The sequence below is a fragment of the Carcharodon carcharias genome, chromosome 6, assembly GCF_017639515.1.
Source record: "Carcharodon carcharias isolate sCarCar2 chromosome 6, sCarCar2.pri, whole genome shotgun sequence".
NCBI lineage: Eukaryota > Metazoa > Chordata > Chondrichthyes > Lamniformes > Lamnidae > Carcharodon > Carcharodon carcharias.
In genome coordinates, this window is record NC_054472.1 from 184,057,282 (window position 1) to 184,269,629 (window position 212,348).

At 42.5% G+C, this 212,348-nt stretch overlaps 1 protein-coding gene across 3 annotated transcripts; it reads left to right on the top strand.

The window, feature by feature from the left end:
• Window positions 1-26,607: 26,607 nt before the first annotated feature.
• On the top strand, window positions 26,608-177,954 carry trappc8 (trafficking protein particle complex subunit 8). 3 transcript variants are annotated; one of them, XM_041190147.1, is made up of 31 exons: window positions 26,608-26,930; window positions 33,595-33,789; window positions 55,924-56,007; window positions 74,557-74,646; window positions 77,864-78,038; window positions 79,753-79,906; window positions 80,651-80,747; window positions 85,396-85,649; window positions 94,020-94,135; window positions 94,914-95,064; window positions 103,858-103,958; window positions 107,227-107,332; window positions 109,224-109,355; window positions 114,217-114,441; window positions 119,015-119,123; window positions 120,456-120,650; window positions 122,863-123,023; window positions 125,007-125,072; window positions 130,847-130,976; window positions 132,780-132,911; window positions 135,242-135,396; window positions 147,955-148,397; window positions 151,177-151,327; window positions 153,206-153,302; window positions 155,242-155,310; window positions 155,418-155,476; window positions 159,229-159,405; window positions 162,539-162,640; window positions 168,319-168,464; window positions 172,890-172,979; window positions 176,794-177,954. In XM_041190147.1, exons 1-31 carry the CDS (start codon window positions 26,774-26,776, stop codon window positions 177,026-177,028), a joined length of 4,554 nt encoding a protein of 1,517 aa, XP_041046081.1. In that variant the 5' UTR covers window positions 26,608-26,773; the 3' UTR covers window positions 177,029-177,954. The 3 variants fall into 3 exon arrangements, with proteins under 3 accessions (XP_041046081.1, XP_041046082.1, XP_041046083.1); XM_041190148.1 differs by lacking the exon at window positions 55,924-56,007; XM_041190149.1 differs by lacking the exons at window positions 26,608-26,930; window positions 33,595-33,789; window positions 55,924-56,007 and adding an exon at window positions 68,500-68,527.
• The last annotated feature ends 34,394 nt before the right edge of the window (window positions 177,955-212,348 follow it).

Below are 212,348 nucleotides of genomic sequence, written 5' to 3' on the forward strand. Positions count from 1 at the left end.
CATATCATCTTTGCAGCATTCGAGAGCTGGGAGCACCGAGAGGTGTGTGTGTGGCTGGACTTGAAATGTGGTGCCTGGCGTGATGAAGCGGTGAGGTGATGGCTTGGCAGGCGAATGAGAGCCCGCCCGCCATGGAAATGGCGTATTTCCCGGGAATGCGTAAGTAATGCGGCGGGATTGGGATGAGATGGCGTGAGAAGCCGCCATTGCGGTCAACCAGTGAAACATCATTTTCCCGCCCGCTACCAGACTTAGTGCAAATCTGGGGCGATTCCACCCCTAGTCTGCGTATGTGCAGAAGCTCAGGTTTTCAGGACTTGCCGTGCTCGACCACCTCTCTCAACTTCAAGGTAAATTTGGCGCTCAGATCAATTTTTGAGCAGAGAACGGTGCACAGGATGAGAGGGCTCACTCCCTTTTAGTTTCAGCCTGTTCATCAAATTATTGCGTAACTACAATCTGCATGACGACAAATCAAGTTTGCCATATTTCCTAGTCTAAGTTACTACAGTATAGAGGAAATGGATTCATGGGTTGAACTCAATCTGTACAATATTAGCGATAAGCATTTTAAACAAGAGCGCCTTGGGGTGCAAGGCAACGACATAGGAGCATTGTGAAATAAAATTTGACACAGCCACATAAGGAGATATTAGGACGGATGAAAAGCATGATCAAAGAGGTAGGTTATAAGTAGTGTCTTAAAAGAGGGGAGAGAGGAAGAGAGGAGGGGAGATGTAGGGAGGGAATTGCAGCGCCAACAGGCTATGTTTTATGTTTACTGTCAGATTGGCACATAAACTGGCTCACATTATCAACAGCGTTTAGGTGAAAGTGACAAGCTTCAATGCAGTCACAATCCAGCAGCACAATAATACAAAATAACCAAGCCCGCAAGGGAACAGGCTCCCAGCCACCAGAGCGCGATAACATATAATGGCTTAGGGCTAAGGCAATTGAAAACTATTTATTGTGAGGGGAATTGAACACAGAAGTAGGGAGGTTATGCTCCAGTTGTACAGGCATTGGTAAGACCACATCTGGTGTACTACGTACAGTATTGGTCTCCTTATTTAAGGAAGGATGTAAGTGTGTTGGAAGCAGTTCAGAGAAGGCTTACCAGACTAATACCTGGAATGGGCGGGTTGGACAGGTTGGACTCTGCTGGAGTTTTGAAAAGTAAGAGGTGACTTGATTGAAACATATAAGATCCCGAGGGGCCTTGACAGGGTGGATGTGGAGAGGATTTTTCCCCTTGTGGGAGAATCTAGTACGAGGGGCCACTGTTTAAAAATAAGGAACCGCCCAGTTAGGACAGAGCTGAGGAGAATTTTTTTCTCTCAGAGGGTAGTGAGTCTTTGGAACTCTCTTTCTCAAAAGGCAGCGGAAGCAGAGTCTTTAAATATTTTTAAGGCAGAACTAGATAGATTCTTGACAAGCAAGGGGGTGGGCACGAATGTGGAGTTGAGGTTACATTCAGATCAGCCATGATCACATTGAATGGTGGAGCAGACTCGAAGGGCCAAGTATTCTACTACTGCTCTTAATCCATATGTTCGTAAGACATGGCCACCAGTGGTGGAGCAATTAAAATTGAGAACGTTCAAGAAGCGAAAATTGGAGGAACAACTCGGAGGGTTGTGGGGCTGGAGGAGATAACAGAGATCGGGAGGGATTGGAAATAAAGGGATGAGAATTTTAAAATCGAGGTGTTGCTCAACTGGAAACCAGTGTAGACCCATGAGCACAGGAATGATGGGTGAACTGCACTTGGTGCAAGTTAGGAAATGGGCAGCAGAGTTTTGGATGAGCTTGTGTGTATAGAGTGTGGGAAGATAAGCCAGTTGGGAACTTGGAATAGTCAAGTGTAGAGGGTAGCGTCATGGATAAGGGTTCCAACCCTGTGCTAGCTGTCCTTAATTGGATGGTGGGCCCACATGCGCCGATTAGAAGACATCGGTTAAATGGCTGAGTTGGTCTCACTGGTGATAACTGCGAGCTCAGAATCTGCTGTTTGGCCTGAATTTGGGGTTCTAAGGTCTTTGGTAAAATTACTGACTGCAACTTCTAGATTTCCAACCTGTTAAGGAATGTGAACTTCCCTTGCTCCAGGTGGAGGCTGAAGACTCCATTTCCTGGCAGGCCCAAGAGTTCTGGCACATGCGCAGACTGCGGCAGCATGACAGGCTGTGCATCCTCCATTCTAGTTGGTTTTTTTTGGTTAAAGGGCTCGGCCATGGGGGATTCGGAATGCGCCTGTGTGGCATGAAACAACGATCACGGGACCCAGTTTGGTGCCATAACGAGGGGAATCCTGGGACAGACAGATAGAACCCAGAGGGAGAGAGAGACCACCAGAGGAGGCACCACTGGGGAGAGAAACAACTGCGAGGTTGATGAAGAGGCTCTAGGGAGCAGAAGTGCTTCTGTTGTCAGGCTTCAGGTGCTGATATCTCGGGGGAAGCCCCAGAGAGCTCAAAAGGCAGCAGAAGGATAGTGACTCCGTGCTGCAGGCCGTTGGGGCAAAGATAGCCTTTTGGAGCAGTAGTGTTCTGCTTGGTGTGGCTGAAGAGTTGGAGTTGTGCCTTTGAGTCAGTGCTGGAGTGCAGCCTTTGGAAGCCAGTGGAATGCAGTCTCAGGAGAAGAGATTAAACAATTAGGAGATGAGCAGTCATTGAGGCAGTCTGAGTTGGTGCGACTCTTGAAGGGAATTCAGAGACCAGGGGCAGAATTTTCCATTCCAGAGACGTAGGGTGGAGGGCAGGAAAGTTGGAGTGAATCCCGCTGTGCGGTGGGGTGGATTCTTGTGTCAAGTCATCCACTTTGCAGCTCCTTATTTATGCATCAGCGAGCAATTCGTCAAATCTCATGGCGGGGTGGGCAGGGATTCGTCTGCCCTGCTGTTACCTCATGGGATCAAAGGTCCCGGCACCATATTTCAATGGCACCCACATGCACATTTACTATCTGCAGGACAGGTGTGTGAGGAGCCTAAAAGAAATAGCGACCAGAAGATCCAAACTCTCTGCCCCAAAGTTCACTGACAGCTCCCTGGAGGGACTCCTCCAGGCAGTCCATGCACGGAGGGAGCTCCTCTTTCCAAGGGATGGGAGCTGGAGGTCCACCAACCTGACCAGGCCCACCTGGGAGGAGGTCGCCAAGGAGGTCAGCGCCTGTGGACCACAAAAAAAGACCATGATGCAGTGCAGGAAGAGGATGAATGATCTCATCCGCACCACCAGGGTAAGTGAACCTTCCCCTCGCTCCAAACTCACATTCTCATAAGGGCATCAGGCATTCTAAGGGTTTCAGTCCACAGGGATCTCACACACTACCAGCAGAAGAGACATCAGCACTGAATGTCTGACACCCACCTTAACATCACCTTCTCCTGGAACGTCCTGCACAAACGGCTTTAATATCCCTCACTGGGGAGCACTCAGCATACACAGGAGGCATGCATGCCTCGGATCTGTCCTTTCATCCGTGGTGCTCACAGTCAATTCACCTCTCTTTATGCAGGATAAGAACTCCTTCGACAGGGAGAGATCGCAGAATGGAAGGTTTTTGCCAGAGGTCAGGAAACTCATCCCCTGCAAGGAACGGGGAAAGGGATCACTCCTGTGTGGAAGGTGAAATCGGCATCTCCCAACAAACCAGTGAGGATCCATCCAAATCTATTACAAATTGGCCACACGTAGACAATGATTGTGAGTGATCTATAATATAGGTGCCTGTGTAGACAATCACTAATTATCTCTTTTTTCTCTTCCAGCCACCAGCAAGAAAAGGCAGAGAGAGACTAAAAGAGCCCCAATCAGCACATCCACCCCAGCCACTAGACCAACTCAGGTAGTGTCCTCAGCCCTTCCATCATAAGGATAGAAGTGGGGATGTTCGCTGATGATTGCACAATGTTCAGCACCATTTGCGACTCCTCAGATACTGAAGCAGTCCATGTCCAAATGCAGCAAGACCTGGACAATATATAGGCTTGGGCTGACAAGTGGCAAGTAACATTCATGCCACACAAGTGCCAGGCAATGACACCTCCAACAAGAGAGAATCTAACCATCGCCCCTTGACATTCAATAGCATTACCATCACTTAATCTCCCACTATCTACATCCCGGGGGTTGCCATTGACCAGAAATTGAACTGGACTAGCCATATAAACACTGTGTCTACAAAAGCAGGTCAGCGGTTGGGAATCCTGTGGTGAGTAACTCACCTCTTGACTCCCCAAAGCCTGTCCACTATCTACAAGGCACAAGTCAGGAGTGTGATGGAACACTCTTCACTTGCCTCGATGAGTGCAGCACCATCAATACACAAGAAGCTTGACACCATCCAGGACAAAGCAACCGCTTGCTTGGTACCCCATCCACACCGTCGAACAGTGGCAGCAGTGTGTACCATCTACAAGATACACAGCAGAAACTCATCAAGGCTCCTTAGATAGCACCTTCCAAACCCATGACTGCCACCATCTAGAAGGACAAGGGCAGCAGATACATGGTAACACCACCACCTGGAGGTTCCCCTCCAAGCCACTCACCATCCTGAATTGGAAAAATCACTGTTCCTTCACTTTTGCTGGGTCAAAATCCTGGAACTCCCATCTCTAACAGCACTTTCGGTGTACCTACACCACAGACTGCAGCAGTTCAAGAAGACAGCTTACCACCACCTTTATTTTAATTCATTCATGAGATGTGGGCTTCACTGGCTGGGCCAGCATTTATTGCCCATCCCTAGTTACCCTTGAGAAGGTAGTGGTGAGCTGCCTTCTTGAACCGCTGCAGTCCATGTGGTGTAGGTGCACCCTCAGTGCTGATAGGAAGGGACTTCCAGGATTTTGACCCAGCGACAGTGAAGGAACGGCGATATATTTCCAAGACAGGATGGTGAGTGACTTGGAGGGGAACTTCCAGGTAGTGCTGTTCCCATCTATCTGCTGCCCTTGTCCTTTTAGGTGGTGGTGGTCGTGGGTTTGGAAGGTGCTGTCTAAGGAGCCTTGGTGAATTCCTGCAGTGCATCTTGTAGATGGTACAAGCTGCTGCCACTGTGCGTCGGTAGTGGAGGGAGTGAATGTTTGTGGATGTGGTGCCAATCAAGTGGACTGCTTTGTCCTGGATGATGTCCAGCTTCTTCAGTGTTGTAGGAGCTGCACTCATCCAGGCAAGTGGGGAGTATTCCATCACATTCCTGACTTCTCAAGTTCTCACCTTCTCGAGGAAAATTAGGTATGGGCAATAAATGCTGTTCTCACCCACAACATCCACATCCCATGAATGAATAAAATAGAATCAAAGTCTCAGATACTGAATGGCTTTTCCATTTGATGCAATGTTCCGCCATCTTCCAAGACTAACAGATGCTCCTCCTCCCCAAGTATCTCCCATCATGTCCCTCAGCTCCATGTTGTCTCACTCAATCTCAGCTCAATCGGTCACCTTTAATTTACACACGCAACATAAAGAAAGGCATGAACATTGTGGTTGGACAATCAGAGGATCATATTATGTGGCCTCATGACTGTAGTTCTTGGGAGGTTATTGATTATCCTGAGGCAGCTGCACTGAAGTCTGTTCTCTATGTATGTTATAGGTCTTTATCGTGACCCACCTTCCATCCAAATGCACTTTGCAATGGCCTCCATGACCTGACTGTCAGGTTGGGGTTACAGTTTAACTAATCATTGAGGATCTGAGCCTTTCATGCCTGCCTGCAGCATGAATTCGATACTGCATTTACAGCTGAACGTTGCCTCTTTATTAGTTCCCACTCTCCACATGTATGATGCAGAGCAGTGGAAGTGGTTTGCACTTGGCAACATTTGAAATATCTGCTAGGCGGCAGTGAATCTGCGAAGGTATAGGTGTGTCCCTGGCCTGACAATGCTGGCCTATTACATGTGAGAACGCTAGTTTGCACCTGCAGGTCTGGCAAGCATGGCTTGACAGCGTCCCTGTGTTAGGTCTCTCAAGGGCACTCAACAAAGATCTCTGAATGTCACAGTGCAATCAGCGTTTTAGGCTTCCCCATATGTATTGAACTCTGTTGGAATGAAAGTGTGGAGGATCGCAATGGGATGAGAGCGAAGCTCCTGGACATCTCCTGTGTGGTCTTTAGTATTTACACGGGTACTAAGTTATCCTTAAATGCTGCCTTGATAGTGATTAGGCCACGTCTCTTCCAGATGCCAAGGCAATGCTGGATGTGAACTTAGGAAGCTTCCGATGAAGGCAGGCTCATGAGTGCTTATCAATGATCACAAGATAGACCTGCTGAAGCATTCTCTAAGCTCACCTTACTTGCAGGCTTGCATTCATGCTGTTGAGTGGCAGATCACAGTGTCCTGGGAGCTCAGTATCAAGATAAGGCCTCACCATTAATCATGCATGAGAAACACCAATTGAAGAGATGCTTCAGACAGTCAAGCAAGAACCAGTGACTGATGATTTTCCTCCTTGAGCTGCCTTGCTACACTCCAGGCATACTGCCATGAATGCATTGATGTTCGCAGTGGCATTCCTGCCTCTTGAAGGCTGCCATAGCCAGTGAAATGTTGGTGCAATGCTTGAAAGGGCAGCACCATGTCTACTAGCTTCAGATTGAGTGCTGGCGGAGTTCTTATCCAATTACGAAATGGCCACATGCTCCATAGGGTGCTTAGCCTTTCAAGGATGAGGCCATCGTTACACAATTGTGACTATTAATTCTGCGATCGGTGTTCTTCATTGAGATGTTGAGGATTACAAATAACATCCAAGTTGTCAATAGGAGGTAAAGAGTCTGCAAAGGGCTATATAGGTGAATGGGAAAAAATTTGGTAGATGGACTATAATGTGGGTAAATGTGAACTTGTTCACTTTGGCAGGAAGAATAGAAAGCCAACATACTATTTGAATGGAGAGAAGTTGCAGAATTTGGTGGTTCAAAGGGATCTGGGTATCCTGTTACATGAATCACAAAATGTTTGTCTGCAGGTACAGCAAGCGATTGGGAAGGCAAATGGAATGTCAGTATTTATTGCAAGAGGAATGGAATATAAAAGTAGGGCAGTTTTGTTGCAAGTGTACAGGGCCTTGGTGAGGCTGCATGTGGCGTACTGTGTGCAATTTTGGTCTTTTATTTTCAGAAAAGATATAGCTGCTTTAGAAGCAGTTTAGAGAAGGTTTACTGGTCTCATTCCTGGGATGAAGGGGCTGTCTTATGAAGAAAGGTTGAACAAGTTGGGCCTATACCCATTAGAATTTAGAAGAATGAGAGGTGACCTTATTGCAACATACAAGATTCTGAGGGTACTTTATCGGGTGGATACCCAGAGGATGCTCCTTCTTGTGAGGGAGACTAAAACTAGGGGACACAGTTTAAAAATAAGATGTCTCCCTTTTAAGACAGAGATGAGGAGAAACCTTTTCTCCCAAAGGGTTGTTGGGGTGTGCATTTATCTTCCTCAGAAAGTAGTGGAGGCAGGGTCTGAATTTATAAAAGGCAGATTTGGAGAGATTTTTGTTAGGCAAGGGAGTCAAGGGTTACTGGGGAACACACAGGAAAGTGGAGCTGAGACCACAACCAGATCAGCCATGACCTTATTGAATGGTAGAGCTGTTTCAAAGGGCCAAATGGCCTACTCCAGCTCCTATGTTCCTATGTCTTGTTTCCTTATTAATGCATAACCTATATTAAAGGAGCAAGAGAATTGTGCTCGTATGAACTAGTCTTAACCTTAATCATCCTGGAACATTGTCGCTATGAGGTTCTCATGGGCACATCTCCCACATCGTGCCAAGCAATGGCCTCTTCCTGTGGGCTGGTAGCATCCTCGCCCTCTTTAACTTCATCTCTTTCCATGTCCTCCTCATCCGAGGAGACGTGCACCTCCTCCATCTCTCTACGTGGCAACTCGCCCAGCTGCACCACACCCCACCCCCGACAACCCCCCACCCCCACCCCCCCCGCCCCCCCCCCCCCCCCCCCCCCCCCCCCCAACCCCACCACTTTGCAGCACCAGGTTGTGTAGGGGGCAGCAAACAGCAAACCACAATCATGCAGGCCACCCTCTGTGGAGAGTACAAGAGAGCAGCCCCCCCCGACACATCTTCAACATGCTAACGATCTGCTCAATTCAGGACTGTGTTACAGAATGTGCCGCATTGTACCACTCCTCTGATGCGCTCAGACCAACTCCTTTAGCCTAGATACTAGCCCAGCCTCGGTCCAATTTTATAACTCCAAGCATTGTGGCCTGAAAGATATGACCATTGAAATGATAATGTGGAGCCTCGTGCTGAACTTGTTGCTTATGTGCAGCAGCCGTGGCCCCTTAATTGTTTGCAACCCCTTCCCTCGTTACCTGCCTCCTTCACTGACGTGTGGGCAATCAGATCAAAACAAAATGTTTCCCAGTCATTAACAGATTCTCACATCAATGCTCTTCATCAGTTAAGTTGCCAAACCGCTTCAACTAGCAATTGACACATGTTAACGGAACTCAGCTGAGCCATGACCTGCAGGGCTTGAGCTGAAAATTGGGGAACCCCTTCAATCGGCCCAAAATTGCAGTAGTCGACTCCGCTCACACACCCTCAGATCCCCTCCCGGGGCAATTTTTTCAACTTCATCGCTCAACTGCTCCAAGTCGAGATGGTGGTGCTGCAATATACTTTCCAGATCAGCTTCCACCCTCCCCCTCTTTCCTTCCAAGTCCCTCCTATCCTCCTCCATCCTCACCACATCCAAATTTTCCTTCCTCCGATCTCTCTCCTGCCTCTTCCTCTAACCCTGGAGCCAATCGTGATTGTGACTGATATCCCTAAGCTCCCACCCGAACCCTTTTCTGTGGATGTGCCAATGGCTTATGTCAGCCTGGCCCCTCTCGATCCCCAGGCTTCATGTACCACGACTTTCGGGGACTCCCTCCCCATGAGAGCTTCCAATACCTTCCCATGATTTACCAGTTCCCACTTTACCAGATGCAGATGCCTCCCCTGACTATGTCTGTGCCCCAGTACGAATCCTCCAACCCCTAGCGCCAAAATCTGTAACTGACTGACCATGCCCTGCATACCGCACTGTGCCCAACCGTCACTGCCCTGACAGGCCTTCCCCCCTCCCAGGACCGGACCATACAGAGCCCTCTAGCATGGCCCGCACATCCCCAGGACTGTCTCCTCATTCTGACCCCGACAGTCATGCATCTATGATCCCCCCCTTGACCCCTGTTCTCTAGTCACCCTACCTCAGTCATGCCTTTGTCTTCCCCCTTGCCTCCCCCACTCCACTCAGCTCCCCCCCCCCGCCAGTCTTGCCTCTGCCTTCCCACTTCCTGCTGGTATTGTCTCCCGCACAGTAGCCTTGACACAGCTTCGTAGAAGCACCAAGATCTCGCGGCAGCGCTGTGGAAGGTAGGCGACAGAAGCATCTACCTACCTCAAAGTTGTTGGTGAAGTGAAGATGGCCAGGTGCATGCCGCTTGTATATGGTGATGAAACAGAGGCCATCCTAACTATCTGCTGGTGGGGCCTTTAAATTTGGAGGGAGAACATGATTCTGGCGCATTAGATTTTTAATGAACATTCATGAGGTGCAAAGGGATGCAAATGTGGTTCCCGACATGGAGGAGCGGAAACTCGACCCACTATGAAGGTCGGGAGAGCCATATTCCAAACTAATTTCCCATTGGTAGGAAACTGAATTTTGCCATCACTCCAAATGTTGTGCCCCGCCACAGCCATGAATTCCACTGCTGGCGAGAGCGGAAAGTTTTACTGTAGATCTTTAAAAGTGAAGACTTGAAATCCCTCCTGAGCGAGGCAGAGTTTTAACAAGATTGTGTAACTCACAGTGGACACTGAAGTCTGGGTGGGTTGCTGAGAAATCCATGAAATCTGTCTTGGTCGCATCTGCCAGTTATCGCACAGCCTAGTATGTTCAACCACCGTTTGCCTGTTAATTCACACGTACCTCATGTTAATTCTGAATGTTAGAGTATAAGATAGATATTGTAAATTGTTTTACTTTTCTGACTTTGAATAGTGAAGTTTATTTTGGTTGTTTAAAAGCTGTGCAATCATGTGGTCTTACACACGCGAGAAAGCAGCATTTCAAACGTTGTCGACTTTAAATAAAAAAATTACCGGTCCTTAATCGGGTAGAGGCAAGGTTTCACTTTCTACCACATAATCAGAAGCCACATCACTGGACCCATGATCCTCCTCTGTACTGAATATTTTATCTGAACTTTATAACATCTTTGTGCGTTTGTTGTTTCCGACATTACACCACTTCAAAAGTACTCCGTTGGCAATATTGTGCTTTGGGACATTCTAAGGAGGGTGCTATATAAATACAAGTTCTTTCCTTAAAGTGGTAAGATGAAAAGCAGAGTGTGTGACTGTTATTTGATTGTGGTGAATGCTTTTACTTCCTTGGTTACTGAATGCTTTGCTAAGTAAACAGACACAGGAAGTGAGTTTATGCAAGTCATTTTTTTCATCAAGCTGAGCATATGCAGCTAAGATAGCGTCGTCATAGCAATGCCTGTGGCTAGTCAGCAATTTTTATCAGACGATGCTGATTTAGGAAGAGTTCGTGAGTGGAGGGCAAAGATGGCTAAACACTGTAGCACCCAAGGGTACAGCAGATAGGACAGAGACTGAGTTTGGAAAGTAGGCTGTGGGATGTAGGATCTGTACGGTGTTGTAGAGATAAAGTGTGCTGAGGCTGCTGAGAGATTTGTGAACAAGGATAAGGGTTTTGATTTAGATATGGTGTGGGGTGGGTGTCACTGAAGACTGGTAAAGACAGCAGAGTGAAAGAGAAGGTGTTGGAATGAGATAAGTGTGGGTGGTGGAATTTTGGACTGGTTTGAATTTGTGAATGGTTCAGTTTGCGAGGTTAGTCGGGGTGGGGTAGGGTTTAAGTGTTGACGGTTGTGGCTGCACTGGGGGTGACATAAAGGAGGAGACAAGATGGAAATACACAGCCTGGGAGATGAGGGTAGGGGGTTTAAGGCTTGTATGTCAGCAATGGCTGGTTTGGTAGCACCCTCACCTCTGAGTTATAAGGTTTGATTTTTAGATTTGATAGAGGTATTCAAAATCATGAGGGGTCTGGACAGAGCAGACAGAGAGAAGCTGTTCTGAAGAATCGAGAACCGGAGGACACTGATTTAATGTTATTAGTCAAAGAAGTAAAAGTGATATGAGGGAAAGCATTATTTCGCAGTGAGCGGTTAGGGTCTGGAATGTTCTGCCTGAGCGTGTGCTGGAGGCAGGTTCAACTGAGGCATTCAAAAGGGAACTAGACTGTTATCTTAAAAGGAAGAATATGCAGGGTAACGAAGAGAAGGCAAGGGAATGGCAGTGGGTGGGTTGCTCACTCGGAGGTGTGGGCACGATGGGCCAAATGGCCCCCTTCTGCACCTTAAAAATTCTGTGATTCTGTGAAGTTCCAGGTTCAAGTCCCACTCCAGAGTTTGATACTCCATTGCAGTACTGAGGGAGTGCTGCGCTGTTGGAGATACTGGCCAGAATTTTCCCCCCGCCTTGGCGGCTGGCATGTTTGGTGGCATGAGTGGACAATATGGCGAGAAGTCCAAAAATTGGTTTTCCACCATCGTGAAACCCACTTGCAGTTGTCCGCTCCACATGCCGGGAACCTAGTTTCAATACTTTAGTATTTCATTATAAGCCCCGCTCACCAGAATCGTCCCCAACGCTGGATCATCCAGGAATGTCAGTGTGATTGCACGCCGGCATGTTTCACAACTGAACATAAGCAATGAGCACCTGGCGAACTGCACTTCACTTGGACTTCGAGGTTTGTTTGCCTATCTTGCTTCAGGCAGCACTCGCAGTCAACAGTGCCAGGCCTCACAGAAAGCACCACATCACTTTTAGGGGGGGCTCACTGGCAGGTCTCTACCAACCAGACTGGCCGTTAGGCGGGGGTGGCCTTTCTAGCTTCAGGGCTAGAGGTTGCTTTGGGAGGGGGTAGAAGCGGCCTCAGGCATGGGAAGAGACTGAGGGTGAGGGCTGTACTGGGGAAGGGGAGTATCCCTGGGTGTGTGTGGGGGAGCACATCTTGATCTGTGCAAGATGGTGGGGGCTGAGGAGGCAGTCTCCAGAGGAGATGAGGCCAGATGGAGATGTGAGGGTTTGTGTGTGAGAGGGTGAGAGGTGATGTCCCTTGAGCTGGCAGTGAGTGAGATGACAGTGAATGTGTGATGGGCTTGTGAGTGTGTGAGTTTAGGGTGATGAGATAGTTGCCTTACCCTGGTGGCACGAATGAGATCATTCATCCTCCTTCTGCACTGGATGGCTGACCTCTTCTGTGCAGCATTGGCACTGGCCACTATTGGCACACCTCCCAAGCTGGAGCGGTGAGATTGTTGGACCTTCTGTGGCCAGAGTGGGGATGGAGAACATCAGGGCTGGCTTCCAAAAGGCATTCCATTGATGGGTCATTGAACTCTTCTTGGCTTTCAGGGCCATGTCTTCGCTGGAACAGTCCTGGGCTGCAAGTGTTGAGAACTGTGTGCGCGGCTACAGTTTAGATATGGCACCCGGAGTGAGAAAACAATGAACCAGAGGCCACCCGCCAATGAGATGATGTGTTTCCTGTGGCTGCATAATTATTAAGGTGGGAAGCAGACAAAATGGCCCAAAAACCTGCCATTGCCATGTCAGTTTTCACACTCACTACCGCACTTAGTGCAAATCTAGGACAATTCTGCCCACTGTCTTTTGGATGAGACATCAGATTAAGGCCCCATCTGCCTGTTTTGGAGAAGACCAAGGGACTTATTCCTGGTATTTGATCGATCAATCTATCTATCAATATATCTATCTATCTCTCTATCTCCTCTCTTTTTCTCTCTCTCCTCCCTTTCTCTCTCTTTCTCTCTCATGGTTACAAGCTGGGAACTAAATATTCAGGGGTATGTGACTTTTTGAAAGGACAGGCAGGCAGGAAAGGGTGGTGGGGTAGCTTTGTTAGTACAAGATGGAATAAGTACGATAGCAAGAAATGATCTTGGATCAGAAGATGTAAAACCCATGTGGGTGGAGGTAAGAAATAACAAGGGGAAGAAGACGCTGTTGGGAGTAGTTAAGAGGCCCCCTAATAGTAGCTATAATGAGGGCATGTAAAAAAGGCAGTACATTAATCATGGGTGTCTTTAATCTTCATGTAGATTGGGAAAATCAAATTTTCAGAGGGAGCCATGAGCAAGAATTCATAGAGTGTATTCAGGACAGTTTCCTAGAACAATATGTTGTGGATCCAACCAAGGATCAGGCTATTTTGAATCTGGTAATGTGTAATGAGGCAGGTTTAATAAATGATTTCAGAGTAAAAGATCCCCTAGCAAACAGTAACCATAACATGGCAGAATTCAGGATTCAGTTTGAGAGTGAGAAACTTGGGTCAGAAACAACTGTGCTAAACTTAAATAAGGATAGTTACAAAGGAATGAGGGCAGAGTTGGCTGGAGTGGACTGGGAAAGGAGTTTATCAGATGAACAATGGCAAACTTTTAAGAAAATGGTTCATGACTCACAATGAATAAATATTCCAGGGAGGAAGAAGAATTCCAGGAAGGGGATAAACCAACCATTGTTAACCGAGAAAGTTAATTATCAAATTTAAAGAAAAACAGACAATGTGGCAAAGATTAGTGGTAAGCCAGAGGATTTGGAATGTTTTAAAAAAACAATAAAAGATGCCCAAAAAAAAAATGAGGGAGTAAATAAGCATTGAGGGTAAACTAGCAAGTAATATAAAAATGGACAGTAAGAGCTTGTTTAAATATATAAAAAGGAAGAGAGAGGCCAAAGTGAACGTAGGGCCCTTCGAGAATGAAGCTGGGGAAATAATTATGAGGAACCAGGAGTTGAATAAATACTTTGCTTCAGTCTTCATGGTAGAAGACACTAATAGCATTCCAAAAATACTAAATAACCAAGAGACATTTGGGGAGGGTGGGGGGGTGGTGAGGAGGAAATAAATGCAATAATTACCACTAGAGAAAAAGTACTAGGGAAACTAATGGGGCTAAAGGCCAATAAGTCCCCTGGACCTGATGGGTTGTATCCTTGGATATTAAAGGAAGTAACTACAGAGATAGTGGATGCGATGGTAGTAATCTTGCAAGAATTCTTAGATCCTGGAAAAGTCCCAGAGGATTGGAAAACTGCCAATGTAACACCCTTATTCAAAAAGGGAGGGAAACAAAAAACAGGTAACTATAGGCCAGTTAGCTTAACATCTGTCATTGGGAAAATGTTAGAGTCTATAATAAAGGATGTAACAGCAGAGCATTTAGAAATACATAATATAATCAAACAGAGTCAGCATGGCTTCATGAAGGGGAAATCAGGCCTGACAAATTTATTAGAGTTCTTTGAGGAGTTAACAAGCAGGATAAATAAAGGGGAACCAGTAGATGTAATATATTTGGATTTCCAAAAGACGATCCATAAGGTACTGAACATAAGGCCACTAAATGAGATAAGAGCCCATGATGTTGGCAGTAGTATATTAGCATGGATAGAGGATTGACTAACTAATAGGAGACAGGGAGTTGGGATAAGGGGGGCATTTTCAGGATGGCAACCTGTAACTAGTGGAGCACCACAGGGATCAGCACTGGGGTCCCAATTATTTACAATATATGTTAATGACTTAGATGAGGGAAGTGAATGTACTATCGCCAAGTTTGCAGAAGATACAAAAATAGGTGGGAAGGCAAGTGGTGAGGATGTCACAAAAAATCTACAGAGAGATATAGACAGGTTAAGTGAGTGGGCAAAAACTTGGCAGATGAAATATAATGTGGGAAAGTGTGAGGTTATGTACTTTGGCAGGCAGAATACAGAAGCTGAATATTATTCAAATGGAGAAAGACTGCAGAAAGCTGTGCAGGGACATGATGTACAAGCCTTTAGATAAAGGGGGAAAAAATGTGCCCAACATCACCCTCATACTGATGGCCACCTTTGTGTGTGGCTGCATCAAGCAGTGCTAGACCCTCAGTACGCAAACACCAAGTGTCACTACATGCTGAGGTTCTACCTGTCCCCGGTGTTGCAAAGGTGGGGTCTGGCCACACTGCCGTGGAACGCTCCAAGTCCCTCGTGGAAAAATTTATGCAGAGAAACACCTTTGACCACAAGTCCATCAGGCAGTAGTCGGCACGTAACATCTTAGAGGCCCTGCGGGAAAAGGAGAGGGTAGATCCTGTGGGATGGTTCCCCGAGCAGACTGTCAAAGTCGTTTGGCAGAATGCCTCATTGCCAGAACTTTCCAACAAGCACCAAGACGTAGCTTGTCAGATCCTTCCAACACACCAGGAGTCTCACCCCTTTGTCACATTGCCCTCGAGGTGGTTGTGGTGGGGACGAGACCGTAGTTCACCTCCTTGTAGATTGTGCCTTTGCAAAGAAGGTCTGGAGAGAGATGCAGTGGTTTCCGTCGAGGTTCATCCCGAGCAGTTCTGTGACACAGTACTCTGTGCTCTACAGGTTGTTCCCAGGGACACACACTGAGACAAACATCAACTGCAGCTGGAGGATCATCAACTCGGTGAAAGACGCTCTTTGGTCTGCCCAAAACCTGTTGGTCTTCCAGCGCAAAGAGTTGTCCCTGACCGAGTGTTGCAGAATGGCATATTCCAAAATCTAGGACTATGTGCTGAGGGATGCACTAGAGCTTGGGGCAGCTGCCGCAAAGGCACAATGGGGAAGGGTCGCTGTCTAAGACCTTTCTGCCACAGTGCACCGAGGGGCTGGGAACTGTGTAGAACCCCTTGGGCTGTACAGCTCAAAATGAAAGTCTGCAAATGATTGTAATATTCATTGTTTGTACTGATGCACCTCATGATACATGTTGTAAAAGTTGAACCTGATTGTACTTTTGTGATGGTGATTTTGAAATGGTTTGGAATGTTCTTGAAGATATTTTATGAATAAAGTATATTTTTGCAAAAAAAATGCTGCAGCACAGAGAGATTTGGGGGTCCTTGTGCATGAATCACAAAAAGCTAGCATACAAGTTCAGCAGGTAATAGGGGAGGCAAATGGAATGTTGGCCTTTATTTCAGAGGGATTGCAGTATAAAAATAGGGAAGTCTTGCTAAAACTATACACAGCACTAGTTAGACCTCACCTAGAATACTGTGAATAGTTTTGGTCCCCTTATCTAAGGAAAGATATACTGGCATTGGAGGCAGTCCAGAGAAGATTCACTAAATTGATCCCAGGTATGAAGGGATTTTCTTATGAGGAGAGGTTGAGTAGGTTGGGCCTGTACTCATTGGAGTTTAGAAGAATGAGAGGCGACCTTATTGAAACATATAAGATTCTTAGGGGGCTTGACAGGGTGGATGCTGAGAGGTTGTGGGACAGTCTAGCAACAAAGGGCATAATCTCAGATTAAAGGGGCACCCATTTAAGACAGAGATGAGGAGGAATTTCTGCTCTCAGAGGGTAGTGAATCTGTGGAATTCTTTACCACAGAGGGCTGTAGAGGAGGAACGTTAAGTATATTTAAAGCTGAAATAGACATATTTTTAATCAGTAGGGGAATCAAGGGTTATGGGGAAATGCAGGAAAGTGGAGTTAAGGATTATCAGATCACCCATGATCTCATTGAATGGCAGAGCAGACTAGATGGGCTGAATGGCCTACTTCTACTCTTACATCTAATGGTCTTATGGCCTCTCTCTTTTTCTTTGTCTCCTCTCTTTTTCTCTCTTGCTTTCTCTCTCTTTCTTTCGATCTCTCTCCTCTCTTTCACTTTCTCTGTTTCTCTTTCTTTCTCTCTTTTTCTCTTTCTGACTCTCTCCTCTCTTTCTTTCTCCATCTTTCTTTGTTTCTCTCCTCTCTTTCTCTCTCTCTTTATCTTTCTCTCATTCTTGCTCTCTCTCTCTCACTTTCTCTCGCTCTATCTCTCTCTTTCTTTCGCTCTCTCTCGTTCTCTCTCTTTCTTTCTGTCTCTCTCCAGTCTTTCTTGCTTTCTCTCTGTCTCTCTTTCTCTCTCTCTGTCTCTTTCTTTCTGTCTCACGCTCTTTCTGTCTCTCTCCTCTCCTCTCTTTTTCTCTCTTGCTCTCTCTCTCTTTCCCTGTCTCAATCTTTCTCTTTCTCTCAGATGGAACACTGAAGTTGTGTATTGCTGTGTTCAGCTTAATTAAGCAGACAAGAGGGTTATGGATTTAGGAACTAGCATCCTGAAATATTTGGAAATCAATAGATACTTTGGTCTTACTGATGTTAAAGTGGAGAAAGTTTTGACTCATCCATGAATTGATGTCAGATACAATCTAACAATCACAACTTCTTTCATCCGTTTAGCACCTATAAGGGAATACCTAACAGGATTTGAAACACAATGCTAACTGAGGAACCGATGATTGTGACCTGATGGTGGAGATGACTTGCTGTCAGCATGGTGTTCCCAATCTTGGCATCCAATTTGAGATTTTGACCACATATCCATTCCATTACTAAAACTGCCTACTTCTATCTCGGTAACATAACCCATCTCCATCTTTCCTCAGCTCATTTGCTGCTGAAACCCTCATCCATGCATTTGTTACCTCTAGATTTGACTATTCCAATGTTCTCCTGGCTGGCCTCCTTTCTTGCAGCCTCCATAAACTTCAGTCATTTAAAACTCTGCTGCTGGCATTTTAACCCTGACCAAGTTGCATTCAAGCAAAACTCCTGTGCCTGCTGACCAAAGTTTATGCTTGAAATGGCAATGCCTTGATTTTAAAATTCTCATCCTTGTTTATAAATCACTCAGTACCGTTCCCCACATTTGTAATCTCACCCAGCCCCACAGTCAATATCTTTGCTTTCCCCCAATTCTGGTCTCTTAAGCAGCCCCGATTTTAATCATTCCATCATTGGCAGCCATGCTTTCAGCTGCCTGGGCCCTAAGCTCTGGAATTCCCTCCCTCCATCTCCGCCTCTCTCTTTTCCTTTAAGACACTCCTTAAAGCCTACCTCTTTGACCAAGCTTTTGGTCATCTGCCCTAATATTGTGACGTGTAGCTAAGCATCAAATTTTGCTTAATAACGCTCCAGTGAAATGCCCTGGGAGATGACACTATGTTAAAGGCACTATATCAATGTGTGGTATTGTGGTAAATACAGAGGCCAACCCCATAATTACGGATGATATTTACAAATTGGGGCCAGAATAAAATTTTAATTGTTCTGTTTGAAACTTTAAAATGTTAGATTATTGCCTGGCTGACTAATTTTATGTGAGAGGAATTATGAAATGTTCTCTCTGATTAATCCTACTAAATAATGCAATTATTCTGTTTGGGTATTCAGGTACAGGTGGGTGAGACCTTTTACAAGGCTCTGCATTCTTTGATGAGCAACTTGAACTTTGGCAATAACGAATGGAGGCTGAAAAGGAAACTCTACGTCAGAGGTATATACGTTTCCAGGAATCAAAACTAAACAGTGATGACAAGACTTCTGTCGAGGAAATTGTCATCCGTTCCCTTGTGACTGAATGGCTGAAGGCCTATAGAGAAACCAGTAAACGGTTCGAAATACATTTTCACCAGATAATTAGCAACGCATTTAGCAGGGAAAAATCAACCAGCTTCGATTCTCTTCAAAAAGCTTTCGGAGTCTTTGAAAAGATTTGTGTCAACCTTCTGATTTTTCCATGGTGGAAAGAATTTAAAAGAATTAAGGTAAATTCAGTTTCCCGAATATCCATGACTTGAATGTATTTAAAGGCTGAGCATCCATAGCTCTTTAGAGACTTTCCAGCCAAGACAAACAGCCTCTCAGTATCTAAAACAAAAAGAGAATTACCTGGAACAACTCAGCAGGTCTGGCAGCATCGGCAGAGAAGAAAAGAGTTGATGTTTCGAGTCCTCATGACCCTTCAACCAAACTGATTTTTCTTTACAAGGAGAGGGGTGAAATATAAGCTGGTTTAAGGTGAGGGGAGGGAAAGGGGGTGCTGGCGGGGGAGGTCAACCAGGTGTGTGTTAGAATAGTCAAGTCAAGAGGTTAAAAAAAGGCATGAATGAAGGTTTTAACAGTATCTCTCAGTATCTACCCTATTAAACTTTTAAGAATTTTACACATTTCAGTGAGGTAACCTCTCATTCTTCTAAACTCCAATTTACTCAACCTAAGTTTTATTTTATGTGTAAGAATTCTTCAAATTCTATATTCTCCTCCTCCTGTGTTATAACAGAGACAACAACAACTTATATTTACATAGCACCTTTCAAGCAACGAAGCAGTCCAAGGCCCTTCACAGGGGCATTATAAAACAAAAGAAGATGCCAAGCCACATAAGGACTATTGGATGAGATGACCATTGGTGGTGCAATTAAAATTGGGAATGCTCAAGAGACCAGAATTTGAGAGGCGAAGACATCTTGGAGGAACGTAGGGTTGGAGGAAATTACATAGGTAGGGAGCGGCAAGGCCATAGAGGAATTTGAGAACAAGGAAGAGAATTTTACAATCAAGATGTTGTTTGACCTGGAGCCAATGAGAGCCCAGGAGAGATCGGGGAATGGGACTTGCTGCAAGTTAAGACAAGCGGCAGCAGCATTTTGGATGACGTCAAGTTTACAGAGGGTAGGATGTGGGAGATCAACCAGGAGTGTGTTGGAATAGTTAAGTCTAGAGGTTAAAAAAAGGCATGAATGAAGGTTTCAACAGCAGCCGAGCTGGGAAAGGAGCGAAGTTGGGCAATGTTTCTGAAGTGGAAATAGGTAGTCTTACTGATGCATGAATATGTGGTTGGAAGATCATCTTGGGGTCAAGTACGGTACCAAGGCTGCAAACAATCTGACTTAATCTTAGATAGTTACCAGAGAGAGGGATGAAGTTCGCAGCGAGGGGATGGAATTTGCAGTTGGGGGGGGTTGGGGGGGGGGGGGGGGGTGGTGGTGGGGGGCTGTGTGTGGTGCAGGGGTGGATACCGGAAACAATGGCTTCTATCTTCCAATATTTAATTGGGGGAGATTTTTGCTCATACAATTCTGGATGCTGAATTAAAATTCTGATAACTTAGCAACAGTGGAAAAGTTGAGAGAGGTGGTAGTGAGGTATATCTCGGTGTCATCAGCGTAAATGTGAAAGCTAACGCTGTGCTTTCAGATTATATCACTGAGGGGCAGCATGTAGGAGGCAGCCAAGGGTCAATCCTTGGGCGACACCAGAGGTGACAGTGAGGGAGCAGGAAGGGAAACCATTGCAAGTGATACCCTGGCAGCAATTAGATAGATAAAAATGTAACCAGGTGAGAGCAGTCCCAACCAGCTGGACAACAGTAGAGAGATGTTGGAGGAGGATGTTGTGGTCAACCAAGTCAAAGGCTGCAGACAGGGTGAGAAGGACGAGGAAGGAAAGTTTACCTTTATCACAGTCACATAGGATGCCAATTGTGACTTTGATAAGAGTTATTTCGGCACTGTGGTTGGCGAGGAAACCTGATTAGAGGGATTCAAACGTGCAGTTCTGGGGAAGTCGGGCACATTGTTTAACATTGAGGTGTGCAGCAGAAGTATTGTGATGTACTACACGAGGTACAGCTCATTATCAAAACTTGTGTACAATGTATTTGATTGTGTTTTCCAGGTTTTTTTACCTGCCTTTGTACACTATGTTTGGCCAGCAATGGGCAAAGTGAACTTCCAACAATTGTTGATGACTGTGGGTTATGATCAGGAGCAGGAGACAGACATTTACTGCTACAGGTGCCCTGACGAACCTCAGCGCCTGAAAACGTTGGCTTTTGAGTTCCTGCTTGCCCAACTGGAATGGGAACGGTTAATGAAGATGGGTTGCAATGAGCTAGAGATGGTAAAGGAAATAAAACAAAGGTCTGAAGGAACAATGGGCTGCCCCAGAGCCTTGGAAGAAAGGAAAAATGAGAAACTTGTTTTAAAACCGATAGAAATGAAATGGAACAGGACAGAACAGAACTGCAAACGTAACTCGAGAAAACCAAATAAACAAGAGGCACTCACTTGAAGAAAAGTTTACAGACATAACACTTGCTTTTTATCAAACTCAGCGAGCCCTGAGATTGAAGAAGGACATCCTCTGAAATCCTCACTCCTTACTGCATCGAAGTTGCCTGCCGATGCTGTCTCTGGGTTCCATGATGGTTTGAATTGATGTAAAGGTACTCCCTTAGAAGCAAAATCAGTAAACATTTGCAAGGATGCGTTACTGAAAATGAAGAAAGATAATCTTCCTGCTCACCTGTTTTATATTGAAGAGAATAACTTAGCTGCCAGCTTTCCCCCTTGTAAGTGCCAAATTTGTCGAGCCTCTCGTGGGACATTTGTTTGCATAAGATGTGGTTTAGCGGCATGCACTCCCTGCTCTTCACAGACTGTCATTCGTGTATCCTACCATTGTGAACATGAGTTTCAGTCCTTCAGTCAAACACTTTGAACAGACACTTGTTAGTTGAAAGAAATAAATCCAGTAAATGCAAGTAGTGAAGGATATACTTGTAACAAAGGTTCACTAGACTAATTGAACTGTGCTACGAGGAGAGATTGAGTAGGTGAGGTCATTATTTCCAGGAGTTTAGAAGAATGAGTGTGGGGAGGTTTAATTCCTCTTTCACTGGCAGGAACAAACTTGGCAACAAGTTCAGTTTCTACCTATGTGGTTGGTATTGATATGGACCATGACTGTTGGCTGTTCACCCTACCTCAGAGTGCTCAGCAGCCATTCGGTGACATCCTTCTGGAGTTAGTTCCGCGGCCACAGAAACATTGGTCTGGTCCCCCAACTAATGCATTCCCTATCACTAATGCTTTCTCAAGCTTCCTCCTGTTCCCGCTCTCCGGTCCCCATCCTCCACTCCCTGCGTCCAGCTGAAGCAGCCATGGTGCTGTGGACTCCGCTCTGGCTTCACTAAGTAGTGGTTGGAGAGCAAGATGCATTCAGAAGACTCCTGCACCAGCTGTCTGATCCTCTTGCGCGGCCTGGCGGTCACCATTCGCCCTCTCCCTGCAGACCCATAATTTGCGGGGTGACCACATCCAGAAATGTGTCATCTATGAAACTCTCAAGCTCATGGGCGCCCAGCAGTGATGCCAGCTGCTGTTCAAGCTCCAAAAACCATAGCTCAAGCTGCCACAGCTGATGACACTCGCTGCACATGTGGTTATCCAGGTCATGAGAAGCAGCCTGGAATTTCCACATGGAACAGGATGTGCTCTCCACAGATCTGAGATGTGATGCCATATCTCATTTTGTTAGACTGTTAACTAACTTAACATCAATGAATAAATAAATAAAAGCACATCAGCTGCTCACCAATCAGACTCTTCTCTTGTATTGATATCACTTTATTTTATAATGTGTTAACTTAAAATATTTTTACATAACTCTTCTTGTTTATATAGCTCGGATTTTATTGTATGGAACAAGTATGACTCCTTTAGTGTTATTCTCCCTTGCTATTTAATTTTAACTTTATCCCCTTGACCTGATTAATTAATTGAACATTGATTGTAAATATATGATAAATTATGAAATTGGCTTTAGTTTTTATACTAATTAATTGATCTAGTTTTATATTATGGTTGTTTAATTTGAATTAAATTATAATTAAATTGAAATGAAAAACTTACCAAAAAATACTCACCCTGTGTGACTCCTTGTTACTTTGTAGTATTTGTTTCCTCCTGTTTGGTTCAGACATATAGTTTGACCACAGATCACTCAGAAGCTCCTGGCTTCTCGTTTCATGCCATATTCATGTTCGGGTCAATGGTAAGCCTCAGGATGCAGATGGTGGGGGATTCTGCAATGTTAATGCCATTGAATGTTAAGGGCAGATGGTTACATTCTCTTTTATTGGAGATGCTCATTGCCTGGCACCTGTGTGGTGCAAATGTTACTTATAACTTATCATCCCAAGCCTAAATGGTGTCCAAGTCTTGTTATATATGGGCACAGACTGCTTCAGTGTGCGATGAATTGTGAATGTTACTGAACATTGTGCAATCAGTGAACACCCCCACTTCTTGGGGGTTACAATTGACCAGAAACTGAACTTGACCGGCCATATAAATACTGAGCAGATCAGAGGCTGGGAATTCTGAAGTGAGTAACACACCTTCTGACTTTCCAAAGCCTGTCCACCATCTACAAGGCACAAGCCAGGAGTGTGATGGAATACTCTCCACTTACCTGGATGAGTGCAGCTCCAACAACACTCAAGAAGCTTGACACCATCATGGACAAAGCAGCCCATTTGATTGACACCCCATCCACAAACATTCACTCCCTCCACCACAAATGCACAGTGGCAGTAGTGTGTAACATCTATAAGATGCACTGCAGCAACTCACCAAGGCTCCTTCAACAGCACCTTCCAAACCCGTGACCTCGACCACCAAGAACATAGGAACATAAGAGGAGTAGGCTATTTGGCCCATACAGCCTGCTCCACCATTCAACAGATCTTGGTTGATCATCTACCTCTACACCATTTTTCCCGACTGTCTCATATCCCCTAATGTCATTATATCCAGAAATCGATTGATTTCTGACTTGAACATATTTAATAACTGAGCCTTTTCAGCCCTCTGGGGTAGAAAAATCCAAAGATTTATCAACCTCTGAGTAAAGAAATTCCTCCTCATCTCAGTTTTAATGACCTGCCAAGGAAGACCAGGGCAGTAGATGCATGCGAATGCCACCACCTGCAAGTTCCCCTCCAAACCACACACCACCCTGACTTGGAACTATATCACTGTTCTTTCACTGTTGCTTGGTCAAAATTCAGGAACTCCCTGCCTAACAGCACTGTGGGTGTACCGACATCACATGGCCTGCAGTGGTTCAAGAAGGCAGCTCACCACCACCTTCTCAAGGGCAACTAGGGATGGGCAATAAATGCGATGCCCACATTCCATGAATCAATAAATAAAAAGGGAAGATCATTGATGAAGCTGTTGGAAGTTGTTGGGCCTGGGACACTATCCTGTGGAACTCCTCCACTGATGTATTAGTGTTGAGATGATTGGCCTCCAGTAGCTACAACAGTCTTCCTTTGTGCTAGGTATGACACCAAGTAATGGCAAGTTTTCCCTCTGATTCTCATTGACTTAAATTTTGCTGGGACTCCTTGATGCTACACTTGGTTTAGTGCTGCCTTCATGTCAAAGGCAATTAATCTATTGGTCACTGACATGGTCAGAAGCCATATGGTTCGAATACCATGTAATCAAAGCCGGAGGAATGCCTTCAACCAGAGTTGACAATCCAAATGGACACACGGATTCGAACTCAAGTTCTGTCGAAGGGTCATGAGGACTCGAAACGTCAACTCTTTTCTTCTCCGCCGATGCTGCCAGACCTGCTGAGTTTTTCCAGGTAATTCTGTTTTTGACACGGATTGTCAGTTGTTCACTAGAGTCGTTAGGATCCTCACTCATTGTGCTTATGATGTGGGACATTTCATTTCCTTAGGTTGCCAGCTCCGTTTATGATGATTGACAGGTTGATGATTGGCAAAAGAACTAGAGGGGAGAGAGGAGATATTTCTTCCACAGTGAGTTGTTGTGCTCTGGAATGCTCTGCATGAAAGCATACATTTTCCACAGCTGTCATGATGCCAGCTTTTGTAGGCAAATTAAGTAAGAATTCAGGTAACGTAGGAGTGCAGGTAAGCAGATGTCAAAAGTAATTTTCAAATGGAAATTGGATAAACAAAGAAAGAACTTGAATTTAAATAGCACCTTTCATGACCTCAGTGCTTTACAACAAATCAAGTCCTTTCAAAGTGTAGGGACAGTTGCAATGTAGAAAAATAAAGCATACAATATCCTAGGCTTCATTGATAGGGGCATGGAGTACAGGAGCAGGGAGGTTATGATGAACTTATATGAGACACTGCTTAAAACCCAGATGGATTATTGTGTACAATTCTGGGCGCCACACTATAGGAAGGGTGCGAACACATTGGAGATTGCAGAGGAGGTTTATGATAATGGTTCCAGGGATGAGACGCTTCAGTTATGAGGAAAGACTAGAGAAGCTGGGACTGTTTTCCTTGGAGAGGAGAAGGCTAAGGGGAGACTTAAAATCATGAGGGGTCTGGGCAGAGTAGATTGGGAACACAATTTTAAAGTGTTTTGCAAAAGAAGCAAATGTGAAGTGAGAAAAATCTTTTTCACACAGCGAGTAGTTAGGGTTTGGAATGCACTGCCTGGAAGTGTGGTGGAGGCATTCAAGAGGGCATTGGGTGACTACTTAAATAGAAACAATGCTGGTTATGGGGGAAGGCAGGAGATTGGCACAAAGTCAAAATTCACAGACACAATGGGCCAAATGGCCTTGTTTTACACCATAACAATTCTGTGATTCATGGGATATGGCTACTTGTTGCCCATCCTTAATTGTTCTTGTTCAGAGGGCATTTAAGAGTCATGTCACCAGCAGATTTCCTTACAGGACATTAGGTGGGTTTTTAACAACAACTGGCAATGGTTTCACAGTCATCATCAGACTTTTAATTCCAGATTTTTATTGAATTCAAATTTCACCATCTGCTATGACAGGATTTGAACCCAGGTTGCTGGAATACTAGTCAGTGACAATACCACTATGCCACTGCCTCCCCAATGATCCTGCTTGCGACTCTTTTAAAAAAAAGTAATGCAGATTCATTTGTTTCCTTAGCTGCTGTCACTGGGGCAAAATTGGTGCATCCTTAGCCGTTTCGTTTGAAAAGAAGACAATGGGCAGCTCCATTCAGGATGACTGACAAGAGCTGCCATGACAGCTGGAACCCAGGCAAAAAAAAAAAATACCTGGAAAAACTCAGCAGGTCTGGCAGCATCTGCAGAGAGGAGCACGGTAAACGTTTCGAGTCCGTATGACTCTTCAGCAGAACTAAGGAGAAATAGAAAAGGGGTGAAATATAAGCTGGTTTAAGTGGGGGGGGGGGGGGGGGGGTGGTGTTGGGACAGGTAGAGCTGGATAGAGGGCCAGTGATAGGTGGAGGTGGCCAAAAGATGTCATAGACAAAAGGACAAAGAGGTGTTGAAGGTGGTGATATTATCTAAAAGAATGTGCTAACTAAGGGTAGAAAGGACAAGCAAGGTACAGATAGCCCTAGTGGGGGGTGGGGTGGGGGGAAGGGATTGAAATAGGCTAAAAAGGTAGAGATAAAACAATGGATGGAAATACATTTAAAAATAATGGAAATAGGTGGGAAAAGAAAAATCTATATAAATTATTGGAAAAGGTGGGTATGGGAAAGGGGGTGGGGATGGAGGAGGGAGTTCATGGTCTAAAATTGTTGAACTCAATATTCAGTCCAGAAGGCTGTAAAGTGCCTAGTCGCAAAGTGAGGTGCTCCTGGCTTTGGGCGCAGGGCCCAGTGCGCAGGCGCGCGGACTGGAGGCGGGGCTAGGAGACGCCGCGCAAGGTGGGGCGGGTTGCGACGCCCCGTGACGTCACTGCGATCACGGAGCGCAGTGAGCGGCGCGGCGCGGCGGGGCGGGCCGGGCACCGGGCGAGCGAGGGGCGGGGCTAGATCGCGGTCGCCTGACGCGACGCGCTGCGTCAGCCAGGCCGTCACGTGATGCAGGGCCGGGGCGGCTGGAAGATTGTGACCAACATGGCGGCGCTCGGCCTCTCCTCCTCTTGAAGGAAGCTGCTTGTTGTCTCATCAATAAAGAAGGAGACCGTCCCCGGCGAGCGTTTGCGTGCGTGTGTGTGTCCAAGCCCCGGGGATGGCTCAGTGCGTGCAGAGCGTCCAGGAGTTCATCCAGGACACCTTCGTGCCCATGGTGGCCGTGCTGTGCAGCGAGGCCGCCGAGAGCTCGACACGGAAAAACAACCTGAGCTTCGCCGAGCTGGTCCGGCCTTTCTGCCGCCTCACCTCCGAAGGTTGGTACCGGGCGGGAGGTGGGGAGGGAGAAGCCGCTAGGGCCTGGTCCCCGGGCCCAGTGGGTGTCCACATATTCCCTCCTCCCTTGTCACTGGAGGCCGGGCTCGATGGGAGGTCAGCTCCCCTCTCCCCTCCCCTCTCCCCTCCCCTCCCTGGCCTGTCAGCTGGCTCTGAGCTCCCGGCTTTAATGGGCTCAACAGCAGGCAAGTGGCAGAGCTGGGGTTTATTTATCTTCCAGTGACTAACGTGGATTTCATAGACTGTTTGGGCCGAATGGCCAGTTCCTGTGCTGTCTGCCTTCCCCAGCCATATCTGAAACCTGACATCAAAGATGCGGCTTGAAATGTGTTCTTAGTTTACATTGAGGTGCCCACGGTTTTGTTGGGAGGGAGGGGGGTGCTGTGGGGAAGCGCAAAATCTTGAAATGTCCCCAGAAAATGCTGGAGATACTCAACAAGTCTGGGAGCATCTGTGGAGAGAGAAATAGAGTTAACATTTCAGGTCAACTACATGTTGTCAAAGCGGGAAGAAGTTAGAGATGTCATGTTTTAAGCAGGGAATACGGGATTTCCAGTATTTGCACTACTTTGTTATGTTAGTGACAAAGTATCGAGGCCCTGCTGAATAAACTCAACGTGTTGGCTTTTTAGGTAACTCGAATAAGTTTTGTTCCAGACAGAGGTCCAGTGAGGCTTATTTGTTCTCCTTGAAATGTAATCTCCCGATCAACAAACAGCAGCGCCCTGTAGTTGCCCAGGTCCGCTTGTTGCCTGTAACATGAAATGGGGGTGTACACTTTCATCTAATGTTCAACTGAATATATCCCAAGAGAGTGCAGAGCATTTGGAATTGTATAACTAAGAGAGAGTTAATGGTGTTTACAGGTGTGTCATTGCTGATGATTTCAGAGAAACAAACCATGGAAGGATTTTTTTAATGTAATAGTACATTGGCACTTAAGTAAAAATCATGCAAAATTTAAACATCTCTCAAGGAAGTAGCTGTTCTGTGCATAAATAATACATTTCAAACTACTGTGGATGCTGGAAATATGAAATAAAAACAAAATGCTGGAAAGGCTCAACGGGCCTGGCCGCATCCTTGGAGGGTGAAACAGTTGACATCTCAGGTCTGTATGACACTTCTTCAGAGCTGAAGAGAGGTGTGATGGATTTTATACTGTGGAAGAAGTGGAGCAAAATCGGAGGTCAGGGATAGGTGGGAGCTCAGGAGAGATTTTATGTTTGCTTTTGTTAATAGGAATGTAGCACTGTGCAGAATCTTAATTTCTGCAGAAATAATCCAATTGAGCTGAGAAAAGGATGGAATCCATTATTTTTAATTTTGTTTTTAAGTAAGACTGGTCTGTTATGTTGAGTTCAGCAGATTTACCAGTCGACCAGTGATCTGTTCAATTATGGAATTATCCTTGCTGGTATTTTGAGTTTCATGTTATAACTTTGATTTGGTAAAAAAAAAAACTGCGGATGCTGGAAATCCAAAACAAAAACAGAATTACCTGGAAAAACTCAACAGGTTTGGCAGCATCGGCGGAGAAGAAAAGAGTTGACGTTTCGAGTCCTCATGACCCTGTCGAAGGGTCATGAGGACTCGAAACGTCAACTCTTTTCTTCTCCGCCGATGCTGCCAGACCTGCTGAGTTTTTCCAGGTAATTCTGTTTTTGACTTTGATTTGGTGTTTACCTTGATGTCCAAGTGTAGCATAGATCAGCTAAATGTGTGGTGACATTGAAATTTGTGTTAATGCATCCAGTAGGACATGGCATCACTAGGAATATGTATCAGTGGTATACTGGTATTTGCAAGTGTGGGGCACACCACCACCTCCAATTCCCCCCTCCAACTCTCCCAAGTATCTTGACTTGAAGATGTTTTTTTCAGTTTGTTCATGGGATCTGAGCATTGCTGCAAGGCTAGTATTTATGGTTTGTCCCTAATTGCCCTTGAGAAGATGAGTACTGAGGTGCCTTCTAATTGAGTGCCTTGCTGGGGCTTTTGATAGGTCAGTTAAGGATCAGCCACATTGCTGTGGGCCTGGAAACACCAGTAGGCTAGAATGGGCACGCACAGCAGTAAACCAGATGCATTTTTTTATGACAATCCAGTAGTTTCATGCTCACTATTATTGAGCCTGCCTTTTTATTCCAGATTTATTAATTAATTGAATTTAAATTCCATCATCTACCCTAGTGGGATTTGAACTCGTGTCTCGAGAACATTCGTCCTGGTCTCCGGACTACAAGTACAATAGTACAATGTTACTGTTCCCTATTGCCGTGCTTTCATCATTGCTGGGTCACAATCCTGGAATTCCCTCACTAACGCCAGGGTGGGTGTTCCTACGCCAGGGTGGGTGTTCCTACACCAGTTGGACTGCAGTGGGTAACTCACCACCACCTCCTCGAGGACAGTTAGGGGGATGCTGGCCAAGCCTGCGGCATCCTGTGAATGAATAAAAATTGCGGACAGTGCTCAATCTTGTAAATTATGAACAGATTTAATGAATCAATGCATAAACCTTGCATAATAATTTCCTATTTTTATTACTTTGCTCTTTTATTTGTTCCCTTTTAGCATTCCAATGGTCTAATGCGCAATTGTAGTGCATTTTCAAAACCAGGATGCAATTTAGAGCTCGAAGAACACCTGATATCTTCCAATTGAATTGTCACTAAATTTGCTTAGTCTCCACCTGCATTGCAAGAACAGAATCATTCAATATAAGCCGTGGTGGTTTGTGCCATTGTTTGTCCTTAGATATTTAAGGCAATAGATAACCTGGTGAATCTGTGTGCTCTGCATTATATGGTAGGCACCCCTTTCTGTAATGTGCATTCTAGTTTCAGTGCCCTCCAGGATTAAGTCTGAGGTTTTACCACTCCCTAAGCACCAAATTTGAATTTTTAAACAAGGAAGCAATAAAATGTTTAACCTAGTACAGCACAGGGGGATGCCGTCAGCCCTTTGAGTTTGCACGGACTCTTTCGAAGAGCAGCTCAGTTAGTCCCATAACCCTGCTGTCTCCTTATATCTCTATTTTTTTTCTCCTTCAAATGTTTATCTAATTCCCTTTTGAAGAAAGAAAGACTTCCATTTGTATCATGCTTTTCACGACCACGGGATGTCTCAAACAGCTTTCCAGCCAGTAAAGTATTTTTGAAGTGTAGTCACTATTGTAACGTAGGAAATGTGGGAGCCGTTTTGTACACAGCAAGCTCCCACAAACAACAATGTGATACTAACAGTGTTTTAGTGATGTTGATTGTGAGGTAAATTTTGATCAGGGCACTGGGGATAACTCCACTGCTATTATTTGAAATAGTGCCATGGGATCTTTTACGTCAACCTGTGAGGGCAGATGGAGCTTCAGTTTAACACCTTATTCAAAAGACGGCACCTCGGACAGTGCTGCAGTCCCTCAGTACATTGAAGTGTCAGCCCTGAAGGTTGAACCTGCTTGCACCCTGCATTCCAAATCCATCCACTTTTTGCTGTTTTTAAAAAAAAAGAAATTCTCATGTCGCCTCTGGTATTTTCCCAGTCAACTTAAGCCTGTGCCCTCTTGTCATCAATCTTTTGCTGTTGGAAATAGTTTTTTCTTTACTCCATTTTAACCCATTATGATTTTATGCACCTATGAAATCTCTTCTCCTCCTCTGCTCAAAAGGATAGCAAACCCAGCTTCTCTAGTGTATTTACATACTTTACAGTATCATCCATGGAACCATTGTAGTAAATCTCTTTTGTACCCTGTCCAAAGCCTCATGCCCTTCCTGAAGTGTGGTGGCCAGAATATCCATTTGGGACTATGCTAGTTTTATAACATAGGTTTAGCATTGCTTCCTGGCTGTACTCTATGCCTTTATTTATAAAACACAGGATCCCTACTGCTCTCTTGTTAGCCGTTCCATCCATTGAAGATTTGTGCACAATCGCTCCCAGGTTTCTGTTTTTGCACTCCCTCTAAAATTGTATTTCCTCTCCTCATTCTCCCTCCCAAAATGTAGCAACTGTGTACGAAATGTGGAAAGCGAAATGGTGATCTATGACTGTAGGTGTATATTTTAATTTGGCACAGTCCAAATATTTCCCGCAATGTGTTGACTATCCTTCACATAATTACATGTTTTTTACAATACTAAACTTTCAGTTTTGAATGTATGGCTGCCCATTCCACTCTTAAAGATAAATTGGCAGTCTGTTAGGGTGTGAAAATTCTTTTTCTTTTTGCATTTAGATAATTTCTGTTCAAATTTTAACTGTAACAATCCATGCTGTGTTTTCTTAGTGGCACTTAATTTTCCTCCATACAATGATTCATTCAAATGTTTTTTTTTTAATCATTTTTCTCATTTTAATCATTTTTAATCATGTTCTCCAGTTCCTTCCTATCTGTCTTAATGGTTGGAATTTATTTCCACTTGCACTTAGTAGAGGTTGCTGGGTTTAATTTATACAGATTTCCTACACACTTAAAAAGCATGAGTATAAAATACCACCATTTATACATTGCAATGATTTTTTTAGCTATTTGCTTTGTGCGGGATATTAAACCCAATGCCATCTCTGCCCCCTCAGGTGAATGCAGAAGATCTTATGGCCCTATTTTGAAGAAGGGAAGTTCTCCCTGGTGTCCTGGCAGATATTTAACCTTCAACCAACATTGTAAAAGAGATTGTCTAGTCATTATAACATTGTTTTTTTGTAGGAGTTTGCTGTGTGCGAATTGATCACTGTGTGTCCTGCATTTCAACAGTGCCTTTTAATATCACTTGGTCGGCAGTAAATTGCTTCAGGTCCTGATGTCATGAAAAGTGCAATATAAAGATGCCAGACCCTGTATCCGGGAAGCTCGGGATCGGACGTGTACCGGACATGGGGATTTTCTGTATTTTTGGGCCCTGGGATGGGGATAATAGGATAACTTAAAACCGGGCTGATTTCATCACTGGGCTGGGAAAGGAAGGGATGAGGGGCAGACCAGGCCGGCTTCCGCTGTTAATCCTGGACCCAAAGAGCAGGGGATAGATTCTTGGTAAGCAAGGGGGTGGGTGGGGGGGTGCTGATAGGTTATCGGGGGTGGGGGGGATGCATATTTCAGGTTACTATCAGATTAGCCATGATCTTATTAAATTGCAGAGCAGGCTAGGAGGACTGAATGGCCTACTCCGACTCCTTGTTCATATGTTTGTCTGTTCATAAGTAGAGGTATGGAGTACAAAAGCCAGGAAGCCGTGCTAGTTTGGTATAAACCCTTAGACCTCAGCTGGAATATTTTCTAGTTCTGGGCTCCATACTTTAAGAAGAATGTAAAGGCCTTGAGTAATACCAGGGATGAGGAGCGTCAAGTGTAAAGGCTGGAGAAGTGAGGATTGGTCTCCTTAGAGTATCACAGAATTGTTATACTACAGAAGGAGGCCATTCAGCCCATCGTGTTTGCCCCAGCTCTCCAAATGAGCATTGACTTAGTGTTATTCTTCTGCCTTTTTCCTGTAACCCTGCACATTGTTTTTGTTTGAATAATCATCTACTGCCCTCTTGAATGCCTCGATTGAGCCCGCCTCCACCACACTTCCAGGTAGTGATTCCAGGTCCGAACCACTTGCTGTGTGAAAAGGATTTTTTTCTCACCTCACATTTTCTTCTTTTGCATATCATGTTCAATCTGTGCCCCCTCGTTTTCGATCCTTTTTACGAGCAGGAACAGTTCCTCCCTATCTACTCTGTCCAGCCCCCTCATGATTTTGAACACCTCTATCAAATCTCCTCTTAGTCTTCTCCTCTCCAAGGAGAACAGTCCCAGCTTCTCCAATCTGTCTTCATAACTGAAGTTTCTCATCCCTGGAACTATTTTTGGAAAGCTCTTCTGCATTCTCTACAATGAGTTCTCATCCTTCCTAAAGTGTGGCACCCAGAACTGTACGCAATACTCCAGCTGATGTCTAACTAGTGTCCTGTACAAGTTCAACATAACCTTGCTCTTGAACTTTCTGCCCCTATTAGTAAAGACTAGGATATTGTCTGCTTTATTAACTGCTCTCTCCATCTGTCCTGTTACCTTCAGTGACTTATAGGTCCCTCTGATCATGCACACCCTTTAGAGTTGTACCCCTTATTATCTATTGTCTCTCCATATTCTTCTTAGCAAAATGAGTAGGGAATACAGTGGCAAGATTTAATAAATATTCAAAATTATGAAGCATTTTGTCTGAGTAAGTAAGGGGAAACTGTTTCTGCTGGCAGGAAGGTAACCAGAGGACACATTTAAGATAATTGGCAAAAGAAGCATGGAAGATCATATTTGATGCAACAAGTTTTTACCTGGAATGTGCTGCTTGGAAGGGTGGCGATGGCCATGATTATGGGGGAAAGAACAGGGGAGTGGGACTTAAGGCATAGCTCATTCAAAGAACTCACAGGCATGATGGACTGAATGGCCTCAAGGGAGCTGAGGGGGAGGGGGTGGGGTGGTGGTGGGGGGTCTCTTGTGGCCACCTACCCAGTGTATTACTGTGCATTCTCATGCACTCCAGGTAGCTTTTTAATCAGTATGGAATTGGAGCTTGCAATGTCAGGCTGCTACAATGAGTCATAACATTTGTTTAATCTGAGTGAATTTTTGCTACTTTTTTTTTTGTCTAGTTCATATGCGAGATCCTAACAACCAGAGCCATGTCATTAAAAACCTGAGGATCAATGTTACTGGAATTGTTACCCAGCCACCACAACAGACTGCCATTCGGAAGCTGTTAAGTGAGGTGGTTTCTGCCAGTCAGCCTGCTGAAGGATTGGTTGCTAATGTGATTACAGCAGGAGATTATGATCTCAATATCAGTGGTAAGCTCTCAGTTTCATGTTTATTAATTACTTTTGCTATGAAAGGCACCTCAACATGTGAAAGCTGTTTGAAGTTTATATTTGATTCTAAGAGTTGGAAATTTAAACAAAAAGCTTGTTTAACCAACACTTCCTGAAAGTTTTGTCTCCCAGCATATGCATTCAGGTGCTTTAATTACAATTATAGCATAATTTTGCAGTCTCTAGATCAAGAAAATTTGGGGTTCTCTGTATCCTGTCGATGTCCAGTGCTTAGCAGTAACTTCACATAAATGCATATTGTATAATTACTTCTGGCTAAACAGTTTTTAAGTTACCAATGTTTCCTCTTTGACAAGGTTATTGTTTTGAAATGTTTGGCGCAAAGTGGATAATTCATTGAAACTTGCCCAATACATCCTGTTTGTGGTTGATTTGAAATAGCCATAAAATAATTTTGGTATTTTGCTTCAGGTAAATAGTGGGGGAGGAAACCTGCATGAGAAGGGGGGATTTGGGTAGATGTAACTCCTGGTGATGGTTTGGAGCAGGTTCAAAGACCTCTTCAACTATCCCTTAGGCATTCTCGCGCCTTAAGGAGCTCGGGATCTTTGGCTGCCTGGTGAGGAAGGTGGCAAGGCGTCAGAGGACCTTCTCGTATGCCTCCTTCCAGGCCCAGCCAAGATGGCTATCCGCAGATCCAGGTTGGAAGTGGCTGTGAAGGGGTAGTCACAATGGTTGCCTGTCTCTCCCCTGTGGTCTTGGCCACACTAGGGTGGCAGGCAGCCATGAGAGAAGGAGCATTTTGTATGCTTGAGGCTGTCCCTGATTGTTTAGGCATTGCCAGACTAGTGTGTTTGGATGCTGAGGACATCATTAGTTCTTTCTCCGTTTCCTTTTCTCTTAAGCTTAAGTTCTGTTATTAGTTGCCCTGACATTTTTTGGTTATTAGTTGATATCACTGTAGTGGCCCAGTGCATCTTTACTGGTGATACCATAAAAGGCATGAAGAGAGAATTGGAAAAAAGCCTTGAACCAATGTCCATACAGGAAGAGTTAGGAAAGAACAAGGCTCATTTGAGGGATGAGTTTTATTCACCTAAGAGCCATGGCACAGGAGAACTTGTATGGGATTTAACACAATACGACAGGAGCTTCATGCAATATGTACTGAGAAAAATCATACTAGTAGCTGCAAAATTAACCCATTAATATCCAATTTGAAGCAAATTTTTCACTGCAATGCATAAAGATTGCCTGGATCACAGATTCTTCATTTGTAAATTCATCGTACGTCACTTGTTAACTTTTGAGACAATTCACAGGCTGCAAGGTAATTCTCAGTTGTCAACCTCTGTACTTCCTTTAAGTTGTGAAATTTTGTGGTCTTGTATGCAGTAATAACTTCTTGTGACGTTACACTTCGAGGCAGAAATATCTCTCTTTAAAATGTTAGTGCATTTTTTTTCTCTTACCAACTAAGTTGCATCAAAAGGTGACTTATTTTCTTGCTGGTTGCAATGTGCTTGTCCAGGCTAATTGAGAAATCCAATGGTGTCACCTGGAAAATGATGCCACAAACCTTTGCAATTTAAATGTTAACATGAGTGCATTTCAGGTGAGTTTGTATTTGAATTTTTGTACCTGTTAGGGGTTTTCTGATTCGGTAGCATGCATGTCGTTCATGCATTTCTGCAGTGCTGATGGTTCTGCGCTGAGCCCACACTCTTTGAGCTAGATTAAATGAGCAGTGCAAAGTTTGTAGTAGTTCACTTTCTAGTGCAAGTTAGGAAGCTTTATATTCTATTTTGATTCAGAACATTGTGTTCAATGTTTACACTTTGGTGGAGTTACTCTGTTTTTAGACTGCAGCCTCTCTCAGAAATATTGAAATGCAAAGCAGTTTTTAACCATTGTCTTTTTGAAATGCTGTGTAGAAAATCTTACAAGCCGATCAACGTCTGGTGAGCTAATATGGTTGAGTAATTTAAAGCTGCTGAAAGATTTGAGGGTGACATAAAATGTCCGTGTGATACGTAGTGATTGGGAAGATATACTTTTTTAAAAAAAAATTATTAAATCTTGGGATGTGGGCATCACTAGTGAGGCCAACATTTGTTGGCCATCCTTAATTTCCCTTGAATTAATTGACTTGCTCAGCCATTTCAGAGGACATTTAAGAGCCAAATCCATTGCTGTGGGTCTGGAGTCACATGTAGGTCAGGTAAGGATAGCAGATTTCCTTCCCTAAAGAATATTAGTGAACCAGATGGGTTTTTATGACAATCAGTGATAATTTCATGCTCACTATTGCTGAGACTAGCTTTCAGTTTCAGATTTTATTCAAATTCCACCAGCTGCTGTGAGGTCTGAAGGTGGATAAATCACCTGGACCAGATGGATTACACCCCAGAGTTCTGAAGGAGATAGCTGAAGAGATAGTGGAGGCGTTAGTGGTGATCTTTCAGGAATCACTGGAGTCAGGGAGGGCCCCAGAGGACTGGAAAATTGCTAATGTAACCCCCCTGTTTAAGAAGGGAGTGAGGCAAAAGATGGGAAATTACAGGCCAATTAGCCTGACCTTGGTTGTTGGTAAGACTTTAGAGTCCATTATTAAGGATGAGATTTCAGAATACTTGGAAGTGCATGGTAAAATAGGGCAAAGTCAGCATGGTTTCATCAAGGGGAGGTCATGCCTGACAAATCTGTTAGAATTCTTCGAGGAGGTAACGAGTAGGTTAGACAAAGGAGAGCCAGTGGATGTTATCTACTTAGACTTCCAGAAGGCCTTTGACAAAATGCCACACAGGAGGCTGCTCAGTAAGATAAGAGCCCATGGTGTTAGAGGCAAGGTACTAGCATGGATAGAAGTTTGGCTGTCTGGCAGGAGGCAGAGAGTGGGGATAAGTGGGTCCTTCTCAGGTGACTAGTGGAGTTCCACAGGGGTCAGTGTTGGGGCCACAACTTTTCACTTTATACATTAATGATCTAGATGAAGGAACTGAGGGCATCCTGGCTAAGTTTGCAGATGATACAAATATAGGTGGAGGGACAGGTAGTATTGAGGCGGGGAGGCTGCAGAAGGTTTTGGACAGGTTAGGAGATTGGGCAAAGACGTGGCAGATGGAATACAATGTGGGGAAGTGTGAGGTCATGCACTTTGGTAGGAGGAATAGAGGCATAGACTATTTTCTAAATGGGGAGAGAATTCAGAAATCTGGAGTGCAAAGGGACTTGAGAGTCCTAGTCCAGGATTCTCTTAAGGTTAACTTGCAGGTTGAGTCGGTAGTTAGGAAAGCAAATGCAATGTTGGCATTTATTTCGAGAGGACTAGAATATAAAAACAGGGATGTGCTGCTGAGGCTTTATAAGGCTCTGGTCAGACTACATTTAGAATATTGTGAGCAATTTTGGGCCCCGTATCTCAGGAAGGATGTGCTGGCCCTGGAGCGGGTCCAGAGGAGGTTCACGAGAGCGATCCCAGGAATGAAAGGCTTAACATATGAGGAACGTTTGAGGACTCTGGGTCTATATTCGATGGAGTTTAGAAGGATGAGGGGGGATCTGATTGAAACTTCCAGAATACTGAAAGGCCTGGATAGAGTGGACGTGGGGAAGATGTTTCCATTAGTAGGAGAGACTAGGACCCGAGGGCACAGCCTCAGAGTAAAGGGAAGACCTTTTAGAACAGAGATGAGGAGAAACTTCTTTAGCCAGAGAGTGGTGAATCTATGGAATTTGTTGCCGCAGAAGGCTGTGGAGGCCAGGTCATTGAATGTATTTGAGAGCGAGATAGATAGGTTCTTGATTGGTAAGGGTATCAAAGGTTACAGGGAGAAGGCGGGAGAATGGGGTTTAGAAACTTATCAGCCATGATTGAATGGCGGAGCAGACTCGATGGGCCGAATGACCTAATTTCTGCTCCTATTTCTTATAGTCTTGTGGGATTTGAACCCGTGACCCCTGGGGATTAATTTGGGCACCTGGATTACTAGTCCAGTGACGTAAGCACGATGCCACTGTCTCCCCCGTGGTTGATAAACGCATTCTTCTACTGGATGTGATTTTATTTTTGCTAGTGTGTTTGAGAGCATGACCATATGCTGTAATATAGATCAGTCAATAGACATCAGCCCTGGCATGGGCTTCAGAAATTAGCAGGCATCCCTCAGGCTGGACTAGCCTACGCAAAAAAAATTCACTGCAGCACATAGCCATCAGTAGGAAAGGCATTCCATTTTAGGGGATCAACAGCTTTGTTTTGCATCCTCCAACCTAAGATCTATGCTTTTGAAATTCCTTCACTCTGAAGTGACCCTGAAATTAGCCAAATTTATCAATATCTAAGACCTGAAGAGCTGGGGAGAGAATCTGGAAAGGAACAAAGAGCCTGGCTTCTACAGAGGAAATATCTGTGATGACCCCTTCAGTATTGGCATAGAGATCAACACCTATTTTTAATTAATTGAGCAATATAGGTTGCAAGAAAAGGCAAATGTGTTACTTGCCTAATTACATAATTCTGTTCTTTGGTCATATAGCTGAGTAGGAGCATTATTGTAATATTTTTACTCAATAATGCCACACCCCTCTTTCAAAATCTTATGCTTCTCCCATGCTGTTATATTATTGGCGCCTGTCTTGCTCAGCATAGTTTCTATAGTATCTAGTCAAGTTTAAACCTGCCAACACCTCCAATACCGTGTTACTCCCTATCTCAAGATTATGAGGGGCATGGACAGGGTGGATAGGGAGCAGCTGTTCCCCTTAGTTGATGGGTCAGTCACCAGGGGACATAAGTTCAAGGTGAGGGGCAGGAGGTTTGGGGGGATGTGAGGAAAAACCTTTTTACCCAGAGGGTGGTGACGGTCTGGAATGCGCTGCCTGGGAGGGTGGTGGAGGCGGGTTACCTCACATCCTTTAAAAAGTACCTGGATGAGCACTTGGCACGTCATAACATTCAAGGCTATGGACCAAATGCTGGTAAATGGGGTTAGGTAGGTCAGGTGTTTCTCACGTGTCGGTGCAGACTCGATGGGCTGAAGGGCCCCTTCTACATTCTGTGATTCTGTAATGATGTCTGAGCTATAGATAGACAATATCAGCATATATCCAGAATAATGCTGGTGAACTTGGAAGTGGGTCTTCTCATCCTGGTAGCTTTGATTTTTTTTGAAGCTTTGTGGGATTTTATGCCCTGAATACAGAAACTTTTAAGTGAGGAAACTTCATGTGTTCACATTTAGACTAGTAGTGGTAGAGGTGTGAAAGTTAGGTTTGGCCTTGATCCCTTCATGATCAACTAAAATAAAAATGTGCATATGCATAAAAATATTTGCATTTCTTGTCCACAAACCTTTTAGTTGTCACAAAATTTATCGACTTTGCTATTCTAAATCCTTGTGTCTACTTTTCCCATTCAATTTTATGTTGGCTTTAGTAGGTCCCAGCGTAAAATAACCCAATGCTTTCTGGAAAAAAATTGCTTGCAAACATGTTTCTCAATAAACTGAGAATTCCCAGTCTCAAAAATAAGGTTTCATCAAAAAAAATTTGCAAGTCTACTTCACAAACCCATTGAATTGTCTTGTTTTGACTTGAAATAACTTGTTAGTTTTCAGCTTCCCTGAAAAGCCTGGCCTTCTAGTGGACGGCCTGGATTTAGCGGTCAGTGATGAAGCAATGGTGCCCCCCATTCACCTCTAGGAAAGCTGCCTACAAAGACCTGCCCTTTCCCGACAGAAGTTTACATCTGGTACATGGGATGCGCAGCAGTAATGATGACGGTTTAAGCAACCGATCATGGTGAATTTTTCACATGGACAGCAAACCAGGAAGTTAAAAGAACTGAATTATTTTGCTTTTAATTTAGAATTTCAGGTAACAAAATATATTGTAATTGGATTAAGGTAGAAGCTAAGCTTAAAAAAAAACTTTTTATCACAATGGAGAAACATGACATTTCACACATGAAATTAGCTTTTCAAGATCCAGTGAGGGTGTGTAGCGGTCATTATGAACTTAGACCGCAGTTCAAAAACTCAGTTACACCTCATTCAGCAAAGTGTAACGTTTTCAAGGGTTTCAACAGCAAGATTAACTGACAAGTGTGGGTGTCTACATCGGCTAAGAGATTTCTGATTGAATGTGGTTTGGGTTGTATGGGGGAGGGACCCTTAATGCACTTGCGTGAGAAACACAAAATTACTTGATAGCAACTTCTCGATCTCCGCCTTACTCTGTGCAAAGTTGTCGTCAGTTTCAGTGGAGTAATGATGGTGACCACTGACAGCTTCACCATCTTCGCCGCCACAAAATATGGGCCAATGCTGTGCTATGCTACTGGCCCAGTAATCCAGGGCCTGGATGAATGATCGACAGACATGAACACAGACCCCACCGTTACAGCTGTAGAATTTAAATTCAATTAATTAATAAAAATGGAATTTTTTTAAAAAATAACAATAATGGTGACTTTGGGATTTTTATGACAATCCAGTAGCTCCATCTGGTTCACTAATGTCATTTTAGGAAGCTCTTAAACCTGTCTGGCTGATGTGAGGCTCCAGACCCACAGCACAATAGTTGATGCTTAACCTCTAGCAAGACATTCAGTTACATAGGGATGGGCCTAGCAGCAACAGCCACATCCTGTGAGTGAAATATAACAAATATTTCAATGCAAATAAATGCACAAATGAAAGCTGTCCAAGTCAGGGTAAGATGCACTCTCCTGTTCTGTGGAAACAGTGGGAAGCATAATGAACATAAAGCAGAAAATTCTGGAAATGCTTGGGTCACGGGGCATTTGTGGGAAAACGTTTGTTGTTTTAGGTTGGTGACCTTTCATTAGAACTGGAAGATTTTTTTAGAGATTTCATCTCTTGCTTGTCTTTGCATGGTCTATCTCCTCCCTTGAGTGCTCTTTCAACATTTCTGATGTAAGACCTGTTAAGTCTCTAACTTCTTTCAATTCTGATCAAAGGTCAGCAACTTGAAACGTGAACTTTCTGAACAGATGCTACATGATTTGCTGACTTCCACCATTTTCTGTTTTATGACCGATTTCTGATTTCCAGTATCCACTTGGCTTTTGGTAGAATGAACATTTTGTGTTTTTTCACAAGTGTGGGTGTCCAATAAAAATGCAGAAACTTGTATTTTGGCGTAGCATGTTGTTGAAACCTAGCCAGAATGGGCCCATTATATCCTTGACTGATTTTTTGTTTGTGTCCAAGTTATATTATGTATCGCACAACAATGAGCACTGCTTCTGACATCTGTGTTAATTATGGTGATAATTTAATTAGCTAAACACTGAGATTGCCTTAATTAATCCCTTGGTCTGCCTTCCTGGCTGTAACTCTTTCGAGTACAAACACGTTTCCATCTGTTCCTATTCAGATGAAGTTACATTGTTTCATAGTTTGCCATTGTGAGATTTGAACTCTTGATCTCGGGGTTACAAGCCCAGTACCATAACCACTTGGCTATTTAGGCCAAGCGCCTTCCTGGCTGTAACTCTTTCGAGTACAAACCCGTTTCCATCTGTTTCAGATGAAGTTACATTGGTTTCATAGTTTGCCATTGTGAGATTTGAACTCTTGATCTTGGGGTTATAAACCCAGTACCATAACCACTTGGCTATTTAGGCCAAGCTTCCTTCCTGGCTGTACTTGAATTAGAAAATGTGGTTGTTTAACAAGTGGGGTGAGTCCTAACGTGTTCTGTAGGACTGTTCCATTAAATCTTTGGGAGAGGGTGGAAAGCGGATAGGAACATAGGAGCTAGGAGTAGGTCATATGGCCCATTTGAGTCTGTTCTGCTATCTGATGTGATCTGGTTGTGATCTCAACTCCACTTTCCTGTCCACAGCCCAGAACTCTTGACTCCCTTGTTGGTTCAGAATTTATTTAACTCTGCCAATGACCCAACCTCTATTCATTCCTCTCTGGGGAAAAGAATTCCATGGCCGAACGACCCTGTGAGAGAGAATTTTCCTCAGCTCCGTCTTAATAGGGAGACCCCTATCTTCCTGGCATCCACCTTGTCAAGCCCCCTCGGAATCTTATGTGTTTCAATGAGCTCACCTCTTATCCTTCTGATTCCAAGTGCTATTGTCCTGATGAGTGCAAGATGAAAAGCTTCAGCAATACTCAAGTTCTGTACTACCAAACGAGCATTTGACCTAATAGTCTTCTTCCTCCCCATTCTTTTAATATTCCTCCTTTTTCAATCCACTATCAGATTCCTATTTAAAGTAATTCATAGACTTTGCTTCAACGACCGTGTGGAAGAGAACTTGACATTCTGACCACTGAAATGTGCAAATGAATTATATCTAACCTCTCCTTCAATACTTTTGTGATTTTAAAAAAAATGATGGTTGACTTAAATTTATGCCCTCTTGGCCATATCACCTACCAGATGGAATAACATTATGACTATTTAACATTTGATAGTATTAAAGACATTTATCAGGGCAATCTTCAAATTTTCTCAGTTCGTTTCTCGGCCAACATTCCGCCTTCGATCAATATTACTAAAAAAAATTACCAGAGGATCAATATTGTGTGTGCCTGTGTAGTTTCCCTACGTTGCAGCAGTGCCTGTACTTCAGAAATTCTTCACTGGCTGTCAAGAATTTTAGGACATCCTATTGTTGTGCAAGATATTATATGAGTAAATTTGTTCCTTTATTCACAGGGGAAAAATCCCTAATGCATATAACAGCGGCCTTACTATGAATTTACACCTCCAGTGAGGTGTCCAAAACAGTGCACAGTAGTCCAGCTGAGGCCTAATTTAAGACTTCGCGCGAGTTCAACATTATCATTCTTGCTGATGAACGTGTTTGAAATTTAGGCTCCCATTTGCCTTTTCGATGGCATATGTATTTGCGTTGCCACTTTTAATGAACTGTGTAACTACACTTATGCTTCATATTTTATTCATTCATGGGATGTGGGTGTCACTGGCTAGGCCAGCATTTAGAGTCATTGCATTGTAAAGGTCTGCAGCACAGAAAAAGACCCTTCGGCCCATCGAGTCTGCGCCGGTTAAACAAGTGCCTAACTAGTCTAATCCCACTTTCCAGCACTAGGCTCATAGCCTTGTATGCCATGGCATCGCAAGTGCACATCCAAATACGTCTTAAATGTTATGAGGATTTCTGCCTCTATCACCCTTTCGGGCAGTGAGTTCCAGATTCCCACCACCCTCTGGGTGAAAAAATTCTTCCTCATATCCCTTCTAAACCTCCTGTCCCTTACCTTAAATCTATGCCCCCTGGTTATTGATCCCTCTCTACCAAGGGGAAAAGTCCCTTCCTGTCTACCCTATCTATGTGCCTCATAATTTTATACACCTCAATCATGTCCCCCCTCAATCTCCTCTGCTCCAGGGAAAATAACCCCAGTCTATCCAATCTCTCCTCATAACTAAAACTCTCCAGCCTAGGCAACATCCTGGTAAATCCCCTGTGCACTCTCTCTAGTGCAATCACATCCTTCCTATAATGCAGATTCCAGAACTGCATGCAATATTCTAGCTGTGGCCTAACCAGCATTTTATACAGTTTCAGCATAACCTCCCTGCCTCAGCCAATAAAGGCAAATATCCCATATGCCCTTTTAACCATCTTATCTACCTATCCCGCTACCTTAAGGGACTGGTGGACATGGACACTGAGGTCCCTCTGATCCTCGATACTTCCCAGGGTCCTATCATTTATTGTATATTCCTGTGCCTTGTTTGTCCTGCCCAAGTGCATCACCTCACACTTATCTGGATTAAATTCCATTTGCCACTGATCAGCCCATTTGACCAGCCCGTCTATATCCTCCTGTACTCTAAAGCTATCCCCCTCACTATTTACCACCCTACAAATTTTCGTGTCATCCGCGAACTTACCGATCAACCCTCCTATATTCAAGTCTAAATTGCTTATATATACAACAAACAGCAAGGGACCCTACATCGATCCCTCTGGAACCCCACTGGACACAGGCATCCAGTCACAAAAACGCCCCTTGATCATCACCCTCTGCTTTCTGCCACTCAGCCAATTCTGGATCCAATTTACCAAATTGCCTTGGATCCCATGGGCTCTTACCTTCGTTAGCAGTCTCCCTTCCTGAAGTCTAAGCACACTATGTCAAATGCATTGCCCTCATCCACACACCTGGTCACCTCTTTGAAAAATTCAATCAAATTGGTCAGACATGGCCTCCCTTTAATAAAACCATGCTGACTGTCCTTGATTAATCCCTGCCTCTCCAAGTGTAGATTAATTCTGTCCCTCAGAATTGCTTCCAATAGTTTCCCCACCACTGAGCTTAGACTGACTGGCCTGTAGTTCCCTGGTTTATCCCTTCCTCCCTTCTTGAGTAACGGTACCACATTGGCTATCCTCCAGTCCTCTGGCACCTCTTCTGTGGCCAGAGAGGTATTGAAAATTATTACCAGGCCCCTGCTATCTCCTCCCTTACCTCACTCAACAGCCTGGGATACATTTCATCTGGGCCTGGAGATTTATCTACTTTTAAGCCTGCCAGACCACTTAGAACCTCCTCCCTTTCTATGCTAATTTCTATAATTATATCACAGTCCATCTGCCTGATTTCCAAACCCACGTTGTCCCTCTCACTTGTGAACACCGACACAAAGTATTCATTTAGAACCTCACCTACATCTTCCAGCTCCGCACACACATTACCACTATAGTCCTTAATGGACCCTACTCTTTCCATACATACCCTCTTACTCTTAATGTACTTGTAAAATAACTTTGGATTTTCCTTTTTTATCTGCCAATGTTTTTTCATGCTCCATTTTTGCTCTCCTAATTTCCTTTTTAAATCCCCCCCCTATATATTCTATACTCCTAGGGCTTCCGCTGATTTGAGCCCTTGGTATCTGCCATAAGCCTCCCTTTTTCACAGAATCACAAAGTGTGGAAGAGGCCCTTCGGCCCATTTTCTCTTTATCCAATCCTGTATATCCCTTGACATCCAGGGGTTCCCAGGATTTGTTGGTCCCATCCTTTGTCTTTGCTGGAATACGTTGGCCCTGTACTCTCCCTATTTCCTTCTTGAATGAGTCCCACTGCTCTGATGCAGATTTAACTAAAAGTTGCTGCTCCCAATCCACTCTGGCCAAATCATATCTGATCTTATTAAAATTGGCCTTCCCCCAATTTTGAACCCTTGATTTCTGGCCCATCCTTGTCCTTTTCCATAATAATCTTGAATCTCATGGAGTTATGATCACTATCTGCAAAATACTCCCCCGCTGATACCCCTACCACTTACTCGGCTTCATTTTCTAAAATTAAGTCCAGGACCGCCCCCTCTCTTGTAGGGCCTTCTACGTCCTGGCTTAAAAAGCTTTGCTGGATGCATTTTAAGAATTCAACTGCATCTAAACCTATCACCCTATGACTAACCCAGTTAATGTTGGGGAAGTTGAAATCCCCCACTATTACTACCCTATTATTTTACACTTCTTTTTATTGCCCATCGCTAATTGTCCTTGTTCAGAAGGCATTTAGGGGTCAACCACATTGCTGTTGGTCTCGAGTCACATATAGGCCTGGGCAGGTAAGGACGGCAGATTTCCTTCCCTAGAGGGTATTAGTGAACCAGATGGTTTTTTTCTGACAATCTGTAATGGTTTCATGGCTTTTAATTCCAGATTTTTATTGATCTTCTGTGGTGAGATTCGAACCCGAGTCCCCAGAGCATTATTCTGGGTTTTTGGAATACTAGTTCAGTGACAAGTGACAAGACCATTATGCTACCATCAACCACCACCCCCCCCCCATTCCTTTTATTATATGCAAAGCACAACATCTTCATATATTGCTCCTTACAGTATTTTATGATTCTGTCAGATTTGTTGTCACTCCTGTTTGATATGAGTAAGTTCTGACATCAGTCCTCTATTGTTCTAAGTCCTTTAAATTATGCATTTAACAAATAAGAATGACATCTATATTGGCTCCTGTGGAGCACCACAATAACAATTATACTTTTATACAACTTCTGTAATGCAATAAAATATCCCAGGATGCTTGCTACGATAATTATAAAGCAAAATTAGACACTGAGCTGTGCAAGGCAATAGTAGGGCAATACGGCCAAAAGCTTGGTTAAAGAAGGTTTTAAGGAATGTCTTAAAGGAGGAAGGCGAGGTGTCAGGAGCGTATTCTTGTGCTTAGGGGCCTAGGCAACTGAAGAAACAGCCACCAACGGTAAAGCGGTTAAAATTGGAGATGCTCCAAGAGGCTAGAATTAGATGAGCGCTGATATCTTGAGAGTTGTAACGCTGAAGGAGGTTAGAGATCTGGAAGATTGAGGATGAATCATCCCTAGGTTGGGGATTGCTATTGTCCAAAATCTTAACCAGACAAGCCATGTAAGCATCATAGCTACAAGAGGAGCATGAAGGTTCGGTCCAATGACGAATGGCCCACCTCCTGACCCCCCATCACTTATGAGACTCCAGTCAGGAGGATGGTTCAATATTCATCTCGCATTCTCTTGGATGCATCCACAACATTACAAGCTTCATAACATCCAGAACACAGCAGTTCACTTGATCAGCACCACTGCCACTGGACATTGTGCCCATGTCAGAGAATGTGAGTGCGATGTGGTTGCGGTGTGTGCACTCTACAGGGTGTATTGCTGCAACTTCCCAATATATTAGAACAGCATCTCCCTTCCCTGTGACCTTGACTAGTGAGAAGCTGCAATTTCATAGGAAGATTGTTGCACACGAGACACAAGCAATTCTGGCTTGGATATGTTGTCACTCCATTGTTACTAGGCCAGTAGTATGGAATTCCTGACCCAGCACCTTCCCTCAAGGACTGCAGAAGTTCAAACAGAAGGCCCACCACCACCACCTCAGGTCAATTAATGGATTGGCAATGAATGAAGCCTTGAGTGTGCTGACTACATCTTGAGAACAAATTTTTAAAAATATTCAAACTTCAAGCCAAGATGGTGATGCTGTCTCAATGTCCTGCATAACCACAGTGTGCAAGATTTTGTTACGATCTCTGAAACTACTTGTGCATTGAAACTGTTCCTTCATTGGAACCTGCTAAGATTAAAGGGACAGTGATGGTGTAATTATAATATTGGCTAAGGGACAGAAAGCAGAGCAGAGTGGTGAATACTGTTTTTCAGACTAGAGAGGAATGTTGGTATTAGGACCATTGCGGTTTTTGATATTTATTGATGTCCTGGATTTGGGTAGGGGACAAAATTTCAAAGCTTGCAGATGACCAGCTCGAATCTAGTAAGTTACGAGGAGGATAATAATGGACTTGAACAGGGTGTAGAGTGGTGAAATGAGCAGTCATGCAGCAGATATTTAATGTAGAGAATGTCAAGTGAAATGTCTTGGTAAATGGAATGAGGAAAGGCAATATAAAATAAATACTATTTTAAGGGGGTTGCAAGAACAAAGACTTGAGGGTGGCACTACAAGTTGAGAAGGCTGTTGAAGCTTATTGGATCCATGGCTTGAGGATTCTTGGTATTATTAATAGGGGCATAATGTATAAAAGTAAGCAAGTTATGCAAAAACTCTATTACACTGATTAGGCCTCAACCAGAGTATTGAGTTCAGTTTTGCCCGGCACACTTTAGAAAGGATGTCAAGGCCTTGGAAGGGTGCAGAGATTTACCAGAGTGGTACCAGGGACGTGTGACTTCAGTTAATGAGGAGGTTTGAAGGTCGTTGACAATTTTGGGTGATTAAATAATAAACTGTTTCTGGCAGCAAAAATGTTGATAGCCAGAGGACACTGATTTATGGTGATTTGCAAAAGAAGCAGAGATGATCAAACGTGGCAACTTGTGGCCTGGAATGCACTGCCTGGAAGGTCGGTGGAAACATTCGGGAGTAACTTTCAAAAGGGAATTGGATAAGTATTTGCAGGGAAAATTTGCAGGGCTATGGGGGGGAAAGTAGGGGTGTGGCTGGCTGGATCATTTTCAAAGAGCCAGCACAGTCACAATGAGCCAAATAGCCTCATTCTATGCTTGTTTTAAGATATTTTAATGTGAGGGAGCTAGTCCAGATCTTCATCCATGTGGTTAGATATTCTTATAAACTCAGCAGCATTGTGGGATTGGCTCTCCTAGCTCTCTTTTCCTTTCAAGAGAATGTACACGCCTTCAAATTCACCCTTCAAATGGCTAGTGCACATGAAACCAGTTAGTGCTCCTGTCATCTGCATGAGATCGACAACTAAGAGCAGACCAGTGATTCAATGTATTCATTTGTGCAAGTCAGTACAGCATGTTATATGACATGACAGGGTCACGTGATGAAATGAGGGAGGTAGTGGTATCAGATGTTGGAAGATTTGAAGTTAGAAATGGTGTTTGGTCATTAGGCAAAACCTCTCGATCAGATTTTGGCAGCTGGGCTTGCTGGGAAAATCTTATGCTTAAGGTTGTTTCTCTGTATGAAGTAACTTCCCTTTGAAAATGACAAGGGGAAGAGAAATTACCACACACTACAGAATGCCAAAGGAAAAATTTCCAAACATTAATTTTTAAATAAGTTGCTGTGAACAAAAATCCCAAGACCGTGCAGATAGGAGTAGGCCATTCAGCCCCTTGAATCTGTTCAGCCATTTTATTAGATCATGGTTGATCTGTACTTCAACTCTGTTTACTTGTCTTTACCGACATCCCTCGATACCCTTCTGGAACAAAATTGCTTCCATCTCTTTCATGAAAATTTTCAATCGATGCAGTATCCATGGCCTTTTTGGTGCTCGAGGAGAAAATGTTCCAGATTTCCACTATCCTTTGTGTGGAAAAAGATGTAACTATTTTCATTTAATTGGCCGAACTGTAATTTTAACTTTCTCCCCGACATTCACAAATAGGAATTGATTGGGTATTGGCACTGAGCCATGGATAGAGATGCTGGATTGCAGAACAGAAGTTTTGGAAAATGTAGCTGAGGCAGCCGAGGATTCTGCAGTGAGGGGAGGGAATGCACAAAAGGCTGGAATCAAAGGGCAGCTAGGGTATGCTGGTGCTGCAGAGGGAGCTGAAGATAAGGGCAAGCGCTTAAAATTAAATATGTGGAACACGAGCTGACCCAGGTCAGAGAGGTTTGGAATGTTAGGACAGATTGCTGTGCTTTGGACAAAGAAGATGGGATGCCGCACTGAAAGGATTGAAAATAACTAGGTTTTGAGGTATTGGGTTTCATTGTTGGCGTGGTGACTGTGGAGCAGAAAGTGAAAAGAAATGAATAGTCCGATTGGGATGTGGCATTTAAAGCTCTGCTCTGGGTTAAGCTAGATGCCAAGCACTTGCAAGTTGAAGCTTACTTTAAAAGGGGTTTGTTTCTCAATGTTTGGGTTCTGCTAGGGCCACTCAGCTCCTGACCTCACTACAGCCTTGGCCCAAACACAGACAAAAGAGCTGAACTCGTGAGGTGAGAGTCCTAGACACCAAGGCAGCATTTGACTGAGTGTGGCATCAAGGACCCCTAGCAAAACTCAAGTCAATGGGAATCTGGGGGGAAAACTCTCCACTGTTTGTAGCATAAAGAAAGTTTGATGTGGTTGTTGGAGGTCAGTTATCTCAGCCCCAGGACATCAATGTAGGAGTTCCTCCAGGGTAGTGTCCTCTGCTCAACCATCATCAGCTGCTTCATGAATGACCGATCTTCCATCACAAGGTCAGAAATGGGGATGTTCATGAATGATTGCAGAATGTTCACCGTTTGCGGTGACTCAGGTTCTGAAGCAGTCCATGTCCAACATTCAGGCTTGGGCTGTTAAGTAGCAAGTAACATTCATGCCACACAAGTGCCAGGCAATGACCATCTCCAGCAAGAATCTAACCATCTCCCTTTGGCCTTCAAAGGCATTACCTCCACTATCAACATCCTGGGGGTTACCTTTGATCAGAAACTAAACTGGAACAGTCATAAATACTGTGGCTACAAGAGCAGGTCAGAGGCTGCTGTGGAGAGTAACTCATCCTCTGACTCCCCAAATCCTGTCGTCCAGCTACAAGTCACAAGTGTGATGGAATACACTTGCCTGGATGAGTGCTACTCTGACAGCACTCCAGAGGTTCAAGCAGTCCACTTGATTGGCAGCCCATCCATGAACATCCACTCCCACCACAACCAGCGCACGGTTGCAGCAGTGTATACCATTTACAAGATGCATTGCAGCACTCACCGAGGCTCCTTCGACAGCACCTTCCACACCGCGACCTCTACTATCTAGAAGGACAAGGGCAGAAGATGCATGGGAACAACACCACCTTCAAGTTCCCCTCCAAGTCACCCACCATCCTGACTTGGAAATATATTGCTGTTCCTTTACTGTCATTGGGTCAAAATCCAGGAAGTCCCTTCCGAACAGCTCTGTAGGTACCTACAACACAGCAGCAGTTCAAGAAGGCAGCTCAAGACCCCCACCTCGAGGGAAGTTGGTCTTACTGGTAATGTCCACATCCATGACCAAATAAAAATAAAAGTTGTGCGGGCAGTAAAGTGCCTAATCAAAAGATGAGGTGTTGTTCCTTGAGCTTTCTTTGAACTACATTGCGGCAGCTTAGGAGGCTGAGCATCTAGAGGGCAGTGCAGGAGTGGGGCAGGAATTAAAATAAGTGATCGTCAGTCGGGGCCATGCTTGTGGAACACTATGTAGAGGAGCCCACATTGTTAACAGGGAATGCAATATATTAAATTGAAAGAAGTACAAGTAAATTGATATCTCCCCCGGAAGGAATATTTGGGACCCTGGATGGTGAGAAGGGAGGAGGTAAAAGGGTAGGCATTGAAATCTCCTGCATTTGCGTGGAAAGGTGCCATGGGAAGAGGTGGGGTGTTGGGCTCAATTAGGAATGGACCAGGGTGTCGGAATTCAAGGACATCCAATCGCTCTTTATCTTCATCCCCCACCAGGACAACCTTCAAACTCTCCGATTCTTCTTCAAATGGAGACCGAACCAGTCCCCATCCACCAACCTCCTCTGCCAGGCTGAACTTGCTCTGAACAACTTCTCCTTCAACTCCACTCACTTCCTCCCAATTGCTGCTAAGGGTACTTGCATGGGTCCCAGTCATGCCTGCCTTTTTGTGGGATATGTAGAACATGCATTATTCCAGTTCTACTCGAGCCCCCTCCCTCATCTGTCTGGTATATTGATGACTGTTGATGCCATCTCCTGCTCTGGCCTTGAACCAGAACATTTCATTGACTTTGTTTCCAGTTTCCACCCTTCCCTCACCTTCACTTGGTCCATCTAACTCTTCCCTTCCTTGATTTCTCTATCTCCATTTCTTGATTTAGACCATCTACTCATGTTCACTACAAACCCATGAACCCCTACAGTTACTTCAACTACATTTCCTCACACCCTACTTCCTGTAAGGACTCCATTCCATTCTCCCAGTTTATTCGTCAAATCTGTTCTGATGATGCAAACTTCACACCAGTGTTTCCGATATATCTTCCTTTTTCCTCAGCTGAGGATTCTCACCCAGTGTGTTTGACAGGGCCCTCTGCCATGTCTGATTCATTCCCTGCACTTTGGTTCTTGCCCCTCCCTGTGTCTCTCCTAGAATCATGATAGTGATCCTCTTGTCCTCACCTTCTAACCCATTAGCCTCCATATTCAACAGATCTTCCTCTGCCATCTCCAGCCAGATGCCATCACCAAACACATTTCCCTCTGCCCACCCCTTTCAACATTTCAAAGGGACCGTACCATCTGTGACATCTTAGTTCACTCCTCAGTTCCCCTAAGACCCATTTCCTTTGCTATGGCACCTTTTTGTGCAAGCACAGCAGATGCAACACCTGTCCTTTCATCTTTTCACCGTTCAAGGCCTCAAATGCTCTTTCCAAGTGAAACAGTTATTTACTTGTACTTCTATGAATTTAGTACACTGTGTTCTCTGTTCACAATATGGTCCCCTCTACATTGGGGAGATCAAACACAGACTGGGTGATTGCTTTACAAAACACCTCCACACAGTCTGCAAGCATGACCCTGAGCTTCTGGTTACTTGTCATTTTAATTCTTCACTTTGCTCCCATGCTGACCTTTCTGTCCTTGGCTTGCTGCAGTGTTCTAGTGAAGCCTAACGCATGCACAAGGAACAGCACCATATCTTTCGACTTGGTATCTACAGCCTACTGGACTCAGTTGAGTTCAACAGCTTTGGATCATAACCTCTGCCTCCATCTTGTTCAATGTGTTTTTCCATTTTTTTGTTTTGCTGAGTTGGTTTTCATCTAGAAACATAGAAAAATAGGAATAGGTCATTCGGCCCTTCCAGCCTGCTCTGTCATTCAATACGATCATGGCTGATACTGTACCTCAATGCCACACTCCCGCCCTCTCCCCATACCCCTTAATGCTTTTAGACTCTAGAAATCTATCTATTACCACCTTAAATATATTCAGTGACTTGGTCTCCACAGCCTTCTGTGGTAGAGAATTCCATAAATTCACCACCCTCTGAGTGAAGATGTTTCTCCTCATCTCAGCCCTAAATGGCCTACCCCACATCCTGAGATTGTTACCCCTTTCCTTCAACCCCCAGCCATAGGAAACGTCATCCCTGCATCCAGTCTGTCCAGCCCCGTCAGAATACTATACGTTTCAATGAGATCTTGTTTCTTTATCTCATGTTGCATTCAGATGGCTTTTTGCAGCCATTCACCCTTCCTTTGGACTCTTATTACACCATTGCCACTCTCTCTGGCTGTTGCATCTTGAAATCCTTTGTCATTTAATTTCCCTTGGTCTCCACCCTATCATAGACCTACCCTTTTGTTCCTCCTTCCCCTCCCCTCTTCCACTGACTTAAAAGCTCTTGCATTTCTACCTTTCACTTCTGATGAAAGGTCACTCGACCTTTCATGTTAACTCTGTTCCTCTTCCTAGATGCTGTCTGATCTTTTTTTATATTTGCTTATGAGATGTGGGTGTCACCAGGCCAGCATTTATTACCCATCCCTAGTTCAGAGGGCATTTAAGAGCCAACCACATTGCTGTGGGTCTGGAGTCACATGACGTCAGACCAGGATGGCAGATTTCCTTCCCTAAAGGACATTAGTGAACCAGATGGTTTTTTTTTTAACAACAATTGATAATGGTTTCATGGTCATCATTAGACTTTTGATTCCAGATTTTCATTGAATTCAAATTCCACCATCTGTCATGGCGGGATTCGAATCTGGATTCCCAGAACATTACCCTGGGACTCTGGATTATTAGCCCAGCGACAGTACCACTCTGTCATCCCCTGAGTTTTTCCAGCATTTATTGTTTTATTCCAGATTTCCAGCATCTGGAGTATTTTGCTTTTCTATTAGAGAAGTTGAGACTGTGTTCCTTGGAGAAGAAAATGTTGGGAGGAGATTTGATCGCGTGATCTGGGTAGAGTAGATAGGGAAAAATTTGATGTATCGAAAATGAGAGGGCACAGGTTTTATGCAGTTGGCAAAAGAAACAATGAAGACATGAGGGAAAAACTTTTACACGCAATGAGTGGTTAAGATCTGGCATTTGCTGTTTGAGAATGTGGTGAGGTGGGATCAATTGAGACATTCAAGACATCTGCAGACTCTCCAAAGAAACTTCTTTCTAGTAACTCCTTTGCAGAGGCACATTTATATTTCACTATATACCTGTTTTGATTCTTTTCTTTTTAAGTTATATTCTACCTTGTGCTCAGCAACTTATATGCAAAGTATTTCTGAATCTATGACCATTAGATCAGAGATTTTTAAAAATAAATGTTCAGTACTCCCTGCAGGTACTATATTTCTTAAAGTTATTAATGTAAATGTGTGAAATTTAAATGCACCATTCTTTTTAAGGTAAACTAAAGCCAAGACCTGATATACTTTGCAATTGTTGACTAGAGGGTGACCAATTGTTCAGACCAGTCAGTTTCAATGCTAAGTATATTGTGGCAAAGCATTGGATTAACTGAAAAGGAAGAATGTGCAGGGTTACAGGGAAAAGAGGGGGAGTGGGACTAGGTGCATTGCTGTAGGTGCAGCCTCAACTGGCCGAATGACTTTCTTCTGTGCTGTAATGATTCTGTGACTCGACTCACATCCTCCAAATAAAACCTTGCCTAGTCTCTTTCCTCTGACCTCCGCGACTCTTCCGATGCCCTTTGCCACTTTAGCAGTTTCTAGTTTTCTGGCTCTGAAGTCTGTCACCATTGGACGTCCAGTGTCTACATTTCCGCCCCTCGATGGACATCCTGAGAGCCTTCCACTTTGTTGGGTGGATGCTCAACCACTCCCCATCCAGCACCTCCCTCCTCTGCCTGGGTGAACTTGTCCTCGCATGGAACAGCTTCTCCCTTGACTCCATTTGCTTTCTCCAAATAAAATTTGTTACTGCAAATTGGGATGTTATGGACTGAAGCCAATGTCTTCAGTTTTTGTTGTAAATGGGTTACCACAGGAAGGTTTAATAATTAACCCAAAAATAAGGTAGGCTACTTGGTGAAGAAAACACAAAATAAGCAAGTATTTTTCTCACTTCGAAATTGCAGAATTACGCATTGTCTGCAGTAGTGAATATAGACTGAAACTACTTGAGCAAATATATCTAGTAAGTAAATAGTTTATGATCTAATGGTTAGCCTGAACAATCCTTATAGAAGAGAATTGTACTTAGCAGAAAATATTCCTGCTTTTGCTGTTATTTCCTGGGTCAAGAAAATCTTTTAAGTACATTTACTGAATTTTTCTCAGTTCTGTTTTCTATATTGTTAAACCTCTGGAAGTTCTGCTTTTACATGTGCTGCAAATGGTTAATGTTGTTTGAAGATTTCCTGTCCCCTGAGTGAAGGAACTGGAGGTGGTCATTGCAAGTGTCATATCTTGGACATGGGAGGCATTGTGGCTTCATCCATGGTAAATGCCTTTTGTGACTTAACCAGTGCAATCTCAGCTGGTGCACTTGTGTGAACGTGATTTTTCTGCTGTATGTGAGAGCCACAATAATGGTAGTCAGGGTAGTCCCAGCCTGATTGCTATACTGGGACTAGTATAGCTCCTTGTGAAACACTTTTCCACAAAGAAGTACAACAGTAGACTTGCATAGTGTCAGTTGTGACTCAGTTAGTAGCACTATCTTGCCAGAGTCAGAAGATTCAAGTCCCACTCCAGAACTTGAGCACAAAAATCTAGGTTGGCACTTGACTGTTTTTGGATGAGACACTGAACTGGGGCTGTGTCTGCCCCCTTAGTTGGACTTAAAAGATGCCATGGAACTATTTTGAAGAAGAGCAGATTTATGCCACGTATCCTGGCCAATATTTATTCCTCAATCATCATCACTAAAAGCAGATTATTTGGTCATTATACATTGCTTTTTCTGAGAGCTTGCTGTGAGCAAATTGGCTGCTGCATTTTCTACATTAAAACATTTGAATATTCTTTGAAAAAATATTTCATTCGTTGTGAAGTGCTTTGGGATGTCCAGCACTCATGAAAAACTTGGACTTATAGAACACTTTTAAGTCTGTCTTCTGTTTTGTAAATCTCAAGGAAGCCAGCAGTGTGAAGTTAAATGGGCACCAAACTTCATTTTGAATAAAGACTGGACAAATGTAAACTTGCTAAAAGGCAGCTTTTGCTACCAGAGGACGAGATGTTAAACCGCAGTGCCAATGACCCTCTCAAACATGCACCATGAAACATTACTAATTTGTGAAAAGAAACAACTGTTTCTCCTTCTAGCAGTCAGTAGCACTTGCAGTTTTCACATTACACATAACATTTGAAAGCATGTCTCAACTTCTGTGTTGTGTGGTTTAACTGTGAGCAGCTGCTTGAACTAACCAAAATAGTTGCCACACTTAGACGGTTTAAATGGTGCCTTTGTAATTGCCTATGGCAAATGGTCAGCACCTCTGGGGCTAGCAGGGATTGTATAATGTAAGACATGTATTTTGTGAGTCATTGTGCAGGGAGGGGAAAATACTTCAAGTCCAAATCTTTTTCTGTAAAAATCGTGATATTGTTTGAGGAACCTGTTTGGTTTTGGACATTTCTATACAAATACAAGTAGATCTTAACTCCATGATGGGTCATTAATACCATGTTCTGTTTTCCATCAGATCGCTCAGTTAAAGCTAGTGTTCCATGGTACAATAATTGGAAAGACACTTTGATGCAGCTGAGTTCGTCCAAGTTCCATGCAGGTATTTTCTTAAGTTGGTGTGGGCTTAGCAGTTACTACTTTTTTCCTCTTCCCATCTCTTAGCCTTTTTTAAAAAAGACTCTCGCTTATTAAGGTTGTTTGACTTTCTCAATCCCCAGTACTGCCAATGATTGTTTTTGATGTTGGTGTTAATCTATTCCGGGCAAACGAGATTTTTGAGTGAATGTTTTGAAAAGTTCAACTTGGTAATTGATTTGTCAGTTTGTACCTGGTTCAGCTACTCGTGTTTAAAGCTGGAGTAATTGTATTTTTGAAGCGCCTGTTAAAATCTAAAGTTTAAACAAATAACGTTATTTAAAATCAGAAATGTGTTCTTCTCAGAGCAGACTTGTTTCAATGACATTTGTCCTTTCCTTGCTTTGGTTCTTTGGCTGTCTCGTAATAATTTTAACCTGCTCTGTGCACTCAGTGTTGACTTGTATTTTTTGTACTAAAAGCTTAGCCCAATATGACTGCAAAATCAGTTTGTTTCCAAATTGCTTGAATTTTATTTGGAGATGAGCTTTTAATGTAAAATTAAACCATTCCCTGGAGTGGTGTATCTGAAAATGTAAACAAACTCCAAATTAATTCTTTTGCTACAAATATGGATACTTGCTCATACATGGGAAGAACTTGTATTGAGATAGCATCCTTCACAAACTCAGGATGTCCCAAAGTGTTTAGAATTGTAGAATGCTTATAGCACAGAAGGTCGTCATTTGACCCATCTTGCCCATGCTAGCTGTCTGCAGAAGCAACTCGGCTGGTCCACACCCTCATCATTTCCCTGTAGCTCTGCAAATTTTTCTTCAGCTGATTATCCAGTTCCCGTTTGATGGCCAGTGAAGTACTTTCAAGTTATTGCTGTAATAACTTGATTTCAACTCCCTCCATCATCTTGCCCCCCCCCCGAGATTTCTGTGCTCCTCCAATATTGGAGGTCTTGCATATCTCCGATTTTAATTGCTTCATCATTGATGGCCGTGCCATCAGCTACCGAGGTCCTAAGCTCTGGAATTCCGCCCCCAAACCTCTGAGCCTTTTAAAACATCATTTGAAACTTACTACTATGACCAAGTTCTGCTCACCTGTCCTAATCAAATTTATTTGGCTTAATGTCAAATTTTGTTTGATAAAACCCCTGTGAAATGCCTTGAGACATCCTATTTTAAAAAGGGTGCTATATAAATGCACAATGTTGTAACATTTGGGGGAGATGGTGGCATAATGGTAATGTCACTGGACTAGTGATCCAGAACCCAGGCTAATGCTCTGTGGACATGGGTTTAAATCCCACTGCACCAGCTGGTGGAATTTAAAATCTGTTAATAAAAACAAAATATCTGGAATTGAAAGCTAGTCTCAATACTGGTGACCATGAAACTATCTTTGATTGTCATAAAAACCCATTTGGTTCACTAATGCCCTTTAGGAAAGGAAATCTGCCGTCCTTACCCGGTCTGGCCTACATGTGACTCCAGACTCTCAGAAATGTGGTTGACTCTAAATGTGGCCTTGCAAGCCACTCAGTTCCAGGACAGTTAACAACAAATGCTGACTTTGCAAGTGACACCCAGATCCCATGAAAGAAATTAAAACTTGTTTCTCAATTTCCCACAAACAGCAATGAGATGACCACCAGATAACCATGGTGATTTTAGTGATGTAATTGAAGGAAAATTATTGGCCAGGAGACCAGTGAGAATGCCTCTGCTGTTCAAATAGAATCGAGGGATCGTTTATGCCCACCTGAAAGGGCAGATGGGACCTTTTTAAAATCTCACCTGAAAAACTACATCTCTGCCAGTGTAGTAGTCCCGCTGCAGCACTTAGTACTGGCACTGGCATGTCAGGCTAGATTGTGTTGTCATGATATTTGTTGCACTGGATATGAAGTATATTAAATGGACTATTATTCCTGACTAGTGTGATGTGCATGGTAAAATCGGGCAAAGTCAGCTTGGTTTCATCAAGGGGAGGTCATGCCTGACAAATCTGTTAGAATTCTTTGAGGAGGTAACGAGTAGGTTAGACGAAGGAGAGCCAATGGATGTTATCTACTTGGACTTCCAGAAGGCCTTTGACAAGGCACCGCACAGGAGGCTCTCAGTAAGATAAGAGCCCATGGTGTTAGAGGCAAGGTATTAGCATGGATAGAAGATTGGCTGTCTGGCAGGAGGCAAAGAATGGGGATAAAGGAGTCCTTCTCAGGATGGCGGCCAGTGACTAGTGGAGTTCCGCAGGGGTCAGTGTTGGGACCACAACTTTTCACTTTATACATTAATGATCTAGATGAAGGAACTGAGGGCATCCTGGCTAAGTTTGCAGATGATACAAAGACAGGTGGAGGGACAGATAGTATTGAGGAGGCTGCAGAAGGATTTGGACAGGTTCGGAGAATGGGCAAAGAAGTGGCAGATGGAATACAGCGTGGGCAAATGTGAGGTCATGCACTTTGGTAGGAAGAATAGAGGCATGGACTATTTTCTAAATGGGGAGAGAATTCAGAAATCTGGAGTGCAAAGGGACTTGAGAGTCCTAGTCCAGGATTCTCTTAAGGTTAACTTGCAGGTTGAATTGGTAGTTAGGAAAGCAAATGCAATGTTGGCATTTATTTAGAGAGGACTAGAATATAAAAGCAGGGATGTGTTGCTGAGGCTTTATACGGTTCTGGTCAGACCACATGTGGAATTTTGTGAGCAATTTTGGGCCCCGTATCTCAGGAAGGATGTGCTGGCCCTGAGAGGGTCCAGAGGAGGTTCACAAAAATGATCCCAGGAATGAAAGTCTTAACATATGAGGAACGTTTGAGGACTCTGGGTCTATACTCGATGGAGTTTAGAAGGATGAGGGGGGAACTGATTGAAACTTCCAGAATACTGAAAGGCCTGGATAGAGTGGACGTGGGGAAGATGTTTCCATTAGTAGGAGAGACTAGGACTCGAGGGCACAGCCTCAGAGTAAAGGGAAGACCTTTTAGAACAGAGATGAGGAGAAACTTCTTTAGCCAGAGAGTGGTGAATCTATGGAATTCATTGCCACAGAAGGCTGTGGAGGCCAGGTCATTGAGTGTATTTAAGACCGAGATAGATAGGTTCTTGATTGGTAATGGGATCAAAGGTTACAGGGAGAAGGCGGGAGAATGTGGTTTAGAAACTTATCAGCCATGATTGAATGGCGGAGCAGACTCAATGGGCCTATCGGACTAATTTCCGCTCCTATGTCTTATGATCTTATGTCTGTGTGTGAGGTGCATTTCTAGTGCTAAAACCTTGTGTTTCTAACCACATAAACCCGTTAGCTTTAGTGTGGTTACTTCTGCATTCTGTTGCTTAGTAAACAGCAGATTGATTCTTGCATGTTTCCTTTGCTTAAAAAACATTGAGAGGCTAATGAGTGGAATTGCACATTGTGCAGTTGTTTTCAGAACATCTTAGCAAGGCATTGTAGAGTTTGTGTGCTATTGACCCAGTGAAGCAAATGACCTGTTACAATGTTGAAAACTAGTTAACCCTGGTGTTTGTGCTTCCAAATTCTGACCTTGAGCTCGTAGAGTATCACAGAGCCTCTGTCATTTGTGTGTGGTTCCTTCGGGTTTTATTCCTTCAGATTTTGACTTTCTTTGGCTGCATGTTAGATACAATTTCTGACTTTGAGAAAAACGCAGGCTTATATCCAGGCTTTTGGACAACTCCCGCTTGTTGGAAAGCTTGTTTCAGCAACCTATGATGTCCTTGTGCATTTTTAAATTTGTTACTTCCTCTTGTGTAATGTTCATCGGGGACTGGGGGCAGAACCAGAAGTTCTTCTATCAAACATAAAGAACACCAGCTCCTTGATGCTGATTAATCTTTTAAGTCCACACTGATGGTGTTACTTTCTGCAGGGCAGATATCTTGACATTTTACTAATTCTTTGAGGGGCTTGTCTTATGAGGAAGGGTGAACAGGTTAGGCTGATACCCATTGGACTTGAGAAGAATGAGAGGAGACCCATTGAAACATATACGGTCCTGAGGGGATTTGATAGGGTAGATACCTGGAGGATGTTTCTACTTGAGGAAATCTAGAACCAGGGTCGCAGTTTAAGAATAAGAGGTCCAACATTTAAGATGGAGTTGAGAAATTCTTTCTCTTGGGGTTATTAGTATATGGAGTTCTCTTCCAGAGAAGCAGTGGAGGCTGGGTCATTGAATTTATTCAAGGCAGCGTTAGACAAATTTTTGATAGACAAGGGAGTTGACGGTAAAGGGGGCAGACGGCAAAGTAGAGTTGAGACACAACCAGATCAATAGTGATCATATTGAATGGTGGAGCAGGCTCAAAGGGCTGAATGACCTACTCCTCCTAAATCCTATGTTCCTACATGACTGCAATACAAGCCCAGCTTTTCCTTTTGAGATGGAGAGTAGCTGCTTGGCCATTTAGACATTCAACTCAGTCCTTTTTCTCTTTGTTTTCTTAACCCCTTCCCTTCTCAGTTAACTCAGAACCTATCCTAAAAAAATGGATGTTTCTCATCCTGTGTAACAGACCAGTATTAGAAATTATTATTTAGTTAGGTGTGGCATATGTTGGGGAATGCCAAGTTGTGGAAGGAGGGCGAAAAGCATAATTTTCCTCTCTAATATACACACTTATTTTTTTCTCAATTTCAATCTTTGAAAGATGTATTTGGAATAGTGTGCTTAGATCTTAAGTCCTTGCTTAGTTCACTTGGTCTTGCTGTTTTCACCTTCAGCTGCAATTATAGTGGTTATTTTTGGATTCTAGCCACTTGGTGCCAGCAGCACTGTTTGTTTGCCATATGTTCAATAATTATCATCCAACCTGTGGTGTTCTTTTCTGTCTGATGCTCTCATTGTACATTGCATGATTGCAGTAAACTCAAAAATAAAAAGACAGAGAAAACAAGATAATTTGGCTTCATTTTCCCCTCCTTTCTGCCAAAAGCAGCTGAAATTGCATTAATTTTTGGATTGTAAATTATTGGCTGATCTTCAATTGTGCTTAACTTTGAAGATGGATGGAATTGAGGAGAAACTTCTTCACCCAGAGAATAACTAATATGTGCGACTTTGCTATCACAAGGAGTAGTTGAGGCGAATAGTATAAATATATCTTGGGGCAAGCTAGATAAGTGGATGAGGGAGAAAGTAATAGAAAGATGTGCTGACTGGGCGAGACAAAGGGAGGTGGGAGGAGGCTTGTTTGGAGCATAAACAATGACATAGACCAAGATAAAAGCAAAATACTGTGGATGCTGGAAATCTAGAACAAAAACAAAAATACCTGGAAAAATTCAGCAGGTCTGACAGCATCTGCGGAGAGGGATACTGTTGACGTTTCGAGTCCGTATGACTCTTCATCAGAACTAAAAAATATAGAAATGAGATTAAATGTAAGCTGGTAGAGGGGGCTTGGAGGGACAGGTAGAGCTCGATAAGGGGTCAGTGATAGGTGGAGGCTAAGAAGAGACTGCCAAAGATGTCATAGACAAAAGGACAAAGGGGTGTTGACGGTGGTGATATTATCTAAAGGATGTGCTAATGGGGACATCGAGGGTACCAAGCAAAAAAAGAAAATATATTTGTTAAAAAAAAATTATAAATTATTGGAGAAGGGGATCGGAAAGTGGGTGGGGCTGGAGGAGAGAGTTCATGATCTGAAATTGTTGAACTCAATATTAAATCTGGAAGGCTGTAAAGTGCCTAGTTGGAAGATGAGGTGCTGTTCTTCCAGTTTGCGTTGAGCTTCACTGTTCCGATCCCCCCTTTTCCAATAATTTATAATTTTTTTACAAATATATTTTCTTTTCCCACCTGTTTTCAAATTTATTTCGATCTATTGTTTCATCTCCACCTTTTAGCACATTTCAATCCCTTCTCCCCACCCCACCCCCACTAGGGCCATCTGCCACTAGCTTGTCCTGCTTGTTACCCTTCATGTCCCCATTAGCACATCCTTTAGATAATATCACCACTGTCAACACCCCCTTGTCCTTTTGTCTATGACATCTTTTGCAGTCTCTTCTTGACCTCCACCTATCACTGGCCCCCGATTGAGCTCTACCTGTCCCTCCCACCCTCTTCTACCGGCTTATATTTCATCTCATTTCTATATTTTTTAGTTCTGATGAAGGGCCATACGGACTCGAAACGTCAACTGTATCCCTCACTGACATAGACCAGTTGGGCCAAAAGACCTATTTTTGTGTTGGAATTCTGTATAAACTCCCTATAGTCTGCATTTTCTGTGACCTTTTTTTCTAATACTATAATGCTTTTAAACATGGCCTTGCATTCATGTGTACAGTTGTAGTTTACAGCTTTTTAAGTGTGCAAAGTTTATTGTTTTGGGATGGCAGAACCTTGCAGAAAGTTCCCTTGCACATTGAAACGCGCAACGCGCAAATGCTTTTTTTCCCTCTGGGACTTTTTTTTTCTCTACCTTTTTGTTTCATGAAGTTGAAAATAACTGTAGTGAAGTGAAGGGGACAAGCTGTAACTTTCAATCTCTCTGCAGTGTCTGTGTACACTTCAGAGACCGGTTAAAGGTCAAGGAAAGCCTGGGGGCACATTAGTTTACAAGGTACTGTGCTGATGTCAGAAGCTGTTTTATTCTAAACCAGCCTAATGCAATGTCGTAGTTCAGTCCTGATGGTTGTGGGGGAGGAGGGTGGTGGGGGAGCTTTTTTTGTTTCTTACAAGGGATGTGGGCATTGCTGGTCAAGCCAGCAATTGTTGGCTGTCCGTAATTGCCCTTGAATTGAGTAGACTGTTGCACCATTTCAGAGGGCAGTTTAAGAGTCTGTGTAGCCAAGACCAGGTAAGGACGGCAGATTTCCTTCCCTAAAGGACATCGGTGAACCAAATGGGTTTTCACGACAATTGATCATGTCACCATTACTGAGGCCAGCTTTATATTACAGATTTTTTATTAATTGGATTTAATTTCCACCAGCTTCCATGGTTCCCACAGCATTAGCCTGGGCCTCTGGATTTCTAGGCCAGTGACATTAATATGATGACACCATCTCCCCAAGCTGTGCTATTGAAAGAGTTGCTGCTGAACCTTGGGAGCAAAAACAGAATTAATTCCCAGTTCTTAATGTGGAGCCATTCAAAAAGCCATTATGTACATGCAGGATTTTGCCTTCCTGTTGTGGAGATAGTAACTTTTTTTTTAGAAGTTTTATATAGTTTCACAATAGCTACAAATGAGGAAGGAGAAGGTGAAGTAGGCTTCATAATCTCAAATTTCTTTCAAGCGTTCAATTCCTACTTCTGTTTAGGAATGATCCAGTACATCAAACTAATTTAGTATAAAATTAACAGGTCTAGCTTATGATATTCGCTTAAGTTCAGCAACACTAGAAGAGTTCTTAAGATGAATGTCTACGATGATATCTAATACTGTTAACACTTTGGAACAATTCCTGTTGTAAATTAAATGGCCCCTGCCTTGAGGATTGTGAAAAGGATACCGTAGGGGTGTTGTGCAATATTTAAACTGTTTCCATAATGTAACAAATATATTGCTCTGTAATGTTGATGTAGAGGTTTCCAAACTAAAGGTGAAGGGGTTAGGGCAGGGGGGAGGTGTTTGCACGATTAGGTTTCCAGGGACAAAGAGAAGGAAAATTTGTTCTTGTTTTAGTGAATTTTGTGTGACCAGAAGTAGGCTAGAAATCCTTCTTTGCATGTGTGAGCAGGATTTCTGGTGAGATAATGCCTGGCAAAGCAGGAACAAATCCTGAAGAATTTCCCAACCAGTGTGTTGTAATCCTAAAGTTATTAACTCCTTCAGTATCTGGCTCCTCCAAGCCCCTTGCACAAAGATTTCTGAATAGACGCTGGAGGTTTAACTGGGTCAGGAATGGGCTTTATTTTTGGAAAGATACTGGTGGCGAGATAACCAAGTTGTTGTTTGGTTGCTTGATTACCAAAAAAAAAATTCAAATTTACTGGGAGCATTTAGAAATTCCCCATTTAAAAAAAAAAACTTGTCTTGGTTACAAGTTTGAGTAAAGTGCTGAAATATACTGTTAATGTCATGTGAATATGATATTTGGCGTTCAAGAATTGCGAAGGAGCAGTTTTAGGAGCTTAAAATAGATGGTGTTGACCCCGGGAAGTAAAGCCAGTTTTTAAAAAAGTGAACAGGAAGTATCCTTATTTGGGATTGACATTTCCATGTTCTGGTGAAAACACTTGAAGGTCAGAATAGCATGAGACCCAAGCAAAGATCGCTAGAACAACAAACCTCCTGCCTCAAAAGTAAACCATGCAAGGTTTTCAAATGATAAGACAGGTGAAGGTAATGGGCGACTGAAGTAGCCGCCTTCTTCGGCAGTCCTTGCTTCCACTCTGGTTCAATGCACCCTGAGATGACAAGTTCAGTGCAGGCTCTGCCACATGTCGGGCAGGTGGTGCTTGAAGGGTCAAGTAGATGGTTTGTTTGGCGTTTGTTTGTGCTGTCCCTCCCCGATGCCTCAGCTTTGCCTTTGCATGTCCCTGATGAAGTCTCTGGATGTGTTCAGTGCCTTCCTGGATGAGCCTTCTCCATTTTGGTCAGTCACAAGCCACAGTCTCCCATGAGTTGGTGGAGATGTTGGACCTCTTCAGGGATGTTTTGAGGACCGCCCAAAGCATTTCCACTATCTTCCTGGGAGTCTCCTGCTGCAACCAAGTTCCGAGTAGTAGCCTCTGCTAATACTCTTGAGGCAAACTGTACTGTCTCGTACCAAATAGCAATAAATCGAAAATCTTTCACAATTGGTGAAAGACTTGCAATTGCCAGGAATGATGGGAATGATGTCAATGCTATGTGGCAGGGAAATGCTGGGCAGCTGAGCCTCATGTCGCTATCTGACAACATAGGAGATCTAGAATTGCTGGTATGACAGAGGATGTCCAGAGATGGCAAGGCAAAGCCCTTCTCTCTCACTATAAACTGTCGAGTGTACAGAATGCACCACCAGTGCACCACAACTGTTGGTTTTCATTTGCTGCATCAACTCATCTCAGATCCCAGAATACTTTTGATTTTTTTGTCCGTCTTTCCCAGCAAGAACTACAATTGAATTGTTCAAAAATTTGCATTGGTACATGAGAAATAGAAACATCGAATAGAATTGTTGTCGATGAGTTTTTAAAATTCTAAAAGAAATGAATTAACAAACAAATTGGGTGTGTTGAGACTGTGGAACTTGTTACCTCAGGAAGTGGTTGTGGCAAGTAGTATAGATGTGTTTAAGGGGAGGCTAGATATTTTATATGTATCAGTGATTTAGACTTTAATGTAGGAGGCATGATTACAAAGTTTGTAATGGTTCAAAAATTGGTTATAGATTGCAGGAAGAAAGCAGTGGATCGGTTAGCTGGGCAGAAACATGTCTATTGGAATCCAAAACAGAAACAGAATTACCTGGAAAAACTCAGCAGGTCTGGCAGCATCGGTGGAGAAGAAAAGAGTTGACTTTTCGAGTCCTCATGACCCTTCCACAGAAGTGTCTTCAGTTCTGTGGAAGGGTCATGAGGACTCGAAACGTCAACTCTTTTCTTCTCCGCCGAAGCTGCCAGACCTGCTGAGTTTTTCCAGGTAATTCTGTTTTTGTTTTGGATTTCCAGCATCCGCAGTTTTTTGTTTTTATCTATTGGAATACAGTTCAAAGAATTGGGAGGTGATGAATTTTGGGAGGGTAAGCGGGAACAGAATAAAAGGTCGAGTACTGAAATGTAGAAAGGCAGAGGGATTTGGAGTACATTCCTACAGATCCCTGAAGGTAGCAGGATAGGGAGATAAGGTAGTTAAGAATTATGGAATGCTTTCTTTGTCGAGGCATAGGATATAAGATCAGGAAGTTTTTTTTTGAGTGCGCAGTTTTAAGTACATGGCTTCTTAAAAAATTTTTCCATAGCCGCACATGCAGCAACTCAAAGGGCTAATTTGTGTGGCACGCTCCACGCAGCTTCCAGAGAACATTGAAAGTGGGATTATGTTAGAACTGTGTAAAACACTAGGTGTGCCACAGCTGATAGTACTGTTACAGTTCTGGTTACTGCATTACAGCAAGGATGTGATTGCACTAGGGATGAGACAGAGGCAATCACAATGTTGTCAGAACTGGAAAATTTTAGCTTTGAGGAAATATTGGTAGCAGGGGTTGGAACGGAGGAGGCTGAAGGGAGATTGAATACGGGTGTATAAAATTGAGACTAGCTAGTGGATAGGAAGGAAGTGCTATGGCCCGAGAGCTGGAAAGCGGGGTTGAACACAGGATGGGTCAAATGCCTGTCTCCTGTACTGTAAGTTCTACAATTTTATAAGCATGTGAAAAAGAAGTAAATTAGAGGGTTATGCTGATAGGGTGAAATGAGGAAGGCTGGGAGGAGGCTTGAGTGGAGCACAAATGCCAGTATGGACTAATTGGGTCAAATGACCTGTTTCCGTGCTGTGCAATATGTACTTCTAATACCTTTCTTTGGAGGCTAAGAGCAGTAACTTTTTCATTATGTACTTTTCCCAAAAAAATGTCCTCGAGTAGCTGTACGCTGTAAGACCGGACTAGATGTTGCAGTGGCACTAATGGTGAAGCTATCTGTGTTCGCCATCGTTGCTGCACTGAAACTAACTTCTGGATTCCACGCGTAATAACACCAAAGTCCAGAAGTGCCAGGCAGTGATTCAGTGCTTATCCGGAGGGTGCTCGGTTGAGGTCTTCCCAGACTGCAATCAATGAGAAACCTACGAATCAATGAGAGCTCCACTCTCACACTGTTAATCTTGCTGTAAAAGTCCCTGAAAGATTACACCTTGGTTGGATGAGATGTAACTGGGTTTTTAATGCTGTTCAAAGTTCATAATTACTGCTAAACTCTCTGATTGACAATGAAAGGCTAATTTTATATTTATTGAATGTTGAAGTTCTCTTATGATTCCACATTTTTGTTTAGGTTATTTGAGCTTCAGTCTAAATCCAATCACCAATTTATTTCACCATTTGCAAACAGAAATTAGAAGTGAAAGATAAGTCTTTTTAGCTTCTTGGTTTGATTTTTTTTTTGCAACTAGGTCGATATGATTTGACTGATAATTCTGCTGCTGGATGCCTGGTGATAACTTTGTTTTGGTGCCAGATTTTAAACTGCTGTCAAGAAAAAGGAAAACAGTGCCCCACAGATTGTCACATCTCTGCTGACCGCTTTTTTAGAAGTCAGCGGCGAGCACCTTTGCATCACCGCTGACTGCAAAACCCAGATCTATGTAACTATGTTGCCCACATTGTTTTCCAACATTATGGACTGAAATGTTACTCCCAGATGTTAAAGGATGGAATGCTGGAGCATTTGTTTGTAATGCACAAAATTCAGTAACTATTCTCTGGCAAACGACGCCGATGGATTGCAGGAATTTGCTTGGGTTTGAAATTTATTTTTCGGAGGACTTTGCAGGTTTTCTGCGAGTCTGAAGAGGATTTGATTGTTGCTGGTGACTCTGTTCAGAGACAATTTCAAAGTCGTGGCTCCCGATTTGAAAAGAGTTCTCTGGATTGTACCAAAGAGCTGGCAAAATACTTGGCATCATCGAATCTGTGTGACATGGGGTTTTTCTTGACTCACTCCCGTTTAAAAACGAGTTACAGAAGCTGCTCAACTGTGGCCACTGACATGGTTGATGTGCTCCAAAATGCTCCCGTAAATAGTTCATCATCACACAGGCTCATCCCACTCTGAGATGAGACTGAAGCCACTGCGTGCTCCATGTTCAGTGGTGGTATTGTGCAATTTGTGTTGCTTTGTGTGTTGAGCAATATTTGTCAGTTGATAAAATAAAATCCGTTTCCATGAAAAGCTACTGCTTTTTGGAGAGCGATGCACGTGGCACGTGACTCACAGAGTGGGTTTGGGGAATGCAGGGTGTCTCGGCAAAAAAGTTTTCAAATCTTTGAATTAATGGTGTGTTTTTCCTGCAAGTTTAATATCTGTTTGCGCTGATGTTAAACGTGCATTGTACATCTGGAGTGAAGGCCTCAACCCTCTCCGGAGAGAAGCATTTTGACAGTTTAATATAGATGGAGCATGAATCCACTGTAGTGTTAAACTAGTTTACAAAATGCTCAAAATCACCTGAGGAAATGCTGAAAGATTGGGGAATTTACTTCAATATTAACGGCTGGGAGATCAGCTGCACACGTGCAAAGCTCTCTCCTGGGCAGGAGCTTTCAAGTTCCCACTCTGTTAAACAGAGTTTGTGCTTGGCTGGCTCCAGGTGGCAGTTAGCACTCAAAGATCAATAGCTGCAGTATAAATATGGCCAATGATGTTAAAGAACAAAGACATTAATTATAATAGACATTTTAAATTTGCAGAGGATGAGACACCCAGGACTGTGGGAAAGGAGTTCAGCAGAAAAGACGGTTGATGAACAATGGCAGGCGTTAAGAAAATAGCTCATGACTCAACAAAGACCTATCCCAGTGACGAAGGATTCTAGGAAGGGGATAAACCAACCAAGGTTAACCAAGGAAGTTTAAAGATGGTATCAAATTGAAAGAAAAAACATACACAATGTGGCAAAGATTAGTGGCAATCCAGAGGGTTGGGGAAAGTTTTAAAAACCAACAAAAGGTTGCCCAAAAAAAGAGAAAATAAACTTTGAGGGTAAACTAGCAAGCAAAATAAAAATGGACAATAAGAGCTTCTTGAAACAAAAAAAAGGAAGAGAGGGGCCAAAGTGAACGTAGGCTCCTTGGAGAATGAGGCTGGGGAAATAATGGGGAACCAGGAAATGGCAGGAGAGTTGAATAAATACTTTGCATCAGTCTTCACGGTAGAAGACACAAACTGCATTTCAAAAGTACTAAATAATCAAGGGGCAAAAGCGGGGGAGGAAATAAATATAGCAATTATTCACTTGAGAAAAAGTATTAGGGAAGCTAATGGGGCTAAAGGCCGATAAGTCCCCTGGACTTGACGGGTTGCATCCTAGGATCTTAAAGCAAGTAGCTACAGAGATAGTAGATGCACTTGCAAGAATCCTTAGATTCTGGAAAAGTCCCAAAAGATTGGAAAACTGTCGACGTAACACGCTTATTCAAAAGGGAGACAAAAAAAAAGGTAACTATAAGCCAGTTAGCTTAACATCCGTCATTGGGCAAATGTTATTATAAAGGATGTAAGGAATTATAAAGGATGTAAGGAATTATAAAGGATCTAGAAATGCATAATGTAATCAAGCAGAATCAGCATGGCTTCATGAAGGGGAAATCATGCCTGACAAATTTATTAGAATTCTTTGAGGAGGTAACAAGCAGAACAGATAAAGGGGAACCAGTAGATGTAATATATTTGGATTTCCAAAAGGCGTTCGATAATGTAACACACATACGGCTACTTAGTAAGAGAAGAGCCCATGGTGTTTGGAGTAGTATATTAGCATGGATAAAGGACTGGCCAACTAATAGAAGACAGAGTTGGGATAAGGAGGGCATTTTCAGGATGGCAACCTGTAAGTAGTGGAGTGCCACATGGATCAGTGCTGGGGCCACAATTATTTACAATATAGATATATATATTAATGACTTAGATGAGGGAAGTAATGGTACTATCACCAAGTTTGCAGATGACACAAAAATAAGTGGGAAGGCAAGTAAGGATGATGTCAGGAGTTTACAGAGGGATATAGACAGGTTAAGTGAGTGGGCAAAAACTTGGCAGATGGAATATATTGGGGGGAAATGTGAGGTTATGCACTTTGGCAGGAAGAATAAAAGAGCTGAATATTATTTAAATGGAGAATGTGCTGCCGCTTTCTGCAGTCTGAGGGATTTAGTAGTCCTCATGCATGAATGCCGAAAAGCTAGCATACGAGTTCAGTTAATAGGGAAGGCAAATGGAATGTTGGCCTTTATTTTAAAGGGAATGGTGTATAAAAATGGGCAAGTTTTGCTAAAATTACACGAGGAACTAGTTAGACAACACTGAGAATAGTGTGTTGATTTTTGTCCCCTTACCTAAGGAAAGATGTACTGGTATTGGAGGCAGCCCAGGGAAGATTCACTAGGTTGATCCTGGGAATGGAGGGATTTTCTTATGAGGCAAGGTTGAGTAAGTTGGGCCTGTATTCATTGGAGTTTAGAAGAATGTGAGGCAACCTTGTTGAAACATAAGATTCTTGGGTCTTGACAGGGTAGATGCTGAGTGGTTGTTTCCCCTTGCGGGAGAGTCTCGGACCAGAGGGCATAATCTCCGAGTAAGGTGTTGCCCATTCAAAGTGGAGGTGAGGAGGAATTTCTTCTGAGGGGGTAGTGAATCTGGAATTCTTTACAGCAGAGGGCTGTAGGGGCTGAGTGGTTAAGTATATTCAAGGCTGAGATGGATTTTTAATCAGTAAGGAAATCAAAGGTTATGGGGAAAAGGCAGGAAAGTGGATTTGAGGATTATCAGGTCAGCCATGACCTCACTGAATGGCAGAGCAGACTCAATGGGCCGAATGGTCTACTACTTCTATGTCTTATGGTGCCAGTTTGCAGCCTGACCTTTTGTGAATTTATTTAATAACTGAACCATGTGAGACTGGGTTTGATATATGTTCTGTGGCGTGTTATGTCCTTGCATCTGTAATCCCTCTTCTCTGTACCCTACTTGTAAGTACAAGTCTTTGAATATTGGATAAAAAAAACAGTTGTACCTAGCTGTGATGCTGTGTGATTGCATAGCTTGCCAGCACATTGCTACTGAAGCGTATACATGAATAATGGACTTGGGCAACTCGCTTGAGATTGCCTAACACCTGTGGAACTGTACCTCCATTTGGCAGTCCTTGAACAGTGTTGGTTTTTTAGTGCCCTGATTCAGTGATGCCACAATTGGTTTTTTTTAAAGTCATAATCATAGAGGCTTACAGCACAGAAAAAGGCCCTTCGGCCCATCAAGTTGGCACTTGGTCAAACAAGTACTTAACTATTCTAATCCCAATTTCCAGCACTAGGCCCATGGCCTTATATGACATGGCGTCGCAAGTGCACATCCAAATACTTCTTAAATGTTATGAGGGTTTCTGCCTGTTCCACCCTTTCAGGCAGAGTGTTCCAGATTCCCACCACCCTCTGGGTGAAATAATTCTTTCTCACATCCCCTCTGAACCTCCTGCCCCTTACCTTAAATTTATACCCCTGGTTATTGATCCTCCCACCAAGGGGAAAGGCTCCTTCCTGTCTATGCCCCTCATAATTATATACACCTCAATCATGTCCCCCCCTCAATCTCCTCTGCTCCAGGGAAAATAACCCCAGTCTATCTATCTCTCCTCATAACTAAAACCCTCCAACCCAGGCAACATTCTGGTAAATTTCCTCTGCACTCTCGTGCAATCACATCCATCCTTTAAAGCGGATTCCAGATCCTCTAGATGCGGCCTAATCAGTGTTTTATACAGTTCCAGCATAATCTCCCTGCTCTTATATTCTGTGCCTCGGCTAATAATGGCAAGTATCCTATATGCCTTTTTAACCATCTTATCTACCTGTCCTGCAACTTAAGGGACCGGTGGACATGCACACCAAGGTCCCTCTGATTCTTTGTACTTCCCAGGGTCCTACCATTCATCATGTATTCCCATGCCTTGTTTGTCCTGCCCAAGTGCATCACCTCACACTTATCCGGATTAAATTCCATTTGCCATGGATCAGCCTATTTGACCAGCCCATCTATATCCTCCTGTAATCTTAGACTATCCTCCTCACTATTTATCACCCCACCAATTTTTGTGTCATCTGCGAACTTACTGATCAACCCTCCTACATTCAAGTCTAAATCATTTATATATACCACAAACAGCAAGAGACCCAACACCGATCCCTGTGGAACCCCACTGAACACAGCCATCCAGTCACAAAAACACCCCTCGACCATGACACTCTGCTTCCTGTCACTCAGCCAATTCTAGATCCAATTTGCCAAATTGCTTTGGATCCCATGGGCTCTTACCTTCATTATCAATCTCCCATGTGGGACCTTACCAAAGTTTTGCTGAAGTTCAAGTAAACTACGTCAAATGCATAGCCCTCATCTACGCACCTGGTCACCTCTTCAAAAAATTCAATCAAATTGGTCAGACATTTCCTCCCCTTAACACAACTATGCTGACTGCCCTTGATTAATCCCTGCCTCTCCATGTGTAGATTAATTCTGTCCCTGAAGAATTGCTTCCAGTAGTTCCCCCACCACTGAGGTTAGACTGACTAGCCTTGCTCAAAACTCTTGTTGTGACTATTATGGTGAGATTTTCTTGTAATCTAATCCTGTGTATCTTATGATAATCTTTTGCAGGTGTTGGAGTGAAAAAGTAGACAAAATATTAACATTTATTTTGCATAGTTGAGATACAGCAGAAATTTTCTGCTTTAGTCTTAATGGGGCCTTGGAACACTTGCCTGAATGCAGATTAGTTTCAGCTCCTGATTAGATGCAGCATTGAAGCTGTGAGAATTGAAGTGTAGGTTGCTAAGTTCCCAAGTTAAGGTTTTATTGACATAGTGAATTAAACTCATCTCTGAACCATATGATGTGTCAAAAATGCACTTTCCTGAAAATTTTAATTAATCAAAATTTACAAGTGTTGATATTGCAGTTCCAGTACAGGTACAACACTGGAATATACCCAGCAATGTGGAAAATTGCCAAGTATGTCCTCTCCGCCAGAAGCAGGACAAATCCAACCTGGTCAATTACATCCCCATCAGTCTGCTGTCAATCATCAGCAAAGTGATGGAAAGTATTGATGACAGTGCTATCAAGCAGCACTTACTCAACAATAACCTGCCCACTGATGCTCAGTTTGGGTTCCACCAGGGCCACTTAGCTCCTGATTTCATTACAACCTTGGTCCAAACATGGACAGAAGAGCTGAACTCAAGAGGTGGGGTGAGAGTGACTGCCCTTGACATCAATGCAGCATTTGACTGAGTATGACATCAAGGAGCGCCAGGAAAACTGAAGTCATTGGGAGCCTTTGAGAAAACTCTGCACTGGTTAGACTCACACCTGACACAAAGGAAAATGGTTGTGGTTTTTCTGCTGAGTTTTTCCAGGTAATTCTGTTTTTGTTTTGGATTTCCAGCATCCGCAGTTTTTTTGTTTTTATATTATTAAAATGGTTGTGGTTGTTGGAGGTCAATTATCTCAGTCCCTGGACATCACTGCAGGAGTTCCTCAGAGTAGTGTCCTGGACCCAACCATCTTCATTTGTTTCATCAATGGCCTTCCCTCCTTCATAAGGTCAGAAGTGGGGATGTTCACTGATGATTGCACAATGGTCAGCACCATTCATGACTCCTTGTATACTGAAGCAGTTCATGTCCAAATGCTGCAAGATCTGGGCAATATTCAGGCTTGAGTGGATAAGTGGCAAGTATTATTCGTGCCATACATGTGTCAGGCAATGACCGTCTCTAATAAGAGAGGATCTAACCATCGCCCTTGACATTCAATGGCGTTACCATCGCTGAATCTCCACTACCAACATCCTGGAGTTACTATTGACTAGAGTGAATTGGATCAGCCATATAAATACTTTGGCTATAAGAGCAGGTCAGAGGCAGGAATTCTGTGGAGCATAACTCATCTCCTCCCTGAAGCATGTCCATCATCTACAAGGTGCAAATCGGGAGTGTATTGGCATACTCTCCACTTACCTGGATGAGTGCAGCTCCAACCACACTTGACACCTTCCAGGACAAAGCAGCCCACTTTATTTTTTTCTTTATTCTTTCATGGGATGTGGGTGTTGCTGACAAGGTCAGCATTTGTTGCTCATTCCTAATTGCCCTTGAACTGAGTGGCTTGCTAGGCCACTTCAGAGGGCAGTTAAGAGTCAACCACATTACTGAGAGTCTGGAATCACATGTCGGCCAGACCAGGTAAGGATGGCAGATTTCCTTCCTCAAAAGGGCATTAGTGAACCAGATGGGTTATTTACAATAATCGATGATAGTTGTCATGATCACCATTGCTGAACTAGTTTTCAATTCCAGATTTTTATTTAATTTGAATTTAAATTCTACTGGCTGCCTTCGTGGAATTTGTCCCCATGTCCCCTGAGCATTAGCCTGGGCCCCTGGATTACTAGTCCAATGACATTACCACTACGCCACCGTTTGTTGATTGGCAACCCATCCACCTGCTTCAGCATTCACCCCTTCCACCATCGATGCATAATGGCAGCAGTGTGTGCCATTCAGACGGTAAATCATTCAGCCCCAGCCCATGGGGTTAAGGCTTGAAGTGATTGTAAGCACCTGTATGTTTTATGAAACGTAAGGCAATTGTCGTATTTTCATCTGTGAAGCAGCAGTTGACAATTATGTCAAAATATCAATGATATGCCGCACTTAAAAGTAAACACAAATAGGAGGAGTTGGCCAGTAAAGTTCAGCTAATGTCCATTAGCATGAGTTATCATTTTTAGTAATTACCCTTTTTTGTTAACATTTATTATAGTTCATTAGTATTAATAGTTTTCTTCTAATTTCTGTACTCTTCTAGCTACCACTCCCTGGTTTGAGGCCTACAGAGAATGCTTCTTCCAATCCATGTCACCATCAGACCACGAGTTTCTACACCACTATTTGGCATGTATCCTTTTTCTGGTTTATAGATAGATATGCATATTTTGACAAGTTAAAATGTATTGTTGCCATGAATCAAGGTTCTTAGAAATTTTGTCGAGTGCATCAAGTGTAGATGCATCCATTTGTGTATATAACTGAGAGCAACTGACCAAGAGGGCTGCATATTTACAGTGAAGAAATAAATTAAATTCAACAGTGTCTTGCATTTATATGATGCCTTTTAATCTGGTAAAATATCCTAAGGCACTTCACTGGAGCATTAACAAACAAAAATTGACACCAAGCCATCCAAGGGGATATGGGGTGGATGACTGAAAGTTTGATTAAAAAGAGAGGTTTTAAGGAGTACCTTAGAACATGAGAGCGAGGCAGAGAGGTTTAGGGAGGGAATTCCAGAACTTTGTGGCTAAGCTAATGAAAGCACAGCCACCAATGGCAGAGCGCTTAAAATTGGGATGCACAAGAGGCCAGAATTAGAGGAGCAGAGAGATCTTTGTAGGGTTGTAGAGCTGGAGGAGGCTACATAGAGAGAGGGGGGGGGACAAGGCATGGAGACATGAAAAGGATGAGAATTTTAAAATTGAGGTGTTGTTGGACCAGCAGCTAATGTAGATCAGGGAGCACATGAATGGGTGAGTGGGGTTTTATTGAGTTAGACAAGGGCAGCAGAGTTTTGGATGAGCTAAAGTTTACTGAGGTTGGAGATGGAAAGTGTAAGAATAATCAAGCCTATATGTAACAAAAGCATGGTGGTGGTTTCAACAGCAGATGAGGTGAGGGTAGGATTGGATAATGTGGATTCAGAAGTAGGCAGTCTTAGCGATGGCACAGATAGCTGGCTGAAAGATCATCTGGCTGGAAGCTTATTACACAGTTAAAGAGGACACTCAAGTTATTTACATGGACTTAACTAGTGTTTCGGAGATTATATTCCACGATTCTGTCTTTCTAATTCGAGCCACTGCACCAACTACTACTTGTATTTGTAAAACACCTTGCAGCATAAAATGTCCCAAGGTGCTTCACAGGAGTGTTACAAAACAAACTCAGTTATTGGCACAAGGAGATTTAGGACAGAAGGCCAACTATCACATGGTAGCCACCTCATCTCTCCTCTCCTCAGCTTTGTGGCTTTTCTGTGGCTGAGATTCAGACCTTCTCTGTTCACATGTAAGTCCCAAATCCAAGAGATGTGGAGCGAGTATAATGAAAGAAAGCACTTGAAGAGCTGTTTGTGCTTCATTTGAAAGTATCTTGGCCTTACTTAGAATAAATGTTGAAAACGGTTCAAGCCTTTTTACTATAAAATTGCTGATATTTTCAAATTAGGTATCTGCTTTGACTCAATGTTGGCACATTCACCTTAGTCAGAAGGTCGAGGATTCAGGCCCTATTCCAGTAATTTAAGTGCAAATCCAGGCTGGCAGTTTTGTGTAGGGTTGAGAGAGTACTGCACTGTTGGGTGAATGCAAAAGATCTTATTGCACTATCAGAACGTATATTGTACCTGACAGTCAAATTCTGTTTATATCACATAGGATTTTGGGATCTTCACAGGAGTTCTGGCATCAGCCTCTGCATATTAAGGGCGGTAGAATGGTGGTTATGTTACTGGACTAGTAACCCAAGCCTGTGGACTAATGATCCGGCGACATGAGTTTGAATTCCACCACAGCAGCTGGTGGAATTTAAATTCAGTTTAAATAAATTTGGAATAAAATGCTAAATCAGTAATGGTGGTACTGAAACTGCGGGATTATTGTCAAAATGATCTGGTACACCTTCGGAAAGAAAATCTTCCATCCTTACCTGATTTGTCTTCTGTGTGACTCCAGACTCGTGATTGACTCTTGATTATCCTCTGAAATGTCCTAGCAAGCCATGCAGTTATCCAGAAGGCAGCTCACCAACACATTCTCAAGGGATGGGCAATAAATGCCAGCAATGTCAGTGGCGCCCAGATCCCATGAATGAATTGAAAAAAAAAATTCCATATACACTGAATCACTTGTAAAGCTAGTTGATACTTGACGATTTATGAAAATTAGTTATCTGCATATTTTGGAATTGTGTCCTGGTCTTAAAGTCTATAGTGAGTGATTATTATTAATTAATACCAAAATGGTTCACTGTAAGGCCAGAAGTTTTATTTCAACATTTGATTTAATTTTAGTTTATATAACCCATGCTTGCAATCCAGAATTGGAAAGGCTCCTATTTATGGAGAGTGGGTAAGAAAGATGAAGCACTCCTTCATATTCCTATTAATTCAATTTCAAGGAAAAGTATTAATAGATTTAACATATACATTCAAAATATATTGCTTCCATAAAATTGATTTAGATTTCATATTTTGTTTTGGGCCATGCATCTGCTGTGGAATTCCAGCATAAATACCTAAATGAAACAACTTTGTTATCTATATACCTAGACGTTTAATTTGATTTGTGTATTGGCTCGAGGTGAGATTTTGTGACTTGTGTGTATAGATAGCCATCTTGATGCAAATGGAGCTCAAATCCCATATTGGGTATCACATTTGCTCATCATCACTAAGATCTTAAGCCAAGTCCTTCATGTAGGAGACTTTAAATAGGGGAGAGAAAAAAGGACTTGCAGTTATATACCATTTTTCATTTAAGTTAGAAAATCATAAAGTGCGTTACAGTTTATGAAATACCCTTGAGCGTAGACACTTATAATGTAGGAGATGCAGCAGCAAGCCTAGGTTTTGTGCTCAAGTCTTTGATGTGGGACTTTAACCCACAACCTTGTGAATTAGACATGAGTGGTACAACTCAGCCACAGCTGACAACAGATCTCTTTTAATGAAGGGATCTGCCCCCTGTGGGGCTGATACTTCGGTTGCTTTCAGCAGCTTCCTCTTTTTGTCTCAAATTCATTCTAGATCTCTTGCACTTTGGCTGAATTAAGTCCTTCTGCATGCCTGAGAACTGCGCAGGACCCATCTTCTGCATGCTGCTAGCTTGACCTGCATTGGGACTTTGGCATAAGTGCATCTGCCTTAGCAGCGATAGTTTCTGAGCTCAACCCTTGGATGTTGTTGAAGAGCGACAGTCAGTGATTGGTGTATCACTGAATTACCAGAAATTATTTCACTTGTTTCCACCAAGAGAGGAGTCAAAGGCGGCTAATTTTATTACACTTAAAATTCAGTTTAAACTGTTTGTGAAGTGTTTTCCTTAACAGTGTTCCTTAAGGCATGCTTGTGGCCTCATCGAAGGACCCAGACCCAGTGGACCAGTTTCTGAAGTTATCACAAGAGCAACATCGTATTCAACATAGTAGTGACTACTCCTACCCAAAGTGGTTTATTCCAAATACATTAAAATATTATGTTTTACTACATGATGTTAGTGAAGGGGAGGAGCAAAGGTAAGGGTTTTTTTTCATGTGATCTTGGGGCAGTTCTGCAAATGTTCCCTTCAAACTCTAGAATCAGTGAACATGGGTTCAAGCTTGAAAGAGATGTGCAGTCAGTTTCTACTTTACTTCATCTGGAGGGTGGTCCACTTGTGGAACTGGACTTGATACACTGTCTGGGAAAATTGCACCCAGTGACTAAATATTTAACACTCAGCTGTAGAAAAGACAATAGTGACCATATTAGCATTGTTCTGAAGACCAACGCTTAGTACAACAGATTGGTATCCCTAACCCAAAGGTCCTTTTCCACAGTAGTTTATGTCAGCCCAAGTCAGAAAATAACAATGCTATCGCAACTTAAGCCATTTCAGCCTTTCTGTAATGGCAGTCTTACAGGATGCTATCTTTCATCATTGAAATAACACTGGTTGGGGTGAGTGGATAGTGTGGAAGAGGTGTACATCTAGTTACATAATTGCATGTGCTGGAAGACTAATGAAAGAATTCCAAGGATGGTTGTCCATTGGCAGTTCTTCGTTACTTTTCTTTTTAAAAGTACACTCCAGGACTGCCAAAGCCCCACACCAACCAATGTTTCTGTGTGGGAACTCTAATCTAATGAAATGAATTATTTTCTTCCTTTTTCTCTCCCTGGTCTTATTTTGTGACTAACCTGTGATGTGGTGTCCGATGTCTTTGGTGTCTGAAAGAGGATAGGAACCTTAGACATTGACTACTCCTATATGAAGACCAATAATGGATCCTTATGCTCTACACTTATTTAAGTGGCTGCTGACTTGGTTTTTCTTCATGCATATTGGGCATTAGTAGAACTACCATGCCAAGTATTTCTTCTAGAGAAGGAAGGCATAAGGTCGCAAGCACTGTGGGCAAATTGCTAATAAAGCACTTTAAACCAAATACCAGAGAGTTGGCATTTAAAAATAAATGAGTAAAATATTATGTTTCCAATTTTAATTGATCTCTCATTTGAAGAAACTAGATTGGAGGTGTTGAAAGTGAAATGTCATATTGATGAATTATTACTGTTGGACATCTGTATGATCAGAACAAGTTTGAGGGGTTGACTGGATTAATCCTGTTCCGATGAACAGCTTTATCCATTATGTGTAGGAGGAATTCATTTGAAAAATTAATATTGTAATATGAACCATTCTGATGTAAGGTCGCAGACCTGAAACGTTAATTCTGTTTTGCTCTCCACAGACATTGCCTGATCTACTGAGTGTTTCCAGCATTTTCTGTTATTTCAGTTTTCCAGCATCTGCAGTATTTTGCTTTTGTGTTTTTTTTTTGTGAACGTTTTTGCACAATGGCATTGGAAGGCTTTACTCTGCAATATTTTAAGATGTGTGAAAATATACCAAATGTCAGGTTTGCATTCCTCTTGTTGATGTGGCAGTGTCTCTTGGAGAATGGATATCTCAATAATGATGACCAATTATGAAGTTATTTTTGCATTAGATTTCTTCCTGTTAATTGCTTGTGCTTGTATAGAACAATTTGGTATGGAAATGTAACCTTTCACATCTATAAATGTTCTACTTTGTCCTTTATTTATATGTTTGAAAGCTGGCCTAATTATCCTCTAGTATAGCTGGGCAACATTTCATTTCACCTGTTTCATTTTTTTTACTTCACTGTCAGATTAATACCTTTGACTTGAACCACATTTATCTCCGGCTTCTAACTTACTCTGCAGAGCTGAATCAGTTTATGAAGAAATGAAACAGAGATATGGGACACAGGGATGTTATTTGCTTAAGTTTAACTCTCGAATACCTTCAAGTGGAGCAGATGAGCAGATCCCCGACCCTTGGAGTCAGTATTTGAATCGAAATAATTTGCAAAACCAGGTATGCATCTTTTGAAAGACCAACCTAGGGAACATCCCAAAGTGCTTTGCAAGTAATGAAGTAATTTTGAAGTATAGTCTTTTTTTTTTTGGCAAATAGGGCAGTCAATTTACTTAATGGTAAATTCCCATGACCATCAATATAATTCACCAGCTAATCTGTAGTTGGAGGGTTAAATGTTACTGAGAGCAATGGAAGAACTTTCATGCTGTGTAGATCGTGTGAAAGAAGAGGTTTAACATCTCATCTTAAAGGTAACAGTTCAGTGCTCCGCCTTTGTGGCAGTGAAGTTAGTTTTAAAAAAATAAATAGCTTGAGTTGTCAGCTTTGTTTCTAACGCGTTAATGCTGATTTGCTTCTTTGAACTTTAGCAAGTATACAATAAAGTTGGAAAAGTTTATACTTAAGTGTATGTTGGTGCAGAAGTTGGGTGCAATATGACCTGCCACAGTAAAACCCCACTACCTTAAGCGAATCCCTTAATTTGTACCATTGCCCTTGTGGCCCCAAGTGGAATTGCCATTTTGCCCTGCAGACTCCAAACCACTTAAAATTAGCATGAAGATGTAATGTCATTGTATTCAATCGAGAGGAGACCTTCATCCCATCGGGCTAGAGCCAGATCTTAACTAGTATCCTTATTTGTATATTTCTAAGAATATGTGACTTGTACCCAGTTTTTAAAATGTTAGATCTTAATTAGCCTGCGAACTATGTTGAACTTGTCTCGTTTCTTTCTTGAAGGAAATCTGTGAAGATGGCCTTGTTCCATTTCTCAACAAGAATAAAGAAAACAGTACAAATGCACTGGAGCTGGATGGTTTGAACAATTCAATCAATGGTAAAGTCATACCAGACAAATGTCTGTTTTTGGACTGTTTTTTGAGAAGAAGTGATGGTTAAAGTTGATAGCACATTTTCCACCCCTCAACAAATTAATTTTGTATACCCCTTTTACAGTGGCAAACTGAGATTGAATTTCATTTTGCAACCATAACTTGCGCATGCAGAAGCCCATCATAAAGCCAAGAGTGGATAATGCTGGAAATACATTTTAGGCCAGTCACCCTATGTGAGCATAAAAGACAGTTCATGTTTGGGTGGATACTCTTATCAGACCTGAAAGAGATTTGCAAAACTTTAAGTTGTGAAAAGAGATCGGTAGGGAGTGGTGCAAAAACAGATTCTCCATTCACGGAATGATTAGCTTGCAAACATCACTTATGTTATTTGAGTTTTTAAACTGGTGAGGCAGTAGAAAGGCCAGCGGACAACTTGCAATTAGTTGCCAGGGAGAAGCCCATAGTAATGAAAAGGCAACAAAGTGGGAAAAACTGGTGCAAGGTAAAAATGTAAATGCAGGAGGTCGGAGATGAAAAGAAAGTACTTTGCAACATGTAGGGTCTGCCAATCCAAAAAGGAAGCAAGTTTAACCCCTCGATGCAAACCCTTCCCCTAGTTAGATTGCCTACTTGCAGACAATAAACCCAAACTATTGCAGGCTGTCCCAGCAGTTGTTTGCATCTTGTTAAAGGGCTGCTGCATACTATCTCCTGTTGGTGAAACTGGTCAGACCTCTCTTAACCCCTGGGTGTGTTACTGGTGTCCACAGGTTTGTTTGGAGAAAATGTCAAGGGAATGGCATGAGTACAGGAGAAATTTATTCAGATGGTGCCAGGCTGTGACACTTCATTTATGAGGAGTGGTTGGAAAAAACTATTTGCAGTTTCTCCCATCAGACCAGAGAAAAATGAGGAAATATGATTTAAGCACATTCAAAATTATCTGGAATTTTGTTAAAGTAAATAGCGGGAGGAGGCACGTGTGCAACATAAACACTGGCATGGGCCTGTTAGACCAAATGACCATTTCTATGCTGAAAGTACTGTAACCATGTAAATAAGGAGAAACCATTTCCACTGGTCAGTGTATTGATAACGAAAGGGCTTAAATTTAAGATTGTCAAAAGATGAAGAGCATAGGATTTTATTTCATTTAGAACATAGAATATCCCTCCAAAAACATTGTGACAGCAGTATCAATAGTTAGGAAGTGGATAAGTATTGACAAAAGAAAAGTTGAGAGGGGCAGGGGAATGGCACTAAGTGAATCGGGCTTTTAATAGAGTAAGCTTCTGAGGTGGGAGTCATTTTAGGTGATGAATTAAGAGCAGTACATATCCATTAACATAATGTAAATGTAACACAAACAATGTTGATTAAGTCAAATAATAACTTTGACATAACCATGAATACTTGGTCCAGATTTGGAAAGAATCTGATTTCAGAGCTCAGCTGACAACCATAAACTGCAACACACACTGCTGTTATTTTAACCCATTGATTAGATTATGGTGTAGCTTACTGGCGACCATCCAGCATCTTATACTCCTTCGGGAAAGCCTTTTCAAAGAAAAATGCAAGAAAATAGAGGTGCAAACAAAAGGACAGTGTTAACCCAAAATATGGTTGCAGACAATTGCTTTTAAGTGGAATATCTTGGTAAATGGTGGCCAATGTCAAAGCCAGATTTAGTTTCTCAATGGCTGTAACTATGTACTACCGAAATAAAAAAAAATTAAGAGCTTATTCCCATTCTTTAGTTGAGAAATAAAATGTGTGTAGGTGTATATTATTGGCTTGTAGCTAACAGAATTTGGTAGTCTTAAACTGTTCACAATTTGGACATCAGAACCCCATCCTACCTGTTTTATAATTTAGTTGTATTAAAACATGAACCTCTTCAGTATATTTTTTGTTGCTGAATTCCCTTACAACTGCTGAATGTCCTATTTATCAAAAAGAGATTTTATAAGCAGCGTCAGTCATCGTTATCCTATCTTTTTATTATCTTATCCTGAGCTATTGTGGCTGTTTATTGAAGCAAACTACTTACAGGGCTAAAGTCTTCAAAATTATAAATCATGGGATGAATGACTTAGAGTTAGGCCTGAAGTAATTTGTGGTGGATATGTTTTTGTCACCCATGCAATAACAATGCTTTTATATGGTATCTTGGATGTAGAAAAACATCTCGAGGCACTTTCCTTCTATGATGCCTCTATAACTTGCAAAGAATCATTTAAATGTGAGCTATTGATGAATTAAACTATTAAAATTCTTTCAAGGGGTAACGGAGACTGTAGATGAGGGTAATGCAGTAAACGTAATTTATCTAGTTCCCAAAAGGCCTCATTAAGGTTCCACATAATAGAATAACGAGTGAGATCAGGATATGCGGAGGCAGGGTACAAGTAGCTGAATAGAAATTTAGCTGGCTGCAAGACAAAACAGAGTAGGGAAAAAAGGGAGGGTTCAGTTCAGGCAAAGGCAGAAAGTGGGGCTGCACAAGGATCACTCGTTCACAATTTATATTAACAATTTAAACTTCTGAATCAAACACACAATTTTTAAATTTGCAGATGACACCAAATTTGGGGGGATAGTCAATATGGAGGAGGACTGCAGTATGTCACCAGAAGCCACAAATTTTACAGAATGGGCAAACGATTGGCAAATGAATTGAAGCACAGATATGTATGAGGTAGTATATTTTGGTAAGAAAAATAAGGGGGCACAAATTACTCAAATAATCACAATGGGGTAAAGAGGCAAAGGGATTGGAGTAGAAATACACGCCACTCAAAGTAGTGACAAGTTAATAAAGCCATTACAAAAGACAACAAAGCACTAGGGTTTATTTCATGAGATAGAATTGAAGAGTCAAAGTTATCTTGAACTTGTGTTGAACTTTGTTCGGACCACATTTGGAGTATTCTGTACGGTTCTGGTTGCCATTTTACAAAAGGAGTAAAGAGGTACTGGAGAGAATGCAAAAAAAATTGATGGGGATGATACCAGAAATGTGAAATTATACCTGTCAGGACAGGATGAATGGATTGGGTCTGTTTTTCTCTTGAATAGAAAAGGCTAAAGTGTGATCTAATCAAGGTCTTCAGAATTATGAAAAGGTTTTGATAAAGTAGACGTAGAGAATATTTCACAGGTTTGGAAGAGCAAAACTAGGGACCTTCAATATATAATCGTCACCAAGAAATCAACAAGGAATTTGGAAGAAACTTCTTCACCCAGAGAATACTACCAGAGCGCACAGTTGAGGTGACTAGTACAGAGGCATTCAAGGGGAAGCTGGATAAGCATGAGGGAATAGACGATTATGTTGATAAGAGTCGGATGAGAAAGGATGGGAGGAAGCTGAAGTGGAATATTACAGCTGGAATGGATTGGTTGGGCTGAATGGCCGATGTAATTCTCTTTAGATAACCTTTTTTAATATATTCATTCCCATTTTTAATCCAAACACACAGCACACTTTCCTATAGCTTGCTTGAGATACTGCCCCTTTCCTCTACAGGGACATTAAAGTAAAAACGGAGATTGGTGAAAGTCAGTTGGCAAGAGACAGCAATGGCAGAGTTAGGAAGGGGATAATATTTCAATGGCATCTGCCGCTCCTTTAATTTATTAATTGGTATCCCTGTTGGCCTGTTGGTTGATGAATTCACTTCTATCTATTCTATATATCTCTTAATTCACTGGTGCTTGTTGTTGTTTTTATTGGGCAAAGGTGGGAGTATATGGATTTAGTTTGCAGATCAGCCATGATTTCATTGAATGGCAGAACAGGCTCGAGGGGCTAAATTGCCTGTTCTTGTTTCTATCTTTATATATCCACTCCTGTGCCCCGCTGTTCAGAGATACTAGCAGTTCAATTTATTTATCGACTGGCTGCCTCAGCCTTCATTTTTTTTGTTAGCAGTGATGTATGTAGTTTGGACTGGTTTCTGTAGATGCAGTTTTCCTGTTGATTGTCAAAAATACCAAATCATGAATACATTGACATTCTCCAGGTTATTGCATTAACTTTTAATGTCCCTGTTATATCAACAGGCCTTTTCATTCACTGTTTCAATTTGTATTGTTAGTCAAACTCCTTGAAAACATCGGGTACAACTTTTTAATACTGTATAGGCCTTGACTCTCTGACCAGCAGTTAGAGATTCATAAAATGGTTAGAGCCCAAAAAGAGACCCATTCAGCCCTTGGTGGTCTATGCTGGCTCTCAAAAAAAAGCAACTCCGGTTGCCCTTGCTCCCATAGCCCTTCAAATTTCCTCCCTCCAGGTGACTTATCCAATCTCCTTTTGAAAGCCCAATTGAACCTCCCTCCTCCACACTCTTATCCCAGATCCTAACCACTCCATGCGTTTAAGAAAAAAAATCCTCAAGTTGCCTCTGGTATGTTTGCCAAATCACCTTAAATTGGTGTTCCCTGGTTTGGTTCTCGACCTTTCTGCCAATGGGAACAGTTTCTCCCTATCTATTTTGTCCTCATGATGTTCAACACCCCCATTAAATCTCCTCTCGACCTTCTCTCGTCCAAGGAGGACAACCCCAGTTTCTCTAATCTGCCCATAATGTTTTATTGTCCATATATTATGCCTAACCATTCTCCCTTTGTTTTTAACAGATGAAATTCCAAACAACTTTAAATCCCATCCGTTTCAGGAAGATGTTCTTGTGAAGTCAGGGGCACTTGATGGACCTCACCGACCAAAGCCTGTGGAGACAATGAACAATTCAATCAAACAAAACAGCTCAAGTGCCCGTGGACTCAGTTTAACACTGACCGATCATGATCGAATTAGACAGTTCATTCAGGAGTTCACGTTTCGGGGGTTACTGCCACACATCGAAAAGACTATCCGGCAATTGAATGATCAGGTGTGGTTATTTTATTTGCATTAAAGGACATTTTGCTACCAACCATATAGATGGCCAGATACCCATACCATGAAACAATGATTAAATATTGCAACATTACAACAGTGACTACACTCCAAAAGTACTTTGTCACCTGTAAAGTACTATATGATGTCCTAAGGTCATGTAAAGCATTATACAAATGCAAGTTCATTCTTTAAAAGGAAAAATTCCAGATGCTATAATTTGGAGGTGGGGGAGAAGGATATGCACAGATCCGTCGACACCTGGGGAAAAAGAAAAGATAGGACTAATATTTCATGTGGAGATGGAGTATGCATCTTATCATAGTGGATTACAAGACCAGATATGCTGTTTGTTTCTCCCGGTTAAAAAATAATCACGATGTAACCACAATACAATAAAGATGAAACTGAATTTTAGGAATGTTTATAAATCACACTTTATTCGCTGAGTCTTGCCACTAAATGCAAGCATTGCTCTACTTTTGTGTTTACTGTAACCCATGCCACATTCTAGTTTGATCACTGAGTTTCTCCTGTTTTCAGGAACAAAGAATTCTCTTCCGGTTGAGATTATTAATTCCTCATATTAACAACCTCAAAACTTCACCCATGTACGAACATTTATTTAATATATTTGCTGCCTTTTATTCATTTAAAGATGTTTCATCTATTTAAAGAAACCACATGGATTCTATAAGGTGCATGTCTTTGCAATTTCTACATTCAGCCTGTTGATGCTGCAATTAAAATTAATTGTATTCCAAGCTCCTGCATAAGAATTGAAGGTAGTATTTCATTGAAGCCTGTTGCCTATTCAAGTTGCTTCCTTTTGGAGTGAGGTTTGATTAGAAAATCTTTTCGGCAATGGACATTCTGTTTATCACTTAAGATGCCTTTCCATTGACAGAATTTGTTTGGCTGCATCCCCACTTCTGCATTAGGGCCTTACAGTGGTCACAGCAGGCCGAAGGCAATTAAGACGCAGCCAAGTAGGCCATATTTTCCTCCTGGTGGGAGGAACTCCTGGGTAATCAGACAACTGGTGTGCCTTTTAGATGTGCTGCTATCTGTAGATGTATTGACTAGTCAGCAAGGCAGCAGCTGTGGGGGCTACAGACTAGGGGTTGGACAGTGTGTAAGAAGCTTCCACTTTAACTTGAACCTCTTTGCTGGCTCTTTCTGGAAGAGAAGACGATGGTCACTGAACTGCTTGGTCTGTTCAACCCTTGGTGTAACTTGCTTCCTTATGATTGGAGCAATACCAGCAAGCAGATACAGTTTAGTAGGTTTCAGGCAGCCAGTAATAGTTCTGCAAGCTTCTTTGAGGATGATATCCAACTTCTTCGCAAAGGGAGAGTGTTTGCAGACATATTCAGCTGATGAGTAATTGTTTTATGTTGTCGAGTCAGTTCCCCATTTAAAGTTGGCTAACTTCCTTAAGATGGTTGCCGCTTTCGCCTTTTGACATGATCTTTGAAGCTTCAGGTGTGCCCTAACATTACTCCAAGGTATACTAGCTTAAAATTTTGTGCCAGGGCTCTCCCATATCAATGTATGTTAAGTTCTCTCTATGCATCTTTCTTTCTCAGATGAAAAGAACTGATCTGTGTCATTTCAGGCCCTCGGCTGATTAATTGCATAGAGTTGGTTAGCTCAGCTGGTGCACCAGCAAGGGACTTCTCAGCCATGTCGAAGGATTGGTCCTGAGATGCTATGCATAGGTCATCAGCTATCAAATCTGTTTCCTTAAAATAATAATTTGATTGTTTTGATGCTGTGTGGGAAGAAGCCTTTCTGACACAATTTGCAATGGCATTGTTTCTGGGGCTTAGATTTTGTTATGCGCCCTCTATTTCCTGAAGGTGTTAATTCCTTGCTGAGTTGCATTTCAGCGCCTTGCTGTAGTGGTCATTCTTCACATGCTAGCTTAGACAGTGAGTATTGACAAACTGCTCATTTTGTATCAAGTCCGCAGATGCTTATCACTTACTTGTATTATTATATGATAGTTAGGAGCAAGAACCCAACTCCTTCTGCCTGGCAGTGTAACCCTGAGTCCTAGACTTGGTGAATGGCTGTGCGATTCACAAGATGCCTGAAACATAAGGCAGTTGGTTATCCCAGACAGTGACCGTTGTAAGCTACTTTTGCTCTTTGAGTTCAAAGATCTCTTCAGCTGGAGAGGAAAGCACTCATTTGTATAACACAGACATTTCTTTAATATATTTGTCTTTTATCCATTTAATCGATTATGAATCCAGGAGTTCTGAATGCTGGCAGTCTGACATCTAAACTCTAAATCTAAATTGGCATTACCACATCCCTTGACATCAAGGTTGCATTTGACCAAGCGTGGCATCAAGGAGCCCCAGCAAAACAAGTCAATGGGAATCTGGGAAAATTACTCTACTTGTTGGAGTTGTACCAGCACAAAGTAAGATAGTTGTGGTTGTTGGAGGCCAGTCATCTCAGCTCCAGGACATCACTGCAGGAGTTCCTCAGGGTAGTGTCCTCGGCCCAACCATTTTCAGCTGCTTCGGCTTGGGCTGACAATTGGCAAGTAACATTCACACCACTCGTGCCAGGTAATGACCACCTCCAATAAGAGAGAATCTAACCATCACCCCTTGATCTTCAATGGCATTACCATCACTGAATCCCCCACTATCAACATCCTTGGGGAGTGGGGGGTGGATTTTCCCATTGACCAGAAACTGAACTGGACTAGCCATATAAATACTGTGGCTACAAGAGCAGGTCAGAGGCTAGGAATCCTGTGACGAGTAACTCATCTCCTGACTCTCCAAAGCTTGTCCACCATCTACAAGGCACAAGTCAGGATTGTGATAGAATACTCCCCACTTACCTGGACGAGTGCAGCTTCCAAAACACTCAAGAAGCTTCTCACCATCCAGGACAAAACAGTCCGCTTGATTGGCACCATGCCCACAAACATTCACTCCCTCCACTGTAGCAGTGGAGTTCCACCCTGAGGAACTCCTGCAGTGATGTCCTGGAGCTGAGATGACTGGCCTCTAACAACCACAACTATCTTACTTTGTGCTGGTATAACTCCAACAAGTGGAGTAATTTTCCCGGATTCCCATTGACTCGTTTTGCTGGGGCTCCTTGATGCCACGCTTGGTCAAATGCAGCCTTGATGTCAAGGGATGTGGTAATGCCAATTTAGATTTAGAGTTTAGAGGTCAGACTGCACAGTAGCAGCAGTGTGTACCATCTACAAGATGTAATGCAGGAATTCACCAAGGCTCCTTAAATAGCACCTTCCAAACCCACGACCACTACCATCTAGAAGGACAAGGGCAGCAGATAGTTGAGAACACCACCACCTGGAAGTTCCCCTCCAAGTCACTCACCATCCTGACTTGGAAATATATCACCGTTCCTTCACTGTCGCTGGGTTGAAATCCTGGAATTCCCTTCCTAACAGCGCTGTGGGTGTACCTACACCACATGGACTGCAGCAGTTCAAGAAGGCAGCTCACCACCACCACCTTCTCAAGGGCAACTAGAGATGGGCAATAAATGCTGGCCCAGCCAGCGAAGCCCACATCCTGTGAATGAATAAAAATAATAACATATGCCTCAGACTGAGCAAGTCATGATGGGACTTCTGAATGTGGAACCGAAAGGGATGTGTACTTTCAAAGTGAGATTGGAGAGACCAGCAGCAGCTTGATTTTATCTTAATATTGACTGTCCTCAGGGCAGGTGATGCAGTGAGTTTTCAGCAGTCTTTTGTAACTTGATTTTGAATCCATTCCTCAATGCAGGAATTTTGAGATTATCATTTTTGATTCAGTGTAATGCAGAGGGAGGGGTGAAAGATAAGAATCTAGATTATGATTAATTTGAACAGGTCTGCCTTGTGGATCAAATAATTGCTTTATTAAAACTGCAGTGTTGCAAATCTTTATGCAACAGGAACTATCCACTTAACAGGATTGACTATTTCTTTCCGCTTCATTTACACAGTTATCTGCGCCAATTTAATACTTTTAATGCCAGAGAAATCCTCTATTTAAGGTCTTGCAGTAATAATTTCTTGTCACTGGGTGGTGCCAAACACCCTGTGCTCTTCAGGATGTTATATCCCCTCTGTGTTTGACCACTTCATGATGCTCGGAGTCCAATGGCTAAGCTGGAAACAATTACAAGATACCACATTCAAGCAATAGGTTTGCTGAAGACAACATGGTGATTAGTTGTTGTCCCCTAGGGATCTTGCGCATCTCTGTCCATTACAGAGGATGAGACAATTGGTTATATTGCTTGAGGGGCACTACTCCACATCAGGCAAGTTGAGGAGGTGAGCCTCCATGAACTGCTGAAAATTAAACCGAGAGCCCTTACTTGTTAACAGGAACAAACCTGGAACACAGGCTATTCAACCCCTTGAGTCTGTTCCACATTCAATTCAGTCAGGGCTGATCTGTTTCTTAACTCTGTCTACACATCCCTGACCACTCCAACCATATTTGTATTTATTCTTCCATGGGATGTGGGTGTTGCTGGCAAGGCCAGCGTTTGTTGCCCATCCTTAACTGCCCTTGAACTGAATGGCTTGCTGGACCATTTCGGAGTCAGCCACATCGCTGTGGGTCTGGAGTCGCATGTAGGCCAGACCAGGTAAGGATGGGCAGATTTCCTTCCGTAAAGGACATTAGTGAACCAGATGGGTTTTGACGACAATCAGTGATAATTTCATATGCACCATTACTGAGACTAGTTTTCAGTTGCCGATTTTATTAATTGAATTTAAATTCCATCAGCTGCTGTGTTGGGATTTGAACCTCTGTCCCCAGAGAATTAGCCTGGGCCTCTGGATTACTAGTCTGGTGACATTGCCACTATCTCCTCCTGAATTTACCTGCATCAGTTTTGTGTTATGAAAAGATGCTTCTAACCTCCGATTTAAATGTCAGATTATATTGTAGCGATAAAATCTCGTCTAGCAGTTCAGTACCAGTGTGGGGATGCGAGGCTGTAACGATTCAGTTTCAATTTGCATGTGTGTGATGGAGCGTTTGTAAGCTTCTATTTTTACGTTCCCCGTTTGTCCCATTAAATGTTACATTACTGGTCTTTTGAAAAAGAGCTGCTGCTCCAATAGTGCAAAGCATTAAATCCACCCATGATGACTTGGCCTTCTCCTAAACTGCTAGGCTGGTGAAATTGAAACAGTTCAGACTATTGGCATGAGAAATGTGTGCATCTCTAAGACATCATCACAGTTATGTGGGTGGGATCACCAGCGCTGGCAGCTGAATCTGGCCTCGAGGGCATAATTTGTGCATCTTGAGCATAGTGAACTCCAAGTACACCATCCTCCCTTTTGGACCAGTATAAAGGTGCTGCAACTGATGGGTCCAATGCTTGGTTAGATGTTTTTGTCCACTGGTTCTTCTTTCTGCTCCAGTACAAATGGTTACTTCTTGGCAAATTATTCACAATTCCAGTATTGCTGAAATAAGCGACATGGTGTCAAAGCTTTTCATCTTGCACTCATCAGGACAGCTGCAAGATTGCCAAATTTTAAAGGCAGCAACAGTTTATACTGCATGAGAAAAGGGTGCTGATTGGTTGGCAAGTCAGCTTTGGTTGAGGCGTTGCATTGGAGAGTGCACCAGGGAACTGTTATCCCTTACAATTTACAATTCTTTCTCTGCAATTTAACCCACTGCTAAATTAGCCTGGAGTTTTTCTTGTCTGTCCCAACTGGGCTACTGGAAAGTGAGATTAGGTTGGATAACTATTTCGGCTCGTACAGACCCGATGAGCTGAATGACTTCCTTTTGATGTTTCATTGTTACATGGCTATTGTTGAGTGGGGACATGGGGGAAAGTTGCTCTCTGATGAATTGGGACAGATTCTTTTCCCGTTTGTAATTGTTGGTTTTGTCCAGAATGCAAGTGTACCCATTACTTATATGAACACATCAGGTGTCAAATAATTGTGTGCTGTTCCTGTGTCTTTATCCACTCTGTTTTGGATGAAAGTGTAGTTTACTGTGATCTACCTGTCAGATTTATGTGCTGCTACTGTCTTGTGACCATTCACCTTAAATTGTAGAAGTGAATTTGTGAGAGTTTTCAGTTTGACTCTGTTGGAAAGTGGTTGGTTCAAGTCCTTTTGCAGAGACTTGAGTGCATAGTCAAGGCTGTTACTCACTGCTGCACTGAAGGAGTGCTGCACAGTCAGAGATGCTGTCTGTCAGATAAAACGTTAAACCAAGGCCCTGTCTGCCTTTTCAAATAAATGTAAAAGATCCTAAAACACACTCATAAAGAGCAGAGGAGTTCTCCCCCGTTGTCCTGGTTAGTATTTATCCTTCAGCAAACAACAAGAAACCACCTGATCATCATTTCTTTATGGTTTGTGGGAGCTTGCTGTGCTCAAGTTGGCTGCCTTACTCCCTACATAACAGTGGTAACTAGACTCAAAAACACTTATTTGGCCATAAAGCATTTTGGGATTCCCTCACATTGAAATGTACTACATAAAATATGGATCTTGTTAGTCTCGTCCCAAATCCCATGCCATGGAAAAGGAACAAAATTAATAAATGGGCTGAAATGGATATTCCTCCCTTTGCATCCTGGAGTTTTTAACCATGTCATTCCATTAAGGCTTCCTCATGGAGAGCTGGAGATGATACAGTCAGGCTTGGGAGAAGGTTATTTGTTGAGTTGATGCTAGCAATGGAAGACTTGGAAGTGAGGTGTTGACCATTTGGAAATCTCTTGAGTTAGCTGTGTTTGAAACTCGGCATGCTGAATTGCTGCATAAATCTGTCATATTTGATGCCATATTATAACATACCAATGTGATGTATTACCATAATAAACAACAGGTGACTGCTGCATGTTAAATTTTCTAAAAGTAAAAAATCTTGTTAAGTTGATTGCATTTTTCTAGTTACGTTTGTTGGCTTTTTCATTTTTTTATGGGCAGTTGAATTAAAGCACTGCAATTATTTGTTTTAAATCTCCATTTTTGAGAAGGAAAAGTTAGATGTGGAGGGAAGAGGCTGTATAATATGTAGAACGAGTATCAATTTTTTTTTTGTCATTTGATCGTTTTGAAAGGAGGCCTAAAAATACAATGTTCCTATGCCTTTAAACCAGCCCTCTGCATTCTGTGATAAAGGCAAAATACTGCGGATGCTGGAAATCTGAAACGAAATCAAAGAATGCTGGAAAAACTCAGCAGGTCTGACAGCAACTGTGGAGGGACAGAGATGACGTTTAGAGTCTGTGTGGCTCTTGTACAGATCTTCTACAATATCCTCATGATTGCACAGCCACTTGTGCACACAAGTTTAGAGGATTCATCACTTCAAGGGGATACTTATGTATTTACTTTTGCATCATCTTGCAATGAGTTTGTGTATAAAAAATTTTTGCCTTTTTGAATGGTGCTGTGGAGGTCTAAACTGATGCGTTATTCATGTTGTAGATTTTATTTAACCTCTGATCTCTAGACGAGTCATATGGACTCAACATTATCTGTGTGTGTCTCTCTCTCTCGCTTGCTCGCTTTCACGTTCGCTCGCTCTCTCGCGCGCTCTTGCTCGCTCGCTCTCCCTCCACAGATGCTGTCAGACCTGCTGAGTTTTTCCAGCATTCTTTGTTTTTGTTCCTGTGTATTGAGATTTGGTCTTCATACATATATTTCTGTAATTAATTGTGGCATATGTTCTGTTTGTGGAACTACAGTTATCCAGTAATAGAAGTGGAAAAGGGCAAGATGGGATTCATTTCTTTGAAAGAACAAGGCTTCAGCCTCCTCTTCCCAGTGGGCCATTCAATTCATTGATTTTAAAGTTGCTTTTAGTTTATTTGATAATATTTAACATTGGTATATTGTCCATCACATTGCTTGAAATGTGCTGCATTTGTTAAACATTCCGGGAGAGCCCGAAATCTGTGAAAGGTTCCTGCTTGAAACAAATATGCAAATGGCTGCCAGCAGCAGTCACAATTGTTGAAAGTACTTGGGTTGTAACAAACGTTCAAGACAATGATCCCTCCAAATCTTCTTGTACAGAACCCATTTATTTCAACATGTGGTACCTTTTTAAGTTTTTTTGTCACTGCACGCACACAGTCTACTAAAGGATAGTTGATAAATGTTCTGCGCTATACTTTCATGTGTACAGCCACATGTGCCTACAGTTTAGAGGATTCATCAGTTCAAGGGGATACTTGTGTATTTACTTTTGCATCATCTTGCAATGAGTTTGTGTATAAAAATTTTTTTGCCTTTTGAATGGTGCTGTGGAGGCATTATTCATGTTGTAGATTTTAGTTAACTTCTGATATACCACTTTTGTTTCTGCAGCTGGTGTCTAGAAAAGGTCTAAGTCGTTCTTTATTCACGGCTACTAAAAAATGGTTCAGTGGGAGTAAAGTGCCGGAGAAAACCATAAATGAACTTAAAAATGCCAGCAGCTTATTGTAAGTATTTGCGGCAAAACGCTGTTGGTTCAGATTGATTCAAAAAGACTGAATTAATTAATTACAAATGTTTAAATTCAAAGCTCCATAGTGAAAGGACGAATTTACTGTTGGCTGTGTATGACTTTGTTTTGGGGACTACTCTGGAGAAATTATGACAAACACTGAAATATTGAAAGATGAGGGAAATCAGATAGACGAGCTGTGGAACAATTCCACCATGAAGAATCAAACATTAGTGGAAGAAATTCAAGGGCCATAACCTTGAATGTTGGGGGGAGGGTGTTGTGGAAGTAATAAAGGTGGAAAGGTTAGAAAGACTTTTTATATATTTGAAAATAAATGAAGTACCAAGCCAGGTTTACTCAGGTTGCGTTAACTTCTGGGTGGAAGGTTTTCATAGTCCTGTTCAAAAACCAAATATTTATTGTAGGGCAGGAAGATAAATAGGAACAATTTTTATAGGCTTGAATTCATTGCATTTGAAAAGGAGAATAATATTCAGAGCCAACCATGTAATATCCCTTTTGGATATGTTTTTGAGTGTGCAGCGATAGGTTCTGAATTGCAAAACTTTGACACTTTCCTGAAAGATGAGGTGGCTCTGTATTGTAAGAGAGAACAAGAAATGCTTTAGATGTGTATGCCTGTGGGTCAATATAAATTGGCATGGCCGAGTCTGGGACTTCTAACAATCTGGGGGGAATGGGTTTTCACCATTGACTTTACATACTGCATTGGTCTGATTGCATTTATTTCGCTGCTTCATTTTAATCAGGTATCCACCGGAAGCTCCAGAGTTGCAGATAAGAAAAATGGCCGATCTGTGTTTCTTAGTTCAACATTATGACCTGGCTTACAACTGCTACCATACGGCAAAGAAAGATTTCCTCAATGATCAAGCAATGCTATATGCAGCAGGGGCTTTGGTTAGTGCTTAACTACCCAAATTATTAAACTGATAAATTGGGAGAGGACATCAAAAAGCCTGGGTGTTATGGATGTGTACAATATTTTGAAAATTATGTATTGATTTATCTCCACACTGAGATTCATATTGATTTTAAGGAGCAGTGCATGATACGTTCAAGGTGTGTGTCTGTGCCTTGCTTGTTTCCCCAGCTTCTCTCAGTCCCAGCCCTGCCCCCACCATGGGAAAAGAAATGACTGTGGTGGCAAATGTGCTCCCGTGTGCCTCATAAAATAGTGTTGCCAAACTCAGTGAAATTCCTCTCTTTTAACAAAGTCACTTTTAACAAAAAAGGTCACTGCTAAAGTTGCTCAGTGATTGGAGTTAAACCATAGCGCAATGTTAGTCATTGGCACAACTCTCATTCATCTCAGTGGCATTGAGCATATAATTGAATGTTTACAACTTTAATTGCCTTCCTCAGCTTGAAGCCATGAACAAACAATGATCCAATGAGTGAATATGCCAAAACAAGGTCAAAGCCATGGCTACGAATGTGTCTTGATGCATGTAACTTGCCCCCTTAAATATTTAAGTGTATATAAGTAATTTGCCAACTTAGTTGATGGCACTTTGAAAGTACTTCATTGTAACATACATAGAATCTTGGAATAGTACTGCACAGCCAAGGTCAGTTGACATATTCAGTCTGTGCCAGCTCTTTCAAAGTCTCTACAATCCTTTCAAATATTTTTCCAATTTCCTTTTGAAAACTACTATTGAAACAGTTTCTACATATGGGAAAGTACATCCAAGTTGTAACATCTGGGACAAAAGATTATTGTTCTAGCTTTTGCTTCCAAACCTTTTGTGGGTTGTTTAATGGGAATTTAGAAGTAGCAAGAAATCATCCAGTCCTTTTTTTTAAAAAAAATGTATAAACCTGCCCTGGATGAACAGTTTGTCCATTTCACAATCATCTTACCCTCTTTAAAACATTCTGCTATTCTTTTGACACCTTTAATTCTAACCTCTGAAGCTTGTTCTGGAATATTGTGTTCAGAAGTGTTTCTTGGATCAGAATTTTCTGTTCCTGTTGAACTTATTATCTCTTATCCGTTCAGCTTGATTATCTTCCTGCTCTCCTGAGAATCAAAAACCCCTAACTGATCTTTTTTGTTCAGAAATTAGCCTCTGATCTCTTAGTAATCCTATGTTATTTATAGTGTGGGAACTAAAGTAGAGGTAACATTTCAAATGTGGCTTCACTTACCCGAGTTAGCAGGAAATCACCGTTTTGATTTATGTTAAGGCTATAGCTATAGATCCTCAATTTTATTTGCTACAAATGGTGAACCAAAGTTTCAACAAAACCTTCAGTCTTCTTGTTGCCTCAAGCATGTTAGCATTCACTGTATAAACCACAATGTTCTTTCTCCCTATTCTCTATTTTTCATTTTAGTGTTTAGTCTCACCTGCTACCTCTTCATTGACCTAGCCTACTGACGATTATTTAGCATTATTGACCAAGTTTCCAATTTGACTTGAATTGCTTTGGTATGTTGTTTTTTGGCTTATTTCTGTTAATCCACTCTGCTCCCCCATCACCATCTTTCGAGGAGGGAGGGGGGAAAAAAACACCCAACTCATCTGACATCACTCACCACTGTCCCATCTTCAAACTCTCTTTCAGTCTTGGGTGCAGTGATCACATTACGATGAGGTTTGACAGCCCTTTAGAAAGTGGAAAAAGGTCAGTACAAAAACTAAAATGCCAGATTGGATTAGGGCGTGTTTTAGTGAAACCAGGAGCCAGTCTGTGAATTAGGTGAAAGGAGTAGTTGGCACACAGGACTGAAGATTGACACTGAGATTGCAAGGGGACACATGGGTTTCAGACTAATTTTAGGATGCCATAGATAAGCTGAGGTTAGAAACCAACTAAAATTGAAGACGAGGACTAACAGAATAATGAAAGAAACCTAAATGATTAAAGAAAGAAGTGGAGAAACCTTAAAAGGAACTATGAGGGGGGGAAACAAAATCAAAACACATCAAAAGGAACAGTAAGTATTCTGCAGATACTTCAGTAAAAACAGAATTGTTAAAGATTGTAAAATAATCAGAAAATAACAAGGCATTAAAAAAGGATTCCATTGACCTTTGCTCCAGAGAAGAATGTTGGGCAGGTGCTGAATCCATAAATAGTTGAGAATGGCATGAATGACCAGAGTGATCGATTTGAAAGTTTAGGCAAATTAACTAGGCTAAGGGGGAAAACAAAATGCCAGGACCTAATGGGGATACATCCTGGGACCATGAAGCAGTTGAAGGAGGTAACTCCAATAGGCCTCAACAAAATTTCTTTGCTTTACTGAATATGGATGTGTGCTGACGAACTGGAGTGTGGCCAATGCAATGCCCATTTTTAAAAAGGGAGACTGTGCTAATTACCAGTCAGTAAACTTGAAGACTGTTTAGAATCTTCAATTGAGGTTGCAATTGCTGTGAAGAAATAATGAATTAGAACTAACTGACATGGAATTTGAAAGGGGCAGTCATGTTTGCCAAACTTCGTGGAATTCTTTGAGGAGGTAACTAACGTTTTAGATGGCAGGAGGTAGGGGGGAACACGACAGGAGCTCTTGTGGTAAATGAATTTCAGGAAATAGTTGACAGTGTGCCACACGAGCTTACACAAGCAGGTTGATAGGTATGGAACTAATGAGGAAGAAATCAAATTGGATTTGAAGTTGATTAGAAGAGAAAACAATAGGAGTTAACACAAGTTTTTCCAGGGTAGTTGGAAGAGTATTGTGGTGTCCCCCAGGGTCCAGTTTTGGGTCACCCCTGAAACAGTGTGTCAACGATTTAGGTACAGGCCCAGAGAGAGCGCTGTTGAAATTTGCAGATGATGCTGAAATAGGAGAGATGATTAATTCTGTAGAAGGCCAAAGGAAACTAAAAAAGTGGCAGATAGATAGAATTGTGTGTGTAAGTTTCATTTTTATTTTAAAAAAAATAATGGAACGGAAGTGAGCTTGAAACTGTGGAGCAGCAGAGGCACTTGGAGTTAAAAGTTCAAAGAATATTAAAGGCAGCAGCTTGGGTTGATAAAGCTGAATAATTAAAAAGTTAATGGAATTCTAGGTTTTACCTCAAGCATTGTAAAATACGAAGCATAGGGGGGTGATGAGCTGAGTTAAAAAAAACATCTTTAAGACCTCCTGTTGGAGCATTGTATATAGTATTGGACTGGACTAAAGGAAGAACATTGAGGTTTCAAATATGTCACGGCAAATTTCAGTAGGATGCTACCTGTTATGAGGACTTGAAAGACTTGTAAAATTATTTTTTTTCATTTAAGAGCACAGCAGCTTATAGAAAGATATAATGGAAGTGTTTAAAGTTATGAAAGAATGGAACAGGATTGCTAGGAGCAGGCTGTCTCCACTAGTTAGAGTCAAGTGTGAGGGCCCATAGATACAAGATGAAGTGTAAGAGGTTTAGAACAGAGGACAGGTGAGAAGTTGAGGTTGAAACTATCACCATTAAATGTTAGTTTGGATAGGTAGTTGAAGGGATGTAGGAACAGGTTGCTGAAATGTGGTTAAAACTGTTTGCATCGGCTAACTTGGTACAATCTGACCCTGTTTCCATACTGTAATTTCTGCATATTTCATCATTAGGGTCCTTTGATGTCCTGTCTCCTGTGCCCACCCTGCCCTTCAATCAGAAATCCTTTCCTACCATAGCACTGAAGTAACCCGAATCAAAATTATGAACGACATTCTCACCACAGTGCATTAGTCCTGTTTGACTATTCTGCATTCGACCACTCCATCCTCTCCATGTCGCCACCTCTTTTCCAGCTCTGTGTTGCTGCTTGCTTGCTGCTGCTTTTGCATGTCCAAACTTCTCATGGGTAATTAGGGACGGGTAACAAATGCTGGCCTTGCCAGTGACACTCTCATCCCATGAAAGAATTAAAAAAGCAAATTGTCTCCAGCAGTGGATTTTCATCCCAGGCCAACAATGTCGCTTTGGCAGTCCCTGAGGGTGGGGTGTAATTGTACATGTACGCTGATGTCCCTTCTACCTCTCCAGCATTTTTCTTGACTCCACCACTGCTTCTTTGTTAACCTGACATTCGTGCTGAGGCATTAGCAATGGGGAACTGATGCTTAACGGTAACTGTAGACATGGGAAGAAATGTCCAAGGATTGAAAAATTAAATAATTATTAGTTTAAACATCCATAAAGTACGAGTGACCAGAGGTAGAAAACAGAACCAGAAAGACTAGAAGAAAGACAAACCTCTTTATTTAAAAAAAACTTCCAAAAATGAACATAAATTAAAATAAACATAATCTCAATTTAACTTAGCTCATGGGATTCTGGACTGGGCAAATCTGTTCTATAAATGTTGATTGATTTTTTTTTTTAACTGTGTACAGCTACACTCTGTACATGTGTAATAATCAAATGAGAATGCTTTTCAACCACACTCTTGTAGAAAACATAATAGGTGTGTCAGTAGGCGAGGGTTGCCTGCAAGATTAATGACCCTAATCCAAATCAGCCTATTGCGTGTTATTCTGGTGTGTCATGTATGTAGCCGTCTTCCATATCTTTCAGATCCAAAATTTTTTTTGCACTTTTTTGCCAGATTCCTTTTCTCCCTGCCTTTCTTGGCATGAATTCCTTGAAGTATGAACAGAGGTGCTGGTGTCCCTCTGGTGATTTGCTTAGATGGCTATTATTTGTCAATATTGATGACATCCATAAGCTGTTTGATCATGGGAGGCATCATACGAACATACGAAATAGGATTAGAAGTAGGCCCTTCAGCCCTTCGAGCCTGCTCCACCATTCAATAAGATTATAGCTAATCGAATTCCAAATTCCCATCTACCTTGAATAGCCTTAGATTCTCATTAGACAAGGGATTCAATCCAACTCCGTCTTTAAAAATATTTGATGACCCCACCTCCACTGCCTTCTCAGACGGAGTTTGAGGCAGTGTTCCAAAGTTGCACAACCCTCGGAGAAAAAAATCCTCCCTATATCTGTCCTAAAAGAGCAACCTCTAACTTTAAAACAGTGACCCCCTAATTCTGGACTCACCCACAAGATGAAATATCATTTCCACAACCACCTTGTCAATACTGTTCAGGATCTTATATACTTAAATCAAATCTCTTCTACACTTCAATGGAAATGAGCCCAGTCTCTCTAACTTTTCCTCATAAGACAAACTGCTCATTCCAGGTATCAATCTAATAAACGTCCTCTGAACTGCCTCCAAAGCATTTACATTTTTCCTTAAATAAGGAGACCAAAACTGCTCACACTATTTGAGATGTGGTCTCACCAATGCCCTGAATAACTGAAGTATAACACCCTTACTTTTATGTTCAATCCCTCTTGTAATAAAGGATAGCATTCCATTAGCCTTATTAATTACTTGCTGCACCTGCATACTAACTTTTTTTTGCCTCATGCACTAGAACACCTAGATCCCTCTGCACCTCAGAATTCTGCAACCGCCCTCTGTTTAAGTAATACTCTGCTTTTTTATTCCTACTGCCAGAGCGAATAACTTCACATTTTCTCACATTATATCTGCCTGATTTTTGCCCACTCAACCTATCTATATCCATCTGCAATCTCCTTATGTCCTCTTCACAACATATGTTCCTGCCTATCTTTGTCATCTGCAAATTTAGCTACCATTCCTTCACTCCCCTCATTTATGTCATTGATGTAAATTGTAAGAACTTGAGGCCCCAGCACAACCTCCCTGCAGGACTCCACTCTTCACATCCTGCCAATCAGAAAAAGACCCATTTATGCATACTCTGTTTTCTGCCAGCCAACCAATCTTCTATCTATGCTATTATGTTACCCCCTAATGCCTTTGGGAAGTACAAGTCACGTCTACAGGCTCCCCTTTATCTATGGCGCATGTTACTCCTTCAAAGAACTCCAATAAATTGGTTAAACATGATTTCCCTTTCATAAAACCATGCTGACTCTTCCCAATTACCTTGAGCCTTTCTAAGTGCCCAGCTATAACATCCTTAATGATCGATTCTAACCCCTTCTCCACGGCAGACGTCAAGCTAACTGCCTCCCTCCCTTCTTGAACAGCGGGGTTATATTTGCTACTTTCTAGTCTGATGGAACCTTTCCAGAATCTAGTTAATTCTGTAAAATTAACACCAACCCATCAACTACCTCAACCACCTTTTTAAGACTTGAAGTCCACTAGGACCCAGACTTGTCAGTCCACAGCTCCACCAGTTTGCTCAGTACCCCGCTTCCCTAGTGATTGTAATTTCACCAAGTTCTCCTCCCTTTCACCTCCTGATTTACAGCAATTACTGGAATTTTTTTTTGTTTCCTCTAGTGAAGGCAGAAGCAAAATATTTGTTCATTTTATCCGCCATTTCCTTATTACCTACTATTAGCTCCCATTGTCGATCTGTAGATGACCAACACTCACTTTACTTTTTTCCTTTTTAAGTACCTGTAAAAATTCTTGCTTTCCATTTTTACACTTCTAGCTAGCTTCCTCTCATACTCTAATTTTTTTTCTCCTAATTAAGCTTTTAGTCATTCCCTGCTGATCTTTATATTCTGACCGCTCATCTTTGCGCAGTTTATATACTTTTTCCTTAAGTCTGATGCTTTCTTTAACTCCTTTAGTTAACCACGGGCAGCGAGTCCTCCCTTTAGAATTTTTCTTTTTAGTAGGGATATACTTATTCTGAATATTCTGAAATATCCCCTCAAATGTTTGCCACTGCTTCTCTATTGATAAAAACAAAAAAACTGCGGATGCTGGAAATTCAAAACAAAAACAGAATTACCTGGAAAAACTCAGCAGGTCTGGCAGCATCGATGCTGCCAGACCTGCTGAGTTTTTCCAGGTAATTCTGCTTCTCTATTGATCTTTCCCTCTTGTATCCCAGTTCACTTCAGCCAGCTCAGCTTTCATGCCCATTCAGCTGCCCTTATTTAAATTTAAAATGCTAGTCCTAAGCCCGCTCTTCTCCATTTCAAACTGGAGGTAAAATTCAGTCACAGTTGAGCCAATCTGTGCAATTTCAGCAGGGGTTACTGGTTAAGGACGAAGGAAGGGAGCCTGGTTTCATTATTTTTTGCTTTCCCTACCCCACACAACCTTTACCTCTGGCCTAGGCTGTAATCAAAATCAGATTTCAGAGCTTCCTGGCCTGTGAGATTCATTATTTAATCTTTTCCATCTTTGGAGGCGAGTATGGCCATTTTTGTCACCTAGGGTGTTTGGTAGGGTTCTGGTGGGTACGTAGCCGACTGCTAAGGCCGAACTGCATCTGGAAGGTTCTGCTGAAGATAGGACAGGATACTACAGACAGTTGAATTTTGGCCAAGTTGCTTTCTGGTGTTTTCCTCTGCTTGTGTGTTTTCTCTGCCTCTCATATGTGCTTTCAAGGGAGTCTGCACCTTTTTATTTGGTTGAACCAGGTACAATGATTCTGGGTGTGCTTCTCCCAGTGTAAATGGATACCAAAACTCCTAAGTGAAGCCTCCAGAGTATCCTTGTAGCAACATGACGGCACATCCTAGACTCAAACTCTCCATAGAAGATTTGCTTTGGTAAAAAAACGTTCTGTCTCTATGACCAGTCCAACTCAGTTGTGATTGTCTCAATACGATGTGGATGCTTGGCATGCCAGCTCAGGTGAGCACCTCCGTGCCTGGTATTTTGTCCTGCCATCTTTCGCATGCTAAGATAGTCGAATCCCTAAGTCGCTGAGGGTAGGAGACCTGATGGCTACCCTCCCTGGTTTGACCCACCTGTTGAAACCAGGTGTCACATGCTAAAAGCTACTTGGAGCCACAGGTGAAGACCAATACAGGATGGGCCACTCCTGTATGTGTGAGATGAACCTGCTTCTGAGAGGTGCTACCCTTCCCTTACACCCTGCTGTTTAATATATTATTTACTAAGCCATTTTTTGTAGATTCTCTTTCTAAGATGTTGAACAACTAAACCATTGGCATTAAAATTCACTGCAGATTTAAGATAATTGCCAAGAGAACCAGAGACTATAGGAGGAAATATTTTAAATAGCAAGTTATTACCTGGAATGCGCAGTTTGTAAGTCTTGTGGAAGCAGATTCAATGGTAACTTTCAAAGAGAAATTGAATAAATATTTGACCTGAGAGAATTTGTTGGGCGATGGAGAAAGAGCTGTGGGTGTGGAACTCATTGAATAGCTCTTTCAAAGAGCTGGCACAGACACAACGGGCCAAATGGCCGCCTCCTTTGCTGCATTGTTCTATGAGGAAGTTGGCACTTGCTTATGTGGACCAGGATGGCATTGAACCTGTTGTGCCTTGCATGGGATACCTTTACAATATCCACTTTAATCTTGTACCTTGCTAAATCTACTTTTTCTCAGACTGGTATCCAGTCATTAATTTCACTTTGCCTTTCATTTGAGGAAGAGTTGAATAGAGTGGATATCTTGAGTAATGTTGAGAGATTTAAATACTGCATGGAGGTGCAATTGAACATAACTTTCACCCTTGATTTCCTAATCCGCTGGACCTGACTGTTAACTGTTATTGATGCATGTGATATTCAGCTTTTTTATTAAGGTTTTTACTCTTGATCCGTTTAATAATGTTGCATATCAGACACCTTTTTAAAAACTAACTCTTAAGAAAAATATATTGTAAAGTTACGTTGTAGAAATGTTGGATATTAACACTTGAGAGTAATGCTTCCTTTTTTAAAAAAATTTTAACATATCGAAGGAAATGGCAGCAGCGTCAGTTTTTCTTCAGCCTGGAGCACAGAGACAATATCCCACCCATTACATGGAGACAGCTATTCAGACATACAAGGACCTCTGCAAGTATGTGACATCTTGGTCAAGACACTTGGGAATTAACAGTCAGTGGGGAGGTGGAAAAGCTAACTCTGTGCTGGCTTGAAGCTCTTTTCAGGTTAGGAACCAGCTTTGAGTTTACTGTGATGGCCTTGCATCAGGAGAGTAAAAGCAGGAGTTGGTAACTTAATCGAGCAAAGGTTAAAGAGGATTGACCGTGTAGAAAAGAAATGAAATTCATAGCAACGGAGTACTTGTTGAGCCACATGTAAAGGGACAAATGAAGGTGATTTTTAATTTAGGATTCCCTTTGAGGTTTGTGACGTATTTTACACACTGAAAAATGATATAATTGTGGGGGACTTTGTTCAAGTGCATGAAAGATTGAAAAGTTAGTAAAGGGGGTGTGGATTTTGCAGGTAGTGATGAATTGCTGCTGATAGTATCTATATAACCTCGGATTCTAATGCAGAAAAGATAATGATGAGCCTATGTAGACAAGATTTCAGAGCATCCATGTAGGATTAGTGTCATCTGAAGGATATTGAAGTTTGAAGCATGTAGAAACAGGAAAGCCAGCTTCCTCCTTTATGTAGAGAAACATAAAAAATAATCATCACGAGCTTGCACTTTTTTTGATGCATCTTATCCTGAATCAACGATATTTCTCCTCGGGCTTTATTTGTCCACAGCCCATTGTGGAACTGAGAGGCTGAGATCAGAAGGAGCCCAAGTTTAATTGATAATCTTTGGTTGAGTTCGCCACTCAGAGCTAGATTAATAGAAGGATGTTGCAGTGACTTCTGTGCTCCTGAGCTAATAAGAGAAGGTCAGCTGGGGTTCCCACTCGATAACTCTCCATTTGACCCTCACTGAAAAATTTAAGTGTGTACATGTTAGATTAATATGGGCTTGGCTGACATCCCTATGTCCCCCCCACCCCCTCCTCCCCGGAGAGTTAACATTTCGAGTCTGTATGACTCTTCGAAGCTGAGTGGTCCACAGAGGCTTGTGTAGGGAATGGTTGATTGTATTGAAGTACTGGGGAAAAGAATGGCTTGGGGTGATTTGAGTTGTACCCTAGCATCAGTCAGTGGAGTGAAGAGAGAAACTTTGGGTGCATTTCTTTAAGAAAAAACCCTGTTTGTTGTTTGGAGGAGTACTTCTTAAATTTATGTCTAAATTTTTGAGAGAGAGAAATCGTAAAAGTTACAGTATCATTTGTTCATGTGAACCCAAAATGGAATAATTTGTTTATTTGCTTACATCAATGCAAGGAATATGTCTGTGTTATCAATAGATTGAATAACCCTTACATTTAAATTTGCATGAAAACCAAAGACGAATACTCAGGCATTACAAGGTTAATAAGGTTTTGGATGGAGTGCGAATGCAGAGTTTTATCTGTTTGATTGCATAAAATTTTATTGAGTCTGCAGCATGGAAATGGGCTATTTAACTGAACCGGTCTGTGGTACGGTTTATATTCTGAGTTTCCACCCACTTTAAACACATGCCCCCAGACACTCCTACCTCTTGCATATTCCAAGCCCCCTGTTAAAGGTATGGTTGCTCTCTATTTCAACTATTTCATGTGTCAGCGAGTCCCACTGAATCACCACTTGTATTTAAAAAAAAATTGTTCTGCTGGTGGCTATCTCTCCCATTTATGCCCCTTCTTCTGGACTTAGCTGCAAGTGGGAGCTGTTTCTCCACATCAATCCTGTTTAACCCCTCCCACAATTTTAAAATCCTCTTTTGCGTCTCTTCTTAGTCATTGTCCCCTCCCCTGAGTAATGAACCTCATCCTGTTCAATCTTTCTTGATTCTTACATCCTCGCAATTCCAGTCATGTCCTTTTAGATATTTTCTACACTTTTCCCAGTGCTTCAGCATCCTTTCTGTAGTATAGAGACCAGAACTATGTTGTATGGCAAGTCTAATCTACCAAGTTTCTATTCCATTTTAACATTGCCTGCTTTTGTATTCTGCCCCTCTAGAAATGAGCCCCAGTAACTTTGTTTGCATTCATATCAACTTATGTTGCTACTTTTAATAATTTATAGATCTGTTTTCAGATTGTTTGCTCTTCTACTTCATTTCATTCCATACCTTCCAAGGTGTAAGTAACCTCTGTTCCTCCTACCAGAATGAGCCACCTCACTTCACTCACTTAGTTTCATTTGCCTGCCTGCTTTGCAAGCCTGTTTGTCTTCGTGTATTTTGATATTGTCTTTAGATTATTAGCTGTACCTCCCCCTCCCCCAACCAATTTGGTATCATCTGCAAATTTCAATGCTTCATCCAAGTGCTGAGTTCAAATCATTAACGTAATGGTAAACCACAGTGTTTCCATTACAGATCCCTGCAGCATACCACTTCCCACTTTCTACCAGTCTGCAATCACCCTTAATTCCTACCCCTCATTTTTCTGTTTTGTAATCATCTTTCAATTCACTTTGCTACCTTCCTTCTGACTCCACATGCCTTGACCTTTGTCTTGAGTTCCTGTGAAATACTTGAAGGAAATTAATGTGAGCGGGCCTCATCTAAGCAAGTCTCACATTGAGATGTATTGGAAGGAGTCATTTAAATAAAGTCTAAGCAAGATTTGTAGCTCTAACTGATAAACCCACTGTATCCCATCTTGCCTTTGTCCAAATGTTCTCTGAAGGCTTTTGCTGAGGCAAAGAGGGTGCAGAGAAGATTCTTGGAATCATTTACCATGAGGGTAGACTTCAGCTCTTCACTATGAAGGTTCGAGAGAGTTTGAGATGTGATTTCATGTCCTTTAAGTTAGTGTTTATATGGAAGCCATTATGTTTGATTTTAATGCTGGAAGAAGAGTGCAAGTTGTATACCGTTTTAAACCTAATAAAATTGGAGCTGAATTGGAACACAATGGTACATTTTGTCTGTAAAGATTGCTTTTTCAATGCAAGTAAATGCTAGTCTCGCACTTAGTGTAGCCTAGTTGGATGCACTTATGGTCCAAGAGTGGTTGCTGGAATTGGTTTTGCAGTAGATTTGATAGACAGGGATGGGCTCAGCAGCTTTTTTTCATTGTCTCAGTTGTGTGGGGGATGGGGGGCGCAGGGGTGGGGGGGTGCTTTTCAAGAACAATTTGGGCAAGAGTTTTTCCACCTGATTCCTAAGTTAATTATTAAGTTAATTCCACTTGGTGGAATTAGCAGTTGTTATCAGCCTAAAATACTACAAGGAATTTAATATGATTTTAGTTTGGTTAACTAGATGCAACTTGGAATTTTAAATTTTTAAAATTGCTCCATCCTAGGAACCTGGTACTCGCTGAACGGTGTACTTTACTAAGTGCTGAAATTTTAAAAAGCCAAGCCAAATATTCGGAGGCTGCAACTCTTCTTATCCGGATGACAAGTGAGGTAGGAAAAGTTGGAAATTCCTTTCCATTAGAGTTTGATAATTCACTGGTGGTGTACTTCAGTGTTGCATAAACTGTAATTGGAGTATTTTTGTGGTTTGGACATTTTTTGTCCATGCTGCACAGGCATGATTATACTGTTGCTTTTAACATCGTCCAATGGAATATCTATGTATGTAATAGATACCAGTGAGGTAAAATATCTGCCTATGGCTCACTTGAGACAATTCTGAGATTACTCTGATAACCCTATGAGGATGGATCTCTTCCAACTATATCTTAACCTTTTGGCTTCTATATAAGGAAAAATATTCCTGAATCTAACAAGCCAAACAATTAAAACAACAATTTTTTTTCTTTTGAAGTCTGTTCACGGAGAAGCGATTGTGTTCTCACTAATGGGTTGGTTAATAACTTGCCATTTGAATTGTGATCATCTCAAATAGTGAAATGATATTGTTATATTTCCATCAATTTATTGCGGCTGGCCTTAATGAGATAGGGTAATGTTAATGCAATAGTAAGCGAGCGAATTGGAAAATAAGCCAAATTAATTATTCGACAGTGGTAATGTGATGTATCAGTTCTTTGTTATTGAAATATTCCAATATAATGCAACATAAGGCAGTTAGTTTATTGAATTTTAACGTAAAGAATTCTGATTAAAAATTTATGTTCAGCATCTATATGCTTTGATCACACAGGGAAAATCAGTCAGGATGCTTTTCCTTAGTGGCTGGTGCCTGCAGTCACCTGAAGCTTTGATTTGTGAACCATATCGAATGCTCAGATTGTTGTGTGGTTACTTCTTGTTTATTCCAAAGCCTGTCTTGTGGTTTAGTTTAGTCATGCAGCAAAGGTTTTCCCAATTTGTTTTTCCATGTTGCACAAAAGTTTCTCCATGCCCTAGGAACCTGCATATTAACGATCCACTGCAGACTACTTGGGTTATTTTGGCTGATATCTGCTGCCTAAGGCTTCAGTCAATGGAAAGAGGTTTGAAAGCTGTGAATATTGAATGCCCTTCTCCATGCAGCCTTAGAAACATAGAATATTATAGCCAGAAGGAGGCCATTCAGCCCATCAAATCCACATCAGTTCTTTAAAGAGTAATCCAGTTAGTTCCACTGCCCCATTCTTTGCCTTTATCATATTCTTTTTCATTGTGTCTCATCATTGTATGAACATTGTTAAAATGAAATGTGAACCAGATATAATTGACTCACTGGAAGGCTATCCTGGCTTCAAGAGTGTCAGAGCTCTGCTTGTGACAGTGAATGGAGGCTTTGCATTCTGATTCAGCACAGAGGTGCTTCTGCACTCCAAGGCCAGGGAGGGAATTGATTGCAGGGAGCTGGAATGTAACCATGAGTAACCCAAAAAGGAAGTTTTAGCTCAGCCATGTTTCAGATCAACTTATGTGACCAAGCATTGGAGGTACTTGGATCCAGAGAAGCTTCATCAGATAAGGCCACTGAAACCTTCAGGTTTGCCTTCCAATCTGTCAGAGTCTGTAGCTGGTTTATCAACTCCAATGGTGAAAACTTTGATACCAAAGTAGTTGGTTGAGATTAACAGACAGCAAGAGTAGGTAAGGGGCTGCTTCGAGCGTTAGATTGACAACGAGCACAAGTTTTGCAAAAGAGAAAAGAATGTTGATTTAAGGAGCTCCTAGGGGATCTTTTCTTCAATGTAATGTTATTTTCATTTTACAGCGCAAGTTTAAAATGGGCTTGTGTTGGTTGGTGTAATGAATTATTTATTTCTCAGCCTTTGCTTACTTCTAAGCTGGATACTAATTGAAAAGAAAAGTCTTCAAATATATCAATTTAGACTTGTGTTGAAATCAACTTGCAATGATATGAAAGACCCATGTCTTTTTTTAAATGCAGGATTCTGACCTCCGAAGTGCACTTTTACTAGAACAAGCTGCTCACTGTTTCATCAACATGCGTTCTCCTATGGTACGCAAATTCGCTTTTCATATGATTCTAGCTGGGCATCGATTTGGCAAAGCAGATCAGGTAAGCATGGTGTTCGAATAGTATATTTAATGGATTTTTTTTTTGCTATGTAGGGATGCATTTGGATGGTTAATTCTGCTTGTGCGTGTGTGTATATGGTAGACGGTTTTGTCATGCATTATTTGGATAAAGTCTTTCAGTTATTCATGTTTCGAGGATTCGGTTGTTGCATTTTTGATGCTAAATATTTTCTTGCATTAAAAATATGCTCCAGGTAAATTGACTGCCTTGTAAGATTTCAGAATAACTTGTTCTCTTGACTGTTACTTAATTGGTATCCAGTTATATCGTCCCTTGTGAATTAACGCAAAATGACATTAACTTGAGAAAGGATCTTTTTTGTAGAAGGCAGAGCTTTCCCGTAACCATTGTAAATCTGATGTAATGTCTTTGAAGAATAGGGCCTTGGATTGCTTAGACTGTGCAGTCATAATGCCTTGGGCTAGTAATAAAATGGTATTGACATACGACTGGGAGAATGGCAATGGATAGGATCTAGAACTGGAAACTTCTGTTCATAAAATTAATACAGAAACATGGGGACACATGTTTCATTGTTGTTGTGTTTTGACATTAGTTCCTTTTCCTGTGTTCTGAAAAATGTTCCCCAGATGTGTCATCAGTTGTTTTCCTGCAAGTTTTATTGTAGCGTTAGTGCTTGATGGAACGCATGGAGTTGATGCAGCAGCCCATGACCTAATATGTTACAGTATACATAAGCCACTGTTTATGCTCATGGCCTATTGGTACAAGTACTACTTGTGTTTATACAGCCATTGATTTAATAAAACGTTACAAGTTGCTTCACAGGAGCATTAAAAGCAAAATTCGATACCAAACCATGTAAGGCAATAATAGGACAGACAGCCAAAAGCTTGGTCAAAGAGGCAGGCTTGTATTTTAATGAGCACCTTAAAGGAAGAATGAGTGGTGGAGAGATACAAAAGTTATTAAGGAAAGAATCCTGGAGCTTGGGGTCTAGGCAGCTGAATGCACAGTCACCAATTGTGGAGCAATTAAAATTGGGGATTCTCAAGGTCAGAATTAGATGAGTTCAGATATGGGGGAGATTTGAAAATAAGAATAGTGATTGGGACACAGGCAACAGAGTTTCCGTTAACCTCATGTCTACAGAAGGTGGGAGGCCGGCCAGGAGTGCATTGGACTAGTCAGGTCTAGAGTAATGAAGGCATGGGCGAGTAAGCAGGTTCTGTAATGGATGCTCCCCAATATTTAGTAGTTGAGCATTAGGTTTTGAGCTAACTCTGAAACACAGCACCGATGAATAAATATGTATACAATGAATGACAGTTTGTAAAACTACAGAGGTGCTCCAAGCTTTGCTGTGGATTCTTAGTCATTGTGTGTTTGAGACGGCGATTGATAAGATTTTGGATACTAAGGGCATCAAGGAAAGCAGTGTTACAACATTATTTAAGTCAACTCAAACCATTGCACAACAATTTTTATCTTGCACATTGATAAATATGTGCAATAAGAAAAAGTTACACTACTGCTGACATGGTCACACTATCATTTTTCAAGCTTAGCATTTTTGGAATCTAGACAATTGCTGAGGTAGCTTTATCTGGATGTGACTCGGGTTTGTGAGCAATAGGAAAAAACAATGGTACAGGCATTTTTAAAATACTCATTCATGGGATGTGGGCTTCTCTGGCTGGGCCAGCACTTATTGCCCACCCCGAGTTCCACTTTTGAAGAAGGCCCTCTTGAACCACTGTAGTCCATGTGGTGTAGGTACACCCACAGTGCTGTTAGGGAGGGAGTTCCAGGATTTTGACCCAGTGACAGTGAAGGAACGGCAGTATATTTCCAAGTCAGGTTGGTGAGTGGCTTGGAGGGGAACTTCCAAGTCGTAGTGTTCCCATCTATCAACTGCCCTTGTCCTTCTGGATGGTAGTGGCCATGGATTTGGAAGGCGCTGTCCAAGGAGCCTTGGTGAATTCCTGCAGTGTATCATGAGAGACGAGAGTAGGTCATTTCTGTCTTAATTTCTCATAGCAGAAACCATTTAATGTAAGCATGGGAAACAGAATCGGTTGTATCCTGATCGTGGGCTGGAAAAAGGAATTATTTGGCATTTTAGTAATAACTGGAGGATAAATATTTGCTGAGGACTTTTAACAATACTTTACAAGCGAGAAGGATGTTGGGGAGCAGTTAGAAGTGAGATGAGAAATATTTCATTGAAGGAAGCTAAAGGAGGACAAAGATTTGCTGGGATACATCTGACGATCCTGAGAAAAATGGCTAAGTATTGGAGTCTCTAGGAATATTACTTCAGGATCCTGATGAGAGAGGATTTGTGTCAGTGAATGGACAGTGACCATTCTAATTATCCATTTTCAAAGAGAAATAAGCTGGTTGGTTTAAATCTGTGGTGGGGAAAATTTAGGAACCTTTAAATGCAAAATTGTTAAATTTCTCTATTTTTAAAAAAAGTAATTAGAAGTAGCCAGAGTTTTCTGAAATGTAGATTGTGCTTGACAGATCTGATTGAGTGCTTTGAAGAGGTGACATATTATAGGAGAAATATAATGGATGTGAAATGCATAGAGCTTCAGAAAGCTTTTGGGGGAAAAACTGGTATACAAGATTTTTGGAGAAAGTTAGATTGTGTGTAATTAAAGGAAAGTTGGAAAATTGGATTCCAAACTGGAGAGAAGGGAGGGAACAATGGGACCAGTTAAGAGCAGTTTTAATTGGGTAATGGTGTGTCCCACAGCTCTGTTCTGGGGCTGCTTTTTACTGTATCCATCAATGATTTGGATATTGGGTTCAAGAGACTAAAATAGGAACCACAGTAAGTCATCCTAACACCAAAGCAAGCTGCAAGGGATAAGATGTTGCAGTGTGTGAAAAGGATGACAAGGATTCAAGTCCACTCCAGATCCTTGTGCACTGAAAATGCACTGTCTACTTTACGGGGGAGGCCCAGACTCCTTTGGTAATCTTGTGCACAATGTGATCTGGGTAGCAGGAAGCAGCGCAAATAGCAAACACTTTTTATAACCATTTAAGACACGCGCTAGTGTTTTGGCATGGCAGGTGGTAAATGTCGAGCTGCTCAAATCCCAGAGGGAACTTGAAACATCTACCAAAACGGTTTTTGCAATTTGTATAATATAAGGAGCGGTTCTGAAATCGGGAAATGATTTCCCCGACTACTTGTGGTGATTTTATAATAAAGTAAAAATTTATTAAGATAGTAAAGGAAAATAATAAAACAATTACATTTAAACACAAGAATGGCTTCATACAGTAAGCAGTACTTTAAAACAATTCCACAAATCTTAACTACTCTCAGAGCTAAACTTCCCCTTTTCTGTTCAGCAACTATCCTTATAGATTTTAAAATCTATAGAATTCCAGTAATTTTACCACACTACTTTTTCCTCAGGGTGTCCTCTGAGGCTGGCAGCAACTGCTTCTTTCAGTCTGGCCTTGTTCACACTGTCTTCTGGGAGTCCTGACCGGCTACCCTGCTGTCTTCTGGGAGATCTAAGCAGCTACCCCCTCACATAGGCTTCATTATTTCCTTAAATGTGTTCCTTCCCTTTTGATCTCCCTCTTGTTTCAACCAGTCTCTTCAGAAATGCTTTCTTCCCAGAGTTGATTAAATCGTTCTTTACTTTAGCTCTTCGACTTGTGAAAACAAGCTTACCCTATCTTTACCTCACTTCCTTGCACCTTTTTACAATCTGCATATATCCCCCCTTTGAACTAAAGCAACTCAATTCAAACTATTTGCTTTATTGTATTGCTTTATGTAAAACTGATTGAAGTTCCTCTTGGTTCATTAACATATCAAAGCAACTTTTACTGTTGACTTTAGACCCTTGCCGTCACTCTAGCTCTTAACCCACTTACAGCCTGACTTCCAGTACATAAAATACGCCAGGGTTATCGCCAGAAGAAAAATATTACATTCCCTTGTTTTCTTGACACTAGAGATATAATGAACAAACAACAGAGACTATACCATGGCAAATCAATATATTAAAAATTCAAACTAAAAAGAAAGCACAGATTATACTTAACAATAGAACTTTACTTAACAAGAAGTCTGTTAGATAAATATTGCAAACCAAGTTTTAGAAGTCATTCTTCACATGGACCAAGTATTGGTGATGTGAAGTTTATATTTTGAACATCAAATGAGTAATTTATCTTTAACAAACCCAGTTTGTTAGCTGTCATGAACTGAAGGATCCAAGTCGGCCAGTAGACTTTCTGCTCAATTGAAAATACAGCTATCCTTGACCATGGCCATCTCCACTAAAGACCAGTGTGGGTAAAGTAAACTTTGCCTCCAAAATGAGCTCTGATGAAGAGTAAATACTGGATCCACTTGGGGAAGGAGTGAAATGAAGAGTGCTTGTAACCAAATTCTGAGTAAATCCATTCCACTGACCTTTGGTAATAGGCGCAATTGTAAAGGTGCTTTCAACTTGCCACAAAGTATGAGCCTAGGATTCTTCAGCGAAGAGAACTCCCATCAGTGACTCTTTGTGATCCAAGTATAAAAGTGTCTTATTGGAATTCCTTTGGTTTGGCTAATCACCATGAATGCATTTGTCGAGAATTGAAATGGAGAACATAAAAGGAGAAACTCCGTAGGTAAGTGACAAGCCGAGTAAATATTTGGGATAAGTGTACACAATTTAACCAAAAAAAAATCTCTAGGTAAGTGCTTAATGCGTGGAGCACCCATATACTTAAAACTCTTAACATTTACGCATTGGATACCCCATGCTTCAATTAAATCCTCAGTATATGACTTAGACTGCTTTCTCAAATCCGAGAATCTTGGTCAAATTGGTTATATGCTTTATTACAGCGCAAACATGCCTTGCGGTGTTACAGTCAAGCCATGCAAGTTTACAAAGGCAAAGGATGGAGTCTGGCAGAGGATCATATTAACTTCACAATTGGTCGCCAGTCCTTTACCTTGCGACAGCTGGACAACGCAGTGTCAGCCTTCAGGCATATTCTGATCAATGACAGTAAGCAAACAGCTGCTCAGCAGGAAGCTTTCCTTAGGGAGTACCTGTATGTTTATAAGGTAAGAAAAATCAGCAAGTTGTAGTGGACCTGGTTTTCCTGATTACCTTTTTGGTTGCCTGTGTTGGTAGGCAGTAATTGGGTTGCTGACCTGCGATGCTGCTTTTAATGATGTATTCACCTGTATCTCTAGCTGTCTTTATTCTTCAACACCATTCAGTTTTTTCTCTCCTAAGGTGTAGGTGATTGTCTTAATTTTTCCTTCAGTGCATCACCACACATTGGTGTCTGCAAGTTGTTTAATGTTCTTTTATATTGTTGCTTTCTTCTTCAATATTAGTTCTACCCCCTCAATTCCTGTAACCTTGGTCTTGCAGTGACCTAAGCCATATAATTTTATATTCCTATTCTCTATCTGCCTTTAATATGTAGTCTTTTTATGGGCTGTACCAAAATTGGTAGGCTGTTGCCTGTACTCTCTGCTTAATTTGTTCTTCGGGCAGGAAAATGCAATCTTTACTTAGAATGGTTATCAATGTATTTATTGGATGCCCTGTAGTTATGAAGGATTATTTGTATTCATATCTGTGCTAAGGAAGTGCTCACTGTTGGGGAACTGTCATTTGGATGAGACATTAAACTGAGGCCCCTGTGCCCCCTCAAGTTGATGTAAAAGATCCAATGAAACTATTCAAGGAAGAGCAGGGAAGTTCTCCTCAGTATCCTGATCAATATTTATCCCACATCCAATGTCACTTAAACAGATAATGACTAGGTAATCGTAATGTGACACAATTTCACATTCAGCTTGGAGTTGAGAGGTTTGGGCCTGAAACTACTGTCTTAAACTCAAAAGTAGTTACAAGGATATGAAGATAGTTGGCTAAAGCGGAATGCAAGACCGTAGAGCAGCAGTGGCCGACGTTTAAGGAGAAATTTCATAACTAGCAACAGATATATTCCATTGAGAAAGAAAGACACTGAGAAGAACGCACCATCTGTGACGAACTAAGGAAGGTTAAGGATGGTGTCAAATTGAAAGATAAGTTGTACAATGCTGCAAAGATATTAGCGGTAGCCCAAAGAATTGGGAAAACTTTAGATAAAACAACAGATGACCAAAAATGGAGATAGAAATTAAAATATGGGAGAAAACTAGCAAGAAATATAAAACACAACAATAAAAGCATCTACAAGTCTATAAAAAGGAAGAGAGTAGTTAAAGTAAGCATTGGACCCATGGGTGAGACTGGGGAGTTAATGAGATATGGACATGCTAGAGACATTGATCAAGTGTTTTTCATCTGTCTTCACAGTAGAAGCCACAGAAAGCATCAAGTATTATAGAAAATCAAGAGGGATAGGGAAAACGGAACTTGAAAACAATCACTATAGCTAGAGAAAAAGCCCTAGGAATACTAATGGCACTAAAGGTTATCAAGTCTCTTGGACCTGATGGCCTGCAGCTTTGGGTCTTAAAGGAAGTGGCTGCGGTGGATACATTGGTTGTAATATTCCAAAATTCCCTAGATTCTGGAAAGGGCCCAGCAGATCAGAAAACTGCAAATGTAACACTCTTCAAGAAAGGAGGGAGACAAAACAGGAAACGATAGGTCAGTTGGCCTAACATCTGTCATTGGGAAAATTCTCGAATCCGTTATTAGACATAGTAGCAGGACACTTAGAAAATCATAATACAATCAGACAGAGTCAACATGGTTTTGTGAAAGGGAAATGGTCTTTGACAGTTTATTAGAGCTCTTGGAGATGTAACAAGCAGGGTGGATAAAGGGGAACCAGTAGATGTAGTGGATTTACAAAAGACATTCAATTAAGACGCCACATAAAAGATTACGACAGAAGAGCTCATGATGTTGGGGGTGATATATTGGCATGGATAGAGGATTGGCTAACTATCGGAAAACAGATGAGAATAAAGGGATCATTTTCGGGTTGGCAAACCAGTGGAGTGCCACAGGCATCAGTGCTGGGGTGTCAACTATTTACGATCTATATAAATGACTTGGATGAATGGACCAACTGTTGTGGCCAAATTTGCTGCTGATACAACTGTAGCAAAGCAATTTGAAGAGGATTGAAAAAGTCTGCTAAGGAATATAGGTAGGTTAAGTGGACTTAAAAATTGGCAGGTGGAATATAATCTGGGAATTGCAAGGTTGTCTAGTTTAGCAGGAAGAATAGAGCAGCAGAATATTTAAATAGAGACTGCAGAATGCTGCAGGACAGAGGGATGTGGGTGCCCTTGTAAATGAATCACAAAAGTTCAGAAGCTTAAAATTTTAATGGCTCAGAAGGAGGCCGTTCAGTCCATTGTGTCTGCAACAAATGAGCATTACGGCCTAGTGCCATTGCCCTGCCTTTATCCTGTTAGCATGCAGGTACAGCACGTACTTAGAAAGGCAAATGGAATGTTGAACTTTATTGAGAAGGTGTTGGAATATAAAAATAGGTAAGTCGTGCTGCAGCTGTACAGGGCATAAGCAAGACCGCAGCTGGAGTACTGTGTACAGTTTTGGTCTCCTTTCAGGAGGGCTATACCTGCATTAGATGCAGTTCAGAGAAGGTTCACTTGGCTGATTCCTGGGATGAAGGGGTTGTCAGAGGAGGAAAGGTTGAGCAGGTTAGGCCTATACCCATAGAAGTTCAGTAGAATGAAAGGTACCTTATTGAAACATACAAGATCCTGAGGGGACTTGACAGGCTAGATGCTGAGAGGTTGTTTCCTGTTGTGTTGGAATCTAGAGCTAGAGGGCACAATTTAAAAATAAGGGGTCTCCCACTTAAGATGGAGCTGAGGAATTTATTTTTTGAGTCGTTACACTTTGAAATTTTCTTCCATAGAGGACGGGAGGTTGGGTCATTGAATTTATTTGAGGCTGAGTTAGAGTTTTGACCAACAAGGGAGTTAAGCTTTTAGCTCTGAAGAAGATTCATACAGACTCAATGTTAGCTCTGTTTCTCTCTCCACAGATGCTGTCACACCTGAGTTTTTGCAGTAATTTCTGTTTTTATTTCTGATTTCCAGCATCCGCAGTATTTTGCTTTTATCTATAGGGAGTTGAGTGTTATGGGGGACAGGAAGGAATGTGGATTTGAGGCCACAGTCTGATCAACCATGATCTTATTGAATGGTGGAGAAAGCTCCATAGGTTGAATGGTCTACTCCTTCTAATTGCTATGATCTTATGATCTAGTCATCATCCTGTTGTTTGTGGGAGCTTGTGTGCAAATTTGCTGCTGTTTCCTACGTTCCAACAGTGATGACACTGCAGAAATACTTCACTGACTGAAAAGCACTTTGGGATTCCCTGAGGTGTGAAAGATGCTATGTAAATACAATTCATTCTTTTTCTTTTGCGCAGTGAAGACAATGCACTACTTCAATGGGTTTCATTCATTTAAATTATGGTGAGGGAAATTCCTAACTTGTTAGGAAATAGAGGTCATTTCACTTTGAAAAATGCTGTGTCTCTGTCAAAGTTTTAAATGAATATCAAATATATATCCACATTGAATCATTATCTAGTAAGCATTACTAAAGCTTCATATAATTAAGGAGATGACTTAAAGCTGGATCTGAGTTTTGTGAAATTATGGTAAGTTTTGAACCAAATTAAAGATACAGTCTGTGTTCCAAAATACAACTTTAATCTCAGAACATGTCTTTTGCAGTAGTATAGATATTTTCATTTCCTAAGAACATGCAACAATGTAAGAAATAGAAGTAGTGTAACCCATACAGACTGTCGAGCCTACTTCACCATTCAGTAAGATCATGGCTGATCCCCGACCTTCATTCCCCCTTTTGAACCTGATCCCCATATTACTTGATTCTCCAGAGTTCAAAAATCTATCTCAGTCTTGAATATATTGAGCATCCACAGTTTTTGGAGGGAAGACATTCCCTCCTTATCTTAGTCTTAAGTGATTGACCCCAAAGCCTGAGGCTGTGCTGGCTAGTTCAAGACTCTCCAGGAAACAACCTCCCAGCGTTCAACCTGTCCAGCCCCCTCAATCTTATGTTTCAATGAGATCACCTCTCATCCTTTTAAATCCCAGAGAATATAGACCCATTCTACTCAACCTTTCATCATACATAGAACAACACAGCAATCAATGTGGCTAGCCTTTGTACCAGCTCCAAGGCTTTTAACTTGTAAGAAGAGTTGCTTGAAGTAAAGATGAAAGGAAAAACTTGCTTTTATATAGCACTGTTCATGACCTCAGGACATTCTAAAGCACTTCACAGCCAGTGGAGCACTTGTGGAAAGATAGTCACTGTTGTAAATTGAGTAACGTGAAGAATGAAAGTTAATGGTATAAAAATAGAACTAAAGTGTAGGTGAAGGAGAGGAAGTGAAAGAATAGCTGAACATTATCGCTGTTACCACCAATCATGACCACAAAGCTACTGAATTGTTGTTAAAACAACATCTGATTCACAAACAGTCTTTAGGGAAAGAAACCTGCTGTCCTCATGTGGTCTGACAAAAATATGACCCCAGCCCCACACCAGAGTGGCTGCCTCTTTGCTGCCCCTGGCTTGTTTCATTAATTTTGGTTTCTTTTAATGGATTTTCATCAAACTGTATTAACTTCTCTTTCTGCTTCAGAGTGTAAATCAGCTCTCACCTGATGGACCTTTACCCCAGCTTCCACTACCCTGCATCAACAGCTCAGCAACGCGGGTATTTTTTGGACATGACAGACGACCTTCTGAAGGTTAGTTTGTTTAAGTTTATTCTTTTAAATATAGATAAGAGATATAAGCCGGATTTTCTTTAATGCAGTATTGGAATGTGTGGGGCACGGGCAAGGTTGTTTATTGCCTAACTTGTTGCCCTGATTTTATATAACTGATTGGCTAGGCCAAGCCAGGGACTGTAAAGAGGCAGCCACTCTGGTGTGGGGCTGGGGTCATATTTTTGCCAGACCAGATAAGGACAGCAGGTTTCTTTCCCTAAAGACTATTTGTGAAGCAGATGATGTTTTAACAACAACTCAGTAGCTTTGTGGTCACTATTGGTGGTAAACAGCTTTTTATTATGCTTTAAAACAAAATTGAATTCAAATTCAAAAATGATCACTCTGATTTGAACTTGAATGCCCTGTATTAATAGCCCAGTCCTCTGATTTAATGGTCCAGTAATATAACAGATTTAATAACCAAAGTTTTAAGTTTAACTCCCATTTCCAACTTAGGGCTGGAAATCAACTTGAGTGACTGGGGTTGTGATTTTTTTGACAAGGTACTAAGAAATCCAGATTCTTAGATTGCAGAAGTATCAGTACTGTCTTCAGCATATTTTGCCCCAAATCACATCTTGTATTTTTATTGCTAATTCCTGATATGTCACAAAACTCTGTACAGAGGAGAGTAGGAAAGTGTTGAAATATCATGCATTTCATTGACAAGTTGTGCCTGCTTAATGTTTTCACTCCACTTGTTATTGGACTATCGAGTGCAATTATTTGGGATAGGTCTGAGCCGATCTATTATTGGGGCGCAAACTGTAGTAAGACCTTTTTGCTACACTATATTGTTTGTCTCAAAATCCAGATCTACGTAAGATGTATGAAAAAAAAATTATGGGCAGCTGTGAAGTGAACCCTTGTAAAAGGAGTTCAGCAGAATCAGTGACCTACGTACATTTAATCAGCTTCTTTGTTCGATAATAAAACTACTTCCTGTAATTTGATGGCTAAACTCAACAGCCACCGCCATACTGCTGTAAATCTTCCAAATCTGTTTTGCTTGTACCATTTTCACTGAATTCTAGTGTTTGAATGGAGGGAGAGATTTTTTTGGCCAGTTACAAACTCTCTTGCTATTTTGACTGGGAGATGCAATGCCAGACAAAATTGAACCATGCCATGCCACATATTTTTAGTTTACAGGCAGAACAAACCTGATGACGGGCATGTTTCATAGGGATTTTACCTTTTCAGTTTGTCGTTTCTTTTATCCCAGCTGCGGATTTACAAGGGACGACACCACAAAAGAGCCCTGTTAATTAATTGTGTTTGTTAAATACTCTTTCTTACTCCTGTTAGGAGAAAAGCAAGCAGCCACCCACGTCAGTTTGGACCAGGAATATGAACGTGAAGCCTCACAGCAATGGAAAGAGCTTGAGGAGCAGGTAGCAGCTGTGGTGAATAAAGGAGCTGTACCACTAAATTTTCAGCCAACTCAGTACTGTCTAAACAGCCAGACTGACAACTTGCGATTTCCTGTGGCCGTAGTAGAAGGTAAATCAGTCAGAATAAATTCTCCTGTAAGGATGCTTATGCACTGAATGTAAATTCTTGACCAAGTAAAGCAAGATTTAAAATTTCTCAGCTGGAGGATCTTGTATTAAACCCTATTGCAAAAATCTTGAACCCTTTTCCGATGAACTAGAGGCCCTGTCGTCTTGGGTCGATGGCAAAGGTCCCATGACGATATTTGAAGGAGAGCAGGGGAATACTCCCAGTGTCCTGGCCCGCATTTATCTCTCAAACAACATGACTAAAAATGAATTATTTTGTTTATTTCATTGCTGCTTGTAGGAGCTTGCTGTGTGCAGATTGCCTGCCATGTTTTCTATATTACAACAACGCTTACACTTCAAAAGCACTTCGTTAGTTGTAAAGCATTTTGGAACACCTGAGGTCATAGAAGTCACTATGTAAATGCATGTTTTTCATTCTTGTTAAAATGCATGAGTACATTCTCCTTCCCCTGTGGTTATGACCACTTTTGGGAGGACAGTTTAAAGTTGTAGAATGTCTGGACTTTCGAGGGGATTAAAAACTTGCAGTTACTGGGGTTAGATTTTCAACTGTCGATTATTGACCCTTCATTGGAGTGCACCTTTAACTGCTATACACTTCTGACCGATTCAAACAATGAATTACTCCAAGTCTACTCTCATAAACCCATAAGATTCAGTTTCCTAAGAAAATGATCATAAGTTTGTTAATAAGTCAAATCATCGGCTTTTGAGCAACTTTTCACTTGTAGTTAAGTCATGTTACCATTCCTTTTTGCTCCAAGTACTTTTTTCCTCTCGTGCAATTTGCATTTAAGTTACCCGTTACAAATGAAAAGCAGACTAAGTTGTATATATTGAAGGAGCAGGATCAGTTTTGGCTGTGGAAGTGGAGCAATGCTTTTGGGGCATACCCAGTCTTTGCACTAGAGGCTGTCTGGGCAAAGGCCTCCCAGTTCACACAGTATTGATAGCTTAGTAATGTTCCTCAAAGTTAGGGTGACCAGAGGTCCTGTTTTGGCCTGGACAGTCTGGGTTTTTGCTGAGCGTCCAATGTCCCGACAGTTTTCTCCAAATTGCTCCACTGAGGCCCTCCACTTTAACACACCCTTCATGTTCCATTTATATATGAACATACGAATTAGGAGCAGGGGTAGGCCTTTGCCCCCTTGAGCCTGCTCCGCCATTCAGTAACATCATGGCTGATCTGATTGTGGCCTCAACTCCATTTTCCTTCCGACACCTAATACCTGCCCAGGCAATTCCGACCAGATTCTCCTGCTCCAGAAGTTCCCTTGGTGTCACCTGTGTGGCTGTGAGGAGCTGTCAGTCACTTGCAGGTTAGGATAATCCTGTCACACTGGCCCGGTTGGCTCGAGCAGCATGTTCATAGCAGACAACTCAATTGCACGATTAATCTTCTATCAAAATTCAGAACTATTTGATTGATTAGGCAAATCATCAGTAAAGGCAGACCCGGGGTATAAATTGTAACCTAAGTATCTAATATTTAAAATTAGGTACGCACGGATATATTTGTGGAAATGATATTCAAGGATAGTTGATAAATGCTTGTAAATGCAGTCCTCCTGCTGCATGCTAACAATCTGCTCACATGTTAATTGTAACTAATGGACTAGATTGCTGAAGATGCTATTCTGAATTACTCGTTCATAATTACTGTACTTTCACTATACATTGTTTCTGCAGAAGTAGAGTAGCAATATGTAAAATTGCAGCACATTGAAATAGTATTGAAATAGTTTCTTGAAAGCTTGAAGAGCGATTGGGTTAAAATTAAATTGGTTGGGCACTTCTCAGTGACTCAAGATCTAAGGAATAGGATTCCCAACTCTGGCTGGGCATATTCCGGAAAATGTCACCACCTAACTTCAACTGCCCTTCCCCAGACTCCTGCCATTAGTCACCCAATATGTCAATCATTATCATGCTTTCCAAGGCTTTTCAGTGTGCCCTGCTTTTGTCTTTTGAAAATCTGGTCACCCTGCTCATAGTGGTTCCACAATTTCAGTAATGGGAAAGTTTGTTTTAAACTCTACTTTCTTTTTATGCTCAACAGAATTTATTGGTTTCTGTAGAATACAATACACTGTTTTCTATAACCTTACACAAGTGTATTTTTTGGTAATCTGCCATCGTGCTGTGCTTTACCATCACTCTTACTGGGCTTTTCTTTCTGTTGTTTGTAGAACCAGTCACAGTCGAAGTAGTATTCAAAAATCCTTTGAAGGTCCCTTTGCTGTTGAAAGATCTCTCGTTGTTGTGGAAATTTAATTTTAGAGACTTCAATAAAAGTCTAGAGGGAGATACAAAGGAGTCAATCAGCAATGAAAAGGAGGCACATCCAAAGGTAACAAAGCATTTCTCAAATACTTCCAACTTTTTGCTCATGATTGATGTACAGGAATGGTTCTGTAACTGTTGGATTAGCTTGATAAGTTTCTGCTTTCATCATGTGCTAATTCTCACTGGCTATATCACTAAGGTTTTTAAATCTGTTTATATGTTTTTAAGTTACTTACCCGATGGTTTACACATTGAAGTGTCTGGCGCAGTGTTTGTGCCATATGCCTTTCACCTCTGGGATGCTTCACAGTCTGGCTTGGCTGCAGTTTAGATTAATTGGGGTCCACTATCCTATGTGGAAGTCCATTCCACATGTTCTCCACTCTAGAGAGCTTACTGGTGTTGATCCTTAATTTGTCTTTTGCCATTTGGATCGAAGTGTGCTGTTCCTACTGTTGCGGTTTGATTTGATATGCTGTTACAGATCCACCATTTCTCCATTTAATGTTGTCTCTATATCTGAGCCTAAAGGAGCTCGCAAAGACTGTCTGGAGCAAAGGCAAACTGGGCCGCAAACAATGTCTACTTTGGTATTCAACCAGAGATCCAAACAGTTCAACTGCAAATAAATGATTGGGGTTCCTCCCTGAGGTTCATTGCGTTGGATTTATTCTTCCTACACTGTTAACAGCGCCTCCCCACCTGCATAGGTTGTTGGCAATAACCAACAATCCAAGAGAACAAATGTTAAGGAGCAAAAGGACTTTTTCAGCTTTTTCCCATGAAGCATTTAATTTCAGCCCCCCCCGCCAATGCATGAAGCAAAAGGAAAACTATATCTAAGCACAGATGAATTATTACTGAGAAATCAACCCTTTTGTCACAGAGAAGATAGCTTGTTATAAGTATAAAACCAAACCTTTGTACAGTATCTGACAGGTGTGACAGCTGCTTTAGGTCAAAGAAATTGTCATGCATTCATGAGAAAATAAGAAATGGGAGCAGGAGTCGGCCATGAAGCCCCTGGAGCCTGCTCCGCAATTCGATAAGATCATGGCTGATCTTCTATATCAACTCCACTTTCCCATCCTATTCCTTGATTTTCCCCTTGTGCCAAAGAATCTTACCAATCTTAGTCTTAAATATGCTCAACCCTCTGGGGTGGGGAATTTCACATCCCTTTTAGTGGAGAGATTTCCCCTCATCTCAGCCCTTAACAACCTGTATCATGAGTATGTGACCCCCAATTAGTAGACTCCCCAGCCAGAGACAGCCTCTCATCGTGTACTCTGTCAAGCCCTCCAAGAATTTAATGTTTCAATATGATCTCTTCACATTCTTAATACTTAGGAATATTAGCCCTCTAATCCTGGGCATGAAACAGTTTCAAGCTGAACATGCAGACCAAAACAACATAACCATCCCTGTCTTGTGTGAAGTGCCAGTGAGCAATGAAATGCTATTTGCTGTTTTTGTATTGGCGCATTGTTTAATGTTTGTTTCAGGATACCGTTTGACATTTTTAACATGCGTTCAAGTTATTTAATGTAGCTATTATTTTAAATTAATTGTCAGTATTTGGGGGAGTGTTTTTTTTCATCTTTACCTGGATTGTCGAAGATGGAGTTGTTTTTCTGTCGTCCTTTTAGGTCCAAGCAAGTAATTTCTTTTTTCATAGGACATTTCTAATTACCTCCTTTTTTAATACATTATATTTCTGTCTATCTACAGTAGCCCTTCTTCTCTACAACTCTAATTTAAATGATACTTACCCAACAGCAGTTGGCAAATAAATATTATAGACAGTCATTTTCACAACTTCTTTTTGCTGTTGTTTCTTTGGGCAATGACGTCAATGCAACTTACGTGCTTTTCTACATAATTTTTATGTTGGAGCAGTAAAGACACAGCTGGTTTCACCTGCAGTATTGGGTTAAACAGCAGCACGTTTGCTATTTGAATTATTTAATTTTGGAGGACGCTAACTACCTATCATGGAAAACATACGTTGTGCATTAAATAAAATCTGTGATTTTCATGATTACAGGCATCCCTCAGTATTGCCACAGAGGTAATAAGTGAATTTCAAATAAATGGTGAAGAGACTAAAGTGGTGAGTGTAATATTTAACCTGAAATAGATGTTGGAACCTAACAATTCACTTTATTTTGCAAAATGTGATTTTTTTTTTTCTCTTCTGAGTTTTCCTCTTCCCACTGCTCAGTGGACATGAACTACATGAAAAACAGCTGCACGTGTTCCATTTGCTTCCTGGTAGCTTGTCTAAGTGGCTATTTTTCCTCCTTTTTATGTATTAATAGTTCTGTCATGAGCAATACAACGAAGGCCAGTCCTGTCCTTGTGTCTATTACACTAGCTCTTTCGCCATAGAGGGAACACAGATTTAAACATCTGTCCTGCACACTCCACCCCCTCACCCGCCCCCACCCCACCACATCGAAAATATCCCGTGGAGCACCAAGGCCAATTGTTACATGTCTGTCGCTACAAAAGCTGAGATCATCTAATTCAACACAAGGATTGAACGCAGGATCATCTTGGTCACTTTGACATTGTGCAGTTGGTTCACCCTTCACTGTAAGCGTTTTGAACTTTTAACTTTAACTGGATTTCCAAATGCTCACTTAAAGCTTACGTTTTGACTTCATGCTGATCAGTGCATCACGATTCACTGGAAGTCCCGATGAGCAGAAAGCTTGTTTGATGTAATAAATGATTATGATTCATTCATATGGTCTGCTCACTAGTGCTTTCAATAGTCCATTCAGTGACTGCTGCTTCACCATTCAACATGAAAACAAAATAACTGCGGCTTTGTACCCCTGAATATTTACAAGTTTGTTTAAAATGAGTTTTAAAGTGTTCAAAGTGTATTCAGCAGAGCGTGCATGAATGTGACACAAACTGGTTATTGAGTATTCAATTTGTCATCTACTTTCAATCAGGAGGGAGAGCCATAGTTTGGAGTGGGAGAGGTGTTTCATACGGTGCTATCCTGCAAAAGTTAATTGGAATGCAAATCTAGACTAAGATACTTAATTGGAGGTGGCCAAAATCATTGAATTGAGAACAGATCTGTTCTGAGTAAATTGGAGTCAAATGTTGGCAGGCCAGACTGTAATAGAACAATGGCTACCTTGAAAGAGGAGATGATCTTGAGAATATAGAGTGGATACAGAGAGAATGTTTCCTCTTGGCAGGAAAAGCATAACCAGAAGCCATCAATATAAATGCTTAACAAGAAATCCACTTGGGTATATTATGATATGACAGGTGGTATTTTCTAGGCTGACCAAATCCCAGAGGGAAATATGGCCACGCTATCTCTCGATTTTGCAATTTGCATTTATTACGAGAAGCTTTGTGCACTGAAGTCAGAAGTAACGAGTCCACTCCCACCTTCAGAGATTTTAAAGCTTAAGTTAAAACATTTTTTAACAAAAGAAAACTTAAGCACAAGATTTCCGTTAGACAGTTGCATTTAGTTTTATAACAATTCCCGCAAGATTTATACTTAACTAGACTCCTAACTACATGCTCCTTTCAGGCAACAGTCCAAAATAGGTTATTAAGCTATAAAACATCTAGCAAGATTACCATAGGCACCCACTGTTGCTGTAAGGGAGGTATTTCACAGTTTCTTCGTCTCACAGTACAATGGCTTCTAAAATGCCTTGTACTCTGGAACTTTCAAGCATTGCTCTGAGGTGGCTAGAGGCTGCTTCTTCACAAGTCTGTTTCACACAGTCAAGATCTCGCATGGCTGCACCACATACAGCCTTTCACCCTTAAATATATTTCTCCCTTTTGATCTGTAAATCTCATTGTTTCCACCTATCTTTGGGATCTACTTTTCCCAAAATATAAAAATCTTTCATGTTGTCATTATGGTCAGCACTTTTGGGGAAAAATAAACACAATAACTTTGTCTTATTTACCTTGCCAGTTGTAAACACCTTATGTCCCTTTGAAGAGCCAACAATCTCTCCACTTACCTTAAAATGCAAATTTCATTCATCCTGCATCTCACTTAGCTTGCCCGTTAGCATTTCAAGTGCCTGTCTTTTTTACACTTAACCCCTTTGATGATTCGAACCTTGAAGTTTAATTAAATTAGCCCCACACACAAACACATACATACACACACATAAACATAAGTCTGCTTTAAAGTATCCTACAGTAATATCAGGAAAAATATTCCTAAATGTTCCTTTACAGGTATGCAGAAAAAACTCCTTTACCCAAATGGTGGAATGTACCATAGGAATTGATTGAGGCAAATAGTATGGATGCATTTAAGGAGAAGCTAGACAAGCATATGAGAGAAGGGACTAGATGGTTACGTTGATAGATTTAAATGGGAAGAAGCTCGAGTGGAGCATGGACTGGTTGGGCCGAAAGGCCTATTTCAGTGCCACATATCTTATGTAAATGTGGATTAATTAAGGAAAGCCAGCATGTGTTTGTTAAAGGCAAACCATGTTTAACCAACTTTGAGTTTTTTGACAAGGTAACCGTGAGGTTTGATAAAGAGTATGCAGCTGTGTGACATATGTGGACTTCCAAAGGGGTTTGATAAAGTGCCACATAATAGCCTTGTCAAAAAAGTTCATGTCATGGAATAAAAAGGAAAGTGGCAGCATGGATACAAAGCTGGCTGAATCACAGGAAACAGTGGTGGTAAACAATTGTTTTTTCGTCTGGAGAAAGGAATTTAGCATGGTTCTCCCAGGGTCAATATTAGGACCACAGCTTTTCTTGAATTATATTAATAACTTAGACTTGGGTGTACAGAGCACAATTTCCAAATTTGTGGATGACACAAAGCTTAGAACTGTGAGGAGGCTAATGATAGACTTCAAGAGGACATAGCTGCTTCATCAATGACCTTCCATCATTAAGTCAGAATTGGGGATGTTCACTGATGATTGTGCAATGTCCAGTGCCAAATCCAGCAAAACCTGGACAATAACCAGGCTTGGACTGACAAGTGGCAAGTAACATTGGCACCACACAAGTGCCAGGCAATGACCTTGTCCAACAAGAGAGAATCTAACCATTGCCCCTTAATATTCAATGGCATTACCATCACTGAATCCCCCACACAATCAACATCCTGGGGGTTACCATTGACCAGAAATGAACTGGAGTAGCCATATAAATACTGTAGCTGCAAGAACAGGTCAGAGGCTAGAACCCAGCAATGAGTTGGGTCCCTTGCTGTTTGTGGTATATATAAAGGATTTAGACTTGAATGTAGGAGGGTTGATCAATAAGTTCGCGGATGACACAAAAATTGGTAGGGTGCGAAATAGTGAGGAAGATAACCTTAGATTACAGGAGGGTATAGACGGGCTGGTCAGATGGGCTGATCCATGGCAAATGGTATTTAATCCGGATAAGTGTGAGGTGATGCACTTGGGCAGGACAAATATGGCACGGAAATACCGAGGATCAGAGGGACCTTGGTGTGCATGTCCACTGGTCCCTTAAGGTAGTGGGACAGGTAAGGTGGTTTAGAAGGTATACCGGATACTTGCCTTTATTAGCCGAGGCACAGATTATAAGAGCAGGGAGGTTATGCTGAAACTGTATAAAATGCTGGTTAGGCCACAGCTGGAGTACTGCGTGCAGTTCTGGGATCTGCATAATAGGAAGGATGTGATTGCACTAGAGAGAGTGCAGAGGAGATTTACCAGGATGTTGCCTGGGCTGGAGAGTTTTAGTTATGAGGAGAGATGGGATAGACTGGGGTTATTTTCCCTGGAGCAGAGGAGAATGAGGGAGGACATGATTGAGGTGTATAGAATTATGAGGAGCCTAGATAAGGTAGACCGGAAGGAACTTTTCCCCTTGGTGGAGTGATCAATAACCAGGGGTCATAGATTTAAGATGAGGAGCAGGAGGTTCAGAGGGGATGTGAGGAAGAATTGTTTCACCCAGAGGGTGGTGGGAATCTGGAACTCACTGCCTGAAAGGGTGGTAGAGGCAGAAACCCTCATAACATTTAAGTATTTGGATGTGCACTTGCAATGCCATGGCATACAAGGCTATGGGCCTAGTGTTGTAAAATGGTATTAGAATAGTTAGGTACTTGTTTGACCGGCCCAGACTCGATGGGCCGAAGGGCCTTTTTCTGTGTTGTCGACCTCTGACTGAGTACCTCACCACCTGACTCCCCAAAACCTGTCCACCATCTACAATGCACAAGTTTGGAATGTGATGGAATACTCACCACTTGCCTGGATGAGTGCAGCTGCAACAACACCTCATGAAGCTTGACACCATCCAGGACAAAGCAACCCGCTTGATTGGCACCCCATCCACAAATATTCACGCCCTCCACCACCAATGCACAGTAGCAGCAGTGTGTACCATCTACAAGATTCACTGCAAGAACTTACCAAGCCTCCTTCAACAGCACCTTCCAAGCCCATGACTGCTGCCACCTAAAAGGACAAGGGCAGCAGACACATGGGAACACCACCACCTGCAAATTCCCCTCCAAGCCACACACCACCCTGAATTGGAAATATATCACCGTTCCTTCACTGTCACTAGATCAAAATCCTGGAACTCCCTCCCTAACAGCACTGAGTGTGTATGTGCAGCACATGAACTGAAACCATTCAAGAAGGCAGCACACCACCGCCTTCTCAAGGGCAGTTAGGGATGGGCAATAAATGCTGGCCCGGCCAGCGATACCCATGAATGAATATATGAATAAAAGGCTAGTGGAATGGGCTGACACGTGATACATTTTGCTAGACAGATGGGGGACAGGTAACATAAACTAACGAGTACAGTTCTAAAGCAAATGCAGGACCAAAGACTTCGAGGTATACGTGGACAAACCATTGAAGCTGGCAAGGCAAGTTGAGGAAGTAATATAAATAGGAGCCTGGAGTACAATAGCAAGAAAGTTAAGATGAGCCTTTATAAAACATTGGTTAGGCCTTGACCGGAGTACTGTATCCGATTCGAGGCTCCACGCTTGAAGAATGGAGGAAAGCCTGTTTGTGTTCCTGTGCTTTGTGTGTCATTTGTTTTGCTCATAGTCCTTGCTTTGCTCACCTGCATACACCAGAACAGGTGCCACCTAATTCGGCTGCTTCAAGATGCACAAAACTAAAGGGATTCCAATGGCCTTGGTTTTCAAAAGTTTGGCTTGTTTGTATTTGAGCATCCTGTGGTAGAATAATAGCATGCCTACTCTTATTGGCATTCTCTTTTTTTAGAAGTGATTTTGCACGTAACCAATTAGTTACTTTTAGAGTATAGTCACTTGTTTTGCAGGAAAGCTTGCCAGCCTGTTCGAGCACACTGTCCCAAAAGCAGCAGTGAGATGAATCACTGGTTAATCTGTTTTTGGTGACGGGAATGAATTTTGGCTTGGATCCTGGAAAATTCCCTGCCCCTGATGATGAACAGTCCAATTGCCTTGGTTTTAATGCCTTATTCAAAACATGGTACCTCCATGCAATACTCCCTCGGTTTGGCTTATAGTGAATCTTGAGCTCGACTTTCTGACTTGGGATGAGAATGTCACCACCATTACTGGCTGTCAAATTGTGCAATTGTACAACATTACAATATCAATAAAACAAAGAATTGTTACTCCTTAAAACATTGGTTTTAAAATAATTTTAGTTAGTTTATTCATTGTACAGCAGTGGGCCTGGTGCTGACGAGTGGAAACTGAGATGTCCAGTAAAAATTGGGCTTAACAAATCTGGCATGTTTTTAACTATTCCTTCAACTTGGAATTATGTTCTTTGTATTTAATGCAAATCATTGAAAATGATTCCAATGTATGTGATGATACTATAAGAATATTTTTGGAAGTAACTTATGCCTTTTCTTTAGGCAAGATTGAAACTGCTTCCTCATCAGACAGGAGAACTGCACATTCTTGGAGTTGTATATAACCTTAGCACTGTGCAATCAGCTGCTACACATGATAGAATGGACTCTAGTCCTGGAATGCAGGTAGCAGGTGAGAACATCTGTTTGTCCAGTTATCTTTTCTAGTGAGGTCCTTTGCGCCTGTGCACGTTTTTGACTGTGCATGGCAGTTTATATTTTAAAGATTAAAATGTGCAATCAAGCTGTTTTAAACGCTCCCTCTTAGATTTATTTTGCTTAAATTTGATTTCTTTTTGGAGATTTACTTAGTATGCTGCCGTTAAATGTGGAGGATAGAAGATATGCACCTGACCTGTTGTAACCTGCAGGGCTGTGGATCAAATGCTGGAAAATGGGATTAGGCTGGGTGACTCAGTTACCACTGACACAGACATGTTGGGCCAAATGGCCTCTTTGTATGACATAAACTTTTCTGTGATTCTATGATATATGTCTGATGAGGGAATACTCAAAGAAGCAACTACAAAATGGTAAATCAAAAGATTTGTTTTGAAAACATGTTGCATTTATAAAGAAAGATATTATGGATATTGGAAATCTGAAATAAAACCTGGAAAGGCTCAGATCAGGAAGCATCCGTGGAGGGATGAACAGAATTAACCCTTCAGTTTTTAATGATTGTAACATTACAAAAGAGATTTGAGTATGAGAGTTTTATTGCAATTATATAGGATATGGTGAGATCACACCAGGAGTACTGTGGGCAGTTTTGGTCTCCTTACTGAAGGAAGGATATACTTGCCATAGTTGGGTGTAACAAGGGTTCATTAGGCTGATTGCTGGGACATGGTGATTGTTCTGTGAGGTGAGATTGAGTGCACTGGGCCAATAGTCTCTGGAATTTAGAAGAATTAGAGGTGGTCTCATTGAAACATATGAAATGCTTAGGGGACTTGACAGGCTATATGCTGGGGGGTGTTGTTTCCCCTAGCCATGGGGAGTCTAGAAGTAGGGCCGCAGTCTCAGAATAAGGGGTTGCCCATTTGAGAATCAGATGGGAAATTCCTTCACTCAAATGATGTGAACTTTTGGAATTCTCTACCGCAGAGAGCTGTGGATGCTCAGTCGTTCAATACATTCAAGTCAGCAATTGAAATATTTTTAGATAATGGAATTTGTGGATAGTACAGGAAAATGGAGTTGATATAGAAGATCAGTCAATATCACATTCAATGGTGGATCAGGCTCAAAAGGCCTACTCTTATTTCTGATGGTCATATTGTACAGCACAGAAACAGGCTCTTTGACCCTTCGTACTTGTGCTGGCCATCAAGCACCTATCCCAATCCCATTTTCAAGCACTTGGCCTGTAGCCCTGTATGCTATGGCATTTCAAGTGCTCGTTTAAATACAATAATGTTGTGAGGGTTCCTGCCTCTACCATCCCCTCAGGCAGTGTGTTCCAGATTCCAGCCACCCTCTGGGTGAAAAAACTTTCCCTCAAATCCCCTCTAAACCTCCTGCCCCTTACCTTAAATCTGTGCTCCCTGGTTATTGACACTTCCACTAAAGGGGAAAAGTTTCTTTCTATCTATGCCCCTCATAATTTTGTATACCTCTATCAGGTCCCTCCTCAGCCTTCTCTGCTCCAAGGAAAATGACCATAGCCTATCCAGTCTCCCTTTATAGCTGAAACGCTCCAGCCCAGGCAACATCCTGGTGAATCTCCTCTGCACCCTCTCCAGTGCAATCCTTCCTATTATGTTCAATGTTTATTATGTTTTAGTTAATTAACCTGAAACATTAGCCCTGTTTTCCCCCTCCATGGATGCTGCCTGATCTATTGTTTATTCTTAGCGCTTTGTTTATTTTACACTTGTAAAGATTGTTGATTAGTTTTTGTCATTTTTCCCTCCTTGACCGGTTCTTGCAGGCAGTTGTCTCAACGCTAGCAACCTCTACTCCGTAAAATCTGGAAGCAAGCCAACAGTTCCCCATAGCCTCAACTATCAACCCAGCTCTTCAGATCAACTGGAGTACTTCCATGGGCTAAGCTGGACAGAAGGTTAGTTGTGGAGTTGGGAGAGGGGTGGGTGTGGTGACTGGAGTGGGATTGGTGAATATGCTGGTCAAGAAGTGCTTTATATTTGTGGGGCACTCTCTTGTCTATTCATCACACTCTGACTCTGAACGCATGTTTTAGACACTGGGTTCTGAAACTCTTTGAAAGCATGGTAGTGGGGAGACGCTGGCTTAATGGTAATCTTGCTGGGCTAGTAATTCAGAGGTCTGAGCTAATGTTCTGGTGTCAAGGGTCCAAATCCCACTACAGCAGCTGGTGGATTTAAATTTTAATTAATAATCTGGAATTGAAAAGCAAGCCTCATTAATGATGACCCATTTAACCACTGTTGTTTGTTGGAAAAAACCCATCTGGTTCACTAATGTCCTTATAAGGAAGGAAATCTGCCATTTTATGTGACTCTAGACCCACAGCAATGTGGCTGACTCTTAACTGCCCTCTGAAATCGTGTGGCAAGCCACTCAGTTCAAGGTCAACTAGGGATGGGCAACAAATGCTGGCCTTGCCATTGACACCCATATCCCATGAAAAAATAAATAAAAAGTTAGATGCCCTTTTTGTAATTGTTGAGCTGTTTAACTCAACTGCTCCAATCATCGTCAGTATTATCTGAAGAACACACTGTAGTTCATTCTTCAAATTCAAGATGATTGCAGAAGTTGAGCAAATTATCAATTGTGGCTGCAAATTGCTGATCAGGTGACCAACTATTTAAAGAGTCATTGAATCATTACGGCACCGAAGCAAGTCATTCAGCCATTGAGCCCTGTAGAGCAATCCAGTCAATCTTACTTCCCTGCTCCGTCCCTGTAACCTACAAGTTTATTTCCTTCCGGCATCCATCCAATTTCCTTTGAAATCATTGTCTCTGCTTCCAACACCCTCATGGCCAGTGAGTTCCAGATCATTCCCACTCACTGCGTTTAAAAAAAAGTTATTCTTCACATCCTCCATGCATAATTTGCCCAAAACATGAAATCTGTGTCCCCTAGCTCTTGTACGACATGTAACTTTTTTGTTAGCCTCCCTGGTCTGACTTGAAATGCATCCATAAATGCTGTATTTTCATTAATAACGTGGCATTTTAGCAACGAGTATTTAGTTTGATTTTTCAGCCAACCTTTTAAAGAACCTTTCACATCATGCAACACTGATGGAAGCTATTGGGTCTATTTTATATGTGCTGGATCTGAAAAGCTGTCCATTTAGTCCCACTCCTCTTGCTCTTTATCCCATGTTCTTGATCACCTTTACTATCAGGCTTGGAAAATGTGCAGGATGAAAAGGGCATCATTGCAGGCATCTATCATTATAGTTTATAGTATTTCTATTAATTATTACAGCTGTTAACCAGATCGTATGTTCAGACCATTTTTCTCAATAACTTTAAAAAGAAACTCCATTAATTTTCAGATTGGTTTTAACGTGTCTGCAAAATAGTTAAGTGAATGAAGGCAGAACAAAACTTAAATAGTAACGTGAACCGTTGTCTAATCTCTAATTCAGGTCTAATTTAAATTCATCCAAATTAATTTAGTTTTGCTATGTATACATGTTAAACTAAATCCTTTGGATTTCTAAAGATGGAACAGATTTTTAGATTCATGCTTAAAAACATACAGGAGTCGGTCATTTAACCCCTCAAACCTGTCCTTCCAGTCAATGAGATAATGGCTGGTTTGCAACCTAAGACTTTCAGTTCAGGTAAGCTGATTTTTGATTAAATCATCCGTTCTGTGTAGCAGCAATCTGGTTCCCTTCTCTCAGAATTTCTACAGTGTGATGATCCTTAGGGACCCAAAAACCTGTACATGTGTTCCACACTGAGACCAATATTTTTCATTCTGAGCTGTAATTTCTCATCCTGCTTGGCAGGAATGATCTCTAGTCACAGACACAGAACTCCATTCCTCTGTCAACTATTTTCTAATGTTATGAGAGGCAGTCAGCTTTGTCATAACCTTGAAGAGGTTCAATATTAAGTATATAAAGTTCCTGGGAGCACCATCTTTAAAAACTCGCTTCACAGGAGAATGAGGCAGTACAGCTAATAGTACCAGTAGAATGATACAGCACAGATGGAGAGCTTACAGGGAAACAGCAGGGACTAATTGGACAGCTGTTTCATAGAACTGAGGCACAAAAGGCTGAATGGCCTCCTTCACTACTGTATAATTCTACAATTCTCTACATATAAAAGAAATGTTTTTGTTTACTTGAGGTTGTTGAAATGAGTCAACCATTACCATCAACCACCATGTTGATAATGGGCGTAATTGCTTTCCTGAAGCATCATTTTCCCTTTGTTTTAGGCAAAACACCTCATGGGTTATCAGTAAGAGGACGGCAAGATTTGGAAATCCAGGGGCCGCGGCTCAATAACACTAAAGAGGAGAAAACTTCTGTTAAGTATGGATCAGATCGACGGCTAGATCCCATCATCACAGAGGCAATGCCTTTGTTAGAGGTAAAGATCCATCATGACATGAATTAGCCCAGTCACTGGCATTGGTGTGCCCAAAAGTGGTATATAACTCTTCCAGACTTTCTAATACTTGGATTCCATTGCACAGTTAGAGAATGAAATAAAAATAACCGTGCAAAATTGCATTGGAATATTCAAATTGGAATATGCAAATATTCTTAGCATGGATTTGACACAGAATACACACTTTAATATCTACTGATTTGAATAATGTTTCCTTTAATTGAGTATTTTGGAAGGTCATATCACTGCTTGGTAGCCTGGTGACAGAGAGGTGGTGGGACCACATTCTAGGACCCATTTTCCAAAAACAAGTCTTGCTGACCAATAGGAGTGTGACAAAGAAGTTGACTTTGCCCCTCTCCTGTCCATAGCACAACCCTGTGTTGAAACAGACTTCTTGTTGTGGAACAGCAGAAAGCTTTGAGGGGAGAGGTTCCAGATCATCTGAGTCAATATCCTGGATATCCCTACCGCACACCATTGAGAACACGTCACAAGGACTGCAGGCCCACAACTACCTTTACAAGGCAACTGGGGAGGGACAATAGATTGGCTGCTATGTGAGGAGTTCTTTGTGAAGAGTTGTCTGTGAACTGCCACGTGGTGGTGTAATGAGTGAAGGAAAATGGGAAACTCCAGGACCTAAATTTACACTGAAGCTGAAGTTAATTTAAATTTGTGCATTAAACGAGCTTATTCTTATATGCCCAGTAAAATTCTAATTGTTACCCTTTTGGTTTCTGTGTACTGTGAAATTCCTTAATGGCCGAAGAAGGGATCTGTATGGAGTTGAACATGAAGATGAACAGGAGAAAAATGATGAGCAATAAATGTTGGCCTTGTCAGTGATGCCCACATTCCATGAATAAATGAAACAAACTTTGGTGATTTTACTAGGGATTCTGTTAATATGCAGACCAACGTCAAATGGAGGTGTGCACTTAATATTTACCAAGTAGTGAATAGATTCAAGAGATTGAAAATGAATATCTCTCATCAGGTGAATGAACAATATACCAGGGGTGACTAGAAAGCCTGAAGGATGTTTGCTAAAGACTGTCATTTTGAAGGAGTTGGTGAGCGCTGGGAAGCATTGAGAAATATAGTACCCATATTCAAGAAAGGCGACAGAGTTTTAACCTATCAACTGTAGATCCTTTAACTTTGCATCAATAATTGGTGATCACCTATATGAAATTAACCTAACACATGGGCATTCAGTATCAATTCAGAAGGTGTAAATCTTTTGAGCAGGTGACAGCCAGATTGATGGGGAAGTGATATGGATAGAAGATTGGCTAGCTGTCAGAAAGCAAAGAATAAGCATAAATGGGTCTTTCTCTGATTTGCAGGATGTGACCAGTGGAGCCCCACAGGGTTCTGTGCTGGGGCCTCAACTTTTTACGATTTACATCAATGACTTGGATGAAGGGAATATAAATTGGTAGCTCAATTTGCAGATGACACAAAGATAGGTAGGAAAGTATGTTGTGAAGAGGACTTGAAGTTGCAGATGGATATATAGATAGGCTGAGTGAGTGGGCAAAGTTCTGACAAATGGGAAAATGTGAAGTTCACTTTGGCAGGGAGAACAAAAAAGTACTTAGATGGAGAACGGCTGAATAATTCTGAGGTACAGAGCGATCTAGGCGTTCTAGTACTTTTATTTGTTCATGGGTCATGGGTGTTGCTGGCTAGCCCAGCATTTATTGCCCATCCCTAATTGCCCTTGTTTAGCGGGCATTTAAGAGTCAACCACATTGCTGAGAGTCTGGAGTCACAACAGATTTCCTTAGTGAACCAGTTGGGTTTTTATGTCAGTCGACAGTGGTTTCATGGTCATCATTAAACTTTTAATTCCCGATTTTTATTGAATCCCACCATCTGCCAAGGCAGGATTCAAACTCGGGTCCCCAGAGCATTACCCTGAGTCTCTGGATTACTAGTCCAATGACAATACCACTACGCCACCGCTTTCCCATCATGAGTCACAAAAAGTTAGTATGCAGGTACAGTTAGGCAAGTAATTATGAAGGTTAATGGAATGCTGTCCTTCATTACGAGAGGGATTGAACGTATAAGTAAGGGTGTTATGCTTCAGTTATACAGGGCATTGGTGAGACCACACCTCGAATACTGTGCGAAGTTTTGGTTTCTTTATTTAATGAAGGATGTAAATGCATTGGAGGCGGTTCAGAGGAGGTTTACGGGAATGATACTTGGAATCAGTGGGTTGTCTTATTAGAAAAGGTTGGACAGACTGGGCTTGTTTCCACTGGAGTTTAGAGTGAGGTGTGATTTGATTGAAGTATACAAAATCTTGAACGGCCTTGACAAGGTAGACATTAAAAAGATGTTTCCTTTTGTGGGTGAGTCCAGAACGAGGGGGCACTGTTTTAAAATTAGGAGTTGTCCTTTTAGGACAGAATTGAGGAGAAATTTTTTTCTCAAGGATTGTGCGACTTTGGAACTCTGTCTCAAAGTGGTGGAGGTGGAGTCAGTGAATATTTTTAAGGCAGAGGTAGATTCCTGTTAGGCAAGGGAATCAAAGGTTATTGGGGTTAGATGGGAATGTGGAAATTGAAACACAAGATGATCAGCCATTGTCTTATTAAATGGCGGAGCAGGCTTGAGAGGCCGAATGGTCCACTCCTGTTCCTATTTCTTATGAGTCGGGGAGGAAAATGCCATATTCAGTAATACAGCTGGGTTTGTTTTTGTTCTTGGGGTGTGGGTGATACCATATTTTTTGCCCCCTCCCCAGTTACCCTGTGAAGGTAGTTGTGGGCCTGCAGTTCTTTTGATGTGTTCTCAATGGTGTGTGGTAGGGATATCCAGGATATTGACGCAGATGATGTAGAACCTCTCCCCTCAAAGCTCTCTGCTGTTCTGCAACAAGAAGTCTGTTTCCACCCAGGGTTCTGTTGTAGACAGGAGAGAAGCAAACTCAAATTCTTCATTCTCTCCCTGTTCTGTCTGTAAGCAGAGATGTTTCTGAATTATTTTGTAAGTAGTCTGTGGAGTGTATCCCTAAACCCTCAGTTAGTGTGCTCCAATTTAAAAATAACTTGTAGTAAACTTTTGTTATGATTAACTCAGAAGGTTAGTTTATTCACATTCAAACCCCGGGGTGGGGGTGGCAGCGGAATGTATGCTCTCACTCACCTGTTCACATGCTTGTTCGTTCACATGCACGCGCTCACTGACCCTCGCGTAAGCATTGTCATATATAGTATACGTGTGTATACAATAAGGGTGGATAGAAAAGAGGAGGATTTACAACTATGAGCAACAATAAAAGAACCACAGAGTAATACTAGTTGACGTGATTTCAAAAGGCTAGAAAAAGTCAAAGTCAAGAATGTTTCCTTTGAGTTCAGTCCAATTAAGTTCCTGGTTGGCAACAGCAACACGAAACTCCTTGAAATGAATGACAATGCAGCACAATGGGCTTTCTGTGCTTAGACTGTTTGGCAGGCGATAATCAGAGACTTTTAAAATCAAAGAGGCTTTGAGGAGTTGAGAGATGGTGGCTGACTAATCAGCCGGGAGCTCTGCTGGAGTTCCTTCTGGTCGATGTTAAGGCAACAGATTGAGATGAGAGGCTTGAAATGTAACATCAGAACAGTCCAAAAGGCCAGAAGCATTGGGCCATGTGACATGGCCCATTAATGAGTCATTTACAGCCTCACAATCAGTTTCTGTGCATCTGGCCAAAATCCATTGTTTTCCTTAAGAGTAATCTTCAGATAAAACGAGTTTCCAAGTCTGTTATTGTCCTGGCTTGGGGAAGTCAGTTCGTCAGTTAGTCATCTAGTGTTCTGTGAACATAATGTGGCCATACAGTAGCATGTGAGATTCCACAAGGATGAGAGTGAAACTCTTTTTTTGTTCTTGCCATCTCTGGAAGCTACTAGAACAGATAACCAATGTCATGGGTCATGTGACCTGTAGCAGCCATCTTGTGGTTCAGCAAAAGAACATTTTAACAACAAAATAATTTTGATGCACAGTTTTGATTTCTTTTCAAGTATTATTGACATGATAGTTCTTTATTTTTATCATCCACCACTTGGAGCACCATATTTATTGATATTGAATTCCATCTACCATTTTTAGTCCATTTCCCCAATTTGCCAATATCTCTGTGCAGTTTCCTTTTGTTCTTCTGAAGCACTAACTCCCCTATTTTCATGTTGACTGCAGATTTGAACACCACTAGGCCAATGTCCAATTTGTTGGAAAAAACACTGAGTAGAGTGGCCAAGAATTAAACCTTGAGACACACCACCATCCAATTCTTCTAACCACTTTGAAAAGAAACTGTCCTTTACTGCCACTTTGTTTTCTCCATTCTAACTAATTTTTAATCCAGTTTGCTATCATCCCACCAGCTCCATATACTGTGGTGTCTCCTGCAATAAGGTTGCATTTCATACCTTGTCAGAAGGCTTTCCTCATCTTTACGACATCATTCCCCCCCGCTGACCCCCACCCCATCTGTAAGCTTTACAAATTGAGAGATTTGTCAATCACGATCTGCACTGTTTAAGATCAGTGCTGTTGCTAACTATTTTCTGTTCATGGCAATCTTTATTAAGGACATTCCCTAACTGATCTGTAATGACCGAGATGAATCCTGTCTCCATTTCTAAATAACAATACAAGCTTGGCCACTCCAGTCCTTCACACCAAATTCAACCTAGCAAAATAAGTTCTGGGCTTCAGCAATTTTTTTGCCTTTGGCTGCTCGGGCTTGGTCTCTAGCCGAGGTAACTTATCTGAAATTTTCCTTTTGCCCATTGTAATGTCATTCTTCTAAATCTCGATCAACTTTGCTTTCACCACTCCAATTTCCTTCGCTTTAGTGAAGACTGATATAAAATACTCTGCTATTTTTTAGCCATGACCTGCAAGATGACAATCCTCTTAGGTGACAATTCTTTTTTTCTGATGGACCTTGCTGTTGCTTCTGATGTATTTTGAAAAATTGTCGAACCCTTTGAACGTGAGAAATACTGGATGACTTGAGCCTCTACAAACGTTAAACAGATTAGGTGTGATATAATGCAACAGAAGTATACAAGCTGTCTGACAGTGAGAGACCATAAACCTGGAAGAAGTAGTATGAAAGAGTGCTAGTTCAGGATTATGGAAGGATAAGACTTGGAACAGGATGTGTTCTTTGTTTAAATTTAAGCAAATACTTAAAGGCTTCCTGAAAGAAAGTGAGATAGGGGCATTGAAATTATTTATAAAAAGGCTAGATGAGAAGTGTGAGGTTGGTGTTCAGAAAAAGATCAAACCTTTTAACTTTGCTTGTGGTTGTGCATCTATTGAAAATTAAAGGCAGAAATCCATATTTGTTAAAAGCAAAATACTGCGGATCACAGAATCACGCAGCGCAGAAGAGGCCCTTCGGCCCATCAAGTCTGCACCAACACGTGAGAAACACCTGACCTACCTACCTAATCCCATTTACCAGCACTTGGTCCATAGCCTTGAATGTTATGATGTGCCAAGTGCTCATCCAGGTACTTCTTAAAGGATGTGAGGCAACCTGCCTCCTACACCCTCGCAGGCAGCGCATTCCAGACCGTCACCACCCCCTGGGTAAAAAAAGCTTTTCCTCAAATCCCCCCTAAACCTGCTGCCCCTCACCTTAAACTTGTGTCCCCTCGTTATTGACCCTTCAACCAAGGGGAACAGCTGCTCCCTATCCACCCTGTCCATGCCCCTTATAATCTTGTACGCCTCGATCAGGTCGCCTCTCAGTCTTCTCTGCTCCAGCAAAAACAACCCTCATTTACCCAACCTCTCTTCGTAACTTAAATGTTTCATCCCAGGCAACATCCTGGTGAATCTCCTCTGCACCCCCTCCAGTGCAATCACATCCTTCCTATAATGTGACGACCAGAACTGCACGCAGTACTCCTGCTGTGGCCTCACCAAGGTTCTTTTCAATTCCAACATGACCTCCCTACTTTTGTAATCTATGCCTGGATTGATAAAGGCAAGTGTCCCATATGCCATTTTCACCACCCCACTAACATGCCCCTCCGCCTTCAGAGATCTATAGACACACACGCCAAGGTCCCTTTGTCCCTCAGAACTTCCTCGTGTCATGCCATTCTTTGAATACTTCCTTGTCAAATTACTCCTTCCAAAGTGTATCACCTCTCACTTTTCAGGATTAAATTCCATCTGCCACTTATCTGCCCATTTGACCATCCCGTCTATATCTTCCTGTAGCCCAAGACACTCAACCTCGCTGTTAACCACCTAGCCAATCTTTGTGTCATCCACAAATTTACTAATCCTACCCCCCACATAGTCATCTATGTCGTTTACATAAATGATGAATAATAGGGGACGCAGCACAGATCCCTGTGGTACACCATTGGATACTGGCTTCCAGTTACTAAAGCAGCCTTCTGTCGTCACCCTCTGTCTCCTATAACTAAACCAATTTTGAATCCACCTTATCAAATTACCCTGTATCCCATGTGCATTTACCTTCTTTATAAGTCTCCCATGTAGGACCTTGTCAAAGGCTTTACTGAAATCCATATAAACTTCATCAACTGCACTACCCTCATCTACACACCTGGTCACCTCAAAAAATTCAGTCAAAGCCATGTTGACTATCCCTGACCAAACCTTGCCTCTCCAAGTGGAGATAGATTCTCTCCTTCAGAATTTTCTCCAGTAGTTGAGACTCACTGGTCTGTAGTTCCCTGGCTTATCTCTACAACCCTTCTTAAATAGTGGAACCACATTAGCTGTTCTCCAGTCCTCTGGCACCTCTCCCGTGGCCAGAGAGGAATTAAAAATTTGGGTCAGAGCCTCTGCGATCTCCTCCCTTGCCTCCCTCAGCAGCCTGGGACACAAATCATCTGGACCTGGAGATTTGTCCACTTTTAAGCCTGCCAACACCTCCAATACTTTGTCACTCCCTATATCAATTTGCTTAAGAACCTCGCAGTCTCTCTCCCCGAGTTCCATACCTTCATCCTCATTCTCTTGGGTGAAGATGGATATGAAGTATTCATTCAACACTCTACTGATGTCCTCTGGCTCCACCCTTGGATTCCCTAATGGGCCCTACTCCTTCCCTGGTTATCCTCTTCCCATTGATATACTTATAGACTATTTTGGGATTTTCCCTACTTTTACCAATCTGGAAATCTGAAACAAATTCAAAAATTACTGGAAAAACTCAGCAGATCTGAGAGTGTCTGTGGAGAGAAAGACAGAGTTAATGTTTCGTGTCCGTATGACTGAAGAAGAGTGTTCTGTGGTAGGATAATAACATGCCTACTCTTACTGGCATTCCCTTTTTTAAAAGTGACTTGCACATAACCAATTAGTTTTGTTTTGGAATACACTTACTTTTGTAGGAAAGCTTGCCGTCTGAAGATGAGTCATACATGTTAACTCTGTCTTTCTCTCCACATATGCTGTCAGACCTGCTGAGTTTTCCCAGCAATTTTTGTTTTTGATCCATGTTAGTTAGCTTGATACACATCTTGTGCTGGTCCTTTAACAGTCACTTCAGAAAAGAAGTCATGGTGTAAATATTTTGCTACGAAGTGCACCATATAATTGCAATTCTATATGGTATGTTTTATATGGTATTCCTTCAGCACCTTCCAAATGCACGACCTCTACCACCTAAAAGGACAAGGGCAGCAGATACGTGGGAACACCCCCACTTGCAAGTTCCCCTGCAAACCTCACCATAACGACTTGGAAATATATCGCTGTTCCTTCACTGTCGCTGGGTCAAAATGCTGGAACTCCCTTCCCAACAGCGCTGTGGGTGTACCTACACCACATGGACTGCAGCTGTTGAAGAAGACTGCTCACCACCTCGAGGACAAATAGGGATGGGCAATAAATGTCGGCCTAGCCAGTGACGCCCACATCCCATGGAAGAATGGAAAAAAAAGACCCACAAAGATGGCATTGTCTTTCAGAAGCTTGGCTTGTTTATATTTGAGTGTTCTGTGGTAGGATAATTGCATGCCACTCTTACTGGCATTCCCTTTTTTAAAAGTGACTTTGCACATAACCAATTAGTTTTGTTTTGGAGTGTAGTCACTTGTTTTGTAGGAAAGCTTGCCAGCCAGTTTGCACATATCAATGTTCCAAAAACAGCAGTGAGATGAATTAGTGGTTAACCTGTTTTTTTGGTGAATGTGGATGAATTTTGGCTTGGGCCTGGAAAACTCCCTGTTCCTGATGAACAGTCAGATATAGTCTTGGTTTTAATGTCTTATTTGAAGATGGTGCCTCAATGCAGAACTCCCTCAGTTTGGCTAATAGTGGATCTTGAACTCTGAACCTTCTGCCTTGGGGTGAGAATATCATAGCTATTACTGGCTGTCAGATTGTGCAGCTGTATAATTTATAGTATCAGTAAAAATAAGAATTGCTGGCCTTGGCAGTGCCGTCCACGTACTGAAATGGATTGTCTTATGAGGAAAGGATGGACAGGCTAGGCTTGTATCCACTGGAGTTTAGAAGAGTAAGACTTGATTGAAGCATACAAGATCCTGAGAGGCCTTGACAGGGTGGATGTGGTAAGGATGTTTCCTCTTATGAGAGAACCTAGAACTACAGGACACTGTTTAAAAATAGGGGTTTCCCATTTTGACAGAGTCGAGAAATTTTTTCTGAGGATCGTGGGTCTTTGGAACTCTTGCTCTAAAGGTGGTGAAAGCAGAGTCCTTGAATATTTTTAAGGCAGAGCTAGATAGATTCTTGATAATCAAGGGGGTAAAGGTTATTGGGGGTAGGTGGGAATGTGGAATTGAGTTTACAACCAGACCCATGATCGTATTGAATGGTGGAGCAGGGACGAGTGGCCTAATCTTATTTATTTGTTCGTATGAATAAATAAAATTATGTTGTACAGCTAGGAAATGGAAGAACAATGAACTTGAACATTTGTTTTAACTGCCACACTGGGAATAATAGAAAAGTGAAATTTTGCACGTTAAAATTGAGCTAATTTGTGCTGTACCCTTCAAACCTCTGACTCAATAACAATTAGATCAGCTTGTCGTAACATAGCTATTTTATGTTGTCTCTGAAACTAGCCTTCAGTGTTACCACAGTTTTGTTCCTATCTTAATACTTAAGAGCCATCCCTGTGGACATGGTTTATTTCCTGTGCATGCCCTAGTGTGATGTTGTAGAAAAGTAATAAAACCTGGAGTTCAGCAAAAATTGGCACTGCATTGTCACTTGTATTCTAACTTGCAATGACACAAATTATGAAAAGACATAAAACTTGACAAGTGCAATTTTGAAGCTGAGAAAAATTCAGTGTCTCGCTTTTAAAAAGTGTTGGAGCTAGTAAATTTTGATCTTGAGACTTCAATTGCACAGACTGCTTTCCTGTAGGTTGTCAGTATATTGTCAGTAGAAGTTATAAGAATCAGTCATTAAGAAGGTTATAGCTGGACATTTAGAAAAGCTCAAAGCAATTGCGAAGAGTCAGCATGGTTTTATGAATGGAAAATCATGTTTAACCAATTTATTGGAGTTTTTTGAAGGAGTAACGTGCAGTGGATAAAGGGGAGCCTGTAGACGTACTGTACTTGGATTTCCAGAAGGCATTTGATAGGGTGCCACCTCAAAGATTATTATGGAAAGTAAAAGCGCGTGGTGTAGTGGGTAACATTTTAGCATGGATAGAAGATTGGCTGGCTGGCAGAAAGCAGAGAGTATGTTTAAGTGGATCTTTTCCTGATTGGCAGGATGTGACGAGTAGCGTCCCACAAGGGTCTGTGCAGGGGCCTCAACTTTTTACGATTTACGCCCATGACTTAGATGAGGGAAGTGAAGACGTGGTAGCTAAATTTGCAGGTGACACAAAGGTTGTGAAGAGGACATGAGGTTGCAGATCAATATAAATAGGTTTGAGTGAGTGGGTAAAGTTCTGGCAAATGGAGTTTGATGTGAGAAAATGTGAAGTTGTTCACTTTGGCAGGAAGAACAAAAAAGCAGCGTATTACTTGAATAGAGAACGCCGGCATAATTCCGAGGTGCAGAAGGATCTAGGTGTTCTAGTACATGAGTCGCAAAAGATTAGTACATAGGTACAGCAAGTAATTAAGAAGGCTAATGGAATGCTATCCTTCAGTACGTGAGGGATTGAACATAAAAATAAAGATGTTATGCTTCAGTCATACAGGGCATTTGAGGGACCACACCTTGAATACTGTGTGCAGTTTTGGCCTCCTTATTTAAGGAAGGATGTAAGTGCATTGGAGGTGGGTCAAAGGAGGTTTACTAGATTGATACCTGGAACAAGTGGATTGACTTACGAGGAAAGGCTGGACAGACTGGGCTTGTTTCCACTGGAGATTAGAAGAGTGAGGGGTGATTTTGATTGAAGTATACAAGAATCTGAACGGCCTTGACAAGATGGATGTACAAAGGATGTTTCCTCTTGTGGGTTAGTCCAGGACTAAGTGGTACTGTTTTAAAATTAGGGGTCGCCCTTTTAGGATAGAGATGAGATTTTTTTTTTGAGGGCTGTGCAGAGGTAGATAGCTTCTTGTTAGGCAAGGGAATCAAAGGTTATCAGGGTTAGATGGGAATGTGGAAATCGAAACACAAGATCAGCCAGGATCTTATTGAATGGCAGAGCAGGCTCGAGGGGCTGAATGATCTACTCCTGTTCCTATTTCTTATGTTCTTATAAAGGTATTTGATAAAAGTGCCACACAACAGACACATGAGCAAAGTTATAGCTCATGGACTGAAAGGGACAGTAGCAACATGGATATGAAACTGGCTGAGTGCCAGGAAATTTAATGGCTGCATTTTTGGACTGGAGGAAGGTTTGTTGTGGAGTTCCCAAGGAGCTGATGTTATGACTCCTGTTCTCCTGATATACATTAATGGTGTACAGGGCACAATTTCGAAATTGGTGAATAATACAAAACTTGGAAGGATTGTATAGAACTTGAAAAGACAGGTTGGAGGAATGGGTGGACAAGATGAAATTGTGTGTACAGAAGTGGGAAGTGATTCATTTGGTTGTTATAAATCCTAATTCATGGCTCATGGTAATATTTTTGAGGTAATTTTAAGTTCTAGAAAGATTAAAGTTTAACTGTAAAAAATTGGATAAATGCAACTGAAGCAGTTTGGAATCTATTGCACTTAAAAGGTTGGGTCCATGTTGACTCAAGGGATTAACAGCTAGAATGGTAAGATCATAAAACAGTAGGTGGGCAAATTTTGCTGGAGAATTGGACATGAGGTGTCTACACTGATTGCAAAAAAAATGCAGCCCAAAGTGTTATTTTGTTTTGGGAGTTAAAGCTACAATTAATTTAAAAGCATTCGATGAGCCCCAGAAGGCTATGTGTCGCCATGGAGATTAAGAAAATTAGGGTTTCAATTTAAGTGTTTGCTGGAGATTGGGGTGGGGAGTGTGCTCTTTAGCAGAGATAAAGGCCATACCAAAAAGGTGCTGCTGTCAGCAGACCCTAGGCAGCAAAAATGTTACTGTTAGCTGGCTCTGTACAGCTAGGCCTCAGGATAAATCCTGGGGAGCTGAGAAGGTGGCAGAAGGTCACTGGCTCCTTGGCAAGAGTTAGGGCTCAGGCGAAGTCCTGGGAGCTATTTGTAGCTTGTTGCAATTGGGGAGATTGGAGAAGAGAGATCTGAAGAAGAGTTAGATGGACTCGGAACATTAACTCTGTTTCTCTCTCCACCGATACTGCCAGACTGATGAATTTTTCCAGCATTTTCTGTTTTTATTTCAGATTCCCAGCATCTGCAGTATTTTGCTTTTACATTATATTGTATAAAACACTAGTTTGGCCTCAGCTGGAGTATTGTGTCCAGTTCTGGGTGCCACACTTTAGGAAGGATGTGAAGGCACTGGACAGAATGCAGAAAAAATTCACGTGAATGATTTCAGGGAAAAATGAAACTTCAGTCACCGAGGTAGATTGGAGAAGTTAGGACTGTTTCTCTTGGAGAAGGGAAGGCTGAGGCGAGATTTGATTTGAAGTATTCAAAATTGAAGGGTCTGAACAGAGTAGGTGGGGAGAAACTCTCTCTACTCATGAAAGGATAGAGAATGTGAGGGTATAATTCTAAGGTAATTAGCAAAAGAAGCATGAGGGAAAAACTTTTTAACGCAATGAGTGGTTAAGACCTGGAATGCACTGCTGAGTGTGTAGTGGAGGCAGGTTCAATCAAGGCATTCAAGGGGGAATTGGATTATCTGAAAATGAAGTATGTGCATGGTTAAATGCAAAGGTTGGGGGATGGCACTAGGTGAATTTGTCTTCAGAGAACTGGCACAGAAACAATAGGCCGATTGGTCTCCTGTGCTGAAACCATTCTGTGATTCTTCTCAGTGATGTAATCAGAAGCGTTGCGATTTTCAGTGGTACCTACTTTTTATTTACTTGCCTTGAACGGATAAATGATGTATTGCATTAACATTGGATTCAACTTTGAGGGCAAATATTATATGTTTATAGAATTTTTTTTTGTGTCCAGGTATTTTTCATTAATTTCCCCACTGGACTGCTTTGTGGGGAAATAAGGAAAACTTACGTGGAGTTTGTGAACGTAAGCAAGTGCCCACTCGCTGGATTAAAAGTTGTGTGCAAAGACCCAGATTTCTTTTCCTTTGGGAGTAAAACTGCTGTGTTGACACCGTTAAGTCCGACAGCTTCTGAAAACTGTAGCGCCTACAAGACGGTTGTGACCGATTGTGCATGTATGCCTTCTGCTGTGACATCGTCAGTTTCCCCGGCAGACTTTGGGATGGGCACCGGAAATCCACTTTGGGTGACTGATGTACCACTTCCTGACTCTGTGTTGTTACCTGGGGCTTCTGTGCAGTTACCAATGTGGCTACGTGGACCAGATGAAGAAGGAGTTCATGAAATAAACTTTTTATTTTACTATGAAAGTACAAAACCACATTCAAAATTGAGGTAGGTTTTTTTATGATACCTGTTTTGATTTGGCCTGTAATGTCACACTTCACTTATCAATTTGTTAGAAATGGTAGTTAAAACATCAATGTTTATAGATTTACAGAGTATAAAATTGTATGAACTATAATCCCGTCTTTTCATTTCATTTCCATTTTTAAAGAAAATAATCCCGCAGGCTCTCTTGAGGATAACCAAACTCTTGCTAATTTTTCACACCTCTCCTGACTTTTGGGGATGATTCCACTGTTGCTTGTTTCCCTCCAGTGATGTCTTTTATGTGTGAGCCTTGGATAAGTGCACAGAGGCTACTTATCATGAGAGAGACACTATAGCCAAACAGGATCCTGTCCTCACCTGATGTGTGCTGATGGGGAAATCAAAGCTGGGATCACCACGCACTGTACCTTGAGGCATTATATTACTTTATAACTGCCATATAAATGCAAGTTGTTAACTCATTGGATAAACCTGCTCAGAGTTTAGAAGAGTTCAAAATGGATCAAGTTTAATGTGCAGCAACTGTGGGCTGCTTGCCAATTAATTTCTGCTCTTGCCTGGAATGAGCACTGCAGCCACTGTACTAGCAGTCCATAGATATGTTATTTTTGAAAGCGGCATACTGGGCCAATTATTTTTCAACCTTGAGACACTAAAAATTCGTGATCTGCCCAAGAAATGTACTGGCATTGACCATTCAAACCAGTTTCATTTGGCAACATAAATTTGGCCATTGTGAATGTGAGCAGCAGTGGTTAAATTCATCCAGAAGTTTGCCTATGGCGGGTTCTATGACCAAGCAATACAATGCATGAATATTTTCATGCAAGGGTAATAGAAACTTGTCAAACTGATGCTTAACTAAATAATCCCTTCAATATCTAACAAAAATAAAGCTTACACATATACCATGCTTTGGAAGGAGGTCCCAGAGGAGAATCAAATAGGCACCAAGAGTTTGGAAAGCAATAGATAAAATGGGATTACAACATGGAGTTTAAAATAAAATTTGAAGACAGCTGTAAATGAAGAAGGAAGATGATGAGGTAAAGAGATATGGAAGGAAATTCTGGTGAAGCGGCTATGGCGAGTGAAAGCAGCTGCTGATGATGAAGCAAACAGGCTGGGAAGGTAGCAATAGACCAGTGTTGGGAAGGGTGGTGGTTATCAGTGATACAAGCCACTGAGGTTGGATGAGTTGAGGTTGTTGAAGGAATATTTTGGGGCCCAGTGTAGGGGAGTAGTGAGTGGAAGTGCACAGTTCCCAGTGGGTGAGAATAAGGATAGCATTACAGTTTGGAAAGATGGGAGCAGGGCTGTCAGCTGGAAGAGGCCTCCAGACAATAACTGCATGCATTAGTCTTGACAGCAGTAGAGCCAGAGACGAGCAATCGTTGCAAAGGGGAAAGATGGCAATGTGTCCTTCATTGAATGTTGGAAAGGAATCTTCAATTATCTGTTTAAAGAATCCTGAACAAATTCTGCACCTATTTTATAAACCCTAATTTTATGTTTGTTCGCAGTCCATTGAGAAAAGAGGCGTTGCTGGACCTGTTTCTTGGGAATGACGTGGGACAGGAGAATGAAGTTTCAGCAAGGGAACATTGAGGGTACAGTGGACAGTGATCATTGTATCATAAAGCTTAGCCTATGTTAAAGGACAAGGAGCAATCCAAAATAAGAATAATTAACTGGGGGAAAGCCAACTTCAATGGGACAAGAAGAGATGTGGCCCTGTTAAGTTGGAATCAAAGATTAGCAGGCAAAACGGTCACTGAACAATGGGCTGTCTTTAGAGTTCGAGTACAGTCAAGGTGCATTCCCATGAAGGATAAAGGTAGGACACGCAAATCCACAGCTCCCTGGATGGTGATAGAGATTGAGATGAAGCAGGAAAAGACAGATTGGGGGTGAGAAAGAGGCCAGAATTGGAGGAGCACAGATATCTAGGAGGATTGAGAGGCTGGAGTGAATAGGGATTTGAAAATGAGGATAATAATTTTAAATTGAGACATTGCTCAGCCAAGAACTAAAGTAAGTTGGTGAACATAGGGTGATGGGTGAACACGACTGGAGTTAGGGCACGGGAGCTGCTGTTTATGGAGGGTGAGCATTGGATGTCAGCCAGGAGAGCAATGGAATAATGAAGCCTGGAGGCAACAACAGCATGGATTAAGTCATGGCTACTGATTTTGCAAAAGATATATACATGGCCTTGTAATTTGAACCTTTTAAATACAGCTACAAGTGCCACAATACTCTTTAATGAACATAATTTAACCACAATCACCAACCATAAGTGATGCTTGTGTACTTTACTATGTCTGACTGGACTTACACCATTAGAGATTCAAATTTTCCCACTACTTGTAATTCTGAGTAGCAGTACTGAAGCATGTATCAGTTCCACTCTTTTTCTTGTGGCTGGAGGTAACTTCAGTATTAATTTTGAATTTTAACCAAAGCTGCTGAAAATCATGATTTGCACCTTTGAACTCCCTGTCACACAGAGCAATTGAGGTGAACAACATAGATACATTTGAGGGAAGGAATATAAGGATACGTTGATGGGGTGAAATGAAGGGGAATGGGAAAAGGCTGGTGTGGAGCATAAATGCCACCATGGACCAGTTGGAGAGAATGGCCTGCTTCTGTGCTGCAAGTTCCAATACAGATTGGTGCACTCAGACATATTCTAAGATTGTACAAAATGTTACTGTTTTACACAATGTATTTTCAAATGGAAGTTCATGAGTGAAACATCTCTCTATTACACCAGTCACAGAGTACTAAGACACATGGCGATAATATGCACCAGCCGTTCTCTAAGTGTGAAAGCAACAGCGTATAGCAGTAATGTCCTAGAAGCTGATGGGAAGAGTGACAGTGATAATCTGCTGGTGTTTTTGGATGTGGCGAATATTAATACAGTAAGTTATTAAACATGTACTGAAATTTGAAATTAACCTAAACATATTGATGAACTCTGATCAATTTATTATACAATAATAGCTTCCGACTTGTATTTTATATAGTGTCTTTAGCATAATAAAACATCCCAGCTTCATAGGAACATTACCAAACAAATACCAAGCAAACTCATATAACCTTGGAGGATAAGTTAACTCCTAAATTAGGAATTATTTTTCTATTCTTTCATGGGTGTCACTGGCAAGGCCATCATTTGTTGCCTATCCCTAAATGCCCTTAGACTGAGTGGCTTGCTAGGCCATTTCAGAGAGCAGTTAAGAGTCAGCTACATTGCTGTATGTCTGGAGTCATATGTAGGCCAGGACAGATTTTCTCCCCTAAAGGACATGACAATAGGTTTTTACAACAATCAATAATAGTTTCACGGACACCCAGCTTTTAATTCCAGATTTTATTAATTAAATTTAAATTCCAGCAGCTGCCGTCGTGGAATTTCAGCCTGTGTCCTCAGGGCATTGGCCTCTGGATTACTAGTCCAGTCACATTGCCACTACTCCTCCCTTTTAGGTTTCCTTTCTATGTTTAAAGTCCAAAAGAAATGTTATGTATTCTTAGCATGGTAATTTTGTTTAACTTCCCAGTCAATTGCTTTATTTCAGATTCTAGATCAATAATCCTTTAAGCCAGCAATTGTGACTTATGGTGTTATTGCTATTTTAATAAGTTTCTTCAATTCTATTGAAACCATTAGAAATATTAAATTTACTCACTGTCAGTAGTGACAAATCTAAAACAAAACTTAGTTCCTGCAAAGTGAATATCATAGCTGCATTTAAGGGGAAGTTAGATAAATACATGAGGGATAAAGGAATGGACAGTTATGGTATGAGAGTGGGAAGAGGCTCATTTGGCAAGTTAACATCAGCACAGATCAATTGGCTGAATGGCCTGTTTCTGTTTGCTGTGTGCAATCAGTGTAAAGGGTTCTTCATTGTTCGTGTTTATTTTTATATATTACTGTTTGATCGACTGTAGAGTTGAGACCACATATAACCTATAGTCAAAGTGGATTTGGAGACATGGAGCCCAGATCAGAATTAAGTCCCATTTCCAAGTTGTGGATTTACTCTTTATTTTTTGATCATGTGCTAATTTTATGCATTGCTCCTCCGCTATCACAAAGGGACGGGAGTAGCAGGGCACCACCCAAAACAATGGAATCCACCCGGCAATACTGGTTCCAATGTTAGCAAGCTTAAAACACACCACTGGAGGGGACGAGGCAGGGTGGAATCTGAGAGTGAATGTTTCTCCTGAGAAGCCCAAATGAAAAGTGTAATAACACTCTGCTGTTGGTTTTAGTTACCTGTTTAACTTGCCATTTTCAGAGGAGAGGTTCAAAAATCTTCCAAGGGATCTAAAACATGAAGAGCAAAGATTAAAATATCTCCTTGATGCTAAATTTCCACACGATTTCTGCTGGTCGGGGAATCTTAGAACATGGGGGCACAGTCTCAGGATAAGGGGCCAATCATTTAGGACTGAGGTGAGGAGAAATCTTTTCTCCCAAAGAGTTGTGAACCTTTGGAATTCTCTCCCTCAGAGGGTTTTGGATGCTCTACCATTGAATACACTTAAGGCTGCGATAGACAAATTTTTGGTGTCTCAGGGAATTGAGGGATATGGGGAGTGGACAGGAAAATGAAGTTGAAACCCAAGGTCAGCCATGATCGTTTTGAATGGCAGAGCAGGCTTGATGGGCCATGTGGTTTACTCCTCCTATTTCTGATGTTCTTATGCATCTTGGCCAGAACAATTGGCATTTATTTTCTTAGTACCATATAGGTGGCATATTAACAAGGGGCTTAATCTTTCAGAGTGAAGCAGGTGTGAGGGAATTCCACATAATCCAGGTGTCGAGTGGTAGTGAACATTGGAGGCTGCAGAAATGTATAAATCCTGCTGAAGATAAAGGTTGGCTTATGCTTTTTTTTCCCCATGCTTTTCTGCTTGTTTGTAATCTAATGTGTTAGTAATAGGTGTAGATGCCTCATCCCCCTCCCTCTACACGCTAAAGTTAATGTTGATGTAGAATGTGCCTAAAGGTAAGTCAAGTTAGTGAGCGTGTGCCAGACTGCATTAGTCAATTTTGTACATGGAGGAGGACAGGCTATATATATTACACGATCCTATCATAAAACAGGTTTTGTAAGTTTAGAATTTTTTAAGATTAGGAAGTTGAGTATATCACATCGCAAATTCATTTTTATACAGCGCCTTTTAACAAAATGTCCCAGTGCACAATCAGGCACAAACTGTGCATTACACTGAGGATTGAGGAACTGAGGAAGGTTATAGAGGTGGGGAGGGATGAGACCATAAAGGTCTATGTAGGTTTTATCTGTTTTACTGTTGGTTTTGTAAATTAATTGTGTTCACCGGCGATAGATTCTGTTAACCCAACCACTCTTGATGGGGAAAAGCCATATTATCAATTTGCTGCCACATGTGTTAGAATGGAATCTCCCAGTTACAGTGACAAATATTCAGGAAACCTGGTAAACCTATTGCCCCCATACCAGAAATATAGACCCCAGCAGAAGTTAATTGGCCATTCAAGCAAAAAACAGAGCAGATACCATTCACAGAGGTAGGTGACCACTGAGAGACAAGGATGCTGTTGATTGGAAAAGCAAAATATTGTGGATGTTGGAAAACAAACAGAAAATGCTGGAAATACTCAGGTATGGCAGTATCTGTGGTGAGAAAAACATTTCAGAACTACAGACACAAAGCTAAGCAAAATCTGAGAAATGCTTGCATTTATATAGCACCTTTCATGGCACCAGAATCCTTTTTGAAGTGGACTTACTGATGTAGCGCAGGAAACATGGCAGCAAATTTGTGCACAGCAAGCTCCCACAAAAAAGCAGTGTGATAATGACCAGATATTCTGTTTTTTATCACAATTACCTCAATCACCTGATTGAGGGATAAATGTTGGCCAGGCTACTGGGAATAAATCCTCTGCTCCTCTTCGAAATAATGTCATGGGATCTTCCACATTCACCTGCAAGAGAAGACAGTCCCGGTTTAACGTCTCATCTGAGAAACAGCACCTTTGACAGTGCAGCGCTTCCTCGGTTCTGCACTTGAGGGTCAGCCTTGATTTTTTTTTTTTTGTTGTGTTCAAGTCTCTGGAGTGGGACTTTAACCCACACCCTTTTGACTCCAATGTTAGTTGAGTGAAGAATGTCAGACCCCAAAAACTGGACATGAAACTCAACTTGCTGTTTGGAAACTTCAACCCTAAGCATCCAGCGCAGTCAATTATGAAGCTGTAGTGTTTGCAGAGACAAATGCTCACGTTACAGTCCTGTCCTATCCATTGTTTTTAATAAAATTTCAGTGCAGTCTAATTATTAGCTTCTTGCTCAAAGCTTCGATGTAGAAAATGGAAACCTTGATCAGAATGTAATCCTTTACCTCTAGCTGAATTTAATCAAGCTCCTGATTAAATTCAGCAGTTAGATTTTAAATTAGACAAAACCTGCGTTATGGAGGAATTAACATTTTGCATCAACGTTATTTTTCACGTTGGCGGTTTTTGAGTGTTTATGCTTCCAGTTGGGTGTTGCTACAGTGTGGTTGGAAGTTTTCTGATGCTTATTGTGTGAAACGCTTGCCATCTCAGTAAATTATTAGGTCAGTTTACTCACTGGACATAAATTAGATCCTGTAGCTCCTGCTCGCACCATCATATTCTATTTTTTTTTAAAGTTTGCACTTTTCATTGTAGTCCGTGACTTTGCATTAAGCTCCAAGTAACTTGAAATAAACAATGTTGCTGCTTTTATAATGTCAATTCGACGTTTTGGTGCTTGTATAACTTCCTCTAACTGCCGCATTTCAGATGCAAAGCTCAGTAGTCGGGAGAGGGCAAAACTCTGCTTTCGAGCAACAAGGTGTCAGAATTCAGAAGGTGAGGTCATTAATTTGTATGCTTGCAGTCTTTCTCTTATCTAGCATTTATAATGGTGACAACAGTAGAATTAAGATGAATCATGTTAATATCTTTTACTTTCTTAGCTACCTCATGTACAGAAGGAAAGTATATATTTGCAGATATCGTTCTGGGGAGCGAACAAGTAAGTAAGCTTGTAGTTTCTTTCTGCTCAATTTCACAGTTGATGTTTCTTGCAGTTAATTTTCCACTGTGCCCTTGGTTACTGGGACATGTTGGTTATATAATTTCTTTGTGACAAATCACTTATTGGCTATTCCTCAATGTCCTGAAAAGGTAGTGGTAGAAACTTTTATTTTGTTAAACCAGTAGTGGTCTTATATAGTTTTTTTAAATTACAACTGGGTGACTTGCTCGGCTACTTCACTGAACAATGAGAATCAGCCATGTAAAGCACCATTACCTTCAGTCTGCCTCGGGATGCTGGTATGTTTTCCACTCCTGAGAACATGGCCAGTTAATTTACTGCTTGGGATGGGGTGTTCACTGCTGATAATCTGCTGCAGAGCTTTTGGGCAGGGTAAGTTTCAGCAGGAATCCTGCGCGCACGCTTGAGATTGCTCAGTGTACACCCACGTTCCCTGGGCTTAGTCACGAATGGGCTTGGGGGAGAGGGTATAGCTGGCAGATTTCGTCTCTTGGATGATGGCAGGGGGCCAGCGGAGTTTTACAACAATCATCATATATTTTCTCTGCCAGTCACAAATTATTTGTTTAAATTTGACTCATCCTGGTAAAAATGGGGCATTTTATGGAAAATCACCCCAAGTTTTACCTGTTCTAGTCACTAGGCATATTGAATGAACAGTTAACAATGCTAAGAAGTACAGAGGCAAAAGACTAATACGGATTATCGTGTGCGCTAGAGAGCTCCAGCAGGTCAGAACCAATTCATGGTTGTAATTTTGGGAAATTCTGCTGCTTTGGCTTGAAATTGGAGTACAGGAATAAAGAAGTTCTACTGCAATTGTACAGGGTTTTAGTGAGACCATATCTGGAGTAGTGTGTGCAGTTTTGGTCTCCACATTTAAGAAAGGACATACTTGCATTGGAGGCATTGTAGGGAAGGTTCACTAAATTGGTCCCTGGGATGAGGGGGCTGAGTAAATTGGGCCTATATTCTCTGGAGTTGAGAGGAATGAGAAGCAATCTCATTGAAACATACAAGATTCTGAAGGGACTTGATTGACAGATGCTGAGAGATTGTTTCCGCTGGTCGGAGATTCTGAAACATGGGGGGCCCAGTCTCACTGTAAGGGGCTGATCATTTAGGACTGAGATGAGGAGAAATTTCTTCACTCCAAAGGGTTGTGAATCTTTGGAGTTCTCTACCCCAGAGGGTTTTGTATGCACCATCATTGAATGCATTTAAGGCTGGGATAGACAGATTTTTGGCCTCTGAGAATCAATGGATATGGGACGCAATGGGAAAGTGGAGTTGAGACCTGAGATCAGCCATAATTGTGTTGAATGGCAGAACAGGCTTGATGGGTCATATGGTCTACTCCTGTTTTTGTTTCTTGTTTTCTTGTAAAATAAAGAAGAAATTCTATCTCACTAGTAATAAGTTGGCTCATTAGTGAGAATGATATGACACACTTTGAAAAGTAGGCTCTTGCACATTGTACTTAGAATGCATGGTTCATACATAGACTCATGGTATGTAAGAGTGGATGATTCAGCTGATTCTCCTGGACACTATTTGTATTTAAGGATTATGTAAAATATACAGCACAACAGGCCATTTGGTCGAACTATTTGATGCTGGCACTTATGCTCCATTTGAGTTTCCTCATCTAAATCTATCATCACAACCTCCTTCTCCCTCAGATGCCTATCTAGCCTCTCAAATGCATCTATGTTATTCATTTCGTCCACGTCCTGGGGTTGTGCGTTCCACATTCTCACCGCTCCCTGGGTAAAGAGGTTTCTCCTAAATTTCCTATTTGATTCCTTGGTGACTATCTTCTACTGATGGCCTCTAGTTTTGCTCTTCCCACAAGTGAGGACATTCTTTTTGTCTACTGTGTCAAAACCTGGCATAATTTTAAAGATCGTAACTAGGTCACCCCGTGGCCTTTTCTTTGCAAAAGAGACCCCCACCTGTTCACCCTTTCCTGATGGGCTTACCCGTGCATTTCTGCTATCACCCTTGCACATATTTTGTTGCTAACGCCTGTATATCTTTTTAACAATATGTTGACCAGAACTGTATGGCAAGACACTACTTTAGTTGCCTGTTGTATTATTGTTCACTGATTTACTTGAGCTGCGAGAAGGATTACGTTTTTATAAGTTTTTTTTCACGTGGCAATAAGGTAGAACTTGGAATGTTTGAAATGTTTTTGCTTACGTAATTACTAATTCATTTTTTCTAAGTATGTTTATGGTAGTTAGAATTACTTTTTAAAAATTATCCATTCACGGGATGTGGGCGTCGCTGGCTGGGCCAGCATTTGTTGCCCATCCCTAGTTTCCCTTGAGAACTGAGGGGCTTGCTAGGCCATTTCAGAGGGCATTTAAGAGTCACCTGTGTTGCTGTGGGTCTGGAGTCACATGTAGGCCAGACCAGGTAAGGATGGCAGATTTCCTCCCCTAAAGGACATTAGTGAACCAGATGGGGTACAGTTCTATACTTGGCAATTCATCTTGAGAGAGTAGTAATGAGTGAAACTGTTGGAAGGGAGAAAGGAGAAGTCCGTGGAAAAAGTTGTTCAAACTGAAGTTACTATGAGGAACAAGGGAAGAAGCTCATTAAAAATCACTAAAATAAAAGCCAAATACTGCGGATGCTGGAAATCTAAAATAAAACAAAGCACTGGAAATACTCAGCAAGTCTGACAGCATCTGTGGAAAGAGAAGCATAGCTAATGCTTCAAGTCAACAATGACTTCTTCAAAACAGTTCTAAAGAAGACTCGACGCTAACTCTGTTTCTCTCTCCACAGATGCTGCCAGACCTGCTGAGTAATTCCAGTACTTTCTGTTTTTATTTCATTCAAGTTCAGCTTCCACAGAGTTCTATTAAGTAACAGAAACATGTGAATTGTCACACATGTAAGAAAGTAAAAAACTGCGGGTACTAGAACAGCCCCTTGTCATTTAAAGATTTGTGGCCTGTTTAACTAGCTTGGAACAGTGAGTTGAAATAATAAAAACAGAAAATGCTGGGAAAACACAACAGGCCTGGCAGCATCTGTGGAGGGAGACACAGAGTTAACGTTTTGAGTCCATATGAGTCTTCAGAGCTAAAGAGAGGTAGAAATGTGATGGATTTTTTGCTGTTTAAGAGGGGGTGGAGCAAAATAGAAGATCAGGGATATGTGGGAGCTCAGGAGAGATTTGACAACGGTGTCATGGGCACAAGACAAAGATGTCATGGGCACAAGACAAAGGGAGTGTTACTGGTAGCGTTAAGGAACAACGGTACTGATCGTGGCATAAAGGTAAAGTAGCAGAATGTGTTAATAGCACAGCAAGAGTCAGCACTCAAAGCAAAACATAAGAACAGGTGACAGCTCTAAGATTGCTGCCTTTGAATCTTCTCACTATTTCCATTTTTGTGCATAAATTTGGCACTACGTATGGACCAAAATATTCTCTCCCCACATAACTTTGTCCCTGCTTATCTTTCACTTTCATTATTTGTGACACACTCTACCATTTTTAATCTTCCACTCTTTCTAAAAAAAACTCTTACTTGGATCTCCCTCAATGCCTGTTGTTTATAAAAAAAAATAGTTCCATATTTTCCATCCTGGAGGCATTTTGTTTCTTGTAGATTGCAATTGTTGGGTAGATGGCAATTTGCAAATTCAGGATGCAATCTTGTAGTTAGTTTGTATCATTGAGAGTTAGTTCTGCTGTTGTTTTGCAGATAATCAGTGCAACCACTCCATGTGCGGACTTTTTCTTTCAAAGCTGCTATGCTGCACGATCTCGAAAGACAATACCACAGACAACTATGGGACCTGGGAAACCAAAAACTGGTGATGTCACCAAATTAGTACAGAGATGTAGTGAAGTGGATCTCAATATAATAGTACTATGGAAGGTTTGTATAATAAATGAGCATTTATGATGAATAGTTACATATTAAAAGGTAATGCTGATTGAAACAAACTATATGATGTATTGGATTTTTTTTTACTTGGGAGAGAACATGAATGGTACTTTTAGACCACTTTCTAAATTGAAGTAGTGATTTTAGGAATGTTTTTGCTTACCTTGCCACTAAACACATCATTGAAATATTAAGAAAATTTATAATATACTGTAGTTGAATATTGAGTTGCTTATGGCTTTTACGTTTCTGACAACTTCTCATGTGCAAGAAACTCTTTAAGATTCACAACTCCCCTGTGAGCTGTTGGTCTTTTTATTTCTTTTAGTTCATTGACGGGGTGTGTGCGTCACTTATTGCCCATCCCTAATTGCCCTTGAGAAGGTGATGGTGAGCTACCTTCTTGAACCGCTGCAGTCCTTGTGGTGTAAGTACACCGACAATGCTGTTAGGAAGCAAGTTCGAGGATTTTGGCAAACCCCACAAATAGAACCATAGAAATCAGAAAATTTATGACATTGAAGGTTGCCATTTAGCTCATTGTGCCCATGCTCAGTGCAACTTTGATTCATGTCCTGTATTAACTAAAATTGGCTTACCAAATTGTCCCGTACTGCCAAAGATATCTGAGACCCTTCTTCCCTATTGATCTGAGAATGCGTCACCCTGAGTTTTCCTTACCCTCTGCCTCTTCATAGATAGTTCATCATCTGATTGGAAATTTTCTCAGGCTGATTGTATCACCAGGGCAGATTAATTCTCAACAATCACTTTCTTTTGTATGACATCTTTGACATTGAAAAAAAAAATCCCAAAGCATTTTTTTAGAAGCCTGATCAAAAGAATGAATCATAAGAGGAATGACCAAAACCCTTGACCATAGTTATATTTTAAAGGAGGAGAGAGAGGTGGAGCGATGCTACAGGGAGGGAATTTAAGAACATGGGGTTTGGATGACTGAAGGTATGACCACCAGCAGTGGAACAAAGGCAAGGGGGGTCTCTAGGTCAGGAAGAACAGAGTGAGAGTTGGGGTGGGATTTTAGCAAAGGAAGCAGTAACAATATGGATACAAAATTGGCTGGGCAATAGGAAATAGAGTAATGGTCAATGGATATTTTTCAGGCTGGAGGAATGTTTGTAGTGGTGTTTCCCAGATATCATTATTGGGACCCTTGCTTTTCCTGATATATATTAATGATCTGGATCTTGGTGTGCAGGGGACAATTTCAAAGTTTGCAGATGATATGAAACGTCAAACCATTGTAAACTGTGAGGGGGGCAGTATAGAACTTCAAAAGGACGTAGATAAGATGGTGAAGAGGGCTGATAGATGGCAGCTGAAGCAGAATGCGAGGAAGTGTGAGTTGGTGCATTTTGATAGGAAGGATACAGATAGGCAATATAAAGTAAGGGGTACAAGTTTTACCAGGGTGCAGGAAAGAGGGACCTGGGTGTATGTGTGGTAGGACAAATGGAGAGAGCAATTAATGAAGCATACAGTATCCTGGGCTATGTTAATAGGGGCATAGAGTACAAGAACAAGGAGGATGTGCTGAGCTTATATAAGACACTTGTTAGACCTCAGCTGGAGTATTGTGTACAGTTCTGGGCGCCATACTATAAGAAGGATATGAACGCATTGGAGAGAGTGCAATTTACAAGAATGGTTCCAGGGATGAGAAACTTGAGTCACGAAGATAGATTGGAGAGGCTGGGACAGCTGTTCTTGGCAAGGAGAAGGCCAAGAGGAAATTCAATAGAGGTGCTTAAGATCATGAGGGGGCTGGATAGAGTAGATGGGGAGAAACTATTCCTGCTTGTAACAAGATCAAGAACGAGAGGGCACAGGTGCACAGTGATTTACAAAAGAAGCAAATGTGGTGTGAGAAAACCCAGTTTCTCTCAGCTGGTGGTTTGGGTCTGGAATGCACTGCCTGGAAGTGTGGTGGAGCCAGGTTCAATTGAGGCATTCAAGAGGGCATTAGATGATTATTTGAATAGAAATATTGTGCAAGGGCGTGGGGAAAAGGCAGGAGAATGACACTAATTCATAATGCTCATTTAGAGAGCCGGTGCAGACATGATGAGCCAAATGACCTCCTTCTGCACCGTAACAATTCAATAATTCTGAGGAGAAGGTTACAGAGCAAGTGTATCAGAGATTTGAACACTAGGATAAGAATTCTAATTTCAATACGTTGGGAAACCAGAATCCAATGTACGTTATAAGGATGGGTGGTGAGTGAATGGGAGCTAGCGCAAGGTAAGATGTGGACAGCAGAGTTTGGAAGAGCTGATGTTTACAAAGGATTAAGGGTGGGAGCTTGGCCCAAAGTTAGAATAGACCCAAAAGTATTTCATCCTTAGATTATCAGAGGTGGAGGCTGGCTATCTTGTCTGTTTAGTAGGTTCTGTACACTCTAATTTCTGTAGTCAAGTGAACAGAAGCATGGGCTGTGGAAATGTCCTGCCCTGCATGTTATGGATAAATCTATTCTGTCTAGGTGGGTGAATTGTCAAATCCACATAGGTTAACAAAGACGACAACTGATCGTTTGTGGTCAGGGGACCCAGCTAGCGAGATTCTCTCAGCTTGCTCTTGCCCGAAACCTGATGTTGTGTAATAAAGTGAAAGTTATATTCAATTAATGAAACTTACCATCATTAGTTAACCATCTGTCAGGAAAGAGCGATCAAATCTAAAACTGCTCCAAAAAAGATGGGAATACTCCTGGCTATTATACTAACTCACCTCCCTGTTTATTCACAACCAGTAACTTGTTGTTTTACCTGTTCTTTTAATCTCTGTAAAAGTGGATAAACCTGCTGTGTACATTTATTCTTGTTAATATTCTGGGGTTTGCTTCATTATCTTTAATGCTGATGGAGTAAGGTTTTAGAATTTGCACTTAAGATTAACTGATATATTGACCAACCATGTTTGGACAAATTATATATGGTGTAAGGGAGGAACAGGCTTAATGGATGTTCCTGGTCCACATTTTGTTCTTTAATATAGGTGCACTAATTGTGATCAGGATGTAGTACGGAAAAGCACTGCACAAAAGCTAAACTTGGAATGAAATATTGATGCTATGAATTGAATTTCTCTTTTGTGACAGGCATATGTTGTCGAGGACAATAAACAGCTTATTTTAGAAGGCCAGCTTCATGTTGCTCTGGAATCAATTGGTAAAGAAGCCTGTTCATTACCTCAAGTACAGGTAATGCATTTCTAACTCTGCCCACTGCCATTGTGCTTGTGACTTCTTGTATTCTAAATTGACTTGATGCCATTCCATTAATGGTTTTCTTCGCCTTGTAGTCTTCCTGTTAGCTTTTGAAATAGTTCTTCGTAAAATCCAAATATGACCTGTGCTGGTATTTTCCTGAAGCTGTGGACTCCAGATATAATTAAGAATGATAAAAGTCGTTCGGGCCATCATAATTTATCCGTCCAGGAATATCTTTAAGTTCCCACATTGTGGGGCCCTTGTTTTTTTAAAAATAATTTCAGGTAATTTCAGCTCCACTGCTGTATGTAGAAGTCTCTTCCATATATTGACTGTCCTCTGTCTGAAGAAGAATCTCCTGGTATCAGGCCCGAAGTTACCTTTTACTCGTTTGAATCTGCCTCCTCTTGTAATATTCTCTCAATTTAAAGTAATATTCCAAGATTATTTTACCATTCACATATCTGTGATGTACATAAATAAAATCACCCCTCGGCTCCTTTCTAAGCTGAGCAAACCACGTTTCTCCAGTCTTTCCTGATAACTCAGAACTTTAGGGATCGGTGTCATAGCACTTCGCTACCTCGATGGGGTTAAAAGTCTCATTGAGTCTTGGTGACCAGAACTGGACATAGTGCTTGAGTGGCCTGACTAGAGCAACATAAGGTTTTATCTCGACTTCCTGTGGCTTGTGTTTTAAGCACGTGAGGGTGAGGGTATAGAAGGTTATGCTAATAGGGTGAGATGTAGAGGGATGGAAGGAGGTAGATATGGAACTTAAACACTGACCTGTGCCTGTTAGATCGAATGGTCTCTTACAGAGCTGCAGACTTAATATAATTCAGCATTGTGTTGAATGTGTTAATTGCTGCTCTGAATTGGTTCAACGTGCTTAGTGTTTATCTGCTTCATTGTTGTGGAGCTAATGTCTTATCTAGTTTTCTTCCTATCTACAGTGCTTTAGATCTGTCAGTTTTCATTTTTAATTTCCCATTGTTGTACCACTTAATTCATTCAACTCAATTAGCTACTCAATTTCTGAGCTAATGCTTCCACTCTCCTTTGCTAGTAAGATATCATCTGTAAATTTGATTATATTAAAATTATGAACTCTTGTCAGGGATCTAAATTAGAAATGATGATGGTCCAATAGTGATTGCTGGGGTATCGTACAATGTATTTCCCTCACACACACCCATCCTTGGTGCTCTGATAGATCTTCTCTGAAGTGCTTTTGTTTTCTCTCTTCCAGTCAGTTGCTTATTTAAAGCATTTACCTTTAAGCTCTGAAGCTTAGAGGTTTGCAAAGTTTCTCACATAAAGGTAAATAGCTTAACAAAATCCTTCTCCAAGTCTTGGGACACAACGTCATACAGGGCTTCCAGAATCCACTTAGATTGTCACTTCCTCAAGACAGGATCTTGCTCTGCTAAGTCCATGTGGACTGCTGACGAGGTGCTTGTTGTATAGATTAATTCAATCAACTTCTTAGAGTGGCTTTGGACATTTTACTAAGTAAAAGGTGCTATGACTGCAGGTTGTTGTTTGTACTTACTTTTTATCTGTTTAGTTCCTCTTTTTGTACATGAACACCATTTACTGTTTCCAATCTACATGTACCCTTCCAGTGCCCAAAAACTTGATTTCTGGTGCCATCATCTTAATCAACATTTTCATCACAACCAAATGTGTATATGTGGTCCCCTGCATAATACACAGAACAAGTGGCCAACGGAATTTAATGCAGAGAAGTAATGCATTCTTGTAGGGGAGACATTGGCATAGTATTATTGTCGCTGGACTGGTAATCCAGACACCCAGGATAATGATCTGGAGACCCAGGTGCAAATCCCACCATGGCAGATGGTAGGATTTGAATTCAATAAAAGTTTGGAATTAAAAGTCTAATGACGACCATGAAACCATAGTGGATTGTTGTGCAAACCCATCTGGTTCACTAATGTCCTTTAGGGAAGGAAATCTGCTGCCCTTACCTGGTCTGATCCACATGTGACTCCAGACCCATAGCAATGTGGTTGACTTTAAAATGCCCTCTGAAATTGCCTAGCAAGCCACTCAGTTGTGTCAAAATTGCTGCAAAGTCTCAAAGGAGCGAAACTGGATGGACCACCTGGCATCGACCTAGGCATCCAAAACAGCAAAGGCAAACTCAGTCCTGTCGACCCTGCAAAGCCGTCCTTACTAGCGCCTGGGGACGTGTGTCAAAATCGGGAGAGCTGTCTCTCAGACTAGTCGAGCAACAGGCTGACATAGTCATCCTCACGGAATCATACCTTACAGATAATGGCCCTAGACTCCACCCTCACCATCCCTGGGTATGTCCTATCCCACCGGCAAGATAGACCCAGCAGAGGTGGGGGCACAGTGGTATACAATCGGGAGGAAGTTTCCCTGGGAGACCTCAACATTGACTCCGGACCCCATGAAGTCTCATGGCATCAGGTCAAACATGGGCAAGGAAACCTCCTGCTGATTACCACATACCACCCTCCCTGAGCTGATGAATTGGTGCTCTTCCCTGTTGGAGGAAGCACCGAGGGTGGCAAGGGTGCAGAATGTACTCTGGGTGGGAGGCTTCAATGATCATCATCAAGAGTGGCTCAGTAGCTGACCAAGCTGGCTGGGTGCTAAGGAACATCTGCTGCAGACCCTGTCTAGAAGCTGTGGTGAAGGATCCAATGAGGGAAAAACATACTTGACCTCATCCTAACCAACCTGCCTGCTGCAGATGCATCTGTTCATGACCATATCGGTAGGAGTGACCATTGCATCGCTGTGGAGACGAAGTCTCACCTTCACATTGAGGATACCCTCCATTGTGTTGTGTGGCACTACCACATAAATTGTATAGATTTTGAACAAATGTAGCAACTCAAGACTGGGCATCCATGAGGCGCTTTGGGCCAGCAGCAGCAGCAGAATTGTACTCATTCACAATCTGTAAACTCATGGCTTGGCATATCCCCCACTCTACCATTACTATCAAGCCAAGGGATCAGTCTGGTTCAATGAAGAGTGCAGGAGGGCATGCCAGAAGCAGCACCAGGCATACCTAAAAATGAGGTGTCAACCTGGTGAAGTTATAACGCAAAAATTATCAGCAGCAAGTGATAGAGCTAAGCGATCCCACAACCAACGGTTCGGACCTAAGCTCTGCAATCCTGCCACACACAGTCCTGAATGGTGGTGGACAATTTAACAACTCATTGGAGGAGGAGGCTCCACAAATATCCCCATCCTCCGTGATGGGGAGCCCAGCACATAGGTGCAAAAGATAAAGCTGAAGCATTTACTGCAATCTTCAGCCAGAAGTGCTGAATGGAGGATCCATCTCGGCTTCCTCCGGAGGTCCCCAGCATTGCAGCTGCCAGCATTCACCCAATTTGATTCACTCGGTGATATCAAGAAATGGTTGAAGGCACTGCATAGTGCAAAGTCTGTGGGCTCTAGCAATATTCCGGCAATAGTACTGAAGACTTGTGTTCCAGAACTTGCTGCATCCCTAGCCAAGCTGTTCCAGTGCAACTACAACACTGGCATCTCCCCAGCTGTGTGGAAAATTGCCAGGTTGTATCCAGTACACACACACAAGGACAAACCCAACCCAGCCAATTTTCACCCCATCAGTCTACTCTCATGCATCAGTAATGTAATGGAAGGGGCCATTAACAGCGCTATCAAGCGGCACTTAGCAATAACCTGTTTACTGACGCCAGTTTGGGTTCTGCCAGGGCCACTCAAGCCCTGGCCTCATTACAGCCTTGGTTAAAATATGGACAAAAGAGCTGAACTCCTGAGGTGAGACGAGAGTGACTGCCCTTGGCATCAAGGAGCCCTAGCAAAACTGGAGCCAATGGGAATCGGGAAAACTCTCCACTGGTTGGAGCCATACCTACCACAAAGGTTGTGGTTGTTGGAAGTCAGTCATCTCAGCTCCAGGCCATCACTGCAGAAGTTCCTTAGGGTAGTGTCCTCGGCCCAACCGTCTTCAGCTGCTTCATCAATGATCTTCCTTCCATCATAAGGTCAGAAGTGGAGATGTTTGCTGCTGATTGCACAATGTTAGCACCGTTCGCGACTCCTGAGATACTGAAACAATCCATGTCCAAATGCAGCAAGAGCTGGACAATATCCAGCTGACAAGTGGCAAGTAACATTCACGCCACACAAGTGTCAGGCAATGACCATTTCCAACAAAAGAGTATCTAACCATCCCCCCCGTGACGTTCAGTGGCATTACCGTCACTGAATCTCCCACTATCAACATCCTGAGGATTACCATTGACCAGAAACTGAACTGGACTAGCCATATAAATATTGTGGCTACAAGAGCAGGCCAAAGGTTAGGAATCCTGCGATGAGTAACTCACCTCCTGACTCCCAAAATCCTGTCCATCATCTACAAGGCACAAGTCAGGATTGTGATGCAATACTCTCCACTTGCCTGGATGAGAGCAGCTCTCTCAACACTCCAAGCTTGACACCATCCAGGACAAAGCAGCTGCTTGATTGGCTCCAGATCCACAAACATTCACTCACTCCACACTGATGCACAGTAGCAGCAGTGTGTACCATCTACAAGATGCACTGCAAGAATTCACCAAGGCTCCTTCAACAGCATCTTTCAAACCCACAATCATTACCTTCTAGAAGGACAAGGGCAGCAGATAGATGGGAACACCACCACCTGGAAGTGCAAGTCACTCACCATCCTGACTTAGAAATATATCGCCATTCCTTCACGTCACTGGGTCAAAATCCTGGAACTCCCTTCCTAACAACGCAATGAGTGTACCTGCACTGCATGGACTACAGCGGTTCAAGAAGGCAGCTCACCACCACCACCTCAAGGGCAACTAGGGATGGGCAATAAATGCTGGCCCAGCCAGCGAAGCCCACATCCCATGAATGAATAAAAAAAAAGGAAGAACACAGAGAGGCAATATAACATGAAGTGTATAATTCTAAAAGGGTGCAGGAGCAGAGGAACCTGGTGTTATGTGTGCACAAACCTATGAAGCTGACAGGACAGGTTGAGAAAGTGATTAGTAAAGCATATGGCACCTTGGTTTTATCAATGGGAGCATCCTGGTTTTTATCAATGGGGACATACAGTACAAAAGCAAGGACATTAGGATGAACTTGTATAAAACACTGCTTCAGCCTCAACTGGAGTATTATGCCCACTTGGCACCTTGCTTCAGGAGAGCATTAGATAGGGTGCAGGAAAGTTTTACAAAAATGGAATTTCTGTTGCATGGATAGATTGGAGAAGCTCAGGCTGTTGCCCTTGGAGGAGAGGGTTGAGGGGAAATTTGCTAAAGGTGTTCAAAATCATGAAGGGTCTGGACGGAGTAGGTAGGGAGAAATTTTCCCATTGGCGGATGGATCAGAAACCAGCGGATTTGAGGTAATTGATGACATGAACATTTTTACACAGTGAGTGGTTATAATCTGGAATGCAGTGCCTGTGTGTGTGATCCTGTGCTATAACTATTCTATGATTCTGTAACTGTTTCTAGCACCCACCTATTCTAAAGTAGTTATGTGACTTGCAGAAATTTTCCAACCCTTGAGTAATGGTTACTCATGTTCAATTTTGGTAAGAAATAAAAGTTGTTTTATTTTCTCTATCTCGCACCTTCCAGGAAGCGCAGGAAATGGTTCTGTTGAAATTTATACGACCTGAACAGCCAATGCTGCCTGCAAGACCGAGTATGGAGCAGCTTTCCCATCTTATTAAGATTAGCTTTCATTACCCTGAATACTACGACCATCCATTTCATCAAAAGAGGTTTGTTAATTATTTTTTAATATTACATTTGGCAGTTGTTGTGGCTGGAAAAGAGAATTAGCTATTGTGCTATGCTTGGTGACACAGCAGATTGGGAGTATAAGATTGAGGGAATGCTGCCCCTCTCACAGCATTCCCCCATACCACAGCATGGAGATATGAGTTTGCTGGTCTCTAGAATAATGCTTTTCTATTTTCAAGCACCATCTTGTTTTTTTTTTTCTCCATCTGCCAAAACCACCCATTATGCCAGGCTCATCCAGGAGAGGAAAGTTCACTTCTGGCTTTCTTTCCATACCAGCCATCTGTTTAAAGCTGTCTCTCCTGTCCACACCATGAACACATTCAAGACTCAAGGGCCTACACTTTGTCACTAAGATTTTTACCAGCTGTTCAGCTGCTTCTCCCAACTCCCTCCATTTACCCACCAAGCACACCTTCTCACAGGCTCTCACCTGCCCACATCTCTCCCCTGTTTTGTCATGATCTCACTGATCCCATCTTGTCCATGAAACTCACCCTATTTTTAAACTGCTGACCACACAACTTCTCTTCCTGGCTCCCATGAAAGCTGACAATTCAGATGGCTCCATCCCCTTGGGTAGTGTTCCCTTCCCTTTCAAAATATCACTTAACACTCCATCCCTGCCTCCAAAGATCTTGTTATACTCCTCTCTGTCCTTGCCAAATCCACGTCCATCTTCCCAGTTTGATTCCCTCCATTTAGGTTTCCACTACTGCCACAGAACTGAAATATCTTTAATCACCATCACCATTGATATCCTGTGTAACTGTGACTATCATCCTCGTCCTTCTTGACTGTTGAACCTCTTGACATAGTGAACTTTCACCATCCTCCTCCAGTGTTCTTGCTTCCACTCTTGCCTATTCATACACAGCTAGATTCTTTCCAGCAATGGGTTCTTTGCCTACCTCCTCCTCTCCCCTCTGCTACTGTTACTCTGGAGCTCCCCCCCACCCCCCCCCACCCCTCACCCCACTGCCCGGATATATCCTTGGTCACCTCTTCATTTTCGGGCTGGCTCTTGGTGACCTTACTAAGAAAGATGAGGGCAAGTTCCTCCAGCTCCCCAACCCTCTGAGATATCTGCGGTCCTCTGATTCTGACTTCTTGTGCATCCCTAATTTTAATTGCTCCATTGTTGGCAGTCGTGCCTTCAGTTTCCTAGGTCTCGAGGTCTCCTAAGTTTCTCCATCCCTCTACATTACTTTCCTCCAGTAAGATGTTCCTTAAAACTTGCCTCATCCGATCTAATATCTCCTGTTGTTGTTTGGTAGAACAGAACTTGAATATTGCTGAAAAAAAGAGACATGTATAAGCTTTTCATCTTGCACTCATCAGGACACTTGCAAGAATAGCAATATAAGGGGAACAAAACAATTTTATACTGTATGTGAAGAGCATACTGATTGGTTGGCAAGTGGCATTGAAATGGCAAATGCACCATTGACAGTGACTGACAGTTAACTGCCAAGCATTTTTCTGAAATTTAAACCAAGCAGCTTGACCCTGATTGGTCAAGGCACTGCCCTGTGGGATGAGTCAGAGAATGACTGTCACTTATTTTGTTTAGCTGAAACAGACGCAATGTATGTACATATTCCTTGTCTGCAAAGAGCAGGGCCTGTGTGTTAATGTATGTAGCTTCCAGTACTTGTAAAAGTGCCACATTGTGAGCCCAACTGACAATCTTAAACTTGTTGTCAATGTAATTCTTGGCACGTTGAGGATTATTTAGCAAATGTTGTCCAGTCGCAGAATCACATCTAATGTTGGACATTGTATTTTGAGTTTTGAAGCACGGGCTGGCTGGGTACGGTCTGTACCCTGCCCATTGCGAACGGTGATATGATCTGCTAGTGTTTGGGGTGTATGGCCTACATACCTAGCATCGCACTGGCACTGAAATTCATATAGCATATTACTCATTTGTGGGATAGGCAGAACATCTTTTTGGCTTGGCGACAGGATCCTGTTAGTGGTGAATACCACTCGTGTTGCTACTGCATAGTAACAGTGTGAAACAGCTAGCTTCACCTGTTGCCCAAAGTTTTCAGATACCTTGCCCTTCCAGGGTAATCTGAGGTAGCCTGGGCACTTTTCAGGGCTGAAAGTGACGGCTTTAGGCCCGTTCATTAGTTTGCGCGATATACAGCATGAAATGATCTGATTAGGGTAGCCATTATCCTGCAGGATGCCTTTGCGCCCTATTTCAGCATCAAGCTTTTTTAAAATTCATTCACGGGGTATGGGCCTCGCTGGCTGGGCCAGCATTTATTGCCCATCCCTAGTTGCATGGTGAGCAAATGGCATGTGCCCTATTTACAAGGTTGCTGATAAGATTAAGTGGCAGCCATTCACTGACTCATTCCTCAGGGCAATGCCTTGAGCATTCAGGGTCGAGTTGCCTGGTTTAAATTTCAAACAATGTTTGGCAGTTAACTGTCAGTCACCATCAAACTAATACATAGTACATTCTCCATGGCAATGTCACTTGCCAACCACTCAGCACTCTCTTCACACACAGTATAAATTGTTGTGGGTATTCTTACTAGTGTCCTGATAGTGCAAGATGGAAAGAAAAACTTTTTTTTTCAGCAATCTCCTTATGGCGCGGAGTCATACTTTGTTTTATAATGCTCTGTGAAGCGCCTTGGGACCTTGCATTTATATAGTGCCTTTAATATAATGAAAGCTGTTTCCTATACACAGCTCGACCTCCCCTTCAGCTCTTTTAACCCCTCCTGTCCCTCAATACTGTCAGATCACTTCAACATGAAGTGTCCCACAATTTCCTCCAGTTAAACACTGGGATGACCAGAGCACTTTTATTCAGAAACGTGCTGCTCTTATTCTTGTGCTCATTGCCTTACATTGGCCTGCCCTAACACCTCCAATTATGTTTAAATCTCTTCATGCCCTTGCTCCTCCCTATCTCTGCATTGTAGTGGTTGAGAATGTTACTCCAAATTGTAGTGGTTTACAAGAATGTTGCCAGGGTTAGAAAAGTGTAGCTACGAGGAGAGATTGGATAGGTTGGGGTTATTTTCCTTAGAACAAAGAAGGCTGAGAGGTGACTTGATTGAGGTGTACAAAATTATGAGGGAAATAGATAGAGTGGACAGGATAAAATTGTTTCCCTTGATGGAGGATTCTAGAACCAGGGGACATAGATTCAAGATAAGTGGCAGAAGGTGTAGGGGGGACATGAGGAAGAACTTTTTTACCCAGAGGGTTAGTGGGTGTTTGGAATTCGCTGCCCAAGTTGGTGGTAGAGGCAGAAACTCTAATTTCTTTTTAAAAAGTACCTGGATCTGCACCTAAAGTGCTGCAAGGTGCAGGGCTATGGGCCGGGTGCAGGAAATTGGGATTAGGAAGGGCACCTGGGTGTCCTCGGGCTGGCATGGACAAGATGGGCCAAATGGCTGTAACTTTTCTATGGTTCTAAATACTGTCCTGCATTTCTCAGTCTCTTCGCTCACTCCCAATGTTGGCAGCTGAGCCATCAGACATCTTGGATACGCAGCCTAGAATTTCTTCTCTAAAATTTCTTGTGTCTCCGTTTTATTCCTCCTTCAAGACCCCTCTTTTAATGTACCTCTCTGACTAAGTTTTTAAATCATCCTTCCTGCTCTTTTGACTCGGTATTGAATTTTGTCTGATTATGATTCTGTGAAGCACTTTCAAGTTTTTCTACAATAAAGGTGGCTACACAAATACAGACTGTTGATTTTGTGTAACTTTTAAGAAAATTTGAAGGACATTTTTGTTTGAGACTTCAGGTGGAATTATTAATCTTTTTAATTCCTCATGTGGATGGAGTCTCTGAACTTTTTTCACAATAATCAGTTCTATTATACTCGGTTATGAGAAAAGTCTTGGAAAGAACATAGTTGGCATTTGCTCTTTAGCCACTAAAAATGCGATTTTAACTTCCGAATAACCCAGTTTATTATCTAGTGATAAGCTGGATAAAGAAGGAGCAATTTGCAGTTTCTAAAATATAAATTATAAACTAAACCCAGGAAGGCAAATTGCAGCAAAAGAATTAGAAAAAGCAAGTTAATGGAGGTTTTAAAAAAAAATGGAGCTATTCTTAATTTAGACCTTGATGTATCTTGAGGAATGTTTTTATAATATAATTGATTGCATGTGATTAGTGAATTGAGTGACTAATGCACAATTCTGTAATTCTTGCATTCAGAGAATGGAAACAAATATTTTGACTAGTTTTTGTGGCCTTTCTGCCAAGAACAGGTCTGTTTAGAAACAATCAGAATCCTTTATAAATAAGCTGCGTGTTGAGTTAAAAGTTGCATGTTTATGCTCTATATAGATTTTTAAACACACTTCGGGACCTGTTTAACAACTTTTAAATGAGACTTTTTTTCTCTGTTCCGCAGTTTGTGTTTAGTACCCGTTACTCTTGTTCTTTTCAATTGCTGTCAAATTGAAGTGGATATTATCATTGATCTGCGGCACAAGGCCACAAGGTAAGGTAGATTCTAAAACTTACATATCATTTTCAAACTGCTGTTGAGAACTTAACCAAGAATAAGTTCCATTTTGATATATGCTTCATGTTTGCATTACTTTCGGTGGTTATTTTACTCAACCAGTAATCCCAAGAATGTGAATTTGAATTCCACCACAGCAATTTGAGTACCTGAATTTAGTTTTATATATTTTTTTTTAAACAAGTAATAACCTGGAATTGTCTTTCATCTGTCCTTGTTCAGAGGGTTGGCTGCACAATGAACAGCCTTTCTTCACTGGCCTAGTCTTCGCTGTCCTCGCCACCTGTCCCATAGAGACGCCAATCTCCATCATGATATTATCCATCCACACCATCTTGAGTCGGTCTTGTGTACGTCTTCCAGGTGTTATTCCTTGCATTACTTCTTTTTCCAAATACACCCCTTCTGTTCACATCACGTGTCCAAAATATGAGTTTCCTTGATATCACTGCCTCAAACAAGTTCCCCTTAACACAAGATTTCTCGAGCACCCACTCGTTTGTCCGTTTGACCGTCCGTAACGTGTAATCTCCGCCTGAGTCCTTTCATTTCAAATGCTCTTATTCGAGTCTCGTCACTCCTCTTGTTGGTCCAACCTTCGCAGCCTTCCATCATCGCCAGCCACACAAGGGCTTTCGGAAGATCAATTTTCATGGTAATCGAGATGCTGTGGCTACTCTACACTCTTAAGTGAGCTCACAATGTCATGACCCTTGCTAAGTCTAGCCTTGAAATTCTTTGGTAGAACCTGCATCTTCTGTGATGCATGACCCAAGATAATGGAAGATGTCAATCTGTTCAAGCTGAGCTCCGTTAATCAGGATCTTGCAGGTCTTTCCATCCACCCCTTCGATAGCCACCCTCAAATTTTAAACAATTAGACAAAGCAACAAATTCACTGAAGCACTGAGTTTGGTAATTAAGTATACCAGAAGTTCTACATGTGCTCTCCTATACTGCATCAGTTACAGTTTTGGGCAGCAATCTATTATAAACAAGCCTCCAACAGCTTTCAGCTATTAAGTTATTCTAGAGTTTACCTTCTGTGGCCCTAAGACTCATGCTAAATGTGAAGAGCTTCCTAAATTTGCCCTTTAATTTTTTGAGCCTCCATCCTTGTGTCTACTCTTGTCTCAGTTGGAAGTAGTACTCTGAATCTACCCTCCTCCATGATAAAAACAAAATACTGGAAATACTCGCAGGTCAGGCGGCATCTGTGGTGAGTTAATGTTTCTGGACGATGACCTTTCATGAGAAGTAAGAAGTTAGAAATGCAGCACTTCCCTTGCACTTCCCTCAATTTAGTCTACTGCATTCACCGCTCCCAATGCGGTGGTCTCAATATTGGAGAGACCAAACGCAGACTGGGTGACCACTTTGCGGAATACCTTCGGTCTGTCCGCAAGCATGACCCAGACCTCCCTGTCGCTTGCCATTTCAACACTCCACCCTGCTCTCATGCCCACATGTCTGTCCTTGGCCTGGTGCAATGTTCCAGTGAAGCTCAACGCAGACTGGAGGAACAGCACCTCATCTTCCAACTAGGCACTTTCAGCCTTCCGGACTTAACATTGAGTTAAACAACTTCAGATCATGAACTCTTTCCTTCATCCTCACCCCCTTTCCGATCCCCCTTTTTCAAATAATTTATAATTTTTTAAAGATATTTTTTAAATATATTTTTCTTTTCCCACCTATTTCTATTACTTTAAAAATTATTTCCATCCATTATTTTATCTCCACCTTTTAGCTTATTTCAATCCCTCCCCCTAATCCCACCTCCACTAGGGCTATCTGTCAATTGTTCGTCCTGCTTTCTACCCTTAATGTCACCATTAGTACATTCCTTAGCTAATATCACCCCTTTGTCCTTTTGTCTATGACATCTTTGGCAATCTCTTCTTTGCCTCCACCTATCTCTGGCCCTCTATCCAGCTCTACCTGTCCCACCCACCTCAACCAGCTTATATTTCACCTAATTTTTATTTTTCCTTAGTTCTGATAAGAGTCATACAGACTCGAAACATTAACTATATTCCTCTTCGCAGATGCTGTCAGACCTGTTGAGTTTTTCCGGCTATTTTTGTTTTTGTTCTAGAAATGTAGTAGGTTTTGTGCAAGTGAAAGGGGGCAGAATGAGAGAAAGAACACAAGAGAAGGTCTGTGATAGGATGAAAGGAGAGATAAAATGACAGGATTTGGTGCGGGGTCACGGAGTGTTAATTTGACAGTTGTATAATTTACAGTGGAACAGTATGAACAATTTATCAATATTAGCATTTCATCAGGAGTGTGTACACATTCCATCATCAATGTCAGTACATATACTGCATGTTGTCAATTCCATGATAATGTTGCATACCTGGATCGATCTCTCTCTCAGCATCATCTAATTCTACATTATTGTGCAGTACTGATGTCCATTTATTCTGAGGCAGCACTTGTCTGCATCCATTCCATCAGCCATTACTAGATATTTTGCCATAACTTCCCTTGTTGTTCACAAGCTGCCTCTTCTGATTCAGTCTGCATCAGATGGTCCTGTCTGAAAATATGCTTTGAGCTTCCAAATCCAGGTTATTAGTGTAAACAATAAGTTCCCAGCATCAGTTCCCCGGAGCAACCTCTTGAGGCATTCCACATAATTTCTCTAACAAGTACCCACCAACTGTGACAATACTTGAAGGGTTTATTGGCTATGAAACATGCTAAGGTTGTAAAAGCTGCATTAGAAATAGAAATCTGTTTTTCTCTTTGTACCTTCTGGGCTAATTTCTTTACCACCAACACCCCCCCCCCCCCCCCCCGCTATTTTTAAACTGAATTCCCTGAAGCTTAAATAGTCTCTATGATTGGATATTTTTCAAAAACGTTCCCATGGCAGGGAAGCCCATTTGGGATTTAGCTTCCTCAGGAAAACTCCAAGCATCTTTGGTCAGACAGGATCTTCCTCTCTGAATTAATATTGGTTGTTTGTAGGTTTATCACACGAGCAATCCTTGCATGGTGAATGGGCCTGCACGTTACCTTATTAAAAATGGATACCATGTTGGCTTGTTTCCAAACCACCTAGTCCTTCCGGCACTAATTAACTTACTTTCTTTTCAGGCTTAATAGGTGGATAAAAATCATCCAACACTGAGAATTTATTTTGCACTGGGAAACAATGTACTTTACACAAAATAGAACCGTTAGACTTTGGACATAATGTCTGTTATCTAAACGTATGTTTAAAATTGAAATTAAGTTGCTCCAAAAGATACAAGAGCACTTATTGTCCAAAAGCAAAATGCTTAACAGGTCAGTGTTGAGAGAGTAACGAGAGTTAACATTTCAAGTCAATGTCCTTTCATCAGATTCCTGACCCTAACCATCTCTCTTTCACCATTCAATCTTTCCATACCTCCATCTGCAGCTGGATGGGGGAGAGCTCTCCATTTCTTCTATGAACAGAGGCCCAACCAGTCCCCTATCTACCATCATCTTCCTCCTCCCGGCTAAAACTTGTTCTCACATTGAATAACTTCTTTAACTCCACTCGCTGACTCCAGATAAAAGATGTTGCTGTGGGAACCTGTGCAGGTCCCTTTTATGCCTTCCATTTTGTATTACATGCGGCATATTATTTGCCTTAGTCCTACTTACGTCCCCTCCCCTCATTGTTTTTCCAATGCTGTTTTCTCTTTGTTTTAATGAGTTTACCAACCGGGGTAGTCACTTAGCGTCGAGAGCCTCTTCCACCGTTCGGTAAGATTGTGGCTGATCTGTGAATGTTTGCTTTTTTTCCCAGCCCAGAGATGTTGGAGGTCCATGGTTCATTCACCTGGCTTGGACAGACTCAGTACAAAATTCAACTGAAGGGGCAGGAGGTTTACACAGTTCCACTGAGGGCTTGTTTTGTTCATGCTGGTGTCTATAATCTTGGGACGCCCAGAGTCTTCGCCAAACTTGCCGACCAGAACGTGCAGTGTGAAACCAGCCAGCAGAACTCCACACCGGCCCTGATAATTATCAACAGTATCTGAGGAACCGGCAGCACGGCACACACTCTGAAACTCAGAAGGAATCAAAAATACCGATTGCTTTCTTTTTGTAGCTATTGTTGAAATTTCCTGCATTTGTACCCTGTACCCACAACAAATACAGAACTAATATCACACACTTGTACAGAACAAATGGAGGTGGGGACAGGTTGGGGGGGGGAGGAAATGAGAACTTAAACCAGACCTAAAATTATTTTGTCCTTCAAAATAAAAGGCACCCTGAACTTGGATGTGCATATGTAAGATGATTTTTGAATATATTTATCATTCATCTCTGCTTATAATTATACCTTTTTTAATGCAAACATTTGAATATAGATGTGCAGGTTGGGCCAGCTGTTAGTAATGCAGTTTAAAACTGTTATCTTTTCCAGCACATTGTTTGAGTATCTGCAGTCATCTGAAAGGATGTCAGTCATAATTTTGGCTTTTTCTTTCTTCAGCCTCCATTTCCTGGTTACTAAATCAAAAGACCGTGATCACTAACTGTGTAGTTTGTGGGAAAAGTGCATTGATTGCATGAGCTAGCTCCTCATTGCTAACTGTTCGAAAGGAAATCTTTTACGTTCAACCTCTGAGATGTAAAACTAAACGTTGCTTTACCTATGCCCTTTTTTTACACACTGATTTGTTTCCTCAATATATCTCAGGTTTAAAAGAAAAGGCTGAATAATGAAGCATACCTGTTTGATTTGTCTTTTGGTTTGGTTTAATTCAGTTACAAGTTTATTTCACAACCACAGGGTGTTATCTGAGTTGGACCCAGCTAGCTACATTATGATGGAACTTTGCAAATTTAATGTGTTATTTAATATATCGACAGACTTAAAATGAACACAAATGTCTTTTCAAGAAATGATGTATTATATTTATAGCTAATGTCTGTAAATAGAATAAAACATAACCCATATATAATTGAGTTCGTTTCTGACTGTCACAAGTGTAAATTTGTTTTGTACTTGGTTATAACTCATAACTCTAACGTTTTTATGTATTTGCCTCAGTCTCAGACATTGTTTACCTGGTGACCACTTTTTTTTAGTTGTTTTAGAGACATGTTTAAAAAAAAATATGGGTTTAAAAATCATGGGTGGCATGCTAATTGAAGGTCCCATCGATCCTCTCTGGATGTAAAAGATCCTGTGGCACTATTTTGAGGAAGAGTAATGGAGTTCTCCTCGTTTGCGCTGGCCAATACAAACATATGAATTAGGAGTAGCCCATTGGCCTTTGCCATTCAATAAGATCTGGTTGATCTAATTGTGGCCTCAACTCCACATTTCCACCTACCCCCCCCAATAACCTTTGACTCCCTTGTTAATCAAGAACCTATCTACCTCTGCCTTACAAAATATTCAGAGACCCTGCCTCCACTCCTCTCCAGGGAAGAGAGTTCCAAAGATTCCTGACTGAGAGAAAAGTTTACCTCATCTCTGTCTTAAATGGGGGAGACCCCTTTTAAACTTCGTCTCCTAATTCTAGATTCTCCCACAAGAGGAAACACCCTGAAGAGCTCTTAAGAGGAGTCAGAAGGACTCGAAACATTAACTGTTTCTCTCTCCACATGTTGCCAGACCTGCTGAGTTTTTCCAGTGATTTTTGTTTTTATTCCAGATTTCCAGCATCCGCAGTATTTTGCTTTCATCAAACATTTGGTAGGAGTTGTTTAAAAGCCACCAAACTGTGCTGGCCATGTTGGGCACAGTATAAATCAAAAAAATTAGAGCTTCATGTAATATGGGTAATACAGTAATAAGGGGCAACTTACATTTATATATAGATTGGTTAAATCTAATTATCACTAACGCTGTGGAAGACGAATTCCTGGTGTGTGCATGAGATGGGTTTCTGGAGCAGTATGTCGAGAACCAACTAAACGGGCTATTTTAGATTCAGTATTATATAATGAGGGAACGCTAATTAATAACCTTGTGGTAAGGGAGCCTTTAGGAAATAGTGACCATAATATGATAGAATTTTACTTTAAGTTTGAAAATGGTAAGTTTATTCTGAAAGTAGGCTCTTCAATCTAAAAGGAAATTATGCAGGTGTGAGGGGTAAGTTGGCTATGATGGATTGGGAAAATACACTAAAAGATTTGACAGTAGACAGGCAATGGCTATTATTTAACTAAGTACTACATAGTCTACAACAAATACACATTTCTCTAAGACACAAAAGCCTAACAGGAAAGGTGAATCAACTGGGTTACAAAAGAAGTTAAAGATTGCATTAGATCAAAGGAAGTGGCTTATAAGGTTGCTAGAAAAAGTGTTAAACCTGAGGATTGGCAGCAATTTACAATCCAATAATGGAGGACCAAAAAACTGATAAAGGGAAAAGAGAATATGAATGCAAGTTCGGGAGAAACAGCAGATTGTAAAAGCCTTAGGTATGTTAAAAGGAAAAGATTAGCAAAGACAAATGTGGGTCCATTACAAGCAGAGACAAATGAATTTATAATGAGAATAGGAAAATGGCGGAGAAACTAAATTACTCCGTTTTCACAGAGGAAGATACAGAAAATCTCAGGGGCTTGTAAAAATGAACTGAAAGGAATTAGTATCAATAGAGTGGCAGTGCACACACAATTCATTGGATTGGAGGTTGATAAATCTCCTAGACCTGATGAACTATATCCCAGAGTATTGAAGGAGGTGGCTATAGAGATAGTGGGTTATCTTTCAAAATTCTACAAATTCTGGAAAAGTTCCTGCAGACTGGAAAATAGCAAATGTAACCCACTACTTCAGAAGGGAGGGAGCGAGAACATGGAGAACTATAGACCTGTTAATTGGACGTCAGTAGTAGGGAAAATGTTAGAATCTGTTATAAAGGATGTGATAACTAGACTGGAAAATGAGTGTTGCCAGAAAAAAGCTTTTTGTCTTGCACTCAGGACACTTGCAAGAATGCCAATATAAGGGGGAAAGCAACAATTTATACTGTGTCAAGAGTGCTGATTGGTTGACAAGCGGCATTGCCATGGAGAATGCACCACTGATGGTGACTGATAGCTGCCAAGCATTGTTTGAAATTTAAACCAGGCAGCTTGACACTGGTCAAGACATTGCCCTGAGGAATGAGTCAGCAAATGGCTGACACGTAATTTGTTTAGCTGAAACAGGTACAATGTTTTTTCTGTCTGCAAAGAATAGGACCCTGTGTATTAATATACGTAGCTTCCAGTACGCACACATGTGCCACATTGTAAACCAGACTGATAATCTTAAATTGTCAGTGTAATTCTTGAGGATTATTTAACAAACGTCCAATCGCGGAATCACATCTAATGTTGGAAACTGTGTTTTGAGTTTTGCAAGCACTGGTTGTTTGGGTACGCCTGTACCTTGCCCATTGCGAACAGCAGCTGGGGCATGCTGTTCGATGCAATCTGCCAGTCTTTGGGACGTACGGCCTCCATACCTAGCATCACACTGGCACTGAAATTCATATATCACGTTACTCATTTGTGTGGTAGGCAGAATGTCTTTTTGGATTGATGCAGAATCCTGTCAGTGGTGAATACCACTCGTGTTGCTACTGCATAGTAGCAGCGAGAGTCAGCTAGCTTTACTTGTTGCTCAAATTTTTGAGATACCTTGCCCTTCTGGGGTAACCTGAGGTAGAGTGGACACTTTTCACGGCCAAAAGTGACAACCTTGGGCCTGTTCATGAAAAGTGTCCAGTCTACCTCAGATTACCCTGGAAGGAAGGCTAAGGTATCTCAAAAATTTGAGCAACAGGTGAAGCTAGCTGTTTCACATTGCTACTATATGAATAGAAGTGGTATTCGCCACTGGCAGAATGCTGCTGTCAAGCCAAAAAGACGTTCCGCCTATCTCACAAATTAGTAATGTGGTATATGAATGCCCCAGCTGCTGTTCACAATGGGCAGGGTACAGACCGTGCCCAACCAGCCTGTGCTTGCAAAACTCAAAACAAGTGTTCAGCGTTAGATGTGATTCCATGATTGGACAACATTTGCTAAATAATTGTCAATGTGTTAAGAATTATGCTGACAACCAGTTTAAGATTGTTAGTTGGGCTCGCAGTGTGGCTCATTTGCATGTACTGGAAGCTATATATATTAATACACAGGGTCCTGTTCTTTGCAGACAAAACGTATACGTACATTGCTTCTGTTTCAGCTAAACAAAGTAAGTGACAGCCATTCACTGATTCATTCCTCAAGGCAATGCCTTGACCAATCAGGGTCAAACTGCCTGCTTTAAATTTCAAACAATGCTTGGCAGTTAACTGCCAGTCACCATCAGTGGTGCCTTCTCCATGACAACACCACTTGCCAACCAATCAGCACTCTCTTCACATACAGTATAAATTGTTTCCCTTCCCCCCCCCCTTACATTGGTATTCTTGCGAGCATCCTGATGAGTCAAGATGAAAAGCTTAGACATGTCCCTTTTATCAGCAATACTCAAGTTCTGTACTGCCAAATGACTATTAATATGATTGAGCCGAGTCAACATAGATTTATGAAAGGGAAATCATATTTGACAGACCTGTTGAAGTTTTTTTTAGGATGTTACTTGTAGCATAAGTAGAGAAAAACCAGTGGGTGTGGTATATTTGGCTTTTCAGAAGGCTTTTGATAAGGTTAGTAAACAAAATTAGAGGATATTGGATGAGGGATAATATACTGGTATGGATTGAGAATTGGCAAAACAGACAAAAAATGAAGAGTAGGAATAAACGGGTCATTCTCAGGAGCCACAAGGATCAGTGCTGGGACCACAGCTATTCACAATCTATATAAATGATTCAGATGCGGGGACCAAATGTAATATTTCCAAATTTGCTGATGACATAAAACTAGGTGGGAATGATAAGTTGTGAGGAGGATGCAAGGAGGCTTCAAGAGGACTTGGACAAGTGAATGGACAAGAATATGGCAGATGGAATATAATTTGAATAAGTGGAAGTTATCCACTATTTCTTAAATGGTGAGAGATTGGCAAATGTTGATGTCCAAAGGGACTTGGGTGTTCTTGTTCATGAGTCACTAAAAGCTAAGATGCAAGTGCAGCAAGCAATTAGGAAGGCAAATTGTATGTTGATCTTTAGCGCAAGAGGGATTGAGTACTGGAGTAAAGAAATCCTGCAATTGTGTAGAGTCTCAGTGAGAATGCACCTAGAGTATTGTGTTCAGTTTTGGTCCCCTTATTTTAAGAGAGGATATTATTGCTGTAGAGGGAGAGTGGCAGAGGCTCACCAGACTAATCCCTGGGATGGCTGCATCATCTGTTGAGGAGAGATTGAGGAAACTAGGCCTGTATTCTCAATTTTTGAAGAATAAGAGGTGATTTTATTGAAACTTACAAAATTCTTCAAGGGTGTGACAGGATAAATGTAGATAGAGATTATGTCCCCTGGTTGGTGAGTCTAGAACCAGAGGACATAATCTCAGGATAAGGGGCAGGCCAATCAAGACTGAAATGAGGAGGAATTTCTTCACTCGGAATCTTTGGAATTCTCTGCCCCAGAGGACTGTGGAGGCACAGTCATTCAGCATGTTCAAGACAGAAATCGATAGATTTCTGGATACTAATGACATCAAGGGATATGGGGATTGTGCAGAAAAATGACATTGAGGTAGAAGATAAACCATGATCTAGTTGAATTGTGGAGCAGGTTCAATGGACCGAATGGCCTTTCCTGCTCCTATGTCTCCAATGACCCCAAGCATAGCCCTGTGTAGCCATTGCACAATAAGTGCTAATATGTGGATTGTAAGCAAGATATGGCTATTGAACTTTGTACACCCATTCTCAAACCCAATGTTTTTGGAATGGAATTGACTTATCTTAAAAAAAAAACAATTTTTCTGAATTTTTCTTAGTCCCTCAGTGCAATTCCTGGACTACAATGCCGAAATTTCCAGCATAAAACTCAAACTTCAGGATTAACCAATCTGCATGTATCGAGGCAACACTTGGTGCTAAAACTTAAGAGAGTTGTGTGTTATAAAATCAAAATTAAAGTTCAGGCAGCATCTGTGCAGCGAGAAACAGAGTTAAGGTTTCGAGTCCGTGTGACTCTACAGAACTGTGTGTTGCTTGAAAAGTTCTGCTATGTATAAACTTGTGAGCCAACTGTGTGAGAACCATGTAGTGCAGTTTTAAAAAAAAACTTATTCAACTCACATTATGGTCTATCTCACTGGTTGTCAGAGGAATTACTCTGGACCTCCAGCCACCTGGCAAAAGGTATGAGAATTATTCAATGCAATTCTCTGGATTTGTCTCTTGAGTAACAGAAGAGACCATTTGTGTACCTAGTTTTCCTTTTTCTTATTGTTTCTGTTGACGCGCTCTTTGGTTTTATCTTCGCTATCTAAACTACTCACCCCTACAAATGTCCCTGGATAAGACAATCCCAGAAACTAACGAAATAGCAGGCCATATGGTTTTTGGTGCCCATATACTGCTCAACCCTCCTTCAGTGGGAGTGTGCTGGCCCACGCCTGGATGAGATGAGTATCTAGATGATGGGGTGGAGGCCAAATAAGGCTGTCAAGGGACTGTAAGGGAACAGGAGCACTCAAAGGGCATCATACATGACATCTTGAATGTAGTAAACTGACCTAAGGTGCTTCACAGGAGTGTTTGCAGATAAAATTTGACGCTGAGTCACGTGGGGATATTAGGGCAGGCAAACTAAAGCATGGCCAAAGAGGTAGGCTTGAAGGAACATCTTAAAGGAAGAAAGAGAGCTGGAGAGTTATAAAAGTTTAGGGTGTGAATTCCAGAGCTTTGGGCCTGAGAAGCTGATGGCTGATGGTTGAACAATTAAAATTGGATGTACAAGAGGCCAGAACTGGAAGAACAGAGAGGTTGCTGAGGTTGGAGGAGGTTATAGGGGTGAGAGCGAGGCCATCTAGAGATTTCAAAGCCAGGTTAAGAATTTTAAAATTGAGGCATCGCTTAACCGGGAGCCAATGTAGGTCAGTGAGGATGTGGATGATGGGCGAATGGGATTTGGTGCAAGTAAGGATAAGGGTAACAGAGTTTGGAATTAGCTTTTAATACTGTGGCAGAGACAAGAACTTATTGAAGGGAGTAAGATTAATAAAAATGTGTTGATCTCTGTTGAAAATTGCAGTTAACACAATGTCTGCAAACTATTGTGGGAGAGAGAAGCAGTTTTGCACCAAGCTTTGTGTAGAAGGAGTGTTTCTTGATTTCCTAAATGTTCTAGCTTTCATTTGAACTGTTTCATTGTCCTTTTCTTTATTATGGCCCTGAGGTAGGTACATGGAGTTAGATCACAGAGTTGTTAGGGGACAGAAGGGGTACATTTAGCTCTCCAAAGGAGTAACTCATCTAGTGCCACTCTTCAGCCTTCTCCCCCAGAACTCTGCACTTTCTTCCTTTTCAGTCTAATTCCCTTTTGAATGCATCGACTGAACCTGCCTCCACCAAGCTCCCAGGCAGTGCATTCCAAACCCCAACTACCCACTGCATAAAAAAAGTTTCTCCTTATATCAAAAACAAAAATACCTGGAAAAACTCAGCAGGTCTGGCAGCATCTGCGGAGAGGAACACATTTAACGTTTCGAGTCCGAATGACCCTTCAACAGAACTAAGTAAAAATAGAAAAGAGATGAAATAAAAGCTGGTTTAAGTGGGGGTGGGGGAGGGTAAAGGTGGATAGAGGACCGTGATAGGTGGAGATAACTAAAAGATGTCACAGACAAAAGGACAAAGAGATGTTGAAGGTGGTGATATTATCTGAGGAATGTACTAATTAAGGGTAGAAAGCAGGACAAGCAAGGTACAGATAGCCCTAGTGGGGTTGGGGGAAAGGAATCGAAAAAGGCTAAAATGTAGAGATAAAACAATGGATGGAAATACATTTAAAAATAATGGAAATAGGTGGGAAAAGAAAAATCTATATAAATTATTGGAAAAAAAGGTTGGGGGGGAAATCAGAAAGGGGGTGGGGTTGGTGGAGAGAGTTCATGATCTAAAATTGTTGAACTCAATATTCAATCCGGAAGGCTGTAAAGTGCCTTGTCAGAAGATGAGGTGCTGTTCCTCCAGTTTGCGTTGAGCTTCACTGGAACATTGTAGCAGGCCAAGGACAGACATGTGGGCATGAGAGCAGGGTGGAGTGTTGAAATGGCAAGCAACAGGGAGGTCTGGGTAATGCTTGCGGACAGACCGAAGGTGTTCTGCAAACGCTCACCCAGAATGTGTTTGTTCTCTCCAATGTATCCTCACATCACTTTTGCTTCTTTTACTAATTAGTTCAAATTTGTGCCCTCACATTCTCGATCTTTTTGCGTGTGGGAACAGTTTCCCCCTGTCTACCCTGGCCAGACCCCTCACCTCTATCAAATCTCCTCTCAACCTTCTTTTCTCTAAGGAAAACAGTCCTAACTTCTCCAATCTATCTTCAGAACTGAAGTTCCTCATCCCTGGAACCATTCTTGTTAATCTTTCTTGCATTCTCTCTCTCTGATGCCTTCATATTTTCCCTAAAGTGTGGCACCCAGAACTAGGTGCGATATTTCAGCTGAGGCCAAACTAGTGTCTTATAAAAGTTCAACATAATGTTACGGACAGGAGTGAAGGGAAAAACTGAACTCCTTTATTCCCTCACTGTCTGTCCATAAGTAGAGGTATTTTTTTGCTTAAAAATAGGTTGTGGCACTTATTCCAAAAGACCCTTGGTTAATGTAGTCAATTTTTAAAGTAAATCGCAGCAAACTCTCTCAGGATTAAATCGGAAGTTTAGTTTATTCACACATTCAAATCTGGGGAATAGTGGCAACTCCAGGCACACAAGTGGGGAGATGGTGGCATAGTGGTATTATCACTGGACTGGTAATCTAGAGATCCAGGATACTGCCCCGGGGACCTGGGTTCAAATCCCACCATGGCAGATGGTGGAATTTGAATTCAATAAATATCTGGAATTAAAAGTCTAATGATGACAATAAAACCATTGTCGATTGTTGTAAAAATCTGGTTTAATAATGCCCCTTTAGGGAAGGAAGTCTGCCATCCCCACCTGGTCTGGCCAGCACGCGACTCCAGTAATGTGATTGACTCTTAAATGCCCTCTGAAATGCCAAGCAAGCCACTCTGTTGTATCAAAACTGCTACAACTGCTAAGTCAATACAAAAAAAGGAATGAAACTGAACGGACCTAGGCACCAGAAACAACAATGGCAAATCTAGCCCTGTTGACCCTGCAAAATCCTCTTTACTAATATCTGGGGGCCAGTGCCAAAATTGGGAGATCTGTGTCATAGACTAGTCAAGCAACAGCCTAACATAGTCTTGCTCATGGAATACACCTTACTATGTTCCAGACACCAGCAGGACAGACCCAGCAGAGGTGGTGACACAGTGGTATACAGTCAGGAGGGAGTTGCCCTGGGTGTCCTCAACATTGACTCCGGACCCCATGAAGTCTCACGGCTCAGGTCAAACATGGGCAAGGAAACCTCCTAAAGATTACCACATACCATCCCCCTTCAGCTGATGAATCAGTGCTCCTCAATGAGGATGGCAAAGATACAGGGTGGGGGACTTCAATGTCCATCAACGAGAGTGGCTCAGTAGCACCACCACAGACCGAGGGAGCCAAATCCTAAATGAAAAAGCTGCTAGACTGGGTCTGCGGCAGGTAGTGAGGGAACCAACAAGAGGGAAAACATACTTGACCTCATCCTCACCAACTTGCCTGCCGCAGATGCATCTGTCCATGACAGTATCGGTAGGAGTGACCACCATACAGTTATTGTGGACACCAAGTCCTGTCTTGACGTTGTGGATATGCTCCATCATGTGGTGTGGCACTACCACCATGCTAAATGGGATAGATTTCAAACAGATCTAGCAGCACAGGGTTGGGCAACCATGAGGTGCTGTGGGCCATCAGCAGCAGCAGAATTGTACTCAACCACAATCTATAATCCTATGGGCCAGCATATTCCCCACTCCATCATAATCACCAAGCCAGAGGATCAACCCTATTTCAATGAAGAGTACAGAAGGACATACCAGGAGCAACACCAGGCATACCTAAAAATGAGGTGTCAACTTGGTGAAGCTATAACACAGGACTACTTGTGTGCCAAACAGTATAAGCAGCAAGTGATATACAGAGCTAAGCGATTCCACAACCAAAGGATCAGGTCTGCAGTCATGCCATATCCAGTCGTGAATGGTAGTGGACAATTAAAGGGAGTGATTTAAGGGTAAGTCATGGCTGGGCAGCTTGGTCACGTTGAATGCTCCTCCTGTGCAATGTGGGAAGTCAGGGACAATTCCAGTGTCCATGGTGACCACTGTGCAAGAATTGTGCCCAACTGCAGCTACTTGAAATCCATGTTTCAGATCTGGAACAGCAGCTGGAGTCACAGTGGAGCATCCACAGGGCTGAGATCTTCATGGATAGCACGTACAGTAAAGTGGTCACACCACAGGTAAAGAATGCACAGGCAGGAAGGGAATGTGACTGCCAAACAGAGTAAAAGCACTAGGCAGGTAGTGCAGGAGCCCCCTGCATCCACCTCCCTCTCTGACAGATATTCCGTTTTGGATACTGCAGGGGGAGATAAAGCTTCTACAAGTAGGTAAGAAGAAAAAGATTGGTGAAGACAAATGCTGGTCCCTTACAGTCCAAAACGGGAGAATTTATAATAGAGAACAAGGAAATGGCAGAGCAATTAAACAACTGCTTTAGTTCTGTCTTCACAGAGGAAGACGCAAATAACTTCCCAGAAATACTGGTGGTCTAGTGAGAAGGAGGAATTGAAGGAAATTAGTATTACAAAAAAACAGTGCTGGAGAAATTAATGGGACCGAAAGCTGATAAATTCCCAGGATCAGATAATCTACATCCCAGGATTTGGATAAAGGAACCAAATGTAACATTTCCAAGTTTGCTGTCTGCACAAAACTAGGTGAGAATGTGGGCGATGAGGAGGATATTAAGAGGCTTCAGGGCAATTTAGACAAGCTGAGTGAGTGGACAAATACATGGCAGATGCAGTATAACGTGGATAAGTGTGAAGTTATCCACTTTGGTAGGGAAAACAGAATGGCAAAGTATTATTTAAATGGTGATAGATTGGGAAATGTTGATGTACAAAGGGACCTGGGTGTCCTTGCACTCCAATCACTGAAAGCAAGCATACAGATGCAGCAAGCAGTTAAGAAGGCAAATGGTATGTTGGCCTTCATTGAAAGAGGGCTTGAGTACAGGAGCAAGGATGTCTTACTGCAGCTGTAAAGGGCTTTGGTGAGACCACCCTGGAGTATTGTGCGCAGTTTTGGTCCCCTTACCTAATTAAGGATATACTTGCTATGGAGGGAGTGCAGTGAATGTTCACCAGACTGATGCCTGGGATGGCAGGATTGTCTTATGAGGAGAGATTGGGCCGACTAAGCCTGTATTCACTGGAGTTTAGAAGAATGAGAGGGGATCTCATTGAAACCTAAAATTCTGTCAGGGCTGGACAGACTGGATGCAGGGATGATATTTCCTCTGGCTGGGGGGTCTATAACAAGGGGTCACAATCTCAGGATACGGGGTAGACCATTTAGGGCTGAGATGAGGAGAAACCTCTTCACTCAGAGGGTGGTGAACCTGTGAAATTCTCTATCAACAGAGGCTGTGGAGACCAAATCACTGAATATATTTAAGAAGGAAATAGGTAGATTTCTAGATTCCAAAGGCATCAAGGGGTATGGGGAGAGAGTGGGAGTATGGCTTTGAGATAGAGGATCTGCCATGATCATATCGAATGGCGGAGCAGGCTCGAAGGGCTGAATAACATACTCCTGCTTCTATTTTCTATGTTTCTACTGGACATGGCAAAGGCTATGGGCCCTGACAATATTCTGGCAATAGTACTGAAGACTTGTGCTCCAGAACTTGCTGCGCCCCTAGCCAAGCTGTTCCAGTACAGCTACAACACTGGCATCTACCCGGCCTTGTGGAAAATTGCCCAGGTATGTCCTGTACACAAAAAGCAGGACAAATCCAACCTGGCCAATTACTGCCCTATCAGTCTACTCTTGATCATCAGTAAAGTAATGGATGGGGTCATCAACTGTGCTATCAAGCAGCACTTGCTTAGCAATAACCTGCTCACTGAAGCCCAGTTTGGGTTCCACCAGGTTTACTCAACTTCTAACCTGATTACAGCCTTGAATCAAACATGGACAAAACAGCTTAACTCCTGAGGTGAGATGAGAGTCACTGCCCTTGACATCAAGGCAGCATTTGACCAAGTGTGGCATCAAGGAGTCCTAGCTAAACTGGAGTCAATAGGAATCAGGGGGATAACTCTCCACTGGTTGGAGTCATACCTAGCACAAAGGAAGATGGTTGTGGTTGTTGGAGGTCAATCACCTCAGCTCCAGGACATCACTGCAGGAGTTCCTCAGGGTAGTGTCCTCGGCCCAACCATCTTCAGCTGTTTCATCAGTGACCTTCCTTCCATCATAAGGTCAGAAGTGGGGATGTTCACTGATGGTTGCACAATGTTCAACATCATTCGTGACTCCTCAGATACTGAAGCAGTCCATGTCCAAATACAGCAAGACCTGGACAATATCTAGGCTCGGGCTGACAAGCGGCAAGTAACATTCATGCCACACAAGTGCCAGGCAATGACCATCTCCAGCAAGAGAGAATCTAAACATCGCCCTTTGACATTCAGTGGCATTACCATCGCTGAATCCCCCACTATCAACATCCTGGGGACTACCATTGACCAGAAACTGAACTGAACTAGCCATATAAATACTGTGGCTACAAAAGCAGGTCAGAGGCTAGGAAGCCTGTGGTGAGTAACTCACCTCCTGACTCCCCAAAGCCTGTCCACCATCTACAAGGCACAAGTCAGGAGTGTGATGGAATACTCCCCACTTGCCTGGATGAGTACATCTCTGACAACACTCAAAGAGCTTGACAACATCCAGAACAAAGCAGCTCGCTCGATTGGTACCCCAAGCACAAACATTCACTCCCTCTACCACAGATGAACAATGGCAGCAGTGTGTACCATCTAGAAGATGCACTGAAGAAACTCACCAAGACTCCTTAGACAGTACCTTCCAAACCCATGACCTCTACCATCTAGAAGGACAAGGGCAGCAGACACATGGGAACACCACCACCTGGAAGTTCCCCTCCGTAAGCAACCACCATGAAACTCATGATAAATGCATGACATGATCTATCAGCTTACAGGGAGCACACAAGCAGGTTTTGAGAACAGAACTTACTGAGCATAGGAAAATAAGGTATAACCCTACTGAGATGAGAGTAGCGGTGGAGGGGGGAGTCAGAATGCTATAGTTTAAAAGTCTGTCATTAACAAGGTTATATCAATAATAAGGTTATACCAATAACAAGGTTGTATCATTAATAAGGTTATATCATTAACAATGCAATCGATATATCATGGGACTGGCTGCTTGATGACTCGAGAGGGCACAGAATGAGACATTGTCTAAGTTATCTCCCAATAGGCAGAGAACAAAGGAACTAGTTATCGAGTGTGGTTGGAACTAAGAGATAAAACCCTCAATGCAAGCAGATGCTGACATCAATGAAAGGTCAACTGATCATGGCACACTTGTGATGCCAGCCAGTTGTCAACCAACCAATCACTGAGCACTGGGGTCAACATATCAAGGACTGTTCATGCAGGCTGCATGCATAGAATGGGGTATAAGAGGGGGCACCCCAAGATGTTAGCTAGCTAGCTCAGAAGCGGAGTAGTCTGATCTACTGCTTGACTAGCTCAGGAACAGAGTAGCCTGATCAACTACTTGGACCCCAGAACGGGGAGCACTGATCATCCACTCAAATCAGACTCTCGGACGATTCAGGCAACCAAGCAACTCAGTCCGCATCAGTACGTGGGTATAATGCTTGTAGAAACAGAACTCGGAAGTATTAAATAAATCTGCTTAGTTTGAATTAACCTGGCAGTTTTGAGTTGTTGATACCCAGAGTAAACCTACGAACCAGAGGTAGAGAAAGCCTACACCTCCAAGTCACTCACCGTCCTGACTTGGAAATATATCGCCGTTCCTTCACTGTCGCTGGGTCTAAATCCTGGAACTCCCTCCCTAACAGCACCGTGGGTGTACCCACACCACATGGACTGCAGCGGTTCAAGAAGGCAGCTCACCACCACCTTCTCAAGGGCAACTAGGAATGGGCAATAAATGCTGGCCCAGCCAGTGACGACCAGATCCCTTAATTAAAATTTTAAAAAGTATACAGTAAGGGGGATAGAAAATAGGGGGTTTTACAACTATGAATAACTTAACAGTAAAAAGAACAATGGAAATAGATATCAGTGCATGTGACTTCCAGAGCCCAGATACTTGAAATCCAGAGGGGGCTCCTTCATGGGGAAGTTCCAATTTAGGCAGGTTCCTGGCGGAAGGGAGAAGTGCAGAATTCCTTTAAGATGACGACACAGCAGTAGATGAGGTGGATATTCAGAAACTTGTTCTGCCTGACAGCGGGTGGCCAGCAGTTTCCAAGTGAACAGGTTTGAGGAGGGCTTGTTGCCGGCTGATTGTCACTGGGACTTCCCGCTGTCAGATGTTGGCAGGTTGGAGGTAAATCAGCAGACGGGCCTGCTTCTGAGTTCTCAACTGTGTAAGGAGATTTCAAAATGGCCACTTGAGTCATGTGATGTCCTGCCTCCACAATGATTTCATAAATGGCTGTTAATCTGGTGTGTGGATCAAGGCTTTTGTTTTATGGCTTATAATGTCCCAGTCATTAGTCTCTGAAACTTGCACACAAGCAGGGGAGAGACCTCATCCTGAGTGAGATGCAGCCAGAGTAAGTGTGGGTATTGGCAACTTGGTGCACAGTGGGAATTGGAACTGGTAAGTCTTTCTCTTTAATTTCCCTTTAATTTTTGTGAGTTCAGTAGTCTAGTGAAAAGGTTGGTAAGGTAGCTGACTCAGCTGTGTGACCTGAAGCATGATTAGGGCCTGAATAGGTGTTGATTACTAATTGAAGCTTAACTAGTGAGAGTCATCTCAGTTCACCTCAGCTCAATTTAAGAAAGGGACTAGTAGAAGCACACGGTCAGTGAGCTTGCACATGAGCAGGGGAGACACCTCATCCTGAGTGAGGCGCAGCCAGAGTGAGTGTGGGTGTTGGCAATTTGGTGCACAGTGGGAATTTGGTGCAGAGGGGAAGAGGTGCTCTTTGCATTTTTTTCTTTGCTATCCAACTTCTTAAATCTTCAGAGAGTGGTCTTGCCCTGCTGCAGCAGTAGAAGCTACAAGGGAGAGAAATGATTGGTAAGTAGTGGGTAAGGTCAGGTAAGTATTTTCTACTTTTATTGCTTATAGTTGAAGGTCTTTTTTAAGGTTTATAGTTTGTATATTCTGTAGTAACAAGGATCAGGAAAGAAGGGCCCTAGGGTAATTGATTTAAAAGGTTTAATTTAAAGGGATAAGTCATGGCAAGAGAGCTCAAAGCCATGGCACGCTCCTCGTGCTCCATGTGGGAAGCCGGGAACATTTCCAGTGCCTGGGACCAGCATGTGTGCAGGAAATGTGCAGCTGCAGATCCTGGAAGCTCGGGTTTCAGAGCTGGAACAGCGGCTTGGGACACAGTGGAGCCTCCACGAGTCTGAGAGCATCGTGGATAGCACATATAGAGAGGTGGTCACACCACAGCTGAAGGGGCTTGGGGAAGGAAGGGAATGGGTGACCACCAGGCAGTCCAAGAGAAACAGGCAGGTAATTCAGGAGTCCCCTGCGGTCCCGGTCGCAAATCGGTATTCCAATTTGAAGGCAGATGAGGGCGCTGGTTCCTCCAGGGAGTGCAGACAGGGCCAAGCTTCTGGCACCACAAGCAGCCTGTCTGTACAGGAGGGGAGGAAGAGAGAAAGAGCAATAGTAATAGGGGATTCTATGGTCGGGGAACAGATAGGTGCTACTGTGGCCATCAATGTGACTCCAGGATGGTGTGTTGCCTCCCTGGTGCCAGTGTCCAGGATGTCACTGAATGGCTGCAGGGCATCCTGAAGGGGGAGGGTGATAAGGCAGGGGTCATGGTACATTTTGGTACCAATGACATAGGTAGAAAGAGGGATGAGGTCTTGCATCAAGAATTCAGGGAGCTAAGGCAGTAGATTGAAAAGCAGGACCTCTTGGTTTGTAATCTATGGATTACCCTCAGTGCCAAGTGCTAGTGAGCTCAGAAATAGAATAGCACAGATGAATCCATGGTTTAAGAGTTGGTGCAGGAGGGAAGGTTTTAGATTCCTGGATCACTGGGACCATTTCTGGGGAAGGTGGGACCTATACAAGTGGGACAGTCGACATCTGAACCAGAGCAGGACTAACATCCTTGCAGGTGGGTTTGCTAGTGCTGTGGGGAGGAGTTTAAACTAATTCAGCAGGGGGAGAGGACACAGAATGTTAGCAGAATAGGGGCACATCATAATACAGTAAAACAATCAAGTCAGAGGGAGTACAGCTGCATTAAGTTTCAAGGGAGTAAGGCAAGGCTGGATGGCCTCTACTTTAATTCCAGGAGTATTACAAGTAAAACAGATGAGCTAAGGGTGAGGATTGACACATGGAATTGTGAAACAGTAGCCATCACTACTATCTGGTTGAGGGAGGGGCAGGATTGGCAGCGAAACATTCCAGGATGTGGAATCTTCAGGCATGTCAGGGGAGGGGGTAAAAGAGGAGCAGGCATTGCATTATTAGTTAAGGAGTTGGCTACTGCAGTAAGAAGAGATAATATCTTGGAGGGGGCATCGAATGAAGCTTTGTGGGTAGAGCTTAGGAATAAAAAAGGGGCAGCCACATTGTTAGGTGTCTATTATAGACCCCCAGATAGTCAGTGGGAAATTGAGGAGCAAATATGTGCACAATTTGCGGAGGTGTGTGAAAACAATAACAATAAGGTAATTATATTAGGTGATTTCAACTTTCCCAACATTAATTGGGATAGGCATAGTGTTAAGGGCTTGGATGGAGTGGATTTCTTGAAATTTGTACAGGAGAACTTTTTAGGTCAATATGTAGAGGGTCCAACAAGGGACAGTGCATTGCTGGACCTAATTCTGGGGAATGAAGCCGGACAGGTGGCCGAGATGGTGGTGGGGGAGTATTTTAGTGATAGCCACCACAACATGGTACAGTTTAAGTTTGTTATGGACAAAGAAATCGACAAGTTGCTAAAAAATGTTCTGGATTGGGGAGAGTGGATTTTAGTAAAATAAGGCAGGATCTGGCCAAGGTAGACTGGGAACAGCTACTTGTGGGGAAATCTACAGAGGAGCAGTGGGGGGGCGTTCAAAAAGGAAATGGGGAGGGGACATGCTCAACATGTTCCCTCTAGGGTGATAGGAAGGAGTAACAAGCCCAGAGAACCATGGATGACCAGAGATATTCAGGATACAATGAGAAGGAAAAGAGAAGCTTTTAGCAGGTACAAGGGGAGCTAATCAGTGGAGGCATTAGTGGAGTACAGAAAGTGCAGGGTGGAGCTTAAAAAAGCAACTAGGAGAGCAAAGAGGGGATATGAGAAAGCTCTGGCTGGTAAAAGGAGGGAAAATCCCAAGATATTCTATAAGTATATCAATGGGAAGAGGATAACCAGGGAAGGAGTAGGGCCCATTAGGGACCAAGGGGGCAATCTATGGGTGGAGCCAGAGGACATCGGTAGAGTGTTGAATGAATACTTCACATCTGTCTTCACCCAAGAGAATGAGGATGAAGGTATGGAACTCGGGGAGAGAGGCTGCGAGGTTCTTGAACAAATTACAAGGTATTGGAGGTGTTGGCAGGCTTAAAAGTGGAAAAATCTCCAAGTCCAGATGATTTGTGTCCCAGACTGCTGAGGGAGGCAAGGGAGGAGATTGCCGGGGCTCTAAACCAAATTTTTAATTCCTCTCTGGCCACGGGGAAGGTGCCAGAGGACTGGAGAACAGCTAATGTGGTTCCGCTATTTAAGAAGGGTTGTAGAGATAAGCCAGGGAACTACAGACCAGTGAGTCTCACGTCAGTGGTAGGGAAACTATTGGAGAATATTCTGGAGGAGAGAATCTATCTCCACTTGGAGATGCAAGGTTTGATCAGGGATAGTCAGCATGGCTTTGTCAGAGGGAGGTCATGCCTAACAAATTTGATTGAATTTGTTGAGGAGGTGACCAGGTATGTAGATGAGGGTAGTGCAGTTAATGGAGTTTACATGGATTTCAACAAAGCCTTTGACAAGGTCCCACATGGGAGAATTATAAAGAAGGCAAATGCACATGGGATACAGGGTAATTTGATAAGGTGGATTGAAAATTGGCTTAGTTATAGGAGACAGAGGGTGATGACAGAAGGATGCTTTAGTGACTGGAAGCCAGTGTCCAGTGGCGTACCACAGGGATCTGTGCTGGGTCCCCTATTATTCATCATTTAAATAAACGACATAGATGACTACGTGGGGGGTAGGATTAGTAAGTTTGCAGGTGACACAAAGATTGGCTGGGTGGTTAACAGTGAGGTTGAGTGTCTTGGGCTACAGGTACGTATAGACGGGATGGTCAAATGGGCAGATAAATGGCAGATGAAATTTAACCCTGAAAAGTGTGAGATGATACACTTTGGAAGGAGTAATTTGACAAGGAAGTATTCAATGAACGGCATGACACTAGGAAGTTCTGAGGGACAAAGGGACCTTGGTGTGTATGTCCATAGATCTCTGAAGGCAGAGGGGCATGTTAGTGGGATGGTGAAAAAGGCACATGGGACACTTACCTTTATCAATCAAGGCATAGATTACAAAAGTAGGGAGGTCAGGTTGGAGTTGTATAGAACCTTGGTGAGGCCATAGCTGGAGTACTGTGTGCAGTTCTGGTCACCACATTATAGGAAGGATGTGATTGCACTGGAGGGGGTGCAGAGCAGATTCACCAGGATGTTGTCTGGGATGAAACATTTAAGTTATGAAGAGAGGTTGGATAGACTTGGGTTGTTTTCACTGGAGCAGAGAAGACTGAGGGGCGACCTGATCGAGGTGTACAAGATTATGAGGGGCATGGACAGGGTGGATAGGGAGCAGCTGTTCCCCTTAGTTGAAGGGTCAGTCACGAAGGGGCACAAGTTCAAGATGAGGGGCAGGAGGCTTAGGGGGATGTGAGGAAAAACTTTTTTACCCAGAGGGTGGTGACGGTCTGGATTGTGCTGCCTGGGAGAGGGGTGGAGGCGGGTTGCCTCATATTCTTTAAAAAGTACCCGGATGAGCACTTAGCACATCCTAACGTTCAAGGCTATGGACCAAGTTCTGGTAAATGGGATTAGGTAGGTAGGTCAGGTGTTTCTCACGTGTCGGTGCAGACTCGATGGGCTGAAGGGCCTCTTTAGCACTCTGTGATCTCTGTCTTAAATGGGAAACTCCTTATTTTTAAACAGTAACCCCTAATTCTAGATTCTCCAATAAGAAGAAACATCCTCTCCATATTGACCCTGTCATGATCCCTCAGAATCGTAAAGATTTCCACCAAGCTGCTTCTTACTCTTCTAAATTCCAGTGGATACAAGCCGAACTTGTGCAACTTCTCCTCGTAAGACCACCCACCCATTCCTGGTATTAGTCTAGTAAACCTTCTCTTAACTGGTTCTAACACATTTACACCTTTCTTTAAATAAGGAGACCAATAGCGTACAAAGTATTCCAGATGTGGTCTAATCAGTGCCCTGTACAACTGAAGCACAACTCCATACTTTTATCTTCCATTCCCCTCACAATAAACGATAACATTCTATTAATTTTCCTAATTACCTGCTGTACCTGCATTCTAGCCTTTTGTGATTCATGCACTAGGACACCCAGATCCCTCTGAATCTCAGAGCTCTGCTATCCCTCATCATTTAGATAATAAGCTTCTGTTTTATTCTTCCTGCCAAAATGGACAATTTCACATTTTCCCACATTATATTCTATTTGCCAGGCCTTTACCCACTCACTTAACCTATCTACATCCCTTTCCTACCTATCTTTGTGACATCAACAAATTTAGCAAACGTACCTTTGACCCCTTCATCCAATTAATTTATGCAAATTGTAAAATGCTGAGGCCCCAGCACTGATCCCTGTGGCACACCACCCATCACATCCTGCCAACCAGCCAATCTTCTATCCATGCCAATATATTATGTCCTACACCATGAGCTTTTTATTTTCCGCAATAGTCTTTGATGTGGCAACTTGTCAAATGCCATCTGGAAATCTAAGTACAGTACATCTACCGTTTCTCCTTTATCTACAGCACATGTGACTCCTTCAAAGAACTCCAATAAATGGTTAAACATTATTTCCCTCTCACAAAACAATGTTGACTTTGTCTGATTGCCTTGAATTTTTCTAAGTGCCCTGCTACTACATCTTTAATAATAGCTCCCAACATTTTCCCTATGACGTTAAGCAACTTGGCCTGTAATTATCTGCTTTCTGTTTCCCTCTCTTTATGAATAAAGCGGTTATATTTGCTATTTTCCAATCTAATGGAATCTTCCCTGAATTTTGAATAATCAAAACCAAGGCATCAACTATCTCACTAGCCACTTCTTTTAAGATCCTAGAATGAAGTCCATCAGGACCCAAGGATTTGTCAGCCTGCAGCTCCAACAATTTGCTAAGTACCACCTAGCTGGTGATTAAAATTTTCCTGAGTTCCTCCCTCCCTTCCATTTCCTGATTTACAGCTATTTCTGGGATGTTACTTGTGTCCTTTATAATGAAGAACAATGTGAAATACTTGTCCAATTCATCTGCCATGTCCTTATTTTCCATTATTAATTCCCCAGACTCACTTTCCATAGGACCAATGCTCACTTTAACATTTTTCTTATTCAAATATCAATAGAAACTCTAACAATCTGTTTTTATATTTCCAGTCAGCTTTTTCTTGTACTCTAATTTTTCCCTCTTTATTAATCTTTTGATAATTCTTTGCTATTCTTTCCATTCTTCTGACGTGCCACCCAATCTTGCGTAATCATATGATTTTTCTTTAAGTTTGATACTATTTTAATTTTTTTAGTTAACCACAGATGGTGTGTCTGCCCCTTGGAATTTTTCTTTCTCGTTCGAATGTATCTATTCTGTGTTCTGAAATGTCCCTTTAAATGTCTGCCATTGCATCTCTATTGACCTATTCCTTAACCTCATTTGCCAATTCACTTTAGCAAGCTCTGCTTTGATACCCTTATAATTGGCCTATTTTCAGTTTAAAATACTAGTCTCGGACTTACACTTCTCTCCCTCAAACTGGATCTTAAGATCCATATATTATGAATGCTGCCATCACTATGAGGTCATTAATTGCCCAATACCGGGCCTAGCCTGTTTTCTGGTTGGCTCCAGAACGTGCTGTTCTAAGAAACTATTCCTAAAACACTCTATGAACTCATCTAGGCTACCTTTTCCCATCTGATTTTTCCAGTCTATGGACAGAATCTTACAGTTCCGTTTCAGTGGGTAAAATACGGCGAGACATTATAAATCCCATTGACTTCAGCTGGAACATAAAATGCCACTGCTGTAAAATTCTGCCCTATATGTAGATTAAAATCCCCCCCGATTATCGCCATACCTTTCTGACAAGCTCCCATTATCTCTTCTTTTATACTCTACCTACCATGTGGCTACAGTTAGGGGGCCTGTTCACGACTCCCACAACTGACATCTTGCCTTTATAATTTCTCATCTCTACTCAAACCATTTCTACATCCAGGTTTCCTGAACTTAGGTAACCCCTCTCTATTGTGTTAATACCATCATTAACTAACAGAACCACCCCTCCACTCTTTCCTAGCTTCCTGTCCTTCCTAAATGTCATGTAACCTTCAATATTCAGGTCCCAATCTATGTCATTCTGCAGCCATGTCTCTGTAATGGCTATCAGATCGCATTCATTTATTTCTAATTACGTTTTCAGTTCATCTGTTTTGTTTCAAATGCTACATGCATTCAGATACAGAGCCTTTAATTTTATCCTTTTATTACTTTTGTAGCCTCTAGCCTTACCTGCTGATGTACTTTTAGCTTTCTACTCTCTATCCCTTCCAGTCACAGTCTGTTTTATCATTTTCCATATTAATACCTTTCTCTCTTGCCTTGTTACTACTCTTTGATTTACCACATCTTTCCAGATTTGATCCCTTGTCCCCAATATTTAGTTTAAAACCCTCTCTAATCCCCTAGTTATACGGCTCACTGGAACACTGATCCCAGCATGGTTCAGGTGTCGGCCATACCAATGGTAAAGATTCCACTTCTCCCACACCAGAATGTTTCCTCTTGTGGGGGAGACTAGAACTCAGAGTCACAAAGTTATAGGGAAATATTTTCCCCCTGTCTGGGGGGGAAGTGCAGGAGCGGGTACGGGCAGGCACGCCTACGATCGGCGCCCCTGATTGGGCTGCCATTTTACATGGGCGGGCCAATTAAGGCCTGCCCAGCATGACTTCTGCCAGGGAGCACTATGCGCTCCCTGTGTGGTCGGTGGGGGGGGATTCCCTTAGCTGAGAGTGCGCTCTTTCGTCCGTGTGTACAAAAGAGCGCACCGGTCTCCCTGAGGCTAATTGCTGCCTCAGGGAGATCGCTCCAAATTTAAAAATGTTAAAGAGACAAAAACAAAATTTCCCTGACATGTCCCTTCATGTGATTCTGTCACGTGAGTTGGGACATGTCTGTCAATTTTAGTGAAACCTTTATTAAATATTTAAAAACCATAATGAAGCCTCATCCCGTCCGTGGATGAGGTTTCATGCTTTTTCTAATGCTCGCCAGGGCTCCCGGCCTGCCCTCCAACCTTAAGGTTCGACAGGCAGGTCCATCAATTATGTTAAGTACTTTTTAAATGGCCTCAATAGGCTGTTGACAGGTCGGCGTGCACACAGCTGATTTGGCTGCACCCCCAGCCGACCTGAAAATGGAAATAACACGGGGTGACATCAGGAGTTCCGCCCCATTTTCCACATCATTTTACGCGTTGGTGAGCTGGTCCTGCTCCTGCTCGCCGACCGTAAGATCCTGCTCATCGGGTTTTACAGCACGGAAAGAGGATCTTCGGCTCATCATGTCCACGCTGGTCATCAAGCCCCTATCTACTCTAATCCTATTTTCCAGCACTTGGCCCGTAGACTTGTCTGCTACGGCATTTCATCTAAATAATTCTTAAATGTTGTGAGGGCTCCTGCCTCTACCAACCTTTCAGGCAGAGAGTTCCAGATACCGCCCCCCACACCCTCTGGGTGAAAACATTTCTCCTCAAATCCCCCCTAAGCCTTCTGCCCCTTACCCTAAATCTATGCCCTCTGGTTATTGACTCCTCCACTAAGGGGAAAATTTCCTTCCTATCTACCCTATCTATGCCCCTCATAATCTTGTATACCTCAGTCAGGTCCTCCTTCAGCCTTCTCCGCTCTAAGGGAAACAATCCCAGCCTATTCACTCTCTCTTCATAGCTGAAATGCTCCAGCCCAGGCAACATCCTGGTGAATCTCCTCTGCACCCTCTCCAGTGCCATCACATCCTTCCTATATTGTGGTGACCAGAACTGCACACAGTTCTCCAGATGTGACCTAACTAACGCTTTATATAGCTCCATCATAACCTCCCAGCTCTTGTATTCAATGCCTCAACCAATAAAGGCACAGATCAAAAATAAGGGGTCTCCCATTTAAGATTGCAATGAGGAGAATTTGTTTCCTCTCAGGTGGTCATTAGTCTGTGGAATTCTCTTCCCCAGAGAGCAGTGGTAGCTGGGACATTGAATATATTCAAGGCTGAGTTAGATATTCTTGACTGGCAAGCAAGTCACAAGGTTATGGCGGTAGAAAGGCAATTGGAGTTGAGGCCACAATCACTCACTCACTTTTCCAAAACCACTTCATCCAATTCAGGGTCACAGGGAGTCAGAGCCTATCCCAACAGGCAACGGGCGCTAGGCAGGGTACACCCAGGATGGGACGCCAGACCATCACAGGGTACACACTCACACACGGAGAAAGGGGCAATTTAACCATAGCCAATCCGCCTAACCAGTACGTCTTTGGACCATGGGAGAAAACTGGAGTACATGGAGGAAACGCACAAGGACAACATGCAAACTCCACACAGACAGACACCCGAGGTCAGAATCAAACCCGGATCCCCAGAGTTGTGAGGAAGCAGCGCGAACCACTACACCACCATAGCACCCAGGTCACAATCAGATCAGCCATTATTGAAACAAAAACAAAAAATGCTGGAAAAACTCAGCAGGTCTGACAGCATCTGTGGAGAGAAAGACAGAGTTAATGTTTTGAGCTGGTATGACGCTTCTTCAGAGATTTTTGTTTTTGTTTCAGATTTCCAGCATCTGTGGTATTTTGCCTTTATCAGCCATTACTGAAACAGCTCAAGGGACCACATGGCCCACTCCTGCTCCTAGTTCCAATGTTCGTATGTTTGAAAACTAGTTCTGCCTACAGACAATGATCGAAGCAGCATGGCATTAAACTGAAGACTAAAGTCAAACTCTACCAGGCCATTGTCCTTAACACCCTGCAGAATCCTGGGTCTGCTGTAGATGCCACATCAAAGCTGGGGAACCCTTATCAAAGACACCTGAGGTCCATCATGAGCATGTGATAGCAGGAGAAAAATCACAAACAGGGTCTTCCATCACAGCATAGAGAGCACTCTCCAGAAAAATTCAACTTAGACAGCCCGACCATGCCCCCTGCATAGATGACTGGAGAATCCCCAAGCAGATCTTCTGTGGGGAACTGTCTGAGGGCAAATAACGTCAAGTTGGTCAGTACAAATCTACAAAGACACCCTAAATAGGAACTTAACAAACCTTTGCACTGCAGACCACATCTCTTGTGAAAACAATGCAGACAACTGGCCCATGTGGAGGCAAGCACTGAAATTTGGTTCAGAATGCTTTGGCCGGGAATTTCCGTGCCCACTAGTGTCGGGCGTGTTCGGTGGCATGAGCGGACAATATGGCGCTATTGACGACGGTGTGAAACCAGTTGGTGATTGTCTGCTCAGCCTGCCGATTCTCCACCATCGGGCGTCGGGAACCTCATTGTAATACATTAGCATATCATTATTAGACTGGCCTGCCGGAATCTTCCCCCCACCCCAACCGCCCCCCCTCCCCATTGGATCATCCACCCATGTTGGCAGGAAAACACACCAATGTGCTTCAGCACAGCACATTTCACAACAGCACATAACCAATGAGCACCTTGCGGGCTGCACTTTGCTTGGGATTTTGAGGTTCGTTTGCCTACCTTGCTTCGGGTAGCACTCGCAGTCATCAGTGTCAGGCCTCACAGGCAGCACCACATCACTTTTAGGGGGGTTCAGGGGCAGGTCTCTACCTACAGTATCAACCATATGTGGGTGGCTTTTCAATGGTTGCTTGGGGAAGGCGGAGAAATGGCCTCATGCAGGGGAAGATGCTGCAGGATGAAAGCTGTGCTGGGGAAGGAGGGCAACCCAGGCTGTGTGCGGGGCCACATGTTGATCTATGCAAGCGGCCTCAATATGGTGAGGGCTGAGGAGGCAGTCTCCAGAGGAGGTGAGACCAGATGGAGATGTGAGGGTGTGTTTGAGAATGGGTGGTGATGTCCCTTGAGTGGGCAGTGAGTGATATGTCAGTGAATGAAGGATGGGCTTGAGTGTGTGAGTTTAGAGTGCTGATTTGGTTGCCATACCCTGGCTGCACAGATGAGATCATTCATCCTCTATCTGCATTGGATGGCCAGCCTCTTCTAAGCAGCATTGGCACTGCACCACTGCCACCACCTGCCAAGCCTGGTTGGTCACAGCGCTGCCCACCCTGCGGCCAGAGCGAGGGTAGAGAGCAATGTGGTGGGCCTCCATGGCATCCAAAAGGTGTTCCAGCGACGTGTCATTAAACCTGGGGGCTACAGTCTTTTTGCCTTTCGTGGACACCTTCCCTGCAGTAGCCATGGGCTGGAAGCACTGAGATGTGCGCACGAGGCTGGCACCTGGCTTGATGAAGCGGCGAGGTGCTTTCAAAAGGGCGTGTTTCCCAGGAATGCATAACTAGTGCGGCGGGTTTCGGATGATACAGCGTGAAAACCAGCCATTGCGGCCAGCAGTTAAAAGGTCATTTTACCCGCCCTCTACCGCACTTAGTGCAAATCTGGGACGATTCCGCCCTTTGAGGACCATCTACACCGAACTCGCAAAGTCTGACGTGCCAAGCTGAAGGCCAGAAGCGGCACAGCTGCAGACATTTCCCCCGAGAGCCATCTACACCAAAACAAGCTGCTAGTTCTGTGGATGTCCATGCTGATCCCACATCGGACTCTTTAGTCATGAGGAGACCCACAGAAGATGATGAAGTCACTTAGGGCTTGGATATACTCGAACGACAAGAGATCTACCATTACCATTCCAATTGCTTTTGCACTGGAAAGAACACCTAGTTGTGTAACCCCTTTCATGTCCTCATGTCCAAAGCAACTGACAAGTAAGCGCTTTTGCAATGTTATCGCTGTGTAATCCAGGCAAACATGGCAAAAGAATTTGCATTGAGCAAGGTCCAACAAACAGCAATGAGGTAAATAATAAAGATAATCGTTTTTTTTTCCAGTGTTGTTGGCTGAGAGATAAATATTGGCCAGGATGTCAAGAGAACGCTCCTGCTCTTTTTGAAGTACTGCAAAGTGATCAATGAGCTCTTTCATGGGATGTGGGTGTCGCTGGCAAGGCCAGCATTTGTAGCTCATCCCTAATTGCCCTTGAACTGAGTGGCTTACTTGGTCATTTCAGAGGGCAGTTAAGAGGCAACCACATTGTTGTGGGTCTGGAGTTACATGTAGGCCAGACTGGGTAAGGATGGCAGATTTCCTTCCCTAAAGGACATTCATCAGTGAACTAGATGGGATTTTTTATCATAATCAATAATGGCTTCATGGTCATCATTACTGAGACTAGCTTTCAATTCTAGATTTATGAATTGAATTTAAATTTGCACAGCTGCTGTGGTGGGATTCAAACCTGTGTTTCCCCCCAATGAATTAGCCTGGGCTTCTGGATTACTAGCCCAGTGACATCATACTTCGCCGCTGCCTCCTCCTATAACATGAACTAAATTCTATAGTTTGAAAGGAGGTGCAGGAACAGAGAGACTCGAGCATCCATATACAAAAAGCTTTGAAGCTGAGATGGCTGTTATAAGAGCTCACTGGATACTTGGCTTTATCAATGGAAGAATAGAGTACAAAAGCAAGGAAGCAATGCTAAATCTTTATAAAACACTGGCTAGGCCTGAGCTGGAGCTGAGAATTCCATAAACTCTTTAAAACAACACAATATTAAAAGTATTGTGGTATTTGGTGGGAAACGATAGATTTTCAAAAGAAGAATCTTAATTAATTCCAGTGAACTAACAGCTTTAATGGTGCACCCAAGCACCTTAACCACTTCCTCAATGTCTCATGTTGAGGCCTCCACCACCGATGCACAGTAGCAGCAGTGTGTACCATCTACAAGATGCACTGCAGCAACTCACCAAGACTCCTTCGGCAGCGCCTTCCAAACCTGCACCCTCCACCATCTAGAACGACAAGGGCAGCAGATACATGGGAACACTACCACCCGGAAGTTCCCTTCCAAGCCACTCACCATCCTGATTTGGAAATATATCGCCGTTCCTTCACTGTCGCTGGGTCAATATCCTGGAACTCCCTTCCTAATAGCGCTGTGGGTGCTCTTGAACTGTGAGCGGTGATGTTCCCATGCATCTGCTGCCTGTGTCCTTCTAGATGGTAGAGGTCACGGGTTTGGGAGGTTGCAGGCAATCCAAAGTTTTAAAACAATGATCGCCAACTTCGTTGAAAAAGAAAATCACAAATCTATAGGAAGCAGTTTGAAACATTTTGCATCAACAAACCGAACAAGAACGCTAGACTTTGGCAACAATGTCACTTTGACGAATCAAAGCCTTTTCAAAACTTGGAAACCATGAGTGGAATTGTGCAGTCCCATTGGCAGCTAGCATCATGGCGGGTGTGAGCGGACAATATGACAAGAAGGCCAAATATCAGCTTCACGCCCTCGTCAAACCAGTTTGAGATAGTCCGCTCTGCCTGTCAGTGGTGGGCCATGTTTCCTGCTGTCCAAGGTCGGGAACGTCATTTTAATGCATTTCCATCTCATTATCGTGCCCATCCCCCCAGGTCAAACTTATCACCCATGTTGTTGTGACTTCAGGACGACGTGCTTCACCTCTGCTTTTAAAAAGTGTGCAACCGGCGAGCTGAACTTCGAGGGGAAATCGGAAGTGAATGAACAGAATCTTGCGCAGCGCTGGTGAGGATCACCTGTAGGACATTGAGGAAGAGGCGGCGCACAATCAGGGGGCGAAGGCAAGTCACTTTTTCCCGGCAGTCCGGGAGGGCGGAGGGGGCAGATGTTGTGGAGTGGGGCAGGCAGCACAGACAGACTGAAGGAAACACTCAAGCACTCAATGCTCAAGGGGGTGGTGGAGAGGGAGGGGGAGTGGGAGTGGGGGAGGGGAGCAGCCACACTCTTGGAAAAGCTTGTCAAAAGTGAACATCCTTCCGCAGCTCAGACCGTTCAGCCGCAGCCCCATTGACAGGCTGGGAGTCGGAGCCTCTGGTGTTTTTCTCCTCAAGCAACGCAAAAGCATGAAAGTGGCATCAAATACCCCAGAACCTATTACCCCCTCGGGCACAGACAGCAAATGAATGTGTGTTTTAGGGGACAGCAGAGCAATTGGCCAACAGGGCAAGTTGTACAATCCCCTTGTGAAAGGTGGACATGGCGCAGTCACTGGTGGAGGTGTTCACAGCCCCTTGCAATGTCTTTATTAAAGGTTTGGACCAGTATCCCCCATGGTTCAAGCTAACAGTGCAGCCTTGCAGTGCGGGTTAGGAGAATGTCTGTGCCTGAGCTGAGAGCACAGCCTGCAGTCCAGTGGGTGAAGCTGCCGCCAATCGGTCAGGTAGAGCAGGGCGGAGGTGGGTGTGGTTTTGGACAGCCAATGAGAGCACCACACATTGGCCATCCAGGTGGTAGCCAGCATTGTCCCGCATGTGTGAAGGGGCCTTGAGACCGAACCGAGAGAGGTTCTTAGGACCTACATGCTCACCCACGCGTCTCTCTCTTTGATCCTGCAGGAGGAGACCATCAGGATCATGGAGCTAGTGATTTAGCGGGTGTGTCTCAGGGCTTACAGGGAGCAGAGAAGGAGAAGGGAGTGGTGTAGGCGCCTGGCTCGGCCAAGGGAGGAGCACCTCCCTCATGATGAAGGAGCAGCAGCACCTGCTGCATATGCAGCTGAAGATCCACAGTGAGCCGTCGTTTATAGGCACCTCGATAGGCCCAGGGCCCATAGATGGTGCCTGTCATTCCAAAAGACAACTGAGAAAGTTTTACCGAAGACTGCACATGTATAGGGAACTGGTCAGTCACAGCTGCAACCTGCTGCAGGATTTAGCGCCACAGGGACATGGAGGACATCCACTGCCAGTGGCCATGAAAGTGACCATGGGGTTCAATTTCTACAACAGTGGCTCCTTCCAGGACTCCACAGGGACCTGCGCAGGATCTCAGAACCCTCCATGCACAAGTGTATCTGGGAGGTCACAGATGCCACCTTCGTGAAGGCACAGAACATTATGCATTTCAACCAGAATCAGGAAAGCCAGGAAGCAAAAGCGCTAGGACTTGCGCAGATCTCTGGTTTTCCACACATGCAGGATGCCATTGACGGAATCCCTGTGGCACTTAGATCTCCATGGCAACAACTATGTCAGCAGAAGGGCTTCCACTCACTGAATGTTCAGCTGGTGCGTGACCACCACAAACACATTCTGCAGGTCTGTGCACCATTCCCAGGGAGGGTTCACGACTCCTAGATCCTTAGCAGGTCTCAGATCCCTGACATCCTCCAGGGGCGACAAAGGCTGCAGGTTTGGCTCCTCAGGGACAAGGGCTACCCACAGAGGACGTGGCTGATGATGCCAGTGCAGCGGCCTCAGACTGCAGCAGAGCGACGGTATAACCAGGCTCATGCCGTGACCCGGGCTTTGGTGGAGCAAACGAAAGGCATTTTGAAAAAGAGGCTCTGGTGCCTCAACAGGTCTGGTGGAGACTGCACTACAGTTCACTGAGGGTGTCACGCATCATCATCTCTAGCTACGTGCTGGTGCTTCAACTGGGGGAGGACCCGGCTGAGAGGGAGATGGAAGAGCTGCACGTCTCCTCCGATGAGGAGGAAGTCAAAGGAAATTATGGTGATGAGGCCCTCAAGGATGCCAGCAATGAGGCCATCACACTGGCCAGACAAGGCCGGCGTGCTCAGGAATCCCTCATAGCCACAAGATTCGTGGAGGATGATGACGAGATGCAGTGAGGACAGTCCTGACATCTTCACTTTGCATCTGTGAACGTTTGACTCCTGTGTGGCTGATGGCAGCACACATACCCTCAGTGCTCAGACTCCTATCATGGGGATGCAGCAGAGGCCCTAATAGTCACTCGATTCCAGGAGGATGATGACAACATGCAGTGGGAACACTCCATAAGTCTTCACATAGCCTCTGTGGATGTCTGACTCCTGTCTGGCTGAGAGCAGCTCACTTGTGCTCTGTGATCAGGATCATATCATAGAGACGCAGCCGTGAAACTTTAAATGCACCTGTTCCTTCATCAGCCTTCAGCACCTGACCCCTTCAGGGGAACAGCATCACTGGTCACAAATGCTGAAGAGATGGGTGCCAGCCCCACCTCAATGGTGTTGAGAGCACAGAGTGTATGAGAGAACTCTGTGACTCCTGCCCACGACATCCTGGCAGCAGTGACAAGCACCATCGAGGTGCAGGCATCAGTAATGTTTCCAGTGAGTGTGAAGCTGGACCATCACTTTGCTCTGAAGGTTGCACACTGCACAGGGAAGAGGCTCTGGACTGAGACATCTGCCTTTATCTTGTGCAGGAAGATTTGGCATCAGAGTGACATGAACACTGGAGGGCCCTGGCCTGCTTAGGGTGTTCTACTGTGGGCCAGCTGCACCCTCCTCGGCCTGTGGAGCTGGAGCTGGGGGGAGTTCACAGGAAGAGGTGATTTGGATAAGCCGGACATTTCTGGAGTTACTTGGGTGGGGGGGCCCGGGGTGTTGAGCTGCTGATCCTCCTCCTTGTGGGTGTCTGAGGGCCCCTGGCTGACCCCTTGAGGAGAAGGGGTAGGTGGAGTGAGATTGAGCTGACCTGCACCTCTCTCACGGTGACACTGCCAGAGGCCAACTATGGTGCCAGTGATGGAGATCAGCTTGCGCAGCAGTGCAGGGCCGATGTCCTGGACCAAGGTCTCGAGGGCAGCCACCATCCCGCTAGTGTTGACCTCAGAGCATGGGCACGCCGGCGCTATCAGCTCAGACTGAAGGTGGACAGACTTCTGCATCATCTCTTGCAATCTGAGGAGTGCACCAGGCATCCTTTCCTGATGTTCCCATCATTGCCTTCAAGGCTCCACCAACTGACTGAGCATCAAGTGCAGAGGCTCTTCATCTGACCCAGGCTCAGCAGGTTCCTTGTCTCCAGCAGTCCTCTGAGTGCCAATGACCTTGGATGTCCCTGCCTCTGCCTGTTATGGAACAGACTATGTACTGTGCTCACTAGGTTGTGATCCTAAGGCTGCTCTACATCTAGGTCTCACCGAGGTGTGTGTATCTGCGCTGGTGAAGGGTGTGGGTGAGCGACGTGATGGGTCTTCAATGGTGCTGACCTCAGGGTCTTCATGTGAGGTGCGCTCGGCACTGAAGTTGGGGTCAAAGTTTCCTGAGGGCCAAGTGACATACATGCCGAGTAGAGAAAGTAAAGATAATTAGCGCTCGGCAGCTGCATTACTCACAGAGCAATGGACTCAGAGTTGTGTTGAGAGAGGGACGATGTGGTGCAAGATCCTCATGTGGGTGTTCACCACCACCACAGGAGTGGTCCACGTCCTATCTGGCCAGCTCCAATGCGCAATTCTTGACCGGAGTGAAGGCCTTGATGTCCGGCATTCCACCCCCCCGGCCTGGGAGCTCTCTCATTGATTGTGCACAACGTTGTTCTGCATAAAGACAGATAGAGAGAGTGTGAGCAAGGCACATGCCTGGGCAAATGAGAAGAATGACAGGCGTGTGTGTGTGTGATGAGCGGAGCCATGGACGGGATGAGGAGGCGATCTCCAGAGGAGATGAGGCCAGATGGAGATGTGAAGGTGTGTGTGAGAGAGTGTTCATGCCCCTTGAGCTGTCAGTGAATGAGATGTTAGTGAATGTGTGATGGGCTTGTGAGTTGGGTGAGCTGAGAGTGATGAAATGGTTGCCTTACCCTGGCAGCATGGATGAGAACATTCATCCTTTTTCTGCACTGGATGCCCGTTTGGGTGCAACATTGGCATTGACCACCTCTGCCACTGCCTCCCAAGTCAGAGTGGTGACACTGATGAGCCTCCTGCAGCCAGAGCGGGGGTAGAGGACATTGCAGCGGGACTCCACTGTGTCCAAAAGGTGTCCCAGGGATGCATCACTGAATCGGGAGGCTGCACTCTTCCCGGCTTTTAGGGCCATGTCTTGACTAAGGCATTCCTAGGCTGCAAGCATTGAGAAGTGTGCGTACGGCTGCAGTTTAAATATTGCACCCGGCGTCAAGAAGCTGCGAGCTAACAGCGTGGAGGGCAAATCGGAGGCCACCCACCAGCCAGACGGTGTATTTCCTGTGAGTGCATAATTTATGAAGCGGGAAGGGGCAATACAGCTCGAAATCCCACCTTTGTAGCTACCACACTTAGTGCAAATCTGGTGTGTTCAGGGAGGGCTTTGCTTCTTGACAGGCTTTCAAATAAGCTCCCTTTTTCTACGAGTTACTTATTCGCTCACAGTTTACTAAAACAAGAGTCTGAGTCGGCAGTTTGTAGGTTAGAGACCAGGTGACCTGCGCAAGGCTGAACTATAAAACATCCCCATCCAGAAAGCGCTCATCATCTTCTCATATTAGCTTACAGAGGAGGAGGCAGAATGCAGCGCCTAACTTTGGTCCTCGTCTTCGCCCTAACTTCCTTTTACAAAGGAACAGCAGCGGTAAGTGCTTATCATAATGGGGTATTTTTCAGCTGAGCACAAGCTCCTGATATCACTTCCCTTCATTTTGCTTTCAGCTGTAAGAAGTGTTTTGTAACGCAATCATGGGGTGAAATAAGTAGAAAGTGAAACTGTACTGGTAGGGCCAGTTCCAGAAGGTAACAACTAATCGTGACCATTCTCGTTTCCCAAGTCTACTACTAAGCACACAGAGTAATCATTTTTGGTCCCTCAGCAGGTCACCCTCTTGTCTCTGAGCGACGAAGGTTGTGGGTTCAAATCCCATGCCAGAGGTAGGGTTGAAATAAGAATATTGGCCAGAGCACAGAGAAGACTCTTTAAACAACAACTATTATTTATAGTGCACCTTTAAATTAATACAGTATTCGAAGGCATCTCACAATGGCTTCATAAAATAAAATTTGACACCGAGCCACCAAGGCAGATCGCCAAAATCCTCATCAAAGAGCTATAAGGAGTCTCTTAAAGGAGGAGAGATAGAGATAGGTGGAGAGGCAGGGATGTTTAGGGAGGGCCTTTCAGAGCTTAGGGCCCAGGCAGCTGAAGGCACGGTCACCAATGGTGCAATGATTAAAATCAGAGCTGATCGTGAGGCTGGCATTGGAGGAGTTCAGAGATCACAGAGGAATTTGGGGCTGGAAGAGATTACAGTCATAGAGACAGGCAAGGTCATGGAGGGATTTGTAAACAAGGACTCAGGCAGCGTAGTTTGGATGACCTCAAGTTTACAGGGTGTAGGATGTAGGAGCTCATTCAGGAATGCATTGGAATGGTCATAACTAGAGGTAACAAAGACATGGATGAGGGTTTCAGCACTTAACTAGGGTGAAGTCAGGTGATGTTAGGAAGGTTCTATGTGGTCTTCAGTACCCACCTGTCCCAATGTATGGACCCTTGGTTTCATGCCCCATCCAGAATATATGGCAACTCCAACTCCACTGCACTGTCACAATAACTTTGCCGCGTCAGTGTCGATAATGCATTCAATCAATAGAGTGGATCAATCCCCACAACCTTCTGGCCTCGAGGTGAGAGTGTTTCCACTGAGTCAAACTGATATATTAACAGATTATAATATTGTCCTTTTTCTTCACTATCCTATGTCCAGTGACATGGGGCTTTGATAATTTAGGATAAAACGTAAGAACGGTACATAACTTGGCTCTTTTAATGCATTTATCATCCACGGAATGGTAGAATGGTGGAGATGTTACTAGACTAGCAATCCAGAGGCCTGGGCTAATACCCTGCAGCCATGAATGCAAGTTCTGCCGTGCCTTTGGGGAACCTAAATTCAATTAATTAAACAATTCCAAAAAGAAAACTTGGGGCAGAATTTTCCCCCCGTTGTGGGGGGAAGTTTAAGAGCGGGACCCATGGAGGCACGCCTCTGATCAGCGCCCCCAATCAGGGGCGCGCTGCCATTATACGTGGGTGGGCCAATTAAGGCCCGCCCAGTGTGACGTCCGCACGGAAGCGCTATGGACCCCCAGTGCAGGCGGCGGGGGTCGGTGGGGGGGGGGGGGGGGGGGGGACTCCCTGAGCCAAGAGTGTGCTCTTCTGCGCATGTGCATGAAAGAGTGCACTCACCTTCCTGAGGCTAAGTGCTGCCTCAGGGAGATTGACTGTACAGTAAAAAATGTGAAAAATAGAAAAAAAAATTCCCTGACATTGTCCCCTCGTGTGACACTGTCACATGAGTTAGGACATGTCCATCACTTTTAAATGCACTTTAGCTACATTTTTAAAAACCTACATGAAGCCTCATCCCAACCTTAAGGTTGGACGGGCAGGTCCATTAATTACTTTAATGACTCTGTCAATGGCCTCAATTGGCCATTGACAGGTCGGCAGGCGCACAGCTGATTCTGCTGAGACCCTGCCTACCTGAAAATTTAAATGGAACACGGTGACATCAGTTGTTCATCCCGCGTCATTTTACACATCAGAGAGTGGGCCCCACCCCCCGCTCACCGACAGGAAAATCCTGGCCTTGGTGTCAGTAATGGTGACAACAAAATTACTGGCTTGTCATAAAAACTCATCTGGTATGTTAATGCCCTTTAGGGAAGTAAATCTGCCATCCTTACCCAGTCTGACCTACGTGTGACTCCACGC

Excerpts from the sequence above, each read along its gene's own strand:
- trappc8 (XM_041190147.1), top strand. The coding sequence starts at position 26,774 with ATGGCTCAGTGCGTGCAGAGCGTCCAGGAGTTCATCCAGGACACCTTC. Across the intron at positions 103,959-107,226 it reads ACATACAAGGACCTCTGCAA|GAACCTGGTACTCGCTGAAC; the intron begins GTATGTGACATC and ends GCTCCATCCTAG. Across the intron at positions 148,398-151,176 it reads AAACCACATTCAAAATTGAG|TCACAGAGTACTAAGACACA; the intron begins GTAGGTTTTTTT and ends CTATTACACCAG.